A 268,331-nucleotide genomic window follows, 5' to 3' on the forward strand; every position below is an offset into this window, starting at 1 on the left:
GTCTATCTGTGAGCTGTTCTATTCCATTATTCTATATGTTCTCATGACTTTGATGTATATGCAAACATCTTTGATGTAAATGTGAAAAAGCTGGAGGCTTAGTATGAACAAAATGATGTAAAAATATCTCAATACTTTTTATAATATTCTCGATATGTTGGTTTAAATAAAATATATTAACATGAATTCCACCTGTTTCTTCTTTTTATGAGGCCACAGGAATTACTCATGTGACTCACTTTGTTTTCTTCCGCTTCGACAGTGCTGTTCTAACTGTACTCTAGTGAATAGAGAACAGACTACGGAGAAAGGTAAACACGGATTTAGAGTCCTCCTCCTTCACTTATGAGCTCTGTGGACTTGGCACATTACTTAAACTATATACTTCCTAAGGGAACTGCGGGGACTACATTAAATAGGATAAGGTATATAGACTGCCTGGTACCTGGTTAAGTAATCATCCAACGTTCGTTTCATTATCTTTCTCTGAGGACAAGGAAGTGGCTCATTCATAACAGTATACAGCAAATATGACTACACATATATTAAATGCACGAATTTCATAGTGAAATTCGCTACTGAAATATTTTTAAAATTCCAAATTCCCTATCATATGACTGCCAAGACCCAGCATTGTCATTTTTATGTGTAACAATATTTTAAGAAAAAAAGACAATTATTTTATAATTTTATTCATTCACTGTTTCTATGCTTTAATAAATCTTTGCATAAGTAAATACATTTAGTTAGAGCTACAAGACAACATGGAAACTAGACGAGAAATAGGCATTCCGGATCTTTTCAAAATAACTATATTGAGGAAACCCTTGACTAAACGTTACCGTCAGAAATACCCCTACCCCTTCTACTGACACCTAAAACAACTTGTGTAACCTTCAACTTTTAATGAAATCATGTACTACTATAGTTTACCTTGAACACCTTCTTACACTCTTTAAAAGCATTACTTCAAAAACAAAAAAGTCTCCATATAATTCTATAAATAAATAGTAAATGTTACTGCACCTGAGCTTAAGAATTTACAGTTGTTTCCATTGGTTCAATTATTAACTTCAAAAGTAAAACCTGAAATTAACATTCATTTCTGGGCTGTAACTACTGATAGTAATTAGAATATTTTAATATCTGATGTAAAGATAATTTCTGATATTGGGGAAGTGGTTACAAAACTTTCTTCAAACCCAGAGGAAAGTGACTTTGCTGTAACACAATGAGCTCTTAATTACCTGAGCTAATCAAGGGGACTTTAGGCCAGGTCACTCAGTTGGGAACCCAGCTTGCCTTGCCTCTGGGGATGTTTGTCTGAAGACGTCAACTCCACAGGCAGCCCTTTCTCAAGGAGCTCACCCACTCTTCTCAGCTCTGCCCACTTCTCAGGCTGTGCTCAGCTGAAGGCACCAACCTCAGGATAGGGCCATGGTCCACAAAGGCCCAGCAGCAATGGTGTGGAGCTGAGACAGGGTATTTGGTCAGGGGGAAAGAAAGGTGCTTTTACGAAGGGATTTCTGACTGAGGACCAAGGTGATAAGGAGATGGAACAATGTCGAAAGAACATTAAAATCTAAGGCTGCACAAGGCATTGTAAACAGCAGTGGTCTTTCTTAGATATGTTAGAATTCAGCTGCACAAAAAGAACAGGTATAATCTAGGATTGGAATAAAAATACCTGAGGAGTTGTTTTTCTCTAGGCAACAGAGTAAGTGTTGTTTCTGTTTTTAGCAAAAGTTCGTCTATGCCTAAATTCATTTTGATCTTTTTTTTACAAAGTAGATTTTTAATAAAATGAACAACAAAAGAATTATGGGTTTTAATACTGATATCAATTTATTACTAATTTTAGCCTTCCCCTTAGCTCCCTATATAAAAATGATGGGTTTCTCAGTAGTAGTTACAATAGCTTTTAAACAGAACTTGGGCAAAATAATTAAGATAGAAACCATAAATAACCATAAAGTAAATGAAGCAAAATTGTCTAGTGAGATGTTTACCCTAAAGTATATTAATATTCTTCCATAAATTTTTAGATTGTTAAAGTAAAATTATCTTACTCTAGTATATTATGAATCATTATAAAAGATTCCAATCTTTGAAAATTATGAAAGATTTCAAGACCTCATTAATGGAGTTAGAAATATCAGCTATTAAGCTACTAGTCAAGTTTGGTCTGTATTTTCTGGGCCTCTTCAGGCCAAGAATAACAATCGGGTAGAATCTGCTCATAATCAGTGCTATACATCTGAGAGTAGACAAATGCTTCCTTGTTTTGGGGTTCAGGATAAACTGTGGCTGTCTTTTCTTGGTATGCATCTTTCACAATCTAGAAATAAGAAAAGAATATTAATTATTTTAATGGATAGAGATGATGGTCAGCACATGTCAGAAATTTTTTATCTGTTTCATCAACAGATGAATGGATAAAGAAGGTATGGTACATATATATATATAATGGAATACTACTCAGTCATAAAAAAGAACAAAATAATGCCATTTTCAGCAACATGGATGGACCTAGAGATGACCATACTAAGTGAAGTAAGTCAGAAAGAGAAAGACAAATACCATATGATATCACTTATATGTGGAATCTAAAATATGACACAAATGAACTTATCTACAAAACAGAAACAGAATTACGGACATAGAGAACAGACTTGTGGTTGCCAAGGGGGAATGAGGGGCCAGGGAGAGACGGATTGGGATTAGCAGATGCAAACTATTATATATAGAATGGATAAACAACAAGGTCATATTGTATAGCACAGAGAACTATATTCAACATCCTATGATAAACCAAAATGGAAAAGAGTATGAAAAAAAAAGAATGTGTATATAGATATATATATGTTTAACTGAATCACTTTGTTATACAGCAGAAATTAACACATTGTAAATCAACTATACCTCAATTAAAAAAAAAGTTTTTTATGTATCAAAAAATTAAGTTCTAATTTATATCTTGTCTGTTTCCAAAAAATTAAGTGTATTATAATAAGAACACATAATCACAAAGAAGATATAAAGTGAAAATGCAATTATAAATCATGTAACAAGAGTAGACTACGATATCAGCAAGAAAGGAAAGTGTGAATAGTACAGATTTACTCATGGGTGATCCTACCAAAATTTCTCAGATAAGTCAGTCTTAACAGCCTTGAAATGACTTGACTGATAATTAACTGAACTAAATACCTTAAAATCCCTGCTAAGTTTGAACTCAGATACCCTGCAGTTTCAGCAATCCCGATTCCGACCACGGCCTCCTACGGAACCTCTTTCTCTATCCCAGGGTCTCCTGATTCTAATCAGCGGGGCTCTGGAGCCAGTCTCCATGCTCTGTGCCTTACTGGTATCACAGAACCTTGTCTCCACGTCTTTGTGGGGAACGCTCAGTGCTGGCTTTCTCCTTTCAGAGCTGTCTCCTGCCATGTCATTCTTTCCCTAAACTTACTTGGGCCCATGTGGTTGTACATTATGCTTTTACCCTTTAAAAATCAAAAACGAACTAAAAAAACTTTGTCTCAAATCAATTTCCCCAAAGTCAATTTCAAACCTTCCCGTGTCAAGTCTCCATTTGACTCTCATCACTCTGCTGAGAAAATTCCAACTGATCAAAGAGAACGATCTCAATTTCTCTTTTCCTCAACTCAAACTGTCTCCTCCATATCTTCAAACATTCTCTTCCCCTGCTTTCGTTGAAGAATGGATTCTCCCTGTTGTCAAAATTAATCACTCCATATGTGCTCTTTAATTCACTCCAGTTTTTAAGAAAGCAATCATTAAGGAGCTACTTGTATGACAGACTTATTTGAATAAGCGTGATTTTGAAGAATATCAGAATGATTAAGTATCTCTTCTCAATGTAAAATTATGCATTTATGAAAAAATTAAAGTTATAAAGACTGTGCTGTATTATGGAAAAGTGTTTATGAAAAAAGCATGATCAAAAGTATGTGAATACACCCTTACATGTTATTACAACAGTGTTAGAAAAGAAAGCAAACAAATGAAAACAGACTGCAAGCAAACACACACGCCAAAATGATGACAATGCTTGTTTTAGAAAAGTAGAATATCAGGTATTTTCCTCTTTTCTATTTTTCAGAGTGCCTACGATGTGGTATTACTATGTTTTTAACAGATATTCTTGAGTTACAATTCACTGACCACAAAATTCAACAGTTTTAACGTATAATCCAATTATTTCTATAAATTCAGAGTTGGGCAACTGTTACCACATCCAGTTTCAGAACATTTCCATCACCCCAAAAAGTTCCCCTGTGCCTCTTTTGCAAAGGCTGTATCACTTTTATAATAAAATGTTCTGTTTCATTCCTGACGGACTCTGCAGAAATCCATTCCTCTTTCTGCTCCCAGGACACACCGTATTAACGATGCTCTCGCTCAGTGAAATCTTCACTCTCTCCTTCTCGTCAATGCCAGACTCTCTGGAAGATGAGAGCTTCACCTGTTACCACATGTAGATGATCCCCCACCTGTATATCCAGCCTCTCTTTAAGTTTCAGTCATCACCATCTACTTGTTAGAATTGTACATTTGAACGTATTGGATTGGCCCAAAAGTTCATTCGGGTTTTTCTGTAAGACGTTACGAAAAACCAGAACGAACCTTTTGGCCAACCCGCTGCCACGGATACCACAAACCTGCAGTCTACTTATATCACCTTCCTTCCTGAAGCTGATTCTTTGTCTAGGTTTCCCAATTTCTGTTTATCCACTCAGCGTTCGTTCCTCTTTCTAGTTGTCATATCTGAGTTTTTCATACTCTCCTGCTGTCCCTCGTCTTCTTACTTACCTCTCTGATCATATGCTACTCCTTTGCACTGAAACCTTCAAAATGAACTTAAAGTGATAATGTGATGTTCAGTGTATTAATAATTCAAACTAGTTTAAAACTAGTAGATACAAATTAGGAGAAAACATAAGCATACTCTTTCCTAAATAGATAACCAAGCAGATTATCTGAAGTTTTTTTTTTGAAGGAGTACTTGGTTTTTGAAGCATCTACCCTGAATCAACAAAATAAATCATGACATATGAAATCTAAATGGTGTTGTTCTGATACACTTGCTAATAGCTTTGGTTTTCAGCCAGGAGCAAATTTGCCTCCAAGGGGACATCTGGCAATGTCTGGAGACATTTTCGGTTGTCACACCTGTTGCAGAGGCTACTGGCATCTGGTGAATAAGGGCCACGGATGCTGCTAAACATCCGACAATGCCCAAGACAGCCCCCGTGACAAAGAGTTACCCAGACACATGTGCGGAGAGTTGAGGCTGAGAAACCCTAGTTTCAACATATGACGACTATCGTGGGCTGAAATACGTCACCTGAAAATGTTGATGCCTTAACCTCTAGTACCTCAGAGTGGGGCTGTATTTGGAGATAGGACCTTTAAACAGACAATTAAGTTAAAATGACGCTATTCCAGCGGGCTCTAACCCAAGTTGACTGGTGTCCTTATAAGAACGGAAAACTTGGACACACAAAGAGACCCCAGGGACATGCAAACACAGAGGAAAGGCCACACGAGGACCCAGCAAGAAGGTGGTCATCGACAAGCCAAGGAGAGGCCTCCAAAGAAACCAGACCTGCCAACCCGTTCGTCTTAGATCTCTAGCCACCGTGAGAAAATAAATTTCTGTTATCTAAGTCACCCAGTTTGTGGCAGTTTGTTATGGCAGCCTTAGTAAATGAATACAACTAGGCTGCAAAAAGAGTCAGTTTCTCTCTCGTCTTAGTTGTAGAAAATGTAGGTTCTAATTGGCTAGTTCCTTGAAGAGCTCACCCGCCACCCTAGCCAGCTTTGAGTTCTCTGTTCTCACTGTTTCGCTTTCTGCCCAGTATAATCAACTGTGATTTTCAAGGTGCCACACATCCACAGAGACATGGATAAGGCAGGTGGTTCAAGGTCTGTCACTCTACCATACGTGCAATACTGTGGTGACTATCTCAGTGTCATATGGAAGACACCAACCAAAAAAAAGGCCAAGTGGAGGAGGCTTAGCTGAAATGAAACCCTGATGAATTATCTGAATTATGGGAGAGAAAAAGGACGGGGAAATTAATGATTCAACCCATTTCTAAGGATCATAGTTCCTAAGCTCTGCCGAAGCACCAGGCCTCATTTCTCTGACTTCTGACATAATAAGTTGATACAGATATTTCAAGGAAGTGGATTTTTAATACCTAAACATGCACATTCAGCCACAGGTGGAAGGGAAAATAATGAGGCTTCAACAAGAGTGGTTTTACCTTTTCTGCAATTTTCAGAGAAACATCTCTAATGGTGTCCAAAGGAGGATAAAGCCGGCCCTCTTCCAAGTGTTTATCTGATACTTGCTGAGCTATAACCTTAAAAGAAAAAAAAAAAAGACAAAAAAATACTTCATACCATAGAATGTGGTAGTTGTGAGGATAATGGTGAACGGTCGTGGATAAAAGAAGATCCCATTAACGCCATCACCCAATTGCATCTCTCCCTTTCTCAATGGGAAAACTGAGCTCAGAGAGGCTTGGTGACCGGTGGGAGAAGACAAATAGTGAAATAGATGGGGATGAGCATCTGGGTTTCCTCTTAACCCAGTTCCTTTTCTATGGTACCATGAAATGCTGGCAGCTTTCTTGTTTGATGCACTAGAGGGACGGGAGAAGAAGGGTAAGGAAGGCAGAGGAGGATGAGAAAAGTGATGGAAACGGACCCTGAAAACAAGAGGAGGAGAGGCTGGTCAGGCCTTGCTCCCAGCTCACATACTCCTGCACGGGAGGCAGAGCAGGAGGCTGAGAGAGCTACTTCTGACTCACATGGCAAGCAGGATACAGATTCTGGATTATCCAAATCACCTAACTAGCCTCAGCCTTGGCTGTCCCCAAGCCACTCCCTATCTCTAAAGGAAACAGTGTAGACATGAAAATGGGCTACAAGGGTAGATCTTATGTTAAATATTCTTATCACACACACATTCATAATAATAATAAAGAGGGTGGGAAAAAACTTCTGGAGGTGATAGATTTGTTTATGGCATGGATTGTGGTGATGGTTTCAAAGGTGTATACTTACTCATCTCTAAATTCATCAAGTTGTAAGATATACAGCTTTTTCTTATGTCAATCACACCTCAATAAAGTAGCTTAAAAACATGAGGCAAATTGACATTATGTGCTTCCTGATGTGATTCACTGAGAAGGATTCAATTATTAGGGAAACCTAAACCAAACCCTATAACCATACAACTTAAACTAAATCATGAGGAACATTGTAAAAAAACAACTGGCCTGTACTCTTCAGAATGTCATTGCCACAAAAGAAACAGAAAGGCTGAAATGCTCTTGCAGATGAAAAGAGTAGTCTAGAGGCTATAAAGGTCCTTTTTATGGATAACTGGCAAATTTGAATTTGGATTGTACATTAGATAATAATATTATATCAACGTTAAAGTTACCTGGGTTTTCAGTTACCCAGTGACTTACATGAATCGGTTTCCTCCAGATGCCGTTGTCAGTGGGGATCTCTCTAGAGCCCTCTGGGCAGATAGCAGAAAGGGTGGGGTGAGGAGAATGCGAGAACACAGAGCAGGTGACTTAGGAGGAGGGTGTGAGGGTAGGAGGCCCAGGTTTGCCTCCCAGATGTGAACAGGAGGGAGCGGACAGTGTTCCAGGCTGCGTACAGACCGCTCAGGGCCAGCAGGGCTGACCCCAGGGAGCATCAGAGGTCCAAGGGACTGTCCAGAGGACCGAGAAATCCAAAAATCTCTTTGTGATATAAAAATGTGCAGGAATAGTCTTTGAGATTGGTCCAATCCATGAGATTACTAGCTCCATAAGAGATCCAATTAGTACTTTGACAATAATCCTAACAGCTACTAGATTTGGGGTGGGCAAACAGAACATTCAGCTAGATCTCTTACATGCTACTTTTGTTAACTACAAAATATAATCTAGACAAGAACTTTCTTCTTTTTGCCCCCTCTAGAGCTCTGTCTGTGGTAGTTTGTATTTATTCTCACTGATAAATACTACTGACTACTAGTTCTATTTAATTAAATAAGTATTTACTAAGTTTCTGCTACGTGCTTTAGTATTGCACTAGTGCTACTGGTGTTTTGAAAGAAGTATATGGGAGACCTTCCGTCTTTAGAGAAGATAACATACAATTTAAATATAAGGCAAGACTTGATTGTTTAATACGTGAAACTCTCGACAGCATAATACAACTAGGAATCAAATGAAGTGTTTGCTAAAGACAGCCATGGCTAAGGAGAAAGATCAAAGTGAGTCAGAGAGGCCACAAAAGGACCCAAGGACGAGGTGGGACTTAAGCCGCGACCTGAAGACAGGCTTAGACAGGTGGGGAGTGAGTCTCGGGGTTTTCCAGGCAGGATGATACACAGGGCAGTTACATATGGGTGTTCACATGCCTGGTGTGTTTAAAGGCTTTGGGTTGAGGGCGGATAAAAAGAACATCAGGTTTCTAAGCTTCGGTGCCTGCTTAGAAAGGGGGTGTCACGAACAGAAATGCGGATATTGAGGGCGAGGGGAGATAAGAAATGGTTTTCCACATCTGTATTTAAGGAAATAGCAGGGCATTTTGGTGGAAATACCCATCAGGTCACTGGAGATGTGGTGAAAGATAAGAATAGGGATACACAGATTTGGTCCCTTTTAGGATGACGAGAATGGAAATAAGAGAATGCGTGAGATCTCTGAAAGTAGACTTTAAAAGGAAAGAGAAAAGTGAGGACAAAAAAATGAATACTAGGAAGAAGCTTAGTCGAAAGGAACTTGAGGGACTTCCCTGGCGGTCCAGCGGTTAAGACTTTGCCTTCCAATGCAGGGGTAGGGGTTCGATCCCTGGTCAGGGAGCTGTGATCCCACATGCCTTGCGGCCAGAGGCCCAAAACATAGAACAGAAGCAGTGTTGTGACAGGTTCAATAAAGACTTTTAAAAAAATGGTCCACATCAAAAAAATCTTTAAAAAAAAGGGGGTGGGTGGACTTGAAAGGGAGACAAAGAAAACAATGAGGTGGCATGAAAAACAAGAATATCGTGTTGAAGCCTAAGAGGAGAACGGTGGAAAGGCCAAGATTCAGCCAGAGAGATAGCTGGCTATGATAAGAATAACACCAGTAACCTCACCACGTCTTACTGTTTTCCTTCAAAGGTGTTTGAGAGTGATTATTACTTTCCCTGGGTAGATATACTGGAAAGACTTTTTTTTCATGAAATTTGTCACTAGAGGGTGCTGGAGTTATTTAGGAAAGAAAACACTGGCTTCCACGAGTAAAAAGATCATCTTTCTTCTGATGTGTCTGCTATAAAAGACAATGACTACATTTCCCTTAATGTAAGAACAACTTTGAAAAGCCCTCCGAAGTAATTAGACATCTACTTGGCTTTACAAGATTTCTTGAGTCAAAGAAGCTCTAAGACACCAGCCGTCATGCTTTTAATGCAGTGAAGAAAAAGAAAGGAGCATTAGAGCTGGCCGACCTCTGTTCTCACAGAATGACACCAAGGCGCGAAACCACCACCAATCACACCAATAACATAAAAATCTTTCACAACGCCAAGAATAGCCTGTTTGCATGATGAAGATATGTGAACATTAATCAGGTTTTATTTGGTTGGGTTTAGTTAGCGTGTTGTACAGTGGTTTAATTTCGAGAGAAGAAATTCACTCAAATTTCTCCTTCATGAATTGCATCCTCCTCAGACGTGTCAACCAGGTGAATATTCCGATTACCCAAAGCTCATGATTTTACAAATATCGGTCCAACCACTGTATCACCCCCCTGAGGTTTGGGAGGCAAGGGGAACTGATGCGAGCCTTAGGTTCAGAGTACCTCCTGTGCCTTTGCCTCTGACCTAAGAGTTTTGTGTCTTTTGCCAGCATCTATGAATCTGTGGCAGGCTGACTTGCTAGCCTGCAGGTAAGGTGAAATTTCAGACCCTTCACAGTTCTAAACAGCAGCTTAATAGAGCATCCCTACTGGCTCTGCTCTGTGCTGTTCTGTGAATCCTTCCTGAAGGCCCACCGAAGAGCCCACTTCCGTCCTTTTAATGACTTTACAAACACCGAATTCTCTGTTTTAATTTCTTCTCTGCTTGAAACACTAGAGTGGTTTCTGTACTCTGCACTGCACCCTGAATAATAAACACTTCACTACACCAAATCAGACTGTCATTTTTTCCCCCATAATCCTTATATTAGTACAGTACTACAAAGATTATTAGATAGATATGTAGATAGATAGATATTGGAGGTATGTTCTTTTTTTTAACTTTTTATTCTATATTGGAGCATAGTTGATTAACAATGTTGTGTTAGTTTCAGGTGTACAAAAAAGTGATTCAGCTATACATATACATGTATCTATTCTTTTTCAAATTCTTTTCCCAGTTAGGCTGTTACAGAATATTGAGCAGAGTTTCCTGTGCTATACAGTAGGTACTTGTTGGTTATCCATTTTAAATATAGCAGTGACATGTCAATCCCAAACTCCCTAACTATCCCTCCCCCCACCCTTCCCACCCCGGTAACCATAAGTTCGTTCTCTAACAGACTGTCATTTTAAATCTTCAAAATGCCATCATCGGGAATTCCCTGGCAGTCCAGTGGTTAGGATTCGGTGCTTTCACTGCTGGGGCCCAGGTTCAACCCCCTGGTTGGGGAACTAAGATCCCGCAAGCCACGCAGTGTGGCCAAAAAACAAACAAACAAAAAAATGCCATCATCTAGGTAGGTTCTCCATGGAGAAATATTTACCACTTCCTCCATAATTTGGAAACAAAATTTTTATTGTCTCATTACTGTCACAGAACATAATAGAAAGTGTGAAGATTAAAAAAAAAAAAAAAAAAGGTTTGTTTTCTCATACCCTGTTGATGGGAATGTAAATTGGTGTAGCCACTGTGGAAAACAGTATGGAGGTTCCTCAAAAAACGAAAAGTAAAACTACCACATGATCCAGCAATTCCACTCCTGGGTATATATCCAGACAAAACTATAATTTGAAAAGATACTTGCACCCCTATGTTCAGAGCAACATCGTTTACAATTGCCAAGATATGGAAGCAACCTAAGTGTCCATTAACAAGTGAATGGATAAATAAGATGTGGTATATATGTACAATGAAATACTACTCAGCCATAAAAAAGAATGAAATTTTGCCATTTGCAGCAACATGGATGGACTTGGAGGGCATTACGCTAAGTGAAATAAGTCAGACAGAGAAAGACAAGTACTGTCTGATGTCACTTATATGTGGAATCTAAAAAATACAACAAACTAGTGAATATGACAAAGAAGAAGCAGACTCACAGATATAGAGAACAAACTAGTGGTTACCAGTGGGGAGAGGAAAGGGGGGAGGGGCAATATAGGGGTAGGGGAGTAAAAGGTACAAACTTTTAGGTATAAAATAAGCTACAAGGACATATTGTACAGCACGGGGAATACAGCCAATATTTTATAATAGCTATAGATGGAGTATAACCTTTGAAAATTGTGCATCACTATGCTGTACACCTGTAACTAATATAATATTGTACATCAACTGTACTGCAATTTAAAAAAAGCCCTCTTTTAAGAAATCAGAACATAGTCTTTCTGCTGGCTACTGAAGAACACTCTTTACTAGTGACTCAATGTGAACTTACTACCCATCCCTTACTCTCTACTGGGAAAGATTTGATCTTCTTTGGACTTTACACCTTCTACGGAGTGAGCTGGGATACTAAATAAATAAAACAGTAGACAACCTGTACAATGAGCTGATCTGAGATTTTACATCCTTGGCAAACGTAGAGTATTTTACAATACCTCAGCAATGGTGAGAAAAATCTTATCCGTGATATGCCTCAGTCCACACGCCACCACACCAAGAGCAACTCCAGGAAACACATAGGAATTGTTGCCTTGGCCAGGATATAGGGTCTGTCCACTTGGCAGAGTGACAGGGTCAAAAGGACTGCCACTGGCAAAAATGGCACGACCCTGCAACACAGACACACAACTGTAAAAAGGAGGCAGGCTATCTTCAAACAAATGGATCGTAAGAGAGTAATTCAAGTACTGAGTAGTTAGAAAGAAGTCTGATTTTTCATTGACTTCCTAGTAAGTGTGAGCAAGCTATCATGATGCTGGCAGTAAGTTCTGGAGTGAGTGATTATTTCTGTTCTCTATCTTCCTCTCTACTCCTAGGAGAAGCATGCAAAGCACAGGAGACCCCAAGACCACCATCCTGTTGCTGGCAGTGGTCCAACCCACGGGCCCATCAACCATCTCTAGACTACAGACTTCCACTTACAGGCTTCTGAAGACAAAAAGCGTATGTTAATGTTTGAATCTTGGAAAGGATGACATTTTAGGTTACAGTTTAGAGGTCAACAGGCTCCCAATGTAATCACTGGGACAAATTTTATATATTTCTGTATTGTAAAGAATTATCTGAAAAGTCATATAGGAAAAAAATTCATTAGCACAAATGGGGTTAGCAGATAAGAATAAGATTAAATTATCAATAAGTGTCTAAAACTGTCTTTATTTTTTTCCTGGTCTTACTATTTCATCATAATATTTTTGAGGAACCTCATGTATTACAGGCTTTAAGACGGCATGAACTTAGGGCCTGTCAGGTGCTGTATTCCATACTGCCAGTCAAAAGGGGGGCGTCTGTCTGATCTGGGAGGTGATACAGATGGAAGCGTTCAGGCTTCTAAAACAGGGATAGGAAACCCTCAACAAATAAAGCACTACAATCTAAGAAATGCATTTGAAAAGTCTAAAAAAGCACTAAATCCCCAAAGCATAGTTTAAATGGTAATAGATTGGGTTATAAATTTCATCCTTCTTATACCTTGAGTCTAAATCCATTATGATATTAATAATATTAACTTATTCATTTTTAACAAATGTCATACTATACCTTTTCTATAAAGGTAAAGTATAATATGATTCAACCTTATTCAGGATATAAAAAGAGGAAAATAGATGAGAAAAAAATAGAAATTCTCATCTAGGTGTTTATCAGACACTGTTATGTCTTGCACAAAATTAGGTTTTGTTTATGCAGAGTGACATAACTCTGTCTGGTTTATCTTTTCCAGTTCATTTTAGATTTCTTTCCAAAATAAAAGTGTTAGATATATGTGACTCAACTTCTGTTTTGTTGTAATGACATTTTCAAGTCTTTTAAGGAAAAAAAGGGCTCTTGTCAACATATTGGTCAAATATATATTAATACAAGCACAGTATAAAATAAGTCACTTTTTTGGAAACAGTAAAGTATTGAAGCTTTGAGGACTCCTATCCCAACCAGGCTGGATGTCAAAATAATTGCCCAAATGCTCCACCCATGCCATCAAAATCCAAACCCAGCAGGAGTTAGCAAAGCAGAAATAAGACTGTGGTTTTATACTGTGTGCTTCAATGTTTGAGAATAGCTAGTGAAAAGCTATTTTCATCAGTATCTAGGATCAAGTTTTTTCCTTTTTAACTTTTATGTTTAAATCTTAGATACTTCCAAAGCACTTGAGGAAAATTATCAATAAAACATTACAAAGTTTATTTTGTTTTATTGAAGAACAGGATTTATACAAGATTCTAAAAAAGGATATGGTTCTTATCCTTCCTGACCTGTTCACTGTTCTTTCAGTCTTGGTTATAAAATTTTTAAAGGTTAACCGGTAAGCACCTTAGATACCCTGGGCTCCCTTATAAAGAATCACAATTTGACTATTCCATTTTCGCTTTACCTTGGTCAGTTTATAGCACTGCTCTGCGGTACATTCTGCTTTGCTAGTTGGATTACTCAAAGCAAAAATAATAGGCCGTTCATTGAAGGTTGCCATGTCTTCGAGAATTTGCTCTGAGAATGCACCTCTAATCGCAGCAACTCCTAATGTAGAAACAAGAAACCAGTGAATAGGACTATCATTGGTTAATTAATCCAGTGCCCCCAAAACAATGAGACATGTCAGGTCATTTTGTAATACCCCCTAAACAAAATATAGAATATCTGTATTAAAGTGACAAAAAAGAGATGTTCGTTAATGCCAACAACCTTTAAGGTTACTAATCTACAAGTATCTATGAAAAAAATCACAGCTTTAACATTTGACTCATTAATAAATTTAGTGACCAATCACTAGGAATTCTGATTACAGGCAATTTTATCAGGAAATAAATGTGTCTAATATATACTATCTCTCTGTAAACAATTCTAGAAGTATATTTCAGTCTCTCAGGCTATAAAGCAATCATGTTTTATAATCCAGTGCTAACACTTAAGACAATCATCCGATTCAATGATAAAACTGAAGTATGACTCACTGAAAAAACTTGAAGAGAAGAACAAAGCTATTAGCACAATGAAAATGTAAAAAGTAAGATTCCTGATGGAACATAGTTTATAAAAAACAACAATAAAGGCTTACTACTACCCATTAACTCCTGTCGTGGAGTAAGTATTTGTTTTTATTATGGTTCTCATTATTATTCTCAATATTGTCATCTGTTTCACAGAAGCTTCTAGAAATGGAGTATAATACCAAGTAAGGGTTGGCATTATATACACACAAAATAAAGGATATAAAGTTTCAAAACTTTCTTTGAGTTTTTTTCAACCACAACAAATGTGTCCATAGTAAACATCTTACTGTGCACATGCAGTGTGTAACACACTGAGTTATCTACTATGAGGAACATAAAGACATGAAATACGGTCCCTGTTTTCAAGGAGGGTCTAGTTCAGTCTTTCTCAACCTTGGCCCCATTCACGTTTTGGGATGGACAATTCCTTACCGGCGGTGGGGGGGGGGGGGGCTCTGCTGGGCATTGGAGGCTGCGGACCAGCATCCTTAGTCTCTACCCACTAACGTCAGTAGCTCTGACCACCCCTTCTTCCTCCAGCTGTGACCACCAAAGAATGTCTCCAGACATTGCCAAGTGTTTCCTTTCGGGGCCAAACCACCCCCCTTTTAGAACCACTGTCTATGTGGAATAATCAAGCCTGGCAAAGTGCTGGATATGCCAGGTATTGGCAGGTTGACTGAGTGAGCAAAGGGAACCGCACGCTTCAGCTGGGATCATCAGTAAGATGAAGAAGACGGCACTGAATTTACAAATCTAGGCGTCTGGGGGGTACTGTTGCTCCAGGGAAGGCGTAATTTTGTTTGTGAACGCCAAAGGTTAGAATTTCAAAAAGCTAAATTAGGTCTCAAAATTCAGCAGTAAGAAAACAAATCAGGCCCACGTGGGCTTGAGGTAGGGTTTATGGCAGGGGGGAAGAAGCCAAAGCTCACCGATGAGGGTGGTTGGTTTTATATCTCGAACAATGGCTTCTAGGTTCTTCATTTCTTCATGTTCATGGGCAAATTCCTCTTTCTCTTGTGTTAAGGCAGCACGTCCCTAAGTACAGCAAATAAAAAGGAATGATAAATCTGCCAAACATGTGAGAGTCAAAGAAATTTCAGAATATTACGCATATTACCCATATTGATGCTTAACATTTTTATGTATTATGTCTTCCAGCTGTTCTTAAAGTCTCCTTTCCAATTACCAGAGTATTATTTCATTCACTCTTGCAACAATGATTTATGTCTCAGACAATGTTCTAGGCAATGGGGATATAACAGTGAACAAAATAAAGCCTTTCCCTTATTTAATTATTATTTAATATTTAAAATCCTAACTCTACAGACATTTATGAGAAACTGGCATTAACAAATAGCAATGAAAAACATCATTTAAATAAAGATATTGTTTACTAGACATGATTTCTGTTGATAAAGCAGTGTCTTAGAGTGTGCAAAGTTGCCTTTAGCGGCTGCACAAATAATTTATGGACTACTCACTAAGAATGGAACTTGATGCCACATTTATATCATACTTTGATGTTCTACATAATTACTAGCTTTATATGTTTTTATTTTGTAATGTTTTGATTATAATTGTACCATGTATTATTATCTAGGAAACATGTAATTTAATATCCTAGCTACAAAAAAGAACGTAGGATGGGGGTGAGGAGTGTTAGCTGAAAATCTGGTCCTTCCTTTTTTTTCTCTTCTGCTCTTTCAGTATTGTATCTTTCCACATGATTAGTAGATCTGAAGATGAAATTCTCATCCACACTTCTACGACCAGGAATAAAAATCTGCTCAAATTAGAATTCTCCTCATTCATCTATTATTCAATCTCCTTACTTCATTGAAGCTTTCATCAAAGAATGAGTGATACAATAGCTTTTTGTTCCCAGGAAGCAATAGCTAAATTAAGTGAACTACTTATTAAACTTGACTTTTAAATTATTAAAAAAATAATAATAATAACAATAATAATATTCTACCTACAAATTTTTAAGATTTTGACTACATAATAAATCACTACCTAACTTTATATGGTACTTTATAGCTTATAAGTTGTTTTCACATATTTCGTTTGATTCCCTCAACAATTTGAAAAGTAGGGCAAATACAATTAGGTTTTTGCATGAGGAAACAGAGGCTCTGAGATATCAAGCAACTTGCCCAAGACAGGTGCTAGAAATCAGTCTTTCCAGTAATACAGCACAGTACAGCTCTGGAGAAAACACTTTACAAATGGTATACGTCAACTTGTATGCAAATTGTTAATCCTGAAGATGGTACAATATTCTTGCTTTAAAAGGTTATTATCAGCCTAAATGGGAAAAGAATCTGAAAAAGTATAGGTATATGCATACGTATAACTGAATCACTCTGCTATACACCTGACACTAACACAACGTTGTAAATCAACTATGCTCCAATACAAAGCAAAAATTTTTATAAAAAGGTTATCATTTTATTTTTGTTTTTAAAAGTAATACATGTGAATTACAGATAACTTGAAACATATGAACCTCTTTGCACTCGTTTCATCTATAAAATAAGAATAATTAGAATTTCTACCTCATCAGCTTTTTAGCAAATTAAATAATACATCTAAAGCACTTAGGACTGTGCCCAGTTTTTAACAAGAACTCAAAGTTAGTTGTTATAATTAAAATTTTTGTGAAGAAGAAAAAACCATAGTTCTAGCACTTATAACTCTAGTACCTTTTTTTGTAGTCTGCTGTAAAGTGCTATTTCTGTACCACTGTTTTCTGTCATGAGCATGACTTCAGAGCTAACAGCATCCTAATAACGAAATTCACCATTACTCACTGCTGGGTTCTAAAAAGTTGTATCTTACCTTTTCTTCCTTGCACATCAAAATATACTACATCTGAGAAACTGAAAAATCTTCTTATTTAACACTAACTGGAAACGATATATGTATCCTCATGTTCACTGCCTCATTATTCACAATAGCCAAGAAGTGGAAGCAACCTAAGTGTCCATCAATGGATGAATGGACAAAGAAAATACACATGCACACACATAGGAATATTATTCAGCCATACAAAAAAGGAAATCTTGCCATTTGTGACAACATGGATAGACCTTGAGGGTATTATGCTAAGTGAAGTAAATCAAAGAAAGACAAATACTATATGATCTCACTTATATGTGGAAACTGAAAAAACAAAAAACAAAAAGCAAACAAACAAACAACAAACTCATAGATAGAGAGAACAGATTGGTGGTTGCCAGAGGCTGGGGAGGCAAAAATGGGTGAAGGGGGTAAAAAGGTACAAACTTCCAGCTATAAGATAAATAGGTCCTGCGGGTGTAATGTACAGCACGCTGACAATAGTTAATAATACTGTATATTGAAAGTCGCTAAGAGAGTAGACATTAAAAGTTCTCATCACAAGAAAAAAACATTTGTAACTATGTGTGATGATGGATGTGAACTAGAGTTATCGTGGTAATCATTTCACAATATATACAAATGTTGAATAATTATGTTGTACACCTGAAACTAATATAACTTTATATGTCAATTATATCTCAATTTTTAAAAAACCTCATTTAATTCATTCCAAATCAAATTTGGTTTCCTGTTTCATATTCACTTCAGGAGAGAACATTCTAGGCTCTAGTAACATTAACTCAAATATTGTTAGTCTATATTCTTGTTCATCATGTTTATTAAAGAAAAAATCAGTCAAGAGAATCAGATAAATTCAGTTGCTATACTTTCATCAGGAAGCATCAAATCGTTCCATAAAACCTATTATCATAACCTTTTTACAACTTGTCATAGGTCTAACACAAATAGTTGATGTAAACCTAGACTGATTTTGTGAGTAACCACTAAATATTCTCAAACCATTCTTTTGTATTTATAAGATTTTTAAATTGCCTTTTAATAATATAAAAAATTATTACAATACCGAAATCTTTACAATTCGCACTAAATGGGGGGGGTGGTGAGGCTACCTGGTGCCCCCATCCTCCTCTCTCTTAGCTTCACAGCTGGGAAATTCATTTCATTTACATATCTCAATCACAGAGATTAATTAAGCATCATCCTAGCATGTAAAAAGCAGCTAGGCTTAATGATAATTAGTCACAAATAAGAAAGCAGAGGTAGGTATCTGCGTGCCACAAGAATCCTCCCCCAAAAGTTTTGATAGTTCAGACTTTGATTTAGGCCCCAGTTCCTCATCATCTCTTTCCTGTGTCAGTGATTTTGCCATGACACTTTACAGTTCCTTTTACAAAAGGCAGCATATACTTTCCTACCCCTTGCCTTTGGATTTGAACACGAGGCTTGCTCTGGTCCATAAAATGTGGGCTGAAGTGACAGTGCGCCAGTTCCAAGCTTAGGCCTTAAGAGTAATTGCTGTTTCTGCTTGCTCTCTTGTACTGTCACCACTGCTTTGGAAGTACAAGCCAGCCTGCTGGTCCACGGACGATGAGCCTTGAGAAGCAGACCTGGACCCAACCTGTAGCTCAGAACCACCCAGTAGCGCCATCACAGCCACCCCCTCTGACCCACAGGCATGTGAGAAAATAAAGAATTATTGTTTGCACGTCACTGAGACTTTGTGGCTTTCGATAACACAGGAATAGCTGACTGATACAGGGGATGATTTTAATTTGTTTTTCTTTTTTTTTATTATTTTATTTTTTTATTGAAGTACAGTTGAATTACAATGTTGTGTTAGTTTCAGGTGTACAGCAAAGTGATTCAGTTATATATTCTTTTTCAGATTCTTTTTTTTCCTTATAGGCTATTACAAAATATTGAGTATAGTTCCCTGTGCTATACAGTAGGTCCTTGTTGGTTATCTATTTCGGGATGATTTTAATTGTGATTACATATTCCACCGTTTCTTTTTACCCAAGGTTATTCCTATCTGTTGCTTTGAAAATAAGAGGTTCCTCAGTGAAGTAAGTCAGACAGAGAAAGACAAATATCATATGATATTGCTCATGTGCGGAATCTAAAAACAATGATACAAACGAACTTATTTACAAAACAGAAACAGACTCACAGACTTAGAGAACGAACTTATGGTTACCAAGGGGGGAAGGGATAGATTGGGAGTTTGGGATTGACATGTACACACTGCTATATTTAAAATAGATTACCAACAAGGACCTACTGTACAGCACAGGGAACTCTGTTCAATACTCTGTAATAACCTAAATGGGAAAAGAATTTGAAAAAACAATGTGTATGTGTAACAATCACTTTGCTTCACACCTGAAACTAACACAACATTGTTAATCAACTACACTCCAATAAAAAATAAAAATTAAAAAAATAAAATAAAAAAAGAGGTTCCTTTCCCCGAAATGATTTGATGAAAACACTTCTGCAATCCACCTGCTACCTCAATGCCCTTATTACTGCTTAGTTATTTGGCAAAAAATAATCCTACATTATTAGAAAAAAAAGAAATTCTGGTCATGGATAGGGTAAGAATCTGGAGCAGGTTGACAGTTACAGTATTTATCTAAATTATTTCTGAGCTCTCTCTGGAAGCAGTATAAACTAAAATTCATGACTATTTTCATTCTCACAACGAGGCAATTTCTAGGACACGTACTAAATAAAGGTGCAGCTTGGGGAGATATATTTCCCGGGAATAATAACCTTCAGCTTCCAGAATTCTAAGCTAACATAGTTTTGGCTTGTTACTCTTTCCCAGAAACACATATACTCAATTGCAGGTATAAAGGCAAGTAACTACACTAAAATCTCACTGAGGTCCTACATGGCAAATACTGCAGAAATGCAAATTGCTTCTAGCACTACTTCCAGTACAATGGAGCCTAAAGGGCTAAATTATAGGCCCCAGACTCCCTTGCAGCTAGGGTTTCTGCTTTAAACACAGCACTCACCAAGCTAATGCGCCTTCACAGGACCCTGAAGGAGAAATGCACATCATGAAGTGGTAGTCATATGGCTCTTCTGGAAGCTCGTGGTGGTGGTGTTTGTTTCCAGGCAGCTGTGTTTCCAGTCTCTAGTTTCTAGCCCACCACCAACAGGTGGGTGCTAAGTAACAGTGGGTGGCAGCTACCATATCTGGCAACTTTCTTGTTTGTGGCCGAGACCCTGATTCTCAAATGGGCAGGAACAGCAGCTCCCTTGCTAATGCAGATTTGTGTTACAGGAACTATTCCTCAAACTTCAGCCTGGTGCTTACTTCTTCAAAGGTTTAGAGATTTGCTTTTCAGGGTATCTAATGCTAGAACCTCTGCTAGGTTGTCTAACAAAGAAAAACTATCTCAGGATAACTATTCACCTACTCCAAACCAACTATAGTCATCTCAATGCAATGTAATGTAATCTTGAGAGCTGCTGATAAAATGCGTATCTCTTAGAGAAGACTGAATGAATCACTGGGTTTTGCCTCTTGGTCTTTTGGTTTCCACCTGACAAAGTTTAAGTATTATGCAAATACATTCCATCAAAGGAATAACCAATGCTGAATATGGTCAAGGAATTACCATATGTCCTAGATCTTTCTTTCAATGTTATATTAATGTATTCTAGTATCAAGTTTTCTTCTTTAATAACAGTAAAATATTATAATTAATCTTTTTTTATCTGTGGTTTACTTTGAAATAGAAAGCAGAAACCCCACTGAAAGGGTTGTGAGCAAAAAGGACATTTATAAGATTTTCAGGGTTATTAACAGAATAAGAATAGGAAGTACTAAAAATAGTTTAAGAGGAAATATGCCACAGATTTGTTTATTTTAGAAAATGTTTGGGCTCACAAAACAATAGATTCCACACAATCCATGGGAAAGCACTGTGGCCCACAGTAAGAAACAGAAGAATTAGTAGCTCACAGTGAAGGCTTGCTGAAAGCATCTGGGTGTTCCCAGTCTGAGGAAACAACTCATTCATGACCATTTAGCTACTGACAAACAACACGCCGATGACAATATATCTAAACTGCTTCTGGTATACAGTTTTAAATAAACTTGCATATGATCTCCATAAAAATGGAAATCTATTCATTTTCATTATATTACCAAGCCAAGAAGTAGCCTCCCACATGAGAAAATAAAACTAGTATGAGGGCTTCCCTGGTGGCACAGTGGTTAAGAATCTGCCTGCCAATGCAGGGGACACGGGTTCAAGCCCTGGTCTGGGAAGATCCCACATGTGGCGGAGCAACTAAGCCCATGCGCCATGACTACTGAGCCTGCACTCTAGAGCCCGCGAGCCACAACTACTGAGCCCATGTGCCACAACTACTGAAGCCCGTGCACCTAGAGCCCATGCTCCGCAATAAGAGAAGTCACCGCAGCAAGATGCTCAAGCACCGCACAACAAAAAGCAGCCCCCGCTCGCCGCAACTAGAGAAAGCCCGCGCGCAGCAACGAAGACCCAACACAGCCAAAAATAAATAAATAAATATATTAAATAAATAAATACAACTAGCATGAGAGTAAAAGTCTTAGAAAAGTTTTACTAGCAGCTGAAATAACCAAATTCAACCTTGTATAATATGAATTGAACAGCTGCTACAAGTAGCATGTAAATGAGAGAAGAGGGTCTAGTCTGTTTATATTGAATGTGGACCTACAAATCCATAATGTAAAATGAATTTAAAAGATGTTGAATAATCTGAAGGTGGGAGACATAATCCTCGTTTTCTTAGTTCAATAATTCAAAATATTTTCCTGAGCTTACTGTCCCAGATTATCCCAAACAGCAAATTAAACATTTAAAAATGTATTTTACAATGTTGTCCTCACGACTGTTGATTGTGGTCAAGATAAATTGATATAAATTGTGATAAATTTTGTTGGCTTAGGGACATGAATAAATAACTAGTAGCAGAATACATGCTAATAGCAAACAGCAAATACATTTATGTTACTTCTGAAAACCTTTAATGATATACAACAAATTAAAGAAAAGCTCCCCAATTAGACACAATAAATGCCATCTACAAATGTTGGGGATTGAACGTGGGACTCAGGATCAGGATGGAGAAGTCCTTAGGCCCTTCCATTCACTCATGGCCTTGGGCAAGTCCTTTGATACTTCTACAGATTTTGGCTTCTTCATCTAGAAAACGGTTTGGATTGGTGATGATGACAGTGTAATAAAAATGAACCTGATTTGGACTTTCCAAAGCCAACTGAGTGCCAGACTCACCTGAGGAAAAATAGATTCCTGAGCCCTGCTGCCAGATATTTTAATTCAAATCCAGGATGAGGCCCTGGAATCTGTATTTTTTAAAAAGCTTCTCAGATGATTCAAGTGATTAGCCAGTTTTTAGAATCACTGCACTAAAGGACTTATCAGATCTCTACCAGAAGCATATTTAAAAGGTACGTGATCTGTTTTCAAAAAAGTATAAAATGATGAGTTCTAAAGAAGGAAAGCTACAGAATAGTGCAAAAGCACAGATTTCTAGTAGTGCTCTTTTGGCTGGCAACCTGAGATATAATGAAAAGTATTTAATGTGTTTAAGCCACCTAAGTTTACTAGAATGAGCAGCAAATCATCAAGAAGGCAGATAAACATTATATGAAAAGATGCATGCTTTTATCATGAACATCTTACTTTATTAATCATAGTGACAGCACTGGCAGCTCCTAGCCACTAAAGCCAGAACTTGGCCAGAAGACATCCATCAAGCAAGAAACATAAATTACCTACAGCCTCAGCCCCAAAGGCTTAATTCTGGGTGGTGACTTAGGAACGCAGGGAGAGTAAGTACTGAAAGAAGGCCAGGAATCATACAAACTAGCATCACTCAAGGGCTCTACTTGCCAAAAACAGAAGAATCAAAAGACAAAAATAAAGGTCTCCCAAGTATTTTCTATACCCTTCTCAAAGTTGATGTGATGACCTGGTTTAGATGAAAAACTATTGGGATGTGACATTCTCTGGATCTGTAATATTCAGGCAAATGTCTTTACCTCTGGACTTCTATTTTCTGTGCCAATGGCTCACTTTTCTCCTCTTTTCAAAATCCAATTTGGAATCTACCTTCTTTACGCCCATCACTTCAGCTGAATGTGGATATAGATTTCTTATCAGTTCAGTCTCCCTATTCAGGATCCCTTGCTGAAACTGTGCCTTCATTTGGCAATGTGCACGTGGGCACTTTTTATCTCAGAAACCCCAAATTCTATGGTGTTTCTTTTTTTAAGAGTCTCTAATTACACCAAATGTACTACAAATAGCTGGGAGTTTCTTCTGAATATTATTATTTCTTTGGCTTTCCCCCCGCCACCCCTTGTTTTGTGCTGATTCTTAGTGCAGAAGACACAACCATACTGAACTATTACCTTTCTCAAAAGCAACATTTGCTCTGCTGGGGTTGGGGAGGAAGGTGGCAAAGACTGTCAAGATTTTAAGTTAGCATTTGATGACCCAGGAGAGGTATAAAAAAATTAACTGTGCACTGCCACTGATAACTATGCATTCCTCCCTACACACAGGTACTAGAAGAACTCTGGAATCCATGCCTGCTTGGACAACCTGCCCCATTTTACTGGCCTGTTTTTGTTGTCATGTCGATAGTTTATCAGAGTTGAATCTGGCCCCTCTTTATCTGAAGACAGAACCTGTCAGTCAATAATGTTTCACTTGCAGCGCGAGTGCGTGTGCTTGCTAAAGAGCTCAGAGCTCAGTTTCACCATCTCAAGGACATATTAAAAGAAGATGAACAATGTGACAAAAGTGTTTTCCACGTTACAGCATAAAAAAGGGGTGCAGAGTGGTCGTAACTGAAGATGACAGGTGGTTAACTCCATCAGTATTTAATTTTGTATTTGCTAAAAATCAATGTCCATAATTTTCTAAAAGACTCGTGTATATAATCTTCTGCCTCTGCGCTTTTTAGTACCTACATATATAGTGATCATGCTCAGTAAGAAATGGAAAAGAGGGAGGAAAAAAAGCAAGCCAGATACTTTTCACCAAGCTTCAAAGTTTCTTAGGAATCAGAATTTTTTTTTTTTAAACCACAGTGTACGCAATGTATTAACCATCATTCAAGGTGGTGACAGTATCACTGGCTAAAATTCTGATAATATCACAGGGGAAAGGAAAACCTTTTCCTTACAGCATGGAGTTTCAAGCCCTAGACCTAAAGATTAAACTCTTAGGAAGGAAACAACTACCCTTACAACATATAAAATACTTTTATTTACTATCTCTTTCTCGCAGGAACCACACATTTAACTATAACTGTAAAGCAAAAAACTTTTTTAATAATTGAAAACAGAACTGTGCAAAGCAGAACAAAATAAAATAAAAATAAAATAAAATACTATAGTCCTATTCTGTGTTAGATGAAGTCTATCCTTCATGATATCTACTAATACCCTACTTTTTATTTTGGAGTTTTCTGCATTAGCATTCACTTGGTTTATTAGTGAAAGCCAAGATATATTTATTTAAGAAAAAGATGAAGTCTGGATTGGTTTGTTTTGTGGCTTCTTGTTCTCCCTAAAAATGCTCCAAATTATCACTGTGAAATGCAAATACTAGTCATGCTGGAAGTGCTCCTTTTTTATCCTTTCTTTACTGTATTTATTCTCCCTCTAATTTTTATTTTGGAAGGATTTCTTTTAAACCAAGTATTAGTTTGTTTATATTAAACCGTACTAATCTTAGTGGGCTAAATAGTATGTCAACTGTTTCTTGCTGTAAGACACTAAACTATGATATTTGAGTATTAGCAGTGACCAAATAATCCATTTCAATCAACCTTACTGATACTGATGAATTATTTAAAATATTGATAATTATAGTACATATGGATATGAGGTAAATGATAGAAAATGCTACAGATGTGGAGTTGAAAACGAAAACAGACAACACATTAGAATAATAATTATCCAGTCTGATGATTACATAACTCCACAAATGCACTAACCTCACAGTGTTACTTTATAGTTTTGGTTTTATGTGTTTAAAGACTGAAGGAGTTCGACTAATAAAAAATTTTATTTAGAACTTTAAGATATTTTTTACACATTATAAACAACTGCATGTAAGTTAATGAAATTAATAAAATGATTATTATTGGTTTTCAAGAGAGGTTGTAAAAAATACTAAGAATAAAGGATAACAAGCACCAAAAAATCATGTAAAGCTGAAAGCAAGATTATACCAATTTAGTAGTTACTCTGAGATTTATTAGTTCTGCCACAAAAATCAACATTATAATTTTGACGGTTTAAAAACATGAAAGAAAAAGTGGTGAATTGAAGTTTCATATGTCTCTCTTGCATTAAATAGCACAAAAACTATTCAATATATAAGAATCTTTTAAAACATAACTTTATCTATCTTGGCAAGCAGAATATATGCAGCTCTTTATTTTGGCAAGTAGAAGACATGAAGTAAGAGTGACTGATGAGGTCTAGGCAACAATTTCACAGTTATTCCAAATACTAGTCATGCTGTAATCCATGTCATTCCAAGTGTTGTAATCCATGGAATTTGGAGTCTCAGTTCAGTCAATCTATGTTAAAAGTGCTTGAGATGCTAAAATCTATGTATTTTTATGAAGATGTCCCGTTGAAATGTCATGAGAAATCACGAAAGAAAACCACAATCGTGGGCTTTCACCGTTTTGATTCTTGCATGTATTACATCCCTAAGTACAGCACAGTTTGTACAGTTTTTTCCATGGCTCCCACTATATACACATGATGATCCTCTCCACCTCTGGGAGCTCAGATCCTTTTCCTGAGCATCAGTCTTGTCTCTCCAACTGCCAAAGGGACATCTCTATCTGAGGTCTCCACGGGCACCTTAAACTTGCCATGTCCGAAACTGATCTCATTATCTTTCCCGTGAACTGGCCTATTCTTTATTCCTTTTTTTTTTTTTTTTTAACATTAATGGCTACATCACTTACCTAGACACCCAAGGAGTATTGCTAGATTCCTTCCTTTGCTCTACTCCTCCTTCCGTATTTAATCGGTTACTAAGTATGCCAATCCTATATCCTAAATATCTACTGAATCAAACATCTTTCACTGACCCTCTTAGTCACTGCTTTATTTCAGGCCTTAATTAACTTTGATCTGTACTACTGCAACAGCTTTGTAACTAGTTTCTTAGCTTCACCTCATTTCAGTCCATCCTCCACAAGTCCATCAGAGTGACAAGAGCCTGAAAACTGCTCACGTTCAGGATTTAGAAGAGCCTTCATCACCTGTCACTCGATTCCTTTCAATCCTAATCCCTAAATGTCTCTTCTGGCATAACATTTTCTTTTGCAAATGCTGTTCTTCTGCCCGGAAGGCACTCATTCATTAATTCATTTATTAACAACATATTTATTGTCAATTACTAGACACTAGTAGGGCTTTGAAGATAGAGAGGTAGAAGACACGATCCGTAGCTTCAATCAAGACCTCAGAGTGAGGGCTTCCCTTGTGGCGCAGTGGTTGAGAATCTGCCTGCCAGTGCAGGGGACACGGGTTCGAGCCCTGGTCTGGGAAGATCCCACATGCCGCGGAGCAACTAGGCCCGTGAGCCACAATTACTGAACCTGCGCGTCTGGAGCCTGTGCTCCGCAACAAGAGAGGCCGTGATAGTGAGAGGCCTGCGCATCGTGATGAAGAGTGGCCCCCACTTGCCGCAACTGGAGAAAGCCCTCGCACAGAAACGAAGACCCAGCACAGCCATATATAAATAAATAAATAAAAAATAAATAATTAAAAAAAAAAAAAAAGATCTCAGAGTGAACTTGCCATTCAACTTCCCTTATTTCAGTTTTGCATATTAAGAAGTTTAAGATGTCTATGGAGACTCGAGCTCAACTCCCAACTCTTCCTTTCGAACTCAGCTGGAGAGACACCTTGTCTTGGAACCGTCCTCAGCCTCCCTGTTCTTCTCTTTAGTGCAGTGGAAGCACCATGTCCTGTGCGCCCCTGGCACCAAGGACATATTTCTATAACATTGTCACGTGGAGTTGTAAATCTTGGCTTGTTTGAGTTTTTCCCACTAGGCTGGGAGCCTCCTGAGATCAAGGACCTTACTGTGTCCCCACAAGTATAATGCCTGAGCCACAGATGATTTCACTCAGTAAACGTTCTTATTTCATGACAGTATACGTCATGTGGCCACAGTGTACAATTTTTTATAGTTATGCTGATTCTTTAAAGCAATAGGAATTTTTAAGCCAACAAACTTAAAACTTTACTTCTTATATACTATAAACAATTACACTGTTATTATTTATTGTTAATAAAATTAATAAAATTATCATTATTTGGTCCCAGGAGATGTTATAAAGGTACTTTCTGTTTTGTTTCATGGTTTTATAGATACTCATGTTCTACAAACAGTTATGCATATACTTTTTCTTCATTTAAAGCAAAATTTCTTGATCTATATCTTTTTAAAAATGAACATTCTTCTAGCTTTAAAGAAACACAATTATTAAGGAGAATTTGGAATATGGAGAAAGGCACTAAAAATAAGTTTTAAAGTAATATGTATTTGATGCATTTCTTTCTCTTTCATATATAACTCAATTTTTAAAGCAAAATAGTTACATATAATATAGTGTTTTCCTATTTTCACCTAACATTATGTTATGAATCCTTTAATGTTATTTATAGTTCTTTGAAAATAACTTTAAGCCTATATATTACAGGGGCTATTCCCCAATTCATGTCACAATTATCCTTTATTTAGGTAAGTATAACATATCACTATTATAATTAATGTATGATGAAACATTTCACTAATGTAAATAGTGCTGTGATAACACCCTCACACATAAAACACTGTACACATCTCTATCTCTATGGTAAAGATTCTTAGAATGGAAACTGTTGGATCAGAAGCATAAACTTTTAAAGACTCTGGATACACATAAAATAGCTTTCCAGAAAGTCAGCACACATTCACATTTGTTTCTATATTAAATTCCTGGATACACTGCTTATCGCAGTGTATTTTTAAAAAATTCACCTTCATGTGGAAGGGGGATTTACAAGTATATTTTCTCTAGCAGTTTAAGGAAGAGTGAGGGATGTACACGAGTGGCAGGATAATAATAATGCCTTACAACTGTGTCATGGTCACCTTCCTACTCTTATTTAGCTTCTCACAATAACCCTATAAAGTGGATACTATTGTCTCTATTAAAGCTGGGAGACAACCTCAAGGAAGTTAACACTGAAACAGCCCATTTATTAAAGTTCTTCTCAGGAATTACCATTAAAACTCTCAAGACTCTGGTTAAGAGAAAGTAGCTGGTAAAAGAGTAGCTGTTTCATTTTTTTCCCTTCTTTCTTTCCAGCCAGTGTGCAATTTGACAGACAGCCCTTAGTGAAAGGAGCTGGACCTAAGTGTTTCACCCCTATCAGTCTCAAACTACCTCACTTGGAAACTAAACTAATTCACGTGGGCAGACAACCGATGGAGCTGTAAAAAGCCTACTCACATCACAGATGGGTACGATAGCCGAGCCATAGTTTTCTTCTTTATGCAGAAGAGTATCCGCATTATTGTATGACATGGTCATTCGTGTGCAATGGCTACTCTTTTAACACAGTGTTGGAGGTGAGGTAGGTGGAAACAGTAGTTGTCTTTGAGATGGGCATCCAGAATGGGATATTGATTAAAATACTGTATCTGGTTAAAAATGACAAATTCTTACCTTAACTATTAATCCTTTTGAGTCCACCAACCATATCTTCTTCATGGCTTTCTCCTTTGGTAAACCTTCTTTCTCCATGGCCATAACAATCAAGTGTGCAATCCCTAAGGCAGCCTGAAAAACAAAAATGTTTCAAGTTGTTCCACATAATCCCTTATCAAGAGTTACATTTTACCTCATTTCATCATTGTTAACAAGGAAGTACAAAATGGCTCAATCTATTGACCAAAAGAGCTATATTCTTCACTTGTACTGGGAGTGAAGTATTTTTGTCATATTTGGGTTCCGCTAAATGACAATTATTTACTCTTTTTATTACAACAGAATCACTATTATGCTGCTTTATATTGAGCCACAGATAAACCAGTGATATCCTTGGTTGTCAGCGTCTTTAACCCTGTTCATACAATTAAGATTTCCTCTAATACGAAAATACTGAATTTAAAATAATGAACTGCTCAACCTTGCTTATGAGACTGTATTGCTTATTGTTCAGTTCAAGCTCTGCTAACTGAATTGGAAGAATGAAGCCCGGTCATTTGGAATGAGAACTTGACCAATTAGGCAATAAAATGGAACACTTAAAATATGTGTTCCCAAGCATTTATTTACTCTCTTAATTTGGACAAAGAAAGTACTGTGAGATTTCTTGCAAGATTAAAGGAATCAACTCCTTTGGTATATGATAAATTTGGTGATGATCTGTGAAATTTCCAAAACCTTTTCAGGGACAAACAAGGGCCAGTTTTGAATCATCCAACCATGAATACCTCTCTCCTGCTGAGTGCCAAGAACTGGCCTGTGGCATTCAACAAAACCCTTTGGAAATTTAAAGAAGTTTACTAAAATTAAGTACAGCATGTAACAATTCACAGAAATAAAAAAAACCTCAAATTTTAATGAGCTGTAATTTAACCTTGATTTTTATTCTGATGTGAAAATAAATTTGTGACTTACACCCTGAATATTTTCACATGTTTATATCTTGGCATGTAAGTTTTAGCTTCATGTATTTTGCTTTATTTTAAGAACAAGTAAAATCAAACCCAACGCAGTATACACAGTTTCTTCCAGTGTAATACATTTATTCATAATCATATTAAATTTGAAAATTTAAGGCTTCTTAAAATATGTATAGCCACAAAGTATTTCCCCATTTATTACATTCTATAATTCTAAAAAGATTTTGGCAGTTTTCTCACAAGAAGCTCAAACTAAGCTGACATTTTAATTTCTATTTTGGGGGTGAATTATTATAACTGGAGTCTAATTTTCCTCTTTCAAATGATTAATTCATAGAAAAAGACAACAGGAAACAGCATTATTTTGTATTCGTGCCATCTCTTTCCAACAATTTTAAATGTTTTAGTTCTTTTGCGTGTGAATGGTTATACTGCATGATGAATCTCCAATTCAAAATATTTTTTCTAAAAAACTTCTATATAGTTATGTAAGTGCACATTGAATTGTGAGTCAAGTTAAAGAAAATTTTGGTATGTGACACTGGAGGATACTAAAAGTTAGCATCAGCTATAATAGCTTAAATACTTAAAGGTTTCTATATATAATTAGCCGTACATTGGAAACTTGTTTGGTTCCTGCATGGCACCTTAAATATGCCGAACAAAAACCCACGGCAACATTTGATAATCTTACAAATTGAAAACTGTGAAAATATCTCTATGCCTCTAAAGTCTCCTGTGAACAATTAATATGCCTCAATATTTAATTTGAAGAATCTTTCAGTAAAACCTATAGTTTCAATAAACTAAAAATTTGAGAGACTACCTCAAACTTCAAATTCATGAGTAATCAGAATGAATGTCATGTTCACTAGTGTAGGAGAACGTAAGCACTACATAAGGCAGGTACCTCTCCAGCTCCTTGGAATAGTACGGTTTGATCAGAGAGCTTATTCTTGGTTATTCGAAGGGCTGCAAGGATGCCAGCGACTGCAACGGATGCCGTTCCTGCAACAGGAAACAAGTTGAGCAATCCTCACATGGGCGCTGCTGTATCCCGAATCCCAAGCCTCAAACTGATACTCATGTCTTGAAATCATCACACAACAGGTTAACTGGTGCAGAAAAGGAACCTGCGGTTGTCCGACCCCACGCTTGCATTTGACGTGAAATTCTCAGGCTACTGACATCTGTCTTTTAAGATAGCAACTTACGACTGTTGAAAACTTTCCAAAAAAGAAGGTTCCGTGGCTGAATTTGCTGATGCAGTGACTAAGAACCTGCTGGAGAGGGTGTGGAGAAGAGGGAACCCTCCTGCACTGTTGGTGGGAATGTAAGTTGGTGCAGCCACTGTGGAAAACAGTATGGAGGTTCCTCAGAAAACTAAAAATAGAGCTACCATAGGATCCAGCAATCCCACTCCTGGGCATATATCCAGAAAAAACTATAATTCAAAAAGATTCATGCACCCCTACGTTCCTAGCAGCACTATTCACAATAGCCAAGACATAGAAACAATCTAAATGTCCACTGACAGAAGAATGGATAAAGAAGGTGTGGTATATATATATATATACAATGGAATATTACTCGGCCACAAAAAAGAATGAAATAATGCCATTTGCAGCAACATGGATGCTGGAAGACAAATATCATATGACATCACTTATATGTGGAATCTAAAAAAATGATACAAATGAACTTATTTACAAAACAGAAATAGAGTCACGGATGTAGAAAACAAACTTATGGTTCCCAGGGGGGAAAGATGGAGGGGGAGGGATAAATTAGGAGTGGGAGGTTGGGTTTAGCAGATGTAAGCTTTTATATATAGAATGGATAAACAACAAGGTTCTACTGTACAGCACAGAGAACTATATTCAATATCCTACGATAAACCATCATGGAAAAGAATATTTAAAAAAAGAATGTATATATATTCAAACTGAATCACTTTTCTGTACAGCAGTAGTTAACACAACATTGTAAATCAACTATACTTCAATTTTAAAATAAATAAATAAATAGATAAATAAATAAATAAATAAATAAATAAGAACATGGGGTTTGGATTCTTAGGTGGATTTCCAGCTCAACCTGTTTACTAGCTGAATGAATTTAGAGAAATCATTGTGTCCATCAGTTTGCTCAGCTGTAAAATCACTGTATTATATGAGATCAAAAAATACTAAGTGCTATTAGAAAATTTAAATGTTTTAATTTTCAACTGGAAAAATTAACAGTTAATAGCAACGAAAAGCTGATGTTGGTGCAGTCTTTAATCAGCTTCCTACCTATGATAAATCACTGGTGAATCCCAAAGACGCTGGACAAAATTAATGTAAAAATTATTTAGGATAAAAACTGAGCTTTCCTCATCATGCCTCATGGTAGCAGAAACTTCACCAGTTCTAATTTTATTACTTTGCCATATAAACTTTCACAGATCACAGAGTGGTTCTTTTGCTTTGAACATAATTACATGGCTCAATTTCTTCATGGTTCACGTCTGAAATATAACTCTGAAGCTTCCTGCAGTACCTCCCTGTTGTATCTACAATTTACTCCTCTAAAGTAACATTCTACCTATGATTCCTAGATCACTCAGCTGGGTAGTAAAGCCTAGTGAAACTTTAAACACCCTCATTTAGTTAAAAAAAATAAAAATAAACCAAAAAACATAGATTAGAATAGGTTTGAAGAGTGACACAATGATGAAGTGTTATGTATGCCAAGTACCAGAGATGCATTAAACACTTCACCATCAGTAGATTTGTTCTTTTGAATCTTTTGGTTGTTTGCTTCTTTCTTATAGAATTTGGTAGTCACAAATAAGATCACAATAAATGATTAATTATTGAAGACCTGTGTGTCTCTTACATGTTTTTTATTTAGGAACACAAATATAAAATGCTTGCAATTTTGAGCCGCCATGCAACACATTATGAGTTGCAGTAAGTCACACATCACACAAAGGCCACTCTTCTATATATGATTTACGATGAAAGCCTGTGTAAAAATAAGGCTGATCTACGTAAGAAAGATACCGTGGCAGGTTTAGAATGGTATTTGCCTCATACATCAAGATAGATTGACTAGAGTTGTTAAACAGATGAAAAGAGAATTTTAATTAGCGAGGTACAGCTATCCAGCCACTAGATGAACACTTATTCACAAATAGCATCTCAAGCTGTCTCTATATTGGCCACAAGTTTGGATTTAAGGGACTCTAAGCTCCCTTCCAACTCTGAGATTCTGTAACTTTAAGGGTCTCTACAGATTCTACCAGCACCCCAAGATTTAACCAGTTGAAGAGTCAAAGTTGAAATATCATCAACAATCACTGTGTTTGTACTATTGTTTTGATTTTTAAATAGAATTGGGCATTTAAGGATAGACAGAATAAAATATTCCAAAAGATACTAGCTATAATGTGTGACATTTTTATACGGTTATGCTACATCACTCTGCACTAAAACTCAAAATGTTTTAAGTTCAGACATATTACCCCAAATAAGGCAAAATAAGTCTCTATCTACACTGGATATCAGAGCCTTATATTTAAAAGTATATTTTATGGGGATTCCCTGGTGGTGCAGTGGTTAAGAATCCACCTGCCAACGCAGGGACACGGGTTCGAGCCCTGGTCCGGGAAGATCCCACATGCTGCGGAGCAACTAAGCCTGTGCGCCACAACTACTGAGCTTGCACTCTAGAGCCCACGTGCCACAACTATGGAGCCCACGTGCCACAAGTACTGAAGCCTGTGCGCCTAGAGCCCGTGCTCCGCAACAAGAGAAGCCCCCGCTCGCTGCAACTAGAGAAAACCTGTGCACAGCAACGAAGACCCAACGCTGCCAAAAATAAATAAATTTATTTTTTTAAGTATATTTTATAATATTTCCTGAGAACATAATGAAACATCTAAACTTCTCTTTACAGAATTAACAAAATTAGAAATATTTAGCACTACCAAAAGGTGAACTTGAACATGATTCTTCTACATAACCTGGTCCTACCACCTGATACTGCCTTGATTTAAATTTCATTGCAATCAAGGGAGTAAATGTGGCAAGTTGATATTACATAAAAATGTGAGTCTCCACATTAAATTGTTCCAAAGGAACTTCTGCTTTGAGATTGAAAACTAAACTTTTTGGAAATCAAAGACAGGTTAAAGTTTATCTTTGTACTATCACTTTTAAAGAGTACTTAATATTTAACACTGTTAGCGAGATACTAAAGAGTCAATCTTAAAAGTGTAGAAACTTCTATTCGTCTTTGTGTACATTACAACTTTAACATTAAGTCACCAGTTATGCTGTCCCTTTGCTGTGGTTATTAAATATCAGTCTTACCTTTTATCAAAGAATCACTTCTACTAATGCAATTCATTTGTTAAATCTGATTAGACTTACTATATAAAACCAGTAGAGAAGACTTATGTATAATCAAATTATTACAGTGCTTTACTAAATAAATAGATCAGGTGAAGTACAAGAACTAGAAGCAGGAGGAGGTTGAATAAATGTGTTTAAGCATTTAGGGTACCTACCCTGGTCCTGAGGGGTGAGTGTGAGAGGTCCAGGGTACCTACCCCGGTCCTGAGGGGTGAATGTGAGAGGTCCAGGGTACCTGACCCAGTCCTGAGGGGTGAGTGTGAGAGGTCCAGGGTACCTACCCCGGTCCTGAGGGGTGAATGTGAGAGGTCCAGGGTACCTACCCTGGTCCTGAGGGGTGAGTGTGAGAGGTCCAGGGTACCTACCCCGGTCCTGAGGGGTGAATCTGAGAGGTCCAGGACCTCAGGCAGGAGAATACGCTGTGCAAGAAGAGCAAGTGCAGAGACAGCGAGGCAGGGGTGACTGTGAAAAATCAGGGCTGAACATATAATTTACTTTTCCTTGCCCGCAACAAACTCTACTAAAACAACAGAAAGAAGATCTTAAAAAAATCAAAGAGACCAGCAGAAGAGGACAGCAAGACAATTTTAGAAGCGGGAAGGCAGATGGGCAAATGGCAACTGACTCAGTAGACTTGAGCAAGCTGAATTCACGGCCAGCCACGGGGGATACTAAGAGGCAGTGGGACTGACACAGCAGAACTCTCAAAAGGCCCGAGTGTAGGAGGCACCAAGTAGCTCTGGAAGTGGGGATAAAAGACAGGCTACACACAGGAAGCTGCTCAAAAATCTGTTAAGAAGTTGTTTGAACCCAGATCCATTTCCCTCTCCTGTCGGCACACAGTTGACTCTCCCACACCCTGGAGGTTTAGAAAGAAACTAGAGGTTTAGTTTCTAAAGAGGGTCTCTGGACTGTAAGGCACCAGACATAATTGTAAGTTTCCAGGGATAATGGTGCAAGGGTACCATACTCAAAATAAGAAGATTAAATGAAAGTTTATTCTTTCCCTACTTGGCTTGAAGAATACTGGCAGAAAGTTGATACTGGCAGGAATAATAAATAAGTCACCTATAATCCCATTGTCTAGGTACTGTAATTTTCAACATTCTGATGTACATTCTTACAAGTTCTTACTCTACCTGATATATGCAAATTCAAGAAAATTTTAATTTATAGAAAAATATTTCATGGCAATAGACTCTAAAAAAGAGTGGATATATGTATTTGTATAACTGATTCATTTTGCTGTACATCTGAAACCAACACAACATTGTAAATCAACTATACTCCAATAAAAATTAATTTTTAAAAAATCTCATGCCATGCTTATTATTTTAACATACTTATTTAACATATTTTTATCACTTAAAAATATTTTGTGACTATCTCACCATATCAATAATATATTTTAAAATATTATTTTGTAGAGTTATAATATCCTATAGGATGAACCTGTGATAATTTATTTAACCAAACCTGTATCTTTGGGTATTTAGAGGCCTTCTGATTTTTGCCATTAAACATTACATCACAATAAATACCCTTATCTGAATAGACATTTTTCCAGAGAAGACATACAAATGGGCCACAGGTCCATGAAACGGTGCTCCACCTCACTAATCATCAGGGAAATGCCGTTCAAAACCAGCATGGGATATTACCTCACACCTGTTTGAATGGCTATTATCAAAAAGACAAGGGACTCTCCTGTAATTTGCTACAGGATGCATTTCCCAAATTGCAATTCCTCTGCTCTTCCTGAATAAACTTAATTTCTGGTATTAAAAAAAAAAAGACAAAAAATAACACATGTTGTCAAGGATGTAGAAAAAAAAGAACCCTGGTGCACTGTTGGTGGGAATGTAAATTGGTGCAGCCTCTATGGAAAACAGTATGAAGGTTCCTCAAAAAATTAAAACTAGAATTACTATATGACCCAGCAATTCCACTTCTGGGTATTTCTCTGCAGGAAACGAAATCACCGTCTTGAAAAGATACATGCACCCCTATGTTCACTGCAGCATTATTTACAATTGCCAAGATGTGGAAACAACCCAAGTGTCCAATGACAAATGAATGGGTAAAGAAAATGTGAAGTAGATATATATATGAATATTATTCAACCACTAAAAGGAAGGAAATTCTATGTTTTGTGACAACAGGGATGAACCTTGAGGGCATTATGCTAAGTGAAACAAGTCAGACAGAGAAAGACAAATACTGTATCTCCCTTATATGTGGAATCTAAAACAAAAAGCAAACACATAGATACAGGGAACAGACTGGTGGCAGTTGTACAAAATGGGTACAGGGAGTCAAAAGGCACAGACTTCCAGTTAGAAGATAAATAAGTTCTGGGGGTGTAATGTACAGCATGGTGACTAAGTTAATAATACTATATTGTACATTGAAAGTTGGCACAAGAGTAGATCTTCAAAGTTCTTATCACAAGAAAAAATGAATTTGTAACTATGTGTGGTGATGGATGTTAACTAAACTTATTGTGGTGATCATTTAGCAATACATACATGTATCAAACCATTAAGTTGTACACCTAAAATTAATACAGTGTTATATGTCAATTACATCTCATTTTGAAAATAAATAAATATTTAAACTAACTAGCTAAATATCCTTGTATATTTGTTTTGCACACCTTCGTCTGCAGAGGATAAATTTCTAAAAACAGAATTCTTGGATCAAAGATCTGCATAATATTAAGATTTGTGACACGTATTGCCACCCCAAGAGTTGTACCAATTTATATTCCCAACATCAATGTACAAGAGTGTTCATTTTCTTATAGCATCATTAACAGTTGGGATTACAATAAAAATCTTTGCCAGTTTGATACAGAAAGAGTTTGTCATCTGCTGTTCGATACGCTTTTTAAAACTTGGTGTGGTTAAACTTTAAAACATGTTTTCAGGCCAATGGTATTCCTTCATTTGTGAAATGTCTGTTCTACCATGTCTGATTTTGATCTTTTCAATTATCAAAGCATTCGGTATAAGATTAGGCTACATTTACCTTATTTTTTAAAATCCTAACAAGCTAGTTCATTATGGCAAAAATTTCTATGTAAAATACTTAGAATGTCAAGTTAGAGAATATCTATTCCAGAGAGGGTATTATGGGAAGAAAAATCTCTTTTTGCAGCTGATTTTAAGTGACCAAAGGATGAGACCTTATTCTTTTGATCTGAATTTGTTGAATTCTGATGGTCTCCAGATTATATTATTAAATCTCCATTTCTTTTTTCTTTTTTTTTTTTAAAGATTTTTTTTTTTTTTGATGTGGACCATTTTTAAAGTCTTTATTGCATTTGTTACAATATTGCTTCTGTTTTATGTTTTGGGTTTTTGGTCGTGAGGCATGTGGGATTGAACCCGCACCGCCTGCATTGGAAGGTGAAGTCTTAACCACTGGACTGCCAGGGAAGTCCCGTAATTTCCATTTCTTAATAGCTAATTTGCACACTTTTTGTAGTTAGCAATAATTTATAATTAGAATGCATTAAGGTCTAAATAAATTTTGAACCCAAATCTCTATCATTTAAGATTATTTTAGATCATTAATATAGTAGAATTTAAGTATTTTTAAAAATCAAATACTTTTCATAAAATGCTAATAAATTTAAATAACACATCTGTTTAAAAAAAAAAAGTTCCCCCAAAGGTCCAGTGTAAAAGCATTTATTTACATGGTAAGGCTGTAATAGTTACGGAATTATTTTTTTTGGCGCTAGAACACAATTTCTATGCCCACAGTGAGGAAAGTATGACATCTGTGGGCAAAATAGTAAAAACATAAGGTTAAAAAGGTAAAATAGAAACATATGGGGAAGATGTGTCACTAAGGACACTATTTTGGTATGGAGAAAGCACAAAATAGTTTGGTCATTTCTAGTCAGAACTCCAATAACTTGCCAAAAGTTTTGTCTAGTTAGAGATTAGACTCGTTTTTCTCAAATGTTAACTTTCTGTTGGCTAAGGCAGTAGGACACTAAAATGTGGAAATATCTAGACTGTGTGTGTGCAGATTATATTTTAGGCAGATTAGTTGAGGTGAAAACTAGTTATTTAATGCTCCATAGGGGTGATCTGCTGGGGGAAATGTTCTGCTGTGGATTCTCAGGGCAGCTCCACATGCAGTGCTCTTGGCTTGGCCTGGCATCTGCCTCAGATTTCCTGTGCTCCTGACTTTCATTCTGATGCAGCCCAAGCCTTGACCCCTAAATTCTTGGCCACAGTTGACAGAAATGCTGACCCTAATTCCTAATTGCTCATTTTGTTTGATGATTTGGATTTAGCATTCTTTTTCTTAAACTGAAATCTGATACCTATTTATTCTATAAAATGATTCAAAATTATGCAATACCGGTCTTTAACGTCTATACAGACATTTCTGTGAGACCCACAAAATCAAAAGATATAGAATATTAAAGAAAGGACAGGACAGTTTTGTTCAACAGTTAACTGGTGGCTACTTTAGAGGCTACTACAAAATGAACTGGTAGGTGACTTATAGACACTGATCTACAAAGCCTATGTCTGTGGCGTCAAAGGCACTCTATCATTATATATTATATCTTCAAGTTAGGGTTATAGCACATTAAAATTAGACTGTCTTCATTTCCTTTCTGAAATCCTCCACATATTCACTTCTTATAAATAAACACTCAAAAAAAGGAATACAAAAAGAAGAAAATGAAGTTGAAATAACGTAAGGATCTTTGTCATGAAGATGGCAATAAAGTAATAATGTAATTAACATCACAAAGGATTTTAGGAAAAGAAAGAGTAGACCAATTACGTTAGTGTGTCTCAAAATGTAAAAAGAGACTCATTATCTTTAAACACACTATATTTACATAGCTATGTTATACTAAAGAACTTAAGCATAGTCAATTTTAAAAATTATAAAGTATATTTCAGTTGATAGAGTATTTTCACAAATAACTATTTTGTCCACAATATAAACTCTACGAGAGAAATATTATCATCCTCATTTTACATTTAAACTTTTCTTTGACCACCTCATTTCCAATGGCATTCATCTTACTCCACTTTGGCTACATTCCTCCTAAGTTTCACCTTGGTTCATCTCTCAGAACTAATCCTTCTTGGAAGAACTACATTGGAATACCTCACTCATCATGGTTGCAATCTCCTACCTTTCCAGTTCTTTACTCAGTTATCCCCATTATACCTATTGTTTAACTTCATGGGAATCTAGCCCTTTGGCCCTACCTACCCATCCTTATATCTTCACTTCCATCTCTATCCAACTTAGTGCTATGGTCTTAGTGCTAACCTTAACTCTTATCCCATTGTCCTTTCTCTGCACAAATACAGGAAAATACCCAGCATAGACAGACCCAACTGACCATCCTGGCCTTGCCTACTCCTAAGCTCTTGCACTCAAGCTGCTCAGCCTGGGGTCATGGTATGTTCGTGGTTTTCAACTTCAGTGGACCCTCAGCACCCACTACTGAATCCTTTTGTGTTTCATGGTCAGATGGCTCTCTAGTCCTCTACAGCAGTTCTTTCAAATTCCCTTTACCCTCATCAAACTTCTAATCCTCTCATTTCCAAAGAAGAAAATAGAAGCTATTATATAACTTCCTGCCATAGATGAGAAATTAAAACTCAGAGAGGTGAAGTCAATTGATCAAAGTCCACAGCTAATGAAGAAGGAGCAAAGCAAGTCAGTCTGACCCCAGAGTTCTTAACATCTATATGTTATAATGCCTCTCATTTTCTCATTCTCAGTTACTGTCTTCCCATTCTACCAGTTCTTCAAGGCAAACACCTAGGCTCTATCCTTGGCTATTTCCTCACCCTCATCATCAACAACTAATCATCTGTCTACTTCTTAGTCTTGACTGGCATTTTCCCAGAACCAGGCACCATCATCATGCACTTGGACTACAGCAACAGCCTTTAAGTTTGCTCCCAATGAATCTAGTCTCTACACTGAAAACAATGAAAGGGATCTCTCCAAAATGCACACCTATCTTAGCCAACCTAATTCCTTAGTTCGACTCTCACCAACTCTTTTTAGACCAGAGGTTGGCAAACTCTTTCTGTACATGGCCAGGTAGTAAGTATTTTAGGGTTTGCGGTCACATCATGTCTGCCCCAGACTTACAGAAGCAATCATAAATAATACATAAACAAATGGGCATGGCTGTGTGGCAAGAAAACTTTACAAAAACAGACAGTGGGCTGGGTTTGGCCCATAGGCGGTAGTTTGCTAACTCCTGCTTTGGACGTGTTACAGTCATTCATTCCATTAACATTAAGGACCTTCTGTGGGCTGGGCACTGTATTAACGCCAAGGTGATGAACAAAACAGACATATTCTTGTCCTTCACAGAGCTTAAAGTTTAGTGGGGAGGGAGATATTAATTTTTTTAATTACATAAATATATAGAACTGTTTCTGTGATAAGTTCAACAAGGGAAAAATAAGTAAGGCTATGCAAGCCTATGATAGGTGGATTTGGCTTAGCACAAGGATCCGGAAGATTTTCCTGAGGAATGTCATGATTGACAAGAGATTTGAAGAGGGGAGGGAAGAGTATTCTAGGAGGATGGATCAGCATTTGAATAGACCCTGTGACAGGAAGAAGTCTGGCTTATGTTCGGACCTGAAAAAGACGGTGATGGCTAGAATGGCAAAAAAAAATGAGGTTGGAGAGACAGGTAGGGATCAGACCATGCATTTTGGACCATATTTATGACTTTCATCTTTCATCTTAAGTGCAATGGAAAACCATTAAAGTATTTTATGGAACAGATGATATGACTAGATATCTACGGCAAAAAGAAAACTTTGGCTTGTCACAAAATTCTCAGCCCCTAGGTCTACATCTGGCAAACTGTAGTCATACTATGGAGAGAACACATAAGAAGGGGAAGCAATAGTAAATGTGGATAGATTTCTTAGAAAATGCCCATTATTTAGGAGAGATGATGGTAACTTACCTTAGGTTAACGGAGAGGAATCTGTGGAAGAGACAGACTTTTACAACAGAAAATCAGGAGGATGAGTGATGGAGTGTATTTGGCAGGGAGAGATGAAGAAGAGAGAGACATCAGGAATTCACGAAGAAGGAGAACACACGAAGAAGGTTGAGGTTGGTGGGGAAATAAGAGTTTGATGGTGGGGAGGTTGAGTATGAGATAACTTTGAGACATCCCAGGGGAAATTTTAAATAACCAGATGGGTATATGAACCCGAAATTCAAAGAAGTCTGGGCTAAAGATATAAATCTGCTAGTGGGATGGGTGGCCTTGCAGTATATACCTAAGATATAATAGAACAAAGAGAAAAGGACCTGGGACTGAGTGTTGCAGTGTTCTGGCATTTAATAGCTAGTCAGAGAAGGATGAACCTGGAAAAAAAAAGGGTGAAAATTCAAAGAGGTAGGAAGCAAGTCAGCAGGGGCATGTGACACGGAAGTTGACGGAAGAGAGTATTTCAAGGAAGACAGTGGGGTCAACAATGTTAAATGCTGCTGAGAATCCAAGGAAGGTCAACACTGAAAAATGTTCACTGAGATTAGTGAAATGGAAGCCATTTGTGATCTTCTTTCAGGTTGCCAGAATTTACTGTGGCCTTCCTCCTTTGGATCTCTGCCTGCGCTTTTATTCTACCTGCCCTTTATGAAACAGGAAAAGTAAGATTCTCATTGGAAGGTTTCGGATGTGGGGAGGTGGGTTGGTGGCGGGGTGGATCTAGAGAGAGTTGCAAAAAAGGGCTTAGTGAGAAACAAAATAAGTAACTTAGACAAAAGCAGGTAGCCAAGCATGTACAATCAATCAAAGACAAACAGGAAAATGCGGTACACACTGTGTACAAAGGCAGCTTCTGCTGGGGTAAAGCTTAGAAACTGTGACTGATTTCTAAGCTTAGAAAGCTTAGAAAACTGACTGAGATGAAGGCTGAAGAGAGAAATACACAGTCTTCATTTTAAACAATGAATAATATATTTTCATATATTTTATTCTTTGTTTAGCCATAATCACTGGGGATTTTATCAGATTTTAGGGCACCTGTTCGTTAGCTCATGCGTAATATGGTACATTCTAAAGTCACAGAGTACTTTTCTCAAATATGTAAAATTAAATGAGAAATAATGTGTGAAATCATCAAGCATAACCCCTGGCATTTAATCGGTATCTAGTGCAAATTTACTGAATTTGAATCATTATAAAATTACAAACTAATATCAGGACATGTTGTTTTTGACCCACATGCAGTGAAAATCTGATTACCTTGAATATCATCGTTGAATGTGCAATACTGGTTTTGATACTTTTTCAGGAGCCGAAATGCATTTATATTGGCAAAATCTTCAAACTGAATAAGGCAATTCATGCCATACCTATGGGACAAAATATTCACATTAGAAGAGGTTAATGAAATAACATTTAAAAATAAACCTTGAACATTAGACTATAAAAAAGGCAAAACATTATTTTCTTTTAAAGGTCCTATCTTGCTACTTAGTATAAATATATAATACGTCTGTTCAGCAAATATTTACTACATGCTTACTACAGAAAAAAGCATTGCATTGGCACTGTGAAATACTACAAAGATGACTGGTACCCTGCAGTCAAGTAATTTAAAAGTTAGCAGAACTTATTTTGAAATAAATGAAAAGTGCATGAAAAGTAATATAAAAGTGGTACAAACAAGGAATAACAGATGTTGAGAAGACAGATATCACTCCTGACTGGGGTTACAAACCAGGTAACAAATGAACTGAGTTTTAATCACGTCATGATTTCAAAAGTAGAGATGTAAGGTTCTACAAGCTGAGTAAACAGCAGAAGCAAAGTAACTGAAGTGAAAGTTAGGAGAGAAAAAAAATCATTCAAAAAACAGAAAGAAGCCCCATTTGGCCAAAATGTCGTGTATGGTACATGTAAGGGTGTAGTGAAAGACAAGGTCAGAATTTTATGTCGGAAACCTTAAAAATTCTAGCCTAGGATTCTGGTGTTTGTTCTATAGCCATGACCAAACACTGAAAAGCTTTGAGCTTTGAAGTATACAGCACAGATTTTTATTCCTGAAATTAACTTACTGGTTTGACCCTTTATTCTTATGATCATCTATGGCCTGTACATCCAAGACGAGGGAAATTAACACCCCTGATACCCCAAGTATCTGAGAGTTACCAGAGAAAGCCTTATAGCCATGGCCATCCTTGCCAGGTGATTTAGAGATGTATGGTCTCCAACCTCGGCTAGACTCCCACTGCTGCCATATTTATGATTCCTTTTCTTTGTCCTTGGTCAGCTTCCACTGCTATTGCACCCAAAGGCTATTCCTAATCTTCGCCAATCCTTTTAAATCTTGACCTCTTCACCTGTCTCCTACTTCCTGGCATAGTGAGGGCATAATGTGTGATCTCCTTCAACTATTCTCCTCCCACCGCATCCCCCATCTCTATCTTTATAGCGCTACCCTGCAGGCATCAGTCAACAAGATGTTCCTCTTCCTGCTTAAGGTAACTCACCGCTGCTGCCCACGTTCCCACCACTTCCTTCTTAATTAGCTCCCTCTCTCCTATTTACAACTCCTTCTTCTGGACAAGTTCCTTCCTCTTTTTTGATAACTGACTTGGAGCTTCTCATTAGAGGGAAAAAGTTCTTTCTCAACCCCATGTTTTTCCTATCCTTTCCATTTAATGTATCTGAAATATTAGTTCACAGTTTACATTATTTTTCCATCCCCTGTCATTTACCTTCTGTCCTCACGACTCTGCTAAAATTGCTGCTCTAAAATTAGAATGTTTCCGAACTAAAAATCCAAGAAACACTGTTTCCCATCCCTAATTTACCAGAGCTCTTTGCTGCATTGCCACTAATTCTGTTTATCTTTTTCCCTTGAAACTCTATTCCCTAGGCTTCTGTGATATCACGCTTTTCTGTGCCTTCTCCTAAACTACTGATCATTTCTTCTTCTTTCTCCCTTAGGGAGTTCTTAGCACTTAAACATTGGTGTTTCCCATGACTCTGTCCTTGGTCTACTACATGGTGTGTGTGTGTGCGTGTGCACGTGCGTGTGTGTGCATGTGTGTGCGTCCGTCCGTCCTGACAGAATCTCGATCCCACTCATAGTTTTAATCACCAATTATATACAGTGACTCCCAAAGGTATGTTTCTACTCTACTCCTGTGAACTCCAGACTTGTAAATCTCATGACCAGCTGGATAATTTCACTTGAACGTACCTCAAGTTGAAAAGTCCAAAATTAAACTCATTACATTTCCATAATACCCATAAGTGCTCAGCAAATATTTGTTGGATGAATGTAATTTACAGATACTTTCTCATTTAATCTCAGGGTACAATTTTATAGATGGGGATAGCCTTGGGCACCAGGTAAGCTGGGGAGGGGAGATCTGCACTCAAGTCTGCCTGATGATGTGGTAGAGCCTGACGTTTAAGCTAAGCTTTAAGTTTATGATTGATTCCTTTCTGTTATCCTGTAGGTTATTATATATACCTTTAAGTATATACCTTTGAACAACGCTGAGTTCTAAAACTAAAAATAAGCAGCTCTATAACAGAAAAGTTTTGTAAAATTTAATCAGAATAATAAACTAGTGAAAAGACTGACTAGTCTTTAGGGGCTACGTTTTGTTGCAAACCAACAGTTAATAGAAAGCTGTTAAGCATAGGTTTGGTTGTTTAACATTTATGATGGTCCTACCTCTTCATGGTGAAGTCTGTCTCCTCAAGACTTAAACCAACACCTTCTTATAGATTATCTATTCTGTATTTCCAACCTAAATTGCTTACTGAAACTCAATCATCTTCACAGAACATTTCCAAAGTCAAGTAGGCTCTTGACTCTCAACTTCAACAATTTTTTTTCTATGGTGCTTTCCATGTCTCAGAGACCAAAGGACTGAAGCTGTTATTTTACTATTTCCTTTTTAACCCATCATATTCAGTTAATTACCATTTTCTATCATTTCTACTATTTAAATATTATCACAGCCAAAGAAATCAGTCTTGCTCCTGCTAGGACTGCAAAAAGTCTACTGGTCTCTGCTTCTCCTTGTCTCCCTCAAACATATGACACAGAGCCACCAATGTTTTGTAAACAACAACTTCCACCAGCTACTCCTTTGCTCAAAATTCACAGAGTGGATTGCTCTGATGATGACGCTCAAATTCCTTAAATTCAAGGATCTATAATCACATGTTATCTTTTCAATTGCCTTATCTCTCCCTATATTCCAGGGTAAGTCCCTTCCCCACTGAACCACTTCTCTCCTCTCTCAAACACGCCACGTCCGTCTCCTTCCCATGTCTTTATTAATGCACTGCCATTGCAAATCACCGTCACTCTTGAATCGGCAAATATTTTCTATACCACTTACGAGGGGTCTAAAACTACTAGCATGTAGATGTCTCATCAACTAGATCAAAAGGTTCCTGAGAGACTTAAAACTCTTTCAGATAGTACTACTTCAGCAGAGAGAAGATCAAGTGAATATAATATGTAAGCACAAATTTATTTCATTCAATAAGAATAATTGGTCACTTAATAATCTGTACTGCCGAATACTATGACTATCAGTTGCTTTGAATGAGTTGCATCAGAGTAGGTATTTCCCTTTATTTGCCCCAATTCCAGAAGTTCTACTGTTTTGCATTTTTCATACTAGTTCAAAAAAAAGTATAATCTTTCTATTATTTAAATAGACATGACTTTTATTCTAGAATTTCTCTATTATTTAGCAAGAAACAACATCAAGTTCGTTTCATGTTAGTTTTTAAAGAGCTGGCACTAAGTAGGTTATAGAAGTTTTCAATATCAATAGTTTCTATTAACAGAGGTAAAAAGGTTAGCCTAGTCAAACCAAGATTTTTCAAAACACTCATTTAGTACTATAAGACGTTAACACATTTTTCTCTTTTGGTTGAATTCCCAAATACAAACAGGAATTTAAATCATGTAAATCACAGTTATTCTTATAATCTTTATTCATATTTATTTGCCCCTCCTTTGAAAATATTTTCTACAGTTACCTAAGAAAACAAATTCCTATGAAACTGCTATTTTTTCCATCAGCATTTTAAAATTCTTTCCCGTATACTTTCCTCTTTTCTTTTCTATCAAAGTCATTTTGGAAATATTATTTGTTTAGAAGACTTTCTACAGTAGTCCTTTAGGCCTTTAAAAAAAGTAATATTTTAATTCAAACAAGCAGCATTAGAAAATTCCCATATGAGCAAAAAGACTAATAAAATATGAATTAATAAGAAGTTAATGGTGTAAAAGTTCTACTGCCAATATCTTAAATTCTCTAATACTCTCCTTCTCTGCCCCTAGTCCTGTCTTCCCTCTCTTCCACCAACTCCTTCCCCAGCACACTACCCACTCTTCATTTGGTCCTTCCTTTCCTCCGAGTTCATTCTTCCTAGCTTCACCTCTGTATCCTGAAGACAGTTACTCCAGCCATGCACTGGCCATCCCCCTAGTGAAACTGAGCAGGACCCTGTGGGGCTCCTGGGCATAGAAGACTTTCTGTCCCCCAATTCTGTCCTCCCTATTCTTGTACGGGATAGTCATCAGTCTCCACGACCTTCCCTGAGTTCCAAAGGGCAAGGTCCAAACAGTTGCTAATCAGGGAAGGGAGGGCAGGCAGAGACAAGGGAGGAGCAGCCAAGAAACAATAGTGCAGTCTTGGGGCAGGGTCCTGGTTCCCCCTCAAGGGATACACATGACAATATCTTTAAACTCTTTACAGAACTAAAACCCCCAACAAATGGAAGATGCTAGCATCCTTCATTCCAGAGAAGACCGCCTGAGGCCAGATTAAAGGAACCAGAGAAGCTCATCAAGAGACCAGATTAAAGGAGTGCAGGCCCTGCACACACTCTGATCCTTATCAGCCACCCAACCCTTGAACCATTGCTATAAAACTCCTCACCAAATCCTCCTGGGTTGGGACACAGTTTTTGAGGGTCATGAGCCCTCTGTGTCCCCCTTTGCCTGGCAAAGCAATAAAGCTATTCTTTCCTTCTTTACCCAAAACTCTGTCTCTGAGATTCGATTCACCACTGGTGCACGAATTTTCAGCAACACTAGGCGCCCCTAGCCCCTTGCTCTCCCTCATTCCACTTAGCTAGCACACAAGTCCATGCTATGGAGTCTCAGCTAGGACCTCAATCAAGTTCTGCAATATTTGTTTTCTATTGCTTACTGGTCCATAGCATGATCCCAGAGCAGCTTCTGCAAACCATTTTTTACTCCCCTTGTCCCACAAGCATTCCATCTCTTACCAGCCACAACTTCACTGAGATGAATGCCATCCAGAGAGAAGAATCTTCACTTTCTCAGCTCCCCTCCACATTTAAAAATATGTGTGCTTTTACTTCTTTTCTTCTTCCACTTCCGAGATGTATTCTTGCTTCCTTTTTTCTAATCTCTCTACAGACCTTACTGCCTCAACTCTACCTCTCTACACTAACAGCTTCAATTTCTCCTTCTCCACTGGTTCCTTCCTGTCTCCAAGGAGCCTCAGGACTCCCTGATTTTAAAACCATATCTCTTGACCATGACAAAGCCAAAGCTATGGTTACTTATCTCTCTTTCCACCTACTGCCAAACCTCTCAGAAGAGAGGCTGACAAACTTTCCCTCATTTTTCACTTCTTGTTAATATTAAGCCTATACTTCAAAGACAGTCTCACACTACCACATTCTGATATCACAACATAGATGAGGTCTCTTTCTTCTGATCCAACAAAATACTTTGTAAATCATCTGCTTTTCTTCCATTGCAGTTATTTACATATTATTATTATGTCCCTGAAGTCTATCTTTTTAAATCACTGTAAAATTCAAGGTGAAGACTGTTTTCTGAATTTTTGTTTCTTTTTTTTTTTTTGATTATTCATGAACCTTAGCATCTTTTTCTATGTCCATTGGTCATTTGCAATTCTTCCTGGAAGATTATATGGTCTTTGGTTTGTTTTTCTATTTTTATGGTCTTTTCTTTATTATTTCATAAGAGTTCTTCACATATTAAGAATATTAACTTCCTGTTATATATGGTGCATGTGGCTTCCCTACTCTAGCATACTGTGTCATTAATCATTTACACAGCATTCCTGTTTGTTTTTACAAAAGGAATTCTAAATTTTTATGTAGTCAGATCTTTCCATCTTCTTACTTATAGCTTCTGCCCTTGATGGTATGCTTATTACCATCAATCTTCTCCACACATGTTTATTTAACTATTAATCAAAAATTTCCTCTAGTGATATCATGGATTTAGAAAATAATTAACCTCTACAGCTGGCATTATTTTTCACTGTTTCGATGTAGATTTTTTTTAAATATAGATAAAATTTTCTGACTTCTATATAATTCACTCAACTATGCCAGCACCATCTACTTAATAGCCTATCTTTTCCCCTCATCACCTGTAATCAGATACTATATTCTCATACATAGTAGAGTCAGTTTTCTGTGCTTTTCTCTTTTATTCTACTATGGCTAATGACAACAAATTTTTTTTTAATTGATTTCTTTTATTTATTTACTTATTTATTTATTTATTTTTTGGCTGTGTTGGGTCTTTGTTGCTGTGCGCAGGCTTTCTCTAGTTGTGGCGAGTGGGGGCTACTCTTTGTTGCGGTGCGAGGGCTTCCCACTGTGGTGGCTTCTCTTGTTGCGGAGCACGGACTCTAGGCGTGCAGGCCTCAGTACTTGCGGCACATGGGCTCAGTAGTTGTGGCTTGCGGGCTGTAGAGCACAGGCTCAGTAGTTGTGGCGCATGGGCTTAGTTGCTTCGCGGCATGTGGGATCTTCCTGGACCAGGGCTCGAACCCGTGTCCCCTGCATTGGCAGGCGGATTCTTAACCACTGCGCCACCAGGGAAGCCCAAGAAATATTTTTTAACCTTTAATAATATGTGTGTGTACACGTGTGTGTGTGTGTACACTCACTTATTCTTTGCAGCCACTCTATGAGGCAGGCACTATTATTATTCTCATTTTATAGATGAGAAAACAGGCACAGCATGTTGGTACTGCTCGGTAATGATAGCCTATAATAGTAATGATTAATCTACTAATCTCTCTATCCACTGAAAAATGCCTCTATTTTAACTACTATAGTTTTTAAGTGACTTTAATATTTAGTAATATTATTTATCTCTCATTCTTCTTTTGTAAGTATTTGCTTGGCTGTGTTAGCAGTTTAAAAACATAGACTCTACTCAATAGTAAAAAACCAAAACCCTCCAATTAAAAAATGGGCAGAAGATCTGAACAGACGTTTTTCAAAGAAGACATACAGATGGCCAATAGGTACATGAAAAGATGCTCAACATCACTAATCATCGCTAATCATCAGAAATGCAAATCAAAACCACAATGAGATATCACCTCATATCTGTTAGAATGGCTCTTATCAAAAAGATAAAAATAACAAGTGTTGGCAAGGATGTGAAAAAAAAGGAACCCTCATGCACTATTGGTGGGAATGTAAATTGGTGCAGCCACTATGGAAAACAGTATGGAGGTTCCTCAAAAAACATTAAAAATAGAACTACTGTATGATCCAGCAATTCTGCTTCTGGGTATTTCTTTGAAGAAAATGAAAATATTAATTCAAAAAGATATCTGCACCCCCATGTTCACTGCAGCATTATTTACAATAGCCAAGATATGGAAACAACCTAAGTGTCCATCAATGGATGAATGGATAAAGAAAATATGGCATATATACACAATGGAATATTATTTGGGCATAAAAAAGAAATGAAATCTTGCCACTTATAACAACATGGAAGGACCTTGAGGGCATTATGCTAAGTGAAATAAGCAACACAGAGAAAGACAAATACCATATGCTCTCACGTATATATGGAATCTAAAAACAAACAAACAAGAAGAAAGAAAAAAGTTCATAGATACAGAGAACTTTTTGGTGGTTGCCAGAGACGGGGGTGGGGGGGTGGGTGAAATGGGTGAAGGTGATCAAAGGCTACAAACGTCAAGGTGTAAAGTAAAAAACAAACAAACAAGAAGAAAGAAAAAAGTTCATAGATACAGAGAACTTTTTGGTGGTTGCCAGAGATGGGGGTGGGGGGGTGGGTGAAATGGGTGAAGGTGATCAAAGGCTACAAACGTCAAGGTGTAAAGTAAATAAGTCCTGGGAATATAATGTACAGCATGGTGACTATAGTTAATAATATCGTATTACATATTTGAAAGTTGCTGAGAGAGTAGATCTTGAAAGATAAAAACTTTTTTATAACTATGTATGGTGATGGATGTTAACTAGACCTATTGTGGTGATCATTTCACAATGTATACAAATACTGAATCATTACGTTGTACACCTGAAACTAAAATAATGTTATATGTCAATTATACCTCAATTAAAAAAAAAAAAACATGGGCTCTAGAGTCAGAGATCCTGGGATGAAATTCTGTCACTGTGCCTCTGTTTCTCCATCAGAATAAATAAGAATAACAATGGCATATTATCAAAGTATATTATCAGGATTAAATGAAGCGATAAGTGCCAATGTTCAATGTGTAAAGATTGGCACTAAGTACTCTATAATCACTAGATATTTTCTATTACTTAATAGTAACAATAGAAGCCATAAACAGTGAAATAATACCTTCCAAAGCCTAAGAGAAAATAAATATCATTCAAGATCAGGCAAAGCTATTCTTCAAGAGTATGGTTGAAACAAAGTCGCCATTAGATAAATAAAAGCCAAGACTTTTACTAAAGGACTTTTACTAATGGGTGTATTTCAGAGAGAAAGGAAATAATCCCAGAAAAAAAAGTCTGTGATATAACAAAACAAAATATAAGTAAATACAAGTAACTCTTATCCATATAAAATAATAACGATAAGTAAGCTATACTTCCGGCACGACAGAGTGAGGAGGTTGGCAAATTTCTTCCCCGCACAGCAACAATACAGCAGGACAAATACTTCAACACAACCATGTCAGTGCTCTGGAAATCAACTAAAGGCAAAGAAGCAAAACTTTTAAAGTAAAATGGGGAATTGGTCAATTCTTGAATGGAACATAAAATGTTTATGCTTCTCATACACACGATGCCATTCTAGGAATCTATTTAGCTATCTTGATTAAAAATAACTCAAATATTAAGAATGGGTAAAAGTATCACCATAGTTATAAATCATTACCTTTTTTTTTTTTTAACAACTTAGCAGAGAGGCAAACTTTGTGGTAGCAACTGCTTACCCCAAACACAAGCATCAGTCAAGAATCATCTGGTGCTCATCATGGCTCCTTCCCCACCTCTTTGGTTTCTAAGCAGCCCTTTAGAAAGTAAAGGCTGCATGTTTTCAGACAGTGTCCTATGGTTTGCTCCTGATGTGTCATGTACTGTGGTCCAGCAGCACCAGATGATCTGTTATTATGTACCAAAGCAGCAGAACCTTGTGGTTACAGGATGTGAGGAGGAATCAGAGCCTTCTCAGTTCTATTCCTGGACCTACTACTTACTTGGTCCCGTGGTTCGGGGCTGGTTACAATTTCTCTGTGGTTAAAATGAAATCCTCACAATATGGCTTGCCTTCAGTGTTTAGGATACAATGTGGTCAGGCTATAAATTTATAATGTTTTCTAAGTGAAGTCTGGGAATAGGCATAGGTAGTAAAAGGGTGCACAAGATACCTCATCATTTACAAAAGGATATTTTAGAATCATCCCCTGGAGAATACCGCCTATCAGTTTTCATTTCATGAATTTTCTCTACTTGGTAATTAACTCTGATTTGAGTCCTAAAGATATAGGGAGAGGCACCCTGAATTCATTTTGTGATACAAGCATCTTGCATCATATAATAAAAGAAAGCCATGGAAGGGATATTTTGTTCCAGATTGAACCAGCCTTGTCACTATAAAATTATAAGCAGTGGAACACAAGGACGTTAGCCAATTGGATTCTACATGACTATGAAAAGAACCTATTATTTTATGATCAAAATATCACATAAAATAGTGGGTGTAAATGGTTTTAGAAGTTAACAGAAATACCACCCATAAAATTAACATGTAAAAACTGCAGAGAACTTTCTCTTGTGGCATTGTTAAATTAGACAAAACCCTTATTACAGTGACGGCACTTACTAAGTGCCAGGCACAGTACTCCACACTTTACAAGGATTATCTCCTTTAACTCTCAGCAACCCAGTGAGGAAGGTAGTTATTACCCATTTTATGGATGAAGAAACTGGAGCTCAGAGAGATTAGGGCCGTGGTTGAGTTCATACTGCTAATAAGTTGCAGGACCTGGACTGAACCACAGGGTCCCTGGTTTTAACAACTTTATATACTGGCTTCCACAGAGCACCAATGTTGCCATCAATGAAGTGAACAGTATGTTTAGAAAGAAAAGGACTGTAATGATAAAATAAGGGAGTTATAATTTTACCATAAAACTACCAAGACAGCATTTGTACGTATTCCATATACTAGGTATTTTTATAACAGAAAGTATATGGACAGATGTTGGTGAAAACATTAGTCTTTCTTTGATTATAAACTATCAAGAATTCACTGTAATCAGGTCGACCAAGCACATTTTGATTTAATAAAATTTTTTTTTAGCATTTATTACATACATGGCATTATGCAGCATTCAAGATCCAGAGCATTTTACCTCTGATGGGTACCTTAGCGATAATGTACTACTCACTTTTAGTAATGTAACTGAGCAAACTGAGCAGTAAATAGGAAACATGGATCTTGCCCTTAAAATGCTTATAGTCTCATTGGGAAGACAAAAGATACAAGCAGAAAATTTAAAGAAGGTTCAAATTAAAAGCAAAACCAGCGGTACACAAAGAGATCACTATAGGATTTAGGGAAGACAACATGAATTAGATTGAGGCTTAAACAGGGCCCTTGGTAGGATTCCAATGGGGAAAAGAGTGGGGGAAAAAACCACAGAGGGCTCAGAGTTTGTGCTGGAGGACCCTGAGGACAATAGTTTGAGGAACTTTAGAAGATCAATATTGGCCGTTGAATTTCAGATTATGAATAGTCTTGAATGCCAGGATAAGTAATTTGAAGTTGACTGAAGTTCTCTTTGGCCAAGAACAACTCAAGTTTAATTCTTCCTTGTCAGTAAGAATTAAGAACAGAAATGTGTTCACTCATTTCTTAACCCACTGTAATATGGCTCCAGTTCCTACAACTTTACTTCTGTATTATTTTCTAACACTTAGATATACCTTTCATTTCTCTTATCATTCTTTCTGTTATATTTTGCTGACACCTCTTAATTATTCCCTGTGACACTGGAAATTATAAACATTCAGCAGTAATCATCCTTTCTTTCCTTCTTTTCCTCCTATAATCTTCCTTTATCAAGTTCACCTATTCTTAGGGATTCAGTAATCATCTTTAGATGAATAACTTCTAAATCTATAGTCGCTAATCTTTCAAAGAAACTCCAACTCTATGTAACCAAAAGGATAGTAAGAAAGATGTGGAGACATATTATATTCTGAATCTTTTTTTAATGAGGAATACATGTTTATAAGATAATATTTTAATATATTGTTAACCATTCTTACTCAGTTATTTATAGTATCAAAAGTATTTACAGTATCAAAAAATTCACAACTTTTTTACACCAAGGACAAACAATGAAACATAACAAAATGAAACCATTTTCTTTGGTTGTCATCTACTTCTCAAAAAAGACAGCAGTTTGTTAAAATTTAAGTTCCTTAAAATTCAACAAATTCTGAAACTGCCTTTATAATTAAAATTTCTATTTAGTATATTCACTAAAAGAACATTGAAAAATTACTTGTTGCCTCCAAAATCAGTGAAATCTTTTCTCTAATGATTTTAATTTAATATGTGAATATAAAACTCTTAGAAATTCTGAACTTTTTTCCTTACAAAACTTATTATCCAAACTCTTCCTATTTCCACCAATGCCAAAATACTGTAATCAATTTCTATTTTGCCTCCTACCTTACACCCTAGTGGTCAAGTTCTGTTATGCCTTTTAATGATACACCTTTCACAGTATTGTTAAGCTTTCTATTCCAAGTGCCTCAATTCAAGTTCAGGCTCTTTGGACCACATCACTGCAATAGTACTGCAATCTCCTAGTTAGTCTCCTTGCTTGTGTTTACTTCCCCACTGAAAGCAGTTTACACAGTAAAAAATTTTTTCATCCTATTTTAAAGCAGGTCTTGTGTAATGTGAGCTCTTATAAACTTATCTCCCCCTATTCTCAAAAAGAAACCGTATTCTTCCTTTCCTCCCTTATTTGTTCATTCCTGCCCTCACAGAGTTTGTAGTCTTGGGGCGGATACGGTAAGTGGGAGATTATAATGCAGTGTGGTAAGTGCTGTAACAGGAAATTCAGGATTCCAAAACAGAGCAGGGGCACCTACCCAGAATTAAGAGAATTAACAAAGGCTTTCTAGAGGAACCTAAAGCCTGAAGGACGAGTAGGAGTTTGTCAAGTTAAGAGAAAGGGAAAGAATCTGTGAGAAACAGGGAACATGCTCAAAGGCCCAGGGTTCAATAAATCATATTTATTCTGGCATATTTCAAGAACTTGAAATTCTGGCATATTTCAAGAACTGAAATAAATTAAATACGATTGAATCACAGGGTTTGAAGGGGAAGAGACAAGAATTAAGGCTAGAGAGGTAAGTAGGGCAAGATTATGCAGGCCCTCTAACCTGTGTTGAGGGGTTTGTATCTGATCCTAAAAATAGGATATTAAACAGGAGTGTGACATGATCACTTTGCATTTTAGACTAACTCTGTGTGGTCAGGGCAAAGAATGGATTAGAGACGGGGAGGACCAAATGCAGGAAGTTTCCTTAGGAGGCTGCCGCAAAACCCCAGGCCTGCACCTGGAATGAGAATGGGCACAGGGGGAAGTGGGCGGATTCGAGAAATATTCAGGAGACAGAAGGGACTATATTAAGTGAAGAGGAGTAGATGATGAGAGAGAAGAAATCAAGGATGAATTCCAAGTTTCTAGTTTGGGCCACTTGGTAGAGGATGGAGTATATTAAAAAAAAAAAAAAAAACAGGACATCTCAGGAGAAGAAGCTGGTTTGGTCAGGAAGACCATGAGTTCTGCTTTGGATACGCCGCTTTGGAGCAACCTCAGAGACGTGCAAGCAGAGGAAGCTGTCGTGAGAAATTAAGGTGTGTGACTTTAGTATGTCAGAGTTTGAGCAGCTGCCTGTGAAGATAAGGCCCATGAGGTAGCCATGAGTGGGTGTCTAAAGTGGTATGGGCCTAAGGCCATTAGAAATGAAGATCCTGAGAACAAGAAAGGCCAACAAAACACATCATCCACATGGAAATGAAAGTGGGTTGGGAGCAAGGCTTTGAAAACAGGTAAGAATTAGAGGAGGGTAGTTAGGAAACTGGGAGAAGATAGAGATAAGATAAACCTAATTGGCATAAACACCAAAGATGCCAGGGTGAGGGGCTTACATAAGGATGAAGGACTGGACTTCCCTGGTGGTGCAGTGGTTAAGAATCCGCCTGCCAATGCAGGGGACATGGGCTCGAGCCCTGGTCCGGGAGCCGAAGACCCACACGCTGTGGAGCAACAAAGCCCGTGCGCCACAACTACTGAGCCTGCACTATAGAGCCCGCGAGCCACAACTACTGAGCCCCTGCGCCACAACTACTGAAGCCCACACGCCTACAGCCCATGCTCCACAACAAAGACAAGCCACCGCAATGAGAAGCCCATGCACCGCAACGAAGAGTAGTCCCACTCGCCGCAACTAGAGAAAGCCTGTGCGCAGCAACGAAGACCCAACACAGCCATAAATAAATAAATAAATAAATAAATAAATTTATTTTTAAAAAAAGGATGAAGGACTAATAGTCTGAATGGACAGAGGGGAGAAGGCACTGATCTCACCTCCCAACCCTAAAACACTGTGTGGACCAACAAGCATCACTCTTTGAAAGCACTGCAAGAACAGTGGAGGTCTTAAATGAGAGCCATGTTCTAGGAAAGCAAGAAGGTAAAGGGACCATCCAGTGAGGAAGTTAGGGAGCCTTTATTAAGGAACAGGTTTCCAAAGGCAGAGTGGAAAGTTTTGAGAGGGAAGGGCATGTTGGCAGTTTGGTTTGGGGGAGAGGAAATACAAAACATAAAAGTATGAAAAGGCATGAAGTATGTGAAACGGTATATGGAATTAGACAAATGAGATGTTATTTTTACATTATAACGGGAGACCAAATATAACAATAATATGAAGTGAGGCTTTCTAAGAATTATGTCCAGAGGCCACGTGATGGACTGCAAAGATGGAGTGCCAGGAGGTGGGTTTATGGCAGGGGGAAGGTTGCATCCTGGTGTCCGTGAGTTGAGGCAGCACCAGTACAGGCTCAAATCCTCAGGGCAGCTTTGGCTCTAACGGACGGATCTCTGTTTCAACATGCCATTTGTGTTTTGATCCTCCATTTCTACTCTGCACCATTTCCCATGCCCAGAATGCCTTCACATAAAGGATACAGAAATTCAGAAAATGCTTTTATAAACTCCATCTGCAAACTTACTATAGAGAATTAAAAGTCTCCTCAAATGCATGTTCCAGTAAATACCTTATCTCCAACCTCAATCATGTCACTTACTTCTGCAGTTTTAATCACTAAATCTGTCTGTGTCTCCTTCCCAATTTAGACTAGATCAAACTGTTTATTTTTAAAAGCCAACAACTTCCACAAAACACTAGGGATCAGGTCTTGAGCAGCAGAGAGAATTGTATGTGATTTTGCTGCAGATTATCAGAGCCATAAAACTTTCAAGCTAGAAAGGTCCTTGGAGACTGGATTACAGGAGCAGACACTAGTGAGTACTGTCACCTAAGAGAAAAGCCAGGAACCCCAACTACGACAGCCACTTATGATACCAGGAGACTTTTTTGATGTAGGAAAATATCTTCTTATTTCAGACTATAAAATACAGAATATTTCCAGAGACATTTGTCAGAATTTATATATTCAAGTGAATATGAATACTATCCTTTAGAGTGTCCACTTTCAGACTATTTATTTATCCAATGGTGCTGCAAACTGCTCAACTACTTTCAAAGTGACTTTAAAATCAGTTTTAGGGCTTCCCTGGTGGCGCAGCGGTTGACAGTCTGCCTGCCAATGCAGGGGACACGGGTTCGAGCCCTGGTCTGGGAAGATCCCACATGCCGCGGAGCAACTGGGCCCGTGAGCCACAACTACTGAGCCTGCGCGTCTGGAGCCTGTGCTCCGCAACGAGAGGCCACGATAGTGAGAGGCCCGCACACCGCGATGAAGAGTGGCCCCCGCTTGCCGCAACTGGAGAAAGCCCTCGTACAGAAACGAAGACCCAACGCAGCCATAAGTAAATAAATAAATAAATAAAATTTAAAAAAAAATCAGTTTTATTACTTTATAGTTCTATCTTGTAGGTAATTTCCTTCCCTCTTTCTTAACTAGCAGTAAAAAAAAAAAAAAAATCTGAAGAAATATTTTGAGAACAAGAACTAGTTCCAAATACTGACTTGGATCAATATTCTCATTCTGACTGTTCTCAAGAATCACTATCAGTCTCAAAGGATTTTTCTTTAAATGCCATCATTGTGATATTTAAAAGAATTGCTATAGGTTCTAAATACAATATTCAAAGAGGCATTCCAAAAGTACTATGAACATCGGCAGTAATCACTGTACAGAGTTCCAGGGTATTACCTAGAAAGAGATAACACTCATTCGCATCTAACTTAAAAAAAAAAAAAAACCTATCACGCTACTCTATAGTGAAACCTCAAAATCAATGTAAAAATGAAAAAGGACTTTGCATGTACCACTACTTCAAATAAAAACTTTGAAAGATGATATCCATTCTTATGCCACTGAATAAGAGAAATCTATGTATATTATTCAAGAAAAATCTGAGAACTCTACGTTTGGAAATAGCTGAAGGTACAAATCCAACACAAATTACAAATCAGGCCTCTCTGGCACAATCGTCTGGACTAATGTCAAAGTTTGAACACTAACCATTTTCCATAATCAGAACCCACCTACGAGTAATGTGTCCTGAAGTTACGTCTATTTATATTTCCATATTAATAGTATTTCTTATGGAAGTATTATTGCCTAATACTAATAAAAATGCCAAAAATATCATGTTCCCTGCTTTATTAATAAGCTCGTTTCTTCCCACATACTGGGGACCTCATGAACTAAGTTCATCATATGTTCCATTGGTCCTGAAGGTCTTTTAAGCCCAAACTGCTTTAAGATTGTTTCTATTGGCACCTGTATGGGTACATTTACCTGTATGTCAATGCCTTCTTTTCCCCTTAAAATGGCTCAATAATTAGTTGAAGTGATTTAATCTAACACACTAAAATTAGAATTCTATTGCAGAGTCCCTACTTAATTCTGAACAATTCTTAGGGACAAAACCTGACATAGTTCGAAGAATTGTTTTGACTTCCTTTTGCATTAAATCACTTTTAAATGATTCTGACTCTTTTTTGAATTAACAAGTATAATATTTCAGTCTAAGTTTTCAAGAATGCAACTCTTTCTCTGCCAAACTGACATATTTCCAAAATCTGACTTTGGACAAGGGTATATGGAAGTATGATAACTTATCATTTGTAAACTAATAATTGTATTCTGGTATCACTGAGAAATACAAGCCAAGGCAAAGTATTTCTGTGCCTAAAACAGTACTTACTGGAAAACAACACTTAAAGTGAAGCTAATTATCTCGTGGTCTTAGAATCTAACTACCTGCATTTGAGTTCTGCCTCTTCATAAACTGAGTCTTTTGGGTCAAATTCTCAGTTTTCCCACTACCTTTCTGAGAACTCCTTTTGCAGTTCTAAATCAATAAAAAGAATTGAAAAAATATACTCAACAGAGGTCATTAACAACACAAACCACCTATTACTATGCACAGTATTCAGGTTTTGAAAAAGTCTGACTTTTACCAATCTGATTAGTGGAAAGTGAGGAAATAAAAATCTGATAATTTTGCTCTCGGTGCAGTCCAGATGGAGAACAGCTGTAGCCTCTCTGATAAGAGATTTCTGAATAAAACTATGACTACTTATGAGGTAGGCGTACATGGCAAGATGTATAAATTTTTTTTTTAAATTAATTAATTTATTTATTTTTGGCTGTGTTGGGTCTTCGTTTCTGTGCGAGGGCTTTCTTTGGTTGTGGCGAGCGGGGGCCACTCTTCATCGCGGTGCACGGGCCTCTCACTGTCGCAGCCTCTCTTGTTGCGGAGCACAGGCTCCAGACGCGCAGGCTCAGTAGTTGTGGCTCACGGGCCCAGTTGCTCCAGGGCATGTGGGATCCTCCCAGACCAGGGCTCGAACCCGTGTCCCCTGCATTGGCAGGCAGATTCTCAACCACTGCGCCACCAGGGAAGCCCTATAAATTTTGCATTGTCCAGATAGGAGTATTTCGACACACCCGTTTTTCATAGATGTGCAAGAAACATAAATACTCTGAAAAAAGATAATTACAGTTCACATGTGTAAGAGTATTAGAATTCCGTTCTTACTTCTGAGCAACAGTAGACTGATCAAGTCAAGGGAATACTGAATCAATTTCTCATATCTTCGTTCTTTTTAAATATACACATAAATATTGTATATATGCGTTCCACTTCACCATGGATAACCCACTGTAGAATATTTGGAGAACAGTAACACAGATACATGACATTTGATAACCTTTTATAATAAACCAACAGTTTCAACACCCTCCTCACTGAAACAGCCTTAACTGGCCAATTCAAATGTTGCATTCTTCTTTTTTGTTTTTCATACTCTTTTAGGTTTTCTACTATGCAATGAAAGTGCCAAAAGGTAGAACATTCTTTAGAAAAGAAGAAAATACTGAAAGTGACTGGAAAATCTAATTACGGAATAATAAGTAACAAAATCTATAAAGTCACTTCAATAAATGAGGTACTATAACAGTTTTATGTCAGACTAAGACTTTTTCTGTGCCTTGTTTTCTTTAAAATCAACTTCAATGACATAGGATAAAAAGCACCCATTTTAGATGTAAAATTTGATTAGTTTTGATAACTGTACACCCATCAAACCATCTCTACAAGTAAGATATGGAATATTCAAACATTCCAAAAAGCTCTCTTGTAGCCCATTCTAATCAATCTTCAGCCCAACAGTGGCGCCAGACAACCACTGATCTACTTTCTATTGCTATAGATTAGTTTTGTCTTCTCCAGATTTCATATAAGTGGAATAATATACAAGAAATCTTTCATATTTGGTTTCTATTGCTCAGCTTGATTTTAGGAGATGCATCCATGTTATTGCATAAATTGATAGTTAGTTCCTGTTATTCCTTCATACTATTCCATTATATGGCTATACCACAATTTGGGTATATTATGACATCTGGACATTTGGGTTGATCACAGTTTGGGGATCTTACAAATAAAGCTGCCATGAATAGTTTAAAGTTTTCATTTATCTTTTGAAAATACCAGGGAATGGAATTCCTTGGTAGTATGATAGGTATATAAAAAAATGTAACTGCTGAACAGTTTTCCAGAGTGGTTCTTCCATTTTACACTCCCACCAACAATGTATAAGAGTGCCAGTTGTTGCAAATGCTCACCAACACTTGTTGTCATCAGACTTTTAAACTCTAGCCATCTAATGGGTATGTAATGGCACCTCACTTGATTTTAATTTGCATTTCCCTGATGACTAAGGAGCTTACATGCGCTTGATGATCATTGCGAAGCCTTGTTTCAAATCTTTAGCCCAATTTTAAAAATTGAGTTCTTTATCTTGAGCTGTAAGAGCTTTGTTTTTTGGTTTTTTTAAAATATATTCTGGATAGAAGGCATTCATCAGATGCATGTATTATAACTCCTTTCCCCAATCTGTGGCTTGCTCTGTCATTTCCTGAACAGCATCTTTTGAAGAGCATCAGTTTCAATTTTAAGTTCAATTTAAAACCTTCTCCTTTTATGACGTGTGCTTTCTATAAGAAATATTTGCCAAACCCAAAGGCACCAAGATTTTCTCCCATATTTTCTTTTAAAAGTTTTATAGCTTTAGCTTTACATTTAGGTCTATGACTCACTTTGAATTCATTTTTGTGGGATAAGTATGAGATAAGGGTTGACATTCATTTTTTTCCTTATGGATATCTAATTGTTCCAAGACTATTTCTTGAAAGGACTATCCTATCCCCACTGAATTACTTTGGTACTTTATCTAGAATCAATTAACCATCTGCACATGGGTCTATCTCTGGATTTTTAAAATTCTTTTCCACTGATCTATTCTGCTTTATTGTTCTATTGTCTTATACCAATATCACACTATCTTGGTTTACTGTAGTTTAAGTCTTAGAATCAAGGAGTATAAATCCTCCAACTTTATTCTTTTTTTTCAAAATTGTTTTAGCTATTCTAGGTCCTTTATATTTCCATAAACATTTTGAACCATTTTGTTAATTTCTATAAAAAGTCTGCCAGGCAAAGATTTTTAAAAAATAGATTTATGTTTTTATGTCATAAAACTTTTTAACAAAGGATTTCAGTGAAATGGCATGGATCTTCCTTGAATGGATTATTTTATTTGGATCTGTAGATAGGATGCCTGCATGTGAAAGTAAGTTTTAGATGCACACCTACAGTTTCACTACTAAACACCCACCTATCTATTAACAAAACATTTTAACCACAGAGAAAAGCATTAGAGAACATTCACTAACATCCACGTGTTCCACTACATAATTCTGTGAAATATTAACATTATGCCATCTTTATTTCAGACCACAAAAAGGTCACACATCACTTGAAACTCCCTGTGCCCCCTCCTTGATCCTACTTTCCTCAGGTAACCACTCGCCTAAATTTGATGTTTATCATTCCCAGGCATGCTATACCTTTACTACAAATGTATAGTATCCAAAAGCAAACATGACATTGCTTTTAAACTTTATGTACATGGATAACCATATATGAATCTGATGGATGTTGAATGGTATCTGATCCTTATGAAATGACAGTATGGGTACCATGATTAAGAGCTCAGGCTGAGTTAAAATGTCTCCTTTTGGAATTTTTTCCTTAATTCTCTGGTTCTTAGATATATTCATGTGACACACGAAGCACTGGTTCACCCCATTTTTATGTACTGTACAATATTGCAAACTCTCTCTCTATATATGTGTATATATATGGCACAAATGATCAATCCTCTTGTTGACGGACATTTAGATTGCTTCCAATTTATCACCACTACAAATGCTGCTGCTGTGAACATTTCTGTACGTGTCTCCTCATGAAGGAGTTTCTCTGGGGTGCGAGTGCTCTGCAGTAGGTTATGATCAGATGATCATATATATTATATGGCCAAAGTGTTTCATGAATTTACACTCCTGCAAGCAGTAGACATATTCATCTACAGCCTCCCAAGCGTGTGGCACTGTCAGATTTAAACATTTCTGCCCATCTAATGGATGTGAAATGGCATTTGGTGTCTGTGAGGTGACAGGATGATGTTGGGCAACCATGGAAACGTGCTGCTCGGATTGCCCTTCAAGAAAGAACTTGCCTAGGAGCACAGTCAGATAACTGTCTCCAGCCGCAGCTTTAAGGTGGGCCGCAGCATTCCGTCCAGGCCATGCTCTCCCGAGGAGTCCCCAGTCAATGACAGAGCACAGCAGTAGGACTAGGGGCTGGCCATTTCCACTCATTGAACAAGCAATCTCTGCTCTGCAGCTCCCACTGTGTTGCCTGAGACTTTGTCAGATATATATCACAGTCCGAGGCGCTCTCTGCCCAGTTCTGCTTCCCAGATGTGCACTGGTCTGAAGGTTTTCCCTGCCCAATCCTTCTCCCTCCCAGTTTCATAGGCATTACCCCCAATATACTCCTCATATTTCAACTCCATCTCAGGAACTGCATTATGGAAAACTCAAACTGATATCTTGATGGAGTAGATCAGAGCTCAAGCCTCTACTGAATTAAGTGGCTTCAATTTATATCCCAGCTCTACGTCTCAGTACCTCTGGACGTTGGACAGGTTATTCAATTTCCCTACACCTCAGCCTCCTCATCTTTAAAATGGGAATAATAATAGTACTTACCTCACAGGTGTGATTAAATTAATATAAGCCCTTGGATGGAACAATCTCTGACACACACTAAGCATTCACTAAATATTAGTTTTTGTTCACCAAGTGTGATTTCCTTACTTATCACAAGAGCTGTGATTAGGCTTGGGGATATATGAAACCATGATTTAGTAAACAACGATCTGGGAACAATTTACTGGTCCTTTCCTTAGATATGTGTGTATATTTATACAGGTGTTATTCTAACATGTGGGTAAAGGTAGGGTCATCTCAGATAAAATACTCAGTGATGATAAATAGTTCCAGCCCGATTCTCTTTGTCAATGATTAATCTATATTCTAAAACTTGTTCCTCTACCATTTGTGTTTTGATTTTTTTTTTTTTTTTTTGCTTATAATAAAATACACAGACAAGTAACATTAAAGAATACAAACCGTAAAACTTGAGAAACAATCTTGGGAGGCTTTGATTAATTGTCTTCTCTATAATAAAAGAGTATCATATATTTGGATTTCATAGTCCACAAATCTTGAGAGTGTTGTATTAGTTTACTTAAGGGGAGATACTAAGAATCAGTTAAACAATATCATAAATTGTTTCCAAGATAATGCAGAAGCCAAAATAGCTGGTATTCTTTTTTAGATTGGCTTTTTTCCCCTAAAATTATTTTCCCAGAAATACACACCAGTTCCCCCTTTTTTCATCAATAATTTTCTAACGTTTACAATAATTAAAGGTCAAAATGATATCTATCTATGAAGAAAGATCGGGGAAGACGTGTAATAACTAATGCATTCTTCCTGCACTCTTGTCCTCAGAGACCAGGAGAATGAGAATTTGGAGGAACATTAAGTCTTTAAGAATGACCCAGCCAAACATTTATTGTAATGAGATTCTATTCCCTATCTTCGGTTTTAAGACTAGGAGTTTGGCCAAATATAAACTTCTGAATAAGTAAATGCTTGTAAAAATAAAAGTCTCCATTAACTTTTTGAAATATTTTTTCTGTCTCATTCTAAAATTCTGTATTTCTCCAGAGCAAGAAAAATAAACCTGCATTGTTCCAAAACCCTGGATGAAATATATACCCAGAAGTCCAGGCCTACTGACCTCTGTAATACATTTGTGCAAATAGATCATATATCCCATACTTTATCCATCCAATGGAATGAAAAGCCAAGATTATGCATCAAAAAACAATGCTAGAGCAAGTGGTAGAAAGAGAAAAAGATATGCACTATCTTGTCAGTAAAATGAGTGATATTACCATACTTTGATCGATCTGCATAATAAATTCCTATTGCGTTTTCTAAGACATATGTACTATTAAAATATACTTTTAACCAGGCTATATCTGCTCTTACATACTATAACTTATCTTCTAAATCACCACTCTTCATTCCTTATTGTAGTTGTTAGCTAAACTCCAGAACAGATTAGGTTCCAGATTTCCAGGTGAGTGATCAAAATCCCTCTTCTCCCTAAAATCCCCTCAAAATAAAATAAAAGCTCGATCTTTATGCAGGACAAATCTCATTTCACCATTACACTTTCTTCTGTGAAAGTGATCGCTACTTTAATGATTGGGAACATCTGAGAAACTGGGCTTCTCAGAACCTTGTGCTGCAGTATGTTAATAGGAAGTTTGCAAAAACAGCAATTCTTGCACTAGGGTTTTGAGAAACACTAGGTAAAACAAAACAGGTCTCTTCACTCAGCACTTGAGTTCTCAGAACTTTAACATACTATTATAAACTAATAATCTCTGAGAAGAAGATGCATAATCTCAATATGTAAATTTATCATTCTTATTTATTAACTAAAAAAATACCTCTTCATGGCCTAAAAAGAGATGAAAAGAATACTGAAGGACCTACACATGCAACTCTTAAACTAGGATAAGAAAGCTTCCAAGTTGTTCAACAGTTTATAATAAAGATCAAAACATGTAAGAGTTAATTATTGTTCTATACTAGTAAAAAGAATAGGGATGCCATTTTTTGGAGCGGAAATTTTAAAAATCCAAACAAGGTATATGCATCATCAATGCCAAAACACCGAGTTAATTTCAAATGAAGGAAAGGTTGTGGCTAGGCTAGGAAATTTTTTAAAAAAATCTAACAAGGGACCCCACACAAAATTTCAGGAAAGGACCTTTTACTTTGTGGTAATACAAAATAAGAAGGTCTTAAGAAGGAATGGGCACGTGATTGGTGGAAATTCCTATTTCAAGATTATTTATTGGTATAGCTCTAACTCTTTTCAAAGCTAGGCTTATTAAATAGTAAGAAACTTCACAAAGTTCCACAAAATTCAAAAGGGATAAAAATTTTTAAAGGAAGTAAGTCAACTGACAATTTGTCAACATAGTTTCATGAATGCACCAAGTTTTCTCTTCCCAGGGGTGACTCTACCAAATCAGAAGAGAAAAGAGGTATATAGCAGTTTAGTGGAAGAAAGGAGAATGTGGCTACAGCTGAGTCACATGGAGGCTGCAATTGGTTTTCTGAAAGTTGGCAATGCTTAAATCATAAGCATATGTGGAGTAAAGAAGCCCCTGTTCTTCTTGCTCATATGAGCTGGATTAGTCACTTAGTTTTCCCATAAGCTGATAACAGTAACATTTTGTGGATTCTGTGGTATCCAGAAAAAAGGGTAACATTTATATTTTCAAACCCCAAGTTAAGAAGAAATTTTTCAATAAAAGAGAAAACAGATTCAGAGCAGTGCTGGTTGTAAGCAAAGTATCAGCTATGGGACATTCCAAATTCTCCACATACCAAGCAAATGTCAAGACAACATGGAATGTTAGCGTACCAGAGGTTATAACCTTTAGTAAAAAATTTCAACTTCATAATCAGAATATAGGCAGTAAGGACAACATTTAAAAACATGGACATCCTTAAACCAACTCATCAGATAGACTAAAAGGACCCTGGAGTTATGAATATGAAGTATCTTTGATACTTCTTGAAACAACGGCATAGAAGAAGTCTTAACATTGCCATGAAATCCTAACAAAGAGAAGGATTTTTTCCTGGCACTACCTTAAACTTCACATTGCTGTGTCAAATTTTAAAATGTTATCAATTTCAAATGTTATAGAAGATAATCTGTGTATAACATACTTTAATTGTACCTAAACGCAATATTCTAGTGTAGAATACAGAAGAAGATGACGATTTTTAAAAACAATCTGAAATAGGAGAAAGTGGAACAAAGGTTATCAGGATTAAAGTTGGAGAGACTTACATATTATGCTTTCAAATATTCCTATGGTTCCATGTATAGGGGAAGCTGTAGGGTACAGCGGAATTACCTTTCAGGGGTAATTGGAAAAGAAAAGCTGTCAGCTACTTACTCTAGCCAGCTCTCTAAATCCAAGGATTAGATTCATACAACTAAAGTCAAGATGAAGCTTTTCTCTAAAACTGAGGACATATACATCAGGCATTTACAGAATCAGTCCCTATTGACAGGTTTAGCAGGTGTATATTTAGCATATCTATATCTATATGCAAATAATTTTATATATCTATAGTTTATATTGATATTTACCTGTTTACAGAATTAGTCTTTAGATGTAGACTAATTCTATAAAAGCAACTAATAGCTCCTCAGAATAAAGACAAAAGATAAGATATAAAGCTGCAATATTCATTTCTAAAATGAGTTTCAAATGATCTCTTTTAAGATATAAAGTAAGAAAGTTTTAATGTTTTTATGAGCTAATCTTTTGCAAAACCACAGTTAAATATAAACAGTGACTAAATACATTATATGGGAATACCATTTTTTTTCTAGCTTGGATTCATAAGAACCTTGGTTTAAAGACTGCTCTTCAAGTTTTCCATTGTTATCAATTTTTAACAAAATATTTTTAAAGCCATAAAAAAATCAAGCATCTCAAATCAAAACTTATATTTTCAACAAAAATCCTAAAAGTTGTCTTATTCTACAATCAAAAACAACATTCTATGATTGCAAAAAAGTTTGCCTTCTATGATGAAGCATTTTTTACCTAAAAAAGATAGAGGTTAAAAAAAAGCTTGATTTTGCCTTCTACTCAGTTATCCTAAAATATTCAGATGATTGATTTTACAGTGCCAAATCAGGTAAAATCAACTACGACTTCTGGAAGAAAAATTATGCCTGCTGACAAGAATCCACTTCATGTTCTGTGTTATGGAACGAAAGTGATATGATACCATCTCTGCTGCTTCAGTTAAGTCTTATTCTGCCAAAGCTTTCTAACTATACTCCCATGTGTGCCCTAGTGAACTCATTTGGTTAGATGCCTGCTAATCCCTTCATGTCAAGTGTCCTATTTTTATAATTAAAAAAAAGGGAAATTGTCAGTGGAAAAATTTTAATCCTTACCTTGCTTGACTCACTGCTGTGTTTGGCCCTATTAACCCCTCTTTCCTGTAATGCTTATCCTTAGCCTCACTGCTACCTTTCCAGCATCTGTCTCCTTTCCTCTACTGTGCTAATAATACTCAAATACTGGTGTTTCCCAATGCTCTGCTAACACTGAAATATGGAAAAGAAGAACCTAAAGTTATTTTATGCATATTACCTGACTTTTTAAATTTCCATTTTGATTTCTCTTGTGGTACTAAGTGTTCATGTCCACAGTTAAATTAAAAAGAAGGATGGAAAGTACATTTTTATTAATTTATTACCTGCAAAAACTTCTACCTATTAGCAGATATCTATTAACAAACTGCCACAGGAAAGAAACTAATTCTAAAAATGTCTAACTTACATGCTACAATTCTTTAGCTCTATAACAAACAGTTAAGAAAGTAAAGATTTTTAGAATGAATTCCAGCGCATTAAGTCCTAAGACAGGGAGTCATCTGTTTTAAAATAAACTGAATCCCACCTCAAAGAAATACTTAAGAGATGAATTCCTTTAGATGAAAATACAGCAATAAACATTCTCTCAAATACAGCTTTCAATACATTTTGTGAACTAAATAATTACAATAAGCCCAGCCATTTACATTGTCTTTTGTAAACAGAATATTTATATTCTTATATTCACTAACTCTAAGAGCCAAGATGTGTAATGCTTACCACTTAACTACTACAATTTTTTAATTACTGGGTGAAATTCAATGGTTTTTGGAATCTGAGTATAAATCTCCCAACAGGCCTACCTACCACACTTTAATCAGCATCAACCAGTCATTCTACATTAGCAGAAAATACACCTGAAAACCAGTGCTCACAGTATGTTAGCAAAGGCTCAGCTGGGCTTGTGGCAGAACAGTTAGAAGACTATGGAATTTAAGGTAATACAAGGAGAAAGGATTCATACAGGACATGATGAGGCAAGGACATAGTCTGGACTGTCAAACTAAAACTGAAAACAAAAATAAGATTTAGAATTTTAACTTAGTGTGCCCGAAAGCTTCCTTTTCTTGGACCTCCTGCCATCTGCATCCCAGGCTTCTGAATCTGGGGTCAAGGTTTCCAGTCTGACATGCAAACAGCTTGAAAGTCAGCACTTCAGCCATTACAAAAAAAAAGCTAAACAAACTCAAAATTAAAAACTCTTCTTAGACTAATCCTGCTGCCCTGCAAACTGGAGCTACAACCCAGCAAACACAGAGAACCCCAGCCTACCAGGGACAGAAGGCCAGGAGCAACCCTCCAACTGGAGCCCAAACATCATTTTCAGCTTTCAACAAAAACTTACAAGGTATGATAAAAGGTAAAAAATGCAAAGCAAGCATCAGAATGAGATTCAGCTATGGTAGGGATTTTGGAATAATCAGACCAGGAACCTAAAACAACTATAGTTAATAATGCTAATGGGTCTAATAGAAAAAGCAGACAACATGCAAGGACATATGGGTAATGTAAGTGGAAAGATGGAAACTCTAAGAAAGGGTCTAAAGAAAACCTTGATATCAAAATCACAGTAATTCAAATGAAGATTGCATTTGATGGGCTCATCAGTAAACTAGACATGCAGGAGGAAAGAACCCATGAGCATGAAAAAGTGTCAATAGAAACTTCCAAAACTGAAATGCAAACAGAGAAAAAGAAAAGAATAGTCAACAAGTGTGGGACAGACACTGGAGGAACAAAGATGGCGGAGTAGAAGGACGTGCTCTCACTCCCTCTTGTGAGAACACCAGAATCACAACTAGCTCCTGGGCAATCATCAATAAGAAAACACTGGAACTCACCAAAAAAGATACCCCACATTCAAAGACAAAGGAGAAGCCACAATGAGATGGTAGGAGGGGTGCAAGCACAGTAAAATCAAATCCCATAACTGCTGGGTGGGTGACTCACAGACTGGAGAACACTTATACCACAGAAGTCCACCCACTGGAGTGAAGGTTCTCAGCCCCACATAAGGCTTCCCAACCTGGGGGTCCAGCAACGGGAGGAGGAATTCCTAGAGAATCAGACTTGGAAGGCTAGCAGGATTTGATTGCAGGACTTCGACAGGACTGGGGGAAACAGAGACTCCACTCTTGGAGGGCACACTCAAAGTAGTGTGCGCATCGGGAACCAGGAGAAGGAGCAGTGACCCCGGGGAGACTGAACCAGACCTACCTGCTAGTGTTGGAGGGTCTCCTGAAGAGGGTGGGGGGTGGCTGTGTCTCACCGTGGGGACAAGGATACTGGCAGCAGAAGTTATGGGAAGTACTCCTTGGCGTGAGCCCTCCCAGAGTCTGTCATTAGCCCCACGAAAGAGCTCAGGTAGGCTCCAGTGTTGGGTTGCCTCAGGCCAAACAACCAACAGGGAGGGAACCCAGCCCCACCCATCAGCAGTCAAGCAGATTAAAGTTTTACTGAGCTCGGCCCACCAGAGCAACAGTCAGCTCTACCCACCACCAGTCCTTCCCATCAGGAAACTTACACAAGCCTCTTAGATAGCCTCTTCCACCAGAGGGCAGACAGCAACACCAAGAAGAACTACAATCCTGCAGCCTGTGGAACAAAAACCACATTCACAGAAAGATAGACAAGATGAAAAAGCAGAGGGCTATGTGCCAGATGAAGGAACAAGATAAAACCCCAGAAAAACAACTAAATGAAGTAGAGATTGGCAATCTTCCAGAAAAACAATTCAGAATAATGATAGTGAAGATGATCCAGGACTTTGGAAAAAGAATGGAGGCAAAGATTGAGAAGATGCAAGAAATGTTTAACAAAGACCAAGAAGAATTAAAGAACAAACAAACAGAGATGAACAATACAATAACTGAAATGAAAAATACACTAGAAGGAATCAATAGCAGAATAACTGAGGCAGAAGAACGGATACGTGACCTGGAAGACAGAATGGTGGAATTCACTGCCACAGAACAGAATAAAGAAAAAAGAATGAAAAGAAATGAAGACAGCCTAAGAGACCTCAGGGACAACATTAAACGCAACAACATTCGCATTATAGGGGTCCCAGAAGGAGAAGAGAGAGAGAAAGGACCTGAGAAAATATTTGAAGAGATTATAGTCGAAAACTTCCCTAACATGGGAAAGGAAATAGGCACCCAAGTCCCGGAAGTGCAGCGAGTCCCAGGCAGGATAAACCCAAGGAGAAACACGCCGAGACACATAGTGATCAAATTGGCAAAAATTAAACACAGAAAAATTATTGAAAGCAGCAAGGGAAAAATGACAAATAACATACAAGGGAACTCCCATAAAGTTAACAGCTGATTTCTCAGCAGAAACTCTACAAGCCAGAAGGGAGTGGCATGATATACTTAAAGTGATGAAAGGGAAGAACCTACAACCAAGAGTACTCTACCTGGCAAGGATCTCATTCAGATTCGATGGAGAAATCAAAAGCTGTACAGACAAGCAAAAGCTAAGAGAATTCAGCACCACCAAACCAGCTCTACAACAAATGCTAAAGGAACTTCTCTAAGTGGGAAACACAAGAGAAGAAAAGGACCTACAAAAACAAACCCATAACAATTAAGAAAATGGTCATAGGAACATACATATTGATAATTACCTTAAACGTGAATGGATTAAATGCTCCAACCAAAAGACACAGGCTTGCTGAATGGATACAAAAATAAGACCCATATATATGCTGTCTACAAGAGACCCACTTCAGACCTAGGGACACATACAGACTGAAAGTGAGGGGATGGAAAAAGATATTCCATGCAAATGGAAATCAGAAGAAAGCTGGGGTAGCAATACTCATATCAGATAAAATAGACTTTAAAATAAAGAACGTTACAAGACACAAGGAAGGACACTACATAATGCTCAAAGGATCAATCCAAGAAAAAGATATAACAATTATAAATATATAAGCACCCAACATAGGAGCACCTCAATACATAAGGTAACTGCTAACAGGTATAAAAGAGGAAATCGACACTAACACAATAATAGTGGGGGACTTTAACACCTCACTTCCACCAATGGACAGATCATCCAAAATGAAAATAAATGAGGAAACACAAGCTTTAAGTGACACAATAGACCACATAGATTTAATTGATGTTTATAGGACATTCCACCAAAAAACAGCAGATGACACTTTCTTCTCAAGTGCGCACGGAACATTCTCCAGGATAGATCACATCTTGGGTCACAAATCAAGCCTCAGTAAATTTCAGAAAATGGAAATCATATCAAGCATCTTTTCTGACCACAATGCTATGAGATTAGAAATCAATTACAGGGAAAAACACGTAAAAAACACAAACACATGGAGGCTAAACAATACGTTACTAAATAACCAAGAGATCAGTGAAGAAATCAAAGAGGAAATCAAAAAATACCTAGAGACAAATGACAATGAAAACATGATGATCCAAAACCTATGGGAGGGCTTCCCTGGTGGCGCAGTGGTTGAGAATCCGCCTGCCAATGCAGGGGACACGGGTTCGAGCTCTGGTCTGGGAAGATCCCACATGCCGCGGAGCAACTAGGCCCGTGAGCCACAACTACTGAGCCTGCGCGTCTGGAACCTGTGTTCCGCAACAAGAGAGGCCGCGATAGTGAGAGGCCCACGCACCGCGATGAAGAGTGGCCCCCGCTTGCCGCACCTAGAGAAAGCCCTCGCACAGAAACGAAGACCCAACAGAGCCAAAAATAAATAAATAAATAAATAAATAAATTAAAAAAAAAAACAAAAAAACAAAACCTATGGGATGCAGCAAAAGCAGTTCTAAGAGGAAAGTTTATAGCTATACAAGCCTACCTCAAGAAACAAGAAAAATCTCAAATAAACAATCTAACCTTACACCTAAAGGAACTAGAGAAAGAACAAACAAAACCCAAAGTTAGCATAAGGAAAGAAATCATAAAGATCAGAGGAGAAATAAATGAAATAGAAACAAAGAAAACAATCGCAAAGATCAATGAAACTAAAAGCTGCTTCCTTGAGAAGATAAACAAAATTGATAAACCATTAGCCAGACTCATCAAGAAAAAGAGAGAGAGGACTCAAATCTATAAAATTAGAAATGAAAAAGCAGAAGTTACAACAGATACTGCAGAAATACAAAGCAACCTAAGAGACTACTACAAGCAACTCTGTGCCAATAAAATGGACAACCTGGAGGAAATGGACAAATTCTTAGAAAGGTATAACCTTCCAAGACTGAACCAGGAAGAAACAGAAAATATGAACAGACAAATCACAAGTAATGAAATTGAAATTGTGATTAAAAATCTTCCAACAAACAAAAGTCCAGGACCAGATGGCTTCACAGGTGAATTCTATCAAACATTTAGAGGACAACTAACACCCATCCTTCTCAAACTGTTCCAAGCAATTGCAGAGGAAGGAACACTCCCAAACTCATTCTATGAGGCCACCATCACCCTGATACCAAAACCAGACAAAGATACTACAAAAAAAGAAAAATACAGACCAATATCACTGATGAATTTAAATGCAAAAATCCTCAACAAAATACTAGCAAACAGAATGCAACAACACATTAAAAGGATCATACACTGTGATCAAGTGGGATTTATCCCAGGGATGCAAGGATTCTTCAATATATGCAAATCAATCAATGTGATACACCATATTATCAAATTGAAGAAGAAAAACCATCTGATCATCTTAATAGATGCAGAAAAAGCTTTTAACAAAATTCAACACCCATTTATGATAAAAACTCTCCAGAAAGTGGGCATAGAGGGAACCTATCTCAACATAATAAAGGCCATATACGACAAACCCACAGCAAACATCATTCTCAATGGTGAAAATCTGAAATCATTTCCTCTAAGATCAGGAACAAGAAAAGGATGTCCACTCTCACCACTATTATTCAACAAAGTTTTGGAAGTCCTAGCCATGGCAATCAGAGAAGTAAAAGAAATAAAAGGAATACAAATTGGAAAAGAAGAAGTAAAACTATCACTGTTTGCAGATGACATGACACTGTACATAGAGAATCCTAAAAATGCCACCAGAAAACTACTAGAGCTAAACAATGAATTTGGTAAAGTTGCAGGATACAAAATTAATGCACAGAAATCTCTTGCATTCCTATACACTAATGATGAAAAATTTGAAAGAGAAATTAAGGAAACACTGCCATTTACCACTGCAACAAAAAGAATAAAATACCTAGGAATAAACCTACCTAAGGAGACAAAAGACCTGTATGCAGAAAACTATAAGACACTGATGAAAGAAATTAAAGATGATACCAACAGATGGAGAGATATACCATGTTCTTGGATTGGAAGAACCAATATTGTGAAAATGAATACACTACCCAAAGCAATCTACAAATTCAATGCAACCCCTATCAAATTACCAATGGCATTTTTTATGGAACTAGAACAAAAAATCTTAAAATTTGTATGGAGACACAAAAGACCCCAAATAGTCAAAGCAGTCTTGAGGGAAATAAACGGAGCAGGAGGAATCAGACTCCCTGACTTCAGACTATACTACAAAGCTACAGTCATCAAGACAATATGGTACTGGCACAAAAACAGAAACATAGATCAATGAAACAAGATAGAAAGCCCAGAGATAAACCTATGCACCTATGGTCAACTAATCTATGACAAAGGAGGCAAGGATATACAAGGGAGAAAAGACAGTCTCTTCAATAAGTGGTGCTGGGGAAAGTGGACAGCTACATGTAAAAGAATGAAATTAGAACACTCCCTAACACCATACACAAAAATAAACTCAATATGGATTAGAGACCTAAATGTAAGACCGGACGCTATAACACTCATAGAGGAAAACATAGGAAGAACACTCTTTGACATAAATCACAGCAAGATGTTTTTTGATCCACCTCCTAGAGTAATGGAAATAAAAACAAAAATAAACAAATGGGACCTAATGAAACTTCAAAGCTTTTGCACAGCAAAGGAAACCATAAACAAGACCAAAAGACAACCCTCAGAATGGGAGAAAATATTTGCAAACAAATCAAAGGACAAAGGATTAATCTCCAAAATATAAAAATAGCTCATGCAGCTCAATATTAAAGAAACCAACAACCCAATCCAAAAATGGGCAGAAGACCTAAATAGACATTTCTCCAAAGAAGACATACAGACGGCCACGAAGCACATGAAAAGATGCTCAACATCACTAATTATTAGAGAAATGCAAATCAAAACTACAATGAGGTACCACCTCACACCAGTTAGAATGGGCATCATCAGAAAATCTACAAACAACAAATGCTGGAGAGGGTGTGGAGAAACGGGAACCCTCTTGCACTGTTGGTGGGAATGTAAATTGATACAGCCACTATGGAGAACAATATGGAGGTTGCTTAAAAAACTAAAAAAAGAATTATCATATGATCCAGCAATCCCACTACTGGGCATATACCCAGAGAGAACCATAATTCAAAAAGACACATGCACCCCAATGTTCATTGCAGCACTATTTACAATAGCCAGGTCACGGAAGCAACCTAAATGCCCATCGACAGACGAATGGATAAAGAAGATGTGGTACATATATACAATGGCATATTACTCAGCCATAAAAAGGAAAGAAATTGGGTCATTTGTTGAGACGTGGATGGATCTAGAGACTGTCATACAGAGTGAAGTAAGTCAGAAAGAGGAAAACAAATATCGTATATTAACGCATGTATGTGGAACCTAGAAAAATGGTACAGATGAAGCGGTTTGCAGGACAGAGGTTGAGAAACAGATGTAGAGAACAAACGTATGGACACCAAGGGGGGAAAGTCACAGGGGGGTGGGGATGGTGGTGTGATGAATTGGGCGACTGGGATTGACATGTATACACTGATGTGTATAAAATTGATGACTAATAAGAACCTGCTGTATAAAAAATTAAATAAAATGAGATTCAAAAAATAAAAAATAAAAAACTAACACTAAACTTTCTTTGGGTTATTTGTATGGAAATATGTTAATATAAATGTTTCAGACATTACATGAAATTCCTAAAAATCTTATATGTTCTGGTATAATGTTATAAGTCATAATTCTAGTTATAATTTTGAAATGTATATCTCAGAAATCACTAAATTTCCTTGTCAATTGCATTATTATGAAGTTTCATCAAATCTTTAACCGTGGTCATTTTTAAGTCTTTTGTCATTTACAGATAGTTCTGGGTGTACTCTGATGTTTCTGCAAAAATGTTCCTACAAAAGGGTTTCATCTTCAAGGAATTCATGGATAAGACTCTGACAAGTACAGGTTTCTGGTAACTGACTATACTGCTGAACTGAATGAATAAGCATTTTCAGAACTCTAATGGAAAACTGATGAATTCATAAAAGTGCTAACAAAAGATCAAGATGAAAAAAAATTAATTACATGGGACTGAGTGAACTGATGAGGATGATTATAATTTTTGTGACGTTCTGTTTGAATTAAAAAAAAAAAAGAAAAGAAAAGAGGGACACTTTTACACCAAAGATAGCAAACTGGTGGAATACAATAAAAATAAAAAAAGAAGTGTGGGACAATTAGAAAAGGTATAACATGTATGTAATGGATATACCAGAAGGAGAAGAAAGAATGGAAGAGAGGAAATATTTGAAGTAATAATGGCTAAAAATTTTTACAAAATTAATGACAGACACCAAACCACAGATCCAGGAAATTCAGAGAACACCAGGCAGGATAAATACCCCAAAAAAATCTATACTTAAGTACACCATATTGAAGCTACAAAAATCAAAGAGAAAACTTTGAAAGAAGCCAGAGGAGGAAAAATACCTTACCTATAGACAAAGAAAGTTAAGGATTGCATCAGATTTCTCTCCAGAAACAATGCAAGCAAGAATAAAGTGGAGTGAAATATTTAAAGTGTTGAAAGAAAAAAGCCCACCAACCTAGCAATCTGTAACCCTCAAAATTATCCTTCAGAAGAGAAGGAGAAATAAAGACTTTCTCAGACAAAAATTGAAGGACTTTATCTCCAGTAGACTTGCCTTCCAAGAAATGTAAAAAGAAGTTCTTCAGAAAGAAAGAAAATGATATAGGTCAAGAACTCAGCTCTACATAAAGAAAGAGCTCCAGAGAAGAAATAAGTGAAGATAAAATAAAATCTCTTTTCATTATCTTAATTGAACTAATAGATAACAGTTTGTTCAAAATAATAATGGTAACAACGTATTTGGTGACTAGAGATTATGGACAAGTGAAATAAATGACAGTGATGTTATAAGGGATGGGGGTAGAACTGGGAATACTCTGTTATAAGCTACCTACACTACCCATGACGTGATACAGTTACTTGAAAGTGGACTTGTATTAGTTTCAAATGTGTATTACAAATCCTGGGGCAACCACTAAAATTTTTTAAAAGAAGTATAATTGATACACTAATAGAAGAGAGAAAATGAATGTATGTCAGTACTTGTTTCTTTGTATACTAATTAACTCCTTGGCCTTCCTTTACTTGTAGTATATTAGATGTGTTTTTTGGAGCTCTATGTATTTCAAGTTTTGGCTCCTCCAGTTGCTCTATCTTTTTGATGCTCATGTTTTGGCAAGACGGTGAATAAGTTCAACAAACAGAAAAAGCTGCCCACAATAATGAAAGAACTGATCCAGCAACCACATTGGATAAAGACCTGGAAGTGTGACAGAATTTTTATAACCCTTGCCTCACCAGGAACATATAAGTGTGTAATAGTTGATACAACACCTCTGAGCAGGAGAGTCTGATATAATACTAGTAATAAAAATATATCTCCAGTACCTAGAATAACACGTGGCATATAGCAAATACCCATTATTTATTGAATGAATAAATGAACTGATGTTAAAAGGAAGAACATTTGATACCTGCTGAGGAGCAATATTTCTTAAATATTATTTGTCAACTTGCTTTAACAACCATCTCACAAATAAAATGAAGTCTCCTGTATTGGTTTGCATTTCTGAAATCTAACTTTGCAGAAGTATTTAAGAGTACGCCTGGAAAAGATCTTACATCTGGCATATTGAAAGGTGTTGAGGCCGGGTGTCTAAGTCTTTAAACACAAAACACTCACTTGAAAAAACACTTTGAAAGCTTTCTAGATACATACACAGATTTAGGCAGCCTTACCCCATGATTAAAGCCAATTTCATGGAAATTTAATATAACTTTTTCAAAATATCAAGGGATGATGGTGAATCAAAAGGAACAAAGTGAGCAAATCTGCCCCTAATTTTAATTTCACATGGTTTGGCACTTGAGAAAAAGAACAGTGAATACTAAACTATTCTTTCTACAAAAGCCAGAAGAGACAAGTGGGACAGGTCTTCTCTGACAACTCCTGTCTCCCACATTACTTATTAGGTACACTGTGTCCTATATTCTCTTACGGTACTCAAGTCATTTCTACTACAGGGCTTATTGAAAATGTCTGTTTACTTATCTCTCTCCCCAGCCACACTGATTTCCTTAAGAGCATTTAGCAAAAGAAATGCTTGGCACATATAAGCACTCGATGTGTTTGCTGAATAAATAGATAATTCAAGGTACCCTAAATATTTTCTTTGACTATGTTCACAGAAATCTTTTGGTATGATGGGGGATAGCTGTAGAAGACTGAGCTAATTTCTCTCACTGTATACTAGTCAACAATGTTTGATTTTGTTTTCTTCCTTTAGCCTCACTATCATTTATTTGCTTTTCAATGTATCAATATAGCTTACCTAGAGAAAAAGTTTAACTTAGACAACTATAAAAATACTGGTTTGACTTTGAACCCACACTGAAGTTCATATTAAGTCCTATTTGGCTATGGCATGCTTCCTACATACAGCATTGTTTTGCTAAAACCAATCAAATTTAAATGGCTATCTTTCTATTCCAAAGATGCCTGGGAAAATTCCTTACCTCTCCAGGCTGGCATTCCAACATTTAAAATTCCAAACACTCAAGGATTTTCTTGCTCGTTGAATAATAATACATAGTTGTACATCAACATTTAATGACAACCAATGCATGGTAGGGGTATGAAGTGATTCTAAAGAAAAATAAAATATGACTGCTATTCTTTTTCAGTTTTTACAAAAATAATGCATGAATTCTTATCACGGTGACATATATATGTCAACCGAAATTAAGATTAATTTTAGGACCAAAAGGCAAAAGAAATGTGATGACTTACAGTGCTTTTACCTGGATGAAATCTTATAAAGCAGAATATAATTTCAGAATAAATCTATTTAATTTAATATGTATAACTGTGGGATACAGTTGCTTGTTTTGTCTTTTCTTAACATTAGAATGTTAAGAATGAAAAACTGGGAATGGGAGTATAATATATTATAAAACTGACTAATACAACAAGCTAAACCACTGAAGTATAACATGTATTTAACAGTTATTGAAAACTTCTTATGTGTTAGGGACCAGTCAAAATCACGTGGATGGGTTTATGCCATTTTGTTCTTTCACCTGCAACAAAAAGATGAAAGCTTTCATTCTTGTTAACTACCAGCTAAATCCTAATGTGAACTATTTAGAAACCACAGATAAATTGAATGCATTCAACAAACATTTACTGAGTGTTTCCTAGGAGTCAGGCTCTGGGGATACAGCAGTAAACCAAATTAGACAAAAATCCTTGCTCTCATAGAGTTTACACTGTATTTACAGGAGACAGATAATAAATAAGAATAAGTAAATTAAATAACATGTTATAAGGTGACAAGCAGCTCTACAATAAAATAAAGCAGAGAAAGGAGAGAAAGCCAGCCAGTGTGGGGTGGGAGGGGTGGGGGGGGTGCAATTTAAAACAGAATGATGCAGGGCAAACTTCACTGAGAAGGTGACAAGTGAGTAAAGACTTGGAGGAGAGAGAAAGGGCGAGAGAAAGGCCTGGAGGTTCAAGAGAACAGCAAAAGCGAAGAATCCAAGGTGGGAATATATCTGAAGTGTATAAGAAATAGCAAGATTTGGAATTCCCATGGAATTCTATTGCATTCACACACATTTCCTATTTGTTTATAATTCAAATGTCACAAAATATCATTAAACTATTCTGTATGTTTAAGGAAGTCATAATGTTTGGGGAAAGAGGAAAATGCATAGTTTTCAAACAAAATCACCTAGTTTTCCGTAACTGCTTTCCCACAGTTGTTAGGGCCCTGCTTATCTTCGTGGCCACGTGTTTAAAATTCAGCCTAGACCTTAGAGTTATTGTGATTTCTATTTTCACCATTATACCAAAAGCTGCATTTATAAGATGTCTGAACTCAGAATGGACTACAGATGCCATGTTATTTGCACTTGACATATTTGGATAACATTCCTTTAAATCAGAGAGGAATGGAGCACACTGATTAAGAGCATGGGCTCTGGAGCCAGACTGTCTGGATTTGAACCTCAGCCCTGTCACTTTCCAATTGGGTAGCTATAGAAATTTACTCAATCTCTCCGTGCCTCTGTTTTCTTATCGGAAAAATGGGGATAAATGATTGTAAGAATGATATAGGGCTGTTCTGAGGATTAAAAGAATGTAAAAGTAGTGGGAATTCCCTGGTGGTCCAGTGGTTAGGACTCTGTGCTTCCACTGCAGGGGGAACAGGTTCAATCCCTGGTCAGGGTACTAAGATCCAGCATGCAGCCCAAAAAAAAAAAAAAAAAAAAAATGTTAAAGCACTGAGAACAGAGGCTGGTATATACCCTAAAAATATATTAGCTGTTGTTGTAGTTGTTATTATTTTTAGTAAGAATGATGGAAGGCATCTGGTGGTTTTCTTGATGTGTCATAACCAAAATAAGATGAAATTATGATTCCTTAATTTTTAATCTTTGTTCTCTCTCAATGGCACCAGTAAAAGTCATTCTTTAACTTTTGAAGATTCTAGTCCATTATAATATTTGAATGCATATCAAGTATTCATTCTTGGGACTTCCCTGGTGGTCCAGTGGTTAAGAATCCACCTTCCAATGCAGGGGACACAGGTTCGATCCCTGGTTGGGAAACTAAGATCCCACATGCCATGGGGCAACTAAGCCCATGCGCCTCAACTAGAGAGTCCATGTGCCACGAACTACAGAGCTCATGCCGTCTGGAGCCCGTGCACCACAGCTAGAGAGAAGCCCACGCGCCTCAACGCAAGATCCCGCATGTCAAAGAGGATCCTGCGTGCTGCAACTAATATCCGACGCAGCCAAAAATAAAATTAAATAAATAAAAAAATTTTAAAACTATTCATTCTTATATTTAGTTTTAAATATCAAGAAAACAAACGATACATTCAAAGCAAGTTACCTTCTGATCATTTCTAAGTTAGAAGAAAATATGCCTTTTAAAAAAAATTTTTATTGGAGTATAGTTGATTTATAATGTTGTGTTAATTTCAAAATATGCCTTTTAATACCTAATATTTTTGAGTGTTCAGTAGTATGTAAAAGGTATATTAAAAGCAAATTCTTTTGTATTTTATAACATTTAGGAGAAAAATACAAACAAGTGATAAACAGAGGAGCAGAGTAGCTATTCCGGGGAAATTTAAAAAGCATAAACTATCCCCAAAAATGTGTATTTATATTAAAAGTTTCCTTTTAGCCTCAAGGTGTTCTGTCTATATAAATAGCCCTTTATCAGAAATATATCAGATCATTTTGAGTTAGAATGCCAGTATCCTGTCATTAAAAGCAGTTTAAAATGAATTAACATCAAATTGCATCAAATTGAATTGAAAAGTGAAAGTTACTGTATTCAATTACGACATTATTGAGCTTTTACTATTCCAAGCACTTTACGTGGACTGTAAATTTCATTTACCATAAAAGTAATAAAATATTTTAGTCTCTAGCACTAAATGATATTTTCCTAATCTTTAAAAAGCTTTTTCACTTACATTTTTCATCTATAAAAACTTTACTAACAATTTCTCTTTTTTATTGTGGTAAAAAACACCTAACATTAAATTTCCTATCTTAACCATTTTTAAGTGAACAGTTCAATAAGTTAAGTATATTTACAGTGCTATGCAACAGATCTCTAGAAACTTTTTAATCTTGCAAAACTCAAACACTATAAGCTTTAGACACTAATTCCTCCTCCCCTCTTTCCCCAGCCCTTGGCATCCACCTTTCCACTTTCTGTTCCTATGATTTTGACTACTTTAGATAGTTCATATGAAGAGACTCAAACACTAACAACTTCTTATGGGCAACATTTTATTTAGGCATGTTTTGCTGAAAGTGAAGATTTAGTGCCTAGCATTTTAACCTGGACAAGAAATGTTTTCTAAAATAAACTGAACAGAAATGAATTTTGCCTGGAAAATCAACCATGTATATATGTGGGCTGGAGCGGGGGCTGAGATAAGAGAGAGGAAGGGGTTATCATACTGGGCCTGCTGCTGGGTCACTTGTTTCACTGCACTTGCCCTCGTTCTAGGTATTTCCAAAGACCATCTCTAGGGAATTCCCTGGTGGTCCAGTGGTTAGGACTTCGCGCTTTCACTTCCAGGGCCCAGGTTCAGTCCCTGGTCGGGGAACTAAGATCCTACACAGCGTGCCCAAAAAAATAAAAAATAAAGAACTGTAGTAGAAAATCTGGAGTGTGAAACCTTTCAAAGCAATTTAAAAAAGAACAAAAAACAAACAAACAAACAAAAATCAAAGTCCATCTCTACCATACAAATTCTCCAGGGTCACTTTTATCACAAATACCATTAGAATGAACTAAATGTTTAAATTATTCTCTTGCATTAACTTGTAGCATCTCTTTATATACTCCCTGTGCACACACGATTTTCAACAGTTGTAAATTCTACTGGGCAGAGACTCTAGATCTGGAGTAATCCAAATGTAGAGTAATCTAGAGTTTAGTTAGTAAAACTAAAAATGGTTAGAATTATTAGTTGTTTATATCCTTAGTCATTTGTAACCAGAAAACAACATAAATGCTTGCAGGTTAAATCATAAGAAGTATGGGACATAAATAAGGCTAAACTTTTACCTCCTATGCGTAAAAATCCTTTTACCCTTGAAATGCATATAAAATACTGAAGTCTGTCCAGAAACATTGAACAAATATAAATCACTCTATGGATGTTTTGCTCATCTATAGAGAGTTGTTAGTTTTACACTATAAAGCCATAGGGAGTGGAAACACTATTTCTTTATGGAATTCAGAACAAATTTCAGGTAATCATCCAATATACTTTTCCTTAAAGTTATATACAATCTTCAGATACAACATCTCTGAGGTATAAGATTTCACCTCAGCCCTCATTCAGTAACCATTTTTTGAGCACCTCTTACGTATTATGACAGGTATTATAAAGGAAAAGAAAAAAAGATCCAGTCCTAGACCTCCAGTATTTCCAAGACAATGCTAACTCAGATAAATAAACGTAATTACAACTCAGTGTGATACATGTCATTAGGATATATCCATGCTAAGGAACCATCTAGGAAGCCTCTATTATCTAGACTGGGATAGTCTACAAATTTAAGCTGGTTTATAAAAGACAAGCAAGAATTAAATAATCAAAAGCACTGAGGCAAGAAGGAGCATTATGTACAAAGACAGAGGTGTGACAGACAGGTACATGTACAGGCAACTAAAACTAGCTCTTCGTGAATTGTACAAAGGATACACGGAGGGTGGCAGGTGGCAAGAGAGAAAGACCAAGTGCGAGGACCACATCAGCAAGAAATTTATATGTGGAGGGTGAAAAGAGTTAATAAAGGGGTAAAGATAAGTGCACGAAGACTTATTACTATGACACTGAAGTTACCAGAGGGTTCTGTACGTGATAAAGATAGAAAGTGGTCAAGGTCTAGGGAAGGTGGGTTATGGTGATGCAAATGGAGTCAGGGCATGGATCAAGGACATAAGAGAGGAAATGTCGGACAGATTTAGTAATGGACCTGTCCTTGAGTTAAATGCACAGGAAAACACTGGGGGGTCAAAGAAGATACTCAAGAAGAGGAAATTATTTGTCTCTGCTTTGGGATATAATCAGATGGGATATAACGAATTACTCAAGAAGGAATTATTTGTCTCTTCTTCGGGGTATAATCAGATGGTGCTGATATAGATGTTTTAAAAACAGAGAGAGAGAGAGAAAGTCAAGAACTGGTCTATTCAGACTATACTACAAAGCTACAGTAATCAAGACAGTATGGTACTGGCACAAAAACAGAAATATAGATCCGTGGAACAGGATAGAAAGCCCAGAGATAAACCCACGCACATATGGCCACCTTATCTTTGATAAAGGAGGCAAGCATATACAGTGGAGAAAAGACAGCCTCTTCAATAAGTGGTGCTGGGAAAACTGGACAGGTACATGTAAAAGTATGAAATGAGAACACTCCCTAACACCATACACAAAAATAAACTCAAAATGGATTAAAGACTTAAATGTAAGGCCAGACACTATAAAACTCTTAGAGGAAAACATAGGCAGAACACTCTATGATGTAAATCACAGCAAGATCCTTTTTGACCCAGCTCCTAGAGAAATGGAAATAAAAACAACAATAAACAAATGGGACCTAATGAAACTTAAAAGCTTTTGCACAGCAAAGGAAACCATAAACAAGACCAAAAGACAACCCTCAGAATGGGAGAAAATATTTGCAAATGAAGCAACTGACAAAGGTTTAATCTCCAAAATTTACAAGCAGCTCATGCAGCTCAATAACAAAAAAACAAACAACCCAATCCAAAAATGGGCAGAAGACCTAAAGAGACATTTCTCCAAACAAGATATACAGATGGCCAACAAACACATGAAAAAATGCTCAACATCATTAATCATTAGAGAAATGCAAATCAAAACTACAATGAGATATCATCTCACACCAGTCAGAATGGCCATCATCAAAAAATCTAGAAACAATAAATGCTGGAGAGGGTAGGGAGAAAAGGGAACCCTCTTGCACTGTTGGTGGGAATGTAAATTGATACAGCCACTATGGAGAACAGTATGGTGGTTCCTTAAAAAACTAATAATAGAACTACCATACGACCCAGCAATCCCACTACTGGGCATATACCCTGAGAAAACCATAATTCAAAAAGAGTCATGTATCAAAATGTTCATTGCAGCTCTATTTACAATAGCCAGGACATGAAAGCAACCTAAGTGTCCATCATCGGATGAATGGATAAAGAAGATGTGGCACATATATACAATGGAATATTACTCAGCCATAAGAAGAAACGAAATTGAGTTATTTGTAGTGAGGTGGATGGAGTTAGAGTCTGTCATACAGAGTAAAGTAAGTCAGAAAGAGAAAAACAAATACAGTATGCTAACATGTATGTATGGAATCTAAGGGAAAAAAAAAAAGGTCATGAAGAACCTAGTGGTAAGACGGGAATAAAGACACAGACCTACTAGAGAATGGACGTGAGGATATGGGGAGGGGGAAGGGTAAGCTGGCACAAAGTGAGAGAGTGGCATGGACATATATACACTACCAAACGTAAAATAGGTAGCTAGTGGGAAGCAGCCACATAGCACAGGGAGATCAGCTTGGTGCTTTGTGACCCCCTAGAGGGGTGGGATAGGGAGGGTGGGAGGGAGGGAGATGCAAGAGGGAAGAGATATGGGAATATATGTATATGTATAACTGATTCACTTTGTTATAAAGCAGAAACTAACACACCATTGTAAAGCAATTATACTCTAATAAAGATGTTAAAAAAAAAAAAAAAGAATTGGTCTAGTTGATTAGCATAAATGGCTTATGTAAGCCCAAGTCTCATTTTTCATCTTCGCACAGTTAATTCAACAGGTTTTAGTTCTCTGTACCATTTTTTATTGTGAAAGTAATTCTTATCATGAACTTGCTTTGAAGCTGACTATACGATTTAACAGGCAGCATAGAGAAAATAATGCAATGCAAATAAAAAACCTTTTGTGAAATTTTTTTCCCTTGAATGAATCCCTTTGCCAACTGTCTCTTGAGCTCCTGCTAAAATAATCTTTGGGCAGCAAGGAAAAGCTAAAGTTTATGCAAAACAAAGTAGTTTAAAACATTGAATGAGTTTATTCCTCTGAGTCAAGTATAATTATATGATGTGATCAACATTTTCAACTGACTCACTAAGTTTTAGGCTACAGATCAGCCCTGAATTGTGAACCAATATACAGCTTCTTTAGTACTTTAATAAAATCCTAAAGTTGGAACACTTCAGAGAATGTTTAATTATAATCTACCCTCTCACTTAAGACAGAAATCTATACACTAAAGTGCGTCTGCCCACGCACTTTTCAAAGCCAAGGTTTTACATATCACATGTTCCTGAGATGTGGGCTTTATAGTCGGGCTTCTAAACTTCCTGAGCTGAGAGTCAGATCCAAACTATGGTGAACTCACTGAAATAAGAAATGTCATCCTGTGAGGACTCTGAAGAAATGGCCTGTGAACCTACCCCAGGCGACCCCACTCCAACCTGTGCTCAGAATGATTAAGTCTTTTTTCCATTTGAATTTCTACAGTCCCTATCTCACCATATTGGCTAATGATAAATTTAACAGCTGCTTATTTTGTTTCCTATTCACAAATGTGGCAGTCTTCACGTATACTGCAGGATGTGGTATTATTTTGACTGAAGATGTGAAAAATAAATGAGTCACCATCTGTGGATACCACAAAGAAAAACAGTCTGAAGAATTAATCACTACATCATGGTTAAATCAAAATTGTGGCATGCTATGGTAATTCTGGCTTGCTTTATAATTTGTGAAATAAAAGTAACAGTCAAGTGATGGAAAACTGAGTTAGCCAGAATGTAATCATCTTGGCAATATGAATGATTATTTTGTTCTTATGTCTTGATTAGGGCAAATTTTACACAAATTTTGTTACAGCTTTATATAATAGAACTTTGAAATGTATCAGCTCAAAAAGTATCTACTACCAGCTTACATTAAATGTAGTTATTATTTTATGTAACATACCAACTTCAGCACTTATTTTTAGTCCCTCAAGAAACAGTCTATTCATGAGGCCTGAGAAAATCAGGTATTCATCACTCACAACATCTTTATGGCTCTCCTGCCACGTGAAAATGATGCGAGTAACTCATCAAAAGTAAGGCATGTTTAAAATTTAATTTTCCAGTAACAGAAAAGATTTGTACCAATTCACTCATATTCTCTTGTGTGGCCTCCCTTTGAGTGTAGTTCAATTCAGTTCAACAAGTATTTATTGTGTATCTGTTCTGTGTCAGGCATTGATATAGGAACTTGCTCATAAAAGGAACAAACTAGATCCCTGTCCTCGGGGAACGTACATTCTAATGAGTGAGACACACAATAAGCAAAAAATGTAATAAATGAATCATATACAATGATATCATCTATGTAAATAATATAAAGTTGTATCATAAGAAAAAGTCGAGCAAAGCAAGTGTATCAGGAGAGCCAGGGGTGGTGAGAAGGTGGGGCTGTTTCAGTATCATCTGGGAGAATCAGGGTAAGCCTCAGAAGAAGGTAAGATTTCAACAAATACCGAAAAACCAAGTTAACCAAGTAGATTTCAGGGTAGAGGAGGGAGCATATTTCAGAGAAAGGGAAGAGCAAGAGCAAATTGGGAATATACCCTGAGAGTCCAGTGACAGGGAAAGCAGGGCAGAGAGTGGCAGAGAAAGCCAGGGAGGTCAGGATGGGCCATCACAGGGGCTCTGGCTTCTACTAACTGAAATGTTCTGACCATCAGCAATAACATTAGGTCCAGATACGACACTAACTGCAAATTAGATTCCACGTTTCCTAGAGAACAAAAAAGTCCCTTTAATTTCTGACCTTACCCCAACCAACTTTCTGACTTTGCTTCCTTAATTCCCCTTTTCCTTTCAGCATCTTTAATTTCCAGTAATAAAATTATATCTCTCTCGTTCAAATACGGTTACACTATTTCCCCATCAAACCCAGCCATACAGATAGTTTCTAAAAATAAAAACGAAACTGCTTTCATATGTGCATACCTGCTTTATCTTTGTTTATAAATACATATAAACTAAGGAGGGCAGGAAAGAAGGTCATAACAAAGGACCTTATTTTGACCCAAAAGGCATCGCTACCGGTAGTGGTTTTTTGCTTTTGTTTTTAGATTAATCTATGAGTACAACTAGGGAAATCTACAGTGAGTCTCCTTTTTTAATGTTGCTAATGAGCAGATATATTCATTCATTTTTCCTAATTTATTACATATGGTAATATAGACGGAAAACAACAAGAAACACAAGCTTTTAAGAAATCGTGCTTCACTTAGCTAAATGTGAGTCAGGAGAATAGGCAAAGAAGAAAAAGAGGAAGCATGGTATACAAATTGTCAAACCAGAATGATTATCTTTAATAAATACAATAATTTAGCTTTAATAAACTCAGAGTAAAATATTAAGGGATTCCTCTATATAGATCTCAATGTTTGCTGATTCAAAGAGAAAAAGAGAGATAATAATGGATACAATAGGAATTTATTAAAATACTTTTCTTCTTTAGAGAAAATTTAAAATCTAAAACATAAATGTCTCTCTGTAATTAAAATTCAAACCTTTAGTTTACTACAGGCAGAGCCACTTTATTTGGAAAATCGTATGATTCTCTAGTTTATGTTAGGAAATCACCTTTCCTTCGGATATGTGCCACAGTAGTTTCATCATGACGGTTAGCTTCAACGTTTAAGTAATGCTTCCAACGGGAGTTATTTTTTTCTCACTATGTAGTACGGTATAACGTGGGACAGTGAGAAATAAAGTAATCTCTTGATAATAAAGCTCTTTTTCTGACAAGACTCACATTCAAGTAAGGAAAATAGGGCACAGTAAAGTAATACATACACAAGACTCATACAAACAGAATAAAATCAGTGTAAAAAAATTTACACCCATATTAAAGGAAGGCTGGAATTAATACAATTAGAATTAATGATTAGAATAAACTAGGATGAGGAAGGAAAAGCATCTGAAAGAAAAGAGTTGTAAACTATGTTCAGAAAGAGATGATAACATTTCACTTGTTCCTCCAAGTCAAATTGGCTCCTCCAAGGCTGGGCTGGAATGTGGGCAAAGATGCAAAACTAACATTAAAATACTGAAGTATATATCCACCTTAAATCTTTTAGGGAATATAAATGTATTTATATTCACACACACACACACACACACAATGCATACCTATAGATTTTTAATACTTACATGACCTATCTTTTTCATTCACTTGAAAAAAAAAGTAGAGAGAAAGTTATAAACAGAAATAGCTGGCATTCCAAGAAAAATATGGCTATAGTTAAAGTGTGAATCTGATCTTTCTTTGGATGGAAAAATGGGAAAAAAATCTAGTCATAAATTAGATTTGAGTCATGTTCCTTAGTAACATGGTTGCTGATTTTTCTCATATTGACAGACATTCTTTCCACTTGATTTTTTTTTCAAACGGTTTACGTCACCTTTGGACCACAAGGAAGAAGAGCAGTGGTGTCCCATAGAGTCATATGTTTTTATTAAATTTCTTATGAAAACCAAAGTAAATTATGCTGCCCAAAGTGACAGGTGGAATCCAAAGGGACTCACAGATTTATAGATAAAATCATCTAAGCTATGAATATACCCATTCATCTAAAAAAAGGATCAGGTATAAAAGGCAATGATTGGAATAGGTGGAAGAAGGCAGCACAGAGAGTCAGCCATGAAATTAATCGCAGCAGAAATGGCAGAAAGAAGAACAACAGGACAATGAAAAGGCCCCTTCCCTACAGGGCAGCCAAAGATTTAACGTAAAATGGTGGAGAAATTATGGAACTGCAGCCCTGTGTAAGGATGAAGAGCACGTTAACTTCCATATCTGATGACATCTTTAGAAAGAGAGGATATAATAATAATAATAAAAATGTATTTAGTAAATCTGGCCATGATAATCAGGGGCTATATATCTTATACCTTTGAAATCTGATATGTGACCTTTGAGAACTTTGACCAAATTAATAACTTCTCTAAATAGTCTGGTCTGTCTCAGGCACATAGTCAAGGCTTTAGTTCAATGCTGAATCAGTAAAGAAAGCGTCATTTTATGAAAACACCATTACCACACCTTGTGGCAAATGGTAGATGGAATGGCTTCAAACTAAGATTATTTCTCTTAAGTGTTATGTGACACAGCATAATAAAATTTGTGATGGTAGCCAAGGTTGAGGTCTAAATGTAATAATCATCCTTGTTGCCATTCTTAGTGCTTCCAAGGGATTTTTAATTTTAATCATTTAAAGAGGAAAAGGAAAAAAGATTAAGTACAGTCATTGCTGAATAGTTTCTATTACTTTCACTGAAAAATGTAATACTAGCTTTTTAAAGCTCACTTGAGGTACTGCCTGTTTTCTCATTTAGTTAATAACTATCAACGAAATTCTGATATAAAGAATTTTAGACAGCAAAGCTGAAGCTGTCACTACTTTTCTTATTAACTTTCAGAGGCAATTGCTTCTGGAAAACAAAGGCTACTACAAGAAGTACAAGCACAAAAACAAACAAATATTTAAGGAGTGCCTACCAGTAGTGATTTTAATATATACTTGGCAGTATGTAAGGATTATAAGAGCTTTAATGTTTCCTGAAATTAAATCACATGAAAAGAAGGAATTATTTAAAATACCAAAGTTCTGCCATTCATACCTATCATTTTAAGCTATATAAACAAAACAAATCAAATTCAATCATTCATCTGACAAATATTTACTGAGTACTTATCACATGCTGGATAATATTTTAGAAACCAGGAATATGGTAGCGAAGGAAAGAGTAAACTCCCGCTCTCATGAAATTTACAGTATAAGGATGTAGGCAGAACATAAATAAATATAAATATGTCAGATACTGATAAATGCAGAGAAGAAGAAAAATGAGTTGGGGGTAAAACTGTAAATAAGTTGCTCAAGGAAGACCTCATTGAGAAAGAGATGTTTGAGGAAATTGTATTTTATTTTATTTTATTATTATATTTTTTGCAAAGCCATGGGATCTTAGTTCCCCCACCACGGATCAAACCCAGGCCCCAGCAGTGAAAGCGCCGAGTTCTAACCACTGGACGCCAGGGAACTCCCTTGAGGAATTTTAAATATCTCTTTAAAGGAGGAGAGAGCTAGCCATGTGGAAAACTGGGCAAGGTGAGGGTGGGAGGATTCCAAGGAGAAGAAATGACAAGCCTTGAGGCATTAGCATGCCTGGCTTTAATTAGAAAAATAACAAACAAGGAATCAGATGGTTCAGGGCCTTTTTTGCTATGGCAAGGACTTATTTTTATTCTGCATGAAATGATAAGCCCTTGCAGGGTTTTGAGCAGAGAAATTACCTAACGTACAGTCATTTTAGCTTCTGTGTTGAGAACAGACTAAAGGGCAACAAGGGAGGAAGCAGTCAAACTAGTCAGGAGACTGTTAACAACAATCAGGGAGAAGAGGTTCAGATAAGGGAAGTAATAATACAGACAATGAGAAACGGCTAGTTTCTGGATACATGTTGAGGTTAAAGCTAACAAGTTTTGCAAGTAGCACGGTACAGTGATAACTCCAGTGATTTTCATCTCAGGAACGGGAAGAATGGGCGGCCGTTCACTGAGTGGGAAGTGCTGCAGCAGGAGCGGGGCGGGGTGGGTGGGAGGTCAGGAGTCCAGTTCCCGCTCTGCTCCGTATGCTCTGTCTAGCGCAGATCTACATCAAGGAGGAAGCAGACTATGAGCCTGGAGCTCAGAGGAGAGGTACAGACTCCAAACACAGATTTTGGAGTCACAGATATAAAGATGAATGACCAGATGAGGTCACCAAGGGGGTGGGGATAAACAGTAACGAGGAAAGCTCCAAGCCCTGGAGTACGGTAAAGTATAGAGGTCAAGGGAATGAAAAGAAAGAAGCCAAGGGAAGCGTGAAGGAGCAACCAGTGAGGTAGAAGGAAAGCGAGGAAGGTGTGCTATTCTGGAAGCAGAGGGAAGAAAATCAGGTAATAAAAATGTTCAGTGAACATATCTGGGCATAGAAATTATTTCTTATTCAGGATTATTTTCTTAACCTATATTCTCAGATGTAGAATTACTAGGACCAACGGATAAAATCGTTGAAAAGGCAAATACTAGGGAAACAGACCTGTGGTACTCCATTGGAGCTGCTACTTAGTATCCAGGCTAATCAATCAATACTTTCTGAATTCAGTTTTCCACTGTTAATGAATTTACCTAACTATAATCAAAGAGCTCATATGAATTTTCAACAAAAGTACCATGACTAAAAAGTATCATGACTTTGACAACGGACTTCATAGAAGAGGTAACTGGTATCTATAATACTCATTTGATTTATATAAATTAAGTCACTTACTATTATTCTCAGTCCAATTTCCTGTTTCTTTCATTGCATTCACTATAAATTTCATTCTTTCATGTGCTTATTTGCTTATTTTCTTGTCTATTATCTGTCTCCTCTAGTAGAGAAGCTATGTGAAAGGCAGGGATTATTTCTGTCCAATTCAGCCCCATATCCCCAGCACCAAACACAGTGCCTGGCTTTCAACAAATGAATGAATGAATCAAAACAATGAGAAAGAAAAAATAGATTGACATGACATTCTTACTGGAGAGATCTAGCTTCTGTTAGGGCACAGTTGCCTGGGGCAACTCAATGGTTTGCTCCAATGGCCAATGTTTCCAAAGCAAAAATATTATGCAGAGGCTAGCAGTTGTCTATCATCTGACTTATAACAGAATTATCAGAAATATGGTCCATCCTACAGATTCTAGCACCTGCCTTTATTACAAACCGTAAAACTTTTTTTCTGCTCAGTTTTCATCTTAATCTAAATATCACTGTGTTATGGCTCTCAGATCCCCCACTGTTGCCCCAGGGGTTGCCTCAGCTACAGAGAGCGCTTCACCATAGGTCATGCTCTTTCTCAGGGTGACACACATCCAATGACTAACTGATGTAGGAATAGAAAGGCTTGGCTATCTCAGCCCAACTGGGGACAATTCTGAAAAGCCACTGTAGTTCCCGAGTTCCCCATGGGGCCAGAGGAAGGTGTCTTGTGCTGCATCCCAGATCAGTTTTTCCTTGTGCCCATTTCTGCTCCCTGTGTACCCCTTCCACAGGGGTTGATCTCTAGGGCACTTCTTATAAACCTCTGAATAGTAAAGGTCGTTTCAACATATGTTTCCCAGGTAACCTAATGTGTGACAGATGGTACCAGGAGTGGTCTGAGAAAGCAGGTGATAAGATGGGGCTTTGGAGCTAGATCACTAGCTGCCTGGCTGGCAGTGAGGAGCCCAACCCCAGTGGAACACAGAGAACCACTGGCACAAGGTGGATGTCCAGCTGTTAAAGCTCTCACCAGGGGTAGGCTGGGATGGTATACCAGCAGAAAGGGAACAGTTTAGCTGCAATGACGTTTGAGAAACATAGCAGAAATAAAAACCATAAGGACAATGGAAAAAGAATATAAAAAGCTAAGGGCAATATACGTATAACTGATTTACTTTGCTGTACACCTGAAACTAACACAACATTGTAAATCAACTACACTCCAATAAAAATTTTTTTTTAAAAGAATGCATTTGCAAATTTGAAGAAAAAAAAAAAAAGCTAAGGGCAAGTAACCACCAACATGAAAGCCAGAGGAACTCTCTGGTAGATACAAAAATGCTCTCAGATCTTGCAGCTTTGGGGCAAAGAAAGGTAACGACCAGGAACAGGGATTAATCGTCAGAGTAGTCAGAAACTCCCTAACTTCCAGGCATGGAAGATGTGCTAAGTCAGGATCCTGACTGGAAAAGAACAGGATCCTGCCACATGGGATGAGATGTCTCGTTTGATGCCTCCCCAAATCCTGAATTCCCAGATTCCCCAGAACTTTCTGAACCCACAAAAGTGGCCTGCCCCTTCTTTTTTGGGCGATGATGTAGGTAGAGGCTTCTCTCCCATAAGACAACCTGGGCCTCTGTAACCCCCCATCTGTCCACCCTCACCTCCTCTCCAGAAACTTTGCCTATATAACTAGGGTTATATCACAATATAACCCACCTGGGACGTAAGAGGCCTGATAAAGGAAAAAGAAAGAGGCTATTTGAGAAAGGAACTGCAAGATCTAGCAAGTTTACATTAGCAAGGAGAGTACATCTAAGATTAAATTCTGAGGGTGTTTAATCAAAGGGGCTGGCATTTAAGATGAGATAACGGAGAGTTTATTGATTTGAGGGCACTGTGCTGAGATGCAAGATTTACAACCAGCAAGAATCTCAGGAGACGGTACAAACTGGCTACTAGGATGGTTCCTAAAAACAGGGGCAAAGTAATAGCTCATGTAATGCTGAAATGCTAAGAATGCTGGGGCAGATGGCAGAAGAGGGGAGTACAGGCTCAGAGAGTGCATTCTGGGGTGCACATGCTACATAAGGCCAGGATCCCATTGGATGGTGATGTTCCCTGGGAAGGCCCAGAAAACGCACCACTTACCAAAGCCATGAGGAATGTACTAGTGAAAAGACATCTGCATTACTAGGTTCTGCGTGGTGGCTCTCTTCTGAAGGTCAGAAGTGACAGAGGAAAGGTTTTTATGGAACCAGGCTCATTAATAGCAATGGGGATAATAGAACCAGGTGAGGACCAGAAGCCACCAGAAGCCAGGTAGGTACAGTTATCCTGAGAGTGGCAAGGTTGGTGTGCAGGGGGTGCTGACCCACAGTTATTGATCTAATTCATAGAGTATGGCATCCCTAGAGACAAAATAAGAAGCTAACGAGGCTACTATTCAATAGGTACATTCAAAAGAAATCAAAGACGGATGACCACAAAGCTGAGGGTAGCTGCCCCAATGAAGTCCCAATCACATGCTCAGTTTCCAAACCTTTGCTAATTTTTGGACTCACTGATGGAAGAAGAAGCCTAGTCTCCAGAAGGGAGGAACTTGCAACACCATGGCAAGAATACAAGATAATAATTCCCCCAATCCTTCCGCAAACGGACCTATAGCCCTTTATTCAAGCCACTGTGCACTGGGGACAGGGAATACCCAAACATTTTGAGGGCACAGAGCTGACAGTGATACCAGGAGACCGGAAGCATCAATATGCTGTCCCTCCATGTTAGAAGCGTATGGAGGCCTGTAATCAATGGTGCCCTGGCCAAGGTCTAGTTCATACTGGATCCATTGGGACCACAGACCCAGGCGGTGGTGATTTCCACAGTCCCCAACTATAGAACCAGGATAGACATATACTTGGCGACTGCCACAACACCCGTATCAAATCTTTGGCCTATGAGGTAAGATATATAATTGCAGAGAAAGCCAAGAGGAAGAAGTTGCAACTGCCCCATCCCAACCCTGACAAGATAGTAAATTATAAAACCAACATAATGTTGCTTGGGGAGTGGGGAATGGACATTAGTCTTCCTTAAGGGTCTAAATAGCATGCAGGGGTGGTCCCAAGACTGTTGGCCGGTCGAAGTTGCAGCTCAACTTCTCTTTTATCCACTTCTTTTTCTGTCCCCTCCCCCTCCAAAGGGGTTGATTCCAAGCACACTCCTTAATAACTCCATCTCAGAACCAGATTCCTGGCTAAGCCAACTTGTAACAGGCATTTTCCACCTTGAATGTAAGTTATATTTCCTTTTTAAATAATCTTGGGCTTATCTTGAGGACTACTCCCCAATTTAATTTGGTAGTACTAGGTTTCATTTCTAGAAAACTTTCCCCAAAGTAGTGTCCTGCCAGGAAGTGTCTTTGAAAAGTCTGTGGGATTTTTCTCTGGGAAGAGCCCAGAAGTATAATTCCTGATTTACAGGTGGTCTCTGCATTTTAAATTATTGTTGACTATTGTCAAACCCCATTTCCTTATTACAGATCCTAGGTAACCTCTCAATTCAACATTTAAAAAAACAAACAAACAGCTTTTCTGATTCTAGATTGACACAGCTTATTCAAAATTAGCTTTTCATCTGGAAAGCTTTTCATTGATTATGGAAATATTCTCTTTTTATTTCAACAGCATTTAAGTATATAGGCCATACACGCTAAGTTCATAACTTGTTTTAACAGCTTCTTTGTAAGTATATTTAAGTTACCTATATAAAGATAGATTTTATTTACACAGACAATAAAAACAAATATGTTGAGAATTTCCTTTTCTTTTATATAGCCTTGCAGTATTCTCTATACAATCTCTTGATTAATGTTGCTACCTACAAAGTTACACATAATTTCAAAAACTTACATAAATTTTACAGGGTAAGGAATTTAAAATTAAACATGAAAAACTACTATCAATTAACTGTACCATGAAATCTGGAACTTAAAGTGTAGTTTCTCAACTATTTCTATGAGTAAGTGTAGTTTATTATAAGTTTAAGTTAATAAATAATAACAATAAATAAATCAGGCATGGGTCTTTAAAAAGTAGTCCATACTAACTGGCAAATATACTCTGCACAAAATCTTGGGTAATAATAGATTCAAAATATTCTAAATACTGTGCAAGCTGATGAAAGCATTTTCTGCTGTTGAATTCAACTTCTTAAAATTAAACCTTATAATTAAAAAAAACCGAGAAGTATGTCTATAGTTACAATTGATTCTAGTGATGAGTTCATTTCTATGAAAAAGCAAAGCAACATATATGTTTTTAAACAGTACATGGTTTCTGTGGCTATACAGAAACAAATGGGATGACTGTTAGTGTGACAAAATTCTCTCACAACATATTACTAAATTATGGCAGAATTCTCTACCTTGAAGGAAAAAAACTGGAAAATTTTACAGTAGCCCTGGGTCCACAATTAAATGCTACCTAGACCAGGTGAAATATTGTACTGCATCTTAACCAAATACAGTCGATTTAATCAGAGATTCATGGATCTTGCTCCATTCTGGACCCTGTGGATTGTACTAACTCACGCTCACTTCTTCCTCTGCTTCTCCTACCACAAGAGTCAGATTCACCCACAAAGATGATGGAAGACCAGATTTTATCAGCAGCCAGAAACAAAGTACAGACTGCCAATAATCATGAAAAGGCTTGCTCAGGTAATTTAGTCACTAGCCACTGCCTCATTCACCATAGTCATGCCTCCCAAACAACAGAATCTGAAGATTCTTGTAAGAAAAAAGTATCTTCAGGGATAGAAACAGAGACAACTTTTGGGGGGGTAGACACATGAGATTATCATTTGGCCAGCAATAGTTATGAGGAGATATATATATTTCATTCAAATCACTTCTAGTTATTAAACATACTGTACTATACTTGGATATTTTTATAGTTTATTATGTTAGGTTATCTTTAAGTTTTTGAAATTTAACTTAAAAATAGATAAAATAAAGATTATACGTACTTGGAAGAAACTGCCTCCATGAATTCGTCCAAAAAATCGTCATATTCAGGACCTCTCACTCTTCTCTGCCGTAGTCCAATGTACAATGGATCTTTAAGTAACTCCTATTTGTAAAAAAAGTTACCATAAGTATAGAAATAACTAAAGGCAAGTCATTTACTCTTTCTGAGTGAATCTCAGTTTTCTCATCTCTACAAAAAGGATAGAAATGGAAATAAAATCTAGCTATACTGATTCAGAATTAACCTACAGAGTTATTATTTAGTATTATATATAATATAGCTACAGTGCTTATAAATAAGAATATGAAATATAATTACTAAACATTTAAAACATTCTTATGTTTTTATTGTTATTCTTATGTCTTATTCTAGAGGAGAGAAAAGGTATTAAAATCTCTCAGTTGTGTAAAATTCAAAAGGCAAAGTTCATCACAAAGAAAAATATATTGAGTTTTGAAGTATCATATTAGCTTAGGAAATGGAAAGATAGCAATTCCTTTCTTAGATTTTTTTCTAAAACTGATATATATATATATATATATATATATCAGGCAACACTACTCTGTTTAAGCTTTAGAATAGGTAATTTTTTAATGAAATCAGTTTTTAATTGAGGTATAATTTATATACAGTAATATGCACCCATTTACAACAAAAGCTCCCAGTAAACTAGGAATAGAAAGGAAATTCCTCAACCTAATAAAGGGCATCTGTGAAAAACCCACAACTAACAACATATTTAACAGTGAAAGACTGAACGCTATTCCCCTAAAATTGGAAACAAGACAAGGATATCTAGTCTCATCACTTCTGTTCAACACTATACATACTAGAGATCCTAGCCATTAAAATAAGGCAAGAAAAAGAAAAAAACAGGAATAAGGATTGGAAAGGAAGAAGTAAACTGTTTCTATTTGTACACACATGACCATGTACATGGGAAATGCTAAGGAATCTATCAAAAAATTCACTAGAAATAATACATGAATTTAACATGATTGTAGGATATAAGGTCAATTTACACAAATCAAATGTATATCTATATACTAGCAATGAATAGTTGAAAATGAAATAAAATACACAACTCCACTTACAATAGCATTCCAGAACATAAAATTCATAGGGAAAATTTAACAAAACATGTGGAAGGCCTATATACTGGAAACCGCAAAATATTGCCGAAAGAAATTACAAAGACAAACTTTTTACAGCCTGGGGAAAAATGGCAATCTGTTTGACATAATAGTGAAACAATTGACAACACTGCCACCTTCAGTAACCTAGAATAGAGAAAAATGTACCTAACGAACTTGTGAATCTGACTAAGAAGATTTCCAGGCAGAATGCTGAATGCATAAACTGGCTGTGTGCTAAGGTTAAAATGGACATGAACTAAAGAAGGAAATGTTCAGCTTGTGAGCAAAATTTAAACAGAATATAGAGGACACAAGACTTGCCTGCAAAAGATTTCCAAAGTAAAATAAGGCCTGTGGTCAAAGATCAAATTAAGTGTGTGGTTGTAATAACTCTTTTGAAAGCTTCTGAAAGATTTAAAGTGGAGCCTAGGAGACCATCGTGCCTAATTCAGTGGAACTGGTACCACAGCACTCTGATATGTCAACCAATAATAGGGAGAAGGCCTATTTTGAAAAGAATTGTGAGTAGGGCCTTTATCTAATGTAGTAGACTATAATCTGATACACAGAAAGCCGAAAAGAATTTTTAAAGGTACTGTACTACTTGGATTAATTGACACAGAGACACTTCAAAACAAAAATAGTTCATTGGATCCTCCACTTTCCACAGGCAGGAAGCAGACTGAGAGAGCCATTCTGATGCAATGGGGCCATTTCTTATGGAAAAGGGAGACTATCTCAGAGGACAGAGCCAAGAGCCCAGACAGAAGAACCAAAAGCCTAGGAGAACAATGAACTACAGAACCACTCTGAAGAAAAAGAACTGGGCTTATTCAAAGAACATTCCCTGCCCCTCAAGTAGGTGGCCTGGCAACATATGTCCATTGGGAATTCAGAATTGCTATGAACCACTTAGAGCCATATGACTCCTATTCTTGCCATTCTGAAAGGGAGTGTTGACTGTGGTCATTCTGTCCCTGCCTCACCACTGTATGCTTGGTATGTGGGAACATATAGGAGGAGCCGCACCAAGGAGCAAAACACGAGGATCTTCATTTGCATCTAGACCTGACTTAGATGACAGGATCCTGAACTGTGGGCCTGCTGTTTTTCCTGGGATGACATTTTTGGAAACCTAGGATGGAGATGAGCATATTTTACATGTGGAATGTGAACAATGTGTGAGGGGTGAGAATCTCTATGGAGAAAGGCCAAGCTGTCCCAAGCATCCCAGCCTCCCTAGCCATCCCAGGGAATCAAGAACATTAATAAAACAGCAATTATTCTAAGTCACTAGGTTTGGAGGTGGTTTGTAGATAAATGATATGGTTTTGCAGGTGTGGTTATGTTGTCAAGAAGGTTAAACCATTTGAATCACCTGAGTTGGAATTTGCTTACAGGCAACATAAACTATAGCCCAGTTCACATGTCTTATCCTAGTGTAATTACTAAGTATCCTCTTTCTTTGTGAAAGTGCCTTGGTTTGGCCAATACATTATGTGGTCGTCCCACTTATAATGTACTGCACAACAATGAGTTAAGGCTTTCTGGCTAGCTGGAAGTTAACATATCAAATCATATAAATGTATTTCACAGGAAATGTAAAATCTAAAACTGAGTACTGTTGTAAAGCCCAGCTGTTCCTTGAGGCCTAAAAACTTTAAACAATCTACTGGCAGGCTTCTGAACAGCTGATGTTAAAGTGCCAGTGAGCTACTAATGGCTGCCAGAATTAAATACTTTCTCCATGTCTGGGATATAGCTGGACTTCTAAAACGTGAATTAGAAAAAGAACACAATTGAGAAAAGATGTTACATGTTTCCCCTTCTCTTTTCTCTGATTCTTTCCCATGCTAGTAATTAAAGTATATCATAAAGAAGTCTGCTACAGTGAAGAGTCAATTATGAAGATTTATGAACAAGATAAAGCTTTTGAATTAAATCAGGAAGTTATAAAATTCTTCCAGTCATAATGTCTCTGTCAAAAATTACTGTTTTTTAAAAATGTCATGATAATTAAAGCTTTAATAATGAGTGCATTCTTGGAAATCTGGCTGACAAAAAAATAACATCTACAAAAAGCAATTTAACAAGATTACCCAGTTGTGATAATGGCACCATAGACCAAGTAGCCTGGCACAGAAGTGACATTAATTCATTAGATTAAAAACTTCTCACAGCCAAGAGTAAAAACTTAATAGATCTTTGTTGGAAAATAAATGAAAGACTTGGTATTAAGCAAACACTTTAAAAAGATTAGACCTTCTTTAACAAGACGTGTCACATGCAATGCATTTGTTGTCACTGAAGACTTACAAAGACTTAGAAGCATGTGAGAAGGAAAAAACTTAGGCTTTGAAAGAGAGTAAAGGACAAAAGCATATGGAAACATAAGAGAGTTTCAAAAAGGAGATAAGGAGGGTATATATTGGTAAAATTAATTATCGTACTTCTTAGCACTGTCTCAACTCTGGAACCTTGGGAATTTTTATTTGAAGTTAATAGTAATCACTATCAACTTTTACCTTGTTCATATCTCTCATTTCTACCATTCCAGTCTAAAGTTTCTGAGAAATAAAAAATATTTTCTCAATATTCTAAAGTTTTTAAAAGTCATTACAAAAAGCAGTATTTCCTATCAGAAAATTTGAGAGCGCTGAAATGTAAAATCAAAAACAAAGAAAACCAGTAAGCTCTACCCATTCAGAACTACCCCACCACTAGCACCTTGATGCATATTCTTCTAGGTCCTTTTCTTTACATCTATGCATGTATGATATTATCTGTCCAAATTGGGGACAATATCATAGACTGTTTTATATATAACCCCTTTTCACATAGGAATATATTGTGGAAAGTTTTCACATCACTCACTAGATGAACATTTTTAAAATTTGTGATCTGTATTGGAACTCTGCCCTTCTAGAGAGGACAAACAAATTAACAATCCCCCACCCCCCAGTGACATATAATAAATATGTTTATTTTGTTGCAACCAAAGGAACAGTATTATCTTTCCACACATATATGTGTGTGTGTGTGTGTGTATATCTGAAGTATACATGTAAAATATATAATAAATAAAATATATAGTAAAGTAAAAAATATATAAATATATTTAAATATAATGTTATCAAGTAGTATTCATTTATATTTCTTTTCTAATATCATTAAACATTTTTCATAAGTTTACTGACCATTTTCATTTCTTCATTTTTAAATTATCTGTGACCATGTGTCCTTAGGCAATTTGTATATTTCACATTTAACATTTTCTCATTGAATTGAAACTGTTCTTTGAATACTAAGAACATTTTAAATCTTTATCTGCCATAAATGTTATGAATATTTCCCATTTCAGCATTTATTTTTAAATTATATTTATAATATACAGATAATCATACTCTGTGCTGCTATTTACTCATTATTTGCAAATGAAAAACCAAATTCTGTAAAGAAATAATATAAACTTTTTGCTGTTTTGCTGGTTCACGTCATCAATATGATTAAGCAATCTAACTGCCAATGCTCAGCCAAGAGTTTCAAGCAATACTTAAAATGTCAGCAGGCATATGAGCTGGCATGAATGTTAACAAGCAGTAGAAATAAAAATCATTAAAATTTGACTGTGGTTCAGTAAGTCTGGAGTGGAGCCCAGGATTCTGCATTTTTAACACATGCCCCCAGTAATTCTGAACTGGTTTCGTTCATGGAACGTATATTGAGAACCACTCATTTCAACCTTAAATTATTAAGTTAAAATAAAATTATTCTACTTCCCCGAAAGTTCCTGTCTCAGGTAAATTTTTTTCTATTTTCGTTTATATAATGGGTATTTCTGAAATATATCACAAACTTCAAGGAGTTCCTGAGACTTACAGCGCGTATAAAACCAAACTGTAGACCCCATTCTCCTTCCCAAGGCACTGGTGTTGTGCCTCAGAAAACAGAGGAATAAATCCTTGATATAATCCTAATTTAGAGAGGGTGAGGTAAGAGGAGACGATGAAAAAGTAAGCATGAGACAATACACACCAAGCTGGGAACTGAGGGATTATCTTCTCTCCTCTGGCTTTACTATACAATATAACGATTAGTACTCATTCAAATGCAGGATCACTTGACTGAAATGGCAAGCAATCCCCATAATATGAAAGGACAAAGATAAAAAGTGCGGGGGGTTGAGGGAGAAATGCTTACAACCCAGCTGGGACCATGTGGCAGGCAGAATAATGACATGCTCCTCCCCGCAAACCTATAAATACATTACCTTTTGTGGCATAAGGAACTTTGCAGATGTGATTAAAGGTGAGTCCTTAAAAGCAAAAAACCTTTTCTGGCTGTAGTCAGAGAAAGAGATGGGATGACAGAAACAGGGTCAGAGAGACACTACATTGCTGGCTTTGAAAACAGATAAAGGGGACCATGAACCAAGGACTGGAGGCATTTCTCTAGAAGCTGGAAAAGACAAGGGTGTGGAACTCAGCCCTGCTGACATCTTTTATGATTTTAGCCTGTTGAGACTTGTGTCAGGCTTGTGACCTATAGAACTATAAGGTAATATATTTGTGCTATTTTAAGTCACTAAGTTTGTAGTAATTTGTCATGGTAGCAATAGAAACCTAGTACCAGTCACATTCTAGTGCCAACAATGACTTCTGTACAAGTGCTGAAAGATACATCGCAGGTTCATAAGACAGAAAAATCTATCAGGTTTTTCTTTTGTTCGGTTACTCCCCAACACAGCTGCTTCATGCCAAACATGAAGAGCACTTTCTAGAACAAAAGGGGGAACCTCCTCAATGGGAAGAGGCTTCAACTTTGTGACTTTAAGTTCCAATAAGGATTCCAGATCTAGATACACTGTACACATGAACTGAAGGCCAGACTAAACATAAAACTAGAATCAGAAAAGCTGAGACCCAGAGCAACAGTTTAATAAACAGAGACTGACTATGTAAAGACAATATTCTCCCACTCATACTGCCCATGCCCTCTTGAAAACTGACCATGTGTTACAGGCTCAGTTGTGCCCCTCCAAAATTCATATGTTCAAGTCCTAATCCCAGTACTTCAGAATATGACTGTATTTGCAGACAGGGTCTTTAAAAAGGTAATTAAATTAAATGGGGTCACTAGGGTGGGCCCTAATCCAACATAACTGGTGCTCTTCTAAGAAAAAATTAGGACACAAGATGCACAGAGACAAAATACCACTGAAGGAAGACAAGCCAAGGATAGAGACCTTAGAAGAAATTGACTCTGTTGACACCTTGATCATGGACTTCTAGCCTTCAGAACTGTGAAAAAATAAATTTCTATTGGCTAAGCCACCCAGTTTATGGTACTGTTACAGCAGTGCAAGCAAACACATACCATGTGATACATGTAGCAGTTTTTAAGACTGGAGGGGGCAAAAGGAACATTTACTCACATCTTTAGTAAAATATCAAGCTTTGATATTGGTCACTTACTTAAGAAAAGATATATGATAAACATAACTTCTATGAAAAGATTTGGCAACAACAGAAAAAAAAAGAAAGTATGGAACACTCTTAAGAGACAAAGACAATTTACTTCAGGTAAAAGATAACTTTTATATAGCAACTGCTTCACAAGTAAATTAAAGAAAACGTGGACTATGAAATAATAGATGAAACGCAAGATAAAAACACAAACATCCTACCTAAATAAATGTTTTGCATTATTAACTTAAAGAATAAGAGTATTTTTTAGGCAAGCACTTCTGTGGCTCAGTTCCAGTGTCTTTGTTCTTTAAACTTCTTTTAGTTGTAAGCTGCAGAGATTGAAGAAGGCAGGCAAGTGTGATTTAACAGCAAGTGAGGACTGTCTTATCAATCAGCTGCTAATTCCTTTTCTACTTTCATTACTACTCAATATAGGTATTTATGATAAAAGAGGAAAACATTTGTAATTTATAAAAAAGGGATCTAGCCTTCATGAAGCTTTGCTAAGTTATTCTGGCTAAGAAACTAACTGTTGTTAGCAATTGCTTTTGTATTTTTATTATGAAGTATTAAAACTGGACAGAGATTCACAAAAGGGATGAGATTAAAAATTATGACTACAGGATATTTTGACTACAAGGACATGTGACTTGTCCTTTTGACTACAAGCACATGTGAAAGTGGAATACAGAGTGGCAACATAGAAACTACATTACATGTCACACAAACCCATCATTCTGTCATATTTCAGTGAATTAAGTTTTCTTTTTGTCTTCTCAGTACAGTAGCAGTGCAAGCATAAAGAGAATAAAATGTCGAGAGGTGGCCAAGATGGGGGAGTAGGAAGACCCTAAACTTACCTCCTCCCACAGACACAACAAAATGACAGCTCCTTACAGAACAAGTATCTAAGAGAAAGGCCTGAAGACTAACCAAAAAGATTTTCCACAAGTAAAGACAAAAAGAAGAAATCACAATGAGATGGGTGGGAGGCAGAGATGACATAGAGTCAGGATCCACACTCTTAGGTCAGCCACCCACAAACAGGAGGGATGTCACAATCAGAGGTTCTCCCCAAGGAGCGAGGGGTCTGAGCCTACGTCAGACTCCCCAGCCCAGGAGTCCTGCACTGGGAAGATGAGCCCCCAGAATATCTGGCTTTGAAAACCAGTGGGGCTTCTCTTTGGGAGAGCTGGAGGACTGTAGGAAACAGAGACTTGGCTCCTAAAAAGCATAAGCAAAATCTCACACACGCCAATTTCCAGCACAGAGGCAGGGGCCTGGGTCCAACACGCTTGCTGATCTTAGAGAGCCACCTAAAGATGCAGGAAGCAACTGGAACTACCCTCGGGGAAAGAAGTAGTGGCAACAGCCATTTTGAGGAGCTCATTCTACCATGATAATACTGGCTCTAGCAAAGCACCATTCTGAAATCTTCCCTCTAGCCTATTAGCACCAGCGTCCAGGCCCCATACTCCAGCAGGCCAGAATCGGTCCCAAGCTCCCCAGCTGCACAAAGAGCCATGCAGGGACCCAGCCTCACCCACCAGCAGACTGGCAGCAGTCCCGCGCCACCCTGGGTCACACAGCCAAACACACAGGAGGCCTACCCTCTCATCTAGTTGGCCCACAGCCACCTCAGGAGGCACGGCCTCACAGTCAACCAAGGAGGAAACCAGCCCTGCCTACCAGCATGCCCACAGTAGTTGGCCCTGCCAAAACAGAAGGATGTACACAGCCCACACAGGGTGTACCCCTAGAACATTTGGCTCTGGTAACCAGAGAGGAGAGTGCTACTGGGCCCCACAGGACATCTACATAAGGTCACTTCTCCAACACTGGGAAACATAACCAGTCTACCTACCACATAGAAAAAAAACCAAAGAATTAGGCAAAACAAGGAAACAGAAGAATTTGTTCCAAATGAAAGAATAAGCCATGACCTCAAAAAAAGAACTAAATAAAATGGAGATAAGCAATATATCCAATAAATAGTTCAAGGTGATGATCATAAATATGCTCACCAAATTTGGTAGAAAAATGGATGAATACAGTGAGAATTTCAACAGAGTTAGAAAATATAAAAATATAAAGAAGAACCAAACAGAGTTGAAGAATACAATAACTGAAATAAAAATACACTAAAGGAATCAACAGCAGATTACATGATAAAGAGCAATGGATTGGCGAACTGGAAGAGAGAGTAGTGGAATTAACCAAGATGAACAGAAAAAAGAAAAAAGAATTGTAAAAAATGAGGATAGATTAAGAGATCTCTGCAACAACATGAAGCATACTAACATTCACATTATAGAGGTCCCAAAAGAAGAGAGAGAAAGGGGCAGAGAATTTATTTGGAGAAGTAATAGCTGAAAACTATCCTAACCTTGGGAAGAAAACAGACATCCAGGTCCAAGAAGCACAGAGAGTCCCAAAGGAGATGAACCCAAAGAGGTCCACACCAAGACACATTATAATTAAAATGGCAAAAATTAAAGATAAAGAGAGAATCCTAAAAGCAGCTAGAGAAAAGCAACTTGTTACGTACAAGGGAACTCCCATAAGACTATTAGCTGACTTTTCAGTAGAAACTCTATAGGTCAGAGGGAGTGGCACAATACGTTCAAAGTGTTGAAAGGAAAAACCCTACAACCGAGAACACTCTACCCAGCAAGGTTACCATTCAGATTTGAAGGAGTGATAAAAAGTTTTACAGACAAGCACAAGATAAAAGAGTTCAGCACCACTAAACTGGCTATACAAAAAATGTTAAAGGGACTTCTCTAAGTGAAAAAGAATAAGCTACAACTAGAAATATGGAAATTACAAAAAGAATAATCTCACTGGTAAAGGCAAACATACAGCAAAGGTAATGGACCAACTACTTATACAGCTAGTAGAAAGGTTAAAAGAAAAAAGTAGTAAAATCATCTATATCTAACATAAGTAGTTAAGGAATACACAAAATAAAAAGATGTAAAATATGACATCAGACATAAATGGTGGGGGAAGGGATGAGTAAAAATGTAGGGCTGTTAGAATGCATTCAAACTTAAGAGATCATCAACTTAAGACAGACACCTATATGGAAGGTTGCTATATATGAAACTCATATAACCACAAACAAAAAACTATAATAGATACACGAAAAATAAAGAGAAAGGAATCCAAACTTAACATTAAAGATACTCAACAAATCACAAGAGAAAAAAAAAGGAACACAGAAAAACTATAAAAACAACCAAAAAGCATTGGCATTTTAAAATGCCAATAAGTATATACCTATCAACAATTACTGTCAAGGTAAATGAATTAAATGCTCCAATCAAAGACATAAAGTGGCTGAATAGATTTTTTTAAAAAAAGAACCATATATATGCTGCCTAAAACAGACTCACTACAGATCAAAAGACAGACAGACTGTAAGGGATGGGATGAAAAAAAGAATTCTATGAAAAAGCTTGGATAGCAACAATTATAAAAGACAAAATAGACTTAAAGACTATAACAAGACACAAAGCATATTACATAATGATAAAGGGATCAATCAAAGATGAATATATAACAATTAAAAATATATATGACCCAACATAAGGGCACTTAAATACATAAAGCAAGTATTAACAACATAAAGGGAGAAAGTGACAGTAATACAATAATGGTAAGGCACTTTAACACCCCACTTACATTAATGGACATATCATCTACACAGAAAAACAAGAAGGAAACACTGGCCTTAAATGACACATTAGACCAGATGGACTTAATAGATTTATAAAACATTCCATCCAAAACCAGCATAATACACATTCTTTACAAGTGCACATGGAACATTCTCAGGACAGATCACATGTTAGGCCACAAAACAAGCCTCAGTAAATTTTTAAAAACTGAAATCATATCAAGCATATTTTCTAACCACAATGCTATGAGACCAGGAATCAACCACAAGGAAAAAAAGAGCAAAAACCACAAACGCATGGAGGCTAAACAATATGCTACTAAACAACCAATGGATCACTGAAGAAATCAAACAGGAAACCAGAAAATACCTGGAGACAAATGAAAATGAAAACACAATGATCCAAAATCTATGGGATGCAGAAAAGCAGTTCTCAGATGGAAGTTTATATTGATATAAGCTTCCCTCAGGAAACAAGAAAAATCTCAAACAAACAACCCAAATTTACAACCAAAGGAGCTAGAAAAGCACAAACAAAACTCAAAGTTAGGAGGAAAGAAATCATAAAGGTCAGAGCAGAAATAAATAAAATAGAAACTTAAAAAAGAAAGAAAGAAAGAAAAGAAGAGATCAATGAAACTAAGAACTGGTTCTTCGAAAAGATAAACAAAATTGATAAACCTTTAGCCAGATTCCTCAAGAAAAAAAAGGGAGAAGGCCCAAATCAATAAAATCAGAAATGAAAAAGGAGAAATTACAACCAACACCGCAGAAATACAGAGGATCATAAGAGACTATGACAAACAAATAAAATGGACATCGTAGAAGAAATGAACAAATTCCTAGAAATGCACAATCCCCCAAGACTAAACCAGGAAGAAGTAGAAAATGTAAACAGACCTATTACCAGTAATGAAATTGAATCAGTAATTTTAAAACTCCCACCAAGATCAAATGGCTTCAACAATGAATTCTATCAAACATTTAGAAAAGACTGAACACCATTCCTTCTCAAACTATTCCAAAAAACTGCAGAGGAAGGAACACCTCCAAACTCCATCTACAAGGCCAGCATCAGCCTGATACCAAAATCAGATGAAGATATCACAAAAAAGAAAATTACAGGCCAATGTCACTGATGAACACAGAAGCAAAAATCCTCAACAAAATGCTATCAAACCGAACCCAACAATACAGTAAAAGGATCATACACCATGATCAAGTGGGATTTATCCCAGGGATGCAAGGATTCTTCAATATTCGCAAATCAATCAGTGTGATACATCACATTACCAAACTGAAGAATAAAGACCATATAATCATCTCAATAGATGCAGAAAAAGCTTTTGACAAAATTCAACACCTATTTATGATAAAAAAAAAACTCTCCAAAAATGGGCATACAGGGAACTTACCTCAACATAATAAAGGCCATATATGACAAACCCACAGCTAACATCATTCTCAGTGGTGAAAAGCTGAAAGCATTCCCTCTTAAGATCAGGAACAAGACAAGGATGCCCACTGTCGCCACTTTTATTCAACATAGTTTTGGAAGTCCTAGCCACGGCAATCAGAGAAGAAAAAGAAATAAAAGGAATCCAAATTGGAAAAGAAGAAGTAAAATTGTCACTGTTTGCAGATGACATGATACTATACATAGAAAATCCTAAAGATGCTACCAGAAAATTACTAGAGCTCATCAATGAATTTGGTAAAGTTGCAGGATACAAAACTAATACACAGAAATCTCTTGCATTCCTATACACTAACAACAGAAGATCATAAAGAGAAATTAAGGGAACAATTCCATTTACCATCACATCAAAAAGAATAAAATACCTAGGAATAAACCTACCTAAGGAGGTAAAAGACCTGTACTCAGAAAGCTATCAGACACTGATGAAAGAAATTGAAGATGACACAAACAGATGGAAAGATATAACGTGTTCATGGATTAGAAGAATTAATATTGTTAAAATGACCATACTACCCAAGGCAGTGTATAGATTCAATGCAATCCCAAGGGCATTTTTCACAGAACTAGAATAAATAATTTTTAAAATTTGTATGGCAACACAAAAGACCTCAAATAGCCAACACAATCTTGAGAAAGAACAGAGCTGAAGGAATCAGGCTCCCTGACCTCAGATTATATTAAAAGCTACAATAATCAAAACAGTATGATACTGGCACAAAAACAGATGCATAAATCAATGGAACAGACTAGAGAGCTCAGAAATAAACCCACACACTTGTGGTCAATTAATCTATGACAAAGGAGGCAAGAATATGAAATGGAGAAAAGACAGTCTGCTCAATAAGTGGTGCTGGGAAAACTGAACAGCTACATGGACAAGAATGAAATTAAAACATTCTCTAATATCATACACAATACTAAAATCAAAATGGATTCAAGGGCTTCCCTGGTGGTGCAGTGGTTGAGAATCTGCCTGCCAATGCAGGGGACACGGGTTTGAGCCCTGGTCTGGGAAGATTCCACATGCCGCGGAGCAACTGGGCCCATGAGCCACAATTACTGAGCCTGCACGTCTGGAGCCTGTGCTCCGCAACGAGAGGCCACGATAGTGAGAGACCGGCGCACCGCGATGAAGAGTGGCCTCCGCTTGCCACAACTAGAGAAAGCGCTTGCACAGAAACGAAGACTCAACACAGCCATAAATAAACAAATTAATTAATTAAAAAAAAAAATGGATTCAAGACCTAAATGTAATGCCAGAAACCATAAAACTCCTAAAAGAAAATGTAGGTGAAACACTCTTTGACATAAATTATAGCAAGATTTTTTTGAGTTTGTCTCCTAAAGGAAACAAAAGCAAAAACAAACAAATGGGACCTAATTAAACTTAAAAGCTTTTGCTCAGGAAAGAAAATCATCAACAAAACAAAAAGACGACCTAATGAATGGAAGAAAATATTTGCAAATGATATAACCAATAAAAGGTTAATATCCAAAATATATACACAGCTCATATTAAAAAAACAACCCGATTAAAAAATGGGCAGAAGAAATGACTAGACATTTTTCCAAAGAAGACATAGAGATGGACAACAGACACATGAAAAGATGCTTAACATCACTAATCATCAGAGAAATGCAAATTAAAGCCACAATGGGATATCACTTCACACCTGTCAGAATGGCTATCATCAAAAAGACCACAAACAACAAATGTTGGTGAGGATGTGGAGAAGAGGGAAGCCTCGTACACTTTTGGTGGGAGTGTAAATTGGTGCAGTCACTGTGGAAAACACAATGGAGGTTTCTCAAAAGACTAAAAACAAAACTACCAAATGACCCAGCAATTCCACTCCTGGGTATATATCCGAAGAAAACAAAAACACTAATTCGAAAAAATACATGCACCCCAATGTTCATAGCAGCATTATTTACGATTGCCAAGATATGGAAGCAACCTAAGTATCCATCAACAGATGAATGGATAAAGATGTGGCATATATATATATATATATACAATGGAATACTACTCAGCCATAAGAAGAATGAACTTTTGCCTTTTATAACAACGTGGACGGACTTGGAGGGTATTATGCTAAGTGAAATAAGTTTGACAGAGAAAGACAAATACTGTATATCATTTATATGTGGAATCTCAAAAATAAAACAAACTAGTGAATATAAAAGAAACAGAATCATAGAGAACAAACTAGTGGTTATCAGTGAGGAGAGAGAAGGGGTGAGGGACAAGAGAGGGGTAGGAGCTTAAGAGTTCAAAACTACTATGTATAAAATAAATAAGCTACAAGGACATATTGTACAACACAGTGACTATAGCCAATATTTTATAATAACTGTAAATGGGATATAACCTTTAAAAACTGTGAATTACTATGCTGTACACCTGAAGCTGATATAATATTGTAAATCAACTATACCTCAATTAAAACAAAAATAAAAAAGAAACCCTATGGTACCCAGCAAAACCATTTCTAAGGGGAAAGTTTATAGCTATACATGCCTACCTCAGGAAACAAGAAAAATCTCAAATAAACCATCTAACCTTACACATCAAGGAACTATAGAAAGAAGAAAGAACAAAACCCAAAGTTAGTAGAAGGAAAGAAATCATAAAGATCAGAGCAGAAATAAATGAAATTGAGACTAAAAAAAAATAGAAAAGACCAATGAAAATAAGGTCCTTTGTAAAGATAAACAAAATTAGTAAACCTTTACCCAGACTCATCAAGAAAAAAAGAGAAAGGGCCCAAATATATAAAATCAGAAATGAAAGATGAGAAGTTACAACAGACACCATGGAAATACAAAGGATCATTAAGAGATTACATGAACAATCACATGCCAATAAAATGGACAACCTATTAGAAATGGATAAATTCCTAGAAATTTACGTCTCCCAAAAACTGAATCAGGAAGAAATATAAAATACGAAAAGACTTATTACAAGTAATGAAATTAAATCAATAATAATAATAATAAAAGTCCCAACAAATGGAAGTCCAGGACCATAAGCCTTCACAGGAAAATTCTATAAAACATTTAAAGAAGAGATAACACCTATCCATCTCAAACTATTCCAAAAAGTTGAAAAGAAAGGAATGCTTCCAAGCTCATTCTACAAGGCCACTATCACCCTGATATAAAATTCAGACAAGGATGTCACTCACAAAAAAAGGAAATTACAGGCCAATATCACTGAAGAACATAGAAGCAAAAATCCTAAACTAAATATTAGCAAAACAAATTCAACAATACATTAAAAGGATCAAACACCATGATCAAGTGGGATTTATCCCAGGAATGCAAGTATGGTTCAATATCTGCAAACCAATGTGATGTAACACATTAATGTGAGATACCACATTAACAAATTGAACAATAAAAAAATCATATGATCGGGACTTCCCTGGTGGCACAGTGGTTAAGAATCCGCCTGCCAATGCAGGGGACATGGGTTCAAGCCCTTGTCCGGGAAGATCCCATGCCGCAGAGCAACTAAGCCCACGCACCACAACTACTGAGCCTGCACTCTAGAGCCCGCGAGCCACAACTACTGAGCCTGTGTGCCACAGCTACTGAAGCTTGCAGGCCTAGAGCCCGTGCTCCGCAACAAGAGAAGCCACCACAAGGAGAAGCCCTCACACTGCACTGAAGAGTAGCGCCCCCCTCGCTGCAACTAGAGAAAGCCTGTGCACAGCAATGAAGACCCAACACAGGCAAAAATAAATAAATAAATAAATTTATTTATTTTTAAAAAAAGAAATCATATGATCATCTCAACAGATGCCAAAAAGACTTTTTACAAAATTCAACATCCATTTATCATAAAAACTATCAAAAAGTGGGTACAGAGAGAATACACCTCAACATGATAAAGATCTTATTTGACAATGACATTCTAGACCTAGGTTTGATATTTGCATGCAACTTTTGAAAAGTCTATCTTAACTGACCATTATTTTTCATTTCTATTTCATAAAATTCTACCTTTAATTTATAGTATCTATCACTCACAACTAATCCAAATATTAGCAATTACAGATGAGCAAAAATATGTACTACTTGATATATAACTTTAAGATTCTAAAATATCGATGCAGGAAGGAGAAATGCTAAACTCCAAAACATCTACCACAGACTCAATACAGATTTTTAGAACAAGATTTCAGACTGACTAAACTTAATAAATTCTTTGGGATTAGTTCCTACCTAGTATAAAAATAATAATTTTTTTAAAAGTAACGAGGATATCCTAAAGTAAAACATATACTCTACAGAATAATGGTGTAAGTGCTCATCAAAGGATACCAAAACACTAAAGAAGCTGCTAAAAAATTAATCACATTACAGAAAAGGGGAATGGGAAAGGAAAAGCGAAAGAATAATTTCTTTATAAGAGTTGGGGGATGGGTTTGAGGAGAGAGAAAGAACCAAACAAAAAAGATGAATTTCATTAAGTTCCTGAAATAATCTCAAAATGCAGAAATATGGTACTATTTTTTAAGGTGTATAGCTGTGTTATAGACTTAAATTGTTTACCTCATTTTCTGTTCCCACATCCAGCATGACAGGCAGACATTGTTGAGGATTCATCCCTCCACAAGCTGTATACAGAGCCAGTTTACCCACGGGGATGCCCATCCCATTGCAGCCAAGGTCTCCCAGGCCAAGAATACGCTCTCCATCAGTCACCACAATAGCCTCAAAGAAAAAGAAAAAATATCTATTAATAGATGTTTGCAAATTCCGGGGCATAGTTCCTACTCTCTGTTTCTGAAGTTAATATTTATGCAATGAAATACTAAGCTGTCAAAAAGCATAAATTGAATATACACGGAAAAGATTTTATGTGATCATTAAGTGTGGAAGACTGGGGAGAATAAATAAATTTGATATATGCATTTTAAATGTATTTTTAAAATACATATATATGATTGTTTGGTTGTTGAAAAAAGAAGACAAGGTATGCCCATAAAGATTCAAACAACTCAAATAACTCAGTCTTCAATCAGGAGGAGTAAGTGGGCAGAGTACAGGTAAATAAGAGCTCAAACTGGGAACTAAAGTGAACCTTAGAACAGCTTTGAAACTAGTCACATCCACTTTGAGTACCATTAGGGGAGAGTCCATGGTTAAATCATCGCTCAGGAGTCCCCGGTGCTCTGATCTTTAGTTTATGCATCCTCCTAATTTCACAACAATGTTGTGATCCATCCTCTTTAACTCCTATAACACTGGATACTGTTCTACCATCTTTGAAATATGCCAAGCACAGTCTATTACTACTCTTACCTGATAGTAGAGTACCACTAGACAATGAATTTTGTTTAGTTTATTTCTAATCATCTTGAATATCTACAAAGCATACATTTTAATCATGTGGAGATTTTAATGCTAAGTACTTTGTTATCTTTATTGAAATTAATGCATCTATCATCTTTGTTCTGTGATTCATGGCCATTACATGAATTTAAGCAAAACCAATTTTGTGAAACACAATTTATTAGATTTTCTACAAACTGCTACACTTGTCATATCCATGGAGCCTAGAAAAAATGTCGGTTATTTGACCTTAGATAAACTGATGAATTAAAGCTTCTGTTTCTTATTTATAAAAATGCGAATGATAAATGTACTTTTCAGAGTGGCTGCAAAAAATTAGGAGCCAACTCTGTTGTGCTCACTACTGTACACCAACATCTAGCACAGCATTTGGCACAGAGTAAACAATCAAAAACATTAATTAACTGAATAAATCTATGATTCAATACAATGAAATCATGATAAACAAAGAACTTACCACATTACCTGGTACATTAGAATTCTCAAAAAAATTATAGATATTAGTACTATTATTATCATAAGGACTAATGTACAGAGTCATAGCATTTTAGAAGCAAAGGGGAATTTGGAGTACATTCAGTCTATCCCTCTTACAGATTAGGAAACCGAAGATAAGAGAACTGAAATAATTTGCCTTCGGTGAGTTACCTCGTTAATATCAAAGAACCAGGACCTGAGTGTGTTAACTCCTAGTGCAGTGTTTTTCTACCACAATATAATGCAGAACATATATTTAAAAAGTTTGAGGGCTTTTCATTTAGTTTTCTGTTCACCTATATTATGCAGCTCTTAAAGACCTGCCTTAAAAGTAAATATGTACATGTATATATGCACTTTTAACTAACTTACAAGTACATATATACATTTCACCCAAAAGTGGGTGAACATTATTTTTGCATATTCCATAAAGTTGATCTTTGTCAAATTTTCCATGTCTCACTGAAAAGGGTCAATATGTTAGGCTGTTTTGGAGAAGGCAACTTGAGACACCTGCATTCAATTCCCACCACCACCATGCACTACTATGTAACCCACCTGAGCCTTCCTTTCCTCATGGAATTATCATGATACTACATGAGTTAATCCAGGTAAAGTGGCTCACTCAGAAAACTACCAAATGGCAGATACTATTACTATTCTATTTTCATTAGCTCACTCCCAGAGGGGAGTCAGGTTAGATACTTCAGGTCACCACGATAAAGGAAATGGATTAAGATTTTTGCCTACCTTGATTCCTCTTAGTGAATGATTAAACACAAAAGAAAAAGGAGTTTGCTCAAAGAAATTCAGACACTACTTCAACATTTTTTCAACACTTATCATAACTTACAGTGAATAAAGAAATACTAAGAAATCTGATGGAAATAATGGTGAAACTTAGAATCCAAATGGTATCAGAATAAAATTAATCCACTATGCAAAAATCAAAGGGATATAAATAGAAAAGCTGGTGAATGCTACATTGGTGAAAAGTGTCAGCCTGTTATGGGACAGGAAAAAGAACAAATGTGCCACAGTGGGAAAATGTGATAACTTACCTTGATGACATCTTCTGGCCATGCATTAAGAACAGAAGCAATATGCCCTCGATCATGGATACTAATAAAGAGACCTCTGACAGGAAAAAAAAAAGGAGTAATTTCAATTTACTTCAGACTTGTCACACTACCACGAACTTTTTTTTTAAATTTTCAAATCCATGTAATATATCTCCATTTTTATCAAACTAGTGAAACTTATTTCCTTAAACACATATGGGGCAAGAATCTTATAAATAAGGGAGAAATTATTTTAAATGGTATATCAACATCTACAATAAAGGTAGCTTCATTTTTATATTACATAGTCCTAAATACTTTTTAATTAAAGAAATATTCACTATTTTTATACACAGAGAGTTTAAATAGCATTATCATTTCCACACGTAGATTTATTCACGGTCTTCATTAAATAAGATAATACATGTAAAAGCACTTTGAAAAACAGCATGAAGCATATATACATAGGCATTTTCAGTGTATATTCCATTATTACGTATTCACAGTGTGAAGACAAGACCCCTATGGGGAGGACTGAAGTGAAAGACACACGCTGAGCAGTCCTTTCATGTGGAAGTTACTTGGGAAACCCTGAAACCGAGCCCCCCCAAAAAGAAGTTCCCTTACCAAGTTTATGATTAATCTCTCTAGCCAAAACTTTATTCTTTTCTTGTCCCCTCTAACCTCAATCCTGTGCTAACTGAACACCAATCAACCAGAGTCAGGTGCTAAAATTCATGTTGTTGATAACATAGTTGATGTACTAAAACTGTTATTATAGATATCATTATTAACATACAAACAATACAAACTGTTTCTCCGGGGCAAGATGAGCTAACAGACCTCCAAGCCACGGACCACCTGGCCAGAGAACCCTAAACCAGAAGCATCCTGACTCCCAAAACTACGATTAAGAAATGTCACAAGACAATGATCAAAAGCCCAGCCTCTATGTTCTTCCCCCTTTAAAAACCTACAACTCAAAGACCAGGCTTGTCTCCCACCTCCTTGCTTGGCACCCTGCAATAAGCCCTTACTTTGCTGCAAACTCCCCAATGGCAGAGTTCGGTTTCACTTGATTCTTCGATTTGTGGTCTCAGTTGTTTGCAACTCTGTTCTTCAGACTCTCAACTTTAACTCTCAGTCTTTAACACTGCTCTCTGACAGCCCTGCATTTCCTATGAAAGCTTAACAAGGAACTTTAAAAATTAAAATAAGAAATTTGTAGATGTCTTAACCTCACTTAAAAGTTTTGCCTTAGTATCGTTAAATACGACTCAAATGCAGAGCACCACACACGACAAATGTACAGCCGAAAGCACTGTTTACGGCCACCACCCTTCTACTCTCTCTCCTTCACAGCAAAACGCTTCAAAGACTTGTGTATTCTTACTGCCTTTATAACCTTACCTCCCATTCTCTCTTCACCCTGTTAATTAGGCCTTTCCTCCTCACTTCTCCACGAAAACAGCTCTTCCCAAAGTCACTGCTGACTGACATCTGATAAAGTCAAAGGTCAGCTCTCAACTCTCACCCTACTCAATGTCCCAACTGTGATTGACATGGCTTTCAGTGTCAGTTCCACAATGAGGATTTTCAAACTTCTATCTTCAACCGAGACCACTCCCTTGAGCTCCAAACTGTAAATCTAACTACATGCCTAATCCCTCTCATCATTCAGGCCTCAACTCAAACCTGAGCTCCTCAGACAGGCCTTCTCTGATAACAGCAGTCCAAGCACCTCCACCCTAATATTTTCCCCAGTGTCATTATATGTATAAAGCATCTGAAATCCCCTTAACTATTTTCTCATATGTTGGCTGTCTGTCTCCTCCCTGCCACCGCCCCCAGGACACATATACACGCAAAGCAGCAAGTTCCTTACGTACAGTGACTATTTTGCTCACATTTGTAAGCTCAATGCCTGTAAGTGTGCTGGCACATAGTATCTGTCCAACAATATGTGCTGACTTCGGTGCTGAAAAAATAAGCCTTCCATATTCAAAAAAAGGTTTTAAGTACTGAAAACATGAAGTAAACCCAGACTTATTATGACTTATTAAGTAACCAAAAATTATAGTATGATAGTAAGTACCACAGGCAGACTACTGATGACTGATTCAACAAAAACATTAATTTACCAAGTTGGCACTAAATTGTATCCTTTCCTGTTTATTTTTTGCTGTTTCATATGAAGTTATTTTGTTTCTCCAAAATGACTATAAGCTCTTTGTAAGTTATATATTTCTTTTGGATCCCCGTCATACCCAACTATGCAATCAACATTTAAGATCTCAATAAATGTCAAATTTAAATGAAATATGGTTGGACTTTTTAAAGAAGGCAATTTTGTTGAATTATCTAAGATGTTCTTGGCAATATACCATTAAATAATGTTCCTTGGGAACTTGTTAGTTAGCCAAGGTTTTCCAAGTAACACTGGTCTCAGGAAATAGTATCATTCTTTTTAAACAAGACGGACAATGAATTTACTAAAATTTGCATCAATTAAGTGCCAAAGTTTATTAAACAAATATATGAGTACAACTTCAGTTGGAGAGCCATTTGGACACCTGTAATCTCTTGCATTCAGCAGATTCATTTGTACAAAAGTGCTTACTCTTGGAGAGAGCTCAATAAAATGAAGAATCTGTAATGTTCCACCAAAGTCAAGCATTTTGATAGAATAATTTCTAAAACTTCCTGGAATGTCTCCTTGATCAGAAATCTAATGAGATATCCAAAAGTGTTTCAGCACAGAAATGACTCATGCTTCCTGGTATAAAATTGGATATGAAACATTAATCTGAACATATTTAAATATATACATATTTATAAAATGAAAAGTTTAGACAAGAAAGTTATTTATGAATGATATTTTTAAATGAATGGAATTACAATAAAAACCTTTTCTTGGTCCAATTTCTTGTTGATCAATTTGTTTAAAATATTTAATCTTTATTCAAAGTATATTAAACATGCCAATTAAAATACTCATACTTTTGTGTCTATTTCATGTTAGAACTGAGATAATTTTAAAATGTGGATCATTTTCTCATATACGCAGTTCAAACTTTTCTCATAACCTCTGCCACTGTATATATTCCACTCTCAAAACAGATTTGTTAGATAATATTCTTACTTCATGTTGTCTCACATAACATCTCTAATGAAATTCATTTCATATCAAAATAGAGTTCATTTTCTAACATGCAACTTTCTATTGTAACTAGACTTATATTTTCTTATGGAAATGGGTTCATGACTCTCTCCTGACCCAGTGGAGAATGCAATCATTCTACAGTTTTCAATAATAATCCTCTCTTGCAGAAACTGAAGAAAATTAAACCCCATATTTTTCACAAAATTTGAGTATGCATTAGTGAGCTCCAGGAGTTTAGGTAACCTAAAGTTGAGTTATACCAGCAGGTCTGGGCTGATGAGAAAAGACATACTAAAGAAAGCTAAATTCAGGTAAAATGGAAGTCAGGAGAAACCTAGATCAGGAGAAAACTAGGATAAAGATGCAGAGTTAAGAGTCATATGCCTAGAGTTGAAAGGAATGGAAGAAATTACTAAAGGAGAAAGAAGAGAAGGTCAAGGAGAAAACATTACAAATTAGTACCTATACTAGAAGAATAGGATGACTAAGAAGAGTCCACGAGAAAAAAAACAATCTAACAGGTAGGACAACCAGTGTTTCTAAAGTCAGGGGAAGTCAACGGAGGAAATGTTAAGAAGGCATGTGTCAAGAAGACATACAGATGCCCAAAAAGCACATGAAAAGATGCACATCATCACTAATTATTAGAGAAACACAAATCAAAACTACAATGAGGTACCACCTCACCTCAGTCAGAATGGCCATCATTATAAAGTCTACAAATAACAAATGCTGGAGAGGATGTGGAGAAAAGCGAACCCTCCTACACTGTTGGTGGGAATGTAAATTGGTGCAGCCACTATGGAAAACACTATGGAGGGTCTTCAGAAAACTAAAAGTAGAGCTGCCATATGATCCAGCAATCCCACTCCTGGGCATACATTCAGACAAAACTATAATTCGAAAAGATACATGCACCCCTATGTTCACACCAGCACTATTCATAACAGCCAAGACATGGAAACAACCTAAATGTCCATCGACAGATGAATGGATAAAGAAGATGTGGTACATATATACAGTGGGATATTACTCAGCCATAAAAAAGAATGAAATAATGCCATTTGCAGGAACATAGATGGACCTAGAGATTATCATACTAAGCAAAATAAGTCAGAAAGAGAAAGACAAATACCATATGATATCACTGATATGTGGAATCTCAAATACAACACAAATGAACATATCTATGAAACAGAAACAGACTCACAGACATAGAGAACAGACTTGTGGTTGCCAGTGGGGAGGGAACGATTGGGAGTTTGGGATTAGCAGATGCAAACTATTATATATAGAATAGATACACAACAAGGTCCTACTGTAGAGCACAGGGAACTATATTCAATATCCTGTGACAAATCATAATGGAAAAGAATATGAAAAAGAATGTATCTACATATAACTGAATCACTTTACTGTAAAGGAGATATTAACACGACATTGTAAATCAACTATATGTCAATAAAAATTTTTTTAAAAGGCATGGATCAATATTATTCTATCCTTCAGTAAATGCTTAAAAGAATTCTCCCAAGTATATTACAAAGAATCGTTTTTTCGGGACTTCCCTGGTGGTGCAGTGGTTAAGAATCCACCTGCCAATGCTGGGGACACTGGTTTGAGCCCTGATCTGAGAAGATCCCACATGCCGCAGAGCAACAAAGCCCGTGCACCACAACTACTGAAGCCCATGCGCCTAGAGCCCATGGTCCGCAACAAGAGAAGCCCGCGCACCACAACAAAGAGTAGCCCCCGCTCACCGCAACTAGAGAAAGCCCGCGCGTAGCAACGAAGACCCAACGCAGCCAAAAATAAATAAATTTATTAAAAAGAACCCCCCCCTTTAAAAAAAAAAAGAATTGTTTTTTCCTGAACTATTTGAGAGCTAAGTAGCCAGCATGATGCCTCATCATTACCAAATAACTGAGTGTATTACAAACAAAAATATTCTCCTACATAATTATAATTATAATCAGAAAATTAATACTGATACATTACTATCATATAATCTTCAGACACCTTTCACATTTCACCATTCGTCCTTCATAACAAAAGAGCCTAGTTCAAAATCCTGCGCTGTAATTAGTTGCCATGTTTCTTGGTACTGTTCAACCTAAAACATTTCCTCAGTCTTTCCTTGACTTCCACGACTTTAATACTTTTGAAGTTATAAGTCAGTGATTTTGTAGACTGTCCTTCAATCTGGATTTAGGTGGTGATTCCTCATGATTCGATTCAGACGATAACATCTTTTGCAGGAAGGTCACGGAAGTGATGCTGGCTTCTTCTCCTTGCATCCTATCAGGCGGCGCTGTTCCTGCTTCCTCCCATTATTGATGATGTTCACTTTGATCACTTGATTAATGTGGTGCCTTCCAGGCTTCCTCACTGCAAAGATGCTCTTTTTTCCCCTTTGTAATTAACAAGTATTTTATGGGACGATTCTTCAAAACTCTGTAAATAACCTATTCCTCCATTCAACTCTAAAATTATTCATATCAATGTGGGCTTGTGTTTGTTATTTTACTCAGTAGGTTCTAATCTGCTGCAAACATTATTTATTGAGTGCTTACAATGTCCCAGATTTGGCCAGAGGGAGCCTCTTCAAGCTGGCTCCTATGTCTTTCCGACACATCCCCATCATTCTTTAAGCACCTCCTTGCTTTCTGGTATGACAGGTTCCGAGCTCATCTTTTGCTTACCCTGGCCCAGCCCTGGGATCAGCAACTTCTCTAAGGCGTTCCAGTTGCTTTTGGCAGAGAGCAGCATTGAGATCTGAGTGCTGGCGGTGCTCCTTGTTACTGGGGTGTTGTGGCTGCCAAGCCGACTCAACGGGCAGAGCTAGAGAATACATGCGTGTGCACACGTACTCTACATGTGTACACACAGACGGGTATGTACACGCACATATACACATCTTATGTATACCTATTTATTTCTATAACTATCCATGCATCTATCTATTAACGTTAACAGTTAATTATAACTTTTGGTTGGTTTTTTTGTTTTGTTTTGTTTTAACTTAAGAGAATTCAGGATTAAGCAGCCAGTAAATTAAATCATGGTATTTAAGTATTAAAAAAAAAAAACCCATATTGAAAACCATAAATTCACACCAATGCCTCCAATTCCACCAACAACACAGGGTTCCTTCTATTATTCTCCCCTGTTCTCATTTGTAACAACTTTCTCCTAGAGCGAGAAACCTACCTCCCATCGCGCTTAATATATTTCCTTACTTGATTGGTCTGCCTGTGTGAAGCCAATCTTGTCCCCTCCCGCTGTGTCACACCCCACTTACTTCCTCTAAGATTCCAGCCTCTGAAGTAGGCAGCCCTCCCACACGGATGCCCTCTTTGCCCCGCTGGGGCTCTGACACCTGGCTCTGGACCGCTCTCCTACCCAGATCCTCCCTTCCCCTTGATTGGCTCTCACCCCTGAGCCAGGCTGCCCTCCTACACAGGTGTTCTCGACCCGCCCAGGCTCCAACACCCCATGCTGGGCTCCGGGCCCTTTTAATCAGAGACAGGACGAGCGTGAGACACAGAGAGGGTGCAGCCTAACTGCTGCTGTTATCTTTGAGGAACACAGAAAAACTGGTGCTAGACGTGCAAAAAGAAGCTATAATTATCCACAGCTACTGGGGAAATATCAACCCAGATCCCATCTTTACAGATGAAGGATTTTTATCCCTTTGCTTATCATACTGGTACAAATTCGTTTCTTAATTTCTCATCTTTCACTTTTGTTTGCTGCTGTTTTCCATTTATTTATAGTAAAACGAATTGATTTTTCTCCTTTCAGATTTCTTACATTTCTTTTAAGTATACAAAGTCCTCCCTCATCAATCATGTTCCTATATTTTAATTTTTTTTCTAAGTTTGATCCAGTTCTTTAAATCTATCGGAAATGTCACTATAGTCTGTGATGTGAGGATCTAACCCACATCATACTTTTCCAAATATCACACTTGTAACAACTTTCACATTTGTAACAACTGCAATGATAATCTTGTGAATTCCTTTTGTTTATTGCAGAAAACGTTTAAAGCTCTATTTTTAGTCTCAATCCTCCTGAGGAGTGACAATTAGTGTGGTGGGCAGATTTCTAAGATGTTACTATATAACTACATTTTGACCTCATTAATGTCTCCTGCCTTTTGGTACCTGCTTTTATTTTTTTCCTCCAAATTAGCAGTCTATCCTGATTGAACTTCCTTCTTTATTCAGCTAGATTTTTATCTGTTCTGCCAACCATTCTTAACTCCCTTGACTTTTTCTCTTCCCATCATACCCTTGCAGAAAACCTCCAAATCTAAATCAAACCACCTGCCTTCTCCTTTCCGCAAGCCCTACTGCAGAATGCCGCTTGAGACGGGCACTCAGCTGGGTGTGTTAGATCCGCTAAAACCTCGCGGCGTCTCCACTGTCAGCCAGGTCCTCACAAAGCATGACCTCCCCAAGGACCTTCTATTGGTTTTTCTGAGATTGTCCATGAGAGCTACTTCCTTTCTCCCCTGTCCCCCATCCCCACCCTTCTATACTCTCATCAGATTCACACACCATTCTTCACTCGGAAGACAAAGTAGAGACTTCCAGCTTCCAGCTCTCCACCTAGAAACTTCCTTCCACTGTTCACTATTCATCAGTGAATAAAGCGTATCTCTGTCCTCCTGCTGTCACTCTCTGCCCTCTTCCTGGTCTGTTTCACAGTCTCCTGTTTCTGCTTAACCCTTAAATGCTGGCACTCTCCAGGCTCCGAAACAGTTCTCTTTTTCACTCTCATGCATAGTGAAGGCCTCTGGACCCTGCTTTGCTCCCACCCTTGGACTCATTTTCAAGGTTCACTTTGCCTCAGCTTCTGCTGAATATCTTATCTTTTGGCTTTATCTCCCATTTTTTGGTCCCTTCCTTTGCTCTTGGCATTTGCTCAACTAGTTCAGCCTGAGAACGATCTAGTTTCCAACGCTGGATGGTCTTTAAAGGATTCCTTTAGGCCTCCCTCCAATGCCCCCGGCTGCTCTTCGCTGCTACGCTAGCTCCTAATTGCTTATCAGCGACAGTGCAAGTGTTACCTCCTCTTGGAAATATTTCCTGACCGACATTCAAGCTGAGCTGGAATGTCTCTGTAATCCCACAGACCCTTGCTGCTTTTCTGTAACATAACACATCATATTGTCATATAATTTTTCACTTTCTTATATGTCTGTCCTATTAGATTATGAACTCTTGAAGTCAGGAATTCTACATTTCTCACAGGAAAAAAAAAAAGAAGTGATAGAATATAAGTAAGAAGAAAGGGGGAAGGTAGTTCAGATATGATTCTGGCACTAGCTAACCCAATGGTGGGGAAAGCAGTACAGCAAAGAATCTGTGCTGGAGAACACCCAGGTGCTATGTGGTCGATGTATATAATTTCAGAAGTCTTCTGAAAATGACAAGGCCAAGGACCAGACCGAAGAATTCGCAATTTATGGGGAAAGGCCCTGGGAAAGTATAGCAAGAACCAGAGTCAACGCCCAGTTGTAGGACTTGGAGCACCTGCGGCTAAGCGATCAGCAATTTGAGATCTTAGTGTTAACATGGGGGCAACGGATTTTAATGACAGCAAAAGACTTAAGAAATAATGAGAGAACCAACTGACAGCTTCAGAGCCACTAGGTCTGAGGAAGAATCACAAATATAAGATCACATCAGCTTTGGAAGAAAGGTAAATAAGGTGGTTTAAGCGCCTCGGGCTTCATTCTGGTTTAGCTTCGAAATAAACGTAGGAAGAGACAGAGTCTATAAGTTGGGAGGGACCCAGTGGAAAGGTCAGGGGCCAGTGGAAGGTGACATCCTTGTTACTGAACACCAATTTATTATACAAGTAAAAAACTTTTTAATTGAGATTAGAAGAGAAAGGTAGATTTCCAATTTCCTCTGGTCACCTACTTCCAAAAGTAAGGTTTTGAGGTGTTTTTTTTCCCACATAACATCCTAATATTGCTAACATGCATGACATTTTTCTTTGGGTAACTATTTGATTTTGCTCTGCAATGATAATCTTGTGAATTTGTTTTGTTTACTGCAGAAAATATTTAAAGCTCTATTTTTAGTCTCAGTCCTCCTGAGGAGTGACAATTAGTGTGGTGGGCAGATTTCTAAGATGTTCCCAAGATTTCCCGTCTCCCTGGTGTTCACATCCTGAATCATCCCAGGACTGTGCACATGACGGATTTTACTCTGCTTAGGTGACAGATGGAAAGCACGGTTGGACCTCAGGTAGCAAGGTCATCTGGGTGGGCTTGTACTCTTTAAAGGCAGAGAATTTCTCCAGCCGGTCACAGAAGGGGAAGTCAAAGGTTCAGAGTGAGAAAGACTCCAAGCACTGCTTCGAACTTAGAGGACGCCAAGTGGCAAAGAATAAGAGCTACTTCCAGCAGCTGAGAGCCGTCCCTGGCGAACAGCCAGCAAGGAAACAGAGACCTCAGTCCTACAATCACAAGGAACTGAATTCTGCCAAGAATAAGAAGCTTGGGAGCAGATTTTTCTGTAAGCCCCTGGATGAGTACTCAGTCTGGCCGATTCTGTGATTTTAGCCTTGTGATACCCTAAACATAGACTCAAGCACACCATGCCAGAATTCTGACCTTCAGAACTGCGAGCAAATAAACACATGTTGTCTTAAGCAGCTAAGTTTGTATTCACTTGTTACACAGCAATACAACCCTAATGTAAATAGTGTGTATATTAAAAAGTAAAATTCAGATGCTCATTCCATCATTTATCATAGATTCATATTTATTTTATGAAAGACATGACACAGGGCTAGACACCAGCGAAAATACAAGAGGACTATCTACGTATAGCTGAATAGCTCTGTTGTCACTTCTGTGACCCAATTACCAATGCACAGCATTATTTAGCAGAGATGTCCGTAGTTTCCAGAAATTAAAAGTGACTCAGTACTAAGGTTGATAATATTCTTCCAAATGGTGGTAACATGCTAGTTATTACAATTCAATTTTTAGAATTCCAAGAAGCAGCACAGGCAGTATTCTTTTAAAAGAACGCAGATACAGTGTAGTAATGTCCTCAGATACTATGTGAGAAAACAGGAACATTTGGGCAGAAAAAAGAACCATATATTTGGGAAAAAAAATTTTAAGTTAAGAAATAATAACAACTACATTATTATAACTTACTGTTCATCTAATCCAATGCTATATTATGGATATTTTACAATATTTTATTTCAAGGCTGTTAGCAGGCAATGAATAAACAACTGCCTTCAGGATGGGTGAAGGTAACGGGAGTAAGGCTGGAGGCCAAAGGCGCCTTCAATGTTATCACTAATTTTTTAAAAAATCCAGCAATCCCACTACTGGGCATATACCCTGAGAAAACCATAATTCAAAAAGAGGTATGTACCATAATGTTCATTGCAGCTCTATTTACAATAGCCAGGACATGGAATCAACCTAAATGTCCACTGACAGATGAATGGATAAAGAAAATGTGGCACATACATACAATGGAATATTTCTCAGCCATAAAAAGAAACGAAACTGAGTTATTTGTAGTGAGGTGGATGGACCTAGAGTCTGTCATACAGAGTGAAGTAAGTCAGAAAGAGAAAAACAAATACCATATGCTAATGAATATATATGGAATCAAAAAAAAAAATGGTACTGATGAACCTGGTTGCAGGGCAGGAATAAAGAGGTAGACACAGAAAATGTACTTGAGGAAATGGGGTGGGAGGGTGAAGCTGGGGTGAAGTGAGAGTAGCATGGACATGTATACACTACCGAATGTAAAATAGCTGGCTGGTGGGAAGCAGCCGCATAGCACAGGGAGATCAGCTCGCTGCTTTGCGATGACCTACGGGGGTGGGATAGGGAGGATGGGAGGGAGGCTCAAGAGGAAGGGGATATGGGGACATGTATATGCATACGGCTGATTCGCTTTGTTGTGCAACAGAAACTAACACAGTATTGTGAAGCAATTATACTCCAATAAAGACCTATTAAAAAAATAAAAAATTAAAAAATCAAATGTGATACAATGTTAACAAATGTCAACTCTAGATGATGGATACATGGGTATTTGTAACTAGTCTTTGTAATTTTCTTACATTTTGACTTTTTTCAAGAAATGATTGTATTTCCCATCTTTTAAAGTGAAGTAAATGTAAATACATTTCTCTTTGCGCAGAAGGAAGATGAGTGATTTTTTTTTCAAGCTTCGACAGCTACTTAGTAGCAGAAGTGGAACAAAAACTCTGATCTTGTGACACCTAGAGCAGTGGTCCTTCCATCTTACTATGAGATGTAAACTCCTTCTAACCACTAGTACAAAGGGTTATCCTATACTATAAACCATTTGCGTCTACAGCCAGCTGACCAGCAAGAGAGTACATGAGGTAGAGCCCAGGTGACCAGGCTATGTGCAGTCAGGGTTTCCTATTCACAGGTAAGGGGTCTGGGGCCAACCTGAACACAAATAGCTCAACGTACATCACGATGGAAGAGGAGAGCCATGGACTAACGACCAAAGCAGGAGGGTTGAATATTGGGGAAGTAAATCAACTGCCTAACAAGAAGGTCTGAGAGTTATGAGAGGTAGAAACAGAGTGGATGGGAGGGTGTAGAGATACGGATCATGTGATGACCTTTTGGGAACTAATGGTCCTTTCTGTGACGTTCCTCTTGGCTTGACACTCTCTCCTTGCCAGGGAATAAATCTTTAAAGTGGCAGAACTATGGCATGAAAACCATATTTTAATGATTTGCACAAATATATTAATAAGCTTGGTTCCCTAATTAACTATTTTCATGTGCTGTGCATTAATAATATTTAATTATTAATTCTATTACTTTTCTGGCCTTTATACATTTTCAATTTTTGTTGTAGTTAGTCCTCCAATTCCAAAGGAGTTACTTAAATATTCTTCTATAATGAATTAAAATACAATAAAGTTACATATGTTGATCTCACAGTTTAGGACATCAGTTTATGTAACTGACACACATGACCATTTAATGAGTGGACCATATCATACTTTTTGGCTTCCTATTATAGAAGGGGACTGGGTAGGAAGAGGAGTTTTAGTCACAGCTACGAAACTCTAGACCAGTCAGTTAACTCTTCTTGTCTCACTAACTTACAAATAAGAAAGAAGATTTGGTCTAGAATGATATTAGTAAGCTGTTTCTCAATAGTCTCTGCATCTATGACATTGTCTTTTCTAATCCTGAGACTGCAATAGAAAGAACTTTCCAACTTTATTTTTTATTCTTCTGCAATATATATATAGCTACCAGCAGAACTACAGGAAATTTGAATGGAGAAACTCTTCTTCCAGAGAAAATAGACTTAAAAAAAAAATAAAAATAGATATATGCTTTATAGAATTTTCTCCTGTGACTTTCCCCCCCCCCCACTTTTCCTGGTAGTTTCAGGCACATTGTTAAGAATCAGGTCGTGTGGGGCTTCCCTGGTGGCGCAGTGGTTAAGAATCTGCCTGCCAATGCAGGGGACGTGGGTTCAAGCCCTGGTCCGGGAAGATCCCACATGCCACGGGGCAACTAAGCCCGCGCACCACAACTACTGAGCCTGCGCTCTAGAACCCGGGAGCCACAAGTACTGAAGCCCGTGCGCCTAGAGCCCGTGCTCCACAACAAGAGAAGCCACCGCAATTAGAAGCCTGCGCGCAGCAAAGAAGACCCAACGCAGCCAAAAATAAATAAATAAATAAATTTTAAAAAAAAGAATCAGATCGTGTGTGTCATTACAAGAAGAAAAATGAGGGATGATAAGTGGGAAATCACAAACCTATCCAGCTGTCAGGAGACCAAACAGAACACGTCATAGGAACTTTCATTTCTATGCCTGACACCAAACTACGTCAAACACAGGCAAACATGTATACACTCTAAGTACCTACTGAAGTGAACTGAGATATGTTTGTTTCATGCTTTAAAAAATAACCTTAATTTAGAGGATTTTGGCTGGTTAGATTATTTTAAAGCAATTCCTTAGTTTTTCCAACAAGTCAATGACCTTATTTTCCCCTTTTATGTAAATACAAAGGCTGCCATCATATAAAGAAAATATTTTTGTTCCTAAGCTGGAGATAATATCTTCCATTTTTGAATGACTGGTAGAAAAATGACCCTTCTATTTCCTAAGGTGAAAAATGTTGATTATTATTAATGTTACAAGTATGTATTTTTACCACAATTGGTGATAATTTTTAAGCATGTTTCATCAAGCGTAACAAATGGACTACTTTTCCTTTTGTTCAATCCATCAGTACAAATTGATAATATTGTGATCATTACAAATTCATTGTGAATAAAAATATTTTAAAGAATAGGATAGGTTCTTCTACACAGGCCATGCCAACTGATATAGATGGCTGGTGCTCTTTCTATAGATGACACTGTTTTAGTCATTTCATAAAATGTAGGTTATCTATTCTCTATTATTTAGGCAATATATATATTTGGGTCTTATATTTAATTACCTATAGCTTATAGAAATAAGACAAACATATCCTATGTTGAACGCTCGCTCAATGAAAAAAAAGAGTTCAATTATTAATATCCTCAGGAAGGATATTCTCATTTATTGCAAAATGTCATTATCAGGAAAGAGCAAGAATATCTACTACTATTAGAAATGAAAGTCATAGAAAACAATTTTTTTTACAATAATTTGAGAGGAAAGAGCATGTTCTTTCTCAGATCAAAACCTGGCAGTCACTGTAACAAAATTCCTGTATATTGTCAATCAAATTAATAAGATTTAAAGTGATTACAGAGAACTTTTTAAAGGATCTTAAAAGGACAGCAAAGATGATTCCATGTTTTAAAAGGAAACCTCTAAAGGAAAAGTTTTCAAAGGATGCAGTGGAGAAGACAAAGAGAAAAAGATAACAGTTTTTAAATATTTACAGGATTCTTACAAAGAGTATAAGAATCCTTATTTTTAAAATCTCAATTAAGAATAAAAACTTAGACAAAATACAAGTGATTCAGGTTTGCATTTGTAAAGGCTGTTAAATATTCAAATGGTTAGGTTTAGGAAGATCATAAGAAGGTGTGTTTAAGGCTTTCTGTGATATTAGAAATTAAGGAAATAAAGTAGCTGACATATCCAGGTCTTTCTCAGTCTGTACTACTATTATTCCAAGATACTGTATGGTGAGATGAAAAGGTACAACAAATTCTGCAATTTAACTTTGCAAGGAAAAAGAAAGGCAACCTTACCTACCTTGTATTTAATCCCTTATGTGATATTTTCTTCTTCTAAACTCCCTTTCAGTAAAGAAAGCAGTAGCAAAGACACCAAAAATATCTGATAGTCTAAAATTCTTTAAATATGACGTGATAGTGAGGAAAATTTAAAAATACCCAGAGCTATGAGGCAGAAACGAAAATGAGACTAGACAAACATGGAGAAACAGTCATAGAATGGTAGGTTTCTATACACAACGAACAATTGTGTTAGGACCAATTACTTGCCAAGCATCCGTCTGATTCATTCTGTTTGAATTAGCAGATTCTATCAGAACAGAAAAATTACTTAGTCTCACATCTCAGCTGGTATCTCAGGTTTCCTTCCAAAATTACAAAAAGGAGCAATGAAGGAAAGGAAAAAAAAAAAAAGCACTTTTCTTCTCACTGTTATGGGAAAATGCATACATCCTATCAAACATTTACTGGCAATGGAAGGACAAAAATCCTTCAGTTACTTGATGTCTATGGAATGAGAGTCACATCCAAGGCCAATATAAACTGACTATGCAATGGCATTCAAGAGCGGAAATAATAAAGACGCTCGATGATGGAAATGCCCTAGAATAAAGCCGCTTCTTTTTATGCAAGAAGTCAAAGGCACTAAGGACAAGAAACAGCAATGAAAACAAGGATACTGAAGAATTCAATTACTTCTCCATGTATAACACATTACTCAGACCATTAAGATTTGTCCCAATACTTGCATGAAATTTACCCACTCAGGCTCATGATCCCATGTCCAAAATCTTAAGAGAATCTCGACATGAATGAATGTAACAACTTTCATTAATCATGCTGTTGTTGTTATAAACTGACTAAAGTTATCCTAATTCTTTCATTCTCATTTCTCTGATAAACAGCATTCTCGGATAGCAAGAGCTTCTTAGATGAAGCTTTGCTTTCAGCTTCCTTTCAAATGGCTAATAAAGTAAATCCCACAGCCTTGACTCTGGGCCTTTATCCAGAAGTCTTTCCTTTTGCTAATCTTTCCTTTGGAAGTCTGTATTCTTGCAGAGGAGTTTATGTAAAACCAAAGCTGGTGATCAAACTATTCACCCACTTAGTCCCATTTCCTTTTCTAATACTGAAAAAAACTAACAGAGTTCTATACGCATATGCTGAGAATCATAAAAATAAGACTTTATTAATCTAAAAGAAAAAAATGTGTACAGGTATTGTCCCTGGGTAGTCTTTTTTTTCCCCCCTTTTCAGAGAAAGAAAATTCATCAGTAGAAAAATATAAGCCACATGGGCAGACTTGGTATACTGCCAAATACAGTTCAAGCAAATAAATGCCTTTGATGTGAGGCCACTTTGATAGGGAGCAGGGCTCTGTGGGGCTCCTGGGCACAAAAGCCTTCCTGTGTCCCCCATTTCTTTCATTACAGGAAAGAGGCTTCATTCAGCCTCCAGGACTTACCCTGAGTTCCAATGGACAAGTTCAAACAACTGCTAATTAGGGAAGGGAGGGGATGCAGGACAAGGGAAAAACAGTCAAGAAACTGTAGTGCAGCCTTGTAGCAGGGTCCTGGTTCCCTGGATACACACAGCAATAATCCCCCTGGATACACACAGCAATACGTTTGAGCTGTTTTGCAGATACTGAAACCCCCATTGGGTGGGAGAAGTTAATGGTTAACAACAGTTCGCTGCCCACAAGCGCGTAGACCCCAGACAGGTTGGAACCAGAAGGTTGACGATGCTGACTCCCACTTACCTCACCACCAACCAATCAGAAGAACGTCCACGAGCTGATCACGCCCCCTGTGAACCAGTACTATAAAACTCCTCACTACCCGCTCCAGGTCAGGACACACAGTGCTGAGGGCATGAGCCTGCTGTGGCCCCCTTTGCCTGGCAAAGCAATAAAGCTGTTCTTTTCTACTTCACCCAAAACTCTGTCTCTGAGATTTAATTCGGTGTCAGGGTACAGAGGCCAGATTCGGTTTCAACTTTTCCAAAGAATTTTGCAGGGGGGGTTGCCACTGCTGGGGCCTAAGAAACTGATGCCCCCAATCCTACTCTATAAACCAAATAATGTCCATTTTCCCTCACATTTCGACCATCCCTCTACAAATTCAAATCTACACTATCACAGTAAATCTGTCACATTTCCTTTAAGTCAAGCATAAGTGAGAAATATGCTTTCTAAAAGCATAAGCTATATTATTATTATATCAGTAAGACTTTGGGGAAATTAAAGGATAAAATTAAACAGCATTAACCTGATTTATAATAGGGTTCTCAGGCTACTTCTTTTGGGGAGTTGTGCCTAATTCTAGTTCTGTCTGGTTAGGTGCCCCACCTATGATTTTTTTCAGAAGTGTTAAACAGTTCTAGATATACTGGATGAAACCTGCAGATTAAAATTTAATATGATTCCATTCAAATAAAAGGTCTATCGTTTAATTAGACATTATAATTTTATCAAATTTATGACATATTTCTTCCTATTACAGTTAATCCCATTATTTTATTTTATGGAATGTTGCATATTTTTCTACAGCTTCATCTAAAAGGTAAAGTTATTATCCACCATACCAATTTATTTTTAGCAACATGTATTTTTACCTTTCACTAAATATGTAGAAAGTTTGAACATTATGTCTAGCAAAGTTAATAAATTTACTTTTTATTATTTACATATATTTCTTACCTAATTGTTTCTAAAAGTCTAACACCAGAATTTAATACAGGCACTACATTCCTTGCAACTATTCAGACTTATGATGATTGATAGTTTTTAGATGTTAAGAAGGGTGCAGTTCTTCAAAATTCTCTTGAAGAGTTAACAAGCAAAACAGTATGATGATCACTGATCTACAGTAACAAACATAATCTTGAGTGTTCACTGGTGTTGACAGATGTGCCATCTTAATTTCCTAAATGATGCAAAAGTTCAATGTTATATTTAACATTTACTCCTGAATGTGACTGGCTGCAAAACTGAGCAAAATTCTTAAACAAATCAGTTGAGTGGCATGCCAAGAATACATGTACTTCAATAAAGGACTGACAATGATTTTAGAATCCAAGAAATACAGTTTTCACTGTATTTAAGATGAAACATGAATTTTGAAACTTATTTACTATTTCTAGACTGTTCTTATTAAATTAAGGATTTGTGTTTCCCATACATTGTGAATAGCTACAGAATTCTCTCAATGGTGTAGTTATACGTTGGCACATTTATAAATATGACATGAAGTAACAGAAATAAAATTAAGTTTCTATCAAGAATGTCTCTTCCAAAAGGGGAAAGAAAATCATTTGGCATTGATGAAATTATCACAGTTACTCTCAAGCACTGAATTGTAGACTTGAGAATATGGTTATCAGAAATATCTAAATTTATCCTAATGTTTAGCAGCATATTGGCAATCAAAAGAATATAATCTTTTAACCTCCCAAATATTTAACTAACAAATTAGTTTAAAACGGAGAGGCAATAGGTCGGTGAAGAATCACTTGAAAGAAAATGTATGAAGCCTTATGGATCTCAAGATCTTGCTAATTAACAACTCTGTCACATGTTCATAGCTGGGAAAACAAAGGGATTGGTGTTTAGAAAGCATTAGAACAAAACAAAGACTGAAATGATGGTTTTAGCTTCTGTTCTTGTTTTTTTTTTTCCTTTAAAACTAAAATAAAACTAGACTAGATAAATTGATGTTTTCATTACATTAATAGACGTTTGAGGCAGTAAACAATACAAGTTATAGATTCAGGGAAACCATGCAATTATTCAAATCATAGAAAAATGTCAGGAAATACAGGGACCCAGAGGACTGGCAGCCTTTACTCTGTTTTCTCTGGAGTGCAGGAAGCCATCTCACCCTGGAGGGGCAAGAAGATGTAAAATTCTAAGAAGATACTTTTTTTTTTTTTTTTTTAAGAGGACATGGGCTTTCCACTTAGCCTGGGAAGAAATCCAGGGCTAATGACTATCTAAAACCTGGGTTTGCAAGACATACTCATTGAAGAGAATTAATACTCTTTGGGTGGTGTGCGGGGCGGGATGGAGACAGGAAAAAGAAGGTGATCTAAAGAAAACTACTGCAACTGAGCACAAAATACAGCCAAAGTCCAAGAGTGAAAATGGAGTTAGTTCTCAAATCTAACATAAGGAAACATACTACTGTATCTGGGAAAGGAAAAAAAGGCAGTTCTTCAATTTTGAGAGGAATTTATCAAATGAGTCTTTATATAAAGGACACTGAACAATATATCAGACATTCTTTCCAAAAGAAGTTTTAATAAGAGATAAAGAAGAACCTTCTCTATTTGGCATTTCTTTCTCATAGGGACCCTACGAAAGACAGAATGTAACATTAAATTATGAATGCCTGCGAACCAGGTTGAATAAATCAAAACTAAACTTCACTGATCATAGTTTGCTGTACTGTTAAAGTATCAAACTGGGAGGTATATTCTCTACTCAGTAATTATTTGTCTATTAAGTGGGGCACATGAGTGGAGGGCAGGTTTTATGCAAACTCAAGGTGGCAGTCAGCAAACACTTGCACAATAGAAATCCTTCATGTGTGAAGTTTTCTTAAACTGACTCAAGCAGCTTAATACATAAATGAGACTTCATGCAATTTATCCCTGTTTTCCAACCACAAGGAATTCTTCCCACCATAGTCATTGATGGTTTTCTCTGGGTAAGGAATGATGATTGTCCTCGGAGATTGTTTAGTATTTTGTTTTCATTTTGGGGGGTTGGGGGTGGCGCATGTATCTCTTTCTAAATAAAAGCAAGAAGGAAGCTGTTCTATATCTATATACACCCTTTCGAATTGTTCGTGTTAGTGTTACATACTTTGATAAACACTGTGTTCAAATTACTTCCTTATTTATATTACTAAGAAAGTGTATTTCATTAGTACAACTTTTCACATTATTTAGTGAACTTTGTGCTCCATTTTGTTACATGAGAAATAATGAAGGGTAATAAAGGAAAAAGAAACCACATTACCATGTCCAAGACTTTAAGTCACATGTTAGGAATGTCTTATAACTACAAGATAATAAATTAGAGCTAAATTTGGTGTAAAAATAATCTTCGCAAAAAAAAAGTATGCAATGTCAGTATCTTGTTTGTCTTACTGGAAAAATTAATGAGCTCATCTTCTCATGTGAAAGAAGAACTCCCCACTACTACTAGATTTTTTTCTGGGTGAGTGCTTCCTTGAAAAACTTAACAGAGTTTAAATTATTGCTTGTATTTAACACTTTCCATCTGTTTTCAGAAATAGTTGTACCAAATATAATATACTGGTCAGGAAGCAGAATAATATATAAACTTCCTTTGTGTTCAATGAATACTTACAAACACGTTTTCAGTAATTTTTTACAAGTCTTGATTTGCTAGTGCCTTAGAAATATCTTCATTAGTTATATTTATAATACATAATTTATATTTGCATACCATTTTTCTTGAAATCTTCTAATCCTAAAAATATAGTTTGACTTGATGAGTCACATGAAAGCCATCCTTTTCCATTCTTATATTGTACTAAATAAGTACATTCTACAACATCTTAACTGTTTCAATTATAACTACTGTTGTCAGTGTTAAACTAATTTCAATACTTAGAAAAAGAAATTTCCACCTCATAAGTTCAGAATTTGATATTTAAGAACTGTAACATCTGAACTTCAGATAAACTAGTTTTTAATTTCTGCCGTACGTCTCCTGTCAAAAGATAGGTTTAAGAAAGATAATCTTATTTTAATATATTAACAATACTCATCTTACAGATGAGGAAACTAAATATCAGAGAATGTATGTTACAGACCCAAGAAACCACACAGTCAATAAGAAGCAATAAAGAGATTTATACCAAGCCTCTTCAGATCCAAAGCTCATACTAGTCTGGCAACGTTTAACCATGCTCTATTGCCCATCTATCCACTCAACAAAGACTGTGCTATTTCACCTAGGTTCTGGGGTAGAGGTGAAGGATACAGAATTGCTACCCTAGAGAAAAAACAGTCAGATAGACAGAAAAGAAAGTCAGTTACTATATGTCAGTGTGATACAGACTGTGAAAGCACCCAGGGTTTGGGGGGACACTCAATTTCGGGTGGAGAGCTGGGTGTGAAGAGGAGGAAAGGGGTAACCATGAGGACAGAGGGTAGACAAAGGAGCCAGATTACAAAAATCCTTGAATGCCATGCTAAGAAGTTTGGATTTTTATGATGGGGGAAATGAGAAGTCGTTGGAGGATTTTAGTCAGAAAAGGGACTTAAATAGGCATCCTGTTTTGAAAACTCACTCTCTTTTGAAATGAGAAGGGCCTAATCTAAAAGAGTGGCAATGGGACTGAATGGACGAGAGAGATTCAACAGGTAAGTAAGAGGTAAAATTGACAAGGCACAAAAAGGGAAAAGGGGGTTAAAATCCTGAAAATCTCTGAGGTGTCTGGTTGAGGTGAATGAGTGGATGGTGTTGTACCTCCCAAAGTTAAGAAACCTAGGCGACTGGAACGGCAGGCTGGGGAGGAACAGAAGAAAGAGAAAATAGGACCTAGAAGAAAACAGTGGGGAGCACTGACATTTTAGTGGGTGGAGCGATCACTGCACTTAGCTGTACAGATTAAGAAGGAAATATATTGAAGAGCAGAAACGGATTAGGTTTAGTTCATGGAAATAAGATGTTAAGCCAATGAATTCCTAGGGGAAATGGAGAGGAATATATGAGATAAGGAGGATCAGGCAGAGTGTTTACATTCTTGCAGCCGTAAGGGTGAGAAGAGCCAGGAACACAGCTGGAGCTCAACCCTGTAGAGCAGAAGATCCAGCTGAGGCTGAGCAGTGCAGGCAGAGTTACGGAACTCCAACCCCACGTTAACAACATGTGAATTGAAAAAATAGGGGCACAGGAAGGAAATGAATAGGATGTAGGGGCAGTGTAAAAACATGGTCTACTTGGCTCTTCCTTGAGGCGGAAGAAAGGACGGATTTGTGCAGTGCACAGAGGACAAGATCGTGGGAGAATGGACTTGGGCTATAAATAAAATTAACCGCACTAAGTCTGCAAGCTTGAGAAATTCTTACGGACAGCAGCTCTTCTTATCTCTGCTAATGTTTTCAGGGTCAGTGTAAACACACTAGGGTGTCGTATTTCCATGTCACCTCACCTACAGCCATCACTCCAGGACTAAGAGACTGTGGAGTTATTCCCATGTGAATTGGTTGCTGCTATTGGCAACTGCGTTAGCTTACTACAGCCTTCCTTGACTTCCTCACTCCATATCCTAAGGGGATCAAGTCCACTCAAAGTGAGCAGGATTGATGCAAGGGGAGCCCATATCACCACAGTCTCCTTACTGGGCCTCCCATTTCCATTCTAGCCCCTCATTTCCAATCTTTTAACCACATTGACAGCCAGAATAATCTTTTAAAACTTTAATTGGATGTCATCATTCCTCTGCTTCAAATACCTCAATGGCTCCCCAAATGGATTAAGAATAACAATGAGACTCTACCATGACCCGCAAGACCTGCATGTGACTCCTGACTATCTCAATCCTTGTCTCATGCCATCCTCCCCACTTCCAGACATTTTGAACATGTTATTTCCTTCGCCTCAAATGATTTTTTTTTTTTCTGGTTTTCACAAGCTAACTCCTCATCCCTCAGGTGTCAGCTTAAATATTATCTTCTCAGAGACACATCCCTGGCTACACGATGAAAAGAAATCCCTCTGTTATTCCTCATCACTCTCCTCTGTTCATTTCCTTCATAACCCAAGCTGTACTCACGTCTTTCTTTGTTCCCCTGAATATTACAGGCATGCCTCATTTTATTGCACTTCACAGATGTTGTGTTTTTTTTTTACAAATTGAAGGTTTGTGGCAACTCTTCGTTGAGCAAGTCTATCAGCACCATTTTTCCAATGGCATCTGCTCACTTCGTGTCTCTGTGTCATACATTGGTAATTCTCCTAATATTTCAAACCTTTTCATATTTGTTACAGTGATCTGTGATCAGTGATCTTTGATACTACTCTTGCAAAAAGACAACTCACTGAAGGCTCAGATGATGGTTAGAATTTTTTGCCAGTAAAGTACTTTTAAATTAAGGTATGTACATTGGTTTTGTAGACAAAATGCTATTGCACAATTTAACAGACTACAGTACAGTGTAAACATAACTTTTATATGCACTGGGGAACCAAAAAAAATTTGTGTGACTCACTTTATTGTGATATTCACTTTACTGTGCTGGTCTGGAACCAAACCTGCAACATCTCCAAGGTATGCCTGTACTTATAAATTCCACAAAGGCAGGAAATACTTCTTTTATTTACCTATATTCAGATTAGTAAAGTGCCTGGCATACAGTGGACACTCAATATATTTCTGTTAAAGAAAGGAAGGAGAGAAGAAATCATGAACACAGAGAATCAACCAAAATATTTTGAAGAAGTGGCAGAGTTGGGAAGAAAACAAAGCAGGGAACTTCCAGAACAACTGAGTGATCAACAATGTTATTTGACAATTTCTAAAACTAGGTTTAAATGTTAAATTACTGTCATTAAATCAATTAGTGTTAGAAACTTCTTCAAGTGAAACCATATTTGAACAATATTCCTATGGAGTATCTATTAGAATTAAGTCTTCTAGAAAGCAATAGATGAAATTCTTTATATGTAAACACTCCACTATTTGGGAGACAAATCTTAATTAACAACACAATATATAATCTTAGCTTTTGAAAATCAGAACACATACTAGTCAATGAGGAAAAGCCCAAGAAGCTACATGTTAAGAGTGTAGCTTCTCTGAACAACTCAGATCCAAGATAGAACCTAATCAATGCAAGAAGACAACTCAACATGAGTCTAGGAGGATATCATGGTTAATTTTATGTGTTGGGACTTCCCTGGTGGCGCAGTGGTTAAGAATCGGCCTGCCAATGCAGGGGACACGGGTTCGAGCCCTGGTCTGGGAAGATCCCACATGCCGCAGAGCAACTAAGCCCATGCGCCACAGCTACTGAGCCTGCGCTCTAGAGCCCGCGAGCCACAACTACTGAGCCCACGTGCCTAGAGCCCGTGCTCCGCAACAAGAGAAGCCACCGCGACGAGAAGCCTGCGCACCGTGACAAAGAGTAGTCCCCGCTCGCCGCAACTAGGGAAAGTCCGTGTGCAGCAATGAAGACCCCACGCAGCCAAAAATAAATAAAATTTAAAAAAAAAATTTTTTTATGTCTCTCAACTTGGCTAGGCATGGTATCCAGATAGTTGGTCAAACATTAGTCTAGATGTTTCTGTAAAGGTAATTTTTAGATGAGATTAACATTTAAATCAGTAGACTTTGAATAAAGCAGATTACCTTCCATTATGTGGATGGGCCTCATCCAATCATTTGAAGAGCTTACTAGAAAAGACTTACATGACCTTCCCCAAGGGAGAGGGAATTCTGCCAGCAGATGACTTTTGGAGTGAACTGCAGCATCCGCCCTTCCCTGGGTCTCCAGCCTGGCAGCCTACCCTGAGGATTTAGGACTGGCCAGCCTCCACAACTGGGTGAGCCAATTCCGTAAAATAAATCTCTCTCTCTCACACACACACGCACACACACACACACACACACACACACACACACACACACATACACACACACACACATTACTGATTCTCCTTCTCTGGAGAACTCTAATACAGAGGAGTACAAAGTAGAAAAATGAGTTCAAGCCCTAACTCTGGTACTTAACAACCTGGTGATACTGAGTTTCCTTGGAATGACTGTATTAAATCATAAAATACATAGATTTTAAAAACCAACAACTAGTAAACGTTAATGACTCCATCTCCACATACTCCATTAACACTCAACTACTGTTTCCAAATAAATGTGAACTGAAAATGTACATAAAAACAATGAGATAAGCTCTTCTTTATTCATTTTAAAACTAGTATGAGCATGCCAATTAATTAAGCACAAATTAATAGGTGTTGTTCTGATAGTTAAAATCCAACGTACTTTCCACAGCAGAAAACACTGGAAAGAATCCTAAGGTAATACTGAATTCATCAAACAGATGGCATTTATTTGGCACGTTGTCAATAAAAACTAACTTCTTCCATTAGGGAAATAACATACCATTTTCAGCTTTTAAAATAAATTACCTCATTTCATAGTGAAAATGTTTTACTTCACAAAGCAGCATTAATTTTGTAAAATGTGTAAAATACGATACCCTCCAAATTATTATAAATGTCATTCATTCAGCCGCCAATCATAGTAAGACTAGAATTTATATTGATAAATGAAAATTTTCCTTGCTTAGAAAGGAAATTCAATAACTTTCATGATTTATTTTAAGTAGATAATTACATAATTTGAAATTCTATCAAATATTTTATAAATTTTACTACAGTGAATATAAAATATTATTATAAAATATATAGTAAGGAGCTCAAATTGACAACTTCAATTATGACTTTACTTCAAAGAGTTAAAATTCAGACTATAAAATTACCTACGTATAAAATAACCAACATTTTTTAAAGGTACATAAAATAATTCTTAGATGATATTAACTACAGAGTACTTTGTCATAAAAACAGACCTTTGAATTTTCAGAAGCATACCTAAGAAGCACAAAGGAAATTTGCTGGAAAGAATAAAAGCAAGCTCTAGCCTGGCTGTTTCTCCTCAACTACTGATTGGGGGGGCAGTCGGCAAGCGGGAGGGACGAAGCACTGCCTCTGGGAAAATTCTTCCTAATAATTTCTCTACGAGCTAAAACTGTAACTAAGTTAAGGAAAATATATAAAAATAAACAACATTTTACAAGTATATACAGAAAAACAAAGTCTAAAAAAACTACAAAGAAATTTTTAAAAATCAGATGAGAAGAATGTAATTACTTCAAATGAGAAAATGTCAACATTAAACTTTTTATGCATTCAAACTGGAGAAATGTTGAAACAGAAACATTATAACCAGGATACAGCTGTGTAAACTGACATGTGCTTGTGTGTTTGTCTGGGGGAAGGAGTACGAATTTTGATGAGACGTGTCATCAAATTACTTGAAATCTGTTCACAATCCTTCTTCTTTGAAAATCTATTATTTTTAATAAATCCTAAAATTGTGATTTAAAGCTGCTACTAAAAACTTTCTGAATTAGAAAGCAAGGTTATTTGAAATGATGTGAGTTAGTTGTGCGGTGTTCCAAATACCTGGAATTATTCTTCCGTAGGCTGCTCTTTTAAAAATTCACAGACTTTTCTAGTTAAAAGTGACCTTAGAATTCAACTATTTTACAATCACACCCAATGCAAGAATCTCACTTATAATGTGTATGACCACTGATTATCTAACCACATGAATATTTCCAATGACGGAGAATAAGGAAAGTCTATTCCAATGTCAGATAAATTATCAGAAAAGCTTCATCTACACTGACTGTAAATCTGCATCCCTGTAATAACTTCTATCTACTGATTTTAGTTCTACATTTTGAGGCTATTCCATGCAAGTATACTCTTTTTTCACATGAAAATCTTCCAAATAATTGAAGACCTAACTATGTCCCTTTCAAGCCTTATCTTTTAGGCTACACATTTCTATTTCCACCAACTCTTTCTCACATTACAAATTTTCAATAACTATCACTGCTTTAGTCACTCTTCTCTGGCTATATCTCAGTTTGCCAATGTCCCTTCAAAAATATGGAATCCAAAACTAAACACAATATTCCAGATGTGATCTGGGAAGGTGATGTAAAGAACCATTTATTGCCTCCCTTTAAAAAAATTCTTTATTTTTAGTAATGAAGACTGGCATTTATAGTCCTTCTTAAAAACATAATAACGCCCAAATTAATACACTTTCATGAAGACCACCTGAGATAAAACTTGGTAATTTTTCGTAATTCTCCATATGCTATGTGTAAACTTAAAACACCTGGGTGTACCACACAGATTGTAGCAAAGTTATTTTTGGATCCTAAACTTAAATTTCCATTCAAGTTTTCCACACTTAAAGTCTCTAGCTGAATATGGAGACTCGATGAACTGTTACTTTACACTTTTTAAGGGTCTTTTACAGTAAAAGATAAGTTTCACTGCCTTGCAAAAGAGATTTATATGTCTATGCAAACGTTGAGACAATCCTTAGATCCTGATGTGAAAGAACACTCTTTGAATCATGCCTACATTTTTTCCATTCTCCAGATTTTTCCTAATTAAGGCAATACTTAAGAAAGAAGATAGTTTGGTATTTTAAACTACTTCTGGGCACACACTGTATTTCCAGAACTTAAGATATAGGCTAATCTACCTCACTCCTATTTAGCACAAATCACATATACATTTTCATAAATATGACATTTAGTCTGTTCAGAAAAAAATAGTCAATTTGAATTATTTAGTAGTTCAACAAATCATCATCCTCTAAATCTCCATAATAAATGAAAATCAACTTTTTGCAAATAATTATCTCTAAAAAATCAACTGAGGTAACAGTTAAGAAACTTGAACTAGTCCAAATATTCCAATAACTTGTTTCATACTTTTGAAAAAAAAAAAATTCTACCAAGTAGTGTAGTTTTTAAAAAAAAAAAAGGGGGGGGGGTAGATGCAAATATCAGGCCTATGTCACAGGAAAAGAAAGAAATGAACAAAAGAATATTTTGGAATAAGTATAAATCCAAATCAAAGGCTTATTGCCATGGATAAAGGGTGAAAAGCTTATTAATATCTAATATTTAAATGATAACTTTTCTAGAAGCATTAAAAAATTAGCTGCTCTCTTAAACACCAACTATTTCAATTTCTAGAGATTCTAACACAATAAAATTGTAGAAACAGAAAATTCCAATACAATAAAAAATAAAAATTACAAACTGAACCAGAGCTATCAACCAAAAATATTCCCTGGTTCTCAAAAGTCTCCTAAATATTTATTCTAAAGATTCTAAAGTGGCTTAATTGAAGAAAGCCAAATTCAATAAAAAACAGTCCTGGTCCACCTGGGCAGCTCTGTATCCAGGACTACTTAGAGGTTTAGGACCTCCTCTGACCTCTTCCCAGAAACCCCCTTAGCTCTGAAAGTGAGATGACCTAGGAAAGCAAGAGATACTCTGGGCACTGGATCACTTGGCAGTTTACATCACAATAGATCACAAAGGACCACATCACAAAGGATAAAACTATTCAAAGTACCACAGCTTTACGGGTTAAACACCTAACTCACAGCTATTAAAACTGGCTGTGAAATCATGTTTCTTTTCCCTAAGCAACTTAAACTGTCCTTATTTATAGTTAATTACTGAGTTATTGAAATACTTATAGTTTAATAAAGTAAAATCTCCATCATATACCTGTATAGTACATATAAAAAAACATTGTTTAAGAAAACCAGATAGATTTAAAATGTGAAAATTTATAAAACAGGATACAATATAAAAGTGTTCATCCTATTAACTATTCATTTGATAGCTATTCCAATTATAATCTGTAGCATATAATGAGAACATTCTTGGGTTAAAGGAGTATTAGCTTTGGGAAGGTTTCTTTTTACATTTATTCCTTTTAAGCTTTTTTCTTACTGCTCTTTCATAAACCAAATACCAATTAAAACCGACACCCTCACCCTATAAGACTACAAAATTTGCTGAACTTTTGGCACTTCTGCAGAAACTATATATTTCCACTACAATAATCACGGTCTAATCATGGTCATGTTTACGACCATTTCTATATTACTAGGTAGACATTCTCATATGAAATTGCACATGAGGTAATAAATAAAGCTTGGTCCTCACAATTTAAAAAACAAATACTATACTTCAAGTCCTTTTTGGAATTCCAAAGGAAATATGTATACAAATAAACAATAAATGTAGAAAAACGATCTTAGTATTTTGTTTTGGTTCATCTTAGTATTTCCTTCCATGCATTTCTCTAAGAATTTTCTGGGAAAAAATAAAGCAAAAAACCGCATCTTATTGATTCTCTTTGACAATTAGTCTTGTTAATAATCTTCATCATTGCCAAAATCAAAACATGTACCTTTTATGTAGCATATATAATGTGTGAGTTAAAATAGTAGGATCCTTAAATACATTATCTATTAAGTTCCAGGTCCATACATTTAATTGCCTATTAGACACCGCCCTCAATTTGGAAGTCCCAAAGACATTTAAAACTCAACATGTCCCTACAGATGGCCAACAGGCACAAGAAAAGATGCTCAGCTTCACTGATTATTAGAGAAATGCAAATTGAAACCACAATGAGGTATCACCTCACGCTGTTCAGAATGGCCATCATTAAAATGCAAAACAATAAATGCTGGAGACAGTATGAAGAAAAGGGAACCCTCCTGCACTGTTGGTGGGAATGTAAATTGGTGCAGCCACTATGGAAAACAGTATGGAGGTTCCTTAAAAAACTAAAAATAGTTGCCATATGATCCTGTAATCCCACTCCTGGGCTTACATCCGGACAAAACTATAATTTGAAAAGATACCTGCATGCCAACGTTCACAGAAGCACTATTTACAATAGTCAGGACATGGAAGCAACCTAAATGTCCATCGACAGATGAATGGATAAAGAAAATGTGGTGTATATATACATACAATGGAATATCACTCGGCCATAACAAAGAATGAAATAATGCCATCTGCAGCAACATGGATGGACCTAGAGATTATCGTACTAAGTAAAGTAAGTCAGAAAGAGAAAGACAAATATAATATGATATCACTTATATGTGGATGAATAGAGGAATATTAAGTTACTATTTCTGTGAGGTAGCAAACAGCATATATTCATTCAGCACAAACCAGATACTAAGCTTAAAACAGCATGGGAAATACAGGAATAAATTCTAAAATATGATCCTTTCTCTCTAGATGCTTACAATCTAGTTGTAACTAAATGAATAGTAAAATGACAACAAAAGAAACCAAGAGGGGAAAGAAAAACTGAGCTTGCAGATTGAACAGACCGTTGGTTGCCAGAAGTAGGGGGAGGGGGACAGGGAGAAGTGAGTGAAGGTCAAAAGTTACAAACTTCTAGTTATAAAATAAATAAGTCCTGGGGATGTAATATACAGCATGGCAATTATAGTTAATAATACTGCTTTACATACTTGAAAGTTGCTCAGAGAGTATATCTTAATACTTCTCATCACAAGAAAAAAGTTCTTTTGTAATTATGTATGGTGATGGATGTTAACTAGACTTGTGGTGATAATTTCACAGTACGTACAAATATCGAATCGTTACGTTATATACCTGGAACTAATATAATATGCCGATTATACCTCAATTTAAAAACTGAAATAAATTAAATTAAAAAAGAAAAGAGACCAAGAATACCTGATAGAACATTCAAAATACCAAAAATAGGAACATGATTAACTGCCAAAGGCATGGTGAAGTGGTAATGTAGCTAATAAGAACTTATAGGAGAAGGAGATGATTCTTGGAAAATGCAGTGTAAAATACAGCAGGCAGAAATATTTCCAAAGAAATTACATAAATCTGCTTTAGCTGTCCTTTACATAAACCTGCATTATCAATTTGCACAAAACTTTTAAGAACAGTTTCACAGAATACAAGTAATTTAAGTAGCACAGTAGGATCAGCATTCTGCAAAAATATAAAAAAGAATTGTCTTTAGCTTCCAACAATCACACCTTTATCATCTACAAATTAGCCATAATTAGACGTGTTGACATAAGCATGTTGCACTACTAAATACCGAAAATTCTGCAAGAATTGAATGTTATGGGAACAAGATAATCTAAGCAAACTCAACAACATTCTTAAAAATCATTATCCACGACATGTTGAAAAAACCCACACAATGTGTCTATGCCAAAGAGAAAAGAAATTCCACACAACACCAACAAATGAATATTCCAGCATCATACCTCAAGAAAAAAATGTTACAAGTAGAGTTATTCATATAAGAATTTATTTTTGGATGCCTAGCCAGATTTTAATGCCATATTCAAAATGAAAAATAAATATCTAGCCATAGGAAAGTATCATGTCATTAAGATATATTAAAAAGTATAAGATCAAAAGATATACCTATTTGCAACTGTACTAAGGTCAGTACTTGTACTATTAACCCTTAACTTTCACTAATTATGTTCCTAATTGCTACCACCAAACCCACAAAGTAAATATAATAAGAGGTATAATCTTCCTGTTTACTTTCTAAATGTCTTTGAATACCTACTGTTGCAGTAGGAAAGGTTGAAAAGACATTTGTCAATTTTGGCTTAAATAAAAAATAGTCTAGATGCTAACTGATGCCTGAAAGATCCATCATTATTCAAACACAATCACAATTTCCTTTCTAATTAAATATAATATCTAGATATATGTCACATAACACATTTTCAAACAGGTTTCTTTTTTTATAATCATGGGAGAACCCATGAGAATTATTCTACTAAAGAATTAAGGGCGGGCTTCCCTGGTGGCGCAGTGGTTGGGAGTCTGCCTGCCAATGCAGGGGACGCGGGTTCGAGTCCTGGTCTGGGAGGATCCCACATGCCGCGGAGCAACTGGGCCCGTGAGCCACAACTACTGAGCCTGCGCGTCTGGAGCCTGTGCTCCTCAACAAGAGAGGCCGCGATAGTGAGGGGCCCGCGCACCGCGATGAAGAGTGGCCCCCGCTTGCCACAGCTGGAGAAAGCCCTCTCACAGAAACGAAGACCCAACACAGCCAAAAATAAATAAATAAATAAATAAAATTTAAAAAAAAAAAAAAAAGAATTAAGGGGGGGCAGGATCAAGATGACGGAGCAGGATGGTTCTAAACTCACCTCCTTCACAGGCGCACCAAAATGACAACCACTTACAGAGCAACTATCTATGAGAACAAACTAAAGACTAGCAGAAAAGATTATCCACAACTATAAAGATATATAAAGAAGGAGCCACAATGAGACGGGTAGAAGAGGTGGAGACACGGTCTACTCAGGACCCACACGCCCGGGCTGGCGGCCGACAAACAGGAGGGATATCACAACCACAGACGTCCTCCCTGATGACATAATATTGCACGCCAAATATTACTTCAATAAAAAAGAACTTCGAAATCACCAAAAGTTTAACAAAATATACGCATTAAAAATCAACATGACAGAAAACCGCCATAAAGAGATCATTTAGAAACACTTGCGGAAATTTTACTTTCTCTCTGTTAGTAAAGTATTCCTTTACTTAAATTTCAAATATTGCAGAAAAGTTGATAGACTAATACCATGAATATGTCACCTAGAATCAACATTTGTGAGCATTTTGCTATGAATGCCCTGCTACATCTCGCCCCATCTCTCCCCTTTCCTCTCCCTCTCCTCTCCTTCTTTCTTATCTATCTATCTACCTATCTATCCATCTATCTACATACCTATCAGATTATTTCTGACAAAGCTCCCCATAATCAAATACACTAATACTTCTAAAGAAAAAGAAATGGGGCTTCCCTGGTGGCGCAGTGGTTAAGAATCTGCCTGCCAATGCAGAGGACACGGGTTCGAGCCCTGGTCTGGGAAGATCCCACATGCCGTGGAGCAACTAAGCCCGTGAGCCACAACTACTGAGCCTGCGCGTGTAGAGCCTGTGCTCTGCAACAATGAGAAGCCCGCGCACCGCGATGAAGAGTAGCCCCCGCTCGCCGCAACTAGAGAAAGCCCTCACACAGAAACGAAGACCCAACACAGCCAAAAATAAATAAATAAATAAATAAATAAATTTATTTAAAAAAAAAAAAAGAAAGAAAAAGAAATGACACTAAGTCACATAAATCCTATAAATATCCCCATATAAATTCAGTTCAAATTTTGCCACCAAATGGGCTCCGATAGATCAGGTTTGGTCCCAAATGAGATTTTTTTTTTTTTTTAATGTTTTGGTTTTCAAAGTTTGGGATTTAAAAAATGTGGATAAAGGATGTTGGGCTGTAGTATTATCCCCACGTTACAGAGGAGGAAACTGAAGCACGGAAAGGTTAACTAATTTATTCAACGCTAGAACAAGTGGCAAAACCAGTAAGTGAAAATAGGCCATCTACTCCAGAGCCCATACCTTCAACCACTGCTCTAGGAAGCCTCCAATCCAATAGGAAGTCCTTGTGACTTTATCTTTATCCAGAAACTGAACTCTTACCCCTAACTCCATTGCTACCCTCCTAATCTGAGCCACTGTTATCACTCACTAGGTTTACTGCAATAGCCTGCTACCTGATTCTTCTACCCATTTAACTAATGGTAAAAGCCAATGTTCTTCAAAATAGCCGACAAGAAGCTATAGGTTCTGTACCCTCTTATTTATCCTACATCTGTGACCTCATCTACTACTCGGCCCCCTCTCACTCCACCCTGTCTCTATGCTACTCCTGCTCTCCAGGCATTTTCCCACTTAGGGCCTTGGCACTGACCATCCCTCCTGCCTGGTACACGTTTCCCCTTGTATCTCCCCCTCTCACCCTCCAATATCATCTTCCAATGAAACCTACAATGAAACCTACAATGTCCACTCTATGTAAAACAGCTACTGCCCCTCCCCCAAAGCACATGACACTCCGCATCCCCCTTTTCCTGCTCAACTCTTTCTTTCCCCATAACACTTATTGCCTCCCAACACTCTAGACAATTACTTTTTGTTTCCCTGTCTCTTCTGCTTTTAGATTTATATATATACCAACGTATCCCAAGCCCTTAGAAAATCATCTAGTACCTAGTAAGTGCTCAAAAAAATAACTATTGCTATTGGGATTTCTATGTCAACTTCAACCCAAATACTTTGAGCTAAGCTCTTCTACATGTCTTATAGTTGTCAGCACTTCTCAGGATCTCATAGAAAACTTTGAATTTCAATAAATATGCTTAAATTACATTTTAAAATAGCTAAGATGTATACACTTACACTTTTATTAAGAGTCTTTCTTCATGTAGAAATATATTTTATAGACATGGACAGACATATATATTTTATGATGTAACTCAGAGAAACAGTAAGGTAAAGAACAGTTTGTAGGGAATGATCCCTTCTGTAAGGAAAACAGTATGTATTTGTATGTATCGGGATTTTTGCTATGATGACACTGTGTATTTTTAAAATATTTCTTCCTTCCGTATATATGTATTTTCTCATTCTTTCAATAATGAATATGTATTATTTGTATGATTAAAAAATACTGATATACTCAAAAAAGAATTATCTGTCATAATACAATTACCAGCTAAATTCTAACTCTTGTTTTTCTATGAAAAAAATTTATTCAGTGTTAACAAAGCCATTATATAAATGCAACATAGATACGTGCTATTAGTGTAATTTAACAGACCATCTACATATAATTCTTCTCTTTATACAAGGGATAATGTGGCTAACTCTTTTCTTTATACAAAAAGTAATGTGGCACAAGTGTGCAAAATATTATCACCACATCAATATACCTTCAAGAGATCTACATATTCAATCTAACTTTCAGATCTTACCTCAAAAATACTCATTTCAATGACAGTATTTTCAATAGGCTTTTTTTTTGTGGTATAAACTTATAAACATTTCTTTTTTAATCTTTAAATTCAGAACTACAAGCAGCACAAATACAGTCAACTCGAGCTTTTATTGTTGCTGCTGTTAAAAGCACTGATACTTATTTCAATTGTTTCTTGCTGCAAAAGTATTTAAAGTGATATAACAAATAAAGCTCTGGTTTTAGAAAAACTATACTATATATTTTATACGGCTTTAAAGGTGATTACAATTTCATTTAAAGGAAATCAACAAAAGAGCCAGTTGAATGCCAACTCTGAATTTAGGAAACAATATACTCCTTATTTTCAGGAAAATTGGGAATCTGTTTTAACTTGTAAAATGTAACATAATAGTGGTAATTACCATCTCAGAACCAAGCTTAATTATGATCAATTACTTTCCCCCCCCCCAAAAAAAAAGGCTCATTTATTGTCTGTAAAAGGAAACATAAAGTGGTTTATAAAAAAATACTTTCCCATGATCTTAAATCAGAAATAAAACACTATATTTTTAAATGTTCTTTTAAATGAAGTTTGTTTTAGATTTTTGCAAACTTCAATTCCATTCCATAATTCTTTTTAATTATTGCAAACACTTTACAAAAAAATAAAGAAAGACACAAATTGTACTTAAGAGTTTACATACCTTGGCTTCCGAAAGGCTAAACTATATTGTTGGCAAGCCAGACCCACAGTGGGCGTATAAACGATAGGCATGAATTTCTCAATGTCAGACGTTAGCACTCTATAAAAGAGCTTTTCATTTCTATCTTGAAGATCCATTAAGAGAAGATACCTGTGGAAATTGGACATAATTAGATCTACGTTCCAACAAAGTTGTAAAATAGTTGTTAGAAATCTAACTAAACATTTCTCAACAAAGTATACAGTAGGTCACACAGAAAACATCTTATCAAAAGACTTTGGAAGTATTCCTAATCATCTCAAAAAATGAAGTACCATAAACCTGAGCTAGTGTCATTCAGAACGTTAAAATCAGTGCTGAGGGGCTTCCCTGGTGGCGCAGGGGTTAAGAATCTGCCTGCCAATGCAGGAGACACAGGTTCGAGCCCTGGTCCGGGAAGATCCCACATGCCGCGGAGCAACTAAGCCCGTGCACCACAACTAATGAGCCTGCGCTCTAGAGCCCGGGAGCCACAACTACTGAGCCCACGTGCCACAACCACTGAAGCCCGCGTGCCTAGAGCCCGAGCTCCGCAACAAGAGAAGCCACCGCAATGAGAAGCCTGCTCACCGCAACGGAGAGTAGCCCCCGCTCGCCACAACTAGAGAAAGCCCACGCACAGCAACAAAGACACACGCAGCCCAAAAATAATTAATTAATTAAACAAAAATCTCTGAGGGACAGTCTGTGCTAAAAATATGAAAATCATTAGCTCCAAGGAGGCAGCTGATAAAATGGCCCAGGAAAAGAATATAAAGTAAAAATGGAAGAGGCTGAAGGAAGGACTTAAGAAATACGTGAAAGGGATGGTGAAGGAATTTAAGAAGCAAATATACATGTTGAATAAACTGAGTCAGCCTCTTTCCTCAGCTGCCCCATCATCACTTATAGGCTCATAAAAGAAGTGGCCATGGCAGGGATGGAGGGTACCCATGGGCTCAGCAACAGGGACTTCCACGCACCAAGGCGGACCTGGCCACAGACACTGCTGAGAGTCCCATCCGCCAGCAGCAGGGACCGATGCTGAGCCCCTGATACGCCGCCACCCCATTGCGTGATCAGCGAGCTACCTGGTGGCAGGTGGATTACACTGGACAGCTTCCATCACGGAAGGAACGGCACTGGTTCTTATTGGAAGAGACACTTACTCTGTATGAAGACTTACCTTCCCTGCACACAATGCTTCTGCCAAAGCTACCCTCCATGGACTTACAAAATGCCTCATCCACTGAATTCCACCCAGCATGACTCCTGATCAAGGAACTCACTCCACAGCAAATGAAGTGAGGCAATGGGCCCTTGCTCATTGGAATCCACTGGTCTTATCATGTTCCCACCATCCTGAAGCAGCTGGCTTGACAGAATGGTGGAACGGCCTTCTGAAGACTCAGTTACAGCACCAGCTGGGTGGCAACACCTTGTAAAGCTGGAGGTTATACATGCTCTGAACCAGAATCCAGTATATGGTTCTATTTCTCCCATAGCCAGCATTCACAGGTCCCAGAATCACAGGGGTGGAAATGGAAGCGGCACCACTCACCATTATCCCCCAGTGACTCGCCAGCAAAATGCCTGCTTCCGGTCCTTGTGACGTTATGCTCCGCTGGCCTAGAAGTGTTCATTCCAAAGAAAGGAATGTTTCCACCAGGATACAATGATTCCACTGAACTGGAAGTTAAGACTGCCACTGGCCACCTGGGGCACCACGTGCCTCCGAAGTAACAGGCAAAGAAGGGAGTTACTGTGCTGGCTGGGGTGACCAATCCTGACTTCAAGGGGAAATCAGACTCCCGCTCCATAATGGAGGTAAAGAAGAGGGTGTCTGGAATACAAGAGATCCCATTAGGGGGTCCCCATGATTAAAGTCAATGGGAAACTACAACAACCCAATTCAGACAGAACTACTAATGGCCCAGACCCACCAGAATTAAAGATTTGGCTCACTCTACCGGGTAAGGAGTCAAGACTGGCTGAGGTACCGGCTGAAGGCAAAGGAAGCGTGAAATGGGTAGGGGCAGAAGGTAGTCATAAATACCAGCTCTGATCACGTGACCAGTTACAGAAGTGAGGACTCTAATTACCATGTGTATTCTTCCTTATTTTGTTATGAATATGTTTGCGTGTATGTGTATATAAATACATATATATTTGTAATATATATATACAAATATATGTAAACAAATATAATTTTTCCCTCTCTTATCCTTTTATCATGTAACCTAAGATGTACTGAGTTTATATCATAGTATTTAAATACAGTTGACCCTGAACAATGTGGAGATTGGGGTGCCGACCCCCACATAGTCAAAACTCCACATATAACCTTATAGTTGGCCCTCCATATCTGTGGTTCCTCATTTAAGGATACAATCAACTACAGATTATGTAGTCCTGTAGGATGTATTTATCGAAAAAATCCACATATAAGTGGACCTGCACAGTTCAAACCCATGTTGTTCAAGAGTCAACTGTACTTTTTTTTTTAAATATATCTATTTATTTATTTATATTTATTTTTGGCTGCATTAGGTCTTTTTTTCATTGCTGCATGCAGGCTCTCTCCAGCTGCAGCGAGCGGGGGCTACTCTTCGTTGCGGTGCGCGGGCTTCTCATTGCGGTGGCTTCTCTTGTTGTGGAGCACGGGTTCTAGGCACTCAGGCTTCAGTAGTTGTGGCATGCGGGCTCAGTAGTTGTGGCTCGCGGGCTCTAGAGCTTAGGCTCAGTAGTTGTGGTGCACAGGCTTAGCTGCTCTGAGGCATGTGGGATCTTCCCAGACCAGGGTTTGAACCTGTGTCCCCTGCATTGGCAGCTGGATTCTTAACCACTGCGCCACCAGGGAAGTCCCCAAGGGTCAACTGTATAGTTAACTTTACATCACAGTATTAAAGTCAAGAGACATCAAGGAGAAAGGTGAATATCACCAAGGGCTTTACATCCTCTTTTGGGGAAAGAGTTAGTGTGTTTTTGGTTGTACCTGGGATAGTTCTATCATGTTAGGCAGAGGTAGGACTTTTTATTGTCTTTATGCAGATATTCAGTTTGGTTTAAGGAGATGTGCATGGGTGCCAAGTTGAAAAGGAGTGGTTAACTTTATGTGTCAACTTGGCTAGGACACAGCACCCAGATATTTGGTCCACTATTCTGGATGTTTCTGTGAAGGCGGTTTTTGTATGAGATTCACATTTAAATTGGTGTACTTTGAATAAAGCACATTACCCTCTATAATGTGTGTGAGCCTCATCCAATCAATTGAAAACCTTAATAGAACAAAGACTGGCCTTCCCTCCAACGCCAGAGCAAAAAAAGAATTCTGCCAGCAGACTGCCTTTGGACTTGAACTGCAACTCTTCCCTGGGGCTCCAACTGGAGATTTAGGACTGACCAAGCCTCCATAATCACTTGAGCCAATTCTTTGAAATCAAAATCAATCAATCAATCAATAAACCCCTCCCTCCCTCTCCCTCCCTCTCCCTCCCTCTCCCTCCCTCTCCCTCCCATTATGTGTATGTGTACACACACACACACACACGCACACACACACACATATCCTATCTGTTCTATTTCTCTGGAGAACCCTGCCTAATACGAAGACTTACTAGGTACTGGGTTAGCTCTCTCTTCTAACCTTCGCAATAATATTTTCAAATAACTATTATTCTCTTCAACCCACAAATGGAAAAACTGAGGTGTAGGTGGGTCTAACACCTTAATATGAAAAGGCAGCATCAAAAGCAGAGGGCAAGGCACATGCAATGGTCATGGCAGTGGGTGTAGTGGTTTGCTCTAGTGAGATACAGCCAGAATTTCAACTTAGGGCTAGCTAATTCCCACGGTTACCTTTATCTTTTTGTACAAACATGGAAACCAGGTTCTAAACAAAGTAAGTGACCTAAATTCACAAAAGTGTCGGAACCACACTTGGAAGATGAAAAAGTGCACTTTCACCTACAAAGTACTTAGTGTCTGACTCAAAGCCACTTTCACCTAGTTTGGAAGGGCATTTCCTGGTAATTCACCTTCATAGCAACAACTTTATCACATGAGAAAAGTTGTCTTTCTGAGGATATAGTTTAGAAAATTTTAATTTGTTCAGATGTTCCTACAGAGGGTAAATTTTTTACAAAACATCATTGTATTTACAGGCAAATCCTCCTCAAAGTTGGCTACTCTTTCCAAAGCACTAAATATTCAAACTTTCTCATCTGATAAAAAATAAACTAGACAGTTGCCTACGAGACATATAAAAATCCCCTTCAGGAACATGTTACCTGTCAAAATCAGAGTTCAGATGCTCGAAATTCTTAATTACTCTAAGGACCTGGATATCCTGGCTGATGAAGCAAGGTGGCAACAATCCATGAATGTTCAATTGCTGTCTCTCTTCCAGGGTAAAAGCCAAGTCCTATGGAGAAAAGGAAAACACGATAACTCAAGGGGGGAAAAGGACAAAATGCATATCTACACACCAATAAATCCAACAAGTATATGGAATTGAAAATCAGAAGACCTGGCATCCCTCCAAGCGTGGCCATGTGACTGAGCAAACCATGTAATCTCTCCACACCTCACTTTCCTCACCTTTAAATATTAGGATAATATTTTCAGATCTGTGTCACCTAGATAATGTTAGGATAAAATCAGGCAATGGATAGGAGGAAATTATCTGAAGCCACGCAAATGAAATAAGATCTAATTATCACTATTAGTATCATTAAATTTAAAAATGAATAGTAGTTGTTACAAAAGGTTTTTAAATGATGAACATGAGTAGGTCACTTACGACCTGCTGTGTTTCATTTTCTTTTTATTATTGATTGATTGATTGATTGATTGCATCAGATCTTAGTTGCGGCACACGGAATCTTTCGTTGTGGCGTGTGGGCTCTTTGTTGCAGTTCGCGGGCTCCTCTCTAGATGTGGCGCACAGGCTGCAGAGCGTGTGGGCTCAGTAGTTGCGGCGCACAGGCTTAGTTGCCCTGCGACACGTGTGATCTTAGTTCCCCGACCAAGGGTCAAACCAGTGTCCCCTGCATCGCAAGACCGATTCTTAACCCCTGGACCACCAGGGAAGTCCCCTGCTGTGTTTCTATGTATAAAATAGGTCAGGAGACGCCTTATCTAGGATTCCGAGGTACCTTTTCCAACACTCCTCTCCCAAGCTATCTCCCACTAATTATACACTCCAAGTTACACAAAACTTCTCACCATTGCCTGGACATGCCGCACCCCTTTCTTCTTGCACTATACCACAGTCAAGAATGTCTTCCTTCCCTGCTCCTCTCCTTTCAAGCCATACCTCAAACGCTCCCTCCTCTCTAAAGACTTTCCAGACTCACCCAGCAAGCCCATTCGAGCCTTATTATTATACCTACATCATCTGTTTACATGAACACTGACTGTACAAAACAACAGCATTACAAACTATGAGGCTCAAAAACAAGCAAACAAAATAGAACTGATGAGTGCCTACAAAAACCCAGAATGGACCTAGGAGACTGGCCAGGATATAATACGAGGGGAAGTAATAGCAGATAAACCCAGTAGTCATTCATCTGGAAGATTAGGATCTCCCTGGAGATACTGAAGCCCAAGAGGCTTCTTCGATTAGACTGACTGCTTTGGGTCTGGCCCCAACGTGATGATGGGCGGGTTTGCTCCACTGCTATGGGCACGGCTGGGGCCCGTTTCCAAGATGTTTTGCTCCACCAGCAGCCATTCCTTCACTACAAAAGCCCCATTACATGCCCAGCGGGGGATCCTCCGGAGTTCTAATACACGTGGACAGCAGCAGGATGGTCCCCCTCCGAGAGGATAATCCAGGGTGTCCAGCCGTGCCTGGTGCCATCACCCCCTCCCAGATGCCTGGAGCACAGCAGACCAGCGCAGTCTCTCTATCCTCTCCCTGGAGTCCCCGTCCGCACCAGGAGACACTGCGGTGTTGCTAGAACCCTTCCACGCCATTTTCTTTTTCATTTGTGGTTTGTGTCCCCACCAGAATGCAAATTCCATGAGGTCAGGGAATTTTGTCTGTTTTTTTTTTCACTGCTTTACCCCTAGTGCTCAGAACAGTAACTGACATAATTAGACCTCAGTAATGTGCAAGATAAACAAAATAGAAAGTTTTAAATATTTTAGAGGCTTACATTAAAATTTTAAAAACATTAAAACTGCTGCTCAGGAAACTGATTCGCCTATTAAGCCTGGTAAAATTACATTTAAAATTTAAAGTAACCAGAAAGGGATGTTTTTGTGAAAAAGGAATCTACAAAATGGAAGGCATACTTTACCTGCTAAAGATACAACTTGTTATAAAGATATAAAGTAAAACTTTTTATAAGGACATAAAGTAAAATACTTTAAAATATAAAGATATAATGTAAAATGTCTGCTTCCTAGAAATAATGTATTTCAAAAAGAAGACAATAGACTTTTCTCTAGCTTGAAATGAAAACTTGGAAATTAAAAATGGGAAAAAAGCTAGGCTGAAGTTAAAGTCTCAAAAACATATGAATATATGTGAAGAAGCAGCAAACTTTTGAATGTTATGCCCTTGAAAATCTGCCTGTAAAAATAATAATCAAAATATCGATATTCTGAGAATAAGGCTCATTATCGGAAGTACTAACATATGCTCGTTCTCTCACTTTATAATGGCATTAACTCATTTACTGGTGTCATTAGCCAGTCTTTTTACATGAATTTTCCAATGTTTGGTCTGAAACAATTCCTCAGTCTAACAGGTTTACCATACCTTATGCCACATAAATGATAACACCACCTGGATATCTCTTGCTATATTCTTTGATGTTTAGTAACTACAAACTCCCATAGGCTGTTAGCCAAATTTTCCAACATGCACTAAAGTACCAATTCAACTCTTAAACAAAAACAAACAAACCACTAGGGCTTAGAAATCTGAAGAACTGGGCCAAGTTAAAGAGTTAAAGTCCTATGACTGGATTCATATCCTATTACTACTCTTTGTGAATTTTTAAAAAATCAATGAATACGTAAACTTAAATCTTAAAAGCCCTGAAAAATTTTAAATATATACGGCAGTTTTAAGAATGACACATCAGTGTGATTCCTACCAACCAGCAGCTTCCCAAAAAGCATTCAGAGAAACAATAAGTTGAATTTTGAACAATGTAATAATCCCGGCTCTCTATTGCATTTTTTCATACTAACAGAGACATATTAATAGAGATATATTTTGCAGAAATTTATAAACAGGTCAGTTATGTCTAAAACTTGACAGTGACAGGCTAGCTTAATACATTCTCCTTATTAAAAAGTTGAGGTGGGCTTCCCTCGTGGCACAGTGGTTAAGAATCCGCCTGCCAATGCAGGAGACACGGGTTCGAGCCCTGGTCTGGGAGGATCCCACATGCCGCGGAGCAACTAGGCCCGTGAGCCACAACTACTGAGCCTGCGCGTCTGGAGCCTGTGCTCCGCAACAAGAGAGGCCCCGATAGTGAGAGGCCCGCGCACCGCGATGAAGAGTGGCCCCCACTTGCCGCAACTGGAGAAAGCCCTCGCACAGAAACGAAGACCCAACACAGCCAGAAATATTAAAAAAAAATAAAAATTAAAAAAAATTAAAATCTTAAAAAAAAAAAAAAAAGTTGAGGTAACATATACCTGTTTCAAAGAATTTTTATCTTAGGGTTCTTCTCCTGCAGGGCCTATGCAACAAAGGACAGTGTATCCAAAGTACACATGCAGGTTCTAACTTTCAAATGACGTCTACTAAGTCTTTTATGTAGCTGAAAAGCTTGGCTATACATATATTAGGTTTCCAGATCACATATAATTCTAATTACCTAAAAGTATTCTCATACACTCTAGGTTCAACCCTGTTTTTCTCTTTTTCTTTCTTTTACTTTCCTTCCTCCTTAAAAAAACCTTTTGGACTAGATCCCTAGACAGCAGAATGGTATGTTGTTTCACTGCTGAGGGCAACAAACAGGACAACTATTCTTCTAGACTCTACTAATTAATCTACGTATATCTTCTTGAGAAAACTGAGACTCTCAAGCAAAAATGAAAACAAAATTCCTGGCATAACAGGAGACTTATATTAGAAACCATGTTTGCACAGAGCAAACATAACTGAGAAAGAAACTTTGTCCTGAGTAATTTATTAGAAACTACTGCCATAAAAACAGAACAAATAGGATCTATATTCCACACTAACAGTCTTTAATGTTTCCAATGAACTTCAGTAGTTTTTCTTTTTTCCCTGTATAATGACTAAAAATAATCAAGCTGAATGGCAAAAAGGAAAACATGAAGTAAATCACAGAAATCTTTAAGATAATCTCTACACGTATGGTAATGCATTATGATAATAGAATTCATTAATTTTAATGTTTGAAGCCATAATCATATTAGGGCAGAGATGTTTGTATGTTTTATTCAACCAGTGAATTCCTAGTGTCCAGAATAATACCCGTCACTTTGTAGGTGATCAACAAAAAATGTGTTGGATTAACACATTAACCATTAATAAATCATTAATCAATTACTGATTTGCTATAACTATACAGTTGCTATTATATGTTTCGGAGAAGACAAAGCAGAAAAGTGAAGAAAGAAGGTTTAAAGAAGTAGAAAAGACAGTGGAAAGTAATAATTGCAAAAAACCTGAGACAACTAAGCTACATTGGTACACAAGAATATTACTCAATAGTAAAAAAGAAAAACTACTGAAACAAGAAACATAGATGAACTGCAAATGCATTACGCTAATGAAAGAAGCCAGACTCAAAAGGTTACATACTGGGCTTCCCTGGTGGCGCAGTGGTTGAGAATCTGCCTGCTAATCCAGGGGACACGGGTTCGAGCCCTGGTCTGGGAGGATCCCACGTGCCGCGGAGCAGCTGGGCCCGTGAGCCACAACTACTGAGCCTGCGCGTCTGGAGCCTGTGCCCCGCAACGGGAGGGGCCGCGATAGTGAAAGGCCCGCGCACCTCGATGAAGAGCGGTCCCCGCACCGCGATGAAGAGTGGCCCCCACTTGCCGCGACTGGAGAAAGCCCTCGCGCGAACCGAAGACCCAGCACAGCCAAAAATAAATAAATAAATAAAAATAAAAGTAGCTATAAAATTTAAAAAAAAAAGGTTACATACTGCATGGTTTCATTTATTTGACATTCTGGAAGCAGCAAAATTATAAGGATGAAAAAGATCAGTTCTCGGGTCGGGGAGTGGAGAGAAGAGTTGACTACAAAGGGGCAGCACGAGAGAATATTTTCGAGGTGGTGGAACTTTTCTTGATTGTGGCACTGGTTACACAACATTGTACACTTGTCGAAACTAAGAGAAGTATACACCAGAAAGAGTGAATTTCACTGTGCTAAATTTTATTAGGTTCTATAAAAAAATCAATTCAGCAGGTAATTTGCTCCTTATTTGAAAAGAATATAATTAAAATGACTAAAAGTTTGCTTAGGAAATTATGGATGTATTTCACATTCCAAATTTTAAAATACCTTTTTTAAAAGGTAATTTGTCTTCGATTTCTTTACCAAATTTTTTTCATAATTTATGATTTTGACTGAACTACATACAGATTTGATAAATGTGACATTACAGATAATATGGCATATCTGTCCTAAAAGGTCTTATGAAAAAATGTTTTAGAATTTTGTTGACAGTAATTTTGGGGAGAAATTATTTATATGTAAAAGTATGAAAGGAGAGACCTTTACATTTTTATTATTTATTGTTCTGAAATAAAGAGATCAAATTGAGCTTTAGTTTTAAATATAATAATTTCAAATGTATTAACATAGTTTATGTGCATATTTCATATCTATAGAATGAGAAGAGATATTGGACATTTGCCCTGGACACATTCTACTGAATGGTTCCTTCCCCCAAGTCTTCCAGATTGCCAAAAATTGTTCTTTGAAATTGATTTTTTAAAAATTCTAATTGACAACATAGATAATAACTTTTAAAATTTTCCTGGCGGTATACAATCTCATTTCTTCAAAAAACCATCAGCCAGATGGAATATACATTTCCAAGGTTAAGTTTACATCAGAAAAATAATCATATGATTAGTTTGAATGCATTCAGCTGTGCAATCAAGTTCTCTGGTAATAGTCTCTTTTAAAAGACAGAAAAATCAATTATTTAAAATCAATAATATATTAACATCTTTAAGAAAAAATATTTGGCTTTATTACATAGCAATTCTTACAGATATCTGATATAAAGTAATTTAAACTGATATAAGTAATGATTATAAAAATATATCTAAAATACACTTGGCCCTAGATACCCTAAAACTTATAAGAAAATATCATAATTGTACAACAACCCAAACTTATTTCATCTAGGTATTACAGGATATAAGCAAGTATAACTACATTGTAGTTTAAGTGATGTTTGCCCAATTTTAAAAAAGAAAGAACACCTCTACCTAAGAGAGCAAAAGGATTTTTAAAATATCAGATGAGATGTTTAATTAGTTTAAGTATTTCTTACTTAAAAGTCAGAACTTTACAGATTCCTTATAAGGCTGAGAAATTGTTAACCATCAATGTCAACACTACATTTTCCAAACATAACTCTTAAAATCATTAATAAGGTTTCAAAATCCTTTCAGCAGGATGGAGTTCTATTGTTCTCAAAGAAGTTTTAAGGCAAATTTCACAGTAGAGAAAAGCCCCTGTTAAGTAAGCAGACTGGTAATTCTTAACAAACTATTGAAACTACCAATGTACACAAACAATAAAAACAAGTTTAAGATCACGGATTGAAATGTATATGAATAATCCAAACCAAATGGGTAATACCCATCGCCAGAAGAGTCTCTAGTAATCACATGGACATTTACGCTATTCTAACAAATATATTATACATGTGACTCAGACAAAACCCTCTAAATATGCCTATGATAATATATGTAAAGCGAATACTCAAGACAGTGAACCAGAAAGATCAAGACCATAAGATAACTGTCTATTGTGCCTTCATTTGATTTCCTCCCTCTTTGAGGTAGTAGAAGAATCTACAGCCTCAAAGTAGACAGCAATTCAATACACTGAGTTACCAATTAAATTACACATGAATTTGTAAATGACCCTTGCGGATTCCTGAATGGTGGCCTTCCTCCTTCTCTCTGGGTTAGGGAGGTGTCCTCCAATGTTCTCCTACAGCACCACGTACTTCTATCATGGAACTTCCCATATTTCATTATTTCTGTTTAACTACTATTTCACCCAGAGATCTAGGTGCTTCTGAGGGGCAGGCACTATGCTAGTCATATCTGTGTGACAGCATCTAATCCAACATCAGGATGGAGCAGTGCCTCAATCAATTTTAAATAAACAAATGGATAAATAAATATATGGATCTGAAACAACGTTTCAGTTTCATGTAGTTCAGTTCTCTGTAGCTCTATTTTGAATAACCAACACACCCAATTCAAATTCAAACTAAAATTTTTTAATATGTGCACTAATACAGAGTGCTCATGATTTGAAATCTCTCAAATAACAACTGCGCTTTCCACACATACATTAGATTATTTAATTAAATTAATCCACTTGTAACAGCTTTTTAAAATGACTTTGAACCAGGCATTCAAGATCAACTTGGTATGACAAAAAGACATTTCTACCTGTCAGCCTAAGTGTTAGAGCTTGTGAGGATTTTTTTTTAAGTACCTTCATCTAAACAAGGGTTTCTCAACCTCAGCACTACTGACATTTTGGGCTAGATAATTCTTTGTTGTAGGCAGCTGTCTAGTACATTTTGAATATATTATAGGTTCCATTAATCCATACACTTTAAATTTACACACATAATTCACTAACAAATATGAATTCGTGGCAATATAAGTCTAAAGAGCATACTATCTGGATTTAGACCCAAGTTTGATTCACAAGTAGATATTATTTAACACTATGATTTTGAGCAGGTACTTAAAGTGCTTGGGGTTAAATGCAGACTCGCCTCAACTTTTGCATCTACTAAATAGGAGTAATCAAACATATGGAACACACAGTATATGTGCATGTTATGTGTGTCTCGTTTGGTTGTTGAGAGGATAAAATGAGACCAGATATTTTTGCATCCTATGTGAATTATAAAGTATTATATTGATAAAAATGCTTGAGTTACTAATAATAACTTTTAAAACAAAACCATGAATATACAAGAGCTAAGTAAATACTGACTTTTATTCTTCACATTCTTGGTATTGTCAGAAAACTCCTGAATTTAAGAATCAGTTTTTAGAGACCCTGTCAGTACTTTCTGTGAAGATCCAATTTAGATCCCTACCAAAGGTTCTGAACCTAAGGTCCAAGGACCTAATAATCACAGACCCTCAAGGAATCAGTGGGTATAATTCAGGAATCTTTAAATGTGGACATCTTTTCTCACTAACTGTATGAAATTTAGTGTTTCCTTCCATTATAAAAGAAGGGAGAAGACAAGAGAAATAGTAGTAGTTCCTGTGATTATGTCATAAATAGAAATAACAAATATTTTCATATCACATTACATCTGTGCCATATATCTTGAAATATCATTTATGTTTATCATTACTTTGAAATTACAGTAGTTTTAGACCCAAAATATGGTTGTTTTACAACATGAACAGGCATACAGTCTAGTCATATCGACGACCTTCATACTGACCTCTTTACAAAATAAAAATTTATTTTAAATTGCCCATATTTAAATATATTGTCTTGCTATTTAAGTTTTTGATAAAGAGGAATATATCTTATAATATCCCACCTTTATTTTTTCAATATTCTGATATCTATATTTCAATATAATCGGTTTCTTTTGTAACACTATCTATTTAAAACACTATTTATTTAAACCAGTGATTTAAGGAGTCACAGACTTCACCAAATTTCCAAAGGGGACTTTGGCAAAAAATATGTTAAGAACTATTGCAGAGAATTATGCTGCAGTGTCCTAAGGGATATATACTTCACATGATATTCCCAGAAATACCACAAGATGGCTTTCTTACTTCAGATCCACAGTTGAGATTTTCAGAAACATTTTGTCTCCTCTCAGAGTTATTTTATGGAAGACTATGAAGCTCACTGTATTAGTCAGGGTTCTCCAGAGAAACAGAGCCAGTAGGGTGTATGAATATACATCATACATATGGAGAAATTTACTATAAGGCATTGCAATTATGCAAGCTGACAAGTCTCCAGATCTGAAGTCGGCAGGCTGGAGACTCCGAGAGCCAATGGTGTAGGTCTAGTCCAAGTTCAACGACTGGAGAAACCAGGAGTGCCAATAGTATGGTTCTAGTGTGAAGGCCAGTAGGTTCAATACCCAGGAAGAGCCAAAGATTCAGTTCAGGTCCAAAGGTAGGAAAAAACTGATGTCCCAGCCTGTAGGCAGTCCAGCAAGAGGGGTTCCCTCTTACTCACAGGAGGGTCAGCCCTTTTGTTCTATCCAGGCCTTCAACTGATTGAATGAGGCCCACCCACATGAGGGAGGGAAGTGTGCCTCACTCAGTCTACCAATTCAAATATTAATCTCATCCAGAGACACCCTCCTAGACACACCCCAAATAATATCTGACCAAACATCTGGGCACCCAGTGGCCCGGTCAAGTTGATACAAAATCAATCACCATGCTCACCAAATATTTTTCAACAAGTATTTGTTGAGTGAATGCTCACAATGCTTATAGGCACTAAACCAATGGAACACTGACATGCTAAATGTGGTTCAAAGCTTCATGAAGTTTGCAGTCCAGAGAGCTTAACAGGATATTATAGGAATAGCTACACAAATAACTCTAAAATAACAATGTGATAAGTACGGGGGAAAGAAAAGGCAAAACTTAAGATCTAAGTTCATCTAGAGGGTTAAAAAGGAAGAGCTCACTGAGCAGTGAGGTTCAACTGAGACCTAAGGACAAGTAGAAGAGGAGGGGTTGACCAGCTGAAACGCTGGAGATGGTAATGCCGGAAACAGAGGCACAAACCCCGATGCAGAAAAGCGTGGCTTCTTGGAGAGAGCAGAGCAAAGGAAACAACAGCTGTGGGAAGAATGATGAAAGAGGCAAGCTCTGTTGACTAGGTAAAGTTTTAAACCTTAAATCTAGTTGTCGTTGTTGTTTTCCTGGTGAGTTATGCCATTTCATGAAAATGCTACCAGGGAGCTGGCAGCACTCACCACACAGTATCTGTGACTCCTACACTGAGGAATCCTGATACTCAAGGTGGCTCAGTGAAGAAAGAAAAAGCCGTGCTTCAGAGCCGGTTTCAGAGTACCAGGCAGCTACCAAAGGACTCAGCCGGGGACCACGACTCCCTGTTTTCCGCATCTCCGTCTGATTCACACACATCCTCCCAACTGCACCCGTTCTCTGTATACCACCACCTCCTCTCCACCACACTAAGGGATTCATACCCTACATCACTGACAACTTAACATATGAAAATTAACTTCAAACAATATTTTAAAACACACTTTGTAGAATATTTCTAGTCTATAATGGAAACCCTGGTCACCTGAAGCAGCAATTGCCTCCAGGAAGGGAAAACAGCTAGCCGGGGCACAGAAATAGGAGGGAAACAGACTTGTCATATTTTTGTGTATTTATTTTTATACAGTGAACCTGTAAGCATATTAAAACATATTAAGAACCATTTATCTCATTTTCCAAGAATATGATGATCGTTATTTCTTATTTACATTGGTTAAATCGCTATCCTTATGTTTCCGGCAGCTCTGGCTTGGGCAGACACGGCCAGTTGCCTACTGTAACATCTGTTCTCCCTTTCCTCCTCAGCAAGAAAATCCTAATATTATGTAGGGTGGTCATGTATCAGGTGAAAGACTACCATTCCAGACTCCCCTGGAGTGAGATGCGGTCATGTGACAAAGTCCTGAGCAATGATATGGAAGCAGAAGTGTTGTGTGCATTGTGGGAAAGGCTCCTTAAAGAAAGCTGACTCCACTGGAAAGGAGGCCTTCTTGTGTTCCTCTCATTCCTTCCAGCAGCCAGCTTGGAAAGAGTATATGATGTCTATAAACCTATAGTTGGTTAGGACCAAGAAGTGCTCTTGAAGACGGTAGAGCAGCAACATCCCTGGCAACGCTGTGGACCCACCAAACAGCCCCAGACTGTCTACCTCTAAGTTCCTTCCTGTGTGAAAGAGAAATAAGCTAGGTCTTAAGTGAGGCACTGCTGTTTTGTTGGTTTTTGTTTGTTATATGTAGTAAAGTCCAATTCTAAACGATACACTGGTCATCCTTATACTCACTAAAGGGAAGAGATTCTCCAACACACACCCAACAGCATAAACATCCCCCAAGTGGCATGTGACCTGTGGAGAGGTTATGGCCACATCTGAAAGGTAGAACAGAGCTATAAGAATGACTTCAAGAATGATCCCTCATTTATCCCTTCAATAAACTTTTTTTTGCAGAATTCTTAACTATATTCCAGGGCCCATGAGCAACTATGTTGAAAGATGAAGCTATAATACAAACCAGCATAACCACCCTCCAACCCACCTCCACCAAGGAACTCTGAATCTTGTAATTTCTGTAGTATTTTTTTCATCATAACATGAAGAGGAGCAGAAATGAAGTACTATATAGATGTTAAAAAAAAAAAAAATCATCTTTCTAAATTCTTAGAATACAGAAATATTTCCACAGAACTCTACATAGAAATGAACCATTTTCCACAGAATAACCTTTATTACTAATATTTATTTGGCTATAGAAAATATGTCCCCAGTAAAATGGGCAAAAAAAATGTGAATAAACATTTGAGAGTTGATTCCCCGATTTTTTTTCCCCTGAAACTTAAAATCAAGTTAGACTTAGTTTCACACAGTCACACCTTTAAAATAACAATCTAAGGGATCTGGTCCTGTGCAAAATGGTATAAGCATACTTTTTCTTGTCTCTCCCACTAAATCCAACTATAGACCTTGCATACAATGCACTGAGCAGCCATGTGAAAACTCTGAAAAGTAAATGGTAGGAGAAGAACTGGGGAAGAAGACCAGAATCCAAGGTACCACCAAAGCATCAGTGACATTTCTTGGAGTTTGCCCTCCAGTATGACCTGGCTTTTTTTTTTTCATATCCCTCTGTAATCAACTGGCCTTGACTCAAAAAGCAGCACAAAAGCTGGGAGTGCAACTGAGTGCAGGCAAAAAGAGTGCCAAGAGAAGATTTCTCTTTCTGGTCCAAGAATCAGAAAAGGGTTTTTTTTTTCTGACTCTTTTAAAGGTCAGAGAGGAGGGAAATTCACTATTATTTTCCATTCTCTCCAGTCCCAACCCCCAGGCAATCCCATAGTGGGTGACAGGAGCCACTGCAGATATCTAAAATTCTGAGGGAGGAAAATCATTCTTTTTAACCAAAGGAGCAATGGTCCCAAGATCATGGGTCAAATGTCTGTTGCATTTTTCTCTGTCTTCCAGTAAAACTTGGCCCCAGATACAAACGCACCTAGAGGAAACACATAGCACAGCGGGGAAACTAAAGGCCCAGTTTTCTGGCTACTGGGCTGGAAAGGGGGGACCTCAAGAAGACAGAAAGTATCACAGAGAAAGTAGCACAAAGATCACAGAGAAAAGGGAACCCAAGAAAGTAATCTCATAAAGTTGTATATAAACTCCTGAGGTCACCTCTGAGCTATGCATGTATAGGTCTGATCTTAAACAACATAACAAAGGATCTCAGAACTAAACTATAGAGTAAACCACTGCATAGATCCTACACTAGCCACTAAGCAGTACACATGATGAACAGATCCAAGCAGAACTACAAAGTAGGCTTTGAAAACATAATTGATACTGGAACCACAACCCATAGAAGGTGAGTCCAACTTTCAAACTGACCTAACCAGGTTGAGTGGCTGCAAAAAACTAAAAAGAACAGCATTCCCTTGAGGATTTAACCAAAACCTAGACCCTCCTAATATGCAAATATCCAGAATACATGCAAAAATTACTCAGCAACTAAAGAAACAGGAAAGTGTTAATTCTCAAAGGAAAAAAAATCAACAAACGCCAGTCCTGAGATGACACATACAATGGAATTATCACATGAAGACTTACAATGCTATTGCAACTATGCCGCAAACCATAAGGGCCAAACATTTTGAAACAAATGGAAAGATAAAAAATCCTGGCCAAGAAAGAAAAGCTATAAAAAACCAAATGGAAATTTTAGAACTGAAAAATACAATAAGTGAAATAAAATATTCATTGGATGGGCTCAAGAACAGAAACGAGGTATAAAGCAGAGAGTCAATTAACTTAAAGATAGATAATTAGAAATTAACAATCTGAAAAGGAAAAAGAAAAAAAAGACTGAAAAAACAGCCAGAGCCTCAGGGACCTGTGGGACAATACCAAAAGGCCTAATATTTATTTCAACAGAATCCAAAAGAAGAGGAAAAAGAAAAAATATTTGGAGAAATAATGGCTAAAAACTTATAAATTTTAGCACAAGACATAAACTGACAAACTCAAGAAGCTCAGCAAATTCCAAGAAGATAAAGAAATCCAAACCCAGAAAAATTATATTCAAGTTGCTGAAAACTAAAAGAAAACATCTTTAAATGAGCCAAAGAAAAATGACATCACATACATATGACATTTCAAATGACGGCAGATTTCTCATCAGAAATAAGGGAGGCCAAGAGGAAGAGAAATGGCATTATTAAAGCGTTGAAGGAAAACAACTGTCAACCTAGAATTCGTTCAAGAGGGCAGAGTAGAAGAATGTGCGCTTATTCCCTCTTGCAAGAGCACCGGAATCACAACTAACTGCTGAACAATCATCGACAGGAAGACACTGGAACTCACCAAAAAATATACCCCACATCCAAAGACAAAAGAGAAGCCACAGTGAGATGGTAGGAGGGACGCAAGCACAGTAAAATCAAATCCCATAACTGCTGGGTGAGTGACTCACAAACTGGAGAACACTTATACCACAGAAGTCCAACCACTGGAGTGAAGGTTCTGAGCCCCACGTCAGGCTTCCCAACGTGGAGGTCCGGCAAGGGGAGGAGGAATCCCTAGAGAATCAGACTTTGAAGGCTAGCAGGATTTGATTGTAGGACTTCAACAGGACTGAGGGAAACAGAGACTCCATTCTTGGAAGGCACACACAAATAGTGTACGCACTGAGACTCAGGGGAAAGAGCAGTGACCGCATAGGAGACTGAACCAGACCTACCTGCTAGTGTTGGAGGGTCTCCTGCAGAGGCAGGGGGTGGCTGTGTCTCACTGTGAGGACAAGGACACTGGCAGCAGAAGTTCTGGGAAGTACTCCTTGGCATGAACCTTCCCAGAGTCAGCCATTAGCCCCACCAAAGAGCCCGGGTATGATCCAGTGTTAGGTCTCCTCATGCCAAACAACCAACAGGGAAGGAACCCAGCCACACCCAACAGCAGACAAGCGGATTAAACTTTTACTGAGCTCTGCCCACCAGAGCAACAGTCAGCTCTACCCAGCACCAGTCCCTCCCATCATGAAACTTGCACAAGCCTCTTAGATACCTTCACCCACCAGAGGGCAGACAGCAGAAGCAAGAAGAACTACAATCCTGCAGCCTGTGGAACAAAAACCACATTCACAGAAAGATAGACAAGATGAAAAGGCAAAGGGTTATGTGCCAGATGAAGGAACAAGATAAAACCCCAGAGAAACAACTAAATGAAGTGGGGATAGGCAACTTTCCAGAAAAAGAATTCAGAATAATGATAGTGAAGATGATCCAGGACCTCGGAAAAAGAATGGAGGCAAAGATCGAAAATATGCAAGAAGTACTTAACAAAGACCTAGAAGAATTAAAGAACAAACAAACAGAGATGAACAATACAGTAACTGAAATGAAAACTACACTAGACGGAATCAATAGCAGAATAACTGAGGTAGAAGACCAGATAAGTGACCTGAAAGACAGAATGGTGGAATTCACTGCTGCGGAACAGAATAAAGAATGAAAAGAAATGAAGACAGCCTAAGAGACCACTGGGACAACATTAAATGCAACAAAATTCACATCATAGTGGTCCCAGAAGGAGAAGAGAAAGAGAAAGGACCCGAGAAAATATCTGAAGAGATTATAGTCAAAAACTTCCCTAAAATGGGAAAGGACACAGACACACAAATCAAGGAAGTGCAGACAGTCCCATACAGGATAAACCCAAGCAGAAACATGCCGAGACACATAGTAATCAAACTGGCAAAAATTAAAGGCAAAGAAAAATTATTGAAAGCAGCAAGGGAAAAACGACAAATAACATACAAGGGAACTCCCATAAGGTTAACAGCTGATTTCTCACCAGAAACTCTACAAGCCAGAAGGGAGGGGCATGAAATATTTAACGTGATGAAAGGGAAGAACCTACAACCAAGATTACTCTACCCGGCAAAGATCTCATTCAGATTCGATTGAGAAATCAAAAGCTCTACAGACAAGCAAAAGCTAAAAGAATTCAGCAACACCAAACCAGCTCTACAACAAATGCTAAAGGAACTTCTCTAAGTGGGAAACACAAGAGAAGAAAAGAACCTACAAAAACAAACCCAAAACAATTAAGAAAATGGTAATAGGAACATACATATTGATAATTACCTTAAATGTGAATGGATTAAATACTCCAACCAAAAGACACAGTCTTGCTGAATGGATACAAAAACAAGAGACATATATATGCTGTCTACAAGAGACCCACTTCAGACCTAGGTACACATGCAGACTGAAAGTGAGGGGATGGAAAAGGATATTCCATGAAAATGGAAATCTGAAGAAAGCTGGAGTAGCAATACTCATATCACATAAAATAGACTTTAAAATAAAGAATGTTACAAGAGACAAGGAAGGACACTACATAATGATCAAGGGATCAATCCAAGAAGATATAACAATTATAAATATATATGCACCCAACACAGGAGCACCTCAATACATAAGGCAACTGCTAACAGCTATAAAAGAGGAAATCGACAGTAATACAATAATAGTGGGGGACTTTAACACCTCACTTACACCAATGGACAGATCATCCAAACAGAAAATTAAAAAGGAAACACAAGCATTAAATGACACAATAGACCAGATAGATTTAATTGATATTTATAGGACATTCCATCCAAAAACGGCAGATTACACTTTCTTCTCAAGTACACACGGAGCATTCTCCAGGATAGATCACATCTTGGGTCATAAATCAAGCCTCAGTAAATTTAAGAAAACTGAAATCATATCAAGCATCTTTTCTGACCACAACTCTATGAGATTAGAAATCAATTACAGCAAAAGAAACGTAAAAAACACAAACACATGGAGGCTAAACAATACGTCACTAAATAACCAAGAGATCACTGAGGAAATCAAAGAGAAAATCAAAAAATACCTAGAAACAAATGACAATGAAAACACAATGATCCAAAACCTATGGGATGCAGCAAAAGCAGTTCTAAGAGGGAAGTTTATAGCAATACAATCCTACCTCAAGAAACAACAACATATCAAATTAACAATCTAACCTTACACCTAAAGGAACTTGAGAAACAAGAACAAACAAAACCCAAAGTTAGTAGAAGGAAAGAAATCATAAAGATCAGAGGAGAAATAAATGAAATAGAAACAAAGAAAACAACTGCAAAGATCAATAAAACTAACAGCTGGTTCTTTGAGAAGATAAACAAAATTGATAAACCATTAGCCAGACTCATCAAGAAAAAGAGGGAGAGGACTCAAATCAATAAATTTAGAAATGAAAAAGGAGAAGTTACAACAGACACTGCAGAAATACAAAGCATCCTAAGAGAGTACTACAAGCAACTCTGTGCCAATAAAATGGACAACCTGGAAGAAATGGACAACTTCTTATAAAGGTATAACCTTCCAAGACTGAACCAGGAAGAAATAGAAAATATGAACAGACCAATCACAAGTAATCAAATTGAAACTGTGATTAAAAATGTTCCAACAAACAAAAGTCCAGGACCAGATGGCTTCACAGGTGAATTCTATCAAACATTTAGAGAAGAGCTAACACCTATCCTTCTCAAACTCTTCCAAGCAATTGCAGAGGAAGGAACACTCCCAAACTCATTCTATGAGGCCACCATCACCCTGATACCAAAACCAGACAAAGATACTACAAAAAAAGAAAATTACAGACCAGTATCACTCATGAATATAGAGGTAAAAATCCTCAACAAAATACTAGCAAACAGAATCCAACAACACATTAAAAGGATCATACACCATGAGCAAGTGGGATTTATCTCAGGGATACAAGGATTCTTCAATATATGCAAATCAATCAATGTGATACACCATATTAACAAACTGAAGAAGAAAAACCATATGATCATCTCAGTAGATGCAGAAAAAGCTTTTGGCAAAATCCAACACCCATTTATGATAAAAACTCTCCAGAAAGTGGGCATAGAGGGAACCTACCTCAACATAATAAAGGCCATATATGACAAATCCACAGCAAACATCATTCTCAATGGTGAAAAACTGAAAGCATTTTCTCTAAGATCAGGAACAAGACAAGGATGTCCACTCTCACCACTATTATTCAACATAGTTTTGGAAGTCCTAGCCACGGCAATCAGAGAAGAAAAAGAAATAAAAGGAATACAAATTGGAAAAGAAGAAGTAAAACTGTCACTGTTTGAAGATGACATGATACTACACATAGAGAATCCTAAAGATGCCACCAGAAAACTACTAGAGCTAATCAATGAAGTTGGTAAAGTTGCAGGATACAAAATCAATGCATAGAAATCTCTTGCATTCCTATACACTAGTGATGAAAAATCTGAAAGAGAAATTAAGGAAACACTCCCATTTACCACTGCAACAAAAAGAATAAAATACCTAGGAATAAACCTACCTAGGGAGAAAAAAGACCTGTATGCAGAAAACTATAAGACACTGATGAAGAAATTAAAGATGATACCAACAGATGGAGAGATATACCATGTTCTTGCATTGGAAGAATCAATATTGGGAAAATGACTATACTACCCAAAGCAATCTACAGATTCAGTGCAATCCCTATCAAATTACCAGTGGCATTTTTTACAGAACTAGAACAAAAAATCTTAAAATTTGTATGGAAACACAAAAGACCCTGAATAGCCAAAGCGGTCTTGAGGGGAAAAAACGGAGGTGGAGGAATCAGACTCCCTGACTTCAGACTACACTACAAAGCTACAGTAATCAAGACAATATGGTACTGGCACAAAAACAGAAATATAGATCAATGGAACAGGATAGAAAGCCCAGAGATAAACCCACGCACCTATGGTCAACTAATCTATGACAAAGGAGGCAAGGATATACAATGGAGAAAAGACAGTCTCTTCAATAAGTGGTGCTGGGAAAACTGGACAGCTACATGTAAAAGAATGAAATTAGAATACTTCCTAACACCACACACAAAAATAAACTCAAAATGGATTAGAGACCTAAATGTAAGACCAGACACTGTAAAACTCTTAGAGGAAAACATAGGAAGAACACTCTTTGACATAAATCACAGCAAGATCTTTTTTGATCCACCTCCTAGAGAAATGGAAATAAAAACAAAAATAAACAAATGGGACCACTTAAAAGCTTTTGCACAGCAAAGGCAACTACAAACAAGACAAAAAGACAACCCTCAGAATGGGAGAAAATATTTGCAAACGAATCAATGGACAAAGGATTAATCTCAAAATATATAAACAGCTCAGGCAGCTCAATATTAAAAAAACAAACAACCCAATCCAAAAATGGGCAGAAGACCTAAATAGACATTTCTCCAAAGAAGACATACAGATGGCTAAGAAGCACATGAAAAGCTGCTCAACATCACTAATTATTAGAGAAATGCAAATCAAAACTACCATGAGGTATCACCTCACACCAGTCGGAATGGGCATCATCAGAAAATCTACAAACAACAAATGCTGGAGAGGGTGTGGAGAAACGGGAACCCTCTTGCACTGTTGGTGGGAATGTAAATTGATACAGCCACTATGGAGAACAGTATGGAGGTTCCTTAAAAAACTAAAAATAGAACTACCATATGACCCAGCATCCCACTACTGGGCATATACCCAGAGAAAACCATAATTCAAAAGGACACATGCACCCCAATGTTCACTGCAGCACTATTTACAATAGCCAGGACATGGAAGCAACCTAAATGCCCATCGACAGACGAATGGATAAAGAAGATGTGGTACATATATATACAATGGACTATTACTCAGCCATAAAAAGGAACGAAATTGGGTCATTTGTGGAGACCTGGATGGATCTAGAGACTGTCATACAGAGTGAAGTAAGTCAGAAAGAGAAAACAAATATCATATATGAACGCATATATGTGGAACCTAGTAAAATGGTACAGATGAACCAGTTTGAAGAGCAGAAATTGAGACACATATGTAGAGAACAAACGTATGGACACCAAAGGGGTAAAGTGGTGGGGTGGTGGTGGGATGAATTGGGAGATTGGGATTGACATATATACACTAATATGTATAAAATAGATAACTAATAAGCACCTGCTGTATAAAAAAAATAAAATTTAAAAATTTAAAAAAAAAGAAAATACCTTTCAGAAATGAAAATGAAATAAAGGCATTCTCAGAGGAAGGAAAAAGAAGACAACTCGTCTCCAGCAAGATGCTCCAGAAGAAATGCTAAAGGAAATCCTTTAAGTGGAAGGGAAATGATACCTAAGGAAAACTTCAAACATCAGGAATGAAAGAACAGTAACAGAAAGAGTAAATATCTCAGTAACTATAATAGATTGTCCTTTCCCTCTTAAACTCTTTAAAACATGTATCACAGTTAAAATCAAAAGTTATAAACATTACATTAAATTATTACATCAAAAATTTTTTTCATACAAATCAAAGCAAAACAACAAAGAATCTGATTAAAAAAACAACAACAACAACAACAGGCAGAAGATCTGAACAGACATTTTTCCAAAGAAGATATACAGATGACGAACAGGCACATAGGAGAGTGCTCAGTATCCATAATCATCAGGAAAATGAAAATCAAAACCACAATGAGATATCACCTCACACCTGTTAGAATGGCTATTATCAAAAAGACAAGAAATAACAAGTGTTGGCAAGGATGTGGAAAAAAGTGAATCCTTGTGCACTGTTAGTACAAGTGAAATTGGTGCAGCCACTGTGGAAAACAGTATGGAGGTTCTTCCCCAAATTAAAAATACAGCTACCATATGCAGAAACTCCACTTCTTGGTATTTATCTAAAGGACACAAAAGACTAACTCAAAAGGATATATGCACCCCATGTTCAGTGTGGCATTATTTATGATAGCCAAGATAGGGAAACAACCTAAGTGTCCATCAATGGATGAATGGATAAAGAAAGCGTGGTGTAAATATTTACAATGGAATATTATTCAGCCATAAAAAGAAAGAAATCTTGCCATTTGCAGTAAGCTGGATGGACCTTGAGGGCATTATGCTAAAGTGAAGTAAGGCAAACAGAGAAAGACAAATACTGTATGATCTCACTTATATGTGAAATCAAAAAACAAAACAAACAAACAAACAAAAAACGAGAGAGAGAGAGAAACAAGCTCATAGATACAGAGAACAGATTGGTGGTTGCCAGAGGTAGGGAATAAGGAATGGGCAAAATGGGTGAAGGGGGTCAAAAGGTACAAACTTCCAGCTATAAAATAAATAAGTCCTGGGGATGTAATGTACAGCAAGGTGACTATGGTTAATAACACTGTATTGCATATTGGGACGCTAAGAGAGTAGATCTTAAAAGTTCTCATCACAAAAAAAAAATTTTTGCAACTACGTACAATGATGGATGTTAACTAGACCTATTGTGATCATTTCACAATATATACAAATACTGAATCATTATGTTTTACACCTGAAACTATATCAACTGTCAATTATATCTCAATTTTTAAAATACTATGTAATACACGTATGAAGATGTAATTGGATGTAATACATATAACACCTATAACATAAACAGAGGAACATAGTGAGTCCTATATGATGGTAAGATTTCTACACTCCAATTAAGTGGCAAAATGTTCATTTTAAGTAGATTGTGAAAAGTTATATATATATATCATAATTTCCATAGCAACTAATAAAAAAGACTATACAAAGAGATATTGTCAAAAACTCAATAGAGGACTTCGCTGGTGGCACAGTGGTTAAGAATCTGCCTGCCAATGCAGGGGACATGGGTTCGAGCCCTGGTCCAGGAAGATCCCACATGCCATGGAGCAACTAAGCCCGTGCGCCACAACTACTGAGCCTGTGCTCTAGAGCCCATGAGCCACAACTACTGAAGCCCACACACCTAGAGCCCATGCTCCGCAACAAGAGAAGCCCCTGCTTGCCACGACTAGAGAAAGCTCACACACAGCAACGAAGACCCAACACAGTCATAAATAAATAAATTTATTTAAAAAAAAAAAACCTCAATAGGGAAATTACAAGGGAATAATAAAAATATTCAAATAATACACAAGAAGGCAGGAAAGGAGAAACAGAAGAATAAAAAACAGAGAGAACAAACAGACACCTAATAATAAAATGCTGGACAGAAATCCAAACATTAATAATTACATGAAGTGTGAATGGTCTAAACACAGAAACTAAAAGACAGATATTGTCAGAAACTGGCAACGGCTACAAGCAAAACTGACTGATTAGATCATTACTGCTGTGAAGATCCATGAAATGTCAGCCTTAACCTCTGACTCTACAAGTACAAGTTCCAGCTCTTCCTTTTGTCATTGGGTCTTTCTAATCAGTAATATCTCTGTTATTTATGAAGCTTTCTCATTTTCCAAATTTCTCAACTGAATTTTCTCATGATTTGGAAAAACACAAATTTCCTGAGAAATTTGAGGAAGAAATTACTGTACGGAAACAGTTTTTCCCGCCTATGATGTGTCCTGCACTGAGAGAGCTTTGTTGAAGTCTTCTAGCGTTAGTATCTTTTTTATTTCTCTTTGCATGTCCTATACTGTCTTTTTTATGAAGGTACCTGTTGTGTTATCTGGTGCATAGACATTCATTACATGTATAACTTCATTCAGAATTGTACCTTTCAGCATTATGTATTTTGTCTCATTTAATGCTTTTTCTTTTTAAAAAAAAATAAATTTAGGGCTTCCCTGGTGGCGCAGTGGTTAAGAATCCGCCTGCCAATGCAGGGGACACAGGTTCGAGCCCTGGTCCCGGAAGATCCCACGTGCCACGGAGCAGCTGGGCCCGTGAGCCACAATTACTGAGCCTGCGCGTCTGGAGCCTGTGCTCCGCAACAAGAGAGGCCGCGATAGTGAGAGGCCCACGCACTGCAATGAAGAGTGGCCCCCACTTGCCACAACTGGAGAAAGCCCTCGCGCCGAAGCGAGAACCCAACACAGCCATAAATAAATAAATAAATAAAATTTAAAAGAGATAAGCAAAAACATTCTCTCTATAAATTTGAAAATAAATAAATAAATAAATAAATTTATTTATTTATTCCTGGCTGCGTTAGGTCTTCGTTTCTGCACGCGGGCTTTCTCTAATTGAAGCGAGCAGAGGCTACTCTTCATTGTGGTGCACGGGCTTCACATTGTGGTGGCTTCTCTTGTTGTGGAGCACTGGCTCTAGGCACGCGGGCTCAGTAGTTGTGGCTCGCGGGCTCTAGAGCGCAGGCTCAGTAGTTGTGGTGCACGGGTTTAGTTGCTCCGCGGCGTGTGGAATCTTCCCAGACCAGGGCTCGAACCCGGGACCCCTGCATTGGTAGGCAGATTCTTAATCACTGCGCAACCAGGAAAGTCCTGATCATTTAATGCTTTTTGACATGAACTCTATATTGTCTGATGTCAGGATAACCCTGATTTCTTGCTGTTTGCACTTTCTCATATCTTTATTTTTAGCCTTTCTGTAACATTTTGTTCTCAGTGTATCTCATATTCAGCATAGCTTGCCTGTGCTTTGTGAAACAATCTGAAAATAATTTTATTAGAGTTAATCTTCTTTCATATTTATTCATAATGACCAATTTGTTCTCAATTCTGTCATATTATTATGATATAGTTAACATACGTAAAAATTAAATATAAGCAAGATTTTGAATAAGTAAAAAGTTTAAAGGCCCGTAAAAATGCTCACTAACCAAGTTTCAATTTCTTATTGGCTCTGGGTACATAAGTAAGGACACTGTTTGGCTTACTAACCAGACCTGCCAATATTACTTACAACAATAACATTCTCATAGTTTCAAGATTATTGGTTTAAGAGATACCTCAATTTGGACAGGTAGATGGAAAAACAAAAGGAGACTGGGCCAGTACTGCCAAGACAAACTCAAACTTCATATACAACACTAAGACACAGAAGAGAAAGTCACTCTGCAATAATCTTCCCAGGCACATAAATGCACTACTTAAGCAATAGAGCAGATTTTTTTTTAACTCAGATTTTAAAATGGATTAAATGGATTGTGATTCATTAATGAATCACAACCAACATTTTTAAAAAATTGAAATGGGATACTACTAGAGTGTGCTATACACAGCAAGTACTGTATTATAAAATTTTGTTTCAATTACATAAATGTGGTAGTTTGCTAAGGTGCCATAACAAAGTACCACACTGGGTGGCTAAAACAACAAAATTCATTTTCTCACAATCAACATGTCTGTGGGCAGGGCTGCTTATATTCCGAGGCTTCTCTCATTGACTTGTAGATGCCTATCTTCTCCCACTGTCTTCACACTGACTTTCCTGTGTATGTGTCCTGATCTCCTCTTCTTATAAGGACATCAGTCATATTAGATTAGGGCCCACCCTAAAGACCTGATTTTAATTTAATTACCTCTTTAAAGACCTTATCTCCAAATATGGTTAAATACAGAGAGACTGGGGTTAGAACTTCAACATATGATTTTGGGGAGGACACAATTCAGCCCATAACAATGTGTTTACACATATATTATGTATGTATATATACACTGTCTCACAATCAAAAAAATTTTTAAATATCTTAGAGGACTCTGAATAGATGTCTTAAATGTATTTTAATATACTGCAAGCTTAAGGGGCCCAGCCTTAATATTTTAATGGAGTCTTAGGCCTCCTTCAGTCTCCAGATCGTCAGGTCTTAGTGAGACAGTTTAGAATTTAACTACTGCAGAGATACTCATAATGAATTCCTGATGTAATTCATAGAACCATGTTCCTATGAACATGTAAGTACTTTTGCTGATGTTCTTACTCGACCATTACTTATTTAAAAAAAAATTAGTGTTTTAGGTCTAGAGTTTATTAGCATAGAAACTCTAATAGTTATATTTCCGTGTTTTAGAGAACATTATCAATTACTATATTGACTTCCCAAACTACCAGATTAAACTACAGATATTTAAAGCCATAGTGTCTCTCCCCTGTCTTTAATCTCAAAGGCCTCAAGTATCTGAAGCCAGTTTAGTTAATGGTTAACTTAGATATATCTTCAGGGCCTGAGGAAAAATATTGATGTTTTAAATTCTCTAAATTCATTTAAGGCAACATTAATCCTTTGTTTTAAAGTGTACTATATTACATACACGAAGCTACAGACAGGTAAAAATTAATATATAAGCCATAAAATATTTTAAATAGCACTTTAAGAATACAAACGAAGACAGAAATCAGCCCCTTGGGTACTTTCGCCAAAAGTCTGAATGTTGCATGAATATTTCAGTCTTTTCTTTTCCTCCCCAGGGAGAAGCCAGGAACTCGGAGTTTTCTCGTGATTATGCCGCAGAGCGCCAAGGGGAGGACTCGCAAGATAGTGCAGAGGATGGAAAATACCTTCTAATGGCTCATGAAACTTGTCACAGGTCTCTTGTTACCAAGAAAGTGAAGTCCTGGGTACTGGTAATTCCAATTAGAAGATGGGGCAGCTTGCAGGATCTTAGTTCCCCTACCAGGCATTGAATCCGGGCCACAGCAGTGAAAGCGCCAAGTCCTAACTACTGGACCACCAAGGAATTCTCCGTAAATTCTACTAAGGGAGGAGAGAAGATGGCGGAAGAGTAAGACGCGGAGATCACCTTCCTTCCCACAGATACAGTAGAAATACACCTACACGTGGAACTGCTCCTACAGAACACCCACTGAACGCTGGCAGAAAACGTCAGACCTCCCAAAAGGCAAGAAACTCCCCCCGTACTTGGGTAGGGCAAAAGAAAAAAAAAATAACAGAGACAAAAGAATAGGGACGGCACCTGCACCAGTGGGAGGGAGCTGTGAAGGAGGAAAGATTTCCACGCACTAGGAAGCCCCTTCGCGGGCAGAGACTGCGGGTGGCAGAGGGGGGAAGCTTCGGAGCCACGGAGGAGAGCGCAGCCACAGGGGTGCGGAGGGCAAAGCGGAGAGATTCCCGCACTTCCCGCACGGAGGCTCGGCGCCGACCAGCACTCACCAGCCCGAGAGGCTTGTCTGCTCAGCCGCCGGGGCGGGCGGGGCTGGGAGCTGAGGCTCGGGCTTCGGTCGGATCGCAGGGAGAGGACTGGGGTTGGCGGCGTGAACACAGCCTGAAGGGGTTAGTGCACCACAGCTAGCCGGGAGGGAGTCAGGGAAAAAGTCTGCAGCTACCGAAGAGGCAAGAGACTTTTTCTTCCCTGTTTCCTGGTGCGCGAGGAGAGGGGATTCAGAGCGCGGCCTAAACGAACTTCAGAGACGGGCGCGAGCCATGGCTAACAGCGCGGATCCCACAGCAACAGGGGCGCAGAGGGAAAAACGGAGAGATTCCCGCACAGAGGCTCGGCGCTGAGCAGCGCTCACCAGCCCGAGAGGCTTGTCTGCTCCCCCGCCGGGGCGGGCGGGGCTGGGAGCTGAGGCTCGGGCTTCGGTCGATCGCAGGGAGAGGACTGGGGCTGGTGGCGTGAACACAGCCTGAAGGGGTTAGCGCACCACAGCTGGCTGGGAAGGAGACCGGGAAAAGGTCTGCAGCTGCCGAAGAGGCAAGAGACTTTTTCTTGCCTCTTTGTTTCGCGGCGCGCAAGGAGAGGGGATTCAGAGCGCCGCCTAAACGAGCTCCAGAGACTGGCGCGAGCCGCGGCTATCAGCGCGGACCCCAGAGACGGGCGTGAGACGCTGGGGCTGCTGCTGCTGCCTCCAAAAAGCCTGTGTGCGAGCACAGGTCACTCTCCACACCGCCCCTCCCGGGAGCCCGTGCAGCCCGCCACTGCCAGCGTCCCGTGATCCAGGGACAACTTCCCCGGGGGAACGCACTGCGCACCTCAGGCTGGTGCAACGTCACGCCGGCCTCTGACGCCGCAGGCTCGCCCCGCCTCCTCTGTACCCCTCCCTCCCCGCGGCCTGGGTGAGCCAGAGTCCCCGAAGCAGCTGCTCCTTTAACCCCGTCCTGTCTGGGCGGGGAACAGACGCCCTCAGGCGACCTACACGCAGAGGCGGGTCCAAATCCAAAGCTGAACCCCGGGAGCTGTGCGAACAAAGAAGAGAAAGGGAAATCTCTCCCAGCAGCCTCAGAAGCAGCGGATTAAAACTCCACAAACAACTTGATGTGCCTGCATCTGTTGAATACCTGAATAGACAACGAATCACCCCAAATTCAGGAGGTGGACTTTGGGAGCAGGATATATTAATTTTTCCCCTTTTCCTTTTTTTTGTGAGTATATATGTATATGCTTCTGGGGGAGATTTTGTCTGTATACCTTTGCTTTATAATAGCTTTATTTTACTTCACTATATTATAGCCTCTTTCTTTCTTTCTATTTTTTCTCCCTTTTACTCTGAGCCGTGTGGACGAAAGGCTCTTGGTGCTTCAGCCAGGCATCAGGGCCGTACCTCGGAGGTGGGAGAGCCAACTTCAGGACACTGGTCCACAAGAGACCTCCCAGCTCCACGTAATACCAAACGGCAAAAATCTCTCAGAGAGCTCCATCTCAACATCAAGACCCAGCATCACTCAATGACCAGCAAGCTACAGTGCTGAACACCCTATGCCAAACAACTAGCAAGACACGAACACAGCCCCATCCATTAGCAGAGAGGCTGCCTAAAATCATAATAAGGCCACAGACACCCCAAAATACACCACCAGATGGGGACGTGCCCACCAGAAAGACAAGATCCAGCCTCATCCACCAGAGCTCAGGCACTAGTTCCCTCCACCAGGAAGCCTACACAACCCACTGAACCAACCTTAGCCACTGGGGACAGATACCAAAAACAACGGGAACTACGAACCTGCAACCTGTGATAAGGAGACCCCAAACACAGTAAGATAAGCAAAATGAGACGACAGAAAAACACACAGCAGATGAAGGAGCAGGGTCAAAACACACTAGACTTAACAAATGAAGAGGAAATAGGTAGTCTACCTGAAAAAGAATTCAGAATAATGATAGTAAGGATGATCCAACATCTCGGAAATAGAATAGACAAAATGCAAGAAACATTTAACAAGGACGTAGAAGAACTAAAGAGGAACCAAGCAATGATGAAAAACACAATAAATGAAATTAAAAATACTCTAGATGGGATCAATAGCAGAATAACTGAGGCAGAAGAAAGGATAAGTGACCTGGAAGATAAAATGGTGGAAATAACTACTGCAGAGCAGGATAAAGAAAAAAGAATGAAAAGAACTGAGGACAGGCTCAGAGACCTCTGGGACAACATTAAACGCACCAACATTCGAATTATAGGGGTCCCAGAAGAAGAAGAGAAAAAGAAAGGGACTGAGAAAATATTTGAAGAGATTATAGTTGAAAACTTCCCTAATATGGGAAAGGAAATAGTTAATCAAGTCCTGGAAGCACAGAGAGTCCCATACAGGATAAACCCAAGGAGAAACACGTCAAGGCACATATTAATCAAACTGTCAAAAATTAAATATAAGGAAAACATATAAAAGGCAGCAAGGGAAAAACAACAAATAACACACAAGGGAATCCCCATAAGTTTAACATCTGATCTTTCAGCAGAAACTCTGCAAGCCAGAAGGGAGTGGCAGGATATACTTAAAGTGATGAAGGAGAAAAACCTACAACCAAGATTACTCTACCCAGCAAGGATCTCATTCAGATGTGATGGAGAAATTAAAACCTTTACAGACAAGCAAAAGCTGAGAGAGTTCAGCACCACCAAACCAGCTTTACAACAAATGCTAAAGGAACTTCTCTAGGCAAGAAACACAAGAGAAGGAAAACACCTACAATAACAAACCCAAAACATTTAAGAAAATGGGAATAGGAACATACATATCGATAATTACCTTGAATGTAAATGGATTAAATGCTCCCACCAAAAGACACAGGCTGGCTGAATGGATACAAAAACAAGACCCATATATATGCTGTCTACAAGAGACCCACTTCAGACCTAGAGACACATACAAACTGAAAGTGAGGGGATGGAAAAAGATATTCCATGCAAATGGAAATCAAAAGAAAGCTGGAGTAGCAATTCTCATATCAGACAAAATAGACTTTAAAATAAAGACTATTACAAGAGACAAAGAAGGACACTATATAATGATCAAGGGATCGATCCAAGAGGAAGGTATAACAATTGTAAATATTTATGCACCCAACATAGGAGCACCTCAATACATAAGGCAAATACTAACAGCCATAAAAGGGGAAATCGACAGCAACACAATCATAGTAGGGGACTTTAACACCCCACTTTCACCAATGGACAGATCATCCAAAATGAAAATAAATAAGGAAACACAAGCTTTAAATGATACATTAAACAAGATGGACTTAATTGATATTTATAGGACATTCCACCCAAAAACAACAGAATACACATTTTTCTCAAGTGCTCATGGAACATTCTCCAGGATAGATCATATCTTGGGTCACAAATCAAGCCTTGGTAAATTTAAGAAAATTGAAATCGTATCAAGTATCTTTTCCGACCACAACGCTATGAGACTAGATATCAATTACAGGAAAAGATCTGTAAAAAATACAAACACATGGAGGCTACACAATACACTACTTAATAACGAAGTGATCACTGAAGAAATCAAAGGGGAAATCAAAAAATACCTAGAAACAAATGACAATGGAGATACGACGACCCAAAACCTATGGGACGCAGCAAAAGCAGTGCTAAGAGGGAAGTTTATAGCAATACAAGCCTACCTCAAGAAACAGGAAACATCTCGAATAAACAACCTAACCTTGCACCTAAAGCAATTAGAGAAAGAAGAACAAAAAAACCCCAAAGCTAGCAGAAGGAAAGAAATTATAAAGATCAGGTCAGAAATAAATGAAAAAGAAATGAAGGAAACAATAGCAAAAATCAATGAAACTAAAAGCTGGTTCTTTGAGAAGATAAACAAAATTGATAAACCATTAGCCAGACTCACCAAGAGAAAAAGGGAGAAGACTCAAATCAATAGAATTAGAAATGAAAAAGGAGAAGTAACCACTGACACTGCAGAAATACAAAAGATAATGAGAGATTACTACAAGCAACTCTATGCCAATAAAATGGACAACCTGGAAGAAATGGACAGATTCTTAGAAATGCACAACCTGCCGAGACTGAACCAGGAAGAAATAGAAAATATGAACAGACCAATCACAAACACTGAAATTGACACTGTGATTAAAAACCTTCCAACAAACAAAAGCCCAGGACCAGATGGCTTCACAGGTGAATTCTATCAAACATTTAGAGAAGAGCTAACACCTATCCTTCTCAAACTCTTCCAAAATATTGCAGAGGGAGGAACACTCCCAAACTCATTCTACGAGGCCACCATCACCCTGATACCAAAACCAGACAAAGATGTCACAAAGAAAGAAAACTACAGGCCAATATCACTGATGAACATAGATGCAAAAATCCTCAACAAAATACTAGCAAACAGAATCCAACAGCACATTAAAAGGATAATACACCATGATCAAGTGGGGTTTATCCCAGGAATGCAAGGATTCTTCAATATACGCAAATCAATCAATGTGATACACCATATTAACAAATTGAAGGAGAAAAAACATATGATCATCTCAATAGATGCAGAGAAAGCTTTCGACAAAATTCAACACCCATTTATGATAAAAGCCCTGCAGAAAGTAGGCATAGAGGGAACTTTCCTCAACATAATAAAGGCCATATATGACAAACCCACAGCCAACATTGTCCTCAATGGTGAAAAACTGAAACCATTTCCACTAAGATCAGGAACAAGACAAGGTTGCCCACTCTCACCACTATTATTCAACATAGTTTTGGAAGTGTTAGCCACAGCAATCAGAGAAGACAAAGAAATAAAAGGAATCCAAATCGGAAAAGAAGAAGTAAAGCTGTCACTGTTTGCAGATGACATGATACTATACATAGAGAATCCTAAAGATGCTACCAGAAAACTCCTAGAGCTAATCAATGAATTTGGTAAAGTAGCAGGATACAAAATTAATGCACAGAAATCTCTTGCATTTCTATACACTAATGACAAAAAATCTGAAAGTGAAATTAAGAAAACACTCCCGTTTACCATTGCAACAAAAAGAATAAAATATCTAGGAATAAACCTACCTAAGGAGACAAAAGACCTGTATCCAGAGAATTATAAGACACTGATGAAAGAAATTAAAGATGATACAAATAGATGGAGAGATATACCATGTTCCTGGATTGGAAGAATCAACATTGTGAAAATGACTCTACTACCCAAAGCAATCTACAGATTCAATGCAATCCCTATCAAACTACCACTGGCATTTTTCACAGAACTAGAACAAAAAATTTCACAATTTGTATGGAAACACAAAAGACCCCGAATAGCCAAAGCAATCTTGAGAACGAAAAATGGAGCTGGCGGAATCAGGCTCCCTGACTTCAGACTATATTACAAAGCTACAGTAATCAAGACAGTTTGGTACTGGCACAAAAACAGAAATATAGATCAATGGAACAGGATAGAAAGCCCAGAGATAAACCCACACACATATGGTCACCTTATCTTTGATAAAGGAGGCAAGCATATACAGTGGAGAAAAGACAGCCTCTTCAATAAGTGGTGCTGGGAAAATTGGACAGGTACATGTAAAAGTATGAAATTAGAACACTCCCTGACACCATGCACAAAAATAAACTCAAAATGGATTAAAGACCTAAGTGTAAGGGCAGACACTATCAAACTCTTAGAGGAAAACATAGGCAGAACACTCTATGACATACATCACAGCAAGATTCTTTTTGACCCAGCTCCCAGAGAAATGGAAATAAGAACACAAATAAACAAATGGGACCTAATGAAACTTAAAAGCTTTTGCACAGCAAAGGAAACCATAAACAAGACCAAAAGACAACCATCAGAATGGGAGAAAATATTTGCAAATGAAGCAACTGACAAAGGATTAATCTCCAAGATTTACAAGCAGCTCATGCAGCTCAATAACAAAAAAACCAACAACCCAATCCAAAAATGGGCAGAAGACCTAAATAGACACTTCTCCAAAGAAGATATACAGATGGCCTACAGACACATGAAAGAATGCTCAACATCATTAATCATTAGAGAAATGCAAATCAAAACTACAATGAGATATCATCTCACACCAGTCAGAATGGACATCATCAAAAAATCTAGAAACAATAAATGCTGGAGAGGGTGTGGAGGAAAGGGAACACTCTTGCACTGTTGGTGGGAATGTAAATTGATACAGCCACTATGGAGAACAGTATGGAGGTTCCTTAAAAAACTACAAATAGAACTACCATACGACCCAGCAATCCCACTACTGGGCATATACCCTGAGAAAACCATAGGTCAAAAAGAGTCATGTACCAAAATGTTCATTGCAGCTCTATTTACAATAGCCAGGACATGGAAGCAACCTAAATGTCCATCGACAGATGAATGGATAAAGAAGATGTGGCACATATATACAATGGAATATTACTCAGCCATAAAAAGAAATGAAATGGAGGTATTTGTAATGAGGTGGATGGAGTTAGAGTCTGTCATACAGAGTGAAGTAAGTCAGAAAGAGAAAAACAAATACAGTATGCTAACACATATATACGGAATCTAAGGAAAAAAAAAAAAAAAAAGGCCATGAAGAACCTAGTGGCAAGATGGGAATAAAGACACAGACCTACTAGAGAATGGACTTGAGGATATGGGGAGGGGGTGGGGTGAGATGTGACAGGGTAAGAGAGTGTCATGGACATATATACACTACCAAATGTAAAATAGATAGCTAGTGGGAAGCAGCCACATAGCACAGGGAGATCAGCTCGGTGCTTTGTGACCACCTAGAGGGGTGGGATGGGGAGGGTGGGAGGGAGGGAGATGCAAGATGGAAGAGAAATGGGAACATATTGTATATGTATAACTGATTCACTTTGTTATAAAGCAGAAGCTAACACACCATTGTAAGGCAATTATACTTCAATAAAAATGTTTAAAAAACAAAACAAAAACAAAAACAAAAAACAAAAAAAAAGAACACAAACAACCACACTTTATATTTAGGCCCCATGTCTAAGAAAATTTCTTAATAATTTAGCTTAGAAACATTCCCAGCTTAGTCCTACTGAATTGTAATATGTCTGCTGATCAATTCTGGGTCCGTACGCTATCAACAAGTTTGTTGAGCTGGCTCAGTAACATAAAATAAATAATGATGTAATGAATAGACCAAATCAGTCCACTTGGAGTCTGTAACAGTATTTGGTCATGTCAGTTTTGAAAGCCATTGGAAAACGGTCCATATACTTGTTTTGTCGGAGTAACTGACTACTTCCAAAGTCAAATAGATTAAAGGCTGGTTTCACACCACTGGAACTTTTAAATTTCGTATCTTTGCATTTCACTGCTCTCACCTCAGCAATTTTAACTCCCCAGGGCATACCTCTACCTTTCTTTCACACTTCCAAGCCTTCACACACTTTGAGCAGAGTACTGAGAAGCAAAAAGCTTTCCTTGTTCTTTTTCTTCACAAAGACATTTTTTAACCTACACCTGGCATTCTGTGAAAATCTATGAAAGACTGCAAAGGTCATGTGATGTCAGTCAGGCTCACTTACATGAATCTGAGAGTAAAATGTCCATCTGTCTCTCCCAGAGAGAAAGTATAGTTTTATTTTTTACTATGACACTCATAAATTTAATAGGTCACACAATCATGTTTGATTTGTTAAATCAAAAATTCAAGAGAGGGGCTTCCCTGGTGGCGCAGTGGTTGACAGTCTGCCTGCCAATGCAGGGCACACGGGTTCGAGCCCTGGTCTGGGAAGATCCCACATGCCACAGAGCAACTAGGCCCGTGAGCCACAACTACTGAGCCTGCGCGTCTGGAGCCTGTGCTCCACAACAAGAGAGGCTGTGATAGTGAGAGGCCCGCCCATCGCGATGAAGAGTGGCCCCCGCTTGCCGCAACTAGAGAAAGCCCTCGCACAGAAACGAAGACCCAACACAGCCAAAAATAAAAATAAAAAAAAAATAAAAATTCAAGAGAGAAGGGGGTAAAAAGTACATAAAAAAATAAGTGCTTCATAACCGTTCCAGCTATGAGTTCAGACTCTCTATATAAAAATATTACCACACCAATAATTAGTTGTAGTAATAAAAAACCTGTTTTATAATATGTCAGAAAAAACTAATATGCACTCTTTAATATCTGAGGAAAGAGGTAAAACAGAAATCATATTACAATGGAAATGTAAGTACATCCAAAGCAGGAATCTTATTCATTGCTATATCCCCTGCACCCGGAATATTACCTAGCATATAGTGGATTCTGAATATTTGTTAAAATTTGAAAGAGATCAATAAATGAAATCATCACTCTGTTTTATAAAGACAATAACTGAAGCCAGTTAAGAAAATCTCACTCAAAATCTCACAACTGCTAATGAAAAGAATTGGGACTTGGACTCATTTCTTCTAGACACAAAGTCTTAGAGGGTTCATTCCATTATTTCGCATTTTCCACACTTGCCCGAAAGTTTGAAGGACATCAGAACACAAAATGAAAAATCTCAGACCTATTCCTCTCTTCAACATTTTCTGTACTCCACATCACCAGTTCTCAAATCAAATTCATCTTTCTACTCATTAGAACACTGCATTGTTTGGTTTTGTACTCTCCTGCATTGCCAAGGCAATAGACAAATATGGAGGTAGGTGTATGGCTGAACACTTCATTACAATGGGCTTCACATCAGTGGGATTCCACGTTAAATAATATATCAGTTTACCATATTGCTGAGGCAACTCCAGAGAACTGTGCTAGGTGAAAACTTTCTGAATGATTCCTTCTGGTATAGTTTACGCTGAAGAAAAAGAGGGGGTTTAAGGTAACTTTCCTTCACAGTCATCAGCCTTGTTTCTCTCTTTTTTCCCTACAACACATTCAGCTAACGAGGTCTTGACATATCAAGACAAACGTCTACAAAAGCACTTCCCCAGAAGCTCATTTCTCACATTTAAAAGTTAATAAGCTAACCAAAACTGACTTAGATAAATCACCATCACTATCTTAAACTGGATCTAACTGCCTAAAATGTTGACGACTGGTATCTTTGAGAGATTTACTTGTAGGTCACATTATCATTTCATCTTAAAGATACAGAAACCATGTAAACACAACTTAATTATGATTAAAGTATCAATTAGTGTTTTCTACCATTGCACAAATAAAGCAAACTAATAAGTCGAGAAATAAAAAAATAAGTATGATTACTTTTGTATGTAGAATTTTCATTTTGAAGAGTGATTTATGACACATTATTAATGTCTATTATTGAAAATTCCTGAGAAAAAATTTGAAACACAACTCATCTAAATCAGACAGTATCCTTGAAAATTATAAACATTAAATTAAATGAGCTTATATAACACAGACAAAGATAAGCACCTCAAAAGTAATTTGGGCTGTGAACAGAAAGATACTGAATCTCATAAGTGTGAAGTAGAAATGCTTCTCCAAATGCTATGATGAAATCCTACCTGCAATGATGTATACTTGAGTATACAAACAGTAAGAACCAGACATGAATTATTACCAATGAAAAAAGATTCTATTTCTCTAAGGTTTTTTAAATTCTTTATTTTATTTTATTTTTTATTTATTTATTTTTGGCTGTGCCGCGCAGCTTGGGGGATCTTAGTTCCCCAATGAGGGACGAGGGACTGAACCCAGGCTCTCAGCACTGAAAGCACAGAGTCCTAACCACTGGACTGCCAGGGAATTCCCTTAAATTCTTTATTTTTTAATTCAGATCACATCTACTGTTTACCTCAATTTGTACCAAGATTAAGCACCTCCCAAAGCTTATCCAGCAAATAATTAAAATTTCATGGCATGGTCAGGCTTAAACCAAATTCCACCTTTTCTGACTATATGCCATTATACAATATAATGGTATATGGAGTCAACTGAGCTTTAGACTTCAATGTGAATTTACTTTCAAGAAATTACATTAAAGAGGAGAAATGTCTTAGAATAATGCTCAAACTACCACTTTAAAAGCTACCTGCTTTAAAAGCTGACTTCTGTTTGGAAGACCAAAAAAAAGAATGTTTTAACATGGCTCGTTTCTTCATTAAATAAACATTTATTTTATGTTAAATGAGCAAAATTCTGTACTAAGGATTACGATTCCTATGACAATCTAAATCAAATAAGAAAAAATACAATGCAGTAAATACCAAATGACATGTTACAACTGAATACATTAAAAACAGAGGTGTTAAGTAATGTTAATAGGACTAAGATATTAGGAAAGTCTTCCCCAAAGAGACCATTATTAAATCAACTAATGACATTTTCATTGTAGGAATTACGCACAGACAAAAAGGCAAGTACTAAGTAAGACATTCAGCAAATGTTATTTTAAGTGGAAGACTAAATTGGGGACCTAATGAGATAAATGTGGAGAAGACAGTAGACCTAATTGACAGATTGATTTTACATTCAACGTAACAGGAAATAATATCATACTAAAAATACTTGGATAACAGAAGAGTAACATGAAGAAAATGCTAATTGATGAAGATATTTCTTCCATACCTACATGGAGGACAGACTATAATACTAAAAATAAAACCAGGAAAACTGTCCCAGTTACCCAAAGGTAAGGTGATGAAGGTCTGTGTGACAGTGGCTGAAGAAGGCTTAGTGTAGCCAGGCGACAGGCTGGGGTGTTACAGGCGGGAAGATCTATTAGAGTTTCTTTGCAGCTAAGGTTACCACAAACATCAAGAAAAATTTCTGGGCTACTGGAAAACTTAAAGGCCCAGAGGTCTTCAGAGCAGCGCCCATCAAGAAGATCCCACAACTATAGTTTCAGTGGTACATATGAGGATGTTCTGTGACTTCCACAAGGTACCACAGTACCGTCCTAGGACTGAACAAGAAGAGTAAAGCTTATTCCATTAATCACTCCAAAGCTGGCCACCTGGATTTTAAATCCAATTTGATACTATGCAGACAATAAAGTTCAGTTACAAAGTCAAAACACCTGTTCTTAACACATTAAATACCACACCTTAATGCCTTTGGTGGAAGATCTCTGTGATATAATTATTCTTAAGTGGAAATTAACCCTTACTTGTGAACAGGAGTTAAAAAGATTTCAAGATCATAAATTCTTTTCTTTTTTTAACATCTTTACTGGAGTATAATTGCTTTACAGTGTTGTGTTAGTTTCTGCTGTATAACAAAGTGAATCAGCTATACATATACATACATCCCCATATCTCCTCGCTCTTGTGTCTCCCTCCCACCCTCCCTATCGCACCCCTCTAGGTGGTCACAAAGCACTGAGCTGATCTCCCTGTGCTATGCGGCTGCTTCCCACTAGCTATCTATTTTACATTTGGTAGTGTATACATGTCCATGCCACTCTCACTTCGTCCCAGCTTACCCTTCCCCCTCCCCGTGTCTTCATGTGCATTCTCTATGTCTGCGTCTTTATTCCTGTCCTGCCCCTAGGTTCATCAGAACCACTTTTTTTTTTTAGATTCCATATATATGTGTTAGCATACGGTATTTGTTTTTCTCTTTCTGACTTGCTTCACTCCGTATGACAGATTCTAGGTCCATCCACCTCACTACAAATAACTCAATTTCGTTTCTTTTTATGGCTGAGTAATATTCCATTGTATAAATGTGCCACATCTTCTTTATCCATTCATCTGTCAATAGACATTTAGGTTGCTTCCATGTCCTGGCTATTGTAAATAGTGCTGCAATGAACATTGTGGTACAGGACTATTAAATTCTTGATGTAAACAGTAAAGGCATAATGACTCTTGCTCAGGGATTGCCTATTCCATCAACCCACTTGAAACAGACACCCTGGCCCCTGACTGGAGGAAATTCAAACAGGCTATACCACTCACGTGGTCCTTTCTAAGGGGCAACCCATTATTTGGTTATAAATTACAGCAGGCAGGTACACCTGAAAGTCATAAATTGTTTTGTCACATCAAATTTTCCCTTTATTTCCTACTGAAAATAGGCCCAACCTGCAGAATAATAAAAAGGAAGAATAAAATCAAACTAGCAATTAACATCACTGAGGAAAAAATAGGTAGGAAATATTTAAAATTTCATAATGCTTTATGACCAGAAATACTGAATAATCATAGATAAGTAAAAGTTGCCTGTCGTCACAAAATCAAAAAGAACTCACAGGAGCTATAGTTTATTAAATCAAAGAAATCACAAGTCTTCAAGCCATTAATAATGATTAACAAATCACCGGCACCATGTTGGGGGAGGGGGACGCTGAGGTCCAATCCTTGATGAAAAAAAGCGTCTGGTAGAGAGCCCCAAATGACCCAACAGGCCTCTGTGCTGACTGATGGCATTTTCCATGTACTAAAGGAAATGTCAGAAAGCACACTCTTAAACAAAGGAACAATCCAGAGACAAATCCTGGCGATAAAATAAGTGTGACTGCTAAGTATCTCGTCGGCAAATTGATACACTCCCAGGTGTTTTTCATTTGAGAGAAATCTTAGGTTTACATTACCAGTGAAGAAAACTGAAATGTTACGAGGATCTGAAAAAGGGTCTCTTGCACTGTATTCCCCTTTTCATAAAAAAGAGGAGAAGTCTTAAAAAAAAATTTTTTTTCCAGAAGGCCAGGTTCAAAGACACAGGAAGGGCTTTACCCACAGTCCCACGTCTGGGGCAGGGATTCTGCGCCAGGCCACGCCAGGGCCCCCGAGGCAGAAGCCGCCCACCACGAATTCCCAGCCCCTCAACCGCCGTCCCTCCAGAAACCAAGAGGCCTTGACTTTGTGGTTGCTCACGTGACCCCGCTCAGAACACGTTCCTGGCCGAGCTGGGCCAGCAGGGCCACCTCGCTGCACGGCAGGCTCCAGTGATGGGCACCCTGAGTGCGCCCCGTACGTGCGTGGCACGTCGAGGCCGAGCTGGCAGCCCACCTGCCACCTTCACAGGCGCACTCCATTCACGCACGTCGCTGCCACTACTTTCTTTGCCTCGGCTCTCGCTTTCGGAGAAGCCAAGCGGTATTTAAACAAGTTACATCTCCTCCGTTCCCCGAGCAGGATGCCCAAGCGCGGGGCCGCAACACCCCTTCCCAGCACGCTCCCGGGGACCGACCCCCACGGGCGGCCCCTCCGTTCGGCCCGCGCCCAGGCTCTCGGGGGGCGCTCCGGCGGGGCGGCATCCCGGGGGCGCGGGCGGAAGGGCCAAGCGGCGTCCGCTGCGCCGCCGGGGGGCCTGCCCGTGACCTTGACCAAGACCGGGGTGGGGGGGGGGGCCGGCGGGCTTACCTTGTTGAGGTGGGGGCTCCGGGTCACGGCGTAGCCGCGCTGGGGGGTGTGTCGGCGGCCGGGGGCTTGGGGCTGCATGGCGGGCGGCGCGCGGGGTCGGCGGGGTCGGCGAGGTCGGCGAGGTCGGGTCCGGCCGGGACGGGCGGCTGATGCTGCCGGGACGCCCGAGCTGACTGCGGCGGCGGCGGCGGCGCTGGGGAAGGGCCGGCGGCCGAGGGCGGGCGTGGGTGGGAGAGAGGGGGTGGACGCGGCGGGAGGGGCCGGCGAGGAGCCCGTGTCCCCAGCCCGGCAGCCTGCGAGAAGCGCTGAGTCATGGCTGGAGAAGAGGCGAGCGGCGAGCAAGGAGGAGGAGGAAGGGCGAGGCCCGGGCGGTGCCGCTCCCTTCCACGCCCAGGGTCCCCGCTCGCCATCGGTTCAGAGTCGCAACCTTCCCAGCCCATCCCTGCGTGGGACGTGGCTCGGTGTGGCGCACGCAGTGCCCTCCTTGCTCCAGAGACCCAAATGGGGAGCAAGGTCAGGTTCCCCCCGCCCGGCCCGTGGGCACCATCACCCCTGGCCGAGGCGGCCCCGCAGCCGCACCCCGCGGGGAGGTTGAGATGGGGTGGGAAACGGAGAGCCTCGGGCAGAGAGGACGGCTGCCCGGACACAGAGGGGGGGCCCGGGGGCTGTTTGCAAAAGGCCTTAACTGACTGATGCGAACGACACTTCATCTCTCGCCTCCTATCAGGCTCTTCCAAACGCGCTGTGCACAGTTCCAGATGGCAGCCAGGGCCGGGGTTCGGAGGAAACCAACCTTGACCCAGAAAGAACAGGCCCGGGTAGAACTGGGAGAAAGGCAAGGGAGGAAAGTGCGGGCCGCGACGCCGCAGGAGTCTCTGTAGATCATCCCTGGGAATTTTATTTTAATGCCATTAATATAAAAGACAAGGTGCAAATGTTAGAGCCCACTGGACAGTCACATTTATCTCGTATATATTGTTCCCAAGAGTTCTAGAAGCCGAGATGTTTACGAACCTCTCTCTGAATAATGGTGGGTAACTCAGTCTTTAAGGGCTTCAGTGTCTTCTTTGGTAAAACGAGAAGGTCGGAATAAATGATCTCCCAGCGCTGGAATTCCATTATTATTGATATTTATACTTGAAGTTTCAAGGAATGTTGGAGCAGTCAGATCACATCCAAAAGGAGTGTCTGACACAGCACACCCTAAAAGCTTCCTGTGCCCCAATTGCTTCTTCAGTTAATAGGATCGCTAGTTTCTGCCCTGTTACTACCTAATGATTTTACAAAAAGTAGTGCTTGGGATTGAGCGTTTGATTTTATATATCCATAAACTAGACATTCAACCAAAGTGTTTTATTTCTAATTATGTTACTTTTCCTTATCAGAAAGATTTGTTACGGTCTTGTTTTTTGGCCATCCTGAAGTTTCTTAGTGCTAGCCTTTAAATTATCTAGAATCAGTTGCTTTAATAGAGAACATTTTATTTGCATCACAGAGTTCTTTCAAGATTCCTTGCATTCCAGTAACACTTTTCCCTGTGAGTTCTATAATCCATCAATAATTAACCCAACAACATCTGAGACGAGGGTATACTTTACAAAACTCACCCTCTTGAATTAACTGAGGTACATTACAATTAGCGTATTTTATTGGCGACAAGACCAGTTTAACAACAGGCCGGGAAACAAAACACAAGATGCTGAAGAAGAAACAAAAATGTTAGTACAACAGAACCTTATTATAATACAGCTCTTTATTACATAAATTTAGACACATTACCTGTCTATTCCTAGTTCTGTGATATAATATTTACAGATAGAAAGGCTGATGTAAATATAGGGAGTAGCCCCAAAAGAGTGTGTGGGCTCTTCCCCCAAGCCATCATTACAGAGGGATTACAAAATCCTGCCGGTGCAGGTAAAGTTCACATCTCCCTTCCACGCTTATTTCTCTCATGAAAAGAGCTCCAATCCTCTTGAATGACAGGATAAGGCCTAGCTGGGGGAGTCATTTTGTATACCCATGTGCAGTTCCAAGAGTACTGGGAAGAACCTATTTTTCCACATAAATGTTAGCTAGAACACCAACTTTTTCCATCCTTTTTAAAGATTTGTAGGTTTAGGCTTTATTACAAAAAACAAAAAACACATTAAAAATACCAAACACATTAGAAAAAACTTCTGCTATAATTTCCCTTGTGAGAAACTACAGTCACTCTATACACAATTGACAAAGTTAGGAATGGGTGTGATTCACAAACAAAGGAACTAGAATCTGTAGTTTCTGATGCGCAGTTGAGAATACTAGGTCAAAATCAGATATTTCTTGCCCAAGTTTAATGCACAATGAACTCTAATCATATTTAAGTATGATTGTAGCATTCCTATCTAAGGTCATTGAGATTTCAAGCAGAGAAAATTCAGGAAGTACGTAATAGCACATGCAACATTTCAAATGTAACTTTCATGACAAAAAAATCTAATAGAAAAAAGCTGTAGCTGTATGACCGTTTGTGATATTAAGTAAATGATTTTGTATTTCTTCTCACAAAAACACATTATTGCTGTGTAAAATTAGTTCCAATTTTTTTTTTTTTTTTTTAGTTAAAAATCTTAACACGCCTGGTTCTTGGTGTGTTTCTGTATGAAGGAAAGACCTTTGACCTTTGGGGGTTCTAATTTGAGAATCCCAGTGTCCAATATATTAGGGAGGACAAGGCCTACAAGAGTGGCCAACCCTAAAAGTTCAGAATCAGAAGTAGGCAGCTGAATCCTTGGGGTGGCCAGCCCCAGGGTAATTGGCAACCTTGGCGAGAGTTGACTTTCTGCCTGCCTACTGCAGTGAGGATACAAGTTGAATGAGCACTAATGGGGGGGGAGGAAACACTTTACCTCTACCCATTTTAGGTTGTCAGCTGGGACGCTAAGAAGATAACACATTAACAAAAGAAAAAGGAGTTCATGAACTAACACATGCAGTGCACATCACCCAGGAGAAACCTAAAACGAAGAGTGGCTCAAAGCAGTAGCTTAGAAATGCGATCTATACAGCATCTTCGACAAAGAACAATAAATTGGTAGAGAAGTAACAGGACAAAGGAAAGCAGTTTTAAGCTTCCAAGGGCAGCAAACTCTAGGAAGATAAATACATGGGAAGAAATTAATGGAATAAGATTTGTTTGCAGATTCCTCTGGTCCTCATAATTTGGGGTGACATATCCTGGCTTTACCTGGCTCTAAGGAATCCCTGATGAACCAAGCTATAAGTTATTGGTATCTGAATATTAGAGTAACAGGTGAAATGGGTTCATGGGTCATTTCATTAGAATGTTTTACAGAGACGCACCCTTATTTTATTCTGTTCTTTAAGCAAAAGTTTATGCAAAGGCCCCATCCTCTAGGAGACCCTACAGAATGTCTAGAGCCCTATAGAACACATCTTTTTTTTTTTAAGTAAGCAGTATTTCTCTTTATTAACCCTTAAGAGCATTACCTCTACTATTAGGAATAATGTAATACCACCTCATTCTTAGTATATATTACAATCATTAAATATAGATGAAAACATATAAAAATACAGATACTGCATGGTGACTTCGTCATTTGGGAATAAATCTACAGACTAAGTCAGAACATGCATAAATCATTTATATTTAACTGTTCCTTTATATCTGAACAAGTTTTCACTAAGCATGCTAATAATTTTCAAATGATGTAATAAAAAATCTGCTTGCAGTATTTGGCTGAATTACATTTGGGAAAAAGAAGCTAGCTGTTTCTCCTATTTCAATACTAGTATAGTCTGGATCATATTATACATGTATAGAAACTTAAAAGATCATAAATTTTCCATGAAGAGACATTATTTAGTCTGTGTCACGGTATGTATTTGCAAAACATTTTAACACTGCAAACATTAGAAGTTTCAAGATGGGGCACTGGAAAAAGTGTATACTCTACTACAATGATGCTGGGTACTTTTCCACAAGGCCTCTTAATGTCAATCAACTGGAGGTGGGAGTTTACCAATGAATTGCTTGATAACCATCATTTCCTGGTGACATGAACTGGGTTTTGAAGGTTACATTGACTGGATTTACCAATGTTTTTAGCTTTTCTACAGCAAGAAAACCGACCATTAGGGCAACTTAAGGGGAGTAATCTCCATGGTACTGGAGAGTAGAAATATCTCTATTAGCACCACTGATAGAACCCCGTGGAATCCAAGCCCCCAGTGGGAGTCAGCAACTGATTGCAGTGCTGTCTGCCCGTTACTGCTGAGTGGTAACAGCGGTGTGCGAAGATGAAGCTCCTCCCTAAAAAAACTACCCAAAATAATAATGTTAAAAGGAATACTCTTCTTCACCTCTGCGCTATCAAAGCTTTTACATTTTCTGCTGTCTGTTTAATTCCAGGTTTATCCTCCTGTGAATCTGGTGAAAGCTCAATAATATAGCCATTTAATGTAACAGGCATAACTGACGCATGTAGGTAGATATATTTGAAATGTGAACTTCTGATACCTGTAAAGCCTTCTTGCCCATCCAAGCCCTGTATCTCTCCATCCACCAGGAAAATCACCACAGCAGTTGCCTTTCCAGGATGAGCAGGACAGGAAATCGAGCAGATACATCGGAAGCTGAAAGGAGAATGTGGTCCAGCCAGCTACAGCCCCTCTGAAGAGCACAGTTTAAAAATCATGGATCATGGCCAGTGGTTTTCAATCTTTCTGCCCAAGGTCCCCAGATGATTCTAATTTGCAGCCAAATTAGAATTCTGGACCCCTGGTCTAGAAGAATGGTTCTTACACTTTTGCTTGCATCAGAATCAGCTGCGGGGCTCATTAAAGCAGGGACCCACCCCCAGAGTCTCTGATTCAGTACGTTGGAGGTGGAGCTCCATGATCTGCATTTCTAACAAGTTCCCAGGTGATGCTGTTGGAGAGAGTCAAGTGACCACATTTTGAGACCCACTGATCTAGAGTAATGCTATCCAACAGAAATGTAACATGACCCACATATGTAAAGTTTTCCAAGTAGCCAAGTTTTTTAAAAAGTAAAAGAAACAGGTGAAATTCATTTAAATCATATATTTTATTTAACCTAATACTATATCCAAAATATTTGTATATCAACATATTATCAATATAAAAATTACTAATGAGATGTTTTACTTTTTTCATTGGTACTAAGTGTTTGAAATCTAATGTGTATTTTATACACACCGTGCATCTCAATTTTGACACCAAATTTTTATCAGAAGTGCTTTTTCTGTACTTAGATTTTATAAAATTTACAGTTGAAGTAGTAGATGCATATAACCAAGTTGCCGCAAACATACTTAAAAGTTTTTTCATAATGAAATTGAGTTTTATATTTAAATTAAAATCAAATAAATTTCTTTTCCCCATTTGAAAAACTTAAGACTATTTGGTCTACTGAAGGTTGATCATTAACATTACCTACCTGTTTCTACCTGTTTGTGTAGGCAGTTTCCATATTGGTAATGAATTGTGTTCCTAAAGTTCATATGTAAGTCAATCATATTGCATTTTTTTCACAGAAATAATACAACAAATGCTTCCACGGTAGCCTTTAAAAGCCCATTAACACATAATGGCTGAAATATCATACAAAGAATAAAAGAGTACTTCCCTGAAGTTTTAAAAACATATTTCTGCATAAAATGTCTGACAAGTTTCAAATCGGCACTCCATGAGTAGAATTCTTTCAATATGCCCTGGGAAAATAGAAGAGCGATATAAAGATTTATTTCTCAATAGATATGAACTATATCACTTTCTTTAAAAGGCAGAATCAATTACAGTCACATCTGGTTTGAAATAATAATTGTTTTATCTCACTGCATAAATAAAGGACATTCATACAACCTGTGCCTTAAAAAAAATCACAGAAATATTTCCAAATGCAAAATATAGTTCCCATTTTTATAATAAAATTAAAAATAAGGACTAGTTCTAAATTTAAGTCCTCTGCTCAAAATTCTCCAATGGCACCCACCTCACTCATGATAGAAGTCAAAGTCATTACATGGCCTACAAGGCCCCATAGGAACTGCCCCAGTCCCTTTATCTCTGTGGCTTTGTTACCTTTATTTTCCTCCCCCCTCTCCCGCTATTCTAACTGACTGTGACTGCCTTACTTTTCCCCAAATAGGATAAGCACATTCCTACCTCATGGCCTTTGCTCTTGCTGTTCCTGCTCTGGAGCACTTGTCCCTCAAATATCTACATGGCTCCCTCAATCCCTTCAAGTCTTTGCCCAAATGTCATTTTTCATCTGGGGCCTCCACCAACCATTCCATGGAATACAGCAGTCGCTATTCTTCCTTCACCCACCTTCTTTACTCTCTATGGTTCTTCCTTACTTAATTTTTCTCCATATAACTTTTTATATTTAAATATAGAATGCAATTCACTTATTATTTGTTTGTCATCTCACTACCATGACCACTAACATGTCAACTCCATGGCAGTGGAGGTTTTATATCTTTTGGTCCTTTCTGCGAAACCCAACACTTCCATGTTCCAAAACTCCACATAAACAACTTTTCTAACTTATTTCATGATCTATTTATTTATACACACATTTCTTTCACATGTATTTTTTTAATTTGACTGTCTCCTTTAAGCCTTCTGCATAAAGGGAATAGATCTCTTCATCTTTGGCAAAAGATTTATCTGGAAATAATTAATGAGCCATCAGAATTGGAGATAGAAAGTTCATTGTTGCAATGGTTGGCACAATAGCCTTTCAAATAATCCTCAGTTTTCAAATCATTCTTGAAAAATTCACGTTTACTATATTCCTATAGAATGGCATAAATTTGGTTGAGGCTGTTCTCTAAGGAATACTCATTTGGATTGTACAACTGTATAATGTTTTATCATCCTGTACAATTATATCTACTGTCAATAAAGTATCCATTCATTAGTAGCATGTCTTGTATTATTTAAAACCTAAAGTTACATCTATTATGAAAAAGATCCAGTTCAATATTTTTGCTATTCAATTTCATTGAATTGAAATTTTACTACTTCCTTACATTTGCTTTTTATCAATTAATCTAGATAAAAACCAACCCCCATCACTGTCATGAATAAATCTGTATCATTGCTTCCAAGTGCTTTTTAGTATAGCAACTCTGTCATTCGTTGGTATGATTTTTTAAATTCAATTTATTTAAACTAAAACAAAAAATGAAAACACTTCACCCATTTCTCCCACCTCTCCCACCCCCCTCCTCTGGCAACCACCAATCTGTTCTCTGTATCTATGAGCTCGTTTTTTTTTTTTTTTTAAGATTCCACATATAAGTCAGATCATACATTATTTGTCTTTCTCTGTCTGACCTACTTCACTTAGTACCACACTCTTAAGGTCCATCCAGTTTGTTGCAAATGGCAAGATTGCCTTCCTTTTTTATGGCTGAATAATTCCATTATATATATATAATGTGGATATATATATAGATCACACTTTCTTTATCTATTCATCCATCCATGGATAATTAGGTTGTTTCCATGTCTTAGCTATTGTAAGTAATGCCACAGTGAATGTGGGGTGCATGTATTCTTTTGAGACAGTGTTTTGTTTCCTTCAGATAAATAGCAAGATGTGGAATTGCTGGAGCATATGGTAGTTTTATTTTTAATTTTTGGAGGCACCTCCATGCTGTTTTCCATAGTGACTGCACCAATTTCCCTCCTCCCGACGGTGCACGAGGGTTCCCTTTTCTCTACAGCCTCACCAACACTTGCTATTTGTTGTCTTTTTGATAACTGCCATTCGAACAGGTATGAGGTGATATCTCATTATGGTTTTGATTTGCATTTCCCTGATGATTAAGTAGTAGGTTAGAATATAGAGTCTGGAACCATAATTCCTGGGCTTCTATTCCAGCTTTGCCATCTCCAACTTGTGTGCCCTTGTTAACTTACTTACCTCCCCTTGTTTCCTCAGATGATTTAGCCTGACTAGTGATAAGCACTATATGAATAGTTATCAAATGAAAACCAACAAGATGAATAAATCAGGCACACTACTCTATGTACTTAGTTTGAACTTTTAAAAAGAAAACGCTACCCATCACCATCACTAGAAGAAACTGGAGTGTCCTAAGGATATGATTCTTAGTTAGAATTTCAGCACTTAGACGTTTTGGCATTAGAAAGCAGAATTAAGTGACTTGACAAGTGTTGAGTATTAATTCTGTAGGCTTATCTAATGTACTAGATTCTTCTTGTATTTTTTACTCTCATAACAAAGTAAATATTATTTGAAATCACTTGTTTTTGTTTAAATTTCATGTTTTTAAATTTGGAGATGAATTTGCTTCAAAATATAGTTGAATCCCTGGAAGTTCCCCTGATTTGTTGGTTTTTCCAAGATATCACCACAGAACAGCTTCCATACCACATCATTTCTCTATCCCGGTCCATTTTTTCTGAGTTGCATGCTACAGGTGACCACTCTCATTGGCCATTGTACCCGCACTGGTCCAAACCTCTTCCCTAGATTGAGGAGTGGTAGAGCTACTCAGATTCTATGGGAAGCAGGGTAATTATGTTATGAGAAATTTGGAAAAGCTTGTAGGGTATTCCATTTATCTATTGATATGTAACATATTACCCCCAAATTTAGTGGCTTTAAACAATAATAACAATTTCATTCTCTCTCATGGTTTCTGCACGTGAGAATTTGGGAAGCCTCAGCAGGAGAGTGCCAGCCCAGCCTCTCTCACGTGGTTGCAGTTAAACAACCAGTGAAAAGGTGGGTAGCTTAGAGTAGCTGGAGGCTGTCCAGGCACTTCCCTCTCTCTCTCTCTCTCTCTCCCCCCACCTCAAGTACTATCAGGCTCTCTCCATGGGGTCTCTCATTGTGGGCTAATTTGGGTTCCTCACAGCATGACAGCCTCAGAGCAGTCAAACTGCTTACTTGGAGGCTGAAGGCTTCCAGAACAAGTATTCCAGGGAACAGGGTAGAAAAAGTGCTTTTGCTTTTGATTACCTAGCCTTGGAAGTCACAGATTGTCACTTTTCCATACTCTCTTGATCCAGTCACAAAAGCCTGTCTCAGTGGGAGGAGTGCCAAAGCCACACTGTAAGAAGAGCTTGTGTGATAGGAGATTTGTTGCAGCCATTTGGAAAATACAACCTGCCACATAGGCGTGTGAAGAGATCTATTAAAAGGTTTGTTCCCATCACGTTTTTTATATACTAGTTCATCTAAAATATGCAGTGGGCAGTACACTTGACACAAAGTATTCACACCAATAAAAAATGTGCATAAGGAAACAAGAAACACGTATTCTAGAAAAGCAGCCTAGAGGGTAAACTATAATTCAGTTTAGATACAGACCCCCAACCTTTACTACATCTTCAGTGTACCAGGTTTTGGAGTCACCGATGATGATTCTGAATATTACAAGATTTCAAAGTGCTTTCTAAGTTGTTTTCAATCTGATTTAATGAGGTATATTTTCTTTTAATACTTTGAAAAATGACAGTACATAGAAAATATATATATTAGTGCCAGAATATTAAATTAGCCATAATGCACTACTCTACAATACCTTAATTATCTTAAATAGTTAGGAGGTTACTAAATTAGTCTAGTTTCATAGACTGTTAACAAGGAGCAGTGAAAGAATTACATATTAGAAACCAAAGACATCTGGGCCTGTTGGAACCACGTATTGGTTTAGTTTTAGTAAGAATACCATATTAAAAGTAATACTGAACACTGAATACCGAATGGAGTTTTCTCTTTTATTAATTTGGAAAAATCTGCTCCCAAACTGTTGATGGCTTGTTGTATTTTACAGTTCTGTAGTGTTTGAAGTTTGTATAATTACTTTTATATTCAGAAAAAACCAAAACTTTAAAATTTGGAACATACCCAGGGGTGTCTATAATTATAAAGCAGAAACTAACACACCATTGTAACACACTTATACTCCAATAAAGATGTTAAAAAAAAAAACTAAAAAAAACCAAAACAAATATACTGTAAAAATTTAGGAATCTCGATTTTTTTCTTTTGTTCTGAAGGTAATTTAAGATGACAATTTGGCATATGCTGCTTTACAGTATGGATACTCTAAAATCTCTGCTTGCCAGGAGGCACTGAAGCCAACTACATAATGCAACTCTGAGACAGGGAGGATAAATTTCATAATACCCTCCTCTGCCAAACACCTGTGCGGATCCACCCTACTCTTCTAACTTTGAAAAAGCTGGACTAAAAACAAACCAAAAAAAAAAAAAAAAGATTAAAATTTAAAGTTAAAAAACTGTGTAGAAATGTAACCATTTTTCATAACACTATATATTGAATTTACCATTTAATGCAGACTCACCCAAATAACAGATTATCGTGGAATTTAGTTAACAAATAATTGATTTCCAAACATAACATGATGCTAATAGCAGTTCTGTAAATGACAATATTATGTGGCTTTTTTACTTCTTAGTATCTGCTTCATGTTTTGAAAAACTTGATGTTAAAGTTAGAGAAAATACACATTAAATATGATTGAATTTCAAGTAAAGTTTTTCAATCACAAGAAATGTTTCCAAAAAAACCACTTAAATTTCTCCTTTTAATGAATAGCGAGTAAGTGCTTGAAAATTGCCGTTCATTTCTGACACTGTGTGAAACTATTCGCCTGTATAGCTCAAACAGATATTATAAAAAATAATGAATCAGGGCTTCCCTGGTGGCGCAGTGGTTGAGAATCTGCCTGCCAATGCAGGGAACACGGGTTCGAGTCCTGGTCTGGGAAGATCCCACATGCCGCGGAGCAACTGGGCCCGTGAGCCACAACTGCTGAGCCTGCGCGTCTGGAGCCTGTGCTCCGCAACAAGAGAGGCCGCGATAGTGAGAGGCCCGCGCACCGCGATGAAGAGTGGCCCCCCCTCGCCGCAACTAGAGAAAGCCCTCGCACAGAAACGAAGACCCAACACAGCCAAAAAGAAAGAAAGAAAGAAAGAAGCTTTAAAAAAAAAAAAAAAAGTCATCTCCTCTTTAAAAAAAAAAAAAAAATAATAATGAATCAAAAAATCACACCCATAAAAGGGCTAGCCTTATTTGGTTGCCTTATTTAACTTGAATTTTAAGAGACAGAATATTCTGTGTTTTTGGAGAGCAACTCAAAACACATCGACTTTGTTAACATGAAGCTCGTGGGCTGTATCTAGCGGTTAGCATACAGTGACTGCCAGAAATACAACTAAGCCAGCCTTAGGCACCAACTATCAATCTGTAATGTCACCAGAAACCTGGCATTTCAAATCTAGTCCTAAGCTGAAGCTCTAATACCGTGGCAGAGCTCCAGACCTCCTGGTTTATGGGAGAGGGAGAAAATGTGTATGAAAGGTTGTACTCAGGAGAGTTACACAAGAGGTTCATTCATGACACATGAAGAGACTTGGGAGAAAGCACGTAGGCCAGGGTGGAACTGTGGAGTACTAAAATAAATTTTGCTGCAGTGGAAACAGCAGGACCAAATCATTTTCCTAAAGACATGATCTAATTTCTGAAGGAAAATTGGGAATTTGGGGGCAGGAGAAAAAAATCGTATAGATTCGGCAGGAGAGTTATTAAGTCACAAGTCACTATGGGGTTCTGAAAATAACCAGGCTTAAAGGAGAAAGGTAGGGATGGGGGGAGGGATATAAACCTTAGATGTAATAGTGCATTTCCAGCCCTGTGCTTATTCAGATTTGGGGGATAGGTATTCTTTGCTGGAACCATACGCCAAAAAAGTTGGCGGAAGCAACCAATCACCTTCCCTGTGCTTCCCCCCCCCCCCCCCACCGCCCCCGACAGCCTGTTTATCATCTGTGGCTAATGGAGGTTAAAAGGTGGATTCTGAGAGCACTTTCCTCCCCTGCCTCCGTCATGCAGTGAAACTAGGCTTTGGAAAGATCTGAGGCCATTATGCCCTTACCATTGTCTTCCTGTGGTGGAGAATAATAGCAAGGCAGGAATCAAGTTCTATCAGGTGAGCTGGACCTGCACAAAAACAACAAATAATCCCCCACTCTCCCTCTTCAGCCCTTACCTTGGCTTTCTTTATGCTTTACTAAACCACTACTGATGCAATGGGGGAAAAAAAAAAAAAAAAAACAGGGAGCAAAAAATGAAGTCTATGCTGAGCAGAAAAATGGAGGAAACTTCTGGAACACAGGCCAAGTTAGAGCAAAATGATACAAATCACTGCTAAAAGGAGTATACCAAAATGCCTTCAAGCTTTTGGAATTAAGTTCAGAAACAGCTCTACGTTTGTCAGAGAATAAATGATTGAAAGTTGTACAGGTTATGTCCCAGAGTTGATTCGTACTTGACTTGTTAGCCCTGTCTACAGGGAAACTGATACATAGTAGGAGAAAATACAAATATTAAATCAACTGGACTTTGTTATATATAGTTTTGCTTGCAATTTTCCTGATAATATCTGTTGGAGAGACATTAAATCTATCTCATGAGAATAAAATAGTTTTTTAATCACAATATCTTCCTCCAATCTGTATATATTCTTCATAATAGATCTGTACATAGCAAAAGTAAAAGGGCATAAGAACAAAGTCATATAAATTTGAAGCCTTATAGTAGTTTCTGAACAGTTAAAGAACAGCAGAGAGAAGCACAGTATTTTAATTTTCTTGTACCTCTTGTACCTAAGGATCCCACTTTTTCATATGCCCTACTCCTAGCTCCCACATCTTAAGGAAGATACAGCTTTACAATATTTTTCAAAATTATCTGCTTTAAAACCTTCATCAAACTCAGAGGAAAGAGCTATTTCTTCCCTTAGTGATACATTTTACTTGAATTTATGTACCTTTTGTTTCCCAGTTCTACTCCTGACAATCTTTATGATCTATAATATTCTTACAGGAACTAGAGTACTTAATAAACCCAGCCTAAACTTGAAATCTCCTTAGAGAGATTCCTTTTAGAAATTTATAAATAAATATTTACCACACTCCAATTATTTCAAAACCATCAATAAATGTAAATTTATCTATAAACATAATAGTTACATGTTTTTTTCAGGTATCTCCTTATTTCTATACAGTCATTTAATGAAACTATCAAATCTATTAGTTTTAAAGTATGGAGGGTCCTCAAAAAACTAAAAATAGAATTGCCATATGATCCAGGAATCCCACTCCTGGGCATATATCTGGACAAAACCATAATTTGGAAAGATACCTGCACCCCTATGTTTACAATAGCCAAAACATGGAAACAACCTAAATGTCCATCAACAGATGATTGGATAAAGAAGATGTGGTCCATGTATACAATGGAATACTACTCAGCCATAAAAAAGAATGAAATAATGTCATTTGCTGCAATATGGATAGAACTAGAGATTATCATACTAAGTGAAATGTCAGACAGAGAAAGACAAATATCATTTGATATCATTTATGTGTGGAATCTAAAATATGACACAAATGAACTTATCAATGAAACAGAAACAGACTCACAGATATAGAGAACAGACCTGTGGTTGCCAAGGAGGAGGATGGGTGGGGGAGAAATGCATTGGGAGTTTGGGATTAGCAGATGCAAACTATTATATAGAGAATGGATAAGCAACAAGGTCCTACTGTATAGCGCAGGGAACTGTATGCAATATCTTGTAATCTACCATGATGGAAAAAGAATATATATATATATATCTGAATCACTTTGCTGTACACTGGAAACACATTGTATTGATAAATCAACTATACTTCAATAAAATAAATGTTTTTAAAAATCCATCAAAAATTAAATCTATTAGTTTTCTAATAGGTTGCTAATATTTCTACCTATTCAACTTATTAAAATGAAACAGAAGTGAAATGCTACAAACAAAACTTAGGGGGGATAAAATGTTGTTGGAGAACCATAAAATTAGATACTTTTTAAAAAATGAGTGAACTGAGATCTAAGTAAGGATAGTTCTGCTGGAAATATGCTCCCCTTACTATCAAATACTACTGATTTATTGACATCCACCCTAAAGGCCATTTTAACATTTTAGTTACAACATCAGCGTCTTCCTGACAGTAGATAAGGTAGTTCTTGATGTATTTTGTTGTCTATTAATGTGTAAGAAGTTACCAAAAAACTGAATGATCTAAAATAACATTTTTATCTCACAGTTTTTGTGGGGCAGGAATCTGAAGGCAGCTTAGCTTGATACTCTGGTTCGGGGTCTCTCGCACGGCTGTGTCAAGGTGATGGCCAGGGCTGCTTTCATCTCAAAACTCGACCAGGGAGGATCAGATTCCAAGCTCACTGAGGTGAATGGTGGCAGGATTCAGTTTCTGGTTGGCCTTGCTGGCTGTGTGGGACCCCGCACAGGGCAGGGCAACTACAGCGGCTTGCTCCATTAGAACGAGCAAGAAGAACCGGAGAGAGAGAGAGCACAGCATGAGATTCCAAATTTCAGGAGCGACATCCATCGCTTTTGCTCTATTCGATTCTTTAGAAGCAAATCACTAGGTTGTCTACACTCAGGGAGAGGAGATTGCACAAAGTGTGTGAATACCAGGAGGTAGGTGTCTTTGGGAGCCATTTGAGAGACTGCCTACCACACCTGATATGGGAAATTCTTTATAATTCCAGAGCTTTTGCAGATCTCAACACTTTAGGATAACAATTTCCAAGGGTTAGTGGTTTTTATTTTAATAAAATGTGGTCTATTTTGTACTTTAAGATTTTTTAAATGGGGGGGGGATGGAGAAATTTCTTATAGGCATTTTAAAATAATTGCCTAGTTTTCACTGATTAATGCTATATCTGAACATTCGATATATCAAAACCACTTTTTTGACTAAACAAAATTAAAGCAAGTCAAAATGAAATAAATAATATATTTTTCCAAAATATGCTTCAGTATTGAGCTAGATAATATCATGGAATATAGCTTGTTTGACACATCTGTCATTCATAACTCTCATTTTACAAATAAATTAAGATAAAGGGCCATGATAGGTGGACATTACAACTGTTTCCAAAAAATAAACAAATCCATAAAACAGTCTAGTCAATTCTTTTAAAAAACTTCCCCTTCTCACTAGGCCAAGAGTTCTCAACCAGATATTTTTGTATATTTATAGATGTCAAAACTTGATGTAATTGTGCATTTTCTGTAGAAGGAGTTAATAGCATTCATGAGCTTCTCAAAAGAACAAGAACCATTGCCCTAGGCAACAAGGATTTAGGCACTGAATTCTCATACAGAGTCTCATGAATTTGCTTCATATAAACACAAAAAAAAGTAAAGCAAAATTTATTGAATTTTCTTTTAAACTGTCCATTTCCTCATTGTAACTAGTGTTGAGCTCCATAGTCACTCAACAAATATTTATTGAGTATCTACTAGATGCCAGCCACAGTTCTAGGCAATGGAAATACAAGTCCCATCCTCAGGGAGTTCACATTCCTGAGGGTAAGGGGGTGGAAGACAATAAATAGTAATGTATACAATATTTGGTGTGATAAGCGTTGTAGAGAAAATAAGCACGTTTTTCCTGAATTCTGTCAAGCTTTCATGGAAATATACAGTTCACCGTAAATCAGCCCTTCTGATCTTTCATAAAACTTTTTAACATCAGTAAAATACACTCAGTTCAGTCCAGCGAATATTTATGCAGCACTCGCTATGGGCTGGGTATTGGGCCAGATGCTGGAGAAACAGAGATGGACATGCTTCTCTGAGAAGTTTATATTATGGGCTTAGAGGGATCACCTCCTCTAGGAATCCCCTCTGTGATCATACAGTAATCTGGGCATACCTTTATTGTGCTTATCTCCAAGTCAAATCTGTTTAAGTGTATCTCTTTGCTGCTTGATTATGAGCTCTTTGAGAGCAAGACATACATTTCATTAATCTTTGAATGCCTAGTGCTTGGGGCATGGTAGTTCAAGAAATGTTTGTTCACCTGCACTTGAAGAGACAGAGGGACTGCACATCCCCAGGACTTTCTCTAACTTCTATTTTAAGTAGTAACATGCAGAATGACTGACACTTTTCCTCCCTTAGGTTTTAGTCAAAATCAATGAATGTCGTTGATATGAGATCTGTTATGACATAAGAAATGTCTTCATCAAGACCATATGCTTTCTTTCTAGGGAAACTGGTTAGAAACACATTGCTGTGTATTATCAACCAAAAAAAGTTCTTCATCTCAGTCCTCTCCCCCTTTCCTGACCCGAGCCAATGGCACAGCTCCACCCATCACATTCTATCTCAGCTCTTGCCCTGAGATCAGCAAGTGACCTGGGAAATGGAGAAAAGAGGATAATGTTATTAAGGCAATGACCTGATCGTGTCTGCTTCGCTGGCAAGTTTTAGAAAAAAGGCACATACTAAATTTTCCAAAACAGGAATCAGATTCAAGTGTCAGGTCTTCAGGGAAATAAAGGGATAGATAAAAATTCAAATCAAACTGAACTTCTCAAGGTCAATGTGTACACTGTATCAAAACAATTATTAACATCATGTAACCATTTCTCTCTGAATAAGGATGAATTCTCTGCCCACACCCAGCAAATTTTTTTTTTATTCTAAATTTTTGTCAAAGGCAAATGCTTTCCCACACTCAGAAATGCATTCTTGGTCCTCCAAGTATTCATTTTATGCCAAGTTTCAAAGTTTTAATTCTAAACTCTTTTGTTTAGTTTTTGAAGTATACATTATAGCACAAAAGAACATTTTTTTGTTTGAGTCAAACAGTTAATCATTACTTCCATGAATTCTTGAGAAAATTACTTTTAATCTAAGAAGTAGAAATTCCACCAGATAATCTCATTTTTTTGAGAATATAACAGATATGAGGACATGGAATCAAAGGCCTGCATCCTCATTTTGTTGCTACCTTACTGTATTAACACAATTAGTAATATGTTACTATGGCCCAGGAAGAGTTGGGTTTATATTAACAGTCCTAATAATAAATTAACTGCCCTGTATCAGCCAGGACAGAACTCTCTAATAGAATGACACAGTGCTCTGTCATTGTCTTTTTTCTTTAACACTCTTCAACTTTTTAGATGAAACTGTAGCAGGCATACCTTTTAAAAAAGTAATGTAAAATATATTTTTTATAATGTCTTTAAATTATAATAATAGTTCATGCCTAATAGAGATAATTTAGAAAACATGGATGATGGAGGAAATCATCCATTGTGGTGTGACTTTTCTTTCTCATGGGCAAATTATATTTCTTGAACAAATTAGCATGGCTCTGAAATTTTTTTGTGTTTGCTGGATGCCCATTTTATAGGCCTAGCAACATATTAACTAAATTTATGAATGACATGGAGATTGGAAGCATAACTAAGATAGTAGAGGAGAGAATTAAGATTCAAAACCTCTCCACAATATTGAACATCAACTATACCTCAATTAAAAAATTCGAAAACAGGGCTTCCCTGGTGGCGCAGTGGTTGAGAATCTGCCTGCCAATGCAGGGGACACGGGTTCGAGTCCTGGTCTGGGAAGATCCCACATGCCGCGGAGCAACTAGGCCCGTGAGCCACAACTACTGAGCCTGCCCGTCTGGAGCCTGTGCTCCACAACAAGAGAGGCCGCGATAGTGAGAGGCCCGCGCACCGCGATGAAGAGTGGCCCCCGCTTGCCGCAACTAGAGAAAGCCCTCGCACAGAAACAAAGACCCAACACAGCTAAAAATAAATAAATAAATAAATTAATTAATTAAAAAAAAAAATCCGAAAACAAACAAGCAAAAACCTCTCCAGAGGCAGGAAGAATTAGTTGAAACTAACAAGATAGCAAAGGTAAACCGCAGAGCTCTAGTACAGAAAAAACTGTGTAGCATAGGAAGGGCACAAGGTGTCCAGAGGGGAGTTCCTGTGGAAAAGACCAAGTCCTTCTAGTTGATGACAACTTAGTATTGGGTTATAGTCACTACAAAAAAAGATAATGCAAATTTATGTCCCAGGAGTGAAGTACAGAATCCAGGTGAAGGGAAGAGATGCTGTCTCTGTATTCCATGTCGTTTGGGCTACATCTGGAGTATTGTTTTCATTCTAGGCACACATTTAAAGACAACGTTGATAAAATCGGAGTCTTCCCAGTTGAAATTTTTTGTTGAAATCATGTTATATAAGGAATAGTTGGAGGGACTGGTGATATTCAGCTTGGAGAAGAAAAATCTAATGGAGGACAAGTTAGCTGCCTTCAACAATTTGAAAGGTTTTCTTCTGGACTGTTCCAGAAAGCATAATTAGGACAAGGAGTAGAAGAATTGTCATTCAGATTTCAGCTTAAGTGACACTTCCTCAGCAACACCTTGCCTGATGTAGCCACCCAGTACCACGTATGTAACCCTATTTTAATTTTCAGTATAACAGGTATCATTATCTATTGTTTAATTTTTCCCCTGTAAACTTAGTTCATTTAATTTTTGTCTGTTTGTCCGTTTTTTCCCACTAGAATATAATTTCCCTGAGAATAAGGTCCCTTCAGCTTTGTTCACAGTTAGATACTGTAGCTTGAACAGTGTTCCTATAAATATTTATTGAATGAATTAATTTACAGAGAAGCAGATTTGGGCTTAACAGAAGAAAAAAAATTTTTTTTCTGTGGGGATCAATCACTGAGCATACTTTACATTAACCAGTTTTGTCTTTATAGTTTGTCATTAGCTATTTTTTGAGCACTTATATGCCAGAAATAGGCAAAGACATGGCTCAGAGAAGCTAAGTAACTTTGCCCCACCTCATGTTGCTAGAACTGGGATTGTAATCCAGCCTGTCTGTTTGCAAAACCAGTGGGCTTTATACTATACCATAAACAGAACAAGGTTTTTATGATGAGTTTCCCATCACAGGTGGACTTTAAGTCAAGGTTAGATGACCATCCATCAGGGTGCTAAGTTATACTAAATAATGGATTCTTTCATTGGGTGGGATATTGGATTCGATCCAACTGTAAGAGTCTGATTCCATGATGTAATTCATGATGGGAAATTATTCTACAACAGGATTTCTTTCTTTTGGAAATAACAAAAGAGAAAGTTAACCTTTTCTGAAAGTGTTGCTTGGAACCCAAGAATGTGAATTTACACAATTACTGAGACATTATCGTTTATTCCTAGCTGGATGGTGTGGAACGTGAAATATATTTGTGTTTCAAATGTGATAGTTCCTTAGGAAAAAAAACCCCAAATCTTTGAAACTATAAAATGGAAAGTTTTCAGTAAAGTAAGAAAACTGTGTAGTAATCTCATAAATTGTTCAGGGTGAATGTCTAATCAGAGCTTATATAATGAACTCTGAAAAGGAGTCAAACAATGGAAAAAAGGAAACAGACATTGGCAATGTCCCAGGAGTCATTCTTGGAAAGAATAAGTCTACCTGTTACAGTATTAGCATTAATAGGATTAGCTGATACTATTACCTTATACCTTGAATATATTAAGAATCATGGTTTTTTTTTTAATCAAGTACTAAAGTTTTTTAAGGTGTCAATGTCTGATGAATATTTCATTAATCAGAAATGTTTGCCTCAGATGTTTGAAAGGAGTTACTTTTGGATTTGTGGACAAAAGATATTCTGAAAAGAGATTAGTTATGATGCAGAGATAAAACAATAAATCATGGCCTCTAGAAAGATCATAAGTGACTAACTTTGTGAGAGATCTTTTTCAGAAATCTTAAGCACTTCCCAACCTCCCAATTTTTTGCTAATTCTTTTTGGTTTAGCTTTTTAATGCTCGTAGATAAGGATATTCCCAGTTAATTTTCTTAAAAGGTTATGGTGATTTCAGCAGCTATTCATGTGAAATTAATATGCTTCTTAACTGATATAAAAAATTGAGTGAAAGCAAGTTATAATGTATTTGCAGAATATAGAATATTGGCCTGTTTAGTCTATCATTCCAACATAAAGGTGACCTGTGGTATCCAAAGGAATCATGCAATGGTTGAAAGTGAAAAAGTCAAGTGAATTCAGTAGAGGAGAGAGGTCAGGTAGATGAGAACTAAAAATGGGTTTACAAAATTGGATTTTAAAAGTCCTTTTCATATGCGCACCTGGCATATAGAAGTTGCCTGGCAAATGTTAGTTTCCTTCCTTGCTTTGTATTATATGTTCAACTTCTGGCAAAGGAAACATAGTTGAATAGTTGTGTCTTACATTACACTATAGACGTGACCCTGAAAAGTGTAAGTTGAAATTGTATACACTAAATATCTTAACTGGATTATTGGGATCTGCTTTAATATTATTTGTTAACAAGTTATAACCTTATCATTTCTACATTGTGTAAATCTGAGTTGTTTTAAGAACATTTTGCTTGCAGTACACATTTTTAGCTGTTGAGAAATGGGTCATATCTTCTTGGCATAAGATTCAGAATAAAAAGGCAGTATATGACACCTCCCTATTCAAACCAATTATGAAATAAACTGCTACAATTCATTTATTCTTAAGTGGCAATGTGATGGGATCTGAGAAAGGGGTTCCACTGTTCTACTTTTTGTTGAATACAACACTCCAGTCTTGAATTAAAAAGAGTAAGGGTAGGTCATTCAAAATAATTACTTTTCATATAAACACCCTGGTCAAGTTATAAAAATTTTACCACCTCTTGAGGCCACTTACCACTGTACAGTTCCCAAGAGAAAATTAAGATGGAACTATTGAAAACAAGTGAAAATACACGACAGTAATTAACAGTGGAGAAAAAGCCAGCTCAGACATAGGCGAGAACATAGTATGTGGGAGAAACCAGCTGTGTGACCATAGCTTAATAATGTGGAGTTCCTGATGGCGGGGCCTAGAGCATCTTCACTTCAGACTAAGGCTAATTGCATTATGCCAAGATTTGCCAAAAGCATTCTCTTTCCCCCATTATACATGCTACTCCTTTCCTCCTCTGTGTATCCCACATTCTTAATTATATAACTCACTCTCCATAGAAGAGATAAGTTCTTTTAAAAACATATAATATGTAAAATCATGTTTTTACACCAGAGGAATCTTCAGAGTACAGATGTTCTGATATAGTATTTTTCTAGTTTTTGTTTGCTTTAATTCTTCTGAGGAAAAGAGTGCATCAATAACATTGTGCAATAATAGATAATATTAAATGTCTTGAGAGTAACTCAAATGCTTGCAATTTCTTTTTCTTTTTTTCAAGTTAAGGAATTTAGCACTTTTTTTTTAACATCTTTATTGGAGTGTAATTTCTTTACAATGGTGTGTTAGTTTCTGCTTTATAACAAAGTGAATCAGCTATATATATACATATATCCCCATATCTCCTCCCTCTTGCGTCTCCCTCCCACCCTCCTTATCCCACCCCTCTAGGTGTTCGCAAAGCACTGAGCTGACCTCCCTGTGCCTTGCGGCTGCTTCCCACCAGCTATCTATTTTACATTTGCTAGGCTGCTTCCCACCAGCTATCTATTTTACATTTGCTAGTGTATCTATGTCCACGCCACTCTCTCACTTCGTCCCAGCTTACCCTTCCCCCTCCCCGTGTCCTCAAGTCCATTCTCTACGTCTGCGTCTTTATTCCTGTCCTGCCCCTAGGTTCTTAAGAACCATTTTTTTTTTTTTTTTAGATTCCATATATATGTGCATACGGTATTTCAGAAAGAGAAGAACAAATGCTTGCAATTTCTAATTTTAAGCTTTGGCATTTTTATTTGCGGCAATAAAAAGAGGAGATTGGTTCCAAGATTAAGTAACATCTTGTAGATCACAAAACAGCAAGAGCATCTGTGCCTTGTAACGGTGACGAACAATAACACACCTGCTCCTGTAACACCCACACAATCAAGGCCCTACCACTATGTTCTAAATGGTGAAGACCCTGTGGCGATTCATTACATGCCCCCTGAAGGAGACTGAAAAGGAAACTAAGATTGCTGGGTACCTAGTTTACACTAAGCATTTTGCTAGGCACTTTTACATACAGTACCTGGCTTCATTCTTACCAGCATCCTGCAAAGTGAGTATAAGTATCCCTATACTCCACTGATAATTCTTCCTTGAAGAATGATACAGTCATAGATGTTACATTTGATAGCATTTTTTTCTGCTGATAAGATGAGGGTGAGATAGATTTGGAGGCTACATTGCCCAATATGGCAGCCACTAGCCACGTGTGATTATTTAAATTTAAATCAGTTAAAATTAAAAATTCAATTCCACGGTCACACTAACCACATTTCAAGTGCTCAGTAGCCACATGTGGCTAGTGGCTACTGAGTTGGACAGTGCAGACTACAGAACATTTCCATCATTGCGGATTGTTCTATTGGACAGTGCTAATTGGAGGCCTGCAACAATTAGAACAGATGGCAATTTTACTGGAGAAAACAAAAGTGGAGTTGATATACAATTGAGTAATTAGATTTAATAGTGAAATAATTTTTGCTCAATGATCATTTATCATGTGACCAGGGACTAAGGTAGCCTTAACATCTCCTTCAGCCAGACTAAACTTTAGATAGGCTTCTTCCTCATTCTCGGGTCCCCGTCCTCCCTTTTCTTAGATCACTGTCTTTAGAAAACTTGTAAATTATTTCTCTGTCCCTTAGAGATGCCCTTTAAAAACTCTCTTGCCAGTTTCACAATCCAGAAATATCTTCCTCCATGACCTGGGAGCTATCTCTTTAAAATGTAATCATCAAAGGAGACAGCACCTCTATCTCCCAGTTCCCTGGGAGGGTAGGAGCCTAAATTCAGTGGGTACCTTCTTCCAAGTTGCAAAACCACCTCCTGTCATAAAGGTACGAGGAGTTTATTCTTCCTTTGGATAAAGCCACTTAGCAAACACAGATGGCCTATGACTTTCCCTAACATTCTCCAGCTCCCCCAACCCTTAAAAAACCTACCCTTCTCCAGTGAAGCTGGGTTCAGAGTTAGTTCTGACATTCAGAGTTAGTTCTTCCCTAACGCAATAGCCTTGAATAAAGTCTTTCTTGCCTGTTTAACTTTGGTGCAATTTTGCTCTGAAGGAAGTTTTCAGAAAATGTAAATAGTCATTCAAACTACTGTCTTAGTTTATACTGAAAATAGTTTTGATATTCTTTTCCTAAGGTCAACCCCCTGTTGAATGGTCTACCTAGGCAATCAGACAGTTATGTGCACAAGGTGAAATGGTTCGATTGCAAAGGTAAATACAATTCCAGGATTGAAGGGTACAGAATTACAGTTACATGTAGCTATGCCTGATACTGCTTCAATGCTACACAGACCTGTTACCCAGCTTAACGGCTGTACCATGAAAACACAATGGGAAAGGAAGCCAAGCTTTTTGATCTAGGAATAGTTTCTTCTGGAACATACTCTTTCTCTAGCTGAACATCAAGGTAAGCCCCACCTAGGCTTGGAATGGTGGAGCTGGCTTCTCAGGTGGGTCCCTCCAGTGATCTGTTTCCATTAGGATTTTCAGGCCCAGCCAAGGCCACTTCTAGCCCAAATCTACACTCCCAGCCCTTCCTCCAGTTTATATTCTCTGCAAATTTCAAGGAATTAATCATCATGTCTGTTGGCTTCTTCTCAGCATTTTGCCAAAGCTGAATCACTATTAATACAAAAACACTTCCTTTTCAGAGAGTAAATCCAATAGTTTGGAGAGAGACAGCTCTTTGAAGGAATTTTCTTTCCTTTCTTCATGACATCTCAGGGCATTTCCTTCCATTACCACCTGGGCACCAAAGGCGGGTCAGGAAATGTTGACACCACCCAGCTCTTGTTCCTGGTTCACCACCTTTTTTTTTTTTAATTAATTAATTAATTTGTTTTTATTTTTGGCTGTATTGGGTCTTCATTGTGGTGCATGGGCTCCTCATTGCAGTGGCTTCTCTTGTTGTGGAGCACGGGCTCTAGGCGCAGGCTTCAGCAGTTGTGGCATGCAGGCTCAGTAGTTGTGGCTCACGGGCTTAGCTGCTCCGTGGCGTGTGGGATCTTCCTGGACCAGGACTCAAACCCATGTCCCCTGCATTGGCAGGTGGATTCTTAACCACTGTGCCACCAGGGAAGCCCACCACCCTTTTTTAAAAAAAAGAAAGCTAGACTTGAAAAGAGATGGCTTTTGGGGGTGGAGGTGGGAGTAGGGGTCGGCATGGAGCAATCACAAACTTTCATTAGAACTAAAGATACCTGCTAATGTAGAGATATACATTTCCGGTGCTTTATAATTTTCAGAAAGCTTTCATGTTAATTCTTTCAAATCTCCCAACAATCCTGTGGGAATGGGTTTTAATGTTTGCCCACTTTACAAAAATGAAACAAAACAAACTAGGAGGCTTAGAGACACTGAGCAGTAAGCAGAGCTTGTAGAAGAGATGTCTGCCTCTACCATCCCCACTGCTCACTGCCATTCTCTGTAACCCGTGGCAGTTTATGCTTGGGCTCCTACCACTGACTGAAACTACCCCCTCCAAGGAGTAGTATAGTAGTCCCACGACCTCTTTGTGGAAACCTTTCAGTCCTTACCTTCCAAGAGTGTCATCAGCACTTGACTTTGTGGGCTACACTCTCCTTGGTTTCTGGGACACCACACTCCTTTGTATTTTCTCTTGCTTAACTAGTTGCCCATTTAAGGACTTAACTTCCTCTACCTCAGAACTTTCCAACAGGCAGAAAGCAAAGAGATATTGATTGCTTTACCCAGACGGTGCCTGGAAGTACAGAACCCCCTAGCTGATGGCTGTCATTACAGGCATTTTTATTCTGTGATCCTATGAAGGCCACTAAGAAGAATGGATCTGAAAGTGTGCCTCTCTCCTTCCCAGCGACACGGAACTCACTTCCAAGGCCAAGTTGCACATCAACTTTAGCAGCCCAAAGAGGGGAGTACACAGCTCAAGTTATAGCTGGCGGTGGTGGGGAAGCCAGGTAGGGAGGGGTTCCGTCTTACGGGAGCAGCAATCAGAGGACCAAGTTCAGTCTTCAGGTATATTAGTGCCAACTCCACTTTTAGTAAGTCTCCAAGGTAGCTGCAGGATGGCCATCCTAACAAGGCAGGCTTGTTCATCAAGAGAAAATTTGATTGGCAATCCCACTCTTGGGCATATATCCAGAAAAAAACCATAATTTGAAAAGATACATTCACCCCAGTGTTCATTGCAGCACTATTTACAGGAGCCAAGACATCTAAGCAACCTAACTGTCCATCGACAGACTAATGGATAAAGAAGATGCAGTATATTTATACAAAGGAATATTAGCCATGAAAAAGAATGAAATAATGCCATTTGCAGCAACATGGATGGACATAGAGATTATCATACTAAGTGAAGTAAGCCAGATAAAGACAAATATCGTTATGATATCACTTATAAGTGGAATCTAAAATAAATGATACAAATGAACTTATATATAAAACAGAAATAGACTCACAGACATAGAAAACAAACTTATGGTTACCAAAGGGGAAAGGTAGGGGGAGGGATAAATTGAGAGTTTGGGATTAACATATACACACTACTGTATATAAAATAAATAATCAACAAGGACCTAATGTATAGCACAGGGAACTATACTCAATATTGTATAATAACCTATAAGAGAAAAGAATCTGAAAAAAATAGATATATATGTGTGCATAACTTAATCCCTTTGCTGTACACCTGAAACTAACACAACATTGTAAATCAACCATACTTCAATTAAAAAAGAAAATTTGATTGGATTGAAAATTCATTTTCATGAAATTTACTATTACATTTGTCAATGAAATTAAAAAAAAAAAAAAAGGAAGGGCTGGGACTTCCCCGGTAGTGCAGTGGTTAAGAATCCACCTGCCAACCCAGGGGACACGGGTTCAATCCCTGGTCCGGGAAGATCCCACATGCCGTGGAGCAACTAAGCCCGTGCGCCACAACTACTGAGCCTGCGCTCTAGAGCCCGTGAACCGCAACTACTGCAGCCCGCGTGCCTAGAGCCCGTGCTCAGCAGCAAGAGAAGCCACTGCAACGAGAGCACGCACCGCAACAAAGAGTAGCCCCCGCCTGCTGCAACAAGAGAAAGCTCGTGCACAGCAATGAAGACCCAACGCAGCCAAAAGAAAATAAATAAATAAAAATAAAGTAATAATACTTTTTAAAAAAAGGAAGGGCCGATGGATTCTTTATGTACAATATAATTTTAACCATCATAAATTTTTGAGTGGTTATAAAGATTTTTATTACCTATTTGCATGAACATTTCTCACCATTGGTAATAATCAAGAATATGAGAATTGGGCTTCCCTGGTGGCGCAGTGGTTGAGAATCTGCCTGCCAATGCAGGGGACACAGGTTCGAGCCCTGGTCTGGGAAGATCCCACATGCCGCGGAGCAACTAGGCCCGTGAGCCACAACTACTGAGCTTGCGCGTCTGGAGCCTGTGCTCCGCAACAAGAGAGGCCGCGATAGTGAGAGGCCCGCGCACCGCGATGAAGAGTGGCCCCTGCTCGCCGCAACTAGAGAAAGCCCTCGCACAGAAACGAAGACCCAACACAGCCATAAATAAATAAAAATAAATAAAAATAAAATAAAAGCTTAAATTGCCATCTACTTATTTAAAAAAAAATAAAAAGAATATGAGAATCAAATTTCCTGAGCAGAGGAAAGAAACCATGTCTGTTTTAAGACTAAATGGCATGTATTATCCAGAGCCCTGTACCAGCCGAGAGGCCCGAAATCCAGCAACACCTCCATCTACCTCTTCACTGATTTTGATTCTCAAGCCAAAGTGCCACACGTCACAGAGCCACCATGTCCAGCTCCCACAGAGCTGTGCTGCACGGGAGGACCATGGATTCCAAGGCAGCAGGCCCCTGGCCTGGAGCGGCAACAAAAGCACCTCCAGCCAGGGCTACTCCAGCTCTGCAAGTCCCTGGGATGCCAAGCTGGTAGTGCGAAACTTTGCAACAGATATGAACCTAAACTTCCCAAACCTGTCAGTGATTGGGCTCCGTATCCTCCTGCCCACAGCGGCCGGGTTTAACCTGCTCCTGACGCCACGGCTGTGGTCCAGCCGAGGTCGCCAAGATTGCAGACTCTGTGGGCCCCCATGCCCTCCCCCATTCCTCATCACCCCCTCCTCTTTCCCTTCAAGCAAATTCTCTGCCTCCATGAAGGAAAAGGCCCCCTCCGCCTCTCTGGCCCCACTGGCAAGGCCACCAATTGGATCCTACCGGGGATTTGTGATGAAGATGCTGAAGATCTGCCCCAAACTGCTGCCACCCGATCTGTTCCCTCATTGCTGCTTGTCACTGCCTCACATTCCCAGCCAAGGCGGGGGCTACTGCAGCCTCTCCTGGCCATGGAGAAACTCCGAACCCCTCCCTGGAGACTGCTTCTGATGGATGATGGATCCCCCGTGGGAACTCTTGGGCTCTAGCTCCTGGAGAATGTTGTGAGTTTATATTTTAGAAATAGTGTTCATAAAGAAGTACATTTCATTCTTTTCCCCAAGATGTGGGGAAATTATCTCATTATCTAGGCCCTGCTGTGTTGTGTATCCAAGCCATGTTGTATATTCTACTGCCCATGGCTTCATTCAAAGGGATTTGGAAGAGAAAAAAAAAAAAATTGAAGAGATCATATATAATTAGAAGGAAAATATATCCATTTCAAACAAAATCTGATATTAAATATTTTACAAATTCAATATTTAGCATTCCTACTACTTTTAATTTTATCTTCTTATTATAGTTATGGTATATAAAGAAGTTATTATTATGGATTGAACTCTTTTTCCCTCCACAAAAAGATACGTTGATGTCCTAACCACCATTTCCTCAGAATATGACATTATTTGGAAACAGAGCCATTGCAGATATAATTAGTTAAGATGAGGTCATACTGCAGTAGGGTGGAGCCCTAATCTGACGGGTGTTCTTACAAAAAGATGATCATATGAAGACAGAGAGATACACAGGAAGAACAGATAATGATGAAGGCAGATAGCCGAGTTATGCAGTTTCAAGCCACAAAAAAAAAAAAAAAAAAAAAAAGCCAAGAACTGCTGGCAAACTACCGGAAGCAAGAAAGAGGTAAGGAAAGATTTCCCTTACACGTTTCAAAAGGAACATGGCCCTGCTGACACCTTGATTTTGGACTTAAAGCCTCCAGAACCGTAAGACAATAAATTTCTGTTCTTTTAAGCCACCCAGTTTGTGGTACTTCGTTACAGCAGCCCTCGGAAACCAATACAGAAAGTAATGAACAATTTCACCAAGTCCATATAGACACTCCTAAATCTCTTACAGTTTACCTGCATTGTGCCATACAGATGCTATTTTCTATGGGTGCTCCTATACGTTTAAAGCTGGGAAACACAGTCCTCCACCCTTTCTGAAAATATTGATATCTCCTGGGAGGTTTTGTCATTGGCCCTCTTCTCAGTCAACCCATTCTTGCTGAGTAATCTTTATCTACTCAGTTTATATCTGAAAGTTCATTGCTTCAACTCTGTGTCTCCAAGCCCAAATTTCTCTCCCGAGCCCCAGACCCTATATCCAACTGTCTGCTGACTTAGAGTCCCCACAGTCATTCAAGACTGCAAGACCCAAGTGACATAATAAAAGGAATGGCAGAGTGGCTTGAATTTAGATTTTCAAGAGAGGCTTGGGGACATAGGTGTCTGGGCATTGCTTCAGGGCGTAGCTCAATCATTTTCCTTTTTTTAGATAGAAATTCATCTCTAGTTTCTCACTTGAGTCCATCTCCCAGCCCAGTGAAAACAGTGTTCATAACCATTCTTGAGGAGCCTAAAATGCTGGCGAGATGAAGTACACAATCTGTGAGAATCCTTCCACACTAAAATAGAGCCAAATATACCACACAGAATAACGAGCTAGTTCATGATGTTAAAGAGAAATTATTCACCAGACTCTGGTTAAAAGTAGCAAGAAAGATTTTACATGAGCTACTGCAGTAGGGGAGAGAGACTTCACTATAGAACTGAACTAAACTCAGCAAAACAAAAGGCATGAGGCTTTTTAAATGCTGGAGGTGCTAAAGGAGAATTACTGAAGGACATTAGGGGGGCTTGGTCAATGTGATTAGGCCATCTGTGTCTGCGAACTGGCATCTATGGAAGGTAGGCTCCTATTCTCCCACGGGGTCTGGGAGACGAGCACCCTGGGCTTGATGATTGCATTTTAAAGGGATGGCTCCCAGATCCTTGACAAAGACATTCCTGGGTTGTAGAAGATACAATCTCAAAGAGACAGAGAAAGGATTTACAATGGCATGTTTTCTAAAGTCAGTGCTCTAAGAAAAGTGCGGTCAGGGGCCTATTGTCAGGTTTTTGCTAGAACAAACAATAAATTCTTTAGGCAGTATTGAGTTTTCCCAGGCATGGCATCTTAAGGGGACTGTGGTTGTCATCCTAGGAACACAGCCCTGAGCTAATAGAAATTATGTTAGTGTTTGTTCAAGTCTCTTAGTGTGAGGGATGGATAAAACCATGTGTGCTAAAAGTTACACTTCTTAGAGGCAAAGGTTGAGGCCTAGTCAAGAAGAGGCCTTGAAGAATAAAAGGAAAGTTGTTAACTTTTCACTATTTCTAAAATACCTAATTGTCCAGAATTATGTTTTGTGAAAAGCAAGAGTCAGTCTCAATGAAACTGAGATGTCTATTATCACTAATGCCCAAGAGACAGAAATTTAATTCATAGTAGTGGACTGAGTGATGCTGAGAAAGGAGTTTATTAGAAAAGCAAATGACGAGTCCTCTGCTATCTCTGTCTTTGGGTTGCATCTTTTATTGTAGGTAAGCAAATGGACTCGGTACCCCGCCTAGGTATTTTACCTTGAAACACACTTTGTGCTCTAAGGAAAAGCCAAATCATTCAACAAATACTCATTGTTTGCCCACCACGTTCTAGGCACTGTTCTAGGCCCAGAGGATACGTGGTGAACGAGACAGATCGATCTCTGCCTTTAGGGGGCTCACATTCTAATGGTAGGAGACAGACAATAAGTGAGTAAGGAAATAAGATGTTAGAACATTTTATAAAAAATTACTGTAAGTTAGTCCAAGCAGGGTGATATGATAGAGTGTGACGGGCCGGGAGGGATCTGTTTTAGGGGTAGAGCTCAGGGGACCTCTTTGAACAGGCATTTGAGTTGGAGCCTGAATGATCCTGTGGTCATACAAAGATCTGGGGGAAGAGCATTCTGGACAGAGGGCACATGTGCAAATGCCTTGATGTGGAAATAGTTTTGGTGAGTTTACAGAACAGAAAGGAGTCACTGAAGCACAGTGAATTAGCAGGGAGTGGGCTGAGATGTGGAGAAGGAGAGCCGGGTCACATGGGACCTTAGAGGCAGTGGTGAGGAGTTAGGGCTTTATTCTAAGTGAAGTGGAAACTCGGGAAGGATTTTAAGCAGGGCAGTGAGAACATCATAGATAGATAGATAGGGAATAGCATCACCTTGAAGAGCCTAAAATGCTGGTGAGACAAAGTAGACAATCTCTATCTATCATCTATCTATCTAATGATCTATCTATCTATCTTTAATCACTTTGCTTGTTTGTGTAAAAAGAATGGTAGGGGACAAGAGTGGAAATAGGAGAGCAGCTTTGAATGTATTAGAAAAATCTGGAGAAAATGTGATGGAAGCTTGTACTAGGGTGGTAGCAGTAGAAAGGAAAAGACTGAAGAGATGAACAGACTGAATAGAGATGAACAGATTCAGGATATATTTGAAAGGGGAACTGACTTGTGAATGGATTAGATGTTGGGAAAGGGAGACACTGATTTATGGCTTGAGGGATATTTCTAGGGGAAAATAGGTTTGGGGAGGTGGCCCTGCATGTATAAATCTAGAATTCAGGAAAGGGTTCAAGTTCAAGATGTCCAGTGGGGAGTCATCAACATATAAACCATATTTACACACATTACCTTTAGGAGTCAAGGAACACAGAACACAAAATGGCAACATTTTAGGCAAATGGGCAGATGAGGGGAATATAGTTGTCTATGTTATTTATTACATTTAATGGTAGTTGTTATTATGCATTACATATGTGCATTTTACATGCTGTATTTTCAAATGGGCCCTTAGTCACACTTATAAATATCATGGGGCCAGGGAGACAGACCTTGCCATTATGTTTTATGTTTTATGGTGTTGTAATCTTCAAAAGTATTTGTCAATTTCTCAAATCAGTTAGTGCCCCATATGCCAGTAATAGAAACAGTACACTCACTAGTACAAAGGCAGAGAGCAGAAGTATAAGTCATCTCCTGGAGCATTCCTGCCTTATTATGCAGCAACTGTAGTAAATGCAGTGACTCTTAGCTGTCACTCACTTCTGGAGATAGGAGGATGGAGTAGAATCGCTCCTATGGCCCATGTGAAGCTATGGCACATCGAGCCATTTATGATTACTGTGTAATTGAAGCAAGTCTCTCACGGCACATCCCCAAAGAGTGTCAGGCTGGGCCTGTCGCAATCAGTAGGCAGTTCGGCCATGGTTTGCTTACGCCCAATCTCCATGGCTCGTATACTCTGAAAAATTCTCCTTTTTATGAGATTGAATATTACCCTACAACAGGTCAAGCAACTCTAGAATTCAGCCAACACTGTTCAGATATTGTTGCTGTTCATTTGGAAAGGCGTCTTTTTCATTGGCTTCGTGCTCAGCCGAAGTATAACCATACCCAGTTTCCGTGGCAGTCTTAGTATTAGTGCAGTTTCATAAATATTACTAGGCACCCAAAGTCTAATAAGCATTTTATGGAATTGTGAGGAAAATTATGCTTCTGAGTCGTGGGTGGTTGGATTAAATGATTATTTCCTTCAAGCTTTAATGTTTTATTGATTTGAAATGAATGCTACAGATTACTGTCCAATAGAAACTATCTCAGCCAAAAGCTTTCTATTCTTGCCTGAATGCCTCTGGTGATCAAGAATTTTCAATTCTCTGACACAGTCTATTCTAAGGGAGCATAGTGGTTTAAAGCTGATTTATTCCTAGTACATACAGCAGTTGGGGGCACAGAGTAGAACCAAAAATATTAACTTACAAGCTTTGGATGAGGCAGTTATAGTTTCAGATCCCAGTTCTGCTTCTTTAAAGCTGTGATACTGATGATGTTAATCTTGTAAGCCTCACTTTCATCATCTGTAAAATGCAATTAAAATAGTCACCTGTTGTAAGTCAATTATACTTCAAAAACAAAGAAATAAACTCATAGAAAAAGAGATCAGATTAGTGGCTACGAGAGAAGGGGGAGTGGAGGGAAAGAGAACTAGATCATGGTGGTCAAAACATACAAACTTCCAGTTATAAGTACTAGGGGTATCATGTACAACATGATAAAGACAATCACCGCTGCTGTCCCTTATAAATGAAAGTTGTTAAGGGAGGAAATCCTAAGAGTTCTCATCACAAGGAAAAAAAATTTCTCTCTATTTCTTTTATGCTGTATCTAAATGAGACAATGGATGTTCACTAAACCTATTGCAATCATTTCATGATGTATGTAAGTCAAATCATTATGTTCTACACCTTAAACCTATACAATGCTGCGTGTCAATTATTCCTCAATAAAGCTGCGGGGGAAAACCACCTGAAAAAAAGTTAGAAAGGGACTTCCCTGGTGGCACAGTGGTTAAGAATCTGCCTGCCAGTGCAGGGGACATGGGTTTGAGCCCTGGTCCGAGAAGATCCCACATGCCGTGGAGCAACTAAGACCGTGCACCACAACTACTGAGCACGTGCGCCACAACTACTGAAGCCCACGCGCCTAGAGCCCATGCTCCGCAATAAGAAGCCACCGCAGTGAGAAGCCCGCGCACTGCAATGAAGAGTAGCCCCCGCTCGCCGCAACTAGAGAAAGCCCGCACGCAGCAAGGAAGACCCAATGCAGCCAAAAATAAATATAAATTTTAGAAAAAGTAAAAAAAAATTTTGTGCTGTTTCTATAGCTTAAAACAAATATGAAGATTATTCTTTTAAATAGCAAATAAGTACAGGAGGAATGATCATTTTAAAATCAGCATTTTGCAACCTTCAATATAGTAATTTATTCAGAGATTATCATCAGCATAGGCTAAAAAAAAATTTAACCACCAAATGCCATGTGGAAATTTAACTGGCTCTCGGATTTTTTTAAAAAATGTTATAAAATCACTTTTGGGGTAACGGGAAATTTAATTGTGGGCTGTATGTTAGTGATGTTAGTGATGATGCTTTGTTTTATATTGATAAGGGTATTATTACGGTTATAAAATAATATTTATCTTATTTATGCAGGGCTATTGTAGGGATGAAATGCAAAGTGCCTAGAACAATGTTTGGCAATACTGAGCACCAACTCATGGTAGTTGCGGAAAACTTTATTGCCATTTATGGTGGGTTCTCTCCTCCCTCCTCTCACCTCAAGAATCTCACCCATTGGAGCCACTACAAGTGCAGTCTGAAGCTTCCATTGCCTCAAATGGGTGGCTTCAAACAAAACAAGACTTCAAAATATCAAATTCTTCAAGAAGGATCTGGATGAATAAGGGACCCAATTCCTCCCTACCTTGCCTCCTCCCATCTCCTGAATATGTAAAGATCCTCTGAAGTGAGGGAAGGGAGAGGCGGCTGGAGAAAAAGAAAGAGGGTAAGACTTTAAGTCTCCCTGGCCCTGCCCATCTGGAGCCACCACTGCCCCAGCCCCCGAGGACCCGTCATCTACGGTTTGTGTGTGGCCAGCCTGTGACTCCCTGACCAATCTCTGTGCTCTGGCGCACGGCTTGGTGCATTTGCAGGAAGAAAAAGGCTCCCTTTCTGAGGAATCTTGAACTGATCTAATTTGCCTTGAAATGAATTTTTTTCCCCTGCAGTTGGGGACTTGTGATAAAATCTGTTAAGACTTAGGAAAAAAAAATTACATTTTGTAGACCTTAGTATGTGACTTAAAAAATTCCTACTAGCTATAGGAACTTTTATCTTTAAAATAGCCAAAATGTTTCTCTAGTCTCATTTCTATCCAGCAGCCATATTTCTACCTTTGATGTCATAGAAATATAATTTATCTTTTACGCAATAACTCTTCAAGTATTTTAACATGAACATCTGTCTCTCAAATTTTCTCTAAGTTAGTATTGCTAGCTTTGTTAATCATTTAGCACATAAAATGATTCTAGACCCTTCCATCGTAGTTACTGTTATCTGTACATGCTCAAGTACATTTGTGTCTCTTAAAAACCAATGCTCGAAACTGGATTTTACATTTTATATAAAAATTTTATTCTGCTAAATGGGATTAATCTTTCCTAACACTAAGGTCATGAAGAACTTTTAAAACAATGGGAATAACTGCTTTAAACAAAAACACATAGTAACAACTCTGAGTTTAGTAGGAACTGAAGTGTTTAGTGAATTTCTCTTCCCTTCATTCTGAGCTTTGTCATCTCTTTTAGACGCTTCATAAATGCTAACATTTATTGTGTATATTATAAAATAACTTTATCAGTCAGAAAAACCATTACTTATCTATTTATAAAAATTGATTAACTTAAAAGTTAATAATATGTAATTAAAGTAAATTACATACTATCTTATTTACATCTTTGGAGAAGATTACAGAGTATCTGTAAAATCTTACGAGCAAATGGCAGAGGACAGAGACATCAGCAAAATCCAAATGGAAAATCAGTCCGTTCAAAACATAAAAAAAATTTTTTTAAGGGTTTTGTCTTTCCCACTTCCCTGCTGCTTTACACGAGCAATGACTTTTGGTTTCTGGTGGCTGTCAAAGATGTTGTATGTTAGGTAACATAAGGTTAGCATTAGAGGCATGACTTTGTGCATTAACAGCTACCACCAGTGTAACCATCTTTCCAGATTTTTCAATTTGCTTGAATGGCTCGCAAGCTGACATCTTTATGCTGTTCTCATCGCTAATTTACTGGCAAAGTGCTTTAGGCTCCTGCACCAGCAGTGCCTAAAGAGAACACTGTAGTTGTGCAGCAGTAGCTAGAGGGCCCCTGAACCCCTAGGGACGCTTCTTTTCACTGCCCTTGTAGTGCATTGTCTGCTTCTAAGCACTGTGTAGCATGGCCTCAGGAGCAAAGCCTGGGGAAGAGATCAAGATTTACAGCATTCGTTCCTGACTTTGCAACAGATTTCTTAACAGCTATGTTTGTATCAGCAAAATTCAGTAGTTTAAATCATCCTCATCTAGTAATGAAACAGTTTTATAAGAGCTTAAAAATTTCCACTTGCTCATGTTCGTTCATCCGTTTATCCAACTCCCCGCCCATTTTCTGATGGCTTTCCTCCTCTCTCACCTCCATAGATATTTTTATTTGTTTATTTTGTTTTATCTACTTTCAATTTCAGCAAAATATATATAACATAAACTTTACCATCTTAACCATTTTTAAGTATAGAGTTCAGTAGTGTGGTGTTAAGTACATTCATATTATTGTACAACCAACCTCCAAAACTCTTTCAACTTGCAGATCTGAAACTCTACACCCATTAAACAACAATTCCCCATTCATCCCCTGCCCTCCCATCCACCACTACCCCTGGCACCCACCATTCTACTTTCTGTCTCTATGAATTTGACTGTGTTATATAAGTAGAATCATACAGTATTTGTCTTTTTGTGACTGGCTTATTTCACTTAGCATAATGTCCTCAAGGTTTATCCATGTTATAACACATGTCAGCATTTCTTTCCTCTTTATTGCTGAATAATGCTCCTTTGTACGTATATATCACATTTTGTTTATCCATTCATCCCTCAATGGACACTTGCGTTACTCCCACGTTTTGGTTATTGTAAATAATGCTGCTATGAACATGTGTGTACAAAAATCTCTTCAAGACCCTGCTTTCAATTCTTTTGGGTATATACCCAAAAGTGGAATTGCTGGATCACAAGGTAATTTTATTTTTAAGTTTTTGAAGACCACTCTACTGCTTTCCACAGTAGCTGCATCACTTTACATTTCTACCAACAATGCACAAGGGGTCCAATTTTTTCACACCCTCGCCAACACCTGTTTTTCTGAAAACAGCTGTTATGGGCTGAATTACGTCCCCTCAAAATTCATATGTTGAAGTCCCAATATGATTATCTGAATGTAACTATATTTTGCGATAGGGCCTTTAAGAGGTAATTAAATTAAAAGGAAGCCATTAGGGTGAGCCTTAATCCAATCCGACTAGTGTCTTCATAAGAAAAGGAGATTAGGGCATCCAGAGAAAAACCAAGGATGTGCACACACAGAGAAAAGTCCAAGTGAGGACAGAGTGAAAGGCTGCCATCTGCAAGCCATGGAGAGAGGCCTCACAAGAAACCAAAGCTGCCAACACCTTGGAACTTCCAGCCTCCAGAACTGTGAGAAAATAAAGTTCTACTGTTTAAGCCACCCAGCCTGTGGTCTTTTGTTATGGCAGCCATAACAAACTAATACAGTAGCCATCCTAACGGGTATAAGGTGGCATCTCATTGTGGTTTTGATTTGCACTTCCCTAATAAATTATGGTGAGCATCTTTCCATGTGCTTTTTGGCCATTTATGTGTCTTCTTTTGAGATGTATCTATTCAAGTCCTTTGCCCATTTTTAAATTGAGTTGTTGGTTTCTTTGTTGTTGAGTTGTAGGAGTTCTTTACATATTCTAGATGCCAACCCCTTATCAGATATATGATTTACAAATATTTTCTTCTATTCCGTGTTGGGAGTCCTTTGGTACATAGAAATTTTAAATTTTGATGTAGTCCAATTTATCTATTTTTACTTTTTTTTTTTTTTTGGCCTGTCTTTGGTGTTACTTCCAAGAAATAACTGCCAAATCCACTGTCAAGAAGTTTTCCCCCTTTGTTTTCTTGTAAGAGCTTTATAGTTTTTGCTCTGATGTTTAGGTCTTTGATGAATTTTGAGTTAATTTTTGTCTATGGTGTAAGTAGGGCCCAACTTCATTCTTTTGCATGTACCTATCCAGTTTTCCAAAGCTGTTTTTATGGTCGGTGTTCCCAAACTCAAAGTTGAGGATGAGAAACCAACACTTGGGAAATGGTCTAAATTGTCTGTAATTCTCTAAAATTTCCAGACTCCCCGTTTGGGCCCTTGCTGTGACAATGCAGGGTTACAGAATGCAGGTAGGAAGCGTGAATTTCAGAAAGTACAGCTCCCATATAAAAACAAGAGCCAGTGCTTGGTCTGCCAAAGACACTTCGAGGGGGATACCTCCATTTCCCAGGACTCCCAGAACTGTTTCTAGTATCCTCCATTGTCTCAAGGATTATTGCCTCTTAGGCACCACTTAAAATTTCACTCAACCCCACCTCCTGCTCTAGGTTTCCTCACAGACTTTGACCAGCTCTGAGGTCCTCTGGGAACTTGCTGGGCACTCACACCTGCAAAACCTGAAAGTTCAGGGGAGTCAACACCTGTGGGCCCACCCTTGGCCAATGGGGAGTGGGAAGTGACAGGTAAACGCTTCTTCCTTTTGTCCTCTAGTTAGACAGCTCTCAAGTCACTTCATAGGGTCCAGGAGGAATCCAGCACCATCACCTGTACCAGGGGCTGACTTGATAATTATCCTTATTTTTCTTCCCCTCACTTTCTGTTTGACTCCCTCTGTCTGCCCTGCTTCTCCACGGAATCTCCATTCTCAAATACTCTACCATCACACAAACATCTGTCTCAGACTCTGGTTTCAGGGGAACCCAGGCTAAGACAGATATTATGGACTTTCAGAGAAGCTTGCTCCCCATGAAATGCCTACCCACCCACATGGATGGCCTTCTGGCTTGTTTCTTTGGCTGAAAAGGGATGCAGGGAACCAGAAAAGATAAGGGAGAATATAGAGCTGATTTTCTGTGACTAGTAATTGAACTTTGTTTTATCACCAGTGGAGATGAAACCATCTCCAAATCTTCCCATCAGCTACTTCCAAGTTCCAGGAATGGAAAAAAAAAAATCAATGACAATGCCTGTGGGAACTTACTTCTCATTATACCATTTGTTCTACGTTGCAAGAGTTCTCAACGTTGCACTTCAACCAGGAAGCTTGTCCATGAGGAGCCTTCTTGCTAAAGCAGAGTAGGTGGCAGTTTCCTGGTGAGTTAAACAGATATACCGACTGACACATAGTTTCACTTAATGGCAGGAATAGAAGGGAAACGAGAACATGGACCACTGGGGAGGATCTCTAAGCAGGAGTGAGGAAACCCAGGCTCTGGGCAGCTCCATCACTGAGACAAATGACAGCTCCTAGGCTCTCCCAGAACCCACCCACCTCCGCCAGCTCACCTAGCAAGCGGGCGCCTTGGTTTTGGTCTCAGCTGGGCTTCCAGGAGCTGCGGCTGGACAGGTGAGGGTATGAGACTCCAAGAGAGGGACTTACATAAAATCAGGCTCTGGAAACAAACAAAAAAATAGTCTGAAGCCTGCTGTGCAGAGAGGTAAAGGCAGAGTCTGCCATCAGGTCACCCAGGAGAAGAATCAGACGCAGAGTCCCCAAGACAAAGCTAGAGCCGATCTCCTGAGAAGCTTGTACAGAGAGCAGGTACCATTTGTGGAATTCCGAAGCCACAACTCTGGGTGGTAAATGAACTGGTAAGGACACCAAGACAGTTCAGACGTCCTCTGATTTAGATGCTTGGACCCTTGTTACTCGAAGTGGGATCTGCAAACTCACAGTCTCGGCATCACCTACAAGCTGGTTAGAAATGCAGAATCTCACTCTCCATCCCAGACCTCCTGAGTCAGAGTCTGCATTTTTAACAAGATCCCTTGTTGATTCTCACACACAGTAAAGTCTCAGAAGAGCTGTCAGTGAGTCAGTTGTGTTAGCACGGGTTTCCTGGTTGTCTCTGAGCAATTTGGCTCAGAGGTTTTCAACAGCGAGGGTACCGCTCCCTCTGGGAGGGCCCACTGGGAAGTTGGCAGGGGAATCGTGCTTGTCATAATGACTGGTGCTTCCTGGCATTTAGTGGGCAGGTGCCAGGGATACTAAACATCCTGCAATGTGTGGGATGGTCCTTCAGAGCAAAGAACTGTCCTGCCCAAACGCCAGTGGTGTTCCTGATGAGAAACATGTTGGCTATTACTTAATCTGTAAAACGAGCATTTAGACTAGATGAATTCCAATGTTCCTCCCAGCTCTTAGTGTCTTTTGTTCTACCACTGTCTTCACACTGATTTAGAAAGTTCTCAGCACTTCCTTTCCCTCCTAATTATGGCTGCTCTAAGCCCAAGTCATTTTCATTTAGACAATCCCATGGAACCAGTCACAGAGAATAACCCTAATGAACGTAATTCATAGAACCCCCTGTAACATATAACTTGTCCATTCTGGCTAGAGTTCAAAGAGTCCTTTTAGTCAATTTAATGTATTTGTCATTATGATGCTGATAACACAAAATAGTCTGTTTAACATCATCTCCAGAGAGACAGCAGCAGACAGCAGACATGTGGAGGGTCACAAGCAGGGTCTGGTGAACCTGACGGCACCAGAACTTTCTGAATACGTGTGCCTGGTGGAGGAGATTAAGTAAGACTGGAACTTGTAGAATCGTAGGAAAATCTGCGTAAATAAGTGGGCTCCTTTTGTGTGTGGTGTCCCTATTTGAAAATGAAAACATGAATTAATTACTATGTACCCCATTGCAGTGCTGTCAGGACAAAGGAAAGCATCTAATGAAAAATGTGAACTTCTGTGATGAAAGGTAGTGTCTACCTCTAAAGCACTAGTAGTATTTACCCTCGTACTATACTTGACACACCCTACAGGTGCCCAGGTCAAGGAATGAAGATTCGTTCAATCCTAGAGGAGCTGATCTCTCCTAGGATTATTTGTCCTGGGATTCTCTGTAGTAGTGTTTGTCAGTGCACTCACCATGCTGTCTTCTGGCTTCAGAAATTAATGGTGTGGATGAAAGCACAGCCTTTTGATAATCGGTGCTTGCACAAAGCTCCTCTATACATGTTGGTGGCTGGCTGCTGAGCTAAGCAAACAAGAGAGACAATGTTGAAGACTGGAGTTTTGTCTGCGGCTTAGACTTTACGTCAATCAATAGTGTACTAATTATGACCCCAATGTAGCCCTGGTCAGCAGTAGAAGCGAATGATTTTTTTGACGTGCTTGGGAAAAGCAGTTAGTCAATAAAGGCAGTTAAAAATAATTTTTAAAAAGCATGCCTTAACATTTTATTTTAATGTGAAATGTGTAAATGCACATGATGTGTATGCCCTTAATAATGTCCATGCTTTGAATCCGCTGATTTGGGGGACCTGCAACCAGATCTTTGCATTATACTTTTATACTTAGTACCTAATACTATGTCTTTGGTCCTCAGGAACACTTAGTGGCAAAGTTGTATTGGGTCAATACAAACTTATTACCATTTCTGGAAAACTGACTTAAAGTGCAGAGCCTAAGTTAATGGATCCTGATAAACAGCATATTCAATTTTATTTCAGGCAAATATTGAAATGTATTTACAGGTCTAATTCTAATAGTAAATTATTGAATACAGTTACTTAAACCAGCTCCTGGACTTACCACTAAAAATAATCACAGATAGCCCTTTACAAGTTAGCCCTTTTCTACTTATAGTGTCTGTATATATAATTATATATAATATATATAATTAGTATATTATAATATAATATTGCTATAGTAATACCATATATATAGGTATACTATACCATATACTGTATACTATATATTTGTATACCATATACTACATTATATATAGTAATATACACATATAATATATAGCTGTTATGTAACTAAGAGAGATATAAAGATTAGAAAAAAAGTCATAAAACCATCATTATTTTCAACTTATATGCTTTTCTACATAAAAATATCCAAAGGAACCAACAGGTAAATGATTATGCAAACCAACTGCATGCCCCAAACCAGCAACAAATAGTTCAAAAATATAACATTTAAAGATATCATTTATAACAGCAACAAAACATGTAAGTTATCTACAAATAAATCATTGACAAGTGTGTAAGACATTTATAATAGAAAGATGAAAAACTTGTTGAAAGCTATTAAAGAAATAAATGTTCTTGCATGGGAAGTCTCAATAACATAAAGACATCAGTTCTCCCAATGGGCTTTTACTTTTGATGAAAGTTAAACCATATTACCCTAAAGTCCATGTACATGAGCAAAGGGCCAGGAATTGCCAAAATAATTTTTAGGAAGAACAAAAGGGACCCACTTTTAAAAATATCATGCATCTTGTATGTCAAGAGAAAACTGTAATTTGAAAAGATACATGCAGCCCAGTGTTCAAAGCAGCACTATTTACAATATTCAGGACATGGAAGCAACCTAAGTGTCCATCGACAAGTGAATGGATAAAGAAGATGGGAGATATATATATATATATTGCAGTATATATACTGGAATACTACTCAGCCATGAAAAATAATGAAATAATGCCATTTGCAGCAACATGGATTGACCTAAAAATTATTATACTTAATGAAGTCAGAAAGAGAAAGACAGGTAATCTATGATATAACTTATATGTGGCATCTAAACTATGATACAAATGAACTTATTTACAGAACAGAAACAGACTCACAGATATAGAAGACAAACTTATGATTACCAAAGGGAAAAGCAGGTTGGGAAGGGACAAATTAGGAGTTTTCGATTAGTAGATGTACACTACTCTATATAAAATAGATAAACAACAAGGTCCTACTGTATAGCATAGGGAGCTATATTCAATATCCTATAATAAACCATAATGAAAAAGAAAAAAATAATATATATATATATAACTGAATCATTTTGCTGCACACCAGAAGTTAACACAACATTGTAAATCAACTAAAGTTCAATAAAAAATTTAAAAATTAAAAAAAAAATCATGTATCTCATATCTTGAAGCTATTGTAATTAGGACAGTGTGGTTTATGACAGAGTAGGTTAGTACAGGGAGAGAGCAACTAGACTGATGAACAGTCTATAAATAGATCCACATATATGGAAGCTTGTTATCTAACAGAGGAACTACCGACTCCTGGGGACAGGATGCTGGAAGAGCTGGTTGTCCATACTGAAAAATTATATTTCAATCTTTGCTTCATATCATTCCCCAGAACAGATTTCAGGTGAATAAAAGATGTAAATGTGAACAGAAAAACTTTAAAATTTTAAGAAGAAAATATAGGAAAATATCTTTATGATCTTGGATTAGGAAACGATGATTTTAGGCAAGATTTTACAACTACATATCATTAATGATAAGATTCATAAACTAGGCTAAATTAAGATTTAAAACTTCTGTACATCAACAGATACCATAAATTAAATGAAGACAAACCTCAAAATGACTACATTTATTATAAGGCAGATACTTGATAAAGGATTAGTATTTAAAACTGTAAATAGTCCTACAGATCAATTTTTTAAAAAGACAAATGTTTTGGAGATTGGTTCAAGATGGCGGAGTAGAAGAACGTGCGCTTATTCCCTCTTGCAAGAGCACCGGAATCACAACTAACTGCTGAACATTCATCAACAGGAAGACATTGGAACTCACCAAAAAAGATACCCCACATCCAAAGAAAAAGGAGAAACCGCAATGAGACGGTAGGAGGGGCACAATCACAATAAAATCAAATCCATAACTGCTGCGTGGGTGATTCACAAACTGGAAAACACTTATACCACAGAAGTTCACCCACTGGAGTGAAGGTTCTGAGCCCCACGTCAGGCTTCCCAACCTGGATGTCCGGCAATGGAAGGAGGAATTCCTAGAGAATCAGACCTTGAAGGCTAGTGGGATTGGGTTGCAGGACTTCGACAGCACTGGGGGAAACAGAGAGTCCACACTTGGAGGGCACACACAAAGTAGTGTGCACATCAGGACCCAGGGGAAGCAGCAGTGACCCCACAGGAAACTGAACCAGACCTACCTGCTAGTGTTGGAGGGTCTCCTGCAGAGGCGGGGGGTGGCTGCAGCTCACTGTGGGGACAAAGACACTGGCAGCAGAAGTTCTGGGAAGCACTCCTTGGTGTGAGCCCTCCCAGAGTCCACCATTAGCCCCACCAAAGAGCCAGGTAGGTTCCAGTGTTGGGTCGCCTCAGGCCAAACAACCAACAGGGAGGGAACCCAGCCCCACCCATCAGCAGACAAGCAGATTAAAGTTTTATTGAGCTCTGCCAACCAGCAACAGCCAGCTCTACCCACCACCAGTCCCTCCCATCAGGAAACTTGCACTAGCCTCTTAGATACCCTCACCCACCAGAGGGCAGACAGCAGAAGCAAGAAGAACTACAATCCTGCAACCTGTGGGAAAAAAACCACATTCACAGAAAGATAGACAAGACGAAAAGGCAGAGGGCTATGTACCAGATGAAGGAACAAGAAAAAACCCCAGAAAAAAAACTAAATTAAGTGGAGATAGGCAACCTTCCAGAAAAAGAATTCAGAAAAATGATAGTGAAGATGATCCAGGACCTTGGAAAAAGAATGGAGGCAAAGATCGAAAATATACAAGAAAAACTTAACAAAGACCTAGAAGAATTAAAGAACAAACAAACAGAGATGAACAATGTAAAAACTGAAATGACGAATACACTAGAAGGAATCAATAGCAGAATAAATGAGGCAGAAGAATGGATAAGTGACCTGGAAGACAGAATGGTGGAATTCACTGCCACAGAACAGAATAAAGAAAAAAGACTGAAAAGAAATGAAGACAGCCTAAGGGACCTCTGGGACAACATTAAACACAACAACATTCTCATTATACGGGTCCCAGAAGGAGAAGAGAGAGAGAAAGGACCCAAGAAAATATTTGAAGAGATTATAGTCAAAAACTTCCTTAACATGGGAAAGGAAATAGCCACCCAAGTCCAGGAAGTGCAGAGAGTCCCATACAAGATAAACCCAAGGAGAAACACGCTGAGACACATAGTAATCAAAGTGGCAAAAATTAAAGACAAAGAAAAATTATTGAAAGCAACAAAGGAAAAAAGACAAATAACACACAAGGGAACTCCCATAAGGTTAACAGTTGATTTCTCAGCAGAAACTCTACAAGTCAGAAGAGAGTGGCATGATATACTTAAAGTGATGAAAGGGAAGAACCTACAACCAAGATTACTCTACCTGGCAAGGATCTCATTCAGATTCGATGGAGAAATCAAAAGCTGTACAGACAAGCAAAAGCTAAGAGAATTCAGCACCACCAAACCAGCTCTACAACAAATGCTAAAGGAACTTCTCTAAGTGGGAAACACAAGAGAAGAAAAGGACCTACAAAAACAAACCCAAAACAATTAAGAAAATGGTCATAGGAACATACATATTGATAATTACCTTAAACATGAATGGGTTAAATGCTCCAACCAAAAGACACAGGCTCGCTGAACAGATACAAAAACAAGAACCATATATATGCTGTCTACAAGAGACCCACTTCAGACCTAGGGAAACAAACAGACTGAAAGTGAGGGGATGGAAAAAGATATTCCATGCAAATGGAAATCAAAAGGAAGCTGGAGTAGCAATACTCATATCAGATAAAATACACTTTAAAATAAAGAATGTTACAAGAGACAAGGAAGGACACTACATAATGATCAAGGGATCAATCCAAGAAGAAGATATAACAATTATAAATATATATGCACCCAACATAGGAGCACCTCAATACATAAGGCAACTGCTAACAGCTATAAAAGAGGAAATCAACAGTAACACAAAAATAGAGGGGACTTTAACTCCTCACTTATATCAATGGACAGATCATCCCAACAGAAAATTAATAAGGACACACAAGCTTTAAATGACACAATAGACCAAATAGATTTAATTGATATTTATAGGACATTCCATCCAAAAACAGCAGATTACACTTTCTTCTCAAGTGCACATGGAACATTCTCCAGGATAGATCACATCTTGGATCACAAATCAAGCCTCAGTAAATTTAAGAAAATTGAAATCATGTCAAGCATCTTTTCTGACACAATGCTATGAGATTAGAAATCAATTACAGGGAAAAAAAATGTAAAAACCACAAACACATGGAGGCTAAACAATACATTACTAAATAACCAAGAGATCACGGAAGAAATCAAAGATGAAATCAAAATATACCTACAGACAAATGGTTATGAAAACACAATGACCCAAAACCTATGGGACGCAGCAAAAGCAGTTCTAAGAGGGAAGTTGATAGCAATACAAGCCTACATCAAGAAACAAGAAAAATCTCAAATAAACAATCTAACCTTACACCTAAAGGAACTAGAGAAAGAAGAACAAACAAAACCCAATGTTAGCAGAAGGAAAGAAATCATAAAGATCAGAGGAGAAATAAATGAAATAGAAACAAAGAAAACAATAGCAAAGATCAATAAAACTAAAAGCTGGTTCTTTGAGAAGATAAACAAAATTGATAAACCATTAGCCAGACTCATCAAGAAGAAGAGGGAGAGGACTCAAATCAATAAAATTAGAAATGAAAAAGGAGAAGTTACAACAGACACCGCAGAAATACAAAGCATCCTAAGAGACTACTACAAGCAACTCTATGCCAATAAAATGGACAATCTGGAAGAAATGGACAAATTCTTAGAAAGGTATAACCTTCCAAGCCTGACCCAGGAAGAAATAGAAAATATGAACAGACCAATCACAAGTAATGAAATTGAAACTGTGATTAAAAATCTTCCAACAAACAAAAGTCCAGGACCAGATGGCTTCACAGGTGAATTCTATCAAACATTTAGGGAAGAGCTAACACCCATCCTTCTCAAACTCTTCCAAACAATTGCAGAGGAATGAACACTCCCAAACACATTCTATGAGGCCACCATCACCCTGATACCAAAACCAGACAAAGGTACTACAAAAAAAGAAAATTACAGACCAATATCACTCATGAATATAGAGGCAAAAATCCTCAACAAAATACTAGCAAACAGAATCCAACAACATATTAAAAGGGTAATGCACCATGATCAAGTGGGATTTATCCCAGGGATGCAAGGATTCTTCAATATACGCAAATTAACCAGTGTGATACGCCATATTAACAAATTGAAGAAGAAAAACTATATGATCATCTCAATAGATGCAGAAAAAGCTTTTGACAAAATTCAACATCCATTTATGATAAAAACTCTCCAGAAAGTGGGCATAGAGGGAACCTATCTCAACATAATAAAGGCCATATATGACAAGCCCACAGCAAACATCATTCTCAATGGTGAAAAACTGAAAGCATTTCCTCTAAGATCAGGAACGAGACAAGGATGTCCACTCTCACCACTATTATTCAACATAGTTTTGGAAGTCCCAGCCATGACAATCAGAGAAGAAAAAGAAATAAAAGGAATATAAATTGGAAAAGAAGAAGTAAAACTGTCACTGTTTGCAGATGACATGATAGTACAAATAGAGAATCCTAAACATGCCACCAGAAAACTACTAGAGCTAATCAATGAATTTGGTAAAGTTTCAGGATACAAAATTAATGCACAGAAATCTCTTGCATTCCTATACACTAATGATGAAAAATCTGAAAGAGAAATTAAGGAAACACTCCCATTTACCACTGCAACAAAAAGAATAAAATACCTAGGAATAAACCTACCTAGGGAGACAAAAGACATGTATGCAGAAAACTATAAGACACTGATGAAAGAAATTAAAGATGATACCAACAGATGGAGAGATATACCATGTTCTTGGATTGGAAGAATCAATATTGTGAAAATGACTATACTACCCAAAGCAATCCACAGATTCAATGCAATCCCTATCAAGTTACCAATGACATTTTTTACATAACTAGAAGAAAAAATCTTAAAATTTGTATGGAGACACAAAAGACCCCGAATAGCCAATGCAGTCTTGAGGGAAAAAAACCCAACTGGAGGAATCAGGTTCCCTGACTTCAGACTATACTACAAAGCTATAGTAATCAAGACAATGTGGTACTGGCACAAAAACAGAAATATAGATCAATGGAACAGGATAGAAAGCCCAGAGATAAACCCATGCACCTATTGTCAACTAATCTATGACAAAGATGGTAAGGATATACAATGGAGAAAAGACAGTCTCTTCAATAAATGGTGCTGGGAAAACTGGACAGCTACATGTAAAAGAATGAAATTAGAACACTCCCTAACACCATACACCAAAATAAACTCAAAATGGATTAAAGACCTAAATGTAAGACACTATAAAACTTTTAGAGGAAAACATAGGAAGAACACTCTTTGACATAAATCACAGCAAGATCTTTTCTGATCCACTTCCTAGTGTAATGGAAATAAAAACAAAAATAAACAAATGCGACCTAATGAAACTTAAAAGCTTTTGCACAGCAAAGGCAACTACAAACAAGACAAAAAGACAACCCTCAGAATGGGAGAAAATATTTGCAAACGAATCAATGGACAAAGGATTAATTTCCAAAATATATAAACAGCTCATGCAGCTCAATATTAAAAAAACAAACAACCCAATCCAAAAATGGGCAGAAGAGCTAAATAGACATTTCTCCAAAGAAGACATAGAGATGGCCAAGAAGCACATGAAAAGCTGCTAAACATCACTAGTTATTAGCGAAATGCAAGTCAAAACTACAATGAGGTATCACTTCACACCAGTCAGAATGGCCATCATCAAAAAATCTAGAAACAATAAATGCTGGAGAGGGTGTGGAGAAAAGGGAACACTCTTGCACTGTTGGTGGGAAGGTAAATTGATACAGCCACTATGGAGAACAGTATGGTGGTTCCTTAAAAAACTAATAATAGAACTACCATATGACCCAGCAATCCCACTACTGGGCATATACCCTGAGAAAACCATAATTCAAAAAGAGTCATATACCACAATGTTCACTGCAGCTCTATTTACAATAGCCAGGACATGGAAGCAACCTAAGTGTCCATCAACAGATGAATGGATAAAGAAGATGTGGCACATATATACAATGGAATATTACTCAGCCATAAAAAGGAACGAAATTGATTTATTTGTAGTGAGGTGGATGGACCTAGAGTCTGTCACACAGAGAGAAGTAAGTTAGAAAGAGAAAAACAAATATCGTATATGAACACATATATGTGAAACCTAGACAAATGGTACAGATGAACCGGTTTGCAGGGGAGAAATAGAGACACAGATATAGAGAAGAAACGTATGGATGCCAAGGGGGGAAAGTGGTGGGGCAGGGGAGCGGTGGTTGTGTGATGAACTGGGAGATTGGGATTGACATATATACAATAATATGTATAAAATGGATAACTAATAAGAACCTGCTGTATAAAAATATAAATAAAATTCTAAAAATATAAAAAAGGTAACAAAACAAACAAACAAAAAAGACAAATGTTTTAATAGAGAGATCAAAGGGCAGGACAGAGGGTCATTTCATGGAATAAGAAACTTGAATGTAAAATAAATACAGGAAAAGATGTTCAGTCTTGTTGGTAATTGGTAAATAAATGTAAATTTAAAAAATGAGATTCTATATTCCACCTACCACAGACTAGAACTAGGGAGAACATAGAATAGAAGGTCAGTGTCAGGGGAATTATTAAGTAGTGGTCATACATATCCTAGATGTTTAATGTTAAAGATTGGCTAGTATATTTGAAGTTCTGCATGCTTAAAATTTAAGGAAAGAGAACAAACGTTCTGGAAATCTCTATGCCCTTGGCCGACAAAAGCTCAATAAGTAACAGGGACTATAGGCAGGTGGTACTGATGAAAGTGGCCATGAGCAGCAGGTCAATGGAAAACTATTTTGCTATTTGAACCAGCTTTCCAGTTAATGCCAATATAAATGATAGTAAGTATAAATTTAATATAATTAAATATAAACACAAGTAAATATTAATATAAACAAAGCATTTTAATAACCAGAATGTTTGTAATGTTGAAAAGAGTGGAGACAATTCAAAATTGGGGGAACTGAACTGTATTTTATTTTCTATCCACATAGAGACCATGTTTCCTTCTGCATGTCTACACAGCAGCTGGTTCTATTTTTAACACATAGTGAGGGGAATAATAAAAAGTTAATTGTTTAGTAATAATGATAATAACCTTTAACACCCTCCTCGGCATAGTCTATCTTATCTTTCCTGAATTATCTATTACTGCTTTCCTATGTACTTTATATACCAACAAAACAGAATTGTTCCTTTTCCTCTAAACCCATCCCTGTACATTTGACTATGTGTCTGCCCCTAAAAACACCGTTCACTTCATCAATGGCTATCAAATTTCTACCCATTTTTTAGGGCCCAACTCAAATGTCCCCTCCTTCATGAGGCATTCTTTGATCAATCCCAGCCTCTGTTTTTCAAATTTAACGTGCATGTCACTTTCTACCTTATCCTATGGTTATTTGTGTTCATATTGTAGCTCCCTCTACTTGACTGTGTCTTCCTTAAGCAGTAATCCAGACTTTTTCATTTTAGATTACCCATGGTGCCTGGCAGGATTACAAGTGCTTAAAAAGTGTGAATTCATGTAATAGATGACTTCGGTTTTTTGTCTTTCTCACAGTACCGAAATCAAGGTAAAAGAAATTAATATAATTACTGCTAATAGAGAAGAACTTAGCCACATCAAAGAGAACTTAGTTACAATTATACCTCACAGAATTATTTCTTAAAATTTCCCAGAGTTCAGTTTTACCCCTTCACCAAGAAAACCCTTGGTTAAATATAATCTCCACACATGCACAGACTTGCATCATACCTGCATGCTGTAAGCCTGGATCATATCAATCACCAAGGGAAATAAGTTCTCTAGGCAGTCTGCCCCAAACCTCCCTTCCCCTGAAGCTTTCCAAACAAATTTCAAGCATATTACCAGAGGGAGAGGAAGGTATTTCCTTAAGAAATCAGTCAAAAAAAGAAAGCTGACATGAAACCAATACAGCATATGTTTCTCCAATGCTAGAAGTGTCTGACATGATATCTTATTATGTTTCATGAATTTTATTGTATGATTTTATGGAAATACCTACTGAATTAAATTAGGACATCATTCATATCGGCCCCTTGAGAGATTTTATGAATGCACAACTTTTTTCTTCAAATACTTGAGTTAAATTCTGGCTTACAAGCTAAAACAGCTTGGCAGAACCATTTATTCTGATACACCAGTCTGTTGTCATTTAATGAATTACTTCATTGTAGTCAGAAATTAATGAAGTGATATCATTAAATTATGAAATGTGCTCTTAAAATTCATCACCTAGATATTTAGGATTTAAAGGCAACACACACACGGCACACTATACATGCAGACACATGTGCAAGCATACATGTTTGTACACATACATATGCAACATATTCAAATATGCATAACACATACCTCTACACACACACACCCCTACACATATGCACCACCCACATATACCTTGTAATAGGAGACCAAATCATTTCACATAGAAAAAAAATAATAACCACAATGTAAAAATATAAAGGTAAGAACTGTGACTATGTGAATTTTGGTGCACAAGGTTTTTGAGTTAGTAATTTATTCCCTACATCATCAAAACATCTCCAGTTAGTATAAGAAGGTAGATAAAATAGGAGGGAAAATTTTGATTAATCCAAAAAAAATCTATTAAAGGAAGAGCAAAAGTGTATGGGACAAATAGAAAACAAATACTGAGATGACAGACTTAAATCCATGTCAGTAATTACATTAAATGTGAAAGGACTAAACATCCCAACTAAAAGACAGATATTATTAGACTGACTAAAAAACAGACCCAAGAATATTCTTATAAGACACAAACTTTAAATATTAGGACACAGAACAGTTGAAAGTAAAGTATTAGAAACATGAATATCATATTAGATGTAAACACTAACCACAAAAAGGTTAAAAATTAAGTTTATATTTATAAAAATTATAGCTCTGGCTATAATATCAGACAAAGTAGACTTTAAGGCAGAAGGTATTCCCAGGTAAAAAGAGGGGTGTTTAATAATGATAAAAGGGTCAATTCAATAGGAAGATATAATATTCCTTAATGTGTATATGCCTGATAGCATACATTCAAAATAGGAAGTAAAAATTGACAGAAATAAAATGATAAATAGATAAATCCATAATTAGAAATGGATATTTGAGAAAATATCTCTCTGTAATTGATAGAACAGGCAGACAAAAATCAGTCACCATATATAAGATGAATAATCTGACCTAATCAGACATTAATAAAGCATTTAAAGAATATTATAGCCAACAACCATGCAAAAGAAAAAAAGAACACATACTATTTAAGTGCAATAGATCATTCACAAAAATAGACCATATTCTGGGCTATAAAGCAAGTCTCAATAAATTTCAAAGGATCAAAGTCATACAAAATATGTTTTGCAAAGACAATGGAATTAAACTAGAAATCAGTAACAAAAAATAATTAGAAATCGTCCAAATATTTGGAAATTAAGCAACAATTTCTAAATTATCTATTGGTCAAAGAAGAAATCACAAGGTAAATTAGAAACTATTTTGAACAAATAATAATAACACAAATTAGCAAAAATTTGAGACGTAAGTAAAGCAATGCTTAGTAAGAAATTTATATGTTTAAACGCATATGCTGGAAAAGAAGAAAGTTTTCAAATCAAGGAGGTAAGCTTCCACTTCAAGAAACTAGAAAAGGAAAGTAAATTAACAAAAAGTGTGCAAGATGTACATGCTAAAAACTATCAAAGAGTGCTCTGAAAAATTAAAGAAGACCTAAATAAATGGAGAGGTATACCACAGGCTTGATATTATTAAGATATCAATTATCCCTAAATTGATCTATAAATTTAATGCTATTCCAATGAAAATCCAAGAAGGCTTAATTTTTTGTGCATAGAGATCAATCATCTGATCTATAATTTATTGGGAAATGCAAAGGGCATAGACTAGCCAAAACTATTTTTAAAAAAAAGAAAAAAGGAACCAAGTTGGAAGACCTATACTAACAGATTTTAAACTTACTCTAAGGCTTGGTAATTAAGATAGTGAGGTATTGGCAAAAAGATAGACAAACAGATTGATAGAACTAAAGAGAGAGTTCAGAAATAAACACATATATATTTGGTCACTTGATTTACAACAATGACACTCATGCATTTCAAAGAGGAAGGATGGTCTTATTAATAAATGCTGCTAGAGCAACTGGATATTCAAATAGAAAAAAAATAATATTTGATGCTATCTCTCACCATACACAAAAATCAATTCTGGGTAGATCAAGTGTAAATTTGAAAGCTAAAGCTACCTTGAGATAGACAAAGATTTTTAAAACAGGGAACAAACAGCACTAACCATAAAAATTTTTAATTGATAAATTGGTCGTCATCAAAATCTAAAAATCTGCTTATCAAAAGATACTCTTTAGGAAGTGAAAAGGCACTCCAGAGCCTGGAAAAACATATATCTGACAAAGTATTTGTATCCAGAATACATGAAGGACTCTTACAGTTCAATAATAATAGGGCAAACAACCTAATTTTTAAAAAGGCAAAAGATTTAGGAGATAATTTACAAAATAAAATATCTAAATAGTCAACGAGCACAAGAAAATTATTCAACAGCATTACTTATCAGGGAAATGCAAATTAAAAACAAGAGATACTTCTACACACCCTCTGTAACTCTACAATTAAAGACTGACAGTTTCTAGTGTTGGCAAGATGTGGAGTAATTGAGACTCTCATATGTTGCTCTTTGGCTGTTTCTATTCAAAGTTAAACAAGTGTCTTTTCTATGGCACAGCTACGTCCACAAAAAGACTTATGCTAGACTCTTCATAGCATATTAATTTATAATAGTCAAAAATTAGGAACCATCCAAGTATTCATCATAAGAGGAACAAATGAATAAGTCATGGTATGTTAATACAAGGGAATGCTACACAACAATAAAAAAAGAATGTACTGATATATACAACAATAAGGATGAAACTGAAAAAGATATTGAGAGCAAAAGAAGCTAGATACAAAGGAGTATATAGTGCAGGATTCCATTTATATGAAGTTTTAGGATAGGCAAAGCTTTTCCACAGTGATAGAAGTTAGCATAATGGCTACCTCAGAGGTTGATTTTGTCTGGGAAGGTACCACAGGAACTTTTTTAGGGAGACAGACATGTTCTACGTCTTGATTAGTGGTGGTTACACAGACTTATAAATATGTAAAGTTTTATCAAGTTGTGTTTTTAAGATTTGTGTATTTTACTCTGTACAAATTATACCTTAATAAGTAACTTTGCATTTTGAATATGTGATATGTTAAAAATATTCTATAAACTGTATAAATTTGTAAAATTTTGACAATGCGTTATCTAAAATACAAAAAGAGAAAGAAAAATAAAGGATCTTTAACTTGTATGTAAGAAATGAGTAGCTTGAATGGCTGAATTCCGCTCAAGGTTGTTAATAATAAGTTCATGCTTTGAAGGTCAATATTTACTTCTTAAAGATAGCAATGATTTCTATACAGAAATTTATGTAAAACGCAAATAAGAGAGGCTGACAAAGACATAATCAGGCTCAATAGAATATAAACATTTCCAAGAACCAGAAAAGAAGCAGGACATTTAAAAGTGAGAGTCCTGCTGAAGCCAAAGGCATGCTGTGCTCAAGGTAACTACTAAAAAATAAAACCAAAAATCATAATAGAAAAACAATCCTTATTTTACAAAATCTCTGAGGATGTAAAGGGTATATTGAAAAGTTTATCATTTAATGAGAACACAGGAAGAGGAAAAAGGAAATAGATAAAGAGGAGGTTAAACAGAAAACCCAAACTAAGATAGCAGAAATAAGAAAAATTCTAATATATTTCAATGAACTATCTTCACCTATCAAAAGACAGAGATTATCATATCGATTTAAAAAAATAAATCTTCATTTCTCCAAAGAAGACATACAGATGGCCAGTAGGCACATGAAAAGATGCTCAGCATTGGTAATTATTAAAGAAATGCAAATCAAAACTACAATGCGGTATCACTTCAAACTGGTCAGAGTGACCATCATTAAAAAGTCTACAAATAAATGCTGGAGAGGGTATGGAGAAAAGGGAACCCTCTTACACTGTTGGTGGGAATGCAAATTGGTGCAGCCACTATGGAAAACAGTATGGAGGTTCCTTAAAGAACTAAAAATAGAGTTGCCATATGATCCTGCAATCCCACTCCTGGGCATAAATCCAGACAAAACTATAATTCGAAAAGATACACGCACTCCAGTGTTCACAGAAGCACTATTTACAACAGCCAAGACATGGAAACGACCTAAATGTCCATCAACAGATGAGTGGATGAAGATGTGGTACATCTATACAATGGAATATTACTCAGCCATAAAAAGGAAGGAAATAATGCCATTTGCAGCAACATGGATGGTTTACTTCACTTATCATACTAAGTGAAGTAAATCAGAAAGAGAAAGACAAATACCATGTGATATCACTTATATGTGGAATCTAAAATATGATACAAATGAACTTTTCTATGAAACAGAAACAGACTCACAGACATAGAAAACAAATTTATGGTTACTAAAGGGGAAAGGCGGTGGAGGAGGGATAAATTAGGAGTTTGGGATTAGCAGATACAAACTACTATACATAAAATAGATAAACAACAAGATCCTACTGTATAGCACAGGGAACTATATTCAATGTCCTGTAATAAACCATAATGGAAAAGAATTTGAAAAAGACTATATATATATATATATATATATATATATATATATATATATATATATATATATATATATATATAACTGAATCACTTTGCTGTACAGCAGAAATTAACACAACATTGTAAGTCAACTGTACTTCAATAAAAAAATTAAAATTAAATGAAATCTTGGTATATGCTACATATAGGAGACAAAATTACCAAAAAATCACTCAGAAATGTTGAAAATAAAAGTATGGAAATAGATATACCCAGCAAGTACTAACCAAAGACAGCTGATTTAGCAATACTAATATAATAAGATAAAATTTATAATTAAATGCATTAATAGGGATGAAAAGAGGACTATAAGGAAATTAAAGGATTCAAGAAGATAGAACATTTATAAACTTCTATGTATCTTAAATAGAGCCTCAAAATACGTGTAGTAAAACTTAACAGAATTATAATGATAAAATCGCCAAAAAATCGCATTACAAGTGTCAGATTTTAACTCATTTCAAGAATATCCAAAGAGACAAAATAATTAACAGGGATAATCTAATCATAATTTGATAACTCAACCAATTTTAAAGAACTGACATTAGACTAGAGTGACCAATCATCCCGGTTTGCCTGGGACTAAGGAGTTAAGTGCTAAAACTGGGAGAGTCTTAGCTGAACCAGAATGACTGATCATGCTAATTCTCTGTTCACAATGCAAGTAAAACAGAAACCCATAAGTATTTCAGTATGTATCTATAAAAGATAGCAACTTGTGTTTTTACACAAAGTCACTATACCATGATCACACCCCGAATTAACAATAACTGCTTATTATCCATGGGTAGGCTCAACATCCAGTAACTATTTAAATTTCCAATTGTATCCTAAATGTCATATTTTTTACAAGTTGTTTGAATCAAGCAAACTATGAATATTGCAACTGGTAAATATGTCTTTTATGTTGCTATTGAATCAATAGGTTCTCCTCCATATTTTCTTTTCCTTGCAATCTATTTTTTTTTTTTAATGAGTTGTTTGTCCTGTGGAATTTTCTACAATTTGGATTTTGCCAATTGCTTAACTGTGGTTTAGTTCCTCTCACACCTGTAAACTGATAGTTGGAATTAGAGGTTTAATCACATCTAGGTTCAATGTTTCTGGCATGACTACCTCATCCATGACAATATCCATTGAGTTTTTAATTTCAGTTATCGCAGTCTCATTTCAAAAAAAATTCTATTTGGTTCTTTTTTCAAATCTGCTTGGTCTTTTAAAAATGAATCTCTTGATCCTTACACATATTTTCAATGCCCTCTTTTATTCCTTTAAACATAGTAAACAAACTTATTTAAAATGTTATGTCCAATAATTCCAGTGTCTGCAATCTCTGTGGGTCTGGGTCTCCTGGATCTTGCTCACATGCCTTGTTTCCTTGTGAGCTCATATTCCTCAGAAATGTGTCTGAAGGAATTATTTGAGGTCTGTCTTGAAAGTACTTCAACACAAATACAATAAAGAGACTCAGAGCGTCAATTTCTTGAGCCACAAGCCATGGGCCCAGAGGAGTGGCCCCAGGAGCAGAATAAAAGAGGTGACATATGACAGAGGTCACTACTACACTCCAATTACAAACTCGTCACTGTGCCACATGACTCCCAGGAGAGGCAATAGCTTTGAGACCTCTGGTGTCAGCTTCTTCTCTCTGCCCCGGTATGCTACACTTTCCCGATCTTTTCTCACTATACCCTGAGGCTCTGATAGAATCTCCTAGAGGATGAACAAACAAGCAGGGGCCAGGGAATGCCTATCAAGGAGAGATAGCCATGTGTTTAAAAGCAGTCCTGACACCCTCTCCAGCATTTACTGTTTGTAGATTTTTTTGATGATGGCCATTCTGACTGGTGTGAGGTGATACCGTGGGCAGAAAAGCCAACCCTCCTACACTGTTGGTGGGTATGTAAACTGGTATAGCCACTATGGAGAACAGTATGGAGGTTCCTTAAAAAACTAAATATAGAGCTACCATATGATCCAGCAATCCCACTACTGGGTATATACCCAGAGAAAACCATAATTCAAAAAGAGACATGAACCACAATGTTCATTGCAGCACGATTTACAATAGCCAGGACATGGAAGCAACCTAAATGTCCATCAATGGATGAAGGGATAAAGAAGATGTGTTACATATATACAATGGAATATTACACAGCCATAAAAAATGAAATAATGCCATTTGCAGTAACATGGATGGACTTAGAGTCATACTGAGTGAAGTAAGTCAGAAAAAGACAAATATCATATGGTATCGCTTATATGTGGAATCTAAAAAAAGGGTACAAATGAACTTATCTGCAAAACAGAAATAGAGTTACTGATGTAGAAAACAAACTTATGGTTACTAGGGGGTAAGTGGGGAGAGGGATAAACTGGGAGATTGGGATTGACATATACACCCTACTATATACAAAATAAGTAAGTAATAAGGACCTACTGTATAGCACAGGGAACTCTACTCAATACTCTGTAATGGCATATATGGGAAACGAATCTAAAAAAAAGTGGAGATATATATATATATATATATATATAACTGATTCACTTTGTTGTACACCTGAAACTAACACAACATTGTAAATCAACTATACTCTAATAAAAATTATAAAAATAAATAAATAAAAGCAGTCTTGAAAAAAGATTATCAGATTTGCTTCAAATAATACTTAGTTGTAGAGAAAATATGGGAGTATAAATGAAAAAAGACAATTATTGAAGCAGGGCAACGGGGCCATGAGCATTCATTTTACTCTTCTGTCTATTTTGTATATGTGTATGTTTGGAGAACTTTGAAATTCTCTGAAATAAAAGAATTAAAAAAAACAAAACATTAATAGGTGGTTTTAACAATAAATGATATAAAATAAACTGGAAGACATATTGGAGAAAATGATACAGAATGTACCAGAAGGAAGAAGAAAGGAAGTGGAGAGAGCAGCGCAGATGTTGAAAGCTGGAACATAGGAACATAGGACCAGGGATAAAAAATAGAGGAAGAAGAGTAGGAGGGGAGGGGGGGCAGTAAAAGGTGAGTGGTCCTGAGAATTTACTTAGAAGGGATAATGTATGCTTTAGGTTTTGTAGATACTCAATACGAACAAATTCAGAATCCTTCTTTAATGTCTCTGGAAAAAGGGGTGTATGAGATTTGGGGCATATATGGTTCCCGGCAACCACCATCACTTCAAGCAAGGTCCTAGCTGGCAGGCAGGCTTGCCCCATCTTGGTGAAGTGCAACTACTTTCTAAGGGGATCTGGACGACTCTGACTTCTCTCCTCATCTTTACCTTCTTCACATGGTAGACTAATGGCAAATGTGAAAATAACTAAATATGCAGTGTTTTCAAGTATTCGAGGTGAACGTTATTTTTCTTTAAAAAGTGGACTGGGGCTTCCCTGGTGGCGCAGTGGTTGGGAGTCTGCCTGCTAGTGCAGGGGACACGGGTTCGAGCCCTGGTCTGGGAGGATCCCACATGCCGCGGAGCAACTGGGCCCGTGAGCCACAATTACTGAGCCTGCGCGTCTGGAGCCTGTGCTCCGCAACAAGAGAGGCCGCAACGGTGAGAGGCCCGCGCACCGCGATGAAGAGTGGCCCTCGCTTGCCGCAACTAGAGAAAGCCCTAGCACAGAAATGAAGACCCAACATAGCAATCAATCAATCAATCAATCAATCAATAAATCTTTAAAAAAAAAAAAAAAAAAGTGGACCAACCTTGTCATCTTTAGGTCACAAATATGCTACATTCTTAGTTGACCTGGGGCTAGTATTCTGTAAAACAAACAAACAAACAAACAAAACCCTTAACTTTAAAATGTCAACAGCAAACCAGAAAAATACTTTCAAGAACATGACAGACAACTGGATAATATAGGTATTATATTAAAGTACACGTAATTGTGAAGAAAAAACTGGTAGTTATCCATGATGTTAATTTTTAACATTTAGAATATTAATTTTTAAAAGTCTTAATAAACTTTATTTTTTAGAGTAGGTTTATAGAAAAAGTGCAGAAAAAGTATTAATAACTCATGCATAGAGTCTCACCCATTATTAACATCTTGCATTAGTGTGGTGCATTTGTTAACATTGGTGAACCAATATTGATACATTATTATTAAAGTCCATAGTTTACATTGGGGCTCATTCTCTGTGCTGTATGTTCCACGGGTTTTGACAAATGAATAAGCTCATGTATCCATCATTACAGTATCACATAGGATAGTTTCACAGTCCCAGAAATGCCCTGAACTCTACCTATTCAAATCTCCCTCCCTTTTCCTGAACCTCTGGCAACCACTGGTCTTTTTATTGTCTCTATAGTCTTGCCTATTTCAGATAGCTGATATTTGGAATCATACTGTGTATTTCTATGTTCGGTTGCCATAAGAAGATAACACAAACTGGGTGGCTTAAACAGCAGATTTTTTTCTCACAGTTCAGGGGGCCAGAAGGCCAATATCAAGGTGCCATCAGGGTTGGTGTTTGGTGAGATCTCTCCTCCTGGCTTGTTGATGGTCTCCATCTTGCTGTGTCCTCACATGGCCTCTTGTCTGTGTGTGGGCGGAGAAAGAGAGAGAGTGCTGGTGTCTTTTCCTCTCTTTTAAGGACACCAGTCCTATACAATTAGGGCCCCACACTTATGACTTCATTTAACCTTAATTACCTCCCCAAATGCCCTATCTCCAAATACAGTCAAATTGGGGGTTAGAGCTCCAACATTTGAATTTTGGGGGGACACAATCAGTCCATAACATACCATACATAGCCTTTTCAAATTGGTTTCTTTCATAAAGCAATATGCACTAAAGGTTTCTTTGTGTCTTTTCATGGTTTAATAGATCATTTCTTTTTATTGTTGAATAATATTCCATTGTTTGGATGTATAACAGTTTGTTTATCCATTCACCTACTGAAGGACATCTTGGTTGCTTTCAAGTTTCGGCAATCATGAATAAAGCTGCTATAAACATTCACGTGCAGATTTTTGGGTGGACAGATGTTTTCAACTCATTTATGTAAATTCCTAGGAGCAACATGACTGGATTTATGGAGCCTATGTTTATCTCTGTAAAAAATTGCCAAACTCTCTCCCAAGGTAGCTACAACATTTTGCATTCCCACCAGCAATGACCGAGAGTTCCTGTTGCTCTGCATCCTCACCAGCATTTGTTGTTGTCAGTGTTTTGGGTTTTAGCCATTCTAATAGGTGTGTAGTGGTTATTTTAACTTGTAATTTTCTTTCTTTTTTTTTTAGCTGCGCCATGCAACTTGCAGGATCTTAGTTCCCTGACCAGGGATCGAACCCCGGTCCATGGCAGTGAAAGTTCCGAGTCCTAACCACCAGACCGCCAGGGTATTCCTTAACTTGTAATTTTCTAAGGATATATGATATTGAGCATCTTTTCATATGCTTATCTGACATCTGTATGTATTCTTTGGTGAGATGTCTGTCCAAATTGTTTGCCCATGTTTTAATTGGTTGTCTCGTTATTATTGAGTTTTAAGAGTTCTTTGTATATTTTGGATACAAGCCCTTTATCAGATGTGTTTTGCAAATATTTTCTCCCAGTTTGTGGCTTGTCGTTTCATTCTCTTAATGGTGTCCTTCACAGAGCAGATGTTTTAAATTTTAATGGAATCCAACTTATCAAGTTTTCCTTTCACTGATCACACTTTTGATGTTGTATCTAAAACTCATCACCAAACCGAAGGTCACCTAGATTTTCTCCTTTTTATCTTCTAGAAATTTCATAATTTTGCATTTTTACATATATAATCCATTTTGAATTAATTTTGGGATGAGTGTAAGGTCTGTGGCTATATGATGATGATGATGATGATGATGATGATGATGATGATTTGCATGTGGATGTCCAGTAGTTCCAGCATCACTTGTTGAAAAGATTATCCTTTCTCCGCTGAATTGCTTTTGTTCCCATGTCAAAGATCAGTTACTATATTTGTGTGGATCTATTTCTGGACTCTCTATTCTGTTCTACTGATGTGTTTATCTATTATTTCACGAATACCTCACTGTCTTCATCCAGGTAATGTCAGTCCCCTGACTTTGTTCCTCTTCAGTGTCGTATTGGCTCTTATGGGTCTTTTGCCTTTCCATATAAACTTTTGAATCAGTTTGTTGATATCTACAAAATAACTTTCCAGGATTTTGACTGAGAATGTGTGGAATCCATAAATTAAGTTGAGAACTAACATCTTGGTGATATTGAGTCTTCCTATCCACGAACATGGACTGTCTCTCCATTTATTTAGATATTCTTTTATTTCTTTCACCAGCATTTTGTAGTTTCTGTCATATAGATCCTGTATATACTTTGTTAAATTTTTACCTAAGTATCTCTTAAAAATTTTTTTTGAGGCTAATGTAAATAGTGTTGTTTTTATAACTTCAAATTCCAATTGTTCATTGCTGGAATATAGGAAAGTAATCTTGTATCCTGCAACTTGGCTGTAATTGCTTATTAGTTCCAGCAGTTTTTTTGATTGATTCTTTGGTATTTTCTACATAGACATTCATGCCATCTGGAAACAAAGACTGTTTCATTTCTTTCTTTCCATTCTGTATACTTTATTTATTTTCTTGTCTCATTGCATTAGCTAGGACTTCCAGTATGATGTTAAATAGGAAAGGAGACATCCTTGTTCCCAATTTTAGGGGGAAAGCATTTAGTTTCCCATCACTAAGTATGGTCCTCACTATAGGTTTTTCTTTTATAGATGTTCTTTATCAAGTTAAGGAAGTTCCTCTGCATTCCTAGTTTGCTGAGAGCTTCGATCATGAACGGATGTTGAATTTGTCAAATGTTTTTCAGCATCTATTGATATGATTATATGATTTTTCTTCTTTAATATGTTGATGTGATATATTACATTATTTGATTTTTTTGAATGTTGAACTAGCCTGGCATACCTGGAACAAATCCCATTTGGTTGTAGTGAAGTATACTGATGTCTGCAACTTTCTTTGAAATGTATTTAAAACAAAAATAAGATGGATAGAGTGATTTGTTTGAAAGATTTTATAATACATTGTTGGAAAAATTATAAATCTAAATGGTCAAGGACTGTAGAAATAAGACAAATATAAAAGCAGAAGTGGTTTGATTTATGTGTTTTTGTTATTATGGATAATATTTTTTCTCTTTTCAATTTAGAGTGCCCTGAGTGTTGCTAAAATTTTTTTTAAAAAATCAGTGGTAAATTCCCACTGAGTTTTTAAAAGCTCCAGCTCCTTCTTATTCCCTAAGAATATGTTCCTGTTTTAAAACCCACTTTCTCATTTTCAGCCTAAAGGTCAAAATTTCAACTGATATAACTGTTTTTCACTAACAGCAGTAATACTCCTTCTCTGACCCTGTTGCTTTTTTTTTCTTATTGACTTAAAAAAATCTAGTTTAATAATTAATTCAAAATTTTCCTAATGTTCTAATTTTATAAGGACATTCTAGGTACCATGGACAGAAACAAAGGGGTTAAACTTGTAGTAACATAGAACAGTGTCCACCAGCCACTCACCACATGTCTGTTCATCACTACTGGGATGTGGGGAATGATTTCTTTGATCTTGTTATGCATTTGGGTTGCTCTTTTATTGCAACTCTGAAAAACAATTTTTAAGAGAAAAGAGGACTAAATTACCCAGCAAGAATGTTTTTAATAAACAGAGTTCAAATTCAAACATCTTAGTACAGAAATATCAAAGGAAATGTTTATTGTTGCATTTTCCTCAGTTGTTTTTCAGCCTTACTTAGAGAAAGGATTTGACATTTCAAATGAATAAGCTCAAGTACCCACAATATTCCAGTTATTGTGCTAGACATATTTTGGAAATGTAACAATGAACTAGATAAGGTCCTTGTTTCACAGCGCAGAAATCCCACTATTTCAAACATCTCCTTATGCAGACTGTAAGAGCAGCCAGCAGAAGGAGAGAGGATAGTAGAGTTGACTTTGTAGAGGAGGGGCATGTGAGTTTAGATGCAAGGCAGCTTCAGGGAAAAGGTGTTTTAGGAAAGGAGGGTATATTAGGGTTCTACCGAGAAATAGAACAAATTTCTATTTGTGTATACAGGGAGAAAGACTTACTTTAAGGAACTGGCTTCTGTGATTATGGAGGCTTGGCAAGTCCAAAATCTTCAGGGTAGGCTGGCAGACTGAAAACGCAGACAAGAGTTGTAGTTTCAGTCCTAAGAATTTCATCTTCAAAGAAGTTTGCTTGACAACATACTTCACTGGAACAGAAAAAGCAAATGATAGAGACAAGACCTCCTGAGGCATAACCATTACACCCACTGACAGACTCCTTTAAAAAAAAAATTCGTCCTCTTCCAGAGAGGCCAACCTTTGACTGATTGGAGGCCCACCCCTCTAATGGAGCGTAATCTGCTTTACTCAAAGTCTATTGATTTTTAATCACATCTAAAAAATATCTTCACAGAAATATCTAGAATAATATTTGACCAAATAACTGGGTACCATGCATGGTCTACTCAAGCTGACACTTAAAAGTAACCATCACAAAGGGAGAAGCATGTGCTCAGGCCTAGGGAAGAACTGAAGACTTGTCACGGGGATCATTTGTAGTAGGGATCATTCGTGAAGCAAGGTTAGAGAGAAGGGAGGGGGTGTGATCAAGGGCACAGGTAGAGGGGTTGGGCTTAGAAAGAAGGATGGTAAAGGATGGGTTAGGTGTCGGAAGACTTTTGAGATGAAGAGAAAAAAGCTGGAAAAAACTCACGTTAGACAACTTCCATCTCTCAGGGAAAAATGAGATATTTGTTGGGAGGGAGGGCTGGGGGTTGGTGGCAGCTAAAAGCACATCCTGGGGACGAGAATAAGGTTTGAGGATGTAGAAAGTGTTAGAGAATAGCACTCAGAATAATTTTTATGTTTTAAGAAATCTTGAACCTAAGTCAGATTTCTCCTTTTTCTTTTCTTTTTTTCCATCATGATCTCTAAAAGAAGAGGAACTGTGGAATTATACCAACTGGAATTTGAATCCCAGGAACCCACTCACTAACCCACTATGTGACCTTTGGAAAATAACATAAACTCTCATAGTCTCTGTTGTAAAGAGTAAATAAAATGACCTATGTGAAAGTGTCTGCAACAGTGGGGGGTACTTAACTGGGGTGATTCTGCCCCTCAAAGGACATTTGACAACGTCTAGAGAAATTTTGGTTGTCACAGCTGGTGGAGGGAGGGTGGAGGTGTGCTATTGGCATCAAGTGGGTAGAGGCCAGGGATGCTGTTTAACGGTATTCAATGTACAGGACAGCCCTCAACAACAAAGAATCATCCGGTCCAAAATTTCAGTAGTGCTGAGGTTGAGAAACCCTGTTTAGAACAATGCCTAAAGCATTATAAACAGTAAATGTTGGTTTCTGTTTTTCTATTAATCATGGTAAATCAAATGGAATAGAATTTTTACCCAGAAACGGCCACATCTGAAGGTTTATTTTCTAAAATATTTAAAGTAATCTGCTGTTTGAAGAAGAAGATTAAAGTGTAATTTAGAGACCAAAAAAAAGAGGAAATTCTATTCAGAAAGAAAGAAATAAAATTCTTATACAAATAAAATATGAAGAAAACCCCCAACAAATTCAAGAAATGCCCAAAGTCTAACTCCTCATTATAAAAGGGTCCCTGTAGTTCCTTTTGAAAAGCTCTGGGGCTAGGACAGACTTGCTCTAAGGTTTTATGTGGAATCAACCAAACTTTGAGGGAAAATTTCAACTGATTGGGATTTGCATTTCTACACTTATTTATACATTTTGCCTATATCAATGATTTATTTTAGAAATAAAACAGACAACATGGCAAATTGAACGGTTAAGTTTTATCCAGACTTATATGGAATTTCTTAGCTGAAAATAAAACAGAAACACCTTACGCAACTTCAATGCCGACACAGTACAGCTTTACCTGAAATATCTCAGTATTTCTTGTTTCTCCAGGAGTGGAGACACTAAACAAATACGCAAACATAAGGTGATTTTAATTCCTCTAAATCGATTTGACCCTATTTGTATCCAAAGTTCAAAAAATTTCTATTATATTTTGATGGGGCTGGGAGGGAGGGTGGCTCTGTAAATATTACCTAGCACTTCGTAATGCTATCACACCTAAATCCCACCTTCGTTTCATCTTTTTCTTTACACTGTGAGCAAAATTTGCAAAAAATAAAACTTGCTGAATTTGCAAAAACATGCCCCCCGAAAGGCTTTTACTTGTTAAACATGATCAGGAGGCTTGAAAATGAATTAAATTTGATGGTAAGTTTTGAACTAAGAAGTCTGATGAGCTAAAAATAGGATGAGAAAGAAACTGAGCCTTGATGGCTGCTCACTGGCCAGTGGCCCAGAATCCCTTCCTTGGCCTCAAGTAACTGATTAAAGTCTAAAGAAAAGGAGAGGGAGCGTTGTCAGTGGAACTGGACGGAAAAGTATCAGTGGAGGTTCAGGAGGAACTGAAGGCCATGGCTGAAACCATCAACCATGGCACACTTGTGAGCAGGGTAGGGGGAAAGTATTCTCTAAAAGTACTAAAAATAGTAGCTGTCATCTAAGGAGAGTCTCAGGGTTCAGGCACTTTATGGATATTCTTTCATTTGATCCTAACAACAACATTTCAGGGTTAAGATGATCTTTCCCATTTTTCAAATAAGAAAAATTAGGCCGAGAGAGAGAGATTCAGTAGATTGCCTGAGTTCACCCAGCTGGTAAATAGCCATGGCAGGATTTAAATATAAAATGAGAGAAATACTGAGATGATTGAAAAATATACCTCGATTTGTGCTTGTCTACAATGAAAAGAGATCTCTTGTGGGTTTTTACAAAATTAATAAACTTCATTTGTTAAGCAGTTTTAGGTTCACATATTGTGGGGAGCTTATACCAATTTTATAAATAATCTATAACTCTAAGAAATTAAAATCAACTGGAATCCCTCAAACCCCATGTAACCATTTCATGCACCTTTTCAATGGTTACACACACATGCGCAATTCGACAAAAATAAAATATGCATTCTTTAAAAATCCAAAGATCACATTTTATAATATAGTTATTTTCTTTTTTGCTGTTTATTTTTGTTTTTTTTTCCTACTTCCTTCATCCTCCACTTACTCCCACGTTCTATTAATATAATGATTCCCATCATTTTTCCTTTGTTCATATGATCATAATCAAACATACACACGTACATATATACGAATGAATACACACCACTCTGCATATACATACATACGTAGGTTAGGGGGTTGCTGCTTTTTCATTAATGGAATCATCTCATAAACGTTTCTCAGTGCATTTTACCTAAGTACACTCAGAGGAAATCCCTGCATGGCAGCTGGTTTGGATCTGACCTATTCCTGACAATAGCAGTACAGTGTCCCAGAGCATGGACATACCATGGTATCTTCAACCATTTTCCTTTGATGGGCACTCACTTGATTTCTATTTTTCTGCTACTAAACAAAAACTGTTGTAATAAAGACCCCTGTGCATAGCCTTGACATATTTTGAGCCCTGAAATTCTCCCTTTCCTTCATTCACCCTCTATGTTCAGTCACCAGCTCCCTCAATTTTACCCCCAACCTATCTCTGGAATCTGTCCTCTCCCCACCTCCAGGGCTACTGCCCGGTTGGAATGTTCTTGATGTTTAGTGTAAACTATTGTAGTCCCTAAGCTGATCTTTCTACTTTTGATCTTTAATCCTTTTCTTTCACTTTTTCTCCCTCTCACAGTAACAAATCCTTCAGTTTCCAAGATTATCTTTCTAACACTCAAACTGATCTTATCTTTTCTGGTGGCTCCCTATTGTGTAAATAGTACAGTTGGCTAAGAGAAACAGTCATGCATTGAGATAACAAATGGAAACCAGTATTGAGACCGGATACAGGGCAGATAATAAGGAGTGGAAGCAACTGTCAAGTTCAAGAAGGACTGGGCCACCTCATTTGTTGGCTCCTACTTGGCTTCAACGGACTCTTGCCATGAGGGAATGTGAACTTGACTTGTGTGATCTTCTAATTTTTCACAGAAAAATCCTAGAAGTCAGGATTTTCGCAGTAGTCTTCCAATTTATTAGCTATACCAAAACTTCTGCAATCTGAAACATGGCTCCTAAGATCAAAGGTGGCCCAGCCTTTGTGTGTTATTTCCATCTCTCACTGCTCCTCCCTTCATACCCTTCACTCCACCCTCTGGTGATCATTCCCTGTTTGTTCACCCCCTACCAGGTGACTTCAATGTTATGAAGGCTGTTTGACCTAACTGATGCTTTGTCTCTAGTCAGAGTTGGGGTACAATGAGAACAGAAGGGAAAGCATAACAGAGAGAAGAAGCTGACATTAGAGGTCCCTGGGTCTCTTATCTGGGGGTCATGTGGAGGCACAGAAATCAGCTTCCGGTTACACCTGGGAGTGAGGTCATGACCTCTGCCATTTGTCACCCACTATACTCTATTCCAGGACCACTTCTCTGGATCTGTGGAGTTGGAATTTATTTACTGAGCACCTATCATGGACCAGGTCACAGCTAAGGACATTCACATACATTTTCACATTTATGTCTCAGAACCACTCTTCCAGGCAAGTTTTTGTCATGCCAAATTTTCAAATAGGGAACAGAGGCAAAGAGAGGTTAAATGGCTTGACAAATCACATAGCTAATAAGTGGCAGTGTTCAGCTTCCAACTTTAGTCAACCCCAAAAACACTTGCATTGAGGGTAGTGTTGTTACAAGCCTAAGATGGACTCAGTGCCACATTCAGAGAACAGCCTTTATTCTTCCTGATTGGATACATGTTAGAAAGTACAGTTTGCCCAGGATCATTTTGACCCTGTTAAAGATCTTTACTGAAGCCTTGCTCATGTCCTGTAGTATTTATCACTATTTCCAGAACCAAAAGAGAAAGTAATAATAATAGACAAAAAAGGTATCATGAGCTTCCAAGCTTGGAGTATAAGTGATTCTGCTCCATTAGCCTCAATCTACATTCTTATAAATTCAGCTTTACAAGGTTCTCTATTTACCAGCAATGCCCTGTGAAATCCTGTCTCTGGGAGACTTTCTGGTTGGGGCCCAGTGTTTGTATCCTAGCTGCATTCCCTGGAGTCCAGGTCTTCTTCAGGTTTTTTATTTATACTTATTTGTGATGGTTCTAGGTTAAGTCTTAGTTATTTCTGTGGGAAATCTGGTTTCTTCTGATAATCTTCTCTACTCTCTCTAATTCACCCATGGCAGTGGGAGAGAATCTCTTAATTCTGGTCCCCTTTGGAGGCCTTTTCATTTTCTCAGTTAACACTGAATATCAAAATTCTGGGTACTATACTTGGTGCTGGAGATAGAGCAGTTTTGATGCTCTTGAGGTTCTCACCGTCCAGTCTGAGAAACAGACATGGGAACAAATAATCCCAGAAGAGGGTGACAAGTATCCAGGTCCAGTGCGGGCACACAGGAGGGAGAGATCAACACCACTTATCAGAGAGACCAGGTCCAAATGGAGGAGGGCTACACCTGGGGACACAACTGCCAGATCTCTTTTGGGAATACATCATTGCTTCTCCTCAGGCCACAGAGAAAGATGGAGAAAGTCAAGGATTCTGTAGGTTTGTGGAGAGCCAGAAGCCGTTCCTCAAATTAGCTGATCATAGGTGGCTCCTTTCAGACTAAATCTAATCTGAGGGTAAATGTCACCTTATCTTCTAATTTTTCTTATCATCACATTTGCTTAACTTTCTCTGTCTTGTTAGTCAAGAGGCCCTGGGTTTTAAACACAAAGATCCATATCCGTACTACCTAATAAGTAAAAGGTTTTGATCAAACTTTGGGGTTAAAAGTTAACAGGGTTGATTCCAGCCACAGCAAATCATTCCCCTTCTACAAGGCTGAGTCATCGCTTAGACCTGACCATAGATAAACCATGAAACATCTCCTCTTCCTGTCTTTCCATGGCTAAAACTTTCCAAGTACATTTCCATGACAAGTAAGATTTAGCCTCAGAAAGGGAGCTCTTCTATTTTGATCTGAGTCCCTTGGGAAATCAAGTTTAGGAAAAAAAGAAAAAGTTAAGTGATACAGCCTTAATCATGGCCACAACTTCTCCCAAAGTCACAATATCCCTAATGACCTGAAATGTCACAAGAGATGTGTCCAGGACTCTTGGTCCATTTTTGGAGGGGTATACCAATGAGCCCATAACCTAGAGGCCCCACACAGGGTAGGTAATTATGAATTCTACTCCTGCATTAATGGAGGGCTTGGGCCGTATTGAGAGTAATTGGATAAAATCTCTGGTCATGATGGTCACAACACTAAAAGACCAAGCCTAGGAGTGTTGGGGAAAGAAGACTAGGAACTTTATTATTCATGTTTTATTTTAAACTGAGAACAGCATTCTCTACAATGCATTTTCTAAAATGGTAGGAGTCACTCATATTGTACGAAGTGTTCATTCTCACAAAGAAAACTGGTTGACGAGCATTGGAAAATTGAAGGATCATTGTAACAGCACCAGAATGGGGAACTTGAGGGGTTGGCAAAGGGCCTTTTTTGTGAGATAGTCGGGTATGGGTGTCTGAATTGCTCACCCAAGGCTACAGAAAACCTGAGGGACTGGATGAAGCCAGGAGAAGAAATTCTGATAAAGAGAAGCCAGAATCCTGAAAGCAGAGAAGCAGTATTTATCATGCATCAGGGCCAGACGAGGTAAAGCTAGAAATTAATTAATGAATTGGTTAATTAATTTTTTAAAAGTTTCCAGTTGATGCTAAGACAACCTTGATCAGATCCAGAAAGAGAGTACAAGGGGGCTTGGGGTAGATGGGGGTGTCATGTCACCAAGACGGCAGCACAGGAGGCTCCAGCCTCTGCACCCACACAAAGATCAGCAATTAGACGGATATCGGTGAACAAAAACAGATCTGGAGGAGCTCTGGAGTCCACTTAAGAAAATGGAACAGCAAAACAGTGGAACAAAAACCCTGAGAATAACCACCTAAAAAGGGAAGGAAGACAGCTTCATTTTGTCTGCTTTGTTGCTTCCCCCCTGCAGTCCCCCACATGCACACACCTACCAGGTGGCAGCGCTCAGCACAACGAGGGGAACACACAAGCTAGAAAGCGTTGCCTTCATCGGGAAAGGAAGAGTGAGGTGAGCTACCATTTTCCCCAGCCTTTCAGATCACCCCATGAAGGTTCTGCTTTGGTTTCACCCTGCCCAGGGAACACAGAGCGGAAGCAAATAGAGATGGCGAGGAGCAAGGGACAAAAGCAGGGGCTGCCAGTAGCAGCCATCCAGTGGGCGTGATCCTGGTTCTCGGTGACCTGCTTTGCTGATAAACCCAAAAGTTTTCACCACTGAAGTAACCAACCGCCAGCACAACCACCATGGACCTCCTGCAGATTTCACTGGCTGTCGTCCCACAGGTATTCATGTTTGCTGACACCAGCTACCTGAGTCTCTCCCTGCTCCTCACCCCCCAAATCCTGCCAGAGCCCAGGAGCCACACCGACGGCCACTGCAGGCCTCTCTGGCTGCCAGAATACAAGACACCAGCCTAGATCCCAGAGACCGACCACTACCACTGTGTGTGTGCTCAAGGCTAGCCCCTCTAGCTATGCATTTGCATGCAATCCATCACCAGACTTCACTGTCATGCACGTGCATGGGGGGGAGACGGTGAGACATGGAAAAGCATGCCCGAAGTCAGAGCCCCTGCAGCTGCTTGTGGGCCCAGATCTGGCCTTGTCTTTCCATCACATGCTTGCGCTGTGCTCACAGGCAGCCAGTGCACCTGCATGCTCCGGGCCCAACCTCCATCACCACCTTCTACTGCCGTGTGCCCATGACAAGAGCCAGCAGCCACAGTCGCGCACGCCGATAGCCAGGGCCTCCGCAGCTGCCTGCCTTGGCCCCCACCACTACGTGTACATTTGCAACCAACCCCCCTGCCACTACAAAGGTGCCTACAGCTGGTCCCCCACAGCCAAGTGTGTGTGTATCACTGGCTCTGGCCACTACCCGTGCTTGCCCTGGTCCCTAGCTGCTGGACCTGGAGATGCTGCTGGGCAGTGAAGCAACCTCTTAAGACCCCTTGCAGCCTCTTAAGACCTCTTGTAGCGCTCACCAAGTCAATTCCGTGGACCCCAATGGCCTGAGCCAATGAGCTACCATGCCCCCCTGGGGCTGGTGCCAGTGCACACCTCTGCACTCGGCTCTCAGCAGATTTCTTATCAGAGACTTTGCGGAGCAGGAGAGAATGGGATGATATTCTAAGTGCTAAAAAGAAAGAAACTGCCAACCAAGAATACTCAACAAAATTGTCCTTGAGAAGTGAACGCAAGATAAAGACTTCTGCAAACAAACAAAAACTGAGAGAGTTCATTAACACTAGATCTGCCTTACAAGAAATGTTGAAATGAAAGACTGCTAACTAGAAACATGACAACATACAAAAATAAACAACACACATCTGAACTGCCAGATTCAGAATACTCTAATACTGTAATATGGTGACGTGTTAACCACTTAGGTCTAGTATAAAGGTTGAAAAGACAAAAGAACTAAAGATAACTTATAGCTACAGTAATTTGTTAATGGATACATAATATAAAAATGTATATTGTGACATCAAAAACATGTGGCGGGGGGATAATCAATAACAGGAGGAAAACTGGAAAATTTACAAATATGTGGTAATTAAACAACACACTTCTGAACAACAAATAGGTCAATGATGAAATTAAAAGGGAAGTCAAAAAGTATATTGAAGTAAATGAAAATAAGAACTCAACATACCCAAACCTATGGGATCCAGCAAAAGCAGTGCCAAGAGGAATGTTTATAGCAATAAATGCCTACATTTAGAAAAAAGAAAGCTCTCAAGCAAACTTCACTTTATACCTCAAGGAACTACAAAAATGAGAACAAACTGAGCCCAAAGTTAGTAGAAGGAAGAAAACAACAGAGTAGAAATAAATGAAATAGAGGCTAGAAAAAATTAGAAAATTTTAATCAAACTAAGAGTTGGTTTTTTGATAAGATAAACAAAACTGACAAACTTTTAGCTAGACTTACCAAGAAAAAAGAGAGAAGACTCAATTAAATAAAATCAGAAATGAAAAAGGAGACATTACAACTGATACCACAGAAATACAAAGGATCATAAGAGAGTATTATGAACAGTTATATGCCAACAAATTGGACAATCTAGAAGAAATGGATAAATTCCTAGAAATATACAACCTACCAAGTCTGAATCATGAAGAAACAGAAAATCTGAACAGACCAGTAACAAGTAAGGAGATTGGATCAGCATTTAAATCCCTCCCAACAATGAAAAGCCTAGGACCAGATGGCTTCACAGGTGAATTTTGCCAAACACGTTAAAAATTAATGCCAATTCTTCTCAAACTCTTCAGAAAAACTGAAGAGGAGAGAACACCCCTAAACTCATTTTACAAGGCTAGCATTACCCTGATGCCAAAGCCAGATAAGGATATCACAAGAAAACTACAGGTAAATGTCCTTAATGAATATAGATGTAAAAATTCTCAATAAAATATTTGTAAACTGAGTTCAAGAGCACATTAAAAGGATCATATATCATGATCAAGTGAGATTTATCCCTGGAAGGCAAGGATGGTTCAACATATGCAAATCAGTAAATGTGACACACTACATTAATAGAAAGACAATAATCATATGATCACTCCAATAGATGCAGAAAAAGCGTTTAACAAAATTCAACATCCTTCCATGATAAAAACTCTCAAAAAATTGGGTATAGAAGGAACATACCTCAACATCATAAAGGCCCACAGCAATAAATAATAAAGGCTGTTACCACTCTTGTTCGTAATACTACTGGAAGTCTTAGCTAGAGTAATTAGGCGCAAGAAAAAAAAAAGGACATCTGAATCAGAAAGGAAGAAGTAAAATTGTCTCTGTTTGCTGATGACATTATCTTGTATAGAGTAGTACAGTACAGAGCAAATTCCAGACTTCAAAAAACTCTTAGGGGCTTCCCTGGTGGTGCAGCAATTGAGAATCTGCCTGCTAATGCAGGGGACACGGGTTCGAGCCCTGGTCTGGGAAGATCCCACATGCCGTGGAGCGGCTGGGCCCGTGAGCCACAACTGCTGAGCCTGCGCGTCTGGAGTCTGTGCTCCGCAACAAGAGAGGCCGCGATGGTGAGAGGCCCGCGCACCGCGATGAAGAGTGGCCCCGGCTTGCCGCAACTGGAGAAAGCCCTCGCACAGGAACGGAGACCCAGCACAGCCAAAAATAAATAAATAAATAAATAAATTTTTTTTTTAAAAAAAGAAAAACTCATAGCTAACATCTTAAAAAAACAAACAAACAAACAAACAAAAAAACTCTTAGACCTAATAAACTATCTTAAAGTTTCAGGATACAAAAATCAACCTACATAAATCTGTTGTGTTTCTATACACAAACAATGAACTATCTGAAAACCAAAATTTTTAAAAATCCCATTTACAATAACATCCAAAATAATAAAATACTTAGAAATAAATTTAACCAGTCTAGTTAAATATCTATACATCAAAAACAGATGCATATACCAATGGAACAGAATCAAGAGCCCAGAAAAAAACCAACACATATATAGTCAACCAGTATTTGAAAAGAGAGCCAAGAATACTCAATGCGGTGAGGGATGCGGGAAATGGGGAGAAGTTGGTCAAAGGGCATAAACTTTCAGTTATAAGATAAATAAGTTTCAGGGGTCTAATGCACAGCTTGTTGACTATAGTTAACAATATTGTATTGTGAAAGTTACTCTGAACGTAAAGCTTTAATGTTCTCACCATAAAAACAATTAAAAAATGGTAATTATGTGAAGTAAAGGATGTATTAACTAACCTTGTTGTGGTAAACATTTCGCTATATGTGTAACAAAGCATCACATTGTACCTCTTAAATTTACACAATATTACATGTCAATTACCTCTCAGTAAAACTGGCGGAAAAAAGATGACTTGGGGCAAAAGGCTCAGGAAGGGGCCCCTGAAAATGTGAGAGCGTTGAAGTTGGCTTTATGTGCTGTCAATAGGGGTGCTGACGGAATTAAAGGAATCAGACCTGCGTCCACACTTAAATCCTCCTGGATTTATGCAGTGCTAGAATCCCCAAAAATGTTTGAGAAGTACAGACTGTAGAACTCCTCCAGTGCAACCTTCTCAATTTACTGATGAAGAGGCTGAGGCCCAGGACATAGCTATTTAGTGTCAGATGGGACTTCCCATTCTGAGTTCTGGGCTTCCTCTCTCAATTCCCCACACTCCACTTCACCAGCAAACTCTTTAAGTTCGGCACATAATCAGCAGCCATTATATGCCAGCCCTTGTGGTAGAGGGTGGTGATTCAAAGATGCATTTGAAGATTACGATCTAACTGGTGAGACAGAGAGCTTCAGAACTAATTGTTTTATACCAGATAAAATTTATTAATAGATTTTAATTATATGGGTAAGCGCCTAAATGAAAACGCTAAGTGGAAAAACAGGAAACAAAACTGTATATATGTTCTAATCTCATTGCTTAAAATAAATAAATAAATAAAAAATAAAAACTTGAGAAATGCAATAAACCACTACTGAGCCAAGTCTTACGGGACATGCTAAGACCTTGTGTTATAAATACTTGTGCACTTATTTGATCTTCCTTCCTTGAGGGCCAGCACCAAGTTTTTGAACTCATTTTTCTATCAGTGCCATCTTGCTCCAGACCTACCACCCAGTCAGTAGAAGATCAGTAGATGTTGAATAAATGAAGTCCCCTTCGTTACGCAGCTCCCACCCCAAAGGAGCACCTCTCCTAAGGAGGAGAATAAAGAGAGTAAGAAAGGATGTGATTAGAATTTGGGTGGGACTGAGGTGGGCAAGCATTTTAAAGGATGCTCGTCCAAAGTAGAGAAAGCCAAATAGCCTCGGGACAGACAGAAACTGACGCGCTCCCCCTGGAGGCCGCATGGGATGCTCACAGGGTGACCCAGATCCCAGCCCAAGGC

General features: G+C 37.7%; 1 protein-coding gene and 3 long non-coding RNA genes across 5 annotated transcripts; 3 read left to right on the forward strand and 1 right to left on the reverse strand.

Annotated features, from left to right (window-relative positions):
* Positions 1–671: 671 nt before the first annotated feature.
* On the reverse strand, positions 672–193,841 carry ME1 (malic enzyme 1). 2 transcript variants are annotated; one of them, XM_082405863.1, is made up of 14 exons: positions 193,519–193,839; positions 154,975–155,108; positions 150,668–150,817; positions 116,037–116,112; positions 113,695–113,856; positions 97,367–97,470; positions 42,713–42,822; positions 30,939–31,036; positions 29,067–29,180; positions 15,344–15,449; positions 13,796–13,938; positions 11,862–12,035; positions 6,294–6,392; positions 672–2,338 (listed from the first exon to the last, which is right to left on the reverse strand). In XM_082405863.1, the coding sequence occupies exons 1-14, from the start codon at positions 193,594–193,596 to the stop codon at positions 2,171–2,173; spliced, it is 1,716 nt and encodes a 571-aa protein (XP_082261989.1). In that variant the 5' UTR covers positions 193,597–193,839; the 3' UTR covers positions 672–2,170. The 2 variants fall into 2 exon arrangements, with proteins under 2 accessions (XP_082261989.1, XP_082261990.1); XM_082405864.1 differs by lacking the exon at positions 6,294–6,392 and having other exon boundaries at positions 193,519–193,841.
* On the forward strand, positions 15,572–70,967 carry LOC309635089. Its single transcript, XR_014248628.1, has 2 exons — positions 15,572–27,137; positions 70,804–70,967. It is a non-coding gene; the product is annotated as an uncharacterized lncRNA (long non-coding RNA).
* LOC309635087 lies at positions 50,489–64,009 on the forward strand. Its single transcript, XR_014248626.1, has 2 exons — positions 50,489–57,599; positions 57,907–64,009. It is a non-coding gene; the product is annotated as an uncharacterized lncRNA (long non-coding RNA).
* Positions 157,776–169,746, forward strand: LOC309635085. Its single transcript, XR_014248623.1, has 3 exons — positions 157,776–158,006; positions 158,337–159,479; positions 159,829–169,746. It is a non-coding gene; the product is annotated as an uncharacterized lncRNA (long non-coding RNA).
* Positions 193,842–268,331: the final 74,490 nt, after the last annotated feature.

The sequence above is a fragment of the Balaenoptera borealis genome, assembly GCF_965194805.1.
Source record: "Balaenoptera borealis genome assembly, chromosome: 9".
Classification (NCBI taxonomy): domain Eukaryota; kingdom Metazoa; phylum Chordata; class Mammalia; order Artiodactyla; family Balaenopteridae; genus Balaenoptera; species Balaenoptera borealis.

Bases quoted from the DNA above. Each gene is read 5' to 3' on its own strand.
- ME1 (XM_082405863.1), bottom strand. From the start codon at position 193,596: ATGCAGCCCCAAGCCCCCGGCCGCCGACACACCCCCCAGCGCGGCTAC. The intron at 31,037-42,712 runs GTAATCAGATTT...TTCCTGTTGCAG, and splicing joins ATTCAACGATGATATTCAAG to GAACGGCATCCGTTGCAGTC. The intron at 2,339-6,293 runs GTAAAACCACTC...TCTTATTTCTAG, and splicing joins CTCTGAAAATTGCAGAAAAG to ATTGTGAAAGATGCATACCA.